The following is a 251029-nucleotide window of genomic DNA, read 5'->3' on the forward strand; positions in this document are numbered from 1 at the left end:
GATGTACTTTTTTTCACAAACAACTGCAATGAAAAAGTTTAACAACAACAAAAAGGGTTGCCAGTTACGTCTAGCAACAATGTTGTATTGCGTAATGCAGTAACTGTGTCATTTGTCTTGCGTGACGATCCGTACTTCCGACGGGCTCCACGCCCTGCCTTTGTGATGAGTACAGTACAGTACAGTAGTTATCAGCAGAGGTGCTGATGAGAGTGGCTGCTGTGCTGCTGCACTGTTGAAATCTTGCATCAAGTGTTGGTTCTACTAAAGCGCGTAAAATACATAAACCAATTGTTTCCTTCCCAAGTTTCTACAAGCAGGAATCCCAATTTTGAACAAGCGGAGCGGGAGAGGCGGAGAGGGTGAACCAACCAATGCATCCGGCATGCAAAGCAAGTTACAACAATGCAATAACATTTAATACATTTACAGTAACCCCTGTATGAGTTTAATAACTACAATTTGTACATTAATTTAGCATTTTTCGGTTTTGAGCTTTGAAAATCTGGTCACACTTGTGATAAAGCACAGTGAAAGCGTTGTAAAGCCAAAAGGTATGGTAAATCCGTAAAAACAAGGTAAACCACCATGTAAGCTAAACCGTGGGGAAAATGCTAATTTAATGGATACATTGTATCTATTAAACTGGTATAAGGGTTACTATAAATGTATTAAATGTTATTGCATTACTGTAACTTACTTTGTTTGCAGGATACATTGGCAAAAGTTTTTTTATGGGTTGTTGGCGCATGCCATCTAAATGAAGATGATGAGCGCCCTCTGCCTTTATATATGTACATTTAGTTCTTCCCTTATAATGAATTTTCATCCATTACTACTTTTTTTTTATAAATTTAAATATACATTTCTCTTTCTCCATTTGTTTTTCTGTCCTTTCTACCTTCAAAATATAATTTGCTGTTGTCACTTCAATTTCTATTTCCCGTATCTTTCTGTTTAATGTTTCTTTGCTGAATATATGTTCCGCTGTTTCTTGTTCACCACAATTACTACATAACCCATTCTCATGACTCCCAATCCTGCTGCATAAATGATAATGTAATGCTGTATGTCCTAACCTTAGTCTATTAATATTAGTTTCTTCCTCCCTGTTTTTCTCTTTCCCCATGTTTGTATTTGCCTACTTTGATTTGTATAATAAAATCTTCCCTTTCCACTGTTTTCCCATTACGTTTGCTTTAGCCACAGCATTCACCTCTGCAGGACTCACAGGTATTATTATGTCTATATGTTTGTTTAGAGTTGCTTTTTTATTGGCAAACGTCAGTCACCTCCAACGAACCCACCTTAAGTGCTTTACAAACCCCGCCTCTTTGGAATACCTCACGACCCAGTCGTGAGACGTCTTTTGTTGCGAGGAATTTAGAACACACCGGACCGCCAATACCGTAAAGAGTTCCATATGAGCGGAGACAGGTGAAAGGACAGGTAGAGATCATCTTGTCGATTTCATTGGCTGCACTTCTAACATAATCTAAAATGAAAATGCATGTGCTACAAACACTGCTTACTTTAGTGTATGAACTGAATTGCGACAACAGTACGGCACAAGGTTTATTTGTACTGTGCTCTTTAATTTCTTAGGAAAGTCACTGCAGTATACTACGATTGAAATATGTACCGTATATCACCGTTTATGGCAAGCACAGAGATGCATGGTAATGCATATGAGTCATACGTACAGTATGGCTTCAAATGTTATTTTCATAATCTTTACATTCATCTCCTTACTATTGTAGCATTTTAGCTAAGAAGGGACACAAAACATTCAACTTTATGAAGAAAAACAGATAATTCTATAGGGTGATGCAAAACATGCAAAAAGAACAAGGGAGATGCCCCAGGGAGAAGCCCCGCTGTCTCCAGCGCCCCAGGGAGAAGCCCCGCTGTCTCCAGCGCCCCAGGGAGATGCCCCGCTGTCTCCAGCACCACTGGGAGGGGCCCCGCTGTCTCCAGGGGCCCAGGGAGAAGCCCCGCTGTCTCCAGCGCCCCAGGGAGAAGCCCCACTGTCTCCAGCGCCCCAGGGAGAAGCCCCGCTGTCTCCAGCGCCACTGGGAGGGGCCCCGCTGTCTCCAGGGGCCCAGGGAGAAGCCCCGCTGTCTCCAGCGCCCCAGGGAGAAGCCCCGCTGTCTCCAGCGCCCCAGGGAGAAGCCCCGCTGTCTCCAGCACCCCAGGGAGAAGCCCCGCTGTCTCCAGCACCCCAGGGAGAAGCCCCGCTGTCTCCAGCGCCCCAGGGAGAAGCCCTGCTGTCTCCAGCGCCCCAGGGAGAAGTCCCGTTGTCTCCAGCGCCCCAGGGAGAAGCCCCGCTGTCTCCAGCGCCACTGGGAGAGGCCCTGCTGTCTCCAGCGCCACTGGGAGGGGCCTCATGGTCTCCAGCGACTGAGGTAGATCCGCACCAGTCTCCAGGGTTAGAGGGAGACGACCTGTGAATCCCTCCTCCACCGCCAGGGGGAGACTACCTGCTGCTCCTGCCTCCAGCACCTGAGGAGCTGGAGCTACCTCCACCACCAGAGGAAGAGGAGCTGTGGCTGCCACTACCTCCACCACCAGAGGAGCTGCCACTACTTCCACCACCAGAGGGAGAGGAGCTGCGGCTGCTTCTACCTCCACCCCCAGAGGAGCTGGAGCTACCTCCACCACCAGAGGGAGAGGAGCTGCGGTTGCTTCTACCTTCACCCCCCAGAGGAGCTGGAGCTACCTCCACCACCAGAGAGAGAGGAGCTGCAGCTGCTTCTACCTCCACCACCAGAGGAGCTGGAGCTACCTCCACCACCAGAGGGAGAGGAGCTGCGGCTGCTTCTACCTCCACCCCCAGAGGAGCTGGAGCTACCTCCACCACCAGAGGGAGAGGAGCTGCGGCTGCTTCTACCTCCACCCCCAGAGGAGCTGGAGCTACCTCAACCACCAGAGGGAGAGGTGCTGCAGCTGCTTCTACCTGCACTGGCCAGGGTGTCAGATTGTAACCTTGTTAAGAAATGATCACTGGGCATAACGAGAGCTGTAAAGTTGGAAGTTAAGAAGACCTCAGTCTGAAGATACTCTGAATCTCTGAAGATAACTCTCTCTTCCACTGATCCTTCTCCTCTTCAGGAACCTGGATCAGACCTTCTAGGAACTGCTGAGTTTTACCAGACTCATCCACAGCCTCTGCCGTGAACAAGTCAGAGTAAAATCCCACACTGTACTCCCGGATCACCTCAGGTTCACTTAGTAGTTGTCCATGATACATCCATAAACAATAAATAAGTTTACTCTGAGCAGTTTTCTTTTCCAAAGCAAAGAAGTATTGGGTGGGAGCATCCATTTGAGACAAGTTAAGAAACCTGGCACGCACTAGCGCCCCTTGTACTTGTGTGTCCAGCAGATCAGCCAGTTTACATTTTTTAAGCTTCAGGTCCTCAAACAGCCTGTCACTATAGCTGGACCCCAGAGCTCTATGGAGCTCACTGATGTCCTCCTCCAGCTCTATCATTGCTAAACTAGTACTTTTTGTAATATTTTTAGTATACTGTTGACAATGTAATTTAATCTGAACCTTAGAGACATCCCACCATAGCCTTAAGGATGAAAAATTACATTGTTGCATTCTCCGTCGTTCCCAAAAAAAGTTAAAACATTTACTAAAATCATTTAAAAGCTTAGTGTTTAAATGCCAGTATGAAGTATATACACATGGAGAAGGGATAAGCATGTTCAAATTAACCAAGCTATGGTCAGAGAAACCAGTAGGACATATATCACAGGTAATAATTAATTTAAATGATGCTTAAAAACATAAAACCTATCAAGTCTAACTAGTGAAATAGGTCCAGCACTCCCTTTCACCCAAGTATACTGGCGAGCATCAGGCTTCATCAATCTCCACACATGCTCTAGATCATGCTCTCTTAAGACAGAGACCAGCTCACTGACTGACCTTGGATGGGGTTCAGAGCCATTCCTATCAACCTTGTTGTCTACTGGACAATTAAAATCCCCACCTAATAAAACCACATCCTCAGGCTGACACTGTGCCAGTACTTATTCATAGTTTGGAAGAATAACACTCTCTCTCTCCCATCATTTGGAGCATAAACATTTATAAAGACAAGAGTCTTACTACAAATACTAACTTGAACTTTTAATAGCCGTCCTTGAACCTCTTCACTCACAATGAAAGAATCCGTTTTAAAATAAAATAGCGACTCCTGCACTGAAATGAGTGCCATGGCTCAGTATAACCTCCCCCTCCGACTGTTTAAATCCATCTGCCTTAATGTTTTCATCTGTATGTGTTTCTTGAAGCATGGGAACACTCATTTTCTTCTGTATTAAATATTCAAAAACTGCTGTTCTCTTTCCTACATTTCTCCCTCCATTGATATTTAAGGTACCCAAATTAAAAGTCTGCATAATTGGAGTAAAAGAGAAAATAAACACAACAAACCAATAGACAGAAAGAAAAAAAGATAATTGTGCATGTCTAAACATTTTTACTAGATTTAAAAGAAGCACGCACTTTGCTCATTAAATTCTACAATCAGACTCAATCTTTTTTTCTCAATTCCTATAACTGACGCTTTGCGCATCAATTGCTGCGCAGAACTTACAAATAATTTGAAGTCGGGAAAGAGATCAACTACACTAATATTTATTTTACCTTTAGTTAGCTTCAGAAAACTATGAATACTTTCGTTACTGTATCCGCCTCTCTCCAACTGACTAGTGGACATTTCACAAGTTACTGAGGAGCCAGCATCGCTCTCACTCACATCATTGTCAGTGTCTCCGCTCTCTTCCAGTTCCATTATACTCTGAGTCGCTGAGAGATTGGCAGCACTGCTAACACTAACAGAGACCGCGTCTCTTCCCACAGCTAAACCATTCCTGGAGTCATCACTATGAGAGACTATAGTTTCTGAGCATACACTGTGTTTCGCTGAATGAATCCTTAGTTTTTGTTTTTCTCTTTTTCCCAGGCATTTTAAAATCAATATTTGCATTAATCACCTGCCCACCCTCCTCCACTTCTTCCTCTGATCGTATATATGCACTGTTACTATCCCTTTTAAGATTTCTTTCTATGTTCTCAATATCTGTATTTTTAACCATTCTGGTACTTGTTTTGGAAACATTCGAATCACCAGCAGCCTCATTTAGAGACCCTGATTCTTCCACAACATTATCAATTTCTTGAGCTCTGATCCGTTGGCTCCCTTTCTTTTTCAGCGACAGACTCTGCCGCTGCAAATATGGCTCCCCCAGTCTCTCCCACACCGGGCACAACTGCAGTATTTTGACAACACATTTTTGCACAGGTACTATGGCATCAACAATGATTTTACTGCCGTGTTTATAAAACCCAACTCTCAATCCGATTTAATAACACTATAACATAAGAAAAAAAGGCTGGAGCCACGGCTGGAGTGCCCCGTACCACTGTCAGCATTGTGACTGCCAGCATTGCCACGGCCAGCTGCACGTCCGGAGTTGCCTGCGCCAGAACCGGAGTAACTGGCGCCAGAACCGTAGTTGCTGTTGCCGGAGCCCGAGCCCGGGAGCCGCCAGCTATAGAGAGAGAGGGGAGGAGGTGAGGAGATCACCGTCACCACCCCTGTGCCACAGTCCGGTGCCTGGGAGTTGGATCCCTCGACCTGGGCACCTAGACACCCGGCCTTCCTGTCTGGACCTGTGGTCGCTGGGCCTGACTCCCAGGTCGCTGCACCACTAGGCACATGTGAGCGTGTGGCTGGGTGGTGTTGATTGAATGATTAATGATCAATCAACCCCTCATCCACATGCTATATAAGGCTCAGCTTCTCGTCGATAGGAGAGAAGCCATGAGAAGTGAGCGTTTGTTTGTGCTAGTTTATTTTGTCTCTGTAAATTTCAGTAAAGGCTCAGCCTGAACAGTTTTTTGTTTATTTGAGCCCTTGTGCTTTTTCATTTGTTTTGTTTATTACAATTGTGCAACAGCCCTTCTGTGTCTGAGTCTCTTTCCCTGCTGGTAACACCAGGGCTGTGACGCTAACCTGTTATTATTATTATTATTATTATTATTATTATTTATTTCTTAGCAGACACCCTTATCCAGGGCGACTTACAATCGTAAGCAAATACATTTCAAGTGTTACAATACAAGTAATACAATAAGAGCAAGAAATACAATAACTTTTGTTCACACCTCTCCATCCCTTGACTCTATCACTCTCTCTCCATCTCCTGCTAAAAACCTAGGTGTTCCCCTCCCTCTCCTTTTCTCAACACATCTCTTCCCTGACATACAATTACTGCTTCTTTCTAAGGAATCTGTCCATTTCTCACTACTTATTCCACCCCAATTCCTAGTCCAAGCTCTTGTATTCTCCAGACTGGACTACTGTAACTCTCTCCTTGCTAGTCTCCCTGTTTTGACTCTCCGCCCCCTTCTCCCAACCTCGCTACTCTCATGCTACCCCTTTGCTTCGCACCCTCCATTGGCAATACTCATATTCAATCTAAGACCCTCTTTCTTGCCTACCGTTCTCTACACCACACTGCCCCATCCTACCTCCAATCCCTTGTGTCTCCCTTCCCTCCACTCTCCATCTTCCCCTACCTGCTCCTTCTCTTCCCTAGCCCCGCTGTGGTAGCTTGCATTGTAACCCTTTACTGCCCTGTAACACCTGTAAGTCGCCTTGAATATAGGCATCTTCCAAGTAAATAACAATAAAAATTATTATTATTATTATTATTATTATTATTATTATTATTATTATTATTATTATTATTATTATTATTATTAAGTAATCCTTTAAACTAATTTACATAAAAACTTAAACTATAATAAATCCACAGAACTCTTACATAACACTGCTACATGACTACTAGTGACAGCACATTCAATAAATATTGGTTAAAATACATTATAGTGCTGGCATTTCTCTTAGAAGAGTTTCCCACAGTAAAAGCAATGCAAAGCATGGAAAAACATAGGTAAAACTCAGAGAGGTATAGTAAATCATATTAAAAAAAAACATAGAAAACCAGGGTAATCTATGGTCCGTGCATGATATAACCAAGAAAAAAGCATGGTAAAACAGCAAAATTGACTGTGGTAAGACCAGCAGAGGAGGAAGAACCGTGAAGTAACAGGTTTGTTAACAAGATAACAGTGTCTGGTGTCACTTTAAATGCAAATACAGTACATTCCCAGAGAAAGTAGACAAAGCTAACAAAACATAACTATTCAATTCAAACACATAAAAAATGTATCACCCAATTAAATCAATACAGTAAACAAGGAATGCTTAGCTAGGTTCTCTCTGAGTCGCTTTTGTTTGCCGGCAGTAAGGCTTTAGATGAGCTGCAGGAATGAGCTGGGAAGGCAGAGCATGGATCTGGTTTCTTGGGAGTTGGGGGTTTTTAATAGCTGCATACAGAGGCGTGGCGGGATTGCTCCACACTTCCTTGACCAGTGTTCCAGGAGCTCCTTGGCTTTGATCCTTCCTCTAAAATGCCAAGGAGGCGTATGTAACACTGTCACAGGGAGGCTGAAAGAAAAAAGGGTTCATTTTACTGTATGACAGGTAGGGGCACAGTTAAAAAGAACATGCCCAATTTCAGAGGCAGTTTCTTTTGGAAAGTCTTCAGATGTCATACAGGAAGTTGGTTGTATGGACAGACAGCCTTCATATACCCCCAGGATTGTGATACACTCAGTAACTTGTGTTAGAGAATTCCCTTAGCAAGACTCTCTAGATTTATGTAAAAGTGTAAGTATACCTTACTTGTCTGTGTTTTTCATTACAAATACAGTTAAATTATTAAAGACTTTTTGAAAATGGATCCAAAGCTATTAGGTCATGTTTTTCCAAATATGTTTTACAGTAATGAAATGTTTGTGTCAGTGGAAACACATCAATCTTCCATAGGGAGTGGTACAATAAAATTAAAACATGTTTATTGTTTACAAATATGAATTGCCAGTAATAAAATAAATACATAGACGTTATATATAATTTAAATTATGTTTATATTTATTTTTATACTAAATTGTCAGATTATTTTCATAATGTATTTTTAGTGTTCCGTGCTTCCGGTTTATTACTAATTTTACCGAAAAATTACAGGATTTTTTTGTTTTTAACTGGACATCGATCGATTTTTACTGATTTAAATATGCTAATGATAATGATGTAAATGCTAATCGTGTTAAACTGGGAATGCGATATGCTAATCGTACTTGCAAAACAACACTATTAATGCTGTGTCACATACGTAACATTTTCGCCTTGCGTTCGACAAGTTTATAGTTAATTTTAAAACATACGGCTTTTTAGCGCCACAGAGAAATATTTACTGCGTTATTTCTCAATAATAATTGTGTTAAACAAAGTCTGAGTGCAACATGTAAAGGTTAGCCTATCCCTTCTGTGCTGATTTAGGGATGGGAGCCTCATCAGTCGAAGGCCCCGTCATTAATTTTATATATATATATATATATATATATATATATATATATATATATATATATATATATATATATATATGCCACAATAACGCAATAATTATTGCAAAATAACGCAATGTTATCTTGTAATAACGCAATATATATTATTTCTCTGTGGCACTAAACGTTTTTGTAGTAGTAGTACACAGTCCATGATTGTCCCACAAGTTTCATATTAAGCATTCAGCATGTTGACAATCTTAATCGTAAATATTTGACAGAAAATGGTGATGCTTAGTTGATAAACATATGGAACGCATTGATGGAAATGTCCAGTGTGATTTTTGATGCATCTTCCGATGGCAACGCCCAGTTTGTTAATGTTCTTTTCTTTTTATGATTTCAAGGTGAATAAACCTGGCTTGTTTTGTGCTGATGTCATGTTCATACCTTCTGTAGATACTGTTTCCGTCAGCACAGCGATTGCCCAAACGTTCACAAAGTACCAGCTAACTTGGAAAACTGGCTTTGATTTGCAGATTCTGCTTCATCATACATGCCAGGGACATAAAACTTAAATCAGAAACCAGAACTGCTACTCATCATATTACACATGTAAAGTGTGTATACTGAGATTTTTTTCTGCAAATTTTTACCAGTGTTTCAATTAAAAACTTTTTTTTTTTACCTATTTTATCCCTATTTTATAAATGTAAAATAATCTCCGAAAAATTACCAGAATTTTTTTTTCAAAGAAAAAAATGAAAATGCAGAACACTATGTATTTTGTATATCATGTTTGTATATTTGCCTAAATTGTACTATGGTCCAGTCCAGTAGTTCAGCTCATTGAATTAAAAATTCATTCATTAAATGTTTTTTTTTTTTACTATACTTTCTTCAGGGTAAATAGTTTAACAAGGTGTATAATTGTAATGAACACTCCTAGGTTTAGTTAGAAAGCTGATCATTTCCCCTCTGGACAAAACAATGAACTCTACTTGTGTTAATTTAACAAAAAAAACAAAAAAAACACATGTTAAGGGGAAATACTGAGTATCTGCACAGCTCTGCCCTGGTAGAAAGTACTTAAAGTATATTACTCTGTCTAGTCCTTGGGAGGCCTTTCCCTTTTGAAACGACACTGTGGTGTACGTCACATCCCCCTCCTGCTCTCCTGAAGGCTGAAAGAGAAAGATCACAGTGAATCACTGGGAGTGAAGCTGGGTCATTTCACCTCAGCAGGGTCTTCTGGGTCAAAATGTGTTACAGACTTACAGCATGTCAGTTAATGACAAGAAAGAAGCCATTGGAGAGTGTGGAAAAGGGCCAAGGAAGTGCTGTAACTGAAGACACAAACAAGTGTAGTACCATATATATATATATATATATATATATATATTTTTTTTTACCCCTGATTTTCTTCCCAATTTCGAATGTCCAATTACTTTTTCTCTTCACCACAGCAATTCCCCACACAGCTCAGAAAAACTGGAGGTTCATTGGGGATCCTCAGGCCCAACCAAGCCAGCTTCCTCTTTTACACCCAGAAACTCGACAACGGATGCCAGCGAGCTACAAGCCAGCAGGGTTTGCTGCAGCGTGATGAGGAGAAACAGTCCCTGACAGTTTTGCCTCCCTAACCCACAGGAGCAGCAGAACCAATGTGATGCTCCGTTCAGAATCCCCAGAGAAGACCGGCGACTTTGCCCAGCAAGGATGTGAACCTGAACTGTAGGACTCACCCTGCACACCATGCAGCTGTGCTTTTACCAGATGAGCCACTCGGGGACTCCCAGAAAAAAATACATTGTTAAATATAATAAAATGCATCTAAATCAAAACCGGACATTCAGGACTTATGTAATGAATGGAAGTGCACAACATGTAACATTTGATATTATTTTGTAAACTATAATCACTTTAGTAGTAAAACTAGAGACTAATATTTTAGCATACCACATAACAAAAAACAGAGATGTCCGAACAAAACATTTTCTGTAAAAAAAAAAACAGCCGTTCAAAGATGTGATTGGGATAGCAACAAAATGGTATAAAAATGGCTGTGCAGTAAAGATGATGATACTGTATACAATGATGTGATACTGTATACAATGATGTGATACTGTATACAATGATGTGATACTGTATACAAATATGGTTACATGGTGGTTCTAAGTGGGTAATGTAAAAATAATCAGTGCGTGAAGGACATAAACACAGAGGGACAAAATTGATTATTTGAGTGCTGCAAGCTGGAAAATATGAAAAATGACACGTAGTGTACAAATATTCAAGTTAAGCAAGACACAGCAGAAGAGACCCAAGTGGTTGGTGACTGTGCTGAGTTGTATATATTGGTGAAAGAGAACGATCACAGTGAGTTACAGTGAGACAAGCTACTTCTGAGGAATAGTGTTTGTGGGGAAGGGCTGCAGCAGCCTCTGACAATACAATCTTACTGCGCAAATAGGCACATTCACTTATATAATGGGAATGTCATTGTGTGTGAGATCAGTGCACTGGCTTGTATGCAGGGCAGCAGTGTGGAGTAGTGGTTAGGGCTCTGGACTCCTGACCGGAGGGTCGTGGGTTCAATCCCAGGTGGGGGACACTGCTGCTGTACCCTTGACCAAGGTACTTTACCTAGATTGCTCCAGTAAAAACCCAACTATATAAATGGGTAATTGTATGTAAAAAATAACGTGATATCTTCTAAGAATTGTAAGTTGCCCTGGATAAGGGCGTCGGCTAAGAAATAAAGGTTCATAAAAGCAGATCTTACAGAAATGTTGGTCTCCGATCCTTTTTTCTTTCCTCCTGCAATACACAAAAGCATTTCAGCCATTTGAAAGCAAGATCAAAAATATGGTACACCTGTTTTGTTGTTGTAGTTGTAGTTGTATTGATTAGAGATGTTGTAATCTTGGCATTTGTCAGCCCATGCTAACAATCTTAATTAGCTAATGTGTAAACTGAATGATTCAATTTGGTGACATGAACTTTACTGCAGTTTATCAGGGTGCTTACTGATGCTACTACATTTTGCCGTGCTTTTACTATTGGAGACTTTTATAAGGGATATATTAAGGGTGCCTTTTAAATAAGGTGGTGCAGAAAGCACAGACGTTAGTGTGGGTGCATCCATGTAACCAGGAAGCCTAAAGAAAGATGTCCATTGTCATGCTCAGGTGACAATAGCAGTGTGGGATATGTTAACTTACCCCCCTCTTTGGACTTGGTCTTTCTTATACAAAGAGTGATTGTTACCATGAGGATAAGAAGAACTCCACAGGTTGCTGTGAGTATTACAATCTTGCTGTAAGAGAATGAGAAACAAGATTCAGCTTTTCAAAAGTGAGTAGAAAACTTCAAAATCCCATCAAATCAAGTGGAGGCTCATGTGAGCTGATACGTCCCCGATACTAGACTGTCCCTAACAGGGAGGGTGCCTAACTAAACCCCCACAGGATATCCTACCCCTCTCCACAGCAAATCTCCATCACTGACCTAAAGAAAGACAACCTTCTAAAAGAAGCAATGTGGGGGGAGTGGGCACGAGCCCCCAAACTGTGCCTGTCCCAGGGTTCCTCGCTCAGTCACGTGCTTGCAAACAGCAACCGCATTCAAAAATACAGAAATGTATTTAACACTTACTGGAGTTAAGTGTTGTTAGTACTAACTAGTGAACTGCAATTATAATACAACACCATTTACAAAGAGCTTCACAGAAAAGGACAATGAATAAAAATACAGTAGCTTAATTACAAAATGTTTTAAGAGTGTTGTGAAATACAAAACTAGTAATAGCTAACCTGACAGAAAAGGCAGATCAATCCAAAATGTTGTAGCTTCCTTGGGAAAACATTCTGTGATCTAAGGGTGTGATTTGGAGCATTCGGTTTAAGTAACTCCTGTAACTGAAGCCGTGTGAGGAGGGTGTGATTCCTGTTTTTGCACTCACACAAGTGTGTTCACTTTTGCACAAGAAGTAAACAGGACACAACACGCTGGGACAGCAGAGATAAGGGCAATGCAATAATCCATCTCCGATGAAGCAAGGCATGCACTCATGTGTCAGCATCAGCACAGAAAGCATTTCTCAGTGGAGAAAAGAAGACCGAGAAACATCCCATTTCTAATTCTAGTTGTGGAGAGAGGCTGCTAAAGTCAAACTCAAGTGAATTTACAAGTTTAACATTTTTAACACCCCCTAGAGGTAACAAATATAGAGAAATTAACAAGGGACCCAAAACAGAACCCCTAGGGACACTACAAACAACTTCAGACAAAGCCGATTTCACAGCTCCCATAGAGATAAAGTGACCACTTTTATTTTGGCCCATTCCAACCCTTGTCCGTTTTTCATAGAACACAAAAATTATACAATATCAAAAACACATATTTGAAAAGGTTGTGTTTTAAAATAAGCAGGCTTCCATGTAGATGTACTGTATTGGCTTTGTTGGTACAATACTATATTTTCAACGGAAGTATTTTAATTCAGAACGATATGATAATGAAAATATCACTTGCCAAAAGAGACGACACGTGGATTGTAATACAGTACATACTTTTAAATCTGATATTAAAAAAACCACGCAGAATTAAAACAGTATCTAAAGTTGCAGAATATAGTGCTCGATAAGGCCCTATGTCACAGTTCACTTGAAAATGAAAATGGACAAAAGCAACTAAAGAACGCAGATTGTAACGTTTAAATGACATATCTGTACAGTTAATATTACCTGCCTGGTTGTTTCTGCGTGTCTGCGGGGCTGTTACTCGACGGAGGATTCGATGAGGGTTTCACTGTAGAGACTGCTGTTGCTGTAAAATTCAAATATTAAAATATGAAGCCAGCATTTAAATATTGGGACAAATCCCCAGTTGGGATATTGGCGAAACCTGACAATATATGAGTTTTGGTGACTTTGCATTCTTCATTTGTGGAAAAAAAAACATTGAGTGAAATGAGCTTTGAGTGGGCTCCCGAGTGGCGCATCCAGTAAAGGCGCTCCGCGTGGAGTGCATGATGCGCCCTGTAGCCTGGAGATCGCAGGTTTGAATGCAGGCTATGTCATTGCCGACCATGACCGGTGGTTCCTAGGAGACGGGGCACAGTTGGCCGAGCGCCGCCCAGGTAGGGAGGGCCTAGGTAGGCAGGGGAATCCACAGTTCACCGCGCACCAGCGACCCCTGTGGCTGATAGGGCGCCTGCGGTTCTACAGTGGAGCCATTAGATCTGTGTTGTCCTCCGGCATTATAGGTCTGGTGGCCTCGCTCTGGATCCGCAGTGCGAAAATTGACGGATTGGCAGGAGCACGTTTCAGAGGATGCGTGTTCCAGCCTCTGTTTCCCGAGTGTTGCAGCGGTGAATCGGGATACAAATAACAATTGGGCATTCCAAATTGGGGAGAAAACCATTGGCGATGCCTAAATTTATTTAATTAAAAAAAAAAAAGCTTCAAGAAATCTAGTTCTAAATGTCAACGTGACCGTCTGTATTTTCTTCTAGATTTACATCTAATCCAGCTGTGGGAGGTGGCCGTGCATGCATACTTTTTTACAGTTTACAAAATGTCCACAAGGAGGTAATTCCTTGATTGCTGCGACATTAGAGTCGATGAGAGCAATATGAGGGGGATTGTGGATTGGAAAGGTGCCAGTTCAATTAGGTTCTGAATGATTGTGGTGCAGTAGCCACCCAGCCCAGATGGTATTGTGATGGACAGAGACTCAGACACAGAAATCTGCAAGTTAAATTGAGCTACAGACCACTTTTAATAAACAAATAAACAAAACACACTAACAAAATAAAACGGCACAAGGGCCAAAACAAAGGTCTACACAAAACACTCTTGAACATAAACAGGACACGGACACGGACATAAACATCGTACAGCACCCAGAGCTGAATTAAAGGATGTGGACGCCCTATGCATATTATGGCAAATGGTGTTATTGGCATATTGGTTAATCCGGTCCTGTGCTGGGGACCTATACCAAGCATTATTTTGGAGGCCACCTATATACTCACTCTTCCATAACAACCAGGGTACTCAAGGTATGAGGCTTGTTAAACTATTTGTCTTTATTGCCTTGTACCATACCACAGAAATCACATGCAAGTGGTAATAATTAAGTCTCACTGTTGTTAATGATAATTTACATTTAAAACATCCGTGGGAACATAGAACACAAAATGATAAAATATGGATCACAGTCCGAGGCAGTAAAGTATAAAAAGCATTAGCACATGCATAATAATATAACATGCAGTGGGGTTAATGGGTCAGTGGTTTTGTTAGTTTACTAAAAAGTCCAGCAGCTATTATATATACAATATCAGCAGAATTATATATATATATATATATATATATATATATATATATATATATATATATATATATATATAAAATGTCCACAAGGACATTCCTTCTATGGACCTGTAGTAGCATTGCATTCAACAGGACAAAACATCTAGTTTAACAAAAAAGGGAATAACTTTTCTGACTGTCCTTGACTTCTTTTTTGTTTTAAACTTTTGCTTAGCTATAAATGGAAAGAAACAAATGCTATGCACTTTAAACCCTTCTTGCCGGCTGCAGACATCCACATTTGAGTTTCCTGCAGCCTCCCGCATTGTACACGTTTACCTTTTCCCGCCTTTATTTCTAAAATTCCAACACCCAAATTAAAAAGGAACTTTTCTAAAATGTAGAGGCATACTGTGCACATTTGAGACAGGTCAGGTTTTTAAATTGGCCCTAAAACTGAAATAAATGAATGCGTAAATTTAGCATGATTTATACATTTTATCCTGCCCAGACTGACGCCTCTGACGTAGGACTAGGGACGGCCCTCTCCCAGGAGGTAGAGGGGGTGGAGCATTTAGTATTGTACATTAGCAGGAAGCTGCTTGCGTGAGCGACTCAGAGCAGGTATGCTGTAATTGAGAAGGAATGCCTAGCCGTCATAGCATTTAAAAATTAATCGAAAGCAAGCTTGCTATTAGGGTTACAGCACCTTGAGATGACTTTAATACACAGATAGACCTTAACATTACAAACTTGTTTTTCTTACCATCAGCAACTTTGAGGTTCAGTAGGGTTCCTTCATCAATCCCTACTCTTTCAATACCACACCAGTACCAGTCTGCATCCTTCTTCTCCAGTCTCCTCACAGTCACTGTGAATACTCTCTGGGTTCGATTGTCACTGATTGACACTTTATCTTCTTCCCTCTGCTTCTCATGGGATCTTTGAATAACCTTACAGGAGTGCCACACTTTCCCTCTGCACCAGTATTTCACATTGGTGATGAAGTACCGATCATAGTGACACTGGACACTAACTGATCCTCCTTTGTCGCCGTTTATCCCGTCAATTGTGTTCAACCACACTTTGGAAGCACCAGCACCTGCAAATACAAAATGTTTTGTTTGATAAAAGGCTTCCATGAGGCTAGCACGGCATGTTGTAATCAATCAGTGTTTCATTTGGTGTTTTTATATTGTGATCACAACCTGCATGAGACCTCATCAGCACAAGCTGGAAATGCCATCCACGACTTGAAAGAAGTTCATACAATCAATCACAAGGTAAAACCCTGATGAAAACTGCTGGTGACTAGCATTAGTAGTGTATATATAACCCCAATACAGACTTCAGAATGTTACAGCTTTCCCTGGTGATGTAACAGAACAAGGTACTGCGCCTTATTTAAGCAAAATCTAAGCAATGACGCTGGCCATACAACAATCTGAGTTTTCTCCCAGTTTTACTACATATTTCTTGTATGTGTTTTTCAAATTGGAGTTGTATCGCTATTGACACCTAAGTATTTAAAAGTATCAGCTCTCTCCAAAGGTGTATTATTACAAGTAACAATAATAAAAGTGGAATTATTGTTCAGTCATTTTCTCTGAACCAAATAACTTTTTTTTTTTCATTTAAAATCAAACCATTTTTATCAAACCAATCTTGAAGTTCAAAAAAAGTAATTCTGTAGTGTGTTAATTAAATCATGGACATTGTCAGAGCTGTAATAAACCACAGTGTCATCCGCATACATATGTACAGAACTTTTTCTGTTAGACATTTCATTAATAAAAATAGAAAATAAGAGGTCCAAGAATTGACCCCTGAGGGACACCTAAGGATACAGGCATAAAATCAGGTTTCTTTCTGTCAAAGACAACAGCTTGGGAACCTTCTGATAAATACGGTTTAAACCACAACAGTGTAGTATCCGTGTAGTATATTTTATCATTAACTAAATCAAAGGCCTTAATGAAATATTTTTCTCTATAGCCCAGTATATATCATTTGTTAATTTCAGCAATGCAGTCATTATCAAATTAGCTTTTCTGAACCCAGATTGATAATTTGTTAATAAATTATTTGTTGTTAATTGAATTTGGACAATTGAACTGGTAAGACAGATATTGGCCTGTAATTGCTATAGCTTGTTTCAACTGATGAGGCATTTCACCAGACATCACTGACATATTAATTAACATAGCAAGTAGACTTTTCAGAGCGTAAACAGCAAACTTAAGGAGTTTTGGTTCCATCCCATCTGCACTTGCTGCTTTAGCATATATATTGAACAGACTTTCACTAGAACACACGTCACCTTAAAATACATTTGCTTGGCAACTTAACTCCAACACCGTTCACCTTCTGCTGTTAAAATGTTATTCAAATGAGTCTTTTACCAAGAGAAGAAGCGTTAAATGATTAAAAAGAAAAGGCTTATCAAATCTTGTTTTATTTTATTATTTTTAAACCAGGTGAACCACATCGCTTTCACAAATTGTCACAGTGAACACTCCCTGGGCTTGATAACTGGTTGACTCTGTCTTCCCCCTGGTAAGCATCACTTTGTTTTTAATCTCACAGAAGGACATTTTAAATGTTTTTATAAGAACTGGTAAACATTTACATCTATTTAGTTTAATTAATCTTTCTGAAAAACACAGGCATTTTAATTGCCCTTTACCTTGTAGAGTAGCCAGGAGGAGAAGGAAACGAAACTTCATTTCTGAGTTCAAGACGGCTTGTCCCCAATTACAAGTGTGGCTCTTGCTTCCTTCCTTGCTGAGTTATATACACACCAACCAGAGTTGTTCAAGAATTCCTGTTGCAGCATCACACACTCTGCACAGCCACAGCAGAGGAAGGGCTGAGTCATTGCCATACATTCTCTGAGTCTATATTTCAAATTACCGTTCATTAATTGCAATCCACTGGGAACCCTTGTACACATTTACCATAGTAACGGTAAGTGTAAGTGTAATCAATCATAGAGTGAAAGCCTTGTAAAGCACCCATAAGCATTGTAAAGCCATGGTATGGTAAAACATTAAAAAAAAAGCATGGCAATCTGTGCTAACGGAATTGTATAAGCAGGTGAAAAGCAGCATAGGAAAACGGTTTACTGTGCAAATTTACTGTGGTAAACTTCTAACCCCCCTGAGACCAGGGTCTTGTTTCCAATGGTGTCCATTCAAAGTTTAACTAGTAAAGCTAGATGCTTCTCATGCAGCATTAAAGTGTGGAGTTATAACCTGGAATTCTTAGGTACTGAGTGTCATAGTCACAAAGTGTCTGGTTATGAGTGGCCCTGGAACACATGATTTACTGAACGTTATTAAAAAAGCACTTCCTGTACGTGTTCATTTCCACAGTGTTAGCAGAAATATACCACAAACTTTTAACACTTCCTTATATTTAACAGGTCTGGCTATTATGTGGTAAATCCCAGAAGGCTTTGCAAGATAAATACTCTTTCTTCATCTTGTCTTTATGTACTGGAGCTGCTTCAATATCGTTAATACACTTCAACCCGGATCGAACACTGGCCTCATGTTCTGAGAGTTTCAAACTCATGTGAACAGTGCCTTGTAGACTCACCTAGGAGAAGCAGGCTTTTTGAAAACATTTGCATTTCAGTTCTCATTTTTCTCTTTAAACTTGAAAACTCCCAAATTGTGAATCAGCCTGCAAATGCTAGCATGAGCCCAAGCACTTTAAGAAGACACACTTTTAAGCTCAGTTGTAAATAAGCTGTGTTACTGATAGAACTGAAAGACAGTTTTAATAAAACACATAAGGGTGAGTATGCAAAGAAGAACTCCAAACATAAAATAATCATATATATATATATATATATATATATATATATATATATATATATATATATATATTGTGAGATAGCGGGTTATGAGAGACAGCAGGGAGGGGGTTAAAACCTCCCTGCGAGAGAAACATGTGCGGAATGTACATTTTGTTTAATTGTTTTATTATGTTGCTAATTGTTTATTGGTTAATTATCACCTGCACCTGGTTACGATTGTAAATTAAAACCAGGTGCAGGGTATTTAAGAGAGGCAGCTAAACTGCTCTGGGCTGCTGAGTAGAAGGCGGCAGAAGGAAGGTGCTCTGCTTCCGAGCAGTCGTAATAGTAAGTGCTGTAGTAAACCAGTTTATGTTTGTGTTAGCAGGTAAACGGCTTAGCCGTCCTGCAAGTTAGTGAGGGAAAAACTTGCGTAGTAAGCGCTCCAAGAGGAGCTAGGTGTTTATTTTGTGTCTATTAAAATATAGCGCGTAAGCGCTTAAAACTCCATTTCCTGTGTCCTGGGTCTGCTTTTAAAGGGGCAACGAACGACCGTGAGTGCCGGCCGGTTACAATATATATATATATATATATATATATATATATATATATATATATATATATATATATATATATATATATATATAAACTGGGCTTAATTCTCCGCGGTTCGTTTGCCCCTTTTAAAGCAGACCCAAGACACAGAACTTGAATTTTCAGGCGCTGACGCGCTATTTTTAATAAACAAAATACACACAACGAAACAAAACTCTGTTTTGGAGCACTGACTAAACACAGGAACAGGAACCTAACTAACACACTGGACAGCTAAGCCGTTTACCGGCTACCAAAACAAACTTCAAACAAAACAAAAACACACAGTTTTTAAACAAATAACAAAGGCTTTATACAGCACACAGCAGCCTCGAACAGACTGCTTGCTGTCTCTAAATACTCTGCACCTGGCTCTAATTTACAATGGTAGCCAGGTGCAGGTGATCATTAAACAATAAATACAAATAAACAAATACACGTTTTTGGCAGGGTTGATATATATCTATATCAACCAGGATAGTTTTAGTGGCCGTTATTCTTGGCTCACTCTGATAAAGCCAAGTCTCAGGCAGTAATTGTGCTGCGCTTATTCTTTAAATAATTTATATATATATATATATATATATATATATATATATATATATATATATATATATATATATATATACTGTATATATATACAGTATATATATATATATATATATATATATATATATATATATATATATATATATAGATAGATAGATAGATAGATAGATAGATAGATAGATAAATAGCGTATCGCTTTGTTTCAATTTAGCAAAGTTGTCAACACTACTGTTTTAAAGATCGCTCATCTCCAGTACAGTTACTCAGAGAAAGTGGATTCGTAACTAAAGTTACTACGGTATTTCCCTTGTCTGGTGAAATTAAAAAATATACAGAGAGAAAATTAAATTCTAAATACTTAAATGAATTATTTTTCTCAATAACAGTTGGTGAAATTCAGTGCTTAGCCAGCATATCAACACCCAGCCTCTGTTCACGAATGATTGGACAGCTGTCAGACCTTTCACTTTCTTACTGGCTACTCACTCGCCTTCAATTTCCATGCAGAATACCGTGAATGGCCTTTGCTTGCTTTATGATTGGATAGCTGTGTAAAACTTGGCAGATATTTGACTCTCCTTTTGGTTAAACTTACTGTCAGTACCTGCAACTGCACACAGTTTATGTCCCACCCAGCTAACTTATGATTGGGCTACCGCAGAGAAAATGCAAATATTTAATCGGTTGATCGTATCGCAGGAAACAAAAAATACGTTGAGTAGGTACAAGAACAGCACAAGCGAGCAGCACTGTCAACAGATTGCTGTGATGCTTTTGTTGGAAAACGTGTTTAAAGCTTTATTTATTTTCCCACACTACGACCCTCCAGAAATGTGTTCACGACACATAATTTAAGAACAGCTGCTGTGGGCACGACGGCCTGGCTTCGCGGGCACAATTTGCCCACTTTGAGGACCAGTGCAATATGTAAATAAAGTAATATATGGGTCAGATTATATTACCACACAATATGTCTCGAGTTGGTTTTGAGCCGTAATGCACGAGTTGCATATAATGCAGAGCCAATGCGACTCTCCTCGTGAAATCCCAAGTGAAGACTGACAGCTGACTGGGTGACTCGCTGTGACAGATCGAATGATTCTTGGTGTTAGACCTCCTTCCGACCTTGAGGGCGCTATGTAAAGGGAACAGAGTACCCTGGACTGGATGGCCCGACAATTCATTCCCAGGGTTCAGCGGAAGTCGGACATCTAGAAAGGGGGTGGAGCGATGGTACACTAAATCATTGACCCGGAAGGTTAAAGGTATGGCATCCGCGGTTTGGAGGAGCGGTTGTACTCGTTAACCAAGGGTTCATGGTTGACGGTATATAAAGGACACGTAGTGATCTGTTCTTGCGATGGTTACGCTATGACTGATAGGAACCGTATTGAGATGACTAACTGTGAGTGTTTTGTTTGTTTGTCTGTCGAAAAACATACTGTTTGTCTTGTTTGTTAGACTAGACGGCTAACACGATCAGCACTAAACCCAGACAACACAGCACTAACTGTTCACAAATAGAAATTGTACTTTCACCACCAGCACTGCAGCACTCACTGGGAGAGGTGACCGTGTTTGTGTTTGGTGTTTGTTTGGACTATTGTTATTGTTTACGGGACTGCAACCCTTCATCATTCCCTGTGCAGTACTGTGACGGAAATATAATGAGTTCTGGTCGTAAATCTCCCTCTCGACCTGTGAGGATACAAAGTAGCGAAAGGGAAAGGCTTTGGACAGGTTGTCCTGACAGTTCATTCCCTGGGTCGGGAAGTCAATCAGCCTGGAAAAAGACGAGACTCCAGTGCGAGAATGTATTGACCTGGAAGGTAAACGAGGTAGCAGCTGCAGGCAATAGAGTCTGCTGTAATTGTTTACCAAGGGGTCATGCTGGAGAATTGTAAATCTTTTCCTTCGCTTGGGTTTTGACGTGGAAACTGGAAGGACCGGGAGATTGCCCAAAATAATTAAAAGAAAATAATTTGTGAGTGTTTTGTTTGTTTGTCTGTTTAGTAATTGTCTGTGTTTGTTATCACCAGACGGCTAAACACAAATCCGGAGCTGTCGCCAAGGGCCAGCACGAAACCGGATCACCACTGCACTACCGTCACGAATAAACATTATTATCAGCACCTGTTTCACTAAAAGCACGTATTATATAGTACTTCACCACAAGCACTGAGAGCACTCACTTTGGAACACTTTGTGTGTGTTTTGTACCGTGTTTTTCATTTGCGGGACTGCAACCCTTTGTTTCATCACTGCGCAATACACATTGTTGTGTATTGCCAGCTCTTTATTATTTACTGGCAGGTCATCAGACCATTGGATTATAAACCATTAAAACATTTTCACCCGTACTTTGTTGTCTGTGTGATTCTTGGAATTACGGTATCTGCACTGCACCTGCTATACACCTGCTACCACTTACCACTTTGCCACAAGTACACATCGCTGTGTACTGCCAGTCTTCATATTTGTTTTCTGTTTGGTCATCAGACCCCTGGATTAAAATAAACAGAAATCATTTCACCCGTACTTTGCTGTCTGTCTTTTCATTGTTGGATTACTGCACTGCACCTGTTCTACACCTACGCACCACTTTGCCACTTTGCCACTTTGCCACTTTGCCACACTCACCCAGCTTACATGTTACTGACACTCACATTTTGTATTGATAGCTGCACCAGGGGATGATTGTCAATGACAAGTTTCGTTTTTTTCAAGCATGAACACTTACATTTTAACACCCTGCATACAATTATTTAATTGCCTGTCCTGGACTGGAGCTGTCTCTGCATGAGAAAGTTAGGAATGTGACCTGTGATTGTATAGGCAATTATAGTTTCAATCTACCTGGCTCGACCAAGGTGGATACAAGCCTGGGGTTTGACAGTCAGCTTGGAGGAGTTGGCTTGGACACGCCCCAGTATGCAGAAGCCCTGAGATGGCCAGCTGTTTATTCTTTTTATTTAGTTTATTTAATAATAGTGCACCGCTGGCCTTGACCGCTCCAGTTACAGATACCTTTCCACAGAGGGATACAAAGCAATAGTAGAAGCTAATTAACAACAATTACAGATTGGAATGAACATTACAATACATTAGAATGCAGCTTGATATTTTGAAAACTGCTCCAGTTGCTCCTCACAGAGAGCTGACAGTCAGAGAGAACCCTGTTGTGTGAGTTTGGCACCTGCAGCTCTCCCTAACACCACAGACTCCTGTTGTGTTCAAAGCTGAATAAATCACACCAAACTGGACGCTGTGCAGGTTTCTTCAGATCTTATTATCTCTTCAGGTGAAGCATCCTGAGCATTGTGGACCCTGAAAACACAGTTTATATTGTTACATTCAGAGAGTAGTTTATATAGTTACTGTGAGGGTGGAAGCCCTGCAGGTGTAAATAGTGTGTGTGTGTGTGTGTGTGTGTGTGTGTGTGTGTGTGTGTGTGTGTTTAATGTAAATAAAGTTTCCATGCTTTGAACTTTAGTTTGGCAGAGATGGAGTTAAAGTCTCATCAAATCTAATGAGAGACATATATTTGTGTGGTAATATATTCTGATCCATGTTATTATTTTACATATTGTACATTTCTTACCTTTTTTTCTTAAGATGTTTTTGTTTGGCAGAGATAGTTTATTTTGTTTGTGTATACTGGGACAGGCTACTGTAGAAAATTTTGCATTTATAGTTATGTCTGCGCAACACTGCTGAATACATATGAACACAGCTAATATCAGGATTCATTTTTTAATGGAAGACTTAGAAGATTACTAAAATCTCTTCTAAAAAGATGTTAAACTTCTTGTTACAATCATTCATTCAGGAAAACCACAACAGTCAGATTCTAAAATGTTTGTGACTCACCTGTGAAAGCCCCATGGCACCAGAGCTGCAGAGCCGAGTAGAGCTGCACACAGGAGCCAGCGGAGAACAGCCCACACAGTCCAGAACTCCCAGGCAGAGGACTCCTCTCCACTGGGGGAGATAAAGAATCAGATACTAGAGAACAGACAGAGCAGAGCTGCACACAGGAGCCAGCGGAGAGCAGCCACACAGTCCAGAACTCCCAGGCAGAGGACTCCTCTCCACTGGGGGAGATAAAGAATCAAATACTAGAGAACACAACAGAGAGTGAATACAATCTACACAAGAAGGTTTATGAATGAGAGGAGGCCATTCGGCCCATCAGTGATCGTCCAGTTCCTTGCAGCTGATTTGTTGTAGGGACTTTCATCAGTCCTCAAACATGCTTAAATTATGGCTGCAAGTTCGGTTCGGTGAAGTAAGTGAACACTCGTGAAATTCTGGTGTTCAAGTGTCGTGGGCTTTTGTGTTCGCAATCATCATTTGTTTGTGCGGTTATAAAGCAATCCTTTATTTTACAGTAACCTGCTATAATAAAGTCTAGTGTTTTTTTTTTTTTTTTTTTTTTTGTAAAACACAGGCCAAAAATCTTCATTAATTGTGAATATAATTAAATGCACATACAATTGTAGTACAGCACCCTACAGCTAGTGCTTATTCAGCAAAGTAAATGCAATTCTTCAAACAGTTCTACAGCTACGGTACATTAAAAAAAGGGGGGTTTAATGAAAAACAATGCAAATTAAAACAGAAGCGATATTACTTGACTTTCTTGGTAAAGGTATTTTAAAGGTTTATCCAAGCCTATTACAGGTTTCTATCAGAAAGGATTACACATCATTTTGAACATTTATATGAATACTTCTACGTTGTTTCCACAAAATGTTAACGCTTCGTTTTCGAAACATTTTCATAACTGTATAATAAAACTGTGTTCCAAACATTTTTTTATATGAAAGCTATTTACAGAATTTCACTTTTGAAAATGGGTTTTTAATTTTTTGTGGAAGTTTTACTGATCAATATAACAAGGGATTGCTTACAGTGTCAAACTTGTATTTGTATAATACTGCGTTTGTTGTGTTTTTATCTTAAAGAAAAAACTATTATAAGGCAAAATGGCAGTTTTGCAGCTCCTTCCAGAAAACGAGGTATTATATTTTGATGCAGTATGGGCTATGTTGTAGTTGATAGGCTTACCAACAACTTTTATATGAATCACTTATGAGAAATACAGGGTTTCTGAACTATTCACAGTACAAAACGTTACATGGAGTTAATAGTAATAGGGTAGAATTACTTTGCATTCATGTGAACTTTCCCTGGTTCAAAGTTTGGAGTTCACAAAATGACCCTAACGTTATCTTTCAGTGTCACCCCCTTGAACAATTAGGTCAAAGGGAATGAAAATGGGCATTTTCCCATCAGACTCTTTCTCACCATGGTGCCCTGGCCCCATTTTCTCCGTCATGTGTGGTTTATGTGTCATCCACCCCTAATGGAGGAGGCATCTCCCCAGAATGTGGTCCACTTGAGCGGGAATGATCTCTAAATACTGATTTTATTGAACTGATTTAAGGGTTAAAGCAGAATCTGTGAGGTGGCGGATTTACGCATTGCATGATGCTAAGATCCCAGTTTGCTCTGTTTTAATATAGTTTCCATAATTCCATAGGGTGGTAATTAAATTAAAATGAATTAAAATGTTTACCCATTAGGTGGCGCCAAAGTAACTCGCCTTGAACTGCAAGTGAATGTTGTAGTTTGAGAATCTCTAATAATGATGCACTCACCGATGGTTTACACAGGGCTCCTGCCAGGCGCGGGCTGGCCATTGGGAAGTGCGGGAGAATCCCCGGTGGGCCGGTCTGTTTGGACCTGCGTGGGCCACTAGTCTACGTTTGATTTTTATATATATATATATATATAGTTTCTTCCCATACATGCTGAGAATTACGCTGTTATTAACTTGGCAGTCTCGCCCTCTCGCGCGCGCACACATCACCACACCAGTCATCTCTTGGGTAGATCCAATATCGCAATATCTAAGGGGGGCGAGGAGTGGCCACTCCCTGATTGGACTTGCCCGGATTTTCTTAGAACGTGATTGGTCAGCCAGATTTCGTCTTTCGTTTGAACCTCTTGTATTGATAGTGGATGATAGTAATGGGCAGTTTGATTATTTTTTGTGACTCAGTTTATTTGATTCAGTTCAGTTTGGTGAATCGACTCATTTCTTTCATTTGATTCAATGACACAAAACCAATCAATGTAGACCGCATTACGATTGTTTACGTAGGTTTATTTGAACCGGAAAGAACGAGTCGTTCACGAACTGCACAAAAGCTAGGGGGAATCTATATTTGGTTGACTGGGTTCATAAACATTAAATTAAATATAGTTTGACTAAAAAAATAATAATATATATTTAGAATCCAGGAGATAACATAACAGTTTGAACCATTAGCATTGTTTAGCGGTCAGTATCGATCTAATTTAATTTAATTTAAAAATAATAATAATAATAATAATAATAATAATAATAATAATAATAATAATAATAATAATAATAATAATAATAGTCAACGGCAACAGTCTCTCGAGGCAGATGCCGCAAAATACACAAAAATAATGGACATGTTCCGAGAGCGAGGGACGTCAGGATGCCCGTGTTAATCAGCCGACTCAGCCTAGGGAGCCCACTGAAGAAGATGACGCTGTGGCAGGGTCGAGCACCGCAGGTACAAGCAGTAGAGTTTATGGCTGTGACTATATACACGATATATCACGGCCTCTCGTACCTATTGCTTTTAGAAAACGGCTACACCAATATTTGCAACGTTAGTGACTTTCTGGAGATCTAGTCAGCTACGTATATCTATGCTAAGCTCCGCTAGCAAATCGACTAACCGTCCTAAGCTAGCTAGCTAGCTGGGTTACTAAAAAACAAAAACATTAGCTCAAACATTTCCCAGGTCGCGTCTCTCTCTCGCTCCACCATTTAGCTGGTTACCCCTGATATAAATTGAAACAGAATCATGGCAAGCCGAGCTGATGGTGGTATTAGCCAATTTTTATTTGTAAAACTATAGCATGACATGCCATTTGGCTATAGTATTGCCCCCTACTGGACACTCGCAGCGTAGATTTCACATTGCATGTATTGTATCACACTAACTAAATCCCAAATTTTAAAGCAATCATTCACATGAATTTGATTGGGTTTGATACTTCGGTCGATGTTGATTAGGTTGTTGCGCAAAGATATAATTTATGGAACGGTGAGAAGGCCTAACAGTGGCCTATGGTTGAATATAGCACGGCTGGATCGCTGTTTTGACCAATCAGAGAGCAGGACCAGAACTATCTGTTTTATAAATTAAACAAGCTATGTTCTTGTGAGTATTCTTTCAAATTATAATAACATTTGCTAAAGGTATTAATTAAATTGATTGCTGTTGTTCTTTTATGCATATTAAAGCAGATGCAGCTGAGCTTGAGGAGCAAGAGAGGGACAGAATGGATGCTGTTGCAGGGTCCAGTGCAGAGAGAACAACAACTGAGGAAAGAGAGGGAGAGAGCGAAAATATGCAGGCATTTGAAGTGAATGCAGGGGGGTCAGCTGGTAGCTTTGATTACTTCACACGCCCTCAGTCCAAAGAGCTGGACACATTTTTTTGTTATCACCCTAACACAGTGGGACAGACTGAAGATGTCAGCTTTGGATGGATACAGGGTCAGAACAACAAGTGAGATGCCTGAAGAGGATGGAAACAGCGGACCATGTGAAGAAGAGCTGGAGCTAGAGAACAAAACTTGCACTTCATGCAAAAACTGTGCAATGTGTTGCTATTTGATTCTATCCTGATACAATTTATTTTGGGCTACAAATTCCTCCTGACTTTGTCAGTAACGCAAGTAGCATGTGAAAGGTGTTTCTCCACTCTGAAGTTTGTCAAGAATAGACTGAGAACCACTATGTCCCAAGACCACTTGGAAGGGTTCATGCCAATGTCTACAGAGAAAGAGATACTGATGGCCCGGGCCTAGACAGTGATGGAGTTATTGACAGGATTGCGCAGAAGAGTGCACTGCTGCGACATCTGCTGGCGACGTAAGGTAGGACAGTATTTTGAGATATAATTAGGGGTTCTGAAACCCTATTGTAATTTTGGTTTGGTATTGGCGCTGAGTGCTGCTAATCGTTTCTAGAATAGCTAAATATGAGCCGATGTGTTTAGAATTTACAGTTTTATTTTAATTAGGCCTATTGAGAGACCGCAATCTGTGTGAGGTCGGTGATGGTTTCTAGAATTGATAAATAAGATATGCGTTTATACTTTACAGTTTATTATTAGGCCTACTGAGGTTGGTATTGGTGTGTGGAGAATGGTTTCTTTCTACTTGATAAATGCACATGTTTATTATTTGCTTACAGTAAATACCAGTATTAAATAATAGCCTACCAACTGTCGGCAATCTTGTGTTTAAAATAATCTGATATGCAGTTAGATCTTAGACCACCGATTACTCTAAACAGAAAATTGTAATTGCATAGAGCAAAGCCATCAATGAAATAATCCATGGTGCATAAACTGGACAAACTGGCGAAAGAATTTAGCTCTGATACAATGTTGCATTCACTGACCGCAAAGCGTTGGCAGACAGAGAGACGTGCGGAGACCAAGAATAATGAATAGAAAAATATTATGTAAACGGAAAGATCTATGATATTTTCAATAGGATAGCCTATTATTTGTGACTTCTAGATCATGAAGCCATGGTATGGCAGCTTCCATAGCCTATACTTTGCCATACCTAAATCGCCCCTAATATGTTTGAAAACCTGGTAGTAGCGATAGCCTACAATTTAGAAATAAGTTTTACCCTAACAATTTAGAACTCTATTTTTTTTTTTTTTTTACCGATACTTCATCATGACGCGCTGACTTCATTATTATTTCGTTATGTTGATTTTGACATAAATGTGGGCCGGTGGACCCGAACTTCCCGGGCCGATTTTTTGTCCCAGTCCGACCCTGGCTCCTGCATTGTACATATTTTCTTTTTCACGATTGCAATATTTTTTTGTTTTTACATTTACTTTTTTGCATGTCCGGCTGCACGTTTCGAATTGAAATGCAGATGCAGAGAGCAAAAAAAAAGTGTTACGAGAAAGGGGACTGTGAAGGCATTAGTGTGTTATCGAAATTCCTTTTATATTTTTATTTTATATTACAGGTCTATTAAACTTCAAGAGACAGGTTTAGTGAGCTTTTTCAAAAGTATCTACAACAGTAACACAAATGCTTAAAAACTAAAAGTAATAACATCTCAAGTATTAAAATAAGGGCTACTGCACATGTTTAAATTTCACACTGAAATCAGCCCAAAACTAGGTTGGTCCACGGTTCTATATTGGTCTGAATCTTGGATTTCCTGGATAGCTGTAAGTGTATCAGCTTCTCCCCTATGCTTTGTGACCTGACAAGTTTGCTAATTATCTCCGATGTAAGTCTTCCCCTCTTACATGTATTCTCAGCTTCCTGTATTTTAACCAGTTTTAGGAATGTTTTTAAATAACTGTTTTTGTGTATGTGTGAGAATAAATCTAACAAAACTGATGGAAAATATTTCAAGAACTGTAAACATGGTTAAATTAATCAAAACATTTCTTAAAATGGTCTTTAGTTCCTCGTATCGGTAATGCAGAACACTCATTTATTCTCATTACCTTGAAAAAGTCATATCGTTACAAACAGGCATCCAAACTATTTTTCATTACAAGAAAAAAAAATGTCAGTGATGCGTTTGGTTTAACTACCCTATTCCTAAAGTACTCACAGAATCCTACTTTACAAATAAAGAAAATAAAAAGTACCTGTTTGCAGTGATGCCTGTTTGATTGGCTAAAGTTAAAGTTGCTTGTTTTGTGCTTGTATGTTTTCTGGTTGTTGTTGTCGTTGTTGATATCGTGGTTGTTGTTTTTTTCCTGGGAGCTGCAACTTTGATTGGTGCTGTAGCAGAGAAAATGTAAATTATAACACATACACAATATAAAACAATAGCAGCATATTCGATTGTAATAGATTACCACCATACAGTTGAGCCATTGCCTTAGAGAGAAGTTTGTTACATCTGTGGAGGCAAAACTTTAAACATATTTTGGGGAATTTCTAGGCTTTTTAAAAAGTAGTTACAAATAGTTTTATAGTTGAGGGTCTCCATGGTGACAACTATGTAAAAGAAATGGCTGAACACTCATTGTAATCATTTTCCAGTATGTATTTCCAATATGTGCAGTTTTACACATGCCAGTGAATAACCAGCTGTTAGGAGTCACTCAGAGAAATCAGTTTAAAAATCAGATATCAAAGGTTTCAATTGAACTGGAATTATTTTCAGTTTCAATGATTTGCAACAATACATTCCCTTTGTTTTTAGAGGACTCCTTGCCAGGTTTGTTTGTTTCTGGGTCTAGAACAGACCTGCATGCATACTCTGAGGTGAGTGAAATTGCCAAATGCTTTCAGTGTTGATAATGGGGTTTTATCTGCCTGCCTGTTTTTAATTTTGTGTGTGTATTAGTGCAACAACACGTGTATTACCGTAACATTTTCAATGTATAAAAGTTTGACATGTTGTGTACTTGAAAAAAAAGTAATACCAGGGACGTCTTTTTGTAGTCATAAAAGATTTGTGGCTTTTTTTAACAAACCAATATTCTCCCATTTTTTAAGACTAAAAATGAACACTGAAATATTCCAATTGATACTATATAAGGCAGTGTTTGGCTTGTACTGGTGCAACAGAAGGTTATGGGGTCCACTCTCTATGGGGTTGTGACAAGCTGGCCTGTGTGATGATGTCAGACCCAGAAGAACAGATAATACTGGTGTGAATTGAATGTGCTGCTTGTGCAGTTTAATGATACACAAAATAAAACAGTCAAAATAAACGGCACAATGGCCAAACGAACAGACAAACCAACAGTGGACGAAACAAACATTGCGCTGGTCCTCCAGCAAGCGTAGCAATTGTTTATATCATTTTACTCCTAACTCTCTCCCGTTCTCCACTCACCGAACACCCAACCCCGAGTGAGTGAAACACTGCATCTTATGCAGCTGTACCGAGACTCGATTGCTAATCGATCATTCAATTGGAATCTCGCTACATCTGCACGTGAACTAATTGTGCTCCCCGTGCTTCCATACTAATACCCATTTTAATCTGCACGTGCAGTGATTATGCAATCCCTGTGCCTAAATACAACTATACATTTTAAATCACTTGTGATAACCCACACTCCATGCACCACTACATGCATACATATAGCAGACAACAGGAACGTGGCACCACGCCACAGGGGTATACAAGATTTGAGGATTGTTTGTTGAATGTTTGTGGTTTTTAATCAGTTATCACTTACCATCTACAACAGTAAGGTTGAGAGAAATTCCTAGATCAGACCAAAGTTTTTCTATAGCACACCAGTACCAGCCTGCATCCTCCTTCTCCAGTCCCCTCATGGTCACAGTGAACACTCCCCGGGTCTGATCGTCACTGATGGTTATTTTGTCTCCAGGTGTCTCGGGTGAGTCTGTCCTCTTTAGAGAGCTGCAGTAGTGCCAGTTGTCCCCCTTGCACCAGTACTTCACATAGCTCCTGTAATACTGATCATAGTGACAGTGGACCGCCAGGGTTTGTTTTTCCTGTTTGGTAACAGACTTACTCACCACCGACAGGCTGCTTGATCCTTTAAATAAAAACAAAAACAAAAAAAAACAATTAGCTACAAGTACATCTTTGATTGTGTGATGATAATTCTTGTAAACACAATAACTTTTAAACACAACATTATACATTTAGAGGGGTTTCCGATTGATGCTGGCAGTTCCTTAACCATATCCTAACCACTGTACAACAGAGATGGAGTTATAGTGCTAGAAGTCTTACAGACTTGTTATATATATATATATGCCTGGAGATTTAAAATCCCTTTATTGAACTGTGGCGGAGTGTCCCGCCCCTATTTATTATTATTTGTATTATTGTTTGCGGCGCGGATAACAGCGCCGCGTCTTCTGTTATTGTTTTTATAATTTAAAACCCTGTGAGGATGTGTGGCTGATCAGGTACTGATTATTTAACTAGCTGACAGTCACGCATCCTTACCAAACGTGTGCAGACTGTGCCTGAGGGGTAATAAGATAATTAACAGCTAGTTAACCCCTCGGCCTGAGTATAACATCCTGCAGCTGTCCGTGCTGCGGTGTTGAGTGTACAGAGGAGAGTACGGGGAGCGGAAAGAGCGAGGGGAAAAAACTAAATTTAAAAACAACTGCTAAACGTGTATTTGTTTATTCGTTTGGCCCTCGTGCCCTTTTGCTTTGTGTTGATTGTTTAAATCTTTTGTTTTGTTTATTTATTTATTAAACACGCTGAGTGCCATAGCATTCAGCTTCACCCGCCCATCCACTGTTTTGGTTCAGTTACTTCCTGGTCCGTGACGTCACCACACCTCACCACTGCAAGCCATCCTGCCACATGAACCAATAACCAAATTACAATTACAAAAAAATTAAAAAATCACAGCAAAGACAATAATAAAAGCAGTTAAAAATCAACAAAAGTTACAATATACATATCTGTTCAGCGTGAGAGGGTTAAAATAACAAAATGAGCTCCCCCATCACACAACCCATCACCCCCACACCACCTCGGTCTAAAATTGTCCAAGTCCTTTACCAGACGGTAATAAAAAAAATCCACCTGAATCCTGCTAACAAGCAATACTCTAAAAACACTCCAGGCATCCGTAAAACCAGTGGCTAAAATTGTGTTTTTTCGGGATCTAAAAATGGCTAACTTCGCTTGACCAAGGATAAAATTAACAAGCACACATTTTTTGACGTTGTTTTGAATTGTAGGGGATACTAAAAACAAGTTTTTAGTAAAAACAACACTAAGTGATGCCAACAGGTCTGTTAAAAGCTGGAAAAAGGCAGCAATCAGGGGCAGTCAGTGAACAGGTGATACACAGTCTGGGAGGCAGGGCAGAAGGGACACTGCTCACTCACTCCAGGTTCTGAAAATCTGTGAATTCAAGAAGGTGGCCCAGTTTTGTAAATCCATCATTTAAAAACACACCACACAGAGTGACAGAATTAAATTGGGAGCAATTAAAAATAGGAATTTAAAAAAACGGGTTCCTCAAAGATCCATGGGCTGCACAGGGAGGAGTCAGTACTAATGGTGTGGAGGAGGTGCCAGGCATTGTACTGTAAAATGTGTCCAGTGCTGAGCTGGGGAGTCTGTCAGGGGAAATGAGAAAAAGATGTCTGTCCAAACCCAGCCGGCCCACCCCACGCAGCAGAGAGAAGGCCAGCCCCGTGCAGTACAGCAGCCGCTGGGCTGGCTGCAATCGGAAAGCAGCCACCCTGCAGCAGAGGTTAATCAGTCCCTGGCCTCCATCACCTGGGGGAAGGTACAACACCGTGGGGCTTTAGTTAAACAAAATGCTAACACATTTTTTCAAACGATACTGTTTTTTCCAATCAAATCTGGCCAAAGTTGCTTTCCTGAGAATAATATTAGCAGAAAGCAAAAGCAATTTCAAGTTAGGGAAAAAGTCAACCCCCCTCTTACCTTTTGTATTGCCTAAAAAGTCATTGATCTGAGCAAGTATGTATAATTTTCTCTGGGAGGTTTGGCTGGCCAGGAGGCCAGAGAGCTGCGAGAAGTCAGAAGCCTCTCAGTCATCATCCTCCTCTTCCTCTCCGCACCCCAATATCCCCCACTCATCGTTCCACTCGCCCTCTTCCGCCACCTATGATTCTGGGGTTGCCTCCTCGGCCTCCTGGTCTGCAACTAACGCTGTCTCAGCATGTCTGGTCAGCTCAGCAGGAGCATCCGGGGTTGAGGCTGCGACATTGTCAGCATGAGAACTGGTGTTCATGTCTTCAGCCCTCCCCGAACAGGAAGGTTCACACAGGCAAGATTATACTCAGCCGTGGCGATCCCTCCTGGCTCCGATTCACCCAGAGCTGCAGTCCGGGGCGCACCCGCACACAGGGACTGAGACCCTCCTCTGCTGGCTTGGGCAACAACAGGGTCCCAGATCGACTCCCCAAAGCCACAGCAGAATTATTTTTTCCATTTTTTGTTTTTTAATTATTCCCTTGAACATGCCGTCCCGTTTAGTCACAGTAGTGCTCTCTGAAGAAGTCTCCGGTGCAGCGGTCTGCACTGCAGGCTCCGGCACTTTAGCTGGTCTCAATCATCAGGGTGTGGGTACAGGTTGCTGTCTTGACAGTTCTTCATCCCCAGCCCCTCTAGCCTCCCCGACCGCCTCCCCATTGCCAGCGGCAGCACCAGCAGGGGGTTTGGCTTCAATTTGGGACAGGTATATTTAAGATGCCCCTGTGCTCTACAATTAAACATTTCATGGTGTATGTAGTGGCAAACACAACATAATCTCTGCCATCAACACTAAATTTTCCATCGGGTTCCTCAAATCTACCAATCTGTGATATAAATAAATATATATAGAAAAAAATAACAAAAGCAAAAGTTTCCAAAACTTGAGCACCAACTGTCAACAACTCACACACACGCTCCCACAACCCACAATCCTGAGAAAGAGAGAGATAGAGAGAGAGATCTGTAGTCATTGCACATATGAGGATGAGACTGAAGAACCCGGACAAGCCCCCAAAGAGGTTGAGTGGGTTGTTTACATGGACTACTGTTTGTATAACAAGTGTAATGTATGGAAAATAATGTATGTTTAAGCCTAAACAACCAAATAAAAATACTTTCTCTAGATCAAGATTTGGAACAGTGGGATTCACCTGTTTATTCTGTCATTGAATTGGAATTAATGCAAATATATATATATATATATATATATATATATATATATATATATATATATATATATATATATATATATATATAGACTGTATAATTACACATGCAATGGATTTCACAAAATATAGGGGCTGATTTTCAAAGATTTTTACGCAAAAGTGTAAACTACTCTTTTATTTTATATATTTATATATATATATATATATATATATATATATATATATATATATATATATATATATATATATATGAATATATTGTTTACAGGTTCATTCCTCCCATCTCTAGGATAATCACAGTACCATACTAACACCTAGGAGTTGTATTGCAATGCCATTATTATTGTATGGTGTTGTCTCTCCCATCAGCCCTTTACATGCCTCACTGAAAAACACTTTAAGAATTAAAACTGCTATTACCATGATTGACAGCAATGAACACAGAGACTTCAGAATAATATCCTGGCACAGCCCCACACCGGTACCACCCTTCATCCTCCACCTCCAGTCTGCTGATGGTCACAGTGAATACTCCCTGGCTTTTATTATCCTCTAGCAGAACCTTATCATCTGCTTTCTGTGTTTCATCGCTTCTTTTCTTCTGCTGGCAGGTCCCCTTACACCAGAACTTTACAGCGTCGGTGTAGGGTGGAGCATAGGGGCACTGGACTGTGACAGATCTTCCTTCAAAGGCAGTCACTCTTGACTGGCTGTTAGTACCTACAAGCAAAAGGTGTGTTTTATTTTTGTGGATTTTTCTATAATAGACCTTTATTCACAAGGAATAACAAGGCATTTGGTTTCAATTTCTTATATTGTTCTGTTTTTCATCACATCCTTGAAACTTATTTGAGCTCAGCAAGGTTTGTAGCAATAAATACTAAAGACCATTACACAACGAGTCTAGTTAGTCCCACCACAAGGGCTTTTTGTGTCACCATTGTTAGAGTCAAGGTATATGAGTGAGACTGATTGGGCTCAGCTTCAGCATCTGTGCAAACTTGCCATAAAGCTATAAAATACAATTTGAACTACACCAGACCAGTTTCTTCTGAGGAGAGATGCATGCAAATCAAATTTAAAATTAACAATTATTCCATGGCAAATCCATGGCATAAAAAGTGGAATTCAAACCCCTATATTGCTGTTTTTTTAACTGTAATATGACCCAAACATTGCTTCCTGACCACGCAAGCCTGGAACACACATGAGCGCTGTGGTATCGCGTGGAAAAAGCAGTATTTTGCCACACATATCGCTCACCATTTATTTTTATGACTGAACTCACATTGATGAAAAAATACCATAGCGGAAAAATATAGCAGCGGCAGAATTTTGGAACCGCAAAATTTCACTAGGAGAGCGATATTTTAACTCTAGCCCTAACCAAGCCGATGGGTGGTTTGTGATTGGATGATACATCATATCTGGATGAGACCTTCAGAATATCCATCATGAAGGGTTGCCGCAACTCTTTCATTGCTGTTTATCTCAAATGTAACTAAAGGTCTTTCCACACTGAGTGCGTCGCATCAACGTGTCAAAGTCCAGCGCAAACTTAATTTTTTAGAATACTATACATCCTATGGAGGTATTCACACTGGCCGCGTCGCGTAAAACCGACTGGGTCAAGAATAGACCTTGTCCTATTTTTCTGTGCGCATCGGGCGTAAATTTGTCTCTTTAACCAATCACACTAGAGCGCTCGTCGGCATGACAACAAACAACAGGTAGCCCCTACTGTATTTCATTAACACAAACAGAGATCAGCCTAATGAAAACAAGCGATTTAAAACAGTAGATGTTGCCGAAATGAAGTTTCCTTGAAGATAATGGAAACAAATAAAGCTACAATAAAGAAAACAAGAACACTCTTTCAAGGATTTTTAACAGCAACACAAAATGAGACCCGACGTTTTAAAAAAAATACCTCCATCTGAATTAAATGAATACATGTATAAATATAATGTATATAATCTTTATGTTTATGTATATTTTACTTTATTTATTTTTTAGGACAGACAGGAAATACATAAACGTCCAGTCATCAAAATGCTTACTACTTATTTGTGGAGAATGGCATGAGTAGAGAGCTATAGAGCCATGTTTCAAACACAAACTCTATCTTTAAACTGAATCGTTGTATAAAGTTTAGTTTTTTTATGATTTAAGAACTTCAGCCGTAGCCTACATATTAAAAATATGCAACACATTAATGTTTCTGTTCTGGTTAAAGTGCTATACTGTTGCTTGTTTTACTTATTTTGCACATCTTGTGACCCAGATGTAGTTAAAAACCGATGGACCAGTTCTTGAAAAAAAAGGAGCAAAAAGGGTGGGCAAGCAGTAAGAAATATAAAACCATGGAAGTACAGGCTGCAAATGTATTTGCTATACTAAATTTAAATAGATAATTTGAACAGTTAGGAAACAGACTTGGTCTACATTGATAGACAACATTCAGAGAGTGTGAACAAGAGCTAACTTTTTTTTTCATCAAGCAGAAAAAATGTAAAATACATGAATACTCTATTGATCAATCAAGTTAAAGGAAATCTCCATTCCATTTTCTAATATGCTTTGGAACGCCCACATGGGTTGTGTAAAGTTTAATAAATAGTAAAAGACAAAAGTGAATGTTATCCCAATCTACAGATAATAAAAAGTATGTCATACAAGAGACCAGAAATTTCACCAAAACATGTTGCACGATTGAAAAAGACCTTTTAATAAAAGACAGCGAAAAAAAAATAAAGCAAGCATACTGTACAACCACAATGAGCAAAACAACTGAAGAATAGCCAGGGTTGTTTTCACATCTCTATGGTGAAGTTTACACTGACAACCTAATAGCAATGTAATTACTGTGAACTTACTATGTAATTACACATGTAATTATCCATGATTCCTGAATTTAATTGGCTGTATAATTACACATGCAATGGATTTCACAAAATATAGGCTGATTTTCAAAGATTTTTACGCAAAAGTGTAAACTACTCTTATTTTTTAAAGATAGAAAAAACACCCTTTCAAGTTACAAAATGAGAAAAAAACTAGCTTATTTAAACTGTCTTAAACATCAGGTCTATTTATTTGCAGTTTAGTGTAACTTTAATAGGTGTTTTTTTTTTCTTTTGAGAAAAATCAATTTGTAAATCAGCCCCAGTATGTTTATTTTCTATTAGGTGTGGCTGTTGTGAAACCGCTTGGAGCTGTCCAAACATTTCCTCGGTATCTGAGCACTAAAGTGAATGACCCTTTCTTACCTGGGAGTGTGGACAGTAGAAGAAGGAGCAGATGCTTCATTCTTGATCCCCAGAAACAAGTTGCTTTCACTTCTTCTCCAGCTGGGATATAAATACTCACTGCTGTGGAGTTCCTGTTCCAGTACATTGTCGTATGCAAACCAGGAACATCCATCTCTCAGGGAGGGCCGAACAGCAGCGACAGCTTTTCACATGAAAATGTATCTAATTTTAAAAGAACATTCTTAGCTATGGGAACAAGCATCACCCGATATGGTGATGCTTGGTGGAGGAACCCAAAGCTGTTCATTGAGGAACTAATTAATGAGGCATATGAACATGTGTGAGGTGTCTCCTCTAGTTTACCACATTATATGTGCATGGGAATATGGTTATTCAGCAAAGGAGGAACCAGCTGTTGGGGAAGGGACCCTATCTAAAGTGAGGTCCTGGGGTCAATTTAATGACTGTAAAGTTATGCAGTGCGTCAGGGAGGAAACTCTAAATTCACCTGCAAATACGATCAGGATTTAAGAGTATGATGCATGTGTGAGCACACACTCTGTAATGGAAATACCATTTAGCTAACACAACGGTATTAAGAACGGTATTAAGAACCTGCTAGGAACCTGTATCTACAGTATGTTGTAGCAGTCCTGTGCATTGAAAGCAGTGTGTTCACTCAATACATTCTATGACTCAAACAAGTAGAAAAGTGCTGTGTGTGGCCATTTCTGTCAGTGAATAAACACAGCTTGCTTGCCTAAACCTAAACCAAGGAAAAGGTTCTACTGTTGTATTAAGTATTTAAAACAAGCTTATTAAATCAATGACCTAATTGAAATGTATTAAAGACTAATCAGATAGCTGTTTTCTATCATGTGGTATGTCAGGCCATTTTCCATCGTTTATTGCAGTTAATAAAACGGGCAGTAAGCCAGTCCTGCAGGAAATAAAACGTATTAGTAAAAGGTTTCATTAGGTCAGACCAATAAGATGCCAACTCTTTGCAATCTGTCTCAGAGCTGGGTAATATTGAAGGAGCTTGCTAACAACCACCCCAAGTTTAATAACCACGTTTTAATCTCGGCAATGTTTCACATCACTGTGGTTAAACTGACACGACATTGTGAGAATATAATCTGTCACTGCTGACACGTGATGTTCAAATTGCAGGAAATATATAATTAGATAGTTCTGAGTTTTTTTTAACAGTTCTCGTGGTGTTGCAACAGTTCCCAGAAAGCTGGATAATTTAATACTCTGTGGTTTAATAATGACGAATAATCAAGTGTGAATCGAAAAGAGAAATAGAATAAAATAATAAACTGTCATTATATGTTAAATATAGTGACAGTTATTATTATTAAGAATATCACAATAACAATTTACTGACACATTACTAATGTAAAACTAAAAGTCTTTTTCAATGTGTTCAAATGACATTAGAAGACATTGAAAAATGTGTGATTGTTCAGTTTCTTTTAGTATTTCTAAACTAACACTATTGAGTGTTAAATAATATGAATGAGATATAAAACTTCACACCAAGTTATAAAGTCAGTAATAAATGTTCTAATAACAATGTATTGTTTAATATTGTTCATAACACCCCATAACACATTTTTAGATGCATCCTGCAAAAGCTGTATGGATGCTGAAAGGCCATTTTATATGGTCGGTTATGATGGTTCTAAATGACCATATCTCTGCAACAGTTACAAAATCTAAGGACATTTAACCTGTGAATTTCAATGAATCAAAACGCATCTTAAATAAAGAAATCCCCGAAAAAATCCAAGTTTTCCTAATAATCACTGCATATAGAATGACCACTACAGGAAATATTTCTTAATTATTATAGAAACATTACTTTCTCATAATGATATCCATTTAAAATGTTTCTTATAGATACATTAGTTACATTCTTTATGTATGTATGTATTTCTTTTTAAATATAATTAAGGGATAATTATGGAGGATATTCCATGCCAAAATTAAGAATAAATAAATAAATGAATAAATACAGGAATTAATAAATAAATGTAGAAATAACTAAATAAATAAATAAATAAATACATGGACCTTGATTTATTTATTCATTTATGTATGTATTTATTTATTTATTTCACTTTTGCCACTTGCTTTTTACATTTCACTCTGTCCATTTACATTTTGGCTATGACATTTCCTTTTCTGCTTTGCTATTTGCATTTCGATGTGGCGCTAGCTATTTCTTTTTACATTTCACTGTGCCAAAACTACTTATGTCAATCATAGCCAGTGGGCGGTATCAACGACTCCATTGGCTGGCAGAGATTGTTCCACCCATAGATATGGTTCCACTCATTCATTTACTTCAGTTTGTGACAGTCCACTGAACGGGTTCACTGGTTCAGAGCAGGGTTCTAGTGTCCCTGTGAAGTGCTTCAACAGTAAACAGGGGGTTTAGAACAGGTGTGGTTACTTCATTCCTCTCCTTCTCCAGGTACTCAATTTTTAAGAGGTCTGGAACACATGGCCAGCAATAAAAAAATAGATCAAATCAGCCAACAGCTAAGTCGACCTAAGCCCCCCCCCAGGCGTTGGTGACTTTTGATGCATGTCCAGCTCTTGACTTCCAATTCAATTCAATGGGCTGAGATGCCAGTTCATTACAATCCCCATCCACCATGGACACACGATCAGTGGCAAACTGTGTTGGGGTCAGATTCTCCTGTTTGAGTGGCTGCGTTTGAAACAAGTGCTCGGGTCTCAGAACTCAAACCTTGGAGCATGAATTTAGATTCACAGATTCTCTTACTTGGCTGTTGTCTGGTGGGTCTGGCTGTACAACGGCTGTATTATTTTTGCTTGCTGTATGAAGAAAATAAATGTATTAAATAATTCAACTCCCACTAAAGACACATGTAGTATACACAGTATTTCAATTCAAAAGGACTAATGAAAACCCAACCACATTACATTATTAAAATTGTGGTCTAAATTCTTTCCTGGATGGCAGAAATGGAGTCACATGCAGATTCTTCATTTCTAATTAACTCTCAATCTGAGATAAGAAACAGCAGACATCCAAGCACGCATCCCTGCGACACCCCACTGAGTACTTGGCTTCAACTTGAAGTTTCTTCTTTTACAAGTACCCTCTGCTTCCCTGTATTCCCAGGATAAGTCTTTCATGCAGCAATTTGTCAAAGTATACAGTTTCCTGGTTCCGCCTTACCCCCTTCTTAAATGTGGCTACACATCTTCAATCTACCAGTCAGCTGGGACATCTTCTTATCTTGACTGATTCGTCAAAAAGTGGCTTTGCGATGACCTCCTTTGTTTCTTTAAGCTTGGATAATGGCTGCTACAGGTCGCTATTTAAAATGGGAAATTGTTTATCAGCTGTCGTGCTGTCGGTTTAATCTATAGGCTTGTGTGGGTGAAGTGTTGTTAATGTTTATAAACTTGTGAACAGGCTGGCTGGTGGTTACGTCAGGCCAGGAAATGCTGGACACAGAGTGATGAGTGAATTGCACTGTTGCACTGGTTTATTATAAATAAAAGATTTAAACACAAAACAAAACACAGAACAAACAAAACGGCACATTGGCCAAACAAACGGGACAAACCAAAACAAGTATCGTGCGAGTAGCAATTGTTATATTTATTTGTTTCCATCCTCTCTCCTGTTCTCCACTCCCTGAACACACCAGCCCCGAGTGAGTACGAGCAAGAAGAAGACTGACCAGCAAGGCTACCAAGAGGCCAATGGCAACTTTGCAAGAGCTACAGGCTTTTATGGCCAAGACTGGTCAAAGTGTGCATGTGACAACAATACCCCAAGCACTCCACAAATCTGGCCTGTATGGTAGGGTGGCAAGAAGGAAGCCATTACTCAAGAAAGCCCACCTTGAATCCTGTTTGAAGTATGCAAAAAAAACACTCAGGAGTTTCTGTAGCCATGTGGCAAAAAGTTTTGCCCAGGCATGGTGTTAGTGCAGTGCTTCTCAAAATGTTTCTAATTCGGACTCCCCCACCCCTCTTTTTGAATCGAGTTGGGTCTCCCGCTATCCCCCTAATATATCCCCTTATTAACTGACAACAGAAATACTGTATCCAATATGCAAATAAGTGCAGTCGACTGTACATTTAAATGTATACATGTTTTCAAATTCTAGGCAGTTGTTCAAATTAAACTACATTTAAGTAATTTGCATTTATACAATACTTGTGGTATAACAAGGATATCTGATTCCAGGCTACTAGGTACAATACTGATCAAATTCTTTACATCATCGCTGGCATACTTTTACCCTGTGCTTCGCATGTATTAGGGTATTTGCATGTATTATATGCTTATAGGACAGCGAACATCTTTGCATGGTAGAATATCGGCAAGAAGTAAACAGACCAAGGCTGAAAGCCGAGGTCCGTGTAAGTGCTACGAGTGCCGACAGAACCCAGACACAGTCCTGTAAATCTACTATGCACTGCTTTACTAATACCCAGCTATGTTTGTTTTCTAATCATTATCAACCTTTATTTAGTCCATTGTGAATTTCATTGAGAAGAGGGAAAAGGTTGATGAGAGAATATCGTTAAGTGGCTGACGTAGGTGGCTAATTGTGATGTCACTGTTTTTAACGGGCTTTGCAGTTCAATGGAATTCTGAGATGTGCTTCAGGAGTGATTTTTTGAGAATACAGCATGGTAAAAACTGGAAGTGGCATGGTTGATGTCATGAATAGGGTTTCTGCATGTGTTGTGGAATACAGAAGGCGAAACGTGCGCAGTCTATAATAAATATCAAATCCTAATAGCCTGTAATCAGCTATCCTATACATATCCCACTGCTGATAGTCTGACAGCCTGACATATTTCCACTTAAGACATCCCACTATTTATAATCCCCTCCTCCCACACTCTCCTAATCTTTTCACTTTTATTGTATTCCTCTCTTCTATCAAACTTTATTTCTCATGTCTTTATTTTATGTTATCTATTTCTACTGGTGCTTTCACTCTTGTCTACGAGACTAACTAGCCACTCTCAATCTCCTATTCAGGGATAATTAGTACACACCCATCTATCTTATTGTGACCATTAAGAGACCATTCAAACTCCTATCAACCGAGGTGGAGTCCATACTCCAAAGTAACACACACACACAGACTGCTTTCTCAAAATGTTATATATATATATATATATAAACCATTCCAAGATTTGAAACAGTGAGAAAGACGAAATGTTTATTTTAGTCTTTCTAAGCTCTGATGGCCTGTGCTGCTTCCTCCCTGATGCAGTAAGAGGGTTGAGTCCTAATGGCAGAAGATGGATCTTGAGGACCCTCATGGGACAGGAGCTATCCTCCTGGGACGAGTGGCCACAGGGAACAGGCTCTGCTAAGACACAGCTCCGCAAACAGGCCACAGACTGGATCCATCACTGGATAGTAAAGTACAAGGTAAGAGTAGTGAGACTGGGTCTCGGAGCTGGGGAGGGTTGATTTGAAAAGGCATGAGGAGTCATTCGGCCCATCAATGCTCATCCAGTTAATTCCTAATAAATGTAGAAATACTAAAATAAAACTCAGATTTTAAAGATTCCTACTTTAAACATTTGTCACAGAATTTAGGTTTTCTTCTTTTAATGTCTCAATGCCAGGTTTCAGACCTTTTTAAAAAACACGCAGATTGAGTCAAAGTTGTCAGATTGCAAGCCAATTGAAGCAGTGAACTATTTCTGCTCAGAGCAGCACTAGAAATGGCTTGTGGCAAGTAGGCAACCGGTATCCGGCCGTCTGGAGAAGAACACTGTGCTTTTACTGCCAGACATCTGCAGCTCAGTCCAGAGGAGGGGCATGTGTTAAGGGAGGGTAAAAGGATGAAGGTGGAAGGGGAGATGTGAGAGTTGAAGGGAGGAGAGGGAAGAGGAAAAGAGATGGGAGGGGAGAAAACAGATGGGAGAAGACACGAGGGGAGAAAGATGACAGAGAGAAAAGAGAAGGGAGAAAGATGGCAGAGGATAAAGTGGGCAGAAAAGAGAAAAGGGAGACAGGGGAAGAAATAGAAGAGGGGAGAGTATTAGTCATGAAGTTGCTGACCTGTTTGCCCCTTGTCTTGTGTCCCTTTCAGATCCCATGCAATCCTAAGACTGGGGGAGACCAACAGCATGGCCAGGACACGACCAGTAGTGTGAGTGCTGTTTAACACATTGCATGCATTAAGTGTTAGGCGGCTCCCTCTGATTGAGTGTATCTCTCTATGTGGTGTCAGGGTGTCCTACAAAGACCACGAGAGAGTAACATCAATCATGTATGTCTGTCTGTGTGTCCTGGATCTGAAGAATGTATTCATTAAGAACATTAAATAATTCTAGACTGAATACAATAGATGACGGGTTTGTGTTTGTATTCTTTATCTTACAGGGATGCTACAGGTATCATTGTTTTTAATTCACAGATTTGAATTGTGAAAATGTATATTGAATTGTCTGTGGCACAGAAGGGATGAAAAAAATATACTTCTTACTTATATAAGTAAAAAGTATATAAGAAAATATAATTTTACTTTGGGTTTCTTTTTTTAAAACATCACCAAACCACACAAAACCACTTGCTAGTAAAAAGAAATGATGAAATCATTACAAATAGAAACTCTGGCTGTTCAAACTGAGATTCCAACACCAATTGTAATATATCAAATTTATTTTTGATGAAAAAAAATAATTAGCTTTATGAAATGTACAAAATACATATACTATATAATATTCTTACAAAATCTAATTGTATGGCACAGTGTACTGGGTAACTTTCTTTCACTTTGTTTCTTTGTTGTAGAACATGTCCAACTAAACAAATACCATTTTTGTTTTTGACACAGCAGTGTCTTGAATTGTCGATCATTACAGGAGAGCCTGGTCATAACTCATGAGAGAATTTCCACTGCACCTTAACACAAGAATTTAAAAAGACATACAGTGCCTTGCGAAAGTATTCGGCCCCCTTGAACTTTGCGACCTTTTGCCACATTTCAGGCTTCAAACATAAAGATATGAAACTGTAATTTTTTGTGAAGAATCAACAACAAGTGGGACACAATCATGAAGTGGAACGAAATTTATTGGATATTTCAAACTTTTTTAACAAATAAAAAACTGAAAAATTGGGCGTGCAAAATTATTCAGCCCCTTTACTTTCAGTGCAGCAAACTCTCTCCAGAAGTTCAGTGAGGATCTCTGAATGATCCATTGTTGACCTAAATGGCTAATGATGATAAATAGAATCCACCTGTGTGTAATCAAGTCTCCGTATAAATGCACCTGCACTGTGATAGTCTCAGAGGTCCGTTTAAAGCGCAGAGAGCATCATGAAGAACAAGGAACACACCAGGCAGGTCCGAGATACTGTTGTGGAGAAGTTTAAAGACGGATTTGGATACAAAAAGATTTCCCAAGCTTTAAACATCCCAAGGAGCACTGTGCAAGCGATAATATTGAAATGGAAGGAGTATCAGACCACTGCAAATCTACCAAGACCTGGCCGTCCCTCTAAACTTTCAGCTCATACAAGGAGAAGACTGATCAGAGATGCAGCCAAGAGGCCCATGATCACTCTGGATGAACTGCAGAGATCTACAGCTGAGGTGGGAGACTCTGTCCATAGGACAACAATCAGTCGTATACTGCACAAATCTGGCCTTTATGGAAGAGTGGCAAGAAGAAAGCCATTTCTTAAAGATATCCATAAAAAGTGTCGTTTACAGTTTGCCACAAGCCACCTGGGAGACACACCAAACATGTGGAAGAAGGTGCTCTGGTCAGATGAAACCAAAATCGAACTTTTTGGCAACAATGCAAAACGTTATGTTTGGCGTAAAAGCAACACAGCTCATCACCCTGAACACACCATCCCCACTGTCAAACATGGTGGTGGCAGCATCATGGTTTGGGCCTGCTTTTCTTCAGCAGGGACAGGGAAGATGGTTAAAATTGATGGGAAGATGGATGGAGCCAAATACAGGACCATTCTGGAAGAAAACCTTATGGAGTCTGCAAAAGACCTGAGACTGGGACGGAGATTTGTCTTCCAACAAGACAATGATCCAAAACATAAAGCAAAATCTACAATGGAATGGTTCACAAATAAACATATCCAGGTGTTAGAATGGCCAAGTCAAAGTCCAGACCTGAATCCAATCGAGAATCTGTGGAAAGAACAGCAGTTTTCAGTTCACAAATGCTCTCCATCCAACCTCACTGAGCTCGAGCTGTTTTGCAAGGAGGAATGGGCAAAAATTTCAGTCTCTCGATGTGCAAAACTGATAGAGACATACCCCAAGTGACTTACAGCTGTAATCACAGCAAAAGGTGGCGCTACAAAGTATTAACTTAAGGGGGCTGAATAATTTTGCACGCCCAATTTTTCAGTTTTTTATTTGTTAAAAAAGTTTGAAATATCCAATAAATTTCGTTCCACTTCATGATTGTGTCCCACTTGTTGTTGATTCTTCACAAAAAATTACAGTTTCATATCTTTATGTTTGAAGCCTGAAATGTGGCAAAAGGTCGCAAAGTTCAAGGGGGCCGAATACTTTCGCAAGGCACTGTATCTTACAGGGCACTGTAGACACTACTGCACCTTAACGCAGGCATTTAAAAAGACATATCTTACAGGACACTATTGTAGCAACTTAAATTGAAGAAGTCATCATGAAGACATGTGATGCTTCATTTATATATCTACTAGACCACTGGTTCTCAAACCACACTTTATTTTACTCCCAGGAGTTTTTTTTTTTGTAGTATAGGTATGTATTTCTGTTTTCCTTCAGCTACTTCAATATGAAAGAATACTGAAACCCCAATGTTCGTCCCGGCATTAATACTGATATGTATATAGTAATGCTTTTTTATTGTAGTTGTATTTTCTGTAAGGAAGACATATTACAGATTCAATAAGAAACAACTTAGGTTCCCCTAAATTACCCTTCTTGGGTGTAAATTTCTATCTTGTTTTGTTTTTGTTATCTTCACACTGGTTAAAAAAACAGCCCAGTAAGGTTTAGACTCACAATGGATGTACAAAATTACGTAAACAAATTCAAACATGCTTTAGTGTAATAAATAAATAAAAAAAAATAAAAAAAATCAGAATACAACTGCTTAACCCTCCTGGACACATTATTCTAAATATGTACTGTGCACAACACTCATTGCTGTATTGAAACACACTTCAGTGGAAAGGACGAGGTCAGTGTGTGTCAGACCCAGTGTTGAAGAGGTCTTGCTGGCTGGTGTGTCTGTGTGTCTCCACTCCTCACTCCTCCCCTTCAGCAGCTCAGCAGTGCTGTGGCTGTACAGATCAGTACAGAGGAAGCGAGTGTGTGTCAGACCCAGTGTTGAAGAGGTCTTGCTGGCTGGTCTGTCTGGCTGTGTATCTCCACTCCTCATTCCTCCAGCAGCTCAGCAGTGCTGTGGCTGTACAGGTCAGTGGAGAGGACCAGGTCAGCTCTGCCTGCCCTCTCCAGCACCTCCCTGAGCTCCTCTGTGGCACGGGCCAGCTTGCCTTGGTCCAGGGGGAACTCCATGAGGTTGTAGTAGGAGGGCGGCTGGGGCAGACCTTCCTCGTAGCAGTCGGTGGGCTGGGGGTAGACCAGCAGCTGGAGCAGGGGCAGACAGATGGCCGTGTGTGCCAGGGACAGGAGCCCACGGGTGGACAGGGGGTTCAGGGAGAGGCCCAGGCTCTGCAGGCCCCGGCAGAGACCCAGGGAAGGAAGCAGCGCCCCCAGCAGGGAGTCTGTGAGGCTGCAGCCTGAGAGCACAAGGTGGGAGAGAGAGCGAGAGAGAGACAGCAGTCTCTGGAGCGACGGCAGCTGCTCCACACTCAGGCTGTTCCCACTGAGGTCTAGCTTGCGCAGGGCAGGAGCATGGGGGCTGGAGGAGAGGTAGGAGAGATCGCTTGGGGTCAAGGAGAAGTAAGGCAGCTCCAGGACTTCTAGGGGTCTCTCTAGAGCACTGGGGGAGGGGGGAGAGACAGAGCGAGAAGCTGCTGAAAAAGTCCATGTCAGCACACATAATATAATCACCTTCATTGTAACGCCACCCTTGCATTCCCCATCTATTCCTTCTGAACCCATGTGCAAGGTACTCAAAAACAAATTTGACAAGGTATTATCTTTAATTACTGTACAAAACACAGATGTGTCATTCCTGTACTGAAAAAAAGCTTGTGTTGCTGACTTTTGTAGTTAATTGGATTGTCGTCTTCGATATTAAGCAAGTTTGGCACCTGTCCTGTTCTAGATAATAATAAAGGGGCAACAAGATTCCTGAACCACTACAGGACCAGCCTATTTATTTTTCATGTTTCAATGGCCAGCTGGTGCAGTCACCAGTAATTCACAACTCCCCACTGCAGCATCAAAGAGCAAAATGTTAATTACAAACTCAAAAACTGTGAGTAAAGACATAAACAGACAACTGTCAGCCCTCAGTGTTTGTGTCTCCCCTCATTCATTTATTTATTTATTTTTGCGTTACTCACAGAACCACTGTGTATCCACTTTGTAAATTTTGCCGTGAAAAAAAAACAAGCATTCACCACAAACAGAGCCATGCAACTTGATAGCTTTAAATGTAAATGCCTAACATGGGCAAAGTGGCATTCAGGATGTTTTAATACCACCGGTATTGCACTGTACCTCAGCAGGAGCCGCAGCTTGCCCGAGAGGCGCAGGGAGGTGAGGTTGATCTCCCGCAGGTTCCGCAGCCCACCCAGCCCCCCGGCCAGCTCCCTCAGTCCTGCCTCCATCCCAGGGGTGGGTCGGTGCACGTCCACGTTGCTGTAGAGCAGACGTAAGCTAAGCAGTGAGGGGCAGGATGCCAGGCGTGGCAGGAGCAGGGCGATGCCAGCCAGGCCCAGGTTGTTGTACCTAGGGGGTGCAGTGATGCAAGCTTTTTAACATCAAGAGAGAAGCTGAATAGAAAATGACAGTATCTTGATTTTATCATGGTAAAAGGTCATTTGGATAGTTTTTTTTTTCTTTTGGAAAAAACAGTATAGAATAGAATTTTAAACTAAATAATGTACTGCATATATTCCACTGAAATGTAAATGTAGTACAAATGCTACATCCAGACTTACTAAACCATGAAATGCACTTTGATACAGTGATGGTAAATAAAACTTTGTTAAAAAGACAGCAGATTAAAATTACACTAACACTAGCATTCTCGCTATAAGGCGGTACGCAAATAGCACAATCTTTTTACTATGTCTCCCGACTACAGCGTTATAAAGGGGGAGCACTGTACTAAACACCAAAAAGAGCTGAAAACTGCTCCATTCCACAGAAATCAGATGAGAGTCACTGGTGCTGATGGGGTTAATTTACCATTCAAAGTAAAACATGTGAAGAAACAGCTGCTTGGGCTTGTGATTGATGCTTTTCTTAGACTCTGTGGAGAACAGCAATCCACACAAATCCAAGCAGCTGTTTCTTCATTTGTTTCACTTGAAATGGTCAATGAGCCAATCAACACCACTAACCCTCACTCTACAGAGCTCAATCCAAATAATCGGATAATCGGTTTGTGCAGCACTACTAGTAAGTCTAAGATAACAGGAGAGAGGGGAAACTACTTTATGTCACAATAATTGATCTGGAATGTTTCAATAGTTATGCACAAAACATAATTAGCTTTACAAATGGCTGGGCTTGTTACAGTAGCGGACCATTCATCCCTCTGGGATACCTGAGATCCACTCTGCGTAGGGCGGAGGGCTCCAGCATGTCCAGCAGCGAGGCAGTGCGCTGAGTGGAAAGCTCTTCGGCACGCAGGTCCCTGCAGACCAGCCTCAGGGGACCCAAACCACGCAGGGCCTGCCGCACCGTCTCGAAGGAGCTGCCATTCACAAACAGGTCCGCCCGCACCTCAACCTCCACTGCGGGTGAAGAGACTCCCCGTCTGCGCTTGGTTGTGGACTCCCCGCCCCTTCTCCTCCCCCGTGCCTCCAGGCAGGCCTTGGACAGAGCCACTGTCCTGAACCAACTGCCCATGGTGTTGGGCTCGCGACGGCTACCCTCGTCCTGGACTCCACACAGGTCCAGAACACGTAGAGCGTTCCTGCACAGAGACAGCAAACCAGGGTTATTAACACAGCTATCTTTAAAGTGCAATAACAAAAACACATGAATAATGTCCTCTCCTTTTTATTAATTTAGAGTAGTGCTTACCAAAGTTTTAATATCAATATTTTCATCTAGATTGCATTTAATCTCCTAAACATTTAAACTTTAGTATTGAACACACTTCAACTTTAGCACACTGGGAATGTGTGTCAGCAATCAGAAAGCTCGCATGAGAAGCACTCCACTGGATTTTTGTCATGCACTGCAACATTCATGTGGATGAGACTACATGCGTACAACATTAATGTGCATGTCTGGTTCCTCATACCTGATTGATCTCAAAACTTTGTGAAAGGATCTCCGTGATTCAGCATGATCAACACGGCTAGGAAACCCATTCCATACCCTCATCACCCTCACACTGTAAAACATTTTTTATTTAAATGACCACCTCACCTGTCCCGTCTGTCCCTCTCCCTCAGCCCCTTGACCACGGCGAGCAGCACAGCCTGCAGGCAGTCTCGACTGGGCCAGTCCCGGCTGAGGTCCAGGCAGCAATGCTGGCAGGCCCGCAGGCTGCGTGTGAGACTCAGCACCCGCTCCGGCCAGCGCAACACCAGCTCCCCGATTACTAAAGGCCGCTGGTCTAGGAACGCGGCCTTGAAGAGGACGGGGTAGAGCTCCTGCGGGAGAGAAGCCAGCGAGCGCAGAGCAGAGCCGTGATCCGACACTACCTTGCGGGCACACAGGAAGACCAGCGAGGCAGGCATTCCTCATCCCTTCACCCCACTAGCAATGACACCATGACAGAAAATGCAAGGGGATTTATTTAATACCAGCTAATACAGTAGATATACACAATAAGTCTTCTTTGTAAGTAGAGGCAGTCATGGAGCAGATTTGTTCCCATCAGTAGAGACTGAAACTCCTGTTTTTTATATTTATTTTTTTTAATGACCAGGTGCCAGAAATATGAACAATCAGGCCCCTGGTAAATCTGCTCTGATGTAACTGACCACACTTCTCGTCACAGCACGACCCAGTGATTTTAAAGACTTCAATCACAACCCCCCAACCAGACTAGTGTTGACAGAAAGTAGTTAACAAGTATGTCCGTATGATGAAAAAGTTGATGACCATGATGTGTACCAACAGTATGTACAGAATAGTATAAGAATTAGCAATGACATGTTTAATGGATGAACGGACAGACAAACACCTCCTTATATACCCAGAATCTGATACTCTTAATAACTAAATAAGGTTAATACAAAGTTTCCTGATAACTGGATAAGCAGCTCTCCAGATATGGACAAATGTGAAGTGTCATATACCTACACACAGTATGACTGCCTCCACTCCATCTCCCTGAAAGGAGATTTCATCCCCAGCAGGGGATAATAAATCACGCTGAGTCTTGGTTTACTATTAAGATTTGTTGATGCAGAGGGAGGAGTGATGTATTTAAGTCAAACTCCTGGCTCATGATCATTTAAATTATAAACCGTGGGTAGTTCTAAAAAACTGGTCTGGGTGCAGGACCAGGGCGAGTTGCAAGCTGTGCATTAGAATTTATAAAAATACACAACACAACCCTTGCTCCTAAGTAGATTGGTCCATTGTTTACACAGATGGACAACTTGGCACTAAGGCAACTGAGTTTTGGTACTGCCAGTAGCTGCACAAAACAACTATACTTAAAACAACCCATTTCTCTTTCTCTAAACTTTAGGCCAATACAAAATAAATATGTATATTATTTTATTATTATTATTTATTTCTTAGCAGACGCCCTTATCCAGGGCGACTTACAATTGTTACAAGATATCACATTATTTTTACATACAATTACCCATTTATACAGTTGGGTTTTTACTGAAGCAATCTAGGTAAAGTACCTTGCTCAAGGGTACAACAGCAGTGTCCCCCACTGGGGATTGAACCCACAACCCTCCGGTCAAGAGTCCAGAGCCCTAACCACTACTCCACACTGCTGCCTATTCGTGAATATATCCTCAGCGCTGATGTTAAACTACTTTAAGTCAGAAGTCTGTATGCAGGGTTTCTTATTGGTAGTAGAAATAGACTGTCCTTTGAAAACTAACATTGTGATCATTTCTTTTTAGGTTTAATTTCCCAAGATTAGACAGAACCCCGTCAGACTGCTGTCTCGTTTACAGGGCGGTCTCTGCTGGATCACTCAATTCAGGCTTCAGCTTTAGCATCTCCGTTTTGTGAAAAGAGAAGTGTTTAGCAATTGTCTGTATATTAGCAGATTCCCGATGTCAATATTTTTTGGCGCCTGGCTGATAGCATGTGCAGGTACTGTGTGTATTTAAAGATTTTTAATTTCTAAATTGACAGCATTTTTAAATATGTCGCGATTTTAGCAACACAAAGGTACGAAGTTATTCACTGGTATATCAGACCGAGCGAGGCTTCTGTTGCTGCTGACGCCATTTAGCAAAGAAAATATATGTAAATAATTAATTGTAATTTACAATGTAAATAACGCGGTTTCTTTGTTGATAACAATATGTTGTGCAGAACTTCACACAAGTGTAGTTCTATAATATAAACAAATTATAAACTGCAATAATGTTATAATAATGTTTCTCATGCCAACATGCACTTTAATCGCAGTAAAAAATGAGTCTCCAACTGTGTAATTCAAGCAGACTTTTCCTTACATTTTCCTTCAAATAACGCATTGGAAAGAAAAGGCGAAGTTACCAGAATGTCTATAGCAGTCACGATCAATGCATAACCAAGTACGGATGTCGTGCAGTCCAGTGCCAGATAAAATACGTCTTCAAAAAATAAAATAAAACCACCTGAAACTATAGAGTGTCCTTAAAACTTCTTGTTTCTGTTTTATTCTCTATCTGTCCGGCGCCGTATGATGACGCCCTCCGGAAGGCTAATCCGGAGTTATTTTACAGAACGGTGTGTATTGATGGAGTTACCTCCCCACAGCGCTATCTACAGCCCGGGGGTCATCATACATTACAGTGGTAATCTGCGTCACATAGAAACAGACTCAGCTCGCATAATTTAGTTTAGTGGCCACTTACCAACTGGCATCATAGTATTTAATTTTATTTTATTTTTAAAAATTCAGAGTGCTGGTCATATATTTGTGAAGCTTGTGGATCTATAAGAATTTTGCCTACAATTGATGCCAAACATAAAATATTTACTATGAAAGTTGTTTGATCTGTAATGGAACTACCATAGGGTGTCCGTTTACAGAAATGAACTTATTGGCATTCTTATTTTTTTCTTCATTATGTGTATTGAATCCTATGCAGGCCCACCTGTACAGTTTTGCTCATGTTACAATACTAATTTGCATCCATTTTTTAATGGGAGCGTCATCTTTAAACAATATAATTTTTTAATATTGATCACATCTCATAATGCTAAACTTCAAAATGACCTCTTTCAGTTTGTGTATTGAACTGCATACAGTAGGAATAGCTGGAGTACACACTCAAGTTGTAACATTTGGCATACAAAAACAAGGTAAGACGTTGTGACTTGGGTGGTGGTGTGTGTAGTGAAGGTTACCTGCCTCAGTCAAACTTCTTCAGACAGTTGAGTCTTAGCCAATGACTTGTAAACTGTATATTGTGTTTTATACATTGCTGTGGATACAAAAGTAATTATTAAAATCCCCACTTAATTTCTAATTGTGTCGTCCAGTCCTGGTTTCTGTGCTGCGATTAAAGTATTGGTTCATGTTAACTTGTCAACGCCTTCTAAGATTGTATCATATCCCCTCTAATAATTCGTTGTTCTAGGCAGAATAATTCAGTTCTTTAATAGCTCATGCCTCGAAGCTCTGGGATTTGTCTGGTTGCCCTTCATTGGACTCTATCCAGGGACCACAATGTCCCTTTGGTAATGCAGTGACCAGAATTGAACACAGTACTCACCAGTGCATTATACAGCCTCACATCATAACCTCCTTGGATTTGTACTCTACACCTTCAGCCCTGTATCCAAGCATTCGGTTTGCCTTTTTGATTGCCACAGGTATTATGAAGAATTATGATGGCCACAAGAATGTGCTGTATACTTTTGCATTATAATGTTGATGACTTGTATACCAATATATAGTAAACTATAGTACCAGTTAAAAAGTGTTAAGAGCACCCTGTAGTGTTTACAAGAAACACATTACTTTACCTTTGCTGTATATTGTGTTGTGTGTATCACAGCAATAGTTTTTTTTCTACATAATCATGATTGTTTTTATATTTGCATCCACGCTTCATAGGTAAATCAATACTGGATGCTGGAACACTCATCAGCCTGAAGTTTAAATTAGAAATGCAGTGTTCCAATTAAACCTACTGTGCCTGCTTCTGCCACAATGTGTAGTTGCTGCATCATAAGAGCAGAAAGTTTGAAAAGATACAAGGTCGTGACGCATCCAAGTAGACAAAGGAAGACAGAAAGTTACATCTGAGTTTATTCATTCATGTACCATCAGATTAAAAAGAGAACAAAACAGAACGGCCTATAAGATTACAACAAACCAAACAAAATCAATGCAGAAACCTCCATTCTAAAAAGAAAGGCAAACACAAAAGTTATGCGGTATTCAAACGTTAAAAATGAGGTTATTATAATATACTGTACTTGCCCAAATGCTGCTTGTTTAAAATTTACTCACACACTGCTGCTTACTCAATGAAGAGCATCTTCTATTTCACCAGTGCCCCATTTTATCAGGAATCATTCCTCACGTATGCATTTGAAAAAATGTATAAAAAAACAAAACAAATGCAGCCCAGGCTGAAACACTGAAAAACATTCCATTCATTTCTATTGCAAGGAGCTGCACTGTCATACAGTGCTTTGTGATACTTTTGTATAAAATGCGCTGTATAAATGCAATAAATAAATAGTAGTTTGAAGTATTTCTAGGTCTGTCTCCGAGATGCGATGGCTGAAACTGCAGGGCAACAGGAGTCTAAGTATCCAAACCATATAATAAATGGAATACAAACAAAACTGTAACCAGCACATTCCCCATTACCACCAAATATTAGGAGGGCAATTTAAAGTGATTTAGTTCAAATAATTCCATAGATCTTACCTGCTGTGCACTTCCTTAGCTACACAGGTCTTAAGTGTGCAGTTAGAAAGTTACGGGACATGTTCTTATTTAAATCATATCTGGTACTACACTTGATTAAAGAAACGTTTGCAAGCCATGGTTTCAGTTAGTGTTGCACTTGCTTGGTAATTTCACCTGAAGTGTAAAATTACCCCCACCCTTTCAATGGCTTCTTTGAGGTCATTACCAGCCAGCTGTTTTCCCCTTTGACTGACATGCTTTTAGCCAGTAACATCACTGCTGAGGTGAAATGACCCAAGAAGTGCAACAGATTTCCTGAAAATAAGGTGCAGAAACAGATAACTTTCTTTAACCTAATGTAGTATTGGTGTTTTTTTAAATGAAAAACACGCATTTCTTTCAAAAATACACATTTGAAATGAATGGAAGTTCACAGCAGGCAAGATGAATGGAATGCTTTTGTTAGCTACACTCACTTTAAGGCTGCAGTGTTTGTTTGAATTTGTCACTCTGGTAGGTGCAAAAACTCTTCTAAAACCTGCCAGGCCTGCAAGGCTGCAGTTCAGTTATTTTTGTGCCATTCACACCGACCTCTCCTAGCTTACAATCACACCTGGACCTAAAACATTAGATAAAGCAAACAATAAAATAAACACAGTAGCTCAGTGCAGTGCCACCAGCGTCACCACTTTGCAGAGACCAGAAAATATAAAGAATAAGAAGTCTCGTTTATTGGTTTAACGGAAAGCAAGAAGAGTCCTTTAAAATCATTGAATGCTGCCGGCTCCTTGTTGTCATAGCTGCCAGTACCACGGAGAACTCGCTGGGCATATTGAAATAGGATCTGGCTTTAAAACACTCCTTCTCTGAAGGGACAGTCTCTTGGATCTGCCGGCAGAGCTCTCCAGTCTTGTATAATAATAATATTGCATCCATCTCATAAACACTCCTGCAGACAGAGGTCTCAAAATAAGTTCCAGATTTGTGGAGAGATTCACAGAACGCACACGTGATTAACTATGGATCCTGCTCAAACATCAGACAATTTCCACCCCAATTAAAAAAATAAAATAAAAACATACCCCTGCTGTGGAAACCGGAGCAGACATCCAGACAGAAGAATGGATACCTCCAACTTTCTGCGGACGAGTACTGCTGGGCCAACGAGTTTCTTCTCGTTCTCATGTTTTCTTGTGAGCCACACTGACCAGATAATCAACTTACTGTACATGTTTACGGATAAATCACTTAATCTGCAATAGACAATTAATGTGAACATTGCTAAGCTCATAAATTGGTGGTGTAGAGCAACAGTACCAAGAGACTGCATGCCCTAAAAGTGTGATGTGATGTCAATCCTTTGCTCCTGTCTTGAGGATGTACTACTGCAGTAATTAACCCTGACAAATCCAAAAGTCTTGTTTAGACCATGAGTCTCCAGGATTTGCTTTGTCTCTGTTTCTACGAGTTAGGAGTCACAGTTCCTAGGATCTGGATAGTCATTAGCTGCTTCAGAAGAGAAAGAGATGCCCATGCAGGAAATCCAAAGTGTTGCGCTGGATTAAAGTCCCATATAGAAACTGGTCTCCCATTTCAGAGTTATTGCTGGGCGGAAGGCTACAAAACAAACCACTGTGTCCTGGCGAGTAAGCGAGAATGCTGTACAATTGCAGTGCCTGAGATGAAGATAGACAGGGAGAGAGACAAAGTTTCTGGTGATGAGCTGCTCTCCTGTAGAGAGGGTCTCACTCCCTCAGAGATGGGGGGGGGGGGGTGACTCCATCTCGCTAGACACACACCGCCTGATGGAAACTGTACAGGAAATAAATGTTATTTTTAGAGTATGCATATTAGAATCATGGTTCACATGTTTAATTGCCAAGTGCCACTGTTTGTTGTGTTAAAATTAAATTCAAAAGAAACCCTACAATAAAGTGCTGGGACAAATATTCAAACAAACATTTCTTCAAATGTATTTGGTTCGTGTATAGAATGTTTATGGTATCAAAAAGATATCATGTAAAGGAAACCAATGCATAAATGAGGTCTGAAAAAAGCAATACTCCTTTTACTCTAAGGTAATTTAATGATTAATGGGTTTTACTGATATATAGGACACATTATTTAACAATTTGAACATGAAAACCCCATGTTTGTTCCAGCACTGCTATTATTTAAATTAAATAAAAATGACCATATAGTTGTATGCGAATTACAAAGGTAAAACTATAAGAAACCAATAGCCCATTCACGCAGACAAAAATTAGACCCACAAAGACCTTCCTGGGATGCTGCGGGAGAGCAAACCATGAACTAGGGGAGAATTCTGTATACAAGTAATTATAAGAGCATGGTCAAGTTAAGTGTTTTGAAGGCACTTGTAGAAGATAATTTGTTTTTTAGCTTTAACATTAAAAGTATACAAAGTGCGTGCAATCTTATTTCACAGGTGCTAGCTACAATTGAGCTCTTATCTATGATGTTTTTCAAGAGATCAGTGGAATTTGAACTCCATGTGCAGCGGTACCCGTGTATTTTGTGTTGATGAAGCTAGAGACGCACCTGTCCTCCTCAAAGTTGTCTGTCTCGTCATCCATCTCGTCCTCCAGCTCCATGTCCAACTCGTTTCCAAGGCTGTCCCGACCACACCCGCTCATGAAACTGAAAAACACAAAACCCACTGAGTGAATAAGCCAGAATGAGCAACTCAGCCTCACACTGAGTTAGTGAACAAGCCACTCTTCATTCTCTTTCCTGACCTTTCCTCAAATTTTCTCTAACAACTGAGCACCTCATACCCACTGCACCGCGGTGCTTTCTCTAACCACTGACCAACTCAAACCCACTGCCTTCCACACTGCAGCCCAGCGCTTTCTCCAACCACTGAGCAACTCAAACCCACTGCCTTCCACACTGCAGCTCAGCACATTCCCTAGCCCTCTAATTCTCTCCTCTCACCTAACTGAGCGACAGGTGAAGAAGACGATTCTTTTCAGCTTCTTGTTGTAGAAGAAATAGTTGAAGGACCAGAGGCTGCCATCCTCTCCAAAGGGGTCGGAGTCCAGATCAGGGTTATAGCTGGAGATAAAATAAATATATAAAATACTGGATAACTGCTCAAATAGGCACATGGGCTTCGTGAAAATAAAAGGCACGCCAACAAAAGGGGTTTCATAGTAATTGAAAGTCTTGCAGTTCCCAATCTGACCTGTAGATGTCACACTCCTGCAGACAGATCTCCTGGTCCAGAGCATTCCATAGCTCAGGCTTCAAGTTGTTAAACTCCTCCCCCACTGCCGAAAACAGACTGCTGTTCACTGCATTCACCACCTGGGGGAGACATATTATAAAATCAGACAAACCAATTCTCCACTCAGCAATCTTAGCCATTTTTCCTTTTTTTTTTTGCCAAAATTGTCTTGTGACAGACACATGATAGTTTTTCATAACAGTATCAGGTTTGTTTCTGTCATGTATAAGAAGCTAATAGGTTGTGTGTAGGGCGTCTATTTTTATAACAGATAGTTTAGCACACATAATTGCATTAGATGACATCTCTTATAACAAGACGACTGTGCAACACATTAACTAATGCACAGTGCCTGTACCAGGTTTTATTTGAATCTCTCGTGTGAAAGCATGGAAAGGCTGTGCGTGTGAAAGCCAGGAGCCCTGTCTGGCAATGCTAGTCTCACCCAGTTGAGGCTGGGTTCTCTGCTGAACTCGTGGCTCTTGGCCGTGCTGAAGTCGTAGTCTGGTCTGAAGGACTCATTGAGTGTGGCGATCAGATAGAACAGAGTCTTTCTGCAGCACTTATCACTCAGCGGGCTCTCTGCATCCTCACCGCTCTTACTCAATCTGAAGAGAGAGAGACAGAGGGAGAGCAGGGTTATAGGGTAGCACTGCACAAACACACACACACACACACACACACACTCTCTCTCGCTGCACTGAACACTCACCACTAAGGCTGCTACCTTTAAACATGTTAGTTTACTAATAAACTTTTATAAAACATTTGTTCATCTCTCTTTGGAAAAGGAGAAAGAGTAAGTGGGGTGCTGCATTCTTCTACTGCATACTTCAGCTGCAACAACATAAACACACAGCCAACCTGCCTGACCCGTCTCTGACTCACCTGCTGGGGCTGACCGCGCTGGTCTGAGGGGGGGACAGGGCCTCCAGGACGTGGGGCTGACCATCCTGACAGAACTGCTTGAACATGTGCTTGTCATCCCCTGCCATCTTACAGGAGTAGCTCTCGATCCTGAGGAGACAACAGCGACAGAGCAGATCAGGACCGGCAGAGAATCACACCAGCACACACAACTAGCCAGGGCAGCATTAACTCAGCAACTCCAGTACCATCAGACACTACATTCACAGTTCATACTCCAACTGGAAATTAATAACAACTTACCACATCATACTTCTATTTGAAGTTTTCATTTTTTAATGACCCAGTTATACTAGTCAAGAATGTTGTAGTTACTTATACCATAATACAGTAAGTCAATATTCCCAAACTATTTTCTTTAAAATAACAGAACCAAACTTGCAGGTCTAGCCAACACACTACACAATTTCTGCCAATCTGTGTTTACTATACTAAATTGTATTTTTTATTTTTTTTTTGCAATGCAAAATTGTACAAAATTATTTTCTTTTATTATTTATTACATTTTATGTATGTATAAAATTCATGTTACTTGGCTTCTGTTTTTCCATCCTTGAAACTTATTTTTAAAATGTTTGAGCTCAGCATGGTTCATAGCAATATGTTCTGCGTTAAAGACCGCAACTAGATGCTTCTAGTTAAAGACTTTTTGCATCATTAATGCGAGACCAAAGGTAAGAGAGAGACCTTTTCTTCATTAGAGACACTCGCACTATAATCAAAAACAGAAACAAAGCAATTATTTGAAACAAATACACGTGGGTGAGAGAATGATTTATTTGAAGGTGCTTTTAAAAGTATTAAAGGTTTATTTTTCTTTGTTGCTATGTTAACACAGAAGTAAACAGTAAGTTTTACATTTGCTGGATTTACTTTTCAAACTTATCACTTCTACACAAGCCTCTGCTTGTTGTTTCAGACAGACCACCCCATACCATCACAACACTCCCCCTGATCACTACTGCACTGCTCCTCCCTCCCCTCTATCTATACCCAGCAACAAGGTCACATGGGGCAGACAGATCAACTGCTCTCCACCAATCACAGTGCAGGAGTGGGCCCTCTCTCCCTCCGCAGTGAGAAGCACCTCCTTGGTACAGAAAGGTCACACTATCTAAATTGTGGATTTGTGACAGAGAACAGTGGATTAGTTAAAAAGATGTGTAACCAATAACTTTTTTTTGTAATTCCAATACAGTATGAGTGGCTTGCATAAAAGTAGAATAACTGAAAAGTAGCACTCTCAGAGTAAACAGCAGAGTAAGGTTAGTCTGCTTTCACCACAGCTGAGTAATCTTGGTAAAGAAGTAAATAAGAGAGTCAGTTAAACCTGGGTAGAGGCTGGTTTAGTAGAGGAGGAGGCTACTTTCTTTCATTTATTATTTGGAATATGGATGAGTATTTATTGGATTTAGAAGAATATTTCTTCCTGCCTCATATCGCTATCTGCTACCTCTTCAATTTAGGCGAAGTTCTGGGGTGTCATTTCTTTAATTGTGAGTGAAAGGGGGTCAGTCTGCCTCCCCAGTTCTTTTTTGCCTTTTGCTTCAGTTCTTTCCATGCAACTTGTAGCTATTTACTGATCTGTTTGTAACCCTTTCCTCCGCATTAAACTGCTTCTCTATTTCCACCCATGCTTTTTTTCTCTCTCCTCAGTTCTCGCGTCATGGTGTCTGTCCTCTGTAGTCTCTTAAAACTGCCTGACCATTTCTACAAGATGATTTCAAAATTGCTGTAATTTTCCCCCTTTGTCTTTGTGTTGCTGTTTCCATATCTAGATACAATAAATAAAGGTAGGTTGCCATGATTAATTTAATTCTATATAATTATCCAAATTATATGTGACAAGTTGATTTTTTTAATTTTATAGGCTTTGCGTGTTGCAAAAAGCTTGAAAATAACATGGATTTATTTTTGTTGTCGTTACATGCATTACAAACAAAGTTGTTTTTAAGATCTGTTTCTTCTTATGTGTATAATTTCACAATCACCAACAGTCAATAAACACTACTTCAGATTACAATATATAAAAAAAAGTGCTCTTTACGATGTGTAAATATAAATGTTACACATTGCATGTAATACAATGTGTTGATATTAAATTATTATTTTAGTCTTGCGCATCTCTGTCCAGGAGGGGTCTGAGAGACAGGTGGGAAAGAAGGGATGTCCCTGGCAAGTAATATAAAATATATGATTTTAATATGTTTTACAATTGTGTTTTAGTTCACATTTACTTATTAACCTTCATATAAATCCCGGCGGTTTGTTAAAAAACACCTTGATACCGTGGTGAAAAAGTAACAAAAAAGTTCAGAACAGGGTGTTCCAAAGGAAAATACTGGGGATTGAAAAGGGGCCTAGCGTGCGAAAGGGGAGAAAAGATAAATGGTGTGGAAAGCAACGGATATGGCCATTGTTATATAGTGCATTTTAATACAAACACACTTTGATTAACTCAGTTTAGAACAGTTTATTTACATTTGACACTTACCTCCTCGCTAAAGTTTACCTCTGCACTAAAAAAAAAATGTCTACCGGATTGGAATTTTGAACATTTTATCCAATTTGCATAATTTACTCTTCTAATTCATTTTTACTCAGAGTAGTAACTTATCTGTTAATCCTCCCTCGTGCAACCCAGTTTCACTCTCAGAATAACTATTTCTGGAGCAGCATTACTCGAGAAGTAACTAATCCACTTTTATGCAAGCCACCCTATATCTTTTTATATTATCATTCAGATGAAACAAAGGTAGAACTAATAATTACAGGTAAAACAAGTGGTTATTAGATACTTGTATGGTTATTATATGCATATATATTATATATTAAATTGACACAGTAAGAAAACAAATGTCTTATTATCATTGATTTGTACTTTAATGTGTAGACTGCAAATGATGGGAAAAGCATCATTTCATGTTTTGAGGTGAACATGTTTACATGTTTATTGCTTGTGATGTGCTGAGCTCACCTGCCGATGATGTTCGAGTCCCCAGTCTCAATGCACAGCTGGTAGTTGATGGCCTCAAAGCTCGAGTTCTCCAGGAGTTTCATGTTTGGATGGGATCACTCAGCACTTCTTCACTGCAAGACAGTGGGAGAGACACTTCAGGGATGGAAAGATGACCTCATTGCAGAGCACTTTGATCCATTCCTGGATTTATGAGGAGTGCACTAAGACACAGCTGAGCTTCCTACCTATACACATTCAAGTTTATTGTAACGTTTGCCTCTTTGGAATAGCACAAAATAAACTATTCGCAAAACTCCCTGAATCAATAATGAAAGGTGCAGAGATATAGAGAAGTTCCAATATTTAAAGCGAAACATCAGCAACTCCATTTATCCAATTGAATATACAGATGTACCTTTGTTTTTCAAAAAGGGAAAAAAGCCTGATTTAGAAGTACAATCGGCAGCCAATTTCCTGGAATATCGGACCGGTAATAAAATCACCAATAATCAGTGCGCTGAGAACCCTTCATTGTATCGATCCTGTTATTCAAAAGAAAGAGAATGTTCTCCATTAGATGACTATGTCAAAATGTTTGCCTACCATACATATAAAAACACAGTCTTAGATACAAAAAACTAGTTTCTTTATTTTGTACTGTTTTTGGTGCGAGTAGTGCTTGTAGCTACAGTACAGTAACATGCTCAGACTAGAAAAAACGATGTGCGATACTTCGTTCATTATCACTTTAAAAGCACACAGAGCTAACAAAGCAATTCCAGTAAACTTTATGCACTGTCATAACTTCATAGATCAAACATGTTCCTATAAGATGTACACATTATGTTAAATGTGCGTTCATTTTATTTACTTTTTTGTCTTCTGTACTCTTTTTTGCTCTTCCTGTCATGAAGGGATGCATCTAGTGTACATTTTTGGTTTGCCATGTTGTTCCCCTGCCCCAGCACCTGATCAGTCCTGTAATGGAGTACTCTTTCTATAAACAAGCTTTTGGCAGCACACACAAGCCCGCTGGATCACAGCCCAGCCAAGAATAACACTGTCAGCTCAAGCTCTGGGCTATAGCAGGGCAGGTAGGCTCGGCAGATCAGAGACACATAAAAAGAGAGCGAGATACACACACACACACACACACACACACACACACACACGCACAGGGAGACAGAGACATTGATGTATATTCAGACCTCATTGATGCACTGGTTTCCTTTGCGTATGATATTCTGTTATATGAACATATATGAACATTTTTGCAGTGTTTGTTATAATATTTGAATATTTAGCACAAATATTTGTTCTAACTACCCCCTAAGTTACTTTGCTGGGTCTTCAGCAGTTATCAATTCCATTCTGTACAATGGGATTGAAGAGGTTATAAACTTGTGTGCAGCACACAGGGGGTAGTGTTTCACTGCACAGGGCACATTCACTACATACCTAGTGCTCTGCAAAGTCTGATTTAAGGGCAGATGCCCCCTATTGCACATGTGAGAGACAATAATATAACAGGCATTACTGTACAACACTACAATGTACGACACGATAAGGAAAGCAGTGAATTCACAGGAACCTTCAGATACAAAACACAGTTGTTACTAAAGTACAGTACGCATACTACAGTCTCAAGACCAGCCACACTGGTTTACACACTCCACAGACATGCATCATTAGGGCTCTAAACTATTTATTTCTGCACAAAATGCAGTGTGTTTTTTGGAGGGGGGTCAAAAGCTGCCTCTGTACACTTTTAATTGTATGAACTATCATGTGTAGCTACTGGCTTGCTGGCATGAAGGTGGCTTTTGTATCCACAGGGTGAGAAAAAAAATGTTTTTTTTGGCAAACAGCTTAGTTTTATGGGCTGTCTATAACACAGTGCCCAAAGTCTTATATATATATATTTTTTACGTCATTAAGTGCCAAGGGTGCCAATGATTAATTAGGGCGGCTAAACGGTAACTTTTTGTCTGTGACGCACTGCACAATTTTATGCTTGTTAGGGAAGTCATAAAATAAAGAACCAGCACTAGCCAGCATGGCACTCTTGGTATATTCACCATCTGACAAGGGCTTGCCATGCTTTGCAATGCAATGAGATCATTTTGTTAATAGAATTATTAAAAACAAGAGCCTGTTTTTTTATTTATTTATTTTTTTTAATTTAGTAGTCGCCAATCAGTTTTTTTTTTTTTTTTTGTTGTAGTTTTCTCCCCAATTTAATAGTGTCCAATTACTTTTGTTTAGCTCAGCTCACCGCTACCATCCCCGCGCTGGGATGCAGCGAAGATGAGCACACGCTGTCCTCCGAAGCGTGTGCCGTCAGCCGACCGCTTTTTTTTCACACTGCAGACTCACCATGTAGCCACCCAGAGCTACAGCGTCGGAGGACAACGCAGCTCTGGGCAGCTTACAGCCAAGCCTGCAGGCGTCCGGCCAGACTATAGGGGTCGCTGGTGCGCGGTGAGCCGAGAACACTCTGGCCGACCTAACCCTCCCAGGCGGCGCTTGGCCAATTGTGCGCCACATCCTGTGAGCTCCCGTCCTCGGTCGGCAAAGGAATAGCCTGGACTCAAACCAACGACATCTAGACTATAGGGCCTTTCACTTTTAATGGATGCGCCACTCGGGAGCCAAGAGTCTGGTTTTGATACTTCTTCACTGCCCTTTCAAGGAATTCTTTCCTTTCACTCTCATTAAGATCTGCAATATTTTTGTGGTTGGTGTCGAAATGGTGTTTTACACTTGAGGTTCGATAATCAACACTTTCATTACAAATAACAAAAAACACAGTGCTTTTCCTTTACGGTCAATCGTTCCAAATGTCTCTGTCCAACCCTCCTACCACTGTCTGTCTGAAGTTTAGTTTTTTTGATTGTGCTCATTTTCTTAAACTTTTCTGTTAACCGACAAGATTTTTTTTTTCAAAAGCACGCTGAAACAAGTTGTCTTACTATCTCCCCTGGACAGGTTTCTATGCAACAGAAGCTATCCCACTATTGGAGATATTGGCTGGGTGTCATACCTAACAAAAAAATGGGCACAATTAATATTGCCCACCACACTTTCACCCCCGCCTATCATAACTGCCAGGTCAAACAAACTCTCTCTGTCTTCAACCCCATCCCACTCCTCTTCCCCTTTATACTTTGCTGGGCACTTAATGCTGGTCTCCCCTCACCGCCCATGATTTCCACTCGTCCCTGAGAACTCGCAATCTATTCTAAGCAATTCCCATACATTCCCCATTCCTTGTCCCTTAGTACACTGCACATTCTAATCTACACTCACATGCTATTCTTGATGGAGTCAGCTGGAGACTGCGGCTGGACAGCATGGCTGTGGTAAAAGGCAGTGGGAGACGACTAAGTTGTGGATCAGTGGGAGGCAAAGCGAGGCAGCAAGACTGATCAAATTCAGACAAAAAAATAAATTAAAAAAATTATAAATATGCAGGTTCTTTCCATCCCTCACTTCATTTTTGCTCACAGATTATATTTGATTGTAAATTTAAAAAGGCAATAGTGATAGTGCGCCTCATAATAATAATATACCAACTTTTCTCAAATTACGCCACCAGTGGGATTGTGCGGCCATAGCAGCCCCCCCAGCAATTCCTTTTCTTAAATCAACCTTTCTCTTAAACTGGCGCTGCTATCCAGCTTTCACTCAGCGCAGTTCATGCTGCTTGCATTCCGATTCCTCATAGTGTTTCTGTTAGCTGCTACTGGCCAGTAATGCTATTACTTTATGAAAATGTGTTTTTTGTCACTTTGTTTATTGCAAAGAAACTACAATGGTGGGAATCATAAAAAAAAAAGCATGTCTACTTTTGTACTGTATCTCCCTTAATTACACAAACATGTATTACTTTAACTACTGTGTGACGTTCTTTGCTTTATAGTTAATTCAGTGGGGTAAAGTAAGACCATCACACCCTATTCAGTTTTACACATAATTTTATGATATAATAGCATTGCAAATCATTATACTTGTATTAGATTTAGCTGGGAATTGTGCAGCATGTGATTGACAGGACATTGAAAGTAGTTTTTGTATTTATTTAAAGCGCCGCTATTGGCGCTTTAACCCTCTCTTACTCTCTGACAAAGAGTTTGTTGCTTTTACTTCCTTCCAAAATCAACCTTTTTCTAGAGACTAATACTACCGAAGAGGTTTCCTCTGCTCTTCTCTGGGAAACTCTTAAAGCTTACCTTCAGGTTCAAATAATTTCATACGCAGCCAAAACAAATAAACAGCGTGCTGACTGTCTTGCTGAGCTGACTAACTGCATTTTACAAGTGGATCAACAATACGCTGAATCGCCCACTCCTGAGCTTTACGAAAAACAGCTTGCTTTACAGACAGAATTTAACCTCCTGGCCACACACCATGCCGAGCAACTCGACTAAATCGCGTCATGCCATATATGAACATGGGGATAAGGCAAGGAAACTTTTGGCCCATCAGCTCTGGCAGTAAAGGTTTGATTACTGAAGTCTGCACAAAATCAGGCCTAATCACTTCTGATCAACAAAGAATTAATGCACAATTCCAAGACTTCTACTCGTCTCTATGAATCTGAATCTCCCAAAGACGCCTCCTTGATTCCTTTGCAACGCTTACCATTCCTACAAATCGACCCGCTGTCCAAAGCATATCTGGAAGAGCCTTTCACCCAAGCTGAAATCAAACAAGCCATTAGCTAAATGCACAGTGGCAAATCCCCATGCCCAGATGGGTTCCCCGCAGAGTTTTTTTTCGCTGCTAAGTTGTCTTCTCAGAGTCTTTCATATCCAAACTTCAGCCTCCAACCCTCTTGACTGTGGGTCATATCGACCTATCTCCCTTCTCAATTCAGATGTCAAAATTCTGGTAAAAGTCCTGGCGCACCGCCTTGAATTCATTCTTCCCTCTTATTTCCACTGACCAAACAGGATTCATTCAGGGTAGGCAGTCATTTTTTAATCTTCGATGTTTATTCAGTATCATATATTCTCCATCTACTTCACTGCACCCAGAGATTCTTATTCACTGGATGCAGAAAAAGCATGTACCTCCTTGTTACACTCCATAAAATTTGGCTTTGGCCCTAATTTTGTTTCATGGTTCAAACTAATATATTCTTCACCCCTGGCCTCTTATTACTAATAATATAGACTCTAAATATTTTTCACTATACCGTGGTACTAGGCAGGGTTGCCCTCTTTACCCTCTTTTGCCATTGCTATTGAGCCCTTTTCTATTTCCCTACGTGCTAATCAGAAAATACAGGGTGTGACACAAGGAGGGTTTGAGCAGAAGGTCTCATTATATGCAGATGACCACCTTCTATACATCTCAGATCCTGTATCTTCTCTTCCGCATGCTCTTAACACCTTACAGCAATTTGGTAAATTCTCCGGTTACAAACTTAATTCACAAAAGTGAACTCTTCCCGATTAACTCAACTGCCCAAAACTATAGCCTTACAAACCTACCCTTTCGAATAGCCGGCAACACCTTCACTTATCTTGGAATCACATTTACTAGAACCTTTAATAACCTTTTAAAATCCAATTTTACTCCTCAATTAGAACGTACAAAACAGGATTGCACTCACTGGTCTGCTCTGCCTCTGTCACTTGCTGGCCGCATTAACTCTGTAAAGATGAACTCACTTTCCAGATTTGTAAACTTATTTCAGTGCATTCCAGTCTTTAGCCCACAAGCCTTTTACAATTTCAGACCAAACAATCTCCTCATTCATCTGGAACAAAAAAATGCCTAGGATCCGTAAGGTCTTCCTGCAAAGACCCAAACCTTCAGGAGACATGGCATTACCAAATTTCCGCTTTTACTACTGGTCATCCAACAGGCATCTCCTTATGGTTATGCTCCAGCCCCAACCAGAACATTCCAGCTTGGTTAAGCATACAAGCAGCCTCCTGTCAGTATACCTCACCTGCTTTGCTGTGTTCTCCTCTTCTCTTAACTAAATCTCATTTTAGTTCGACAAAGTCTTAAAGTCTGGGCACCATTTAGACAACACTTTGGCTTACAATCAGTCTCATTACAGTGTCCTGTGGATAGAAACCATTTATTTCCTCCTTCAGTGGAAGACACTGCTTTTCGTATATGGCATGGGAATGGTGCTAAGTGTCTGAAAGACATATTTATGGACAATAGCTTCGGTTCTTCTGAACAACTCTCCCAGAAATACAATCTGCCCAGGACCCACTTTTTGAGATACCTACAAATTTGAAATTTTATAAGGACTATAGTAGCGCAGTTCCCTGCATGTCCCCAAGTCCGCGTTTGACTGTGTACTTCGATTCGAACCGTACTGCAAAGGCTTGATATCTAAAATATATAATGAAATTATGTATTTACACTGTACTTCACTTTCCAGCCTAAAAACATTATGGGAGCATAATTTAGGATTCAGTCTCCAGGATGATGATTGGGAGTCTGCTCTCAGTCAAGTGCACTCTTCATCGGTCTGAGCCCGACAGTTCTGCCCCGCATTCATCTCTTGAAGGCCAGGCTGGCAAGGATTTATCTGGTTTTGGACCCAACCTGTGACCGATGTGGGCAGGCCCCTGCTACCCTCATCCATATGTTTTGGTCCTGTCCTAATCTAGCTCACTTCTGGAGTACTGTTTGAGACCCTCTCCCAAATCATTCAGCACCCTATTGATCCTAACCCTCTAATTGCATTATTTGGTATAACATCATCTGAGATTTATTTAACGAAATTCCAATCTGACTCTGGCCTTTTCCACACTACTAGCTAGACGCCCGATTGTTTAACTGGAAACAGGCTGTCCCGCCCACATATATATATATATTTTTTTTCATGATATACTTAGTATTTTAAGGCAAAATCAGCAGTGTGGCCACCAGTGTTTGTGGTCGCATTCGAAGGCCACCAAAGAATTGTTTGAAACACTGCCCTGAACTATATATATTTTTTATAACAAGTTAAATAAGAAACAGTAGCTAATTGACCTCATTTGCATCTGATACAAGTCTGATACAAGTCTGATACAAACTATCAGATACAACATTTCAGATGGCTGGGCAGCAGTGTGGAGTAGTGGTTAGGGCTCTGGACTCTTGACCGGAGGGTTGTGGGTTCAATCCCAGGTGGAGACACTGCTGCTGTACCCTTGAGCAAGGTACTTTACCTAGATTGCTCCAGTAAAAACCCAACTGTATAAATGGGTAATTGTATGTAAAAATAATGTGATATCTTGTAAGTCGCCCTGGATAAGGGCGTCTGCTAAGAAATAAATTATTAAATAAATTATTACTATAATTAACCAGTTTTGACTCAAGGGGAATACCTCATTTCTTCGAATTTAAGACGCCAGCGAATTTAAAATGCTGCCCAAATTAAGCAAAAAGTAAAACATCAAATAAAGATGCATTTACAAAGATACAGCCTCAATTACGCATATAATAAACGTCGTATGGAGGCAGTTTGCGGCCGTCTGCTGTCACAGAGAACATTAGTTGCGATTACTCTGTTTTTCTTTTTTTTTTTTGTGAACTGCGGTATTGCTTGGCATGTCGAAAAATACTGGGGTCTGATCAGCATTTCCAATCTGTCCAAGCTGGTACGGTTTGTTAGAACGGAACCCAATAACAAAACGCTGAAATTGTAAAAGCTTCTCTTCAAATTCCTCCGGAAGCTAATGACACTTGTTTGAAAATGGCTGACTGTACGTCATGGCTGATTCGAGATCGGGCAGTAATGTTTTTTTCGTCTTTTCTCGGGCAGTCGGCCACATTCCTGTTTGTGTACTCGGGCAGTCACGTCTTATTAGTGATTTTAATACACACATCACTATACTCAAATTGAAGATGCAGGCCATTTTTAGAAGAAAAAATTGGTTTAAAAAGTGCATCTTGAATTCGAAGGAATACTGTATACTCAATGTCAGTGCCTTGGGGGGTGGATTGAAATGTACAGGAAACTGCAGAAAAGGTATGTTGAAATCTGTAGGGCACCAGCAGGACTGGAGTCACCAAATTTGAACAGAGGCTGCCCCTCCACCCCACCCCACCCCACCCCACTGTGTTCTCCAAGTTCCTGCCCACTGCAGCAGCAAACTGCACAGTCGAGCCTCCAGTGCTAACACAGACCTGCACTATCAACAACATCACCGCCTACAAAAGCCACAGACACTTATACTATCTATTACAACACTTCCTGTCTCTATGCAAGCCAAAACAGAGGGAAGGAAGTGAGAAAACAAATATTACTCTTACAGTAACTACCTTCAGCTGTAACTCTGGACTGGGCCAACTGTGTACATTTATAGTCAGTTATTAGAGTAGCAACCGATTTCTTAATGGAAGATCAGACAGGTAATAATCAATGTATTGAGAACACATGCTCAAAAGCAAGAAGCAAAAAGTCTAGACACTTCACAAAAGCCTTCAAATACAACTGGAAGCATGCAAAATAAATGTGTAGGGCCTATATAATTCATAATCAATATTAATTTAGAGTTTTTACAATTAAGTCACACACAAACAATTGTTGTGCACTTACTATATTTGCAGTATTTTATAAAAAGGGATAAGAGAGCTGGCTTCTCATAATGGCTTTTCTTTTTGGTTACAGTTTTTTTGGTGGCAGCAGTGTGGAGTAGTGGTTAGAGCTCTGGACTCTTGACCGGAGGGTTGTGGGTTCAATCCCCAGTGGGGGACACTGCTGCTGTACCCTTGAGCAAGGTACTTTACCTAGATTGCTCCAGTAAAAACCCAACTGTATAAATGGGTAATTGTATGTAAAAATAATGTGATATCTATATAATGTGAAATAATGTATAATGTGATATCTTGTAACAATTGTAAGTCGCCTTGGATAAGGGCGTCTGCTAAGAAATAAATAATAATAATAATAATAATAATAATAATAATAATAATAATAATAATAATAAATTCCCAATATGTTACAAGTTTAAACCTGTTTAATGCTAACATTTAGGAAATTAAACAAACTCCCATTCCTAATTTGTAAGCACTGATATTCTGTGAACCAGTCTGAAACAGATGGGTTACTGTGCGAGGTATACAAATTGAATCTTGTTTTCAGTATGATTATGTTACCCAGTATTATTATTAATTAATTTATTTATTTTTTTATGAATACAGTATTTCAATCTGTCCTTACATTCTTTACCATTATAAAAGTGTACCATAGTAAAAGCATAGCAAAGTGTAATACAGCACAGTGAAAGCACAGGTAAGTATTGTAAAGAAGAGTGAGGTAAAGCATACAGTATTTAAAACATGACAAACTAATGTACATACTATAACCACAGGAAAAGCATGATAAAACTGTAAAAATACCATACAAAAATATTGTGGTAATATTAAGGGTACTAACCATTTCTAGTTTTGCTAATAGTGTTTCCCTGCAGAAAAAGCCAACCTTGCTAGTACCTAGTTTGCACCATAGTCAATTTCTTTGCTATTTCTAAAGGAGGTTACAGAACTCAAAGAATGTTTTCAAAGGCTCACAGAGGGTCTTGAACCCTCTGAGACCAACCCACTATCTCAAAACAGCTCACTTACAATACCAATGTCAGTACAGGTTAATCCATAGGAAACTAACTTAATTGTATTAACACTGTAAAAGAAAAATCCTGGAAAGAGGTTATGACTAAGGAGCAAAAACAAATGATTTCCCATTCTCTGCAAGCTGTAATGTGGATGGGCACAACAATTTAATGGTAATGTTATTTAAAAACAAATTGCCAACAATTACGTTTTGAAAGGCAAGGGAGTGCTTTCTTAAATGTAAATAATGGTGCTAAAACAAAATCTGGCAAACACTGCAGTTCAGGCAAAAATGATACTATAGAAGGGTGTTTAGATAACATAGTAACATACTGTTGTACAGGTATCAAATAACGTCACAGTAATTGTGTATTCTGTTCAACACACTTCTGTGCTCCGTCCTTTCGACTTGACGACAGAGGTCAGCAGTTTCGATGCATAGTTCACCCCCTACGTCTCTAGAAGTCGCTTTGGATAAAAGCGTCTGATAAGACTAAATAATAATAATGATATCATCAACACAGTTACATGTTCAAGCACAAATTACTACTTGTCAACATTTAACAAAGGAAAAATAACTTGTTTTTCTTGTTAACTTTTGAACTGTACTGCAGAACTCGATTCGAACTTTACTGTATGGTTAATGTGAAATTGAAAACCCGTAATTGTTTCTGGTCTACATTTGTGCGTCCCTACTGTGTCACAGTAATGTTTCGTATTTCCTAGTTCAGTCTCTTGGGGAAGCTAGATTTTGTTTTATCTTTACCTAAAAAGGAAAGCCTTTAAATACCTCTGCAGTCAAACTTCACATCACGTTTGCACTGCCGATTTAAAACGTGTTTTTAAAAAAAGTAATGTTGTTAAATAATAAAAACTCACCAGTAATTAAGCGCTTGTAGAAATGTAAATGGTGGTTCCTCGGTTGAAAATTACGTTGGGACAATGCATGGAATAATATTGTTGTTTTATCTGTTTCGGCAAATGATTCCGGGTGAGATAGTTGTGGTTCGGTTCGGTTCGGTTCTGTTTCAGAACGAAGTGTGTCGGGGCGGACTCGGTCGTTGTATTCGTCCACTTTGCTGGAAGGCTTGTTGTATTAAAAAACTCGTCGCAGTTTCAGAGCACCCACCGAACCGAAACAAAATACCCGAGGGGCGAATAAAAAATAATGTTTCTCTCCGCAGCAGCATCCCCTTCAAATTTTCCTGTCAGGTAAAGATACAGCTGGTCGAGATCAGTCGCTCAATAAGCGCCGATCTGAGGCCTAGGTTTGGTATCGTTATTTTGTTGCTGTTTTAAAACCTAAACTGTATTTTCTCTGTATTACTCGACCGCAGCGAACAAAAACAACAGACCTTGTGATTGACTCCGCCTTCCGACTTTCAGGGGCATTAAACTGCGGCCTCGCGAGGACACGCCTCGAGGGCGGGGGTTATATGGCTGTCAGTCAAAACAGCTTCTATATAACGTACAACCACATTTTTTATTATTGAAATATTCGTTTTTTGTATTAATATCAACGTGCTGTATATTATTTTCTCTGTTCCAAATTGCAGCGTCGTAGAAGAATACTGTTGTATCTGAAATGGTCAACATTTTACAAAATGCAGTTCTTACAATTAAGTGTTGGTTGTAAAATAGAAAGTATATTATATACACAAATTTAAAAGTAAATCATGATATTTAAAAGTAAATCATGATCCTGGATCACTTCTAGTACAGTATATATATATATATTAATGATATGTGATGTTTTCTAAATATTGTAACGACCCTGGCGATGGCATCATCCTGGACACTGTATTGTCTTGTCTTGTTTGTTTGTTTGTTTGTTATGTGTACCGTGAGGGAGCGGGGCACGTTATTAGCGTAACCATCAGACTCGATGCGGCAAGCAGAAATATGCTGCGATACGTCAAAATGAATAGAACCTATACTTTTGATAAGTATCTTTCACACCACATGCGATGCAACGCGACGCGACAGGCGACGAAGGAGCTGCGCGAAATAAATAGGATTGAATCCTATTTTTTGCGGTTTGACGCGCGTCAACTAGGGCATTGAGCAATCGGAGAACAGCTTAAATGCACGTGGTCCAGCAAGGTGAAGCAGTATCCAAAATGAGGAAGGAAACAATACTCGTTTTTGAAAAAATACCCAGAGCTTTTATGAAAAGGTCATCACAATTATAAAGATAGAGATTTGAAAAACAATATATGGGAGCCCACTTCGAAGGCTAAGGATAAGCCCAGCATGTATGAAATACCATTAGAAGATACTCGTAATTAATACATCATGTTGACGAATGTATCAGTCTTCATCATAGTTTTGTCAATAGCAATTTTTAATAGTTGTATAGATCTGGCAGTTTTCAAGCCTGTCACATCGCCTCTGTGTTGCTTCTGGTGTGCATGGTCAAAAATTGCATCGCGTCTGGTGTGTGGAGATCTTGTGTGTGTGTGTGCGTCAGAGTAGGGTGTGTGGGCACGTGCATATTGTGTGTGTGTGTGTATATGGGGGGGGGGCGGGACCCTCGAGGAGGAGAACGTGCACAGACTTCGACTGGAGTTGTTGCTGTGAGACTGTGAGGGACAGAGAGAGGCTGTGAAGCAGTGCGAAGAACTCCGAAGTGTGTCTGTGGAGTGGGAGAGAGAAGAGAACCCCGGCCCCAAACAGGGATTTGCTGTTTGTTAAAAAATAAACTGGTTAATCTGGTCTCCCCGTATCTTACTTAACCGAACGACGTGAAGATCGTTGCAATATGTTTTCCTTTTTTTCAGGAAGGTTTAATTTTTTATATTATTATTATTTATTTCTTAGCAGACGCCCTTATCCAGGGCGACTTACAATTCTTACAAGATATCACATTATTTTTTTAAATACAATTACCCATTTATACAGTTGGGTTTTTACTGGAGCAATCTAGGTAAAGTACCTTGCTCCAGGGTACAGCAGCAGTGTCCCGCACTGGGGATTGAACCCACGACCCTCCGGTCAAGAGTCCAGAGCCCTAACCACTACTCCACACTGCTGCCCAACAATTCTATTTTTAATATAAAATCTCTATTTGATGTCAGAAATAAAACAGAATTGTTGATATCAAAATGTATTTTTTTTTATTTCAAAAATTATATTTTTAATATCAACATTTCAATTTTTGATATCATAACATCTCTATTTGACATAAAAAATAAGATTTAGAATTGCTGATACCAAAATGTCTATTTTTATATAAACAATTATATTTTTTATATGGAAAATCTGTTTTTTATAATTTGCGTCATATGTGCGTGACAAAGTGCAACGAGGCATAGTATGAGTCGGTGTAGCAGTGCAACTGAAATTACTAAAGTAAACAAACTGGAGAGCAAATATGGCCTGGTTTATAATGAGGTAGATGACATTGAAAATAACTTGTATTAGTACCAATTCGGTGTACTTATATTGTTACGTGGACCTTCAAAATCCCAAGAAAAAATACACAAAAACGCTCAAAAATGTGTATATTTAAAATAAATCCATATTTAAACTGATTAGTTGAGCGAGAAAAACAAAAATACGGCCATTCCAGATAAGTAGAAATAAACTAGTACTGGTAAATATAACCGTTTTATGTAGTGGAATCGCTATTTCAATTGTATGTACTTACATGCACCGCATTGTGCAGTTCTACAAGTACTGTCGGTCAGATGGTACAAACAGCAACACAAGCATTACTCAGTAGTTGACTTAAGACCACATTTTCAATACGTCTAATTGCACAGTGAGGACAAATGGTGAACTGCGTATCTGTCATGTCAATGTTACAATCCGGCGCTTCCTGCACTGTAAAAGGAAGTTGTTACCAATACTTTCTCACGAACCCGACAAGATGAAGCATCAGTTTATTTGACTCAAACGGACTGAAGCACTGTTTGTAAAACAAAACAAAAATTATAATAAAAGTCTCATGGCTTTGAGCTCCGAGGGCCGGGCGCAGCCCCCGCCTCTCTCCTTTATGGGGCTCTCACAGGCCGGCTGCAGCACCGTTCTCATGTCGGTGCGGGTCTCCGTCTGCCACTCGGGTATCAGACCGCTGTGTCTACCCGGGGCCGGGGATGAGTCGCTCCGGCTCCAACTCAGTATGGATCCGGGGAAGGCAGGGGAATTCCGCCTAGCGCTGCGTGACACCAGTGGCGCCAGCACAGGCAGAAGCGTGGTAAGACAAAAACAGACACACTTGGACTTTACTTTTACTTTTATTTATTTCAGAGTGTTTAATTTAAAAACTTGTGTGGCGTGGGTTCTTAAAAGTCTCACTGTTAAACCGTTTTAAAGTTGTGTTAACGTTCAGCTTTGCTGAGTTGAGTCAAATCGTTTTAAAAGGGTGCAGTGTAAATTTAGGGACGTTCTCAGATTCTGTCATGAGTATTAAAAATACGGGCATAATAGTTGTGCGCTTACAGTCCCGTTATTCTGACAGCGATACAGTGATACTGGCTTCTTGAACACGAAAGATCCAAATACAGGCTAGTTTTAATTGATCAGTGTGATGCAGTCTGTAGTTGTTTTCGTTTCAAGTGCCCAATGGGTTATAGTCATTATTGAAACAAATGTTACATACTGCAATGTGGAGTATGTGGGGGTCATATTTTATTACTCCAGTCTTTTAATGAAGTCCTATTTTTTGGAAGATGAATATGAAAGATGGTGTTTTTCTCCTTTCAAAGAAATATGTTAATTAAATATAGAAGAATATGTTGACCCTGTAGTGTCTTATTATGTGTCGGGGACTGTTGACCAGGATTTGGTTAAAAAAGGGGACGAGATGAGCATGCTTCAAGGCTGCCTGGTGGGGGGTGTACTGTAAACAAATACATAATAACATAGAATTGCAGTTAGTAGATCCTACCAAAAGTGTCTGACAGATTATTATTGGCAGGAGTTTTTTGTTATTTTAGGAATAAATAGTTGAATACAGTTGTGGCTTCATTTACTGGGAGTGTAATGGTTCATCATTGCAGCAGTGTGGAGTAGTGGTTAGGGCTCCGGACTCTTGACTGCAGGGTTGTGGGTTCAATCCCAGGTGGGGGACACTGCTGCTGTACCCTTGAGCAAGGTACTTTACCTAGATTGCTCTAGTAAAAACCCAACTGTATAAATGGGTAATTGTATGTAAAAATAATGTGTAAAAAAAAATAATATAATTTTATGTAAAAATAATGTGATATCTTGTAACAATTGTAAGTCACCCTGGATAAGGGCGTCTGCTCAGAAATAAATAATAATAATACTAAATAATAAATAATAAATGAATCATGATACTTCCTTTACCTGTTATATCATATCATAATAGAGGTATGTTATTGTTTGTATTGCGATACCAGATCAAAAGCACAACATACTGTAGCTCATTATCGTTCACCAAGTGGTTCTTGAATGTAGTGTGTTTTATAGTTGGTATGAATACATACTCTCCCTAACTCCATTTCACACCCAAACTAACTCAGTTCTCATTTGCTTCCATGTAAAGCCCCTTTCACACTGGCACTCCTACCCGGGTTCCAACCTGGGTTTCGGCTAACCGGGTCACAATCCCTCGTAGTGTGAAACCACGTACCTAGGTTGTACCCAGGTTGAGCGAGACAAAAAGCATGATGGCCGTTCGTAAGCCGACGAAGTAACAAACAGCCACGCCTGTGGGAAAGTTTCACTTCGGCAAGGAACATTTCTGTTTATTCTGTTTAGCCATATTTTTGTTGCTTGAGACACACCATGAGCCAGATTGCAGCAGGGAGGAAGAAACATTTTCTCAAATCAACATTTGGGCAGACGATTCAATCCAGAGAAGCTTGGATGGAAACGTCCGTAATAAGCTGCTTCCGGAGCATTGATATGCACATTGTATACTTCAGGGTTCTCCCCAGGAATTCTGTACAGCCAAGTGGCAGAACATTATAGCCAGGAGCACTTTTAATGGAAAAATAAACGTTAGGTTACTTACCGTAACCCTGGATCCCTGAAAGAGAAGATGACCACTAATGACATTACTTATGGGATAAGCCTGCCCACTGGGTAGATATCGCTGATCTGTCTATACCAGAGCTGCAAATAGGACCCTTCCTGGGGTGATGCACTCGGTCCCGCCCACCAAGGGAATAAAACTGTCATCCCAATGAAGCCATTTCTCTTTTTCCATCGAACCTGTGAGGGCAATCAATGCCGTCTTATCTTTCAGGGAACCAGGGTTACGGTAAGTAACCTAACGTTCCCTTTCAATTTGAAGATGACCACCAATGACATTACGTATGAGATAATGTATACCAGAGCTGTCGCGAGGGAGAAGGAACGGCAGCATATGAGGGACGCACTAGCACTGCCTAATCCAGGGGTTAGCAGTGTGAACTTACACCCTCAAGGACCCTCGTGCCTAATGAAGGCAGGGCAGGGTCTACCAATTTAAGACGGTAGAACCTGGAGAAGGTATGTGGCGTAGCCCAGCTACCCGCAGTACAAATGTCAGACATCGAGGGCCCTCTGAATAGGTCTCAAGATGTAGCCAACCCTCTAGTGGAGTGTGTGGCTACCCTACCAGGTGGGGGCAAGCCAGCACCATTATACGCAGTCAAGACTGTGTCCACAATCCTATGTGACAGACGCTGCTTAGAGAGGGGCTGTCCTAGGGTCTGTGTCCCATGACAGATGAAGAGCTGGTCAGATTGACGCAGAGCTCTTGTCCTATGCACGTAGCTGGTCAGATTGATGCAGAGCTCTTGTCCTATGCACGTAGCATCTCAATGCCTGCACTGGGCAGAGGAAATTCAATCTCTCATCCTCCATTGAAGCAAGTGGAGGTGGATAGAAGGACTCCAGTTCCACAGACTGATTAACGTGGAAGGCCGTGATCATCTTAGGGAGGAAAGCAGGGTTGGTGCGCAGATACACCCTGCTGCCATCCTTCCAAATATGCATGCAGGAGCTGTGCACAGACAGCGCCTGCAGCTCACTGACCCGCTTAGTGGAGGTGATAGGCTCCATTTGGGGAGAACAGTCCTCCTGGGAGGGAGTAATCGCCGAGCACCTTTAAGAAATCGGGCAGCCAAAAAATGCGCACCCAGATGCACCGAATCTACGGGGGCATGGCAAGCAGAGATAGCTGCTAAATACACCTTAAAAGTAGAAGGTGACCTCCCAGCATCAAGCAGTTCTTGCAGAAACTGTAAAATGACTGGCATACCCACAACCGTAACATACCCACAACCGCATCTGATAGCCCTAGGGCTAACCAGCAGTCCCTTTCAGGGGCCAGACCCATAGCCGGAACCTGCCCGGTGCCGGGTGCCAAAGAGAGCCTTTCGTCTGACTGGGATCTCCCATGGCTGGCCGTGTAACACCTGGCACAATGTCGAAAACCAGATTCTCCTGGGCCACTTGGAGAACTGATGCTTCCTCTAACCTGACCTTTTCGAGAAAGGTCGGTAGCAGCGGTATAGGCGGGAAAGCGTACAAAAATGCTTTGTGGATCGCCTAAGCGGTGGAGGGAGTACCACAGGGGCAATGCGTCGTCTCTGCCAAGGTGAAAAGATCGACCTGCGCCTTCCCGAACCGTTCCCAAATGCTCTCCACTATCTGAGGATGGAGTCGCCACTCTGACGGATGCAGAACCTTCCTGGAGAGGAGGTCCGCTGCCCAGTTCAACGCTCCAGGAATGTGCGTCGCCCGTAGGGACAGCAGGTTCCTCTGAGCCCATGTCAATAGCCTGAAGGCCATCAACACATGTGTACCGCTCAGCACCGGGAGGAAGTGGTGGAGAGCAAGGGAGACCGCTTGCTACTCCAGCATGTTTATGTGCAGGGATGTCCAGTGGTCCAGCCAGGATCTGCATACTCCTCAGCCTTCCCAGACCACCCCCCAACCCAAGTTGGAGGCATCTGTTGTAGCTGCAACTTTATCGTCTGACAGGTATGCGCGCATCGTACTGGAGTCCAGCTGGAGCCCCAAGTACGTTGTGCACTGCACAGGTGTAAGCCGCCTCTTTGCATCGTTGATGGTGAGGCCCAGCCTCGCCAGATGCTCGGTCATGACCGCCGTGTGGGCCACTGCTCCCTCTCATGACTGGGAACAGATCAACCAGTCATCAAGATAGTTTATTACTCTGATCCCCTGCAGCCGCAGGGGGGCCAGGATAGCATTCATGCACTTTGAAAACGTACAAGGAGCTAGGGAGAGGCCGAATGGAAGCGAAGATACCTCATGTGCTCTGGACGAATGAGAACGTGAACGCGTCCCGTAAGTCCACGTGGTGAACCAGTCGCCCAGCCGGACGGACTGGAGAATGTGACGGTGTGTCAGCGTCTGGAACCTCCTTTCTTTTAAGAACCCATTGAGGAGCCTCAGGTCTAGGATGGGGCGAAAGCCAGCATCTTTTTTGGGTACCAGAAAATACCTTGAGTAGTATCCCTCTCCATGGGATGTGGGGTCTATGAGACGAATGGCTCGCTTGCACAGCAAGACGGCCACTTCCTTCTGAAGTAACGAGGCCTGGAGAGAGTCTGTCACAAAAGTATTCGTGATACCTCGAAAGGGAGGAGGTCCCAAGTGGAACTGAAGTGCGTAACCTTTTTGCACGGGAGCCAGCACCCAGGAGTCTGAGGTACAAGCGCCAGTACTGCAGCTGTTGTGCCGAAAAGGGGGTCTGAGGCCGCCAGCCTTCAGGGCAACAGGGCATTTTGGGGTGGCTTTTTAGGGCACTGGCCCTGGAAGCGTCTCCTGTGACGCTGGTCCCTCTGCCTGCTGGGTGGGCCTGGTTGTTTGCTGCTGGTGTGCCCTGTAGGCGATGCCTTAGGTCACCCAGCAGAGCCGTGGGGACTGGAACTGTTCTGGTGACAGTCCGTGTATGAGGAGCTTGCCAGGAGTTCGACCTGCCCCACGCAGAAGCAGATCTCTGTAAGATCTTCTCTACGGCTGGCCCAAAGGTACGTCCTGGGGATATAGGCGCATCTAGCAGCGCAGCCTTATCCGCATTAGGAACTGTGGTTTGTGACAGCCACAGCTGTCTACGAGCCACAATCAAGCTAGCCAGGCTCTGGCCAAGAGCTTGCCCTTGGAGACTGGAGATCTGCAGCAGCGTGCTGGACAGGAGACGTAGCTCCGTGGCCACTGGCTCAGCGAGTGGGGCCTCGCGCAGTACACTGTCCATATAAGCCATGAGCACACTCGCCGTGTTTGACAGGCGAGTTGCCTGCGCCTCTGCATTGAGGGTTCGGACACGCCGGGTCTCTAGCCAACCCACCCACCGGCAGGGCCTTAACCAGGGCTGAGATGGTGGAGTCTACCGGGGAGAACCCCGCTAGGCAAAGCTTTTCCGCACCTTCTAGAGAGGCAAGCGGTGCGGCCTGCTTTAGCACGCTAGGACCTGAGGCCGGACGATCCCAGGAGGAGCATACCTCCTCCATGAAATCTGGGAAGGCCGGGAATTTTTGAGGAAGAGGAGCCATCGCCTGTGCCCGGAAAACGGACCGGCGTGGTTCTGCTGCTGGCGACCAGGGGACCTGCAGGAAGGCTGCAGCGCGTCCCATAAGTGCCGAAACCAAGATAGACAACGGGGGAGCTCTGGCTTCCGAGGCTACCTCAAAGCCAGGTTCTTCCACAACAGGGGGTTCGCCTACCTGCATGTCAGAGGAGAAAGAGGCCCCCTCTCCAGAGGCCGCTGGGGGGGGGTATGGCATTTGGGGCTGCAATGGAGCCTGGACTGCGGCCAGGGCCGCAGGTGCCTGTTTGGCCAAGAGCTCCAGGACCGGATCCATCTGGGCTTTGAGGTCCATAATGTCCCTCGCTTGCCTGGAACGCTTCATCCTTCTCACCTGCGGAGATTGGGAGCGACTACTGGAGGCCTGCACATCGGGGATACCTAGCAGGCGGTCCTGGGACAGGTCACAGAGGAGAGGCTCTGGTGCTCCAAGAGCCACCGACGGTCAGGCCATAGAGGACATAGAGCTCGCCTTCATGACCCTCTCCAACCTAGCTTCCTTCCCCCAGGGCTGAAAAGCTTCACAGATGCTGCAAGCCACGTCCCTCTCGAGGGCCAAGGTGGCATGTTGGACGCCCAAACACAGTGCACAGATGTATGTTTATTCTCTTGTGGGATATTTGCATGGCAGGTCATGCAGGGGTGGAACCCCGACTTGCCTGACATGGGCCTGGTGTTGTGCATGGGCTGTGCACTGACCACCGCTTGCACTGTGCTCAAGCACTAATTAAAAGTGCGAACTCCGTATGCTCACCACTAGCGCTGTAGCAGAGGGTACCGAGCACCGTGCGCACCGAGTACCGTATGCCCGTGCACTAGTGTAGCAGTGGCACCGTGCACCGTGTGCACCGTGCGTACTGAGCTCCGTGCACATTGAGTACTGTGCAGCACCGTGCGCTCTTGCGCTAGTTCTGTGGCAGTGGCCAAGCGCCGTGTGCACCGTGCTTACCGAGCGCCATGCACACCGAGTACCGTGCAGCATCGTCCGTTCGTGCACTAGCGCTGTACCGTGTGCACTGTGTACCGTGCAGAGCTGTGACTGTGCACTGACGCTGTAGCGCTGGGCACCGTGTGCCGTATGCACTGAGCACTTGTGCGCCGAGATACCCAAGTACCATGTGTGTGCCGCAGTAACGAAGCACTGGGGGGGGGGGCTACGCAATTGTGCCTACCCTAACCGTGCGGTCACACACACCTGGTCAGCATGTAGCATGCACCAGGGGAACACAAGGGCCGAAGCCGCGGTGGGCGAGTTGAAGCAGACAGCAAAACCACGTTAGAAAGATATTCACATGTTCATTATTTTCATTCGCTGTGATTCCAAAAGAATTCCACACTTCTGATTTACTCTCAAACTATTATGCACTACATGATATAAACCCTGCGCTATCTTTTGTTTCACCTCGTTCACAAACATTTTGAATATCACCAAGCAGACGTGATAAAATTTTTTGTGATGTATCAAACAAGCGGAAATACAACCAAGAACACTGCTTAGTGAGCCGACTCCTGCTTTAGTGAGCCGACTCCTGCTTTAATCCTGCTTTAGTGCTCACGCTTTTGGTGATTCAAATTCAGACCCAATCCTGACCCAAAAATTACATTTTTTGACGCGCACCCGAACTGCAAACTGCAAAACAGTTTACATTCCGACCCGGACCCGACCTGCTTTTGAAAAGCGGGTCACACGGGTACCCGACCCAATGCGGGACTCTATATTAGGGATGTAAACTGTTAAACGATAAATTAATGCATACCATTTTTACATAACAGTTAACGTGTAATACAAATTAATAAAGTGTGTCTGGCATTTTGTGATTTAAAAGTAAATATCCAACAAAACATGTGCTCTTTACGCACTGCCTCTGAACTCTGCAACTCCTCTCCCTGTAACTTTATTTGGCAACACATGACGTTGGATTAGGCATGATTAGTAGACTGAAAACATCTATCAAACTAGCTGTTTATTCCCGGTGTTCGTACGCGGAGCACAGCAGCTGGCGTTAAAATAGAAAAGGGACAAGTGTAAAGATGGAGCGGTCAATACAAAGTTATTTGTCTAATGCCTGCGAAATTAAAATAAAAACATTTTAGTTTAAGAAGCAGGTACGTTATTGTACTATTCTGCAATGAAAATAGGCGCAGTCCGCGACAAGATATCTTGTGTAGTGTGTGTAGCTTGCAATCCCCGATCTACAGTGAGAAATCGTAGAGACTCTGTTGCAGCTTGTGATGCTGCTGGGTGTGGATTCTCAGCACACAGGACCCCCACCCAAACTGGTTATACAAAGCAGAGATTTTACAAATTAATGGTTGTAACAATGTGTTTTCAAACACATACATTCTACACAGTAAATGTTACGTAGAAAAGTAAGCCTCTTCTAATACTTAACAAAAACTAAAAAATAGAAATATAGAAAATGAAGCGTATTCCCAACACCCCTTGTGAAGAACGTATATCGTCTCCCTGTCTTCCACAGTCCATCGTGGAATACAACCTGCGTGACATCCGCTACGAGCTGAAGAGCAGCCGCTGTCACGAGCTGGCACTGCTGGGACAGCCTGACGAGCGCATGACCTTCAACTTCAAGGATGAGAAGGAGGCTCAGGAGTGGTCGACCATCATCACCACCTCTGTGCGCGAGGTGCAGAGAGGTACGGGCACCACTGGGGATACATACGCTGTCTTGCTGTTGTGATATAACCCCCAGCCAAGGCTGGGTTGGTGCCTTTTAATTAGGTGACCCAGACACAGAAACTAAGTTTAAGCACTTTTATTATTTACACAAAAATAAAACAAAAATGAACAAAACAAAAGCCTGACTCCAATTGGGAGCACTGACTAAACTTTTAGTTTCCCTAACTAAAGGGTTGGGATGACTAAGCCGTTTTCCCAACAAAACCACTCCTTTAATTTACCAGGCTGGGCAAATTCTTCACTGGTTTTCCTTAACTAAACCGGACAGCTAAGCTGTTTACCAGTCACAAAACATATACTCTTCAAGTATAACCACACACTACCTTCTTTCTTGTACACACAGTACTTCCGCTTGTTACCAGCTCCCTGGCAGTCTTCTCCGTAATGGAGCTTCAAGCTCCCTTTTCATATCATGTGGCTGTTCCCAATTAGCACCAATTATCCAATTTGGGAACAGCCACATTCTCACATGTATTTGGTAGGAATTAACCTCATCCCTGCCAACCACCACCAAAACACATACCCCCAGCCACTCTGTATAAACCTGATCAGGCAGGTGTAACAGAGAGGAGGCTGGTTGTGAATCGGTGACCCTGCCCACGGAAAGTGAGTGTCTTAAACACAGTGCAAAAGAGCCGGGCACATCTGCATTTGTGGTTTTAGAGCTTTCAGCCTCATCGCATCTCACCGACAGGCAGTGCATCACACAGCACTGTTACACATGCACCACCAATGCTAGCGGTGTATCGATTAACTGTGTATTAATGAATCCTGATACATTCTTTACGTGATATAGTCTATAACAAGAGGTTTGTATGGTGATACAAGACCAAAAGCACAACATAGTTCATTGTAGTTCCCCAAGTGGTTTCTTGAATGAAGAGTACTGTAAGTGTGTTTAATGGTTGGCATGAATACATACTCTCATTATTCCCATTTATTTTTTTGTCTTTTAAAAAAAATGATTGATCACACTGTGATAGGTATTGTATTGTTACACCTGTATTTCACACAGTGTTTGTTTTGCGCTAAGCACTTAAGCACTTTATCCTGTACATTGTCTGCTAATAAATACACAACACAAGTGTCTTCATCTCCATTGAGCCTTGTTTTACACAGTGTGCAGTGAAACCAGCTCAGTAAATTGGATATCTTGCAATTAAGGCCATTTTGCTGTAAAACTAAGCTTGCTCCTTTTTCACTTCTCTCCCGTCTCCTTTTTAATCAAGAAACCTGCTTCTCTTTCAGCCAGCTTTAGAGAATATTTGTATCAAATGTCTTTGTATTTTGTACAGTGGAGAATGAAATGTATTTCGGATTCAGTATCTCTCCCTCTCTGTGCACTTTACACTTCAGAGGTGGCAGGCTACAATATGCAGTGCATACTATTTCTCTCTATTTTGTACAGAGGAGAATGTAATGCATTTCTAATTCAATCTCTTCCTCCCTTCTCTCTGCAGTGGCTGCCACCTCCTCGGGCACCCCCCTGAATATGCCCCCCTCTCGGGCACAGGACCGCACACTGCAGCTTGAACACCTGTTACCCAAAGCCTCTGCTGAATTGCCCAAGACAGGTAAATAAAGAAATAAATGTCCAGCCATTACCTGCTCGATCACTGCCCACAACTTAACCAGCACCTGACAAAAGATGAGGTCTGTCTTCTGGCAGGTGATTTTATGTTTCCTTGTAAAGCAAGTTTCAAGATTTAAAAAGTCCTGTTAGCATCTCAAGAGCGTAATAAGCACTCTAGTGGGAGGGGTTTATTACATATTTGTGGACTGCCTAGTGCAAGCATTTGTTATGGTAGTCCATTATAAGTACTAATTGGGATTGGTGAAATCAGCCTTTCATGTTTTAGGGAGTTTAAGAACATAAGAACATAAGAAAGTTTACAAACAAGAGGAGGCCATTTGGCCCATCTTGCTTGTTTGGTTGTTAGTAGCTTATTGATCCCAGAATCTCATCAAGCAGCTTCTTGAAGGATCCCAGGGTGTCAGCTTCAACAACATTACTGGGGAGTTGGTTCCATACCCTCACAATTCTCTGTGTAAAAAAGTGTCTCCTGTTTTCTGTTCTGAATGCCCCTTTATCTAATCCCCCTTGAATCAGATCACCGCGTAGTCTCCTTTGTTCAAGACTGAATAGATTCAATTCTTTTAGCCTGTCTGCATACGACATGCCTTTTAAACCCAGGATAATTCTGGTCGCTCTTCTTTGCACTCTTTCTAGAGCAGCAATATCCTGCTGCATTAAACTGAGAATCTTTAAAGCTGACTTTTTTGGTGTGTAGGAATTGGTGTGTAAGAAAGAGTGGGAGAAAGGGGAACCCTGCATGTACTGTTATGTTTGTTCTTGTTCACAGAGGAGCTGTCGTCCCAGCTGTCCCAAGCTATCGAGGCCGGAGACATGCAGACAGCTTCCGATTGTGCAACGGCACTTGCTCGCCAGCAGGTGTCACTGCGCATCCAGCAAAAAGAGAGCAACTACATGGAGAGGGAGATTAGGTGGGAGAAACAGCACGAGAACACTATATCTACAGTACCGGTCAAAACGTGCTTTTAACTCCTCGACTGTAAAGAAATCTCTGTTTCGGATTGTAAAACACTACAAACATCCCTAAAATGATTTGATTTCTTCACCATCCAAGCAGACAAATCACTTTTTTAGTGGTGGACCAGTGCTGTACTCTATGTACATATGTACACTTGTCTTTCATGTCTTTTTGTGAGCAATTTGGGTGGGCAAGAAGACTGAGAAACAAAGCTGAAATGAGACGACAGTTTTGTACCGTAAGAGACAAGATCAACTGGACATATGTATTGTAAATTGTGTTTTACTGTAAACAAACAAAAAAAAGAACACTTTACACAGTTAATACCATTATCTCTGTCTTTGGAATTGCCTGAGAGTGGCTTCAAGATTTATGATGAAAATACACATTGGATGTTATGTTAAAGAGATCAATACAAAGTACAGAGAGCTTTTTGAAATGTGAGCCCCCACCCCTACATACACACCAGTCCGGTGGGATGGTGGTGACACTGGAGTTGAATCTATCTAATGTCTGTTTGTTTGTCTTCCAGTATAAAGGTAGGGGTGGAAGATGCTACAACTTCCTGTTGTGTCACTGTAAAAGTCTTCCCCTACATGACCATATCCTCACTAAAGCAGCAGGTGAGTTGAAATGCTAAATTCATCTCTTCACTCTCACTGGTTATTATTACATTACAGTTTGGCCAGGTGCCTGGTGAGCTGAAGTGGGCACCTGCAGGGCTGGCCTTTGCCCTTTAGCTCACCCATATCCTCTGTGGTGCTCCTGGGTGTAAAGAAGCAATTGTCTTTAGGATCGGAGGTCCCCCACTGTTCAGTTCTCCCGAGCTGCAGCGAGGGAGTGTAATTGGACATTCTAAATAGGGGGAAAAAAGCAGGGATATATAACAGCGCTCCACATCAGGTTTTGGGTCATTGAGTAATTTACTCTCCAATTTAGATATTGTGAGTAAAATGTATTTTGGGTCAGTAAAATGCAACATTGCATTTAAGTCATGAGTACTTTCAATAAATAATGTAAATTTTAATGCTGAATTATGGGGTATGCATTAACTACAGCCTTACATTTTAACTGTAATGTTACTTTGAACAACAACTTAATTTCCAATCGTTCAACATGTAGACACTGGGCCTTCCTTATTTTCCGCCTGAAAAAAATTAGAACAGTGTCTTTTTTTGCAGCCATTTAGCCCTGCTTGCTACTCATGATTAAGGCCCTGTGAAAATCGCAATTTCACGTGCTGCGCGGAAATCGTGAAATTAGCCCAATACTGCGATTTTTACAATATTCTTGAGAAATAAAAATCATTTCATAATTTTGTATTTTATACAAAAAAAAAAAAATCACATTAACAAAATTTTACAGCTCTGCTATGTGTCTGCATGTAATATTCGCCATGCACACAGTGCTGTGCAGTGATTATGTCAGGTCACTATATGCAATCTAAGCGGGAAATTACAATACTACACACTGTAAACAAGAAAATGGATGTCTCTAAAAAGGCTAAAAATGTGTCTGCAGCAGATCACGTAAAGCAGTATCCAGCAGGAGTTTACACAGCGATGGAGGAAGCTCTTGTTCTGTATGTCCTGCAACGTTACTGTAGATCACTACCGAAACTCGTCTGTTGACAGCAAGTATTCACCGAAAAGAGAAAGGTGGAAATCCAGAGCAGTACTGCGACTGCTTTACTTGCAAAGAAACAAAAAATGATGACTTCCATATTCCAAAAGTCCAGTTTTTAAACTTTGACCTGACAGGGGCATTTGTTTGCGCAAATATCCCTTTTGAAAAATTGGACAACCAAAAGTTACGGAAATTCTTCAGACAGTGTAGCAAATGGTGAAGTGATTCCTTCATCAGCCCAGCTGAGACGTGAATACTTACCTAAAGTTCCCAAGTATTACAAGCAGGAGATTATGGAATTGGTAAAAACTGTCTGGTTGCTTGTCAGTGGTCACACTGACCAGTCGACAGATGCACAAGATCAGTATGGATTATACATATTATTTGTTTTGCAAGACCTAAATGGTGAACATGCACCTGACATACTAGAACTGAAAGCTGTCCTTGCAGATACACTTTACCTGTTAATTACAGCACTGTTTCACAAACTATTGTAAAGTGCTTGAGTAACTTTGATGTTAATTTTGATGTCAGTGCATGTATGTGTATATTTGCTACTGCGGTCACCATGTCTTCTCACCATGGCAGCTTACAGGCAAGCCCGCAGGTGCCGGCCAGACCACAGGGGTCGCTGGTGCGCGGTGAGCCGAGGACACCCTGGCCGACCTAAGCCCTCCCTCCCCCGGGCGGTGCTCGGCTAATTGAGCGCCGCCCCCTCGGAGCTGCCATCCTCGGTCGGCAAAGGAATGGCCTGGAGTCGAACCGGCAGGCTGTGTTTTAAAATACAAAATATATTGTGATATATTGCACCTCACACGGGTTCGTTGCCCCTTTACAAATTGACCCAGACACCGAAATTGGGGGTTCAGCGCTTCCGCGCACTTTTAATAATACAAACAGAAACAAAATACAAACCAAAAACAAACACCTAGCTCCTTCGGAGCGCTAACTAAAACTCAGGAACACCTTTCCTATAAAGTGGGACGGCTAAGCCGTTTCCTCACAACACAAAACCCACAGTATTGCCACCCTTGACAACTGCTTGGAAGCAGAGCACACCTTCCTGCCTCCTTCTAGACAGCAGCCGTGAGCAGACTGACTGCACCTCTTATGCACCTGGTCCTAATTTACAATCACTACCAGGTGCAGGGGATCATTAACAATAAACCAATTAACAAACAATCAAACAAATGTGCATTCTCACATGTTTTTTCTTCATGCAGGGAGGATTAACCCCCTCCCTGCTGTGTTACAATATATTCTTTCAAATCTTTTTAGACCTGTGTATAAGAAAGGGAAATGTGAGGTTAACGTTTTTTTTTTAGTTTAGTTTAGTTTTGTTTGCTACAGTACAATCACTTTACTAGTTGTCAAAGATATAGATGTATAGACATCAGTTGTAGTGTTTATACAGTAGGATGCATGCAGTGTAAGGTGCAAAGTGTAAAGTCGAATAACACACCTGCTCTCTGCTGCCCCCTGCAGGTGTTCCGTGACTACGGCTTCCACTCACGTGTGCAGCGCTGGGTTATCGGGCAGAGCCTCTGTGCGGACAGTCGAACACTGGCCTCCTACGGGGTGCGGCGTGATGGTGACACTGCCTTTCTGTACCTGGTGTCGGCGCGGCAGGCTCGGCTCTCTCGCCAGCGCTACGAAGAGGAGCAGGAGATCACCATGCTGTCTGCCGGAGAGCCCCTCAGCAACGGCAACCGGCTGCCCCCGCTGGACAGGAGGGGCTATAGCACCCTGCCGACCAGACTGCCGCAGAATAGAGGTGAGTGAACACTGAATTGAAAGGAAAACCTTTGGTGGAACCAGGCATGGTTGCATGGAAGTTTAGGGGTGCCAGTTTTTTTTTTATTTTAATTTTTTTTTAAATAAATTACAGCAACATTTATTTGTTTTTATTTGTGTGTGTGCATCATTTAATTGTGTATGGGTAAAGAGTCGAAAATTATTGAATATTGAATAAATTGGCTTACTGTGTGCACGTACTGCTATGTAAACACCAGTGCCTGCATATGTTTGACAGCAGTTAAATGTTTAGGCAGAATTCTGAAAGTTTTACCACTTTGCTAACGTTTAATTTAAACATTAAACTATTAACATCCCTACCACACATATTACCTCTGGGCATGTGAAAAGCAATGAAACTCTGTACTAGGATGTTACAGTTTTTATAATTCCGAGTGTTGTTTTCCTTGTCCTGTGATTAACAGTTCCAGTGAGAGATGGCGGGGCAGAGCGGATGGGTGTTGGTGACATCAGAGAGTTGATCAACCTAGAGATGCTTCAGCTGAACGAGGCTCTGAGTCTCAACCCAGCCAACAGAGCCCCCAGCTCCACAATGCCATCTGGCCCTCAGGTACAGTACTGAAGCTTCGGAAAGTGGCAGACAGTTTTAGATTTAGATTGCATTTTGAGCTGGGCAGACTCTAGTCACAAAAATGTAGCATTCACATACCAGATCTGTGGTACAGAACCAGAACAGGGTCACCAAGAGAAAGGCCTTGTGTTGTAATAGACATATCATCGCTGTTAGCAACCAGATAGTGGGAGGAAGCAATTAAAAAGACAGACAGAATGATTGGGGTATGTAGTCAATCAAAGTGTAGAGCAGATTAAAGGAGATTATGATGTGGTTGTATAAGGCACTGGTGAGACCACACTTGGAGTACTGTGACAAAGTAACAAGAGCAACCAGTCCACTCCCAGCACTTAAAGGAATGAGCTATGCAGGTAAGTTTCAATGACTGAATCTATTTAGCCTAGAACAAAGAAGAATTAGGAGGGACTTGATTAAAGTCTTTAAAACCTTGAAAGGGGCTGGCATAGTTAACCATAAGTAGTACATTAAGCACAGTACAGAAACCAGGACCAGAGGACACAGTTAAAATGAGTGAGACACTTCTTTACACGGTGAGCGGTGAGAGTGCCGAATGGGTTACCTAGCCTTGTTGTTAATGCTCAGTCATTGGGATCCTTTCAGACCCGACTTGACAAAGTTTTGAGATCAATCAACTACTAGGAGCCAGATGAGAATTGGTAGGTTGAATGACCTCCTCTCGTTCGTACATTTTCTTAAGTACAGGACTGAAGCGTTGACCTGATGATGCTATTCCTATTACGCCGACTCCCAGTCTCAGCTCTAACCACTAGAGCACACTGCATCTCTTCCTCCCAGTCCCTCAGCTCCAACCACTAGACCACACTGCCTCCCAGTCCCTTAGCTCTAACACGAGATCACATTGCTTTCCTCCCTCCCCATCCATCAACTCTAACCACTGGACCACACTGCCTCCCTCCCAGTCCCTCAGCTCTAAGCACTAGACCACACTGCCTCTCCGTCCCCCCTGTGTATCCTGTCCTGCTCTGTGTGACTTTGCTGTGTTTGTGTTGCAGACTGGCTGGTCTTGTCCTTCCTGCACCTACATTAACAAGCCCACACGGCCGGGCTGTGAAATCTGCAGTCATGACCGCCCCGTGGACTACGTGGTACCGGGGGGTTATCAGCCCGACGAGGAGGAGCTCTGGAGGATCCAGCAGGAGAAGGAGGCAGTCTGGCAGTACCAGCAGGTGAGAGGTGCTGGGACTGGGAGGGAGGGCTGCACACAGAGACACAGGCTGCACCAGTACCAGAAGGTAGAGGGGGTTGTACACACACACACACACACACACACAGACTGCTCAACAAGCACACGCACACCGCAGGCTGTATGAACACTTAAGGAAGGAACCATGAGGTAGAGACCCTGCACACAAACACACAGACACGTGGTTCGGCTATCCTTATGTAGACCTACCGTTGACTCACATTAAGTGTTACTTTACCATTCCAAGCTCAGCATAGTCACAGAAGATCACTGCAGTCTCAAAAGTTGTGGCTAAACTAAAAAAAAAACTGGTGGAAAAAAAGTTCTTGAAACACTGTCCCTTCCCTATTTGCTAATAGCCTTTTTTTTAAATGACGTGCTTCTGTGTTTCCTGCTTTACAGTTTGGAAATGTTTTCGCTGTCAGCTGTATACTGGATATTTAATTCATTTTACAGCAAATAACATACACAATATGTAAGTTGCATAGTCCTGCAGGTCTGTTGCAGATGAAGAATGGTATAATTCTATTAGTGTACGTTTCAATACGTTAAACTTTTAAATGTCTGTGTAAACAATTGAGGCTAGGAGATGCTTCTTCACACAGAGTGGTGAGGGTATGGAATGGGTTGCCCAGTTGTTGAAGCAGAATCATTGGGATCCTTTTAGAACTGACTTGACAAACTTACTAGGAACTACAAGGAACCAGACGGGTATTGATGGATCGAATGGCCTCCTCAGGTTCATAAGAAGTTTTATTATGTTCATTGTATCACTTCCAAAGAGAGAGAGAGATGCTGAGATGCTGCTAAACACAACTTCTCTTCTTTCTTTTTTTTTGTCTTTGAATCGACAGGAAAAAGGGAGAAGAGAAGACATGTTAGGAGCATCACAGCAGCAGCATCTCAACCTCAATCTGGAGGCATCGAAAGACTTTTTTTAATCTGACCGAGGAGCGCTACTGATATACCGGAAGGCCAGCGCATTCCCTCTTACAACCACCAGGGTGCGGCTATCACAGACCACAGGGAGAGGGTGAAGGGGGCGCTGTCAACCATTCCAGTTCCACATAACAGTTTTTAAAAATGTTTTAGATTATTGCAATAGATCCGTTGTCACATATACTGCTAGCAACACAAAGTTAGATTGCATTATTAATATTGTTATTGTTGTTTTATTTTTTTTAGTTTTAAAGAGCTCTATGCTTGTACCCGGGGAGTCAAACTCTTGTACCCCAGGACACTGGTAAAGTCAAGGCACTTTACCAGTTAGCTACTGAAATAAAACTGGTGAGTTTTCACGATGCTGAGTCAACTTCAGGACTAGCTTAGTCAGCTGATTCGTTAACAAACATCCCAGTGCTGCAGTTGACTGTGGACTTTATTAGGCACTGTATTGGGAAGAGATGCAGAAACAGAAACCACTAAGACATCTGTTTAAAGCCTGCACACGGGTCCTTTGCTGCATCAGTGCCCTTTGTGAGCAAGCCTCTCTTTTGCTTGTCTGAGATTTGTGTCCTGATATATTCATAACACTGATCGGTATATCCGATTTCAACCAGTGATTTTTTTTTTTTTTTTTTTTTTTTTTTTTAAGTACTCTTCAGTCAAAACCACCTATACACGTTGTATTATAAATACATACATTTCTGGTAAAACAATACAATGCACACACTGTCCAAATGATTTTATTAGTAACCTCCCCATGAAGGGCATTATCCCTTACTCCATATATAGAACATGGGTTTTCATGTTCAAATATTCTTTCAAAATTCAAACAATATATGCAATTTGTATCATATCACAGTAAAGAAAATGACCCGGGTAAAATAACCCCAGTGGCACCCCATCAAATGATTTATTAAAGCAAGGAGAGAAAAGGCTCTTCTCTACAGCAGAGTGGCTGTCATTGGTGCATTGGTTTCCTTTGCATGATATATTTTGAATATAAATTATATATCAGCAATTATATGAACGAGTACCGACATGGTCATGTTTGCCACTGAATACATTGCAAGCAGAGTTTATTCTTATATATTCAGATGTGTGTCCCAGCGCTATTGTATACGATATTTTTGGCATACTGGTGCTGTCTTTGCTCCCTCTCCTCCTATCGTGTGAAATGGTAAAGTGTAAAATCCAACCAGTCGTGATGAAGGACTGGTTTTGTATAAATTGCTCACAAAGCACGTTGCAGGCTTGGACTCTTTTAAAACAAGTATTCAGACTGACCTAACCCCTTCTGATTTAGACATCTGCAATATCACTAACTTATGCAATGGCAATCAAAAAAAAATGAGTTAAAGAGGAACCTGTGTAAACATTCATCTGGGCACTGCTCTTGACCAGTGATTTCAAAAGCCAGGAGTCCTGGAAAAAAACTGAACTTTGTTTCTCTTTGGATACTGCTGCTGCACGCAAACTCAAGTCCTGAACTCGTTGTCTGATGTAAGAATATAAGGCTGTTTGTCCTATCAAGGTTTGTCCCTCATTAGCACACCATTTGCCAATTAGGGGGATATTCTCCCCTGCTAGAAAGATGTAACGGATCCATTGAGGTCATCTGATTGTGTGGACAAGGTTTTTTATGTCAACACAGACCGGTTGACAAGGTCATGACCTTGTGGGGGATGAGGCGTTGAACTCTCTTTATAGACTCTCTTTCCTGGCCGTCCACATCCACATCACAGTTTGTTGCAGCCTCTTTATTTGAGTGGGCAGAAGATGTGTGAGTGCCAGTTTCTTCTTTGTCCAATTCCCTTTGTCAGGCATTTAGACTTGAATTCTGTTCCCCGGATCATTCATGAGTGTGATGCTTTTCAGGAATTTAAATGTAGCCTGAAAAACATTGTTCAGACCAGGATATATTATACTGTGAGAAATGTATTTCTAGGATAAAAACTGATAACAAAATAATTCCATAAATCTTACTGATTGTGTATCTCCAAACATTATCTAGGTCTTTTTTAAAACATATCTGCTACTGTGTTTGGTTAAAGAAATCTCTGTTTACACAAGCCATGCTTTCAGGTAGTGTTGTACTTCCTCGGTTATTTCATCTAGAGGGTGAAATTGTCCCCGCCCCTTCAACAGTTTCTTTCCTGTTATTAACCAACCAGCTGCTTCCCCTAAAGACTGACACGTGTTCAACCTCTAACATGACACAGAAGACACTAAAGTGTTACAGATGACCTGGAAAAAGGCATAGAAACTGAGAACTTTATTTAACCTAAAATAGTACAGTACAGTGCTTTTAAATGAAAATACATATTTGCTACAGCATATGCTTCTTTTAAAACAGAATATTTTAGACCCATGTAGCTAACAGAAAAGCAAAATGGAAGATTTATAATTTTGTGAGCTACAATTATTTTAAGAGGATTGAAAATACCTGTTTATAAAAGGTTGCTTTAAAATTCACAAGGTGGGAAATGTTCAGTTGAACCCATGTAGAGTTAAGCAATGCTTTGGGCCGGCCCTATAACCACTGCATTGATTTATATCTGCACTTCTCAATCTTTTTCTAGCAGGGACCCCTTTGAAATTACTTGGGTCTGCTGCAACTCTCCAGTGCAAAAAAGCAATTCATATCAGTCATAGAAATAATTCTGTATGTGGGTTTTTACAGAATAACAGGCAGTGCATAGACTTTCGTAACACAACTCTACAAAATATGAATTGCACTTGACTAGATGACTGAGCAGGTATTTATAAATGAAAGAAGTATAGTCGTCCTGCTAGCGGGGTGGTTATTTTTCATGACCTCCCCTGAAACTTTTTTATGCTGCCCCAGGGGGTCCCGAATCCCAGTTTGAGAACCCCTTGATTTTATATAGTAATGTCTACACAATCAGCCTTTCTGAATGGACCGTATGACTAAGATTGTCCGAAGCTACCCATAAAGAAAGACTGGAACTCTTATCAAGTCTCTTTAAAATATTTAAAAAAAAAAAAAAAAAATGGAAATAAGGTTGATTTTTTTTTGGAAGCATGTTTGATTCTTTTAGGTGTTCTGTATAACATGTTTCACTTCTGCTCTCCGTCATCTTGCTAATCAACCCCTAGACTCCTAGGTTTCTCTGACCCTGTGTATCACATTAAAAACTATCCACTTGTCTACTATACAGTCTATTATATTCTGTGAAAATAAACTTGCACTCTTGTAAAGATCTACTGAATAGAAATAAAATAAGTTATTTTAAACTGGGATTCTGGATGTTATTTTTTTTACTTACCAATTTGTGCAAAACTAGAATTGTTGTTTTATAAGCTGAAAAGGCCTTTTTGTTATTAAGCCTGTAGTTTTTGGAGTTTCTTTTTTTTTTTTTTTACTGCCAGTGTGATTTTAATATCTAAACATCCCTTTTACATAGTAAATGCTTGAAAGGTGACCTTTTCGAATTATTTTTTTTAATTTTTTTATAAGGCTATATGTGTTGTTAACATGGATTTTACCCATTGGAAAACATTGCGCTCACTCCAAGGTGGGCCAGCTTCAATGTTTGAAGTAGATTAACATTTTGTGAAAGAACACCATCACAGACCATGAACAGATCCTCTGCAGATTCAGTGCGTAACTCTTTCTTTAAACACGCTAACAAAAAACAGGGCTGTGCAGATTATCTATTATTTTGTTAGTTAATTAATTTTCCAAGCATTAATCAAGACAAAGAAACCTGTAAAAATGTGTTAATTGCAAAACACAAAATTATGCTTTTCCCACCATTTGCAATTGACACACTATTAAGTATGAATCAATGATAGTAAGACAACCATCTGGCAGTGGAAATTATAAAATGATCTAATAGCTTGTCAAAACCTAACCCTATCAAAACCATTCAAATTTTATCTGCAATTATTTGTATTACCTTTGTTTAAAGCGGTTGATATCAGATCCATTTTCTTTTGATTTTCTAATAACACTTCTCTGGGGAAGACCTGACTCTTCTAAAGAGTGTCCAATAAGTCTAAACCTATTGATATTCATGCACTTGTAAGAGTGTTTAAGTGACTGGCTGTTGAAGCTGCAGAATTATTAGACAGGTTTCTCTTTTTTTAATTCATACCTCTCTACTTAAAACATGTTAAAGGGAATTGCTTGGAAAATCTGAGCATCTGCACAGCCCATAGTTGTAAACACTGTAGGAGGCCTGCTGCTAATTGTGAAACAAAATGCTTGTCATGTACTGTGGTTTACAGTACTCCCTGCTTGTGAAATGTGCTACTACAGTAATAGAGTAGCACCTAGATAAGCAGACTCGCACGCAAGCACACACTGAGACGTGCACAAACACACTCACACAGACTCACATTAACACACATGCACACATGCTTGTTCCTCAACCCTGCCCTTGAAGTTCACAACTCGGAGGCTGAGAGAAAAGTTCAGTTTTCAGGTCTCTCTAAGTCTCTGGTCCCTCTTCTGCTGCTGGTACTCACTATGTGTAGATCAGGTTTGCTGGTTGGTGCACAGTGTTGTGTGATGATGTTGTTTAATGCACTAGGGAGAGCAGGTTGGTGCAGTGTTGTGTGATGAGGTTGTTTAATGCACTAGGGAGAGCAGGTTGGTGCAGTGTTGTGTGATGAGGTTGTTTAATGCACTAGGGAGAGCAGGTTGGTGCACAGTGTTGTGTGATGAGGTTGTTTAATGCACTAGGGAGAGCAGGTTGATGCACAGTGTTGTGTGATAAGGTTTAATGCACTAGGGAGAGCAGGTTGGTGCAGTGTTGTGTGATGAGGTTGTTTAATGCACTAGGGAGAGCAGGTTGGTGCACAGTGTTGTGTGATGTGGTTGTTTAATGCACTAGGGAGAGCAGGTTGGTGCAGTGTTGTGTGATGTGGTTGTTTAATGCACTAGGGAGAGCAGGTTGGTGCACAGTGTTGTGTGATGAGGTTGTTTAATGCACTAGGGAGAGCAGGTTGGTGCAGTGTTGTGTGATGTGGTTGTTTAATGCACTAGGGAGAGCAGGTTGGTGCAGTGTTGTGTGATGTGGTTGTTTAATGCACTAGGGAGAGCAGGTTGGTGCAGTGTTGTGTGATGTGGTTGTTTAATGCACTAGGGAGAGCAGGTTGGTGCAGTGTTGTGTGATGAGGTTGTTTAATGCACTAGGGAGAGCAGGTTGGTGCACAGTGTTGTGTGATGAGGTTGTTTAATGCACTAGGGAGAGCAGGTTGGTGCACAGTGTTGTGTGATGAGGTTGTTTAATGCACTAGGGAGAGCAGGTTGGTGCAGTGTTGTGTGATGAGGTTGTTTAATGCACGAGGGAGAGCAGGTTGGTGCACAGTGTTGTGTGATGAGGTTGTTTAATGCACTAGGGAGAGCAGGTTGGTGCACAGTGTTGTGTGATGAGGTTGTTTAATGCACTAGGGAGAGCAGGTTGGTGCACAGTGTTGTGTGATGAGGTTGTTTAATGCACTAGGGAGAGCAGGTTGGTGCACAGTGTTGTGTGATGAGGTTGTTTAATGCACGAGGGAGAGCAGGTTGGTGCACAGTGTTGTGTGATGAGGTTGTTTAATGCACTAGGGAGAGCACATTTAGAATATTGTGCTCAATTCTGGTCAAAATTGTATCTTGGATAGTCCTATGAAGAGCAACTAGATGAATCCCAGGGCTTGAAGGGTTGAGCTATGTGCAATTTAGCTCAGAATAAAGAACAATTTAGAGGAATTGATTCTTTAAAATCTTGGGGAATGGGTTACAAAGTCATGTTGTCGATCTTAAATCATTGGGATCATTTAAGGCCCGATCTCTCTCTCTCTCTCTCTCTCTCTCTCTCTCTCTCTCTCTCTCTCCCTCTCCCTCTCCCTCTCCCTCTCCCTCTCCCTCTCCCTCTCCCTCTCCCTCTCTCTCTCTCTCTCTCTCTCTCTCTCTCTCTCTCTCTCTCTCTCTCTCTCTCTCTCTCTCATCTGTATGTACCTGTGACAGAAATACAATGATGCTTGGTTATAAATCTCCCTCTCGACCTGTGAGGGCGCTAAGCAGCGAGAACTGAGTTCTTTTGACGGCTGGTCTGACAGTTCATTCCCAGGGTCAGGAATTCGGCCAGTCTGGATGTAGGCGAGACAATGTTGCAAGAACTCATTGACCCGGAAGGTAAACGATGTGGCAGCCACAGATTGGAGAAATGGTTGCACTCATTTACCAAGGGGTCATGTGTGACAGCATAAAAGGGGACGGAGAAATGTAATCGGTTCCTTCACTTGGGTAAATGTATGTGGAAATCGGAAGGACACGTGTTAAGTGTACTGTGAGTGTTTTTGTCTTCGTTTATCTAACTGTTGCTTGTTTGTTTGTTAGACGGCTAAACACAAAGTTCCAGAGCTGTTGCCAGAGGTCAGCACCCACCCAGAACATCACTGCACTAAAGCACTATAGTTATGATTCACCACTCGCACTACTGCACTCACTAAAGGACTGGTGACCGTGTATGTTTTGTCTGTGTGTGTTTATTTGTTTGTGGATTTGTTTATTCATCGGGACTTCCCTGTGTATTATTTATACAGAGCAGTACCCAGCATTTTGTACTGCCTGTGTCTCATTATTGTTTTTCTGTTGGTCAGTTTTGACCGTTGGAATATAAATAAAAACAACCATCATATTACCAGAAATGTCATTGTTTGGAGCACTGCATCACCTCTACACCTGCACACTGTAACCCACTTTGCCTTTTGTATCTCTGGGATATGTCTCTTGGAAAGAACTCATTAGCAGTAACCAGTTCACTTTCGAACATAACTCATCTGTTTCACCCTTAGTAAAGTTTCCACTGACCACCCCTTGAAATCTGTGGGAGTCAAAGGAAGTTCAAATTTATTGATTTTAAATGCTGAAGAAGGAATCATATTTGTGCATACATTGCCCTCATTTGAAGTACTGGGACAGAAACACAGAATGACTAAGGAGTGACAGAGCTTTTGTTTTCCCTAATATCTCAATTCAAGCCATTGTTTCTAATAGATAAACATAATTGTATGCAAAATATTGTTATGAGAAAGCCTTCTTACAAGTGCATAGCCTGAAATGTTTGACATTTTCTAGGGGTTCAGAACAACTCATTACTATGCTATAACTTGTGCCCATTTTATCCCACTCACTGATGACCAGATACTCAAAGCATGATTAAAACACCAGCTACCATACCATAATAATAATTAATAATAATAATTTATTTCTTAGCAGACACCCTTATCCAGGGCGACTTACAAGATATCACATTATTTTTACATACAATTACCCATTTATACAGTTGGGTTTTTACTGGAGCAATCTAGGTAAAGTACCTTGCTCAAGGGTACAGCAGCAGTGTCTCCACCGGGGATTGAACCCACAACCCTCTGGTCAAGAGTCCAGAGCCCTAACCACTACTCCACACTGTAGTACCATATCATGCCATACCAATTTCATTTTTATAGTGTCCTTCCTGTGCAAGCATCTCAGGGTGCTTTACAAAAATAAACAGCAAGCCAAAAGAGCTCCAAACTGCTCGCTAGTGAAAAGCCAAATCAAAGAAATGTGTTTTAAGCTTAGGTTTAAAAATACTGATTGGCTCAGCATTCCGGATAAAACCTGGAAGTGAGTTCCAAAGTGAAGGAGCTTGAGAACTAAAAGCTCCTGCACCACAGGTTTTGAATCGAGATCTTGGAATTACCAGTAGACCATCACTAGCAGATCTGAGAGTACGAGCCGGTTTGTAGGGAATAGGTACAGTCTCAGACAAAAGTATTGTCACCCTACACTTAATATAAGAAAACGGCAACTATGGCAACAACTACCACTCTAAAGCAAGTAAGAAGCAGCTTAATAAGCTCCTAAATTAAATGCCCACTTCCTTTGGAAGCTGTTTGTTTTTTAAGATAAAGCTAAATAATGATTTGACAACAGTGGCATGTGTACAATGTACCGTATATGTGTCTCCTGTGTATATGAGTGACCCCTGACTCCCTTGTGTCCCCCCAGGTTCGTGAGGCGCAGCGCAGGCTGAACTTCGAGACGCTGCTGCAGACGGACTCGCAGGACCTGGTTCCGAACCAGCAGGGGGTGGAGTGTCGGATCTGCTATCTGGAGCTGGGGCCGGGGGAGGGGGTGCTGCTGAGAGAGTGTCTGCACTGCTTCTGCAGGTGAGAGAGGGGGTAAACCCTGCATATACATTCACAAACACACTGTGGAGGGGTGCTGCTGAGAGAGTGTCTGCACTGCTTCTGTAGGTGAGGGATTTTAATGAGCAAGCCTTCTTACAAGTGCAGAGATACCCCAAAATGTTTTACATTTTCTAGGCATGCAGAACAACCTGTTGCCCATTGGACACCGCCCACACCAATGATTAGATAGGCTGCACAGTGTGTCACACCGAGATCTGCTGGGTCACCAAGGGGCCGTGCTGGGGGGCAGTGATGGGGGCAGTGATGGGGGCTCATTCACTCACTCAGGTTCATTCAGTCATCCTCATCTTCATACAAACACCAACTCTTAGAAAACAATTTAGGAATACTTGCAAAGCTCCAAAATGTAATGTCCAAAGACTTTTGAAGCTACTTTCTCCTTATGATTAGGCTAAATGATGATTTAACTGTACAGTAAAGGGAGAGCCCTTCACATCCAATGACACACACACCTTCCAATAGAGATACCGCGAGCCTCAGTAAAACAGGATGTACATTATATGAGTGTCTTTACCATTTAAAAAAAGCTAACTGGTGTTGTTATTTTTCACTCTGTAAGAGTCAGAGAAGACTTCACTGACCCAGGACAGGGTGCGGCAGGGCTAGTGTGAGTTTCTAACCCTGATGATGAGTGTGTCTGTGTTTGGTGCCCACAGAGATTGCCTGCGATCGGTGATCAATCTGAGTGACGATCCTGAAGTGTCGTGCCCGTATCGTGATGAAGCGTACGCCTGTCACAGCAAGATCCAGGAGCGCGAGATCCGTGCAGTAAGTCTGATTCAAACAGAACTCTACCGTCCCTTAGACCTTCTAATCTAATCCTGTACTCATTCCCCTAAAGACAGGACCGAGTGAAGGAGACACTACTTCACAGAGAGGGTATGGAATGGGTTACCTAGTCATGGTGTTGATATTGTGATCTTTTGAGACCTGGATTGACAAAGACATCAGTCATCTACTAGGTACCGTAGGAGCACTGATGGGCCGAATGGCCTCCTCTCGTACCTAAGTATAAGTATTCCCAAGGATAGCGGATTCCAGCCTTTGATTAAATAACCTTGCAGCCACTCAGGGTTCTCATTGATGAGCAGGAGTTAGGTAGAAAGTTTCATGGAAGGAGCCTCAAAAGAAGGAGGAGCAAGTGGGCATCCCAGTCAACAAATCTTAGTTTACATCCAGTGCTGATTTTTGTTTTTATTGTGAACGCAATATAAAGAGCCTTACGCTAAAAAAATTCTGAGCTAGCCAATGTTCTATGAGCAACACGAATGTTATACATGTTCTTACATTTTCTTATGTCTCATGTTTTTTCTGCCCTTGCCCTGCTCCTTCTCTCTCTCTCTCCCTAACTCTCTGCCCCTTGTCTCTCTGTGCCCTCTGTCTGCCGCTTGTCTCTCTCTGCCCTTGTCCTGCCCCTTGTCTCTCTGTGACCTCGCCCTGTCCCTTGTCTCCCTCTGCCCCCGCCCTGCCCTGCCCCCTGTCTCTCTCTGTGCTCAGCTGGTGTCTCCGGAGCAGTATCGTTGTTACCTGGACCGTGGTCTTGCAGTGGCGGAGTCTCGCTCTGACAGCAGCTATCACTGCGCTACTCCAGACTGCCGGGGCTGGTGCGAGTACGAGGACAGTGTCAACGAGTTCCCCTGCCCCATCTGCAAAAAGCGCAACTGTCTGCTGTGCAAGGTAGCAATCCCCTGGTAAAGGGTGTAACAATACACGATACGTATCTCAATATGCAGTTCACAGTACAAAATGTACGCACAGTACAGAAACCAGGACCAGAGGACACCGTTTGAAATTACGTGGAGATAAACTTATTAATAAACTTTCTTATATTCTTATGTATCCTGATACATGTGATGATCTTGATCGGCTACTTGTATAATGTATATGAATATCAAATGATCAGTTAACGAAGGACTATTTTGTTAAAAGACTAAATTTAAATTAGATGATAGGGACAGTATATGTGCATATCTTCAACTAGAAAATACACTTATTCTTCATTAAAGAAAGGCGAACTACAGTGAGTTGTGCTTTTGGTCTTGTATCGCAATACATACATTACAGTACATACCCCTATAACATGTAGAACAATGGTGCACTTCCCTTCTCTCACACTAGTTGGCAGGATCAAGCATTATGGCTCCATTAATTAGTTACATTTCATACATACATATATTGTCTTGTGCAGTGAATGTGGGTGAGATGTTTATTTCCTGACAATGAAAGTGTCCCCCTCACTTACTCTCCCTCCCAGGCAATTCATGAGGGGATGAACTGTCGGCAGTACCAGGATGACCTGCAGTTCCGTGCCATCAATGACTCGGCCGCACGCAAAACTACTGAGATGCTCAATGTAAGCAGGGCCTCTGTGTGTGTCTCTAGCTGCGTATGTCCCTTCCCCCACCTTCAAAGACTCTGTCTTTCTCGGTGTCTGCCTCTCTCTCTCTGTGCCTCTGTCTCTCCCAGTCTGTCTCAGCCTCTCTCTCTTGCTCTCTCTCTCTCAGACCCTCGTCCAGACAGGTGAGGCCATGCACTGCCCCAAGTGCAGGATCATTGTTCAGAAGAAGGAGGGCTGTGATTGGATACGCTGCACCGTGTGTCACACCGAGATCTGCTGGGTCACCAAGGGGCCGCGCTGGGGGTCGGGGGTGAGTGCTCATTCACTCACTCAGCTTCATTCAGTCATCCTCCTATTCATACACTCATCATCAGCTTTCAGTCATTGAGTTTACTCATTTTAGTTCATTTCACCTTCATCATTTCATTTTCATATGCTCATTCACCATCATTCAGTCATCTCCATCGCTATACACGTATCTTCATCAGTCAGTCATTATCTTCCTAATTCATCTTTAATACACTCATGTTTATTTTTATTCAGTCATCTTTGTTTTAATACGCACATGTTTATTTTCATTGTCATCTTTATCCAGTAATTCATGTATATTCACTTACTCATTTTCATTATTCAGTCATTAGATTAATTCAGTCCTTTTATTTTCAGCCATTCTTCTTTGTTATCATTCATTCATTCACGGAATTCGTTGTCATTTCATTTTTATTCTGTCATTGAATTAATTCAACCAGCCGTCAGCATGAGTTTTTAACCTCCAGACCATACCTCGAAGTTTCAGGTTTGATTTTCTTCACCGCAGGGCCCAGGAGACATCAGTGGCGGGTGCCGGTGTAACGTCAACAGACAGAGGTGCCACCCACAGTGCCAGAACTGCCACTAGAGTCACCTGTGCTGACTTCTGGTACTGCAAAGAGGGAGTGACAATGGTTGGTAAAGACAGCTGGGTTCAGCTCAGGAAACAGCAACTGAAGTCCTGCTCACTTCACTGCTAACCCACGCAGGCAACAACGCTAGGCAATACCTAAGAACACATTGGTGTTGGAGGGGCTTGGAATCTGATGTAATCACATTTTTGTTTTGTTAGGCTTTGGCATTTCTTTAACGCTGTGAAATGTGAATACTAACCTTAAAAAATATTATAATAATGTAACACTTGAGGCATGTAGCAGCTTTCACATTATATTATTTTAGAGCAAGCACAGTAGAAAGCTTTGGGATGAACCGACGTGTAAAACCGATAGCCGCTCTGACCTTGAGTGGATGAAAATCAGCTGATATCTTACACAGCACCCTGTGCTACATATGGTTTTTATAATATCTAGTTTAATAAGAAGAATTAAACAGTATAGCTAATTGTAATGTGTGAGCTTTTCCACATGTTACAACAAGCCATGTGAAACAGCCATCTGAAATCTCTCTGTATCTGGTAGCTCGTATCAATGTCAGGGTCTACTATACGTTACAATACAATACAGTATTCACAGTGCTTTCTTATATATATTTTTTTTTAATGTTTTGATGGATAAAAAGTATTTATCGTAAAACTGTTCTGGGCTGTTTTCGGATGCTTTTAAAAAGGTCTAGAAATGTAGTTAATCTCTTCTGATATGGAGCTTGGTAATTGAGCCCCCCATGACATCTGTCTGGTTTGCCGGTGCTCACTGTAAGCACCCTCATAGAAGTTTCCCATAGTAAAAGCATAAGTGTAATAAAGCGTAGGCAAGCATCGTAAAGCATAGCTAAGCATTGTAAAGCATGGAGAGATATAGGAAAGCATATGACAAACCATCGTAGACTTGTAAATGTATAGTTACAACCATGCAAAAACTGCAACAGTACAGGTAGGCAGAGAGACAGAAAAATCTGATGTCAACCAGGTTTCAAGGTGAAAGGGGATGAGGAGAAACTGCAAACCTTTTTTGATGAAAAGAAAGAGAGGTAGCAGAATATGCCAATAGAGACCATTTGAATTTGAGAGGGAGAGAACAGATGAGAATGAGACCAGTGTTTAAACTCACTTGTGGTTAGAGGGGAGAAAAAAAGGCAGCATCATTTTAAAGGTCTTTTTCAGCTGTGTACAGTTTTACCCATTACCTGTTGGGTTTGCTTTCATTATGATGATCTCTTTTACATTTCTGTCTGTTCAAACTGCATGGAAATTGTTCTGCTAGACACACCCTACACGTAATGTATAAAGTATTGCTCAGACTCATGAACTCCTATTAAACAAGCATGAAAAGGATTTTTTTTGTTTTACTTCAGAATTTTGCTGAAAGTTCTGAGCACTGGATGACATTTACTGTATACACAAATCCGTATCAGTGGTTGGTGGATTTCTTGTGTGTGATTTATAATATGGGTATGTGAACTCTATTTAGGTTGGAACGTTATACTCTCTTAAGATTGAGATGAGCTGAGTGTGTATCAGCGTTTCTGCCGCAGAGCTGATAGGAGTCGGGTAGACATTGATTCCTGATCAATGCAATGGACTAACAGAGTCTGCAGTTAGGAGACGTGTATGAATGTAATAATCTAGACGGGTGCTGGTTAAGAGATGGAGCATGCTAAATGACACCCCCATTCACACTTTCTGTTTGTTGTTTAACATGTTTATAGTTGTGGGTCTCTCATCTCAACCAGTCTGTACACTGTTAGAGACTGGAACTTATTTTCTTAAATTGCCTTAAAAACTGCCAAAATGCACTTCTGTGAATCTCAATGTATGTTTCTGGAACTTGTCGGTCTCCTGCCCAAAGTTCAGGGGAAATACGACTGTTGAACTCTTAAATAAGTAAATAAACAAATAAATAAAGAAAGAACAGAACAATAAATCATGTTCAGTTTTTTACTTGGTGAATATAAGATTATAAAAGACTTCTATATCCTTTATTAATTTTACTTTATTCTCTTTGTGGTGGTATATCTAAGCAACCACTGCATGCAATGTGATGAAATTTACCCATCTGTATTCTTGATTTTTCTTGTGTTGCTCATTCAAAATTAACCCCTTCACTGCCGCATTGCTTTTACCTCAGGCCATATCAATGACACAGACCACATGCTTTTGGGTCTTTATAGTCGGTACACTGCTGTATTCTTATTTTCTCAATAAAGTTCCATTACAGGTTGTGTCCACCGAACATTATCCCTTCCAGTGCCACACCCACCGACTGTATTATTGATACAGACCACTTGGTTTCAGACAGGGTCTTTACAAGCTGTATTCTATGATTCTTTCAACATAGTTCCATTACAGGTGGTGTCCAGATAAAATGAATCACTTTACTGCCACATTATTTTTAACATGTGAATGTATCAATGATACAGCTGTTTTACACATTTCCATTTTATGCCATGTTTACAGACCATTCAATCTGATATGAAGTACCCCTTATATCATTTTTTGGGGGATGCTTTGTTGGGCAGTGGTATACAGACATTTCTTGTGTGCTTGTTTACTGCAGTTTTCCACAGTAGGTTGCTACCTCGATATTCCACGATCTGTCAACACATTAAAAAAATAGTGAAATATTAACTGAATTAGTAAAGGACCCTTACGCAGTAAAGTATAGCACGTGACAGTTTGCTATCAACGTGATGTAATGAATCGGCATCTCAGCCCATTGCATTGAACGGAAAGGCAAGGGCTGGGCGTGAACCACAAACCATCCGATTCAAAGACGAGCGACTTGCCATTCAACTTGAATTGAATGGCTGATGTCAGTATTATTAACTCATCAGCCGCTACAATACAATAGCCAAACCATGAAACAACTGTATTTGTGAAATAAGGAAGGAGCATTGTATAGCCTGCTGTTTTAAAAAGCAGACCATTCCCCAAGGTAGTTTTAGTGTAGACACAGGTTTGCTGCCATCACTGAGTTAAATATAGATTTGAAAAATTACATCTATAAGCCTTTATAACAGTCCAGGAAGCAAGGAAGATTTTTCAGAACACTTTCTTGCTAAACCGATGACAATTTACATGAAGACATCAATCTGAGCTGATACTATAAATTATTCACCAAGAAGGAAACTTTCTATATATATAGCTCCACGACTCTACAGTCAAATCCTTTTAATATCAGATCAATACGACAATAAGCAAGCAGTGTGTATATCACCATTGACATGGCAAAATAAGCATTAAAACAGTGTTGAGGCTACATCGATGAAGGAGGCTGTGTGGTCCAGTGGTTAAAGAAAAGGGCTTGTAACCAGGAGGTCCCCGGTTCAAATCCCACCTCACCCACTGACTCATTGTGTGACCCTGAGCAAGTCACTTAACCTCCTTGTGCTCCGTCTTTGGGGTGAGACGTAATTGTAAGTGACTCTGCATCTGATGCATAGTTCACACACCCTAGTCTCTGTAAGTCGCCTTGGATAAAGGCGTCTGCTAAATAAACAAATAATAATAATAATGACTGTTCTTACAAAAGTGACATAACTGCTTGGACAACCATTGAGAGACAGATTATACATTATTTTCTTATTTTATTAGTGTATGACCAACTACAGCGCTCCCTTGATATTTCCCCATTCCATAATTCACTAATCTTGTTAATTTACCATTAGTCCTTGCTGATAGTAAATTGGACAGGTCCTAGACTTTCCTGTATAAGGGCCCTTAGCTAATTCACGGTTTTCAATACTTCACAGTTTTCTGACATGCGAATCAGACAGCAAAATAGAGGGAGCGCCATATATTAAAACTAAAAACAAGATTATCTAAATAAAACCCAAGTACTGGATTAGCGTTTAATTATTTTATTGATTGTTAAATTATAAAAATTTATGTTAACAAAAAAAAAAAAAATCAGATGGCAATTATAAACCATTTTGCAAAGCCCACTGTTCAGAAATAATACAAATAAAGCTAATAGAGAGCTGCTTCCTCTGGTGTTGAGAGACCATATGGATCCCTGATCAACAGGACAGTTCAGGCTTTCACATCGCAATGCATTTTGGTAAACATAGTCCTGCTTCTCTAAAAGAGACTTGAATGTTTCACGATGGAAAAACCTTCACTGTCCAAAAAGGTTCCAGGAAGCCAAATGTGGATTAAACAGTGGCTGGATTAGCTGGGAGCGTGTGCTCCACTGCAGGCTCCGGGTTCGGGCACACCCCAGTTTGAGCAGCTATGAGGTCTCCTTGGATGCCAACAGGTGAAGACCAGTCAAACCAGATACACTCTGGGCAAGGGGCATGTTTGCAGGTCTAAGTTCTAACCACTAGACCACACTGCCTCCCTGGTCAGTGGAGCTGCCTACTTCCAGAAGACAATGTTCCAGAACTGGAGCCAGCAGGGGTAGATGAAGAGGGCGAGGAGGGGGTAGAGGAGGGAGCCGTACAGGTGGTGGTCAAGGATGCCCTGGGACACTGCGGTGAGGAAGTGCTGCCAGCACTCCAGCAGGGAGACAGGGTACTCTATGAGCTCGTGGTACAGGTATATGGACAGCAGCAGAGTCGTGGCAGGGCTGACCAGGATCAGAGCCACGCCGTGCAGGACCTTACTGCCAGGGGAGAGAGAGAGAACACAGCACAGCGCAAGCTTATTACAGACCTCTGAAGAGCAACATGCAAGTGTGACTACAGTACACTGCACACATTGTACTGTAAACGCTACAATTACTGAGTGTTTATAAGCTATGGATAATAACAGACATCATTGAGAGGAGTTCTGAAACACAGGCCTGGTTGCAGCAGAGCTAGTGTGAGTTTCTAACAATGCTCCAACTCCTGGCTCCTGATAATTTCAATAACAGTCTTCCTTGAGGGGAGTTCTGAAACGCAGGACTGAGTTCAGCAGAGCTAGTGTGAATTTTTAACCCATGCCTGCATCCTCAATGCGCTGCAGTGTCTAGGGGATTACCTGGACCTGTGTGGCTGGATGAAGGCTGCGACAGGAATCATGGTGACGGCCAGGATGAAGCCCAGAGAGAAGTTAATGAGTGTGGTGCAGCCAAGCAGCACAGCCAGGTACAGAAGAGAGAACAACTTGAGAGAGCGCCAGCCTCTCTCTGTACCTGCACCAGACAGGACCCTGCGAGGGGGAGGGAGGGAGGGAAAGGAGGGTATAGAGAGAGATTAAATCTTGTACATTTTCATAGGCCACACTGTTCAAATATAACTAAGACAGGGAGACATACATGACATTGTTCTTTAAGATGCTGTATTAAATGAATGCAGGGAATGCTCACTCAAACTGGTGTGTGTTGCAGAGCACTGTTATTATACAGGGTTATTATCACACAATTCCAAAGGTTTTACACATTTTTAAAAGGATCCCATGAGAGGTAAGGAACTGGTCACTTACCTGTGTGTGTTGTGGGGCAGTGCGAGTCCAGCCACGTAGATAGCGATGGCAGTCAGCACTACAGCCTCAGTCTCGGACACAGGGAAGTGCTGGATAGCCATCTCCTGACTCAGCACTGGCAGGAAGTACAGAGCCAGACCAGTCAAGTGGCAGATTATCACTGGGGTGGCTAGAGACAGTAGGCTGGGGCTGGAGTCCTGCCAGGGGAGAGGGCAGGTGAATAAAAGGTAAAACAAATAAAAAAAAGAAATATGAGAAAACAGACAAAACGCAGAGTTAGAAACTAGCCCTGTTGCACCCAGTAGTACCTGGTACAGGGATGGAAGTTAGACTCCCATTCCATAGCAGTTTGATCCATTACTGGGTTTACTATGAGTTTAATAAGACACACCTGAGCTTGTTATCTACACACTGTGGCTAATCCTGGAATGGATGAAACTGTGATGCAAGAGTCTTATTTCCAGCCCAATGGTACTGTAATACCTGATATCATGTTTTAAAATGATTGCTAGAACATGTTTCTTTCAAAACTGCACATTTGAGACCGATAAATGGTGTGAAAAGTGTACGAGATTATTTTGGCTGCTCCAATCCCTCACCTGCTCTCCTTCGCTGACCCCATCCTCCAGTGCTCTGGCAGGGTCGCTCAGCTGAACCCACAGGTCCAGCGCCTGCAGCACAGTCAAGGAACACAGCCACAGATCACCCGGCAACACAGCACAGCATAAACCACAAAGCCGCCGGAATGAATCTCCTCCTACCAGCTGCTGTTAATACCAACGTAAGCATAAGACCCCTACTTAGTTGAATGCTAGTCGCTGTATGGTTTACGGTTCGTGTCTAACCTTTGCCTTTCCATTTAATTCAATTGGCTGAAGCGCTAATTCATTAAACCACTCAGACAATTAAAACACCAGGTTTCAGAGCATCCCAGGGCATCTTACACGGTAGCTTACCAACTAACAGCACTGTGTATGTATACAGCTTTGCTAAAGGTCAATTCCATTATCATTAAATAAATATTTTGTGTTTTACAGATACTGTGACCTGCCTACCACCACTCTGCACACCAAGCTGCTGATGGAATAGGAAGTTGAAAACTGAAATGTTCAATGAACTTGGCTAAGCTGTGTACCACAGCGTGTCTTACTGTAAAATGTCTAATTGCATCCGTTTGTCATTGTTTTTCACTGTGGGGTCCCCAAGTGTCTTCCCCTGGTAAAAGCACGGCCATGTGGCTCTCGAGCTCCTGGGTGTAAAAGAGAACCTTCAGATCTCCTGAACTGGGCAATTGCAGCAGCGAGGGGACGTAATTAGACATTTTATAAAATCGTCGAGAAAGATAAGGGGGAACAATTAGGAACTCAATTTAAAAAACCCTCTTTTTAATTGGTTATGGTGCCTGTGTCTGTCATTGTTTCAGCGTCACGCTGTGAAAGGATACACGCAGCACCAGTATGAGTGCCAGGAAGCCGAAGGCAGGCATGTAGTATCCGATGGAGACGAAGCGCGTGAGCGAGGGCATCAGGTAGAAGAAGTAGGACTGGTGGAAACGCTCCAGGAGGTTATTGAGCTTCCGAAACATCCCCTCGATCAGCCTGCAGCCAGGAGAGAGGGGATACCGTCAGGATACCCGGAGAGCACAGCAATTCCCTTTCACACATTCAATTAAACCAAAATAAAGTTAAAAAAAAAAAAAGTGTGTTCATTTCACAAGCTGCCTTTCTCTCATTTGCCCTAATTTATACAATTCAAAATCATCACACTGAGTGATTTAAAAGCCTCCAGGAATCAAATTTTCAGTTCACCTGGGGTGCTGACATTTTTACTGATGGAAGGTGACCTTTTTACAAGGTGATACCGGAAACTAACACAAAGCATGCTGCGCAACCAGCAAATGCCACTGATTCGTCACTTTGTTTTGTGTTGTGTAAGCAAGTTAAAAGATTTTATTCCATTTCAATGAATATCTAACAACTTAAATATGTTAAGGGAATTACTCAGGAAGTATCTGCACTGCCCTACTCAATACAATACCAATATGTTTATACTACATACTGCTAATGTTTCACTAATCAAATCAATGCATGACTTGACACTCACACTAGCCCTGCTGTACCCAGACCTGAGTTTCAGAACTACCATCAATTCATTATTTAAATGACCAGAAGCCAGAAGTTTGATGTTAAATACTTTGTTCTTCCCAATATAGCTGCATGAACTCCTCCTATTAGCAAGCCTACAAACTCCCAGGTGTAACTTATTCATGCTGCAATGAAAAGTGCGATCAGTTAATTCAGAGCAGATTTAGAGGCAAAGGGTCTGACTGTTCAAACTCCTGTCACCTACCTGGTCAGTAATATACCTGAATTCTGAATCCAGCAGCAGGGCTAGTGGGAGCTTTCAAGCCTTGTGTTGCTGATATTGACTTGAGATTATAAAAAGTCATCTTCAATTAATTCATGAGCATTTTTACAGTTCTATATTAAATGTTGAATTGGATGAGGACATTTTAATAAAAGGGACAAGCTCTGTACTTCCTTGTAAAAAGGAATAAATTACAGTACAGTACCTTCAAATGAGTTCGGGGAGCTACTGTATGTTCTTACTCATCTCATTTACATAGTACATGTAAACATTCATGACATAAACAAGATGAAAATGAAAATCCATAGCATACAGTATTTTTTGTCATAGATGTGGACGCAATACTGTATGTCATGGTTATTCATGAAATATCCTCTGTGTACATCCCCCTCACCCCCCAATAGTGCAAGAGATGACGGGCCGTATTTTCAAAGCATTCACTCCAGTCTTTAACTACCTCTGATCAACCCGAGAGTCTTTTTCATTCTCTTGTACTCTTTGTATGATAGACCCCACTTACACAAAGAGTGTGTGAGAATGAAATACACTCTTACTTGATTGAAGGTAGACACTTAAAAACATACGTTAGAGACTGGGTGAGATTTGCAATCGAGGCCCAAGGTCACTACAGTGCTTCTTCAGTGTCCTTGCACTAGGACTGGTAAGTATTACAGGGCTGGCTTCCCAGCAGTGTACTGACTTGCCGACAGTCGTCATGTCGAACTTGTACTGTCTGAAGCTGTTGATCCCTCTCATCGTGACAGCCTCGATGTGGTAGCGCAGAAACAAGCCGTGGTCACCCTGAGGATGACCAGAGCCCTGCTTCAGAACCATCAACAGCATGGTGCTCAGGGAGTGGGTGTAGCCAGGTAGAGTGTCCCAGTCATTACGCTGGAGCTGAGGAGACAGAGTAAGAAACATGGTGGGAAAGTGGATAGAGAGGGTTATCTAGCCCTAGGGAGGGGGCGCAGGGAGAGGGTTACCTTGCCCTGGATGGTGCAGAGCACACCTGTCTTCTGGCAGAATGCATAGAACAGGTTGACCAGGTCCAGGTTTGGGAGCTGCCCGTTTAACCCCTCAAGCGCCACGTCCATGCTGGTGATGACATCGCTGCTCAACTCCAGAGACAGTGCAGCCTGGATAGCACCAGCACGACCCTGCATAGGGGACGATCTCAGACCTGAGAGAGGTGAGACGGGGGACTTCTGTTAGAATACAAGCAGGACTATTGCACCACACCACCACACACACACACACACACACAGAGACAGACACATTGTGTCCAGAACAATTTGTGCAAGGCACGTCAAACACCAAATCTAGCATATATTTTTACTTGCTGTATGTTATACACATTTCTTTCTTTTTTTTCTGGTAGTGAATGTGTTTGTCCGTCCATGAGTGTGAGTTTGTGACACAATGTCCTCAGCTCCGCCCACCTGTCATGTTGACATCATGATAGGCCTCTAGCCACGCCTCCGTTCCGATGAGGTCGTGCTCGTTGACCAGGAAGATGATGTCTTTAGCCCAGTAGATCTGACCTTTAAACAGAAACAGAAAACATCAAGACCACAGCACAGGGACTCCTGTGGGCTGTGCAGATCCTCAGAAAATCTTACAAGAAATTCTCTTTAACTCATTCTAATTCGGCAGGTTTGAATTAAAACAGAAAGGAACCTGTGTTAATTGTGAAGCACATAATTTGTGATCTACATATTAATAAAGTACCAATTAATGAAAACAATTCAAAGTCTTGTGGCAGAGCAAATTATTATTAATGGAAATGAAGACACAGAGAAAGACTTTTGTCATTGAACTTATAAATATCTTCCTTAGGAAACCAAAGCTTCAATGAGGTCTGAAAAAGATTTAACCACTTTCTAATTATGTTTAATTATCCTTTCTTTGATGGGTTACTGTTTTTTATTTTTATTTTAGTGTTATATACTACAAATCATACTTTCATTTTCCAGCTAATTCAAAAGGAAAGAATATTCGAATATGAAAAACCTGGTTCTTCCAAGCACTGTTAATAGTTATAGATGAAAACTGAATTAAATGAGTATTTCTAAAATTAGCATTACGAAGTGTTACAGTGGTAAAGGTTGAGTGTATATGTCCCCAGCAGCGATCCCAGCCCCCCAGCCCCAGCTCTTACTCCTGAAGTATGAGGCGATGGCGAGCAGCAGCCCCACGGCCTGGTTGTTGTTGTTGCCCTCGCTGCAGGGGGCGCTCAGCACAATGGACTCAGTGCGGGGACCCCTGGGAGCCCGCAGGATTCCATACACATTCGTGCCTCGCACCATCTACACATTGGGGGGAGAGAGACACACATTCAGATCATGTGGTCTTTATTTGAACAACAAACAATTTGTTGTTACTTGCTCAGAAATATATTAAACACCTCCTTTCAACAAAGAGTTTCATATTGTGTTTATTGAATGGATGACTGTGTTAATATGCAGTCTAACCTTGTGTGTTTGTGCAAACTGGACTTTGGTTAATTAATGAAGAGCATGAAAAGAGGAGCAAGAAATCAGAAAGAATGGGGTTGAGGGACAGAAGCACGTACGTATCTCTCCTTGACTTCGTCAGGGAAGGGCAGGGTCTGGGAGAAGCTCTGAGTGTAGACCTCTAGCCCCCGAGACTTCATAGTCTTCACCAGCCAGTCCACTGGCATACCACTGAGAGAAGAGAAAGGGGGGAGAGAGGGAGCACAGGAAGAGAGGGGGCAGGGACGAGAGAAGGGGAAACAGGGGAAGAGAAAAGAGCACAATACTTTGTTAATGCCATTATTTGTGTCTTTAAAACTCAGCTGGTAGTGTACTGTGCACGAGACAAACTCATCGTAATGGTTGCGAGAGGCTTCGTGATTTCTACGCTCACCCAGTCTTCTTCTTCTGCCCGGCAAACTCCCTGGTGTAGGAGATGGCTCGCTCTCCAAACACAAACTTCTCCTCCACCATGGTGGAGCCCATGGCATTCTCAGACATGTAGGTGCGCAGCATGAAGGGCTCAAATGCCAGCCCCATGAACCAGGAGACACCAACCAGGTAACACAGAACACTGCAGAGAGGACAGAGCAGAGAGGAGAGACTGTGAGAGAGAGGAGAGAAAACACAGCCTTAAGGGTAAGGAAGGGAAGACAGGCTGAGAGAGGGAGTGATGGAGGGGTACGGATGGAGAGTAGGGGTGTGCAGAAACTCATACTCATCCAGGGCACTGATACTTTTATTGCCATACTGGAGCACCAAGGTTCACCAGTATGGCAGTAAAAATGTCAGCAGCCTGGATGAGAGAAATATTCTTTTAAAACACTTAAGTACGATAAGTACTTCTTAAAAGGTAATTTTGTGGATGGGGAGAGTGCGAGAGAGTGAAAGATGGGTATGCTATTATTTCATATTGCGTCACTGTTTTTATACATTTATTTATATATATATATATATATATATATATATATATATATATATATATATATATATATATATATATATATATATATATATATATATATAAGGCTTAATTTAACAATTTGGTTTAATTTAGTTATTGTTTTCTATCAAACTAGGCTTTTAAGCTGGCCAAGTCTTCATTTTTCATTGCAAGCAGAACATACAAACGAGATCGGCACATGTTAATAAGCAACTAATCTTTATTAAAGCTATAATGAAAAATAAAGCATTTTGCTGGACACATTACTACAATCATTGAGACGAGTAACTGTATTTAAATTAATAAAGATGAGTCACTTTGGCATTTAAACAAAAAAGTAAGACTTAAAATTTAAAAGCCCATTTAGTGGTTTCATGAAGAAAAAAAAAAAATTTAAAGCAGTTTTACTATTAACGTGTTTCTAAGTTGTGATTGAGATACACGAATGGATTAACAGGTATCAATTGCATTGAGTAGAAAAGCTGATGTAAAATACCTGTTTATAGACATATATGCAGTAATTTATAGAAAGCTATTTATTTTAAGATGGTCAGATCACTTGCAGCTAACGCACTTCCCCCATGATGGCGACTTCCGGTTTTCTCCTGCTGTCGAGACCGCACATCGAGGGGGCCCATCTACCCCACTTAGACAGCGTGTTTTCAAAATGTTTTTATTTTAACGTTTAAACTATATATTTTTTAAAGTTTTAAATGTTTATTAAACGGAATCTAGCACCCCTAGTATGGAGAGGGCGAGAGGGAGTGAAGGAGGGGTATGGAGAGGGCGAGAGGGAGTGAAGGAGGGGTATGGAGAGGGCGAGAGGGAGTGAAGGAGGGGTATGGTGAGGGCGAGAGGGAGTGAAGGAGGGGTATGGTGAGGGTGAGAGGGAGTGAAGGAGGGGTATGGAGAGGGTGAGGGAGTGAAGGAGGGATATGGAGAGGGCAAGAGGGAGTGAAAGGGTATGGACAGGGTAAAGGATGGTACCGACCAGAGAGGTGTGTTGAGCCGGGTCACCAGGCTGGTCAGAGCTCGTCTGCGGTTCGGGTCAGAGAGCAGCCCCATCGCTGAGACCGGACCTCAATGCAGAGGGAGCACAGGACACGTGGAGACAAGGTGACAAGGAGACGCACAGCAACCCTGCAGACACAAAACAGAAACACATCAAGGGGTTAGAATTCAAAGGAGCTGCTGGTACCTGACACAAACACCAGGGCTTGACATTCACTAGCCCTTCTGCACCCAGTCCTGGGTTTGATATATATCATGATACAGGTGGTGGGCTACTTGTATGATGCATAATATGATCAACTTATGACAGATACATTATACAATAGGGATAGTATGTATTCATACCAACTATAAAACATGCTTATTTATCACAGAACACAGGCTTAGTTTAAATACAAGGGGACAGGCCCCTAAACATACACGGTACAATATTTAAGGCGCATGTGAGTGTAAGAAATGGAATACCTAGTCATGTTGTTGAAACAGAATCCCTTTATAACCCAACTTGACAAAGTTCTGAGATCAAACTACAATACCGTGTACTTTAATTTAAGTACGTGCTCCTCTGGTTTAATATTAAGAAGAAACGGCGATGTGAAATGAAGCTACGTGTATTATTAAATAATACTACTAAGGTAGCATATCAGTGCATGGCAGGCAGTTATTAAAAAGCACGTAAACATCTTTACACTTCTAATAATAGTGCAATTTAGAGAGGTGTATTAATGTTATTTTTTTTAGTATGAATAATTATATAAAACCACTTACCTTCCTCCCTCTGCGTGTGTGTTAATGTATTGATCTGCTGTACCAGCCTGTGTTTCTTTTGTTTGTATCAATAGTAAAAAGAAGGGAGAAGCTAGCAGCAACAGTCTGTCTTCTTGTGATTAAAAAACCGAGATATTTAACTCCAGTCAACCCCAGACTAGTTTTAAATCTTAGCCGCTGAATTTGACAGATTATACAAGCACGGCCTAAACGTTTCTACAACCCTGTTGCCGTGGTCCTTGTTTCCAGACGAGATACACGTCATGGAACACATTTCCGGCACAGGAAGATGGGTGTGTTTCTATGACGACATCAATCCCCACTTCCAAATTCAAAGGGTGCCTTTATTGGCATGATTAACATCTGCAGTATTGCCAAAGCAATTACAGTACATAATATGTGTATAGGGTTGCCACCTTTGAGATACAAAAATACCGGACGCCCCATCCCTTCCTATTGTCTACTTCTTCATTTGTCTCTGCCATTGTGACTAACGTTACAGTATGATACTTAATAGTTTCGCGCTTCTTCATTCAAAGGGCTGTCAAACTTAACAGCAGCGCGAATGCTCGTACCAGATAACACACAGCGGTGATCACACAAGAAAAACATAACGGTACAGCGTTTTGGTGGCTTACGTTGCTACCTCAATTCTTTCTAGTGCATTTGCACAACGCTGTGTTATAATATTTGAATTTCACTCATACAAGCACAACATGTTATATTAAATTGTTTATTGTAACACATTTTTTAAGAACATATCCAATAGATCAGAATGCTTAGAATTACCGGACATCTTCCAAAAAAAAAACGGACAGGGGGTCAATGTACATACAAATACCGGACAGTCCGGTAAAATACTGGCGGGGTGGCAACCCTACATGTGTAACAACATATCATACAAACAAATAAAAAATAAATACATTAAAAAATATATATTATCAGTTTTGCACAATAAGAGAATAAACGTTTGGAAAAATACAGATTATATAAATAAATAAAGCAATAATATGTTCATGGTAATTTAAATGGTAAAGGAAATAATATTTACAGCAAAAGTAAATAATAATATCAGTATTAATAACAGTGCAGTGAGATTTAACAGAATGTGAATCCCACTGGTGCCTCAGTGCAGAGGGCTCACCCAGTGTCCCTCAGGCTGTGACAGGTGGCCACATACTGGGCAGCCAGCGGGGCAGTGTGTCCCTCCCCCAGGAGGACAGATAGTTTTTCTGGGTTGGTCATTTTTGGGAAATGGGGGAGGGATATTGTAAATTTTTTGTAAATTTTTCAAAATAATGTTTCCTTGTTTGGGAGTATTTATTGGAATTTAGGAGAAACTGCATCTCTGTCTCTACCTCTCCTGTCTCACAGTGACCACACAGCCAATCTTCTCTGGGCAGCCAGGTTTTTTTGTGTTTACCTTTTTCTATGGCCAGGCTGTGGTCACTGAGCCTGTACTTGGTCAGGATCTGTCTTTGCCTTGTATCTCTGACAGTGAAGAGATACTCTGCGAGGGTGTAGTTTCTGTTTAGGGCCCAATACAAATCAAGTTTATTTTAGTGATTTAGTTTCATTGTCCCAATGTTCCAGATAAGATGCAGCTGATTGGCTAGCTAGCAGTGCTCATCTGAAGCTGGTTAGTGTTAGTGGAGGTTAGTGCAGTGAGCTTCAGGGCCAGCTGACTGAGGGGACTCTTTTCTGGGCTGAGCTCTTGGGTTTGCAGGGCCTTATTGTAGTGAGTCTGGGGGGCTTGTGCAGAGATGCATCCAGAATTTTAGTGCTCTTTTTTGGATGTGGATGAGCAGTGGGTAACGACCTAATTCAGCCCTGCATACATGATTAGGTGTTTTCCTCTGGAACTGTATACTGTTCCAATATCACCGCTAACTCATTGATGTAAATATTGAAAGGCGTTGGCTGCAGCCCTGTCTCACTCCACACCCGTGAGAAGAACTCTGTTCTTTTGTTGTCAATTTTTATTCTGCACTTGTTTTCCGAATACATTGATTTAATTATTTCATAAACTTTACCCCCTACTCCACTTTATAGGAAGGGAGTTTCTGTCGTACTTGCTTAAAATGTACCATATAATGGTGTCTATATTATGCATACAGTACCTTATACTTGCGTTACAGTTACACGCCGTTTTCTTAGAAAAATAAACTTCTCCTTTGAGGTAGGTATTGCAATGTTTATATTAATCTCAGCATTGAACACAAGCAGGGTCAACTACGATAGTAAGATTTTTTTATATGGATAAAAAAAAAAGATATTCATGAAAGGTGTTCTATAATGTTGTTATAGCAACCAAAAACTACATGGAACATTATATATATATATATATATATATATATATATATATATATATATATATATATATATATATATATATATATATATATAATACAGCCACTTTTAAAAGTCTTGTGAATGTCACTTTTAGCCAATAAGGTTTTGACCTTAAACTCAGATGAACCGGTCATCAAAGTATCTAAACAAGCACGGCTGCTTATTCAAAGTACCCACAAGTGACTTGAGGTTTGCTAGCCGGTAAGAGCAGACAACCACTTTGTACAGGTGGCTGTATTTCAGGGTTTTCTGTTGAATGCAAATGCACACCAACTGCTATAGGAACAATTCAATTATTTCTACAGAAAGTCCACAACTGCAGAACCTCTTCTTCTTCTTTTAGAGGCAGGTGGTTTCCAACAAACAAATAGTAATCTTTGAAGTAAAATCCACAGTCACGGTTTACCTCTTGTACCTCAATCGTTGGTCTTCAGTTTCTCATCTGAGAAACCCAAAGCGATTAGCTTAACAACTGAAGTGAGCAGAGACGTTTCCAATACTGACAGTCTCCTTACAATGTGAGGGTTGCCACCAAATCTTCTGATAAGATTTATTCATTAAAAGTCTCTCTCAAAGATTCCTTATACAAATTACATTTAACATTTAACAAATCTCATTGCCCTAAAACCTGCCTACTACTAGGAATTGGAAGAGCAATAATGGGCCGAATGCTTTTCTTACTTCAATACTGTTTTTGCAAGGTACAAAAATATTAATAATACAGGTATGGAAATACAATTCCTATTGTATAGCAGTTTGATCAGTTCCTAAGTTTGTTACCTATATGATAACTTTCCTCCTTTGTGTCCAGAACCTTTCTTGTACTTTTCCAGTGTTTTCTACTAAAACTTCTTTACATCAATACACAAGCTCACAGACGTCACACCAGACGTCACAGACGTCAAGCCCAGACTATGTAAGATAACGTCTAACCCACACCTTGTTAAGCAAATCCTAGTCAAGGTGATCCATTGTAAAAATCCAACCCAGTTGTATATTCAAGTTTAAATACCCCTTAAGAGGTAGAATGAATATGGTTTACAAAATTAAATTATTCTCTCACCCACTGTCTTGGTTCTGTTTTTCATCACATCCTTGAAAGGCTCTCTCTATCAAGATTTGGTATTCAAAGAGTGAAGCAAGACATAATTGGAGCATTAAAAGATTCAATACACAGTTCAGACATTTTATACTTTATTAAAGTCCAAATGTACAAAAACAACCAGTCCAGTGTCACAGCACCAGTCTCACACTGCCTTCATCATGCTTTTCCATAAGCTATTTCCCTGACTGTGTTGTGCAGTGGATTATTTGGTTATGGTACAGAAAGACAGTCAGCAGATCAGACTCCCTGCTCACCCTCTCCTCTCCTTCTCCCCTCCCGTGGAAACTTGCCAATGCTCCCTCACCACTCTGTCCAGTCCTTCCTCTCTTTTCCTCTCCCTCCTCACTCCCCAAGCTGCGTGGAGACCTCCTGCAGGTGCTCCCTCACCACTCTGTCCAGTCCTTCCTCTCTTTTCCTCTCCCTCCTCACTCCCCGAGCTGCGTGGAGACCTCCTGCAGGTGCTCCCTCACCACTCTGTCCAGCACTGCGTGCAGGTCCTTGCAGGCTCGTGTTGCTGCGTCCATCAAGCCCTCCAGGTGGTCCTGGTGCAGCCGGGCGTCCATCTCCACCAGGGCCAGGTGCTCTGCCTTGGGCAGGAGGGCGAGGGAGAGCTGGGTGCCCCCGGAGGACTCCTCCACGTGGCTCAGATCCACGAGGGGCGTGTCCTCCAGGAAGCCGGCAGAGCAGGCGCACACATAGTCCCGCAGGGGGATGCCAGCATCCACCACGGCCAGCGTGGCAGCGTTAACACACGAGCTGTAGTTCCCACCGTCCGCCTGCAGGATCTGCAGAGACACACAAAGGAGTGACATTCTTTTATTATTATCATTGATATTATTACAGGGATGGAAATAAGACTCCCGGTGCACAGAAATGTCATCCATCCCAGCTTGATAGCATAAAGGTAAGAAACTTAGGTGTGTCTTATTAAACTCATAGTAAAACTAGGAACTGATCAAACTGCTATACAATAGGAATTGTATTTCCATCCCTGTATTTAATATTTTTGTACCTTGCAAAAAAAGTATTGAAGTAAGAAAAACATTATTGGTCTTCCAATTCCTAGTAGTAGGCAGGTTTTAGGGCAATGAGATTTGTTAAATAGGCTACTTTATTTATTACCTTTGCAAAAATAATAATTAAATCAGATAAAAATTCCCACTAATGTTTCATCAGAATTTATGACCGTTTGAAATTATGGTTTAAAAAAAAAAAAAAAAAAAAGTTTCTGGTCTCTCTCTGTGACCTAACCAGGATTTCAGACTTGCAGAACTCCAAGACGTGCCTCCATTGGACAGCTTGTATCACGTAAAGTGGCCATGTGACTTGAAACTATTTTGCTTAACTGCCAAGAACATAAAAAAGAACACAATAATAAAATTTACATTTCAAAATACAGGAGATGCCAGCTCTGGAGTTCAGAGAAAAACTGGGAGGGAGGAAACTGTTGTTAATGTTAATAGGAAAAAAATGGTAACCAAATTTATTTGTGAGTCAGGGCAATCAAATGAAATAATACTAATATATATTTTTCATTGTTTGAAAACAGGAGTTCTGATATACACTAGTGCTGCACAGACCGATTACTAGTGTGTCCTTGGTGCTGACTGGGCTAATTCACCATTCTGAATAAAACAAGTGAAGAAACAGCTTCTTGGGTTTGTGTGGATTGCAGTTTTCCACAGAGTCCAACAAAAGCAGCGATCATCACAAATCCAAGCAGAGATTACTGTAAACTTGTTTATTGTTTTATTGTTGATATAAACCACTCCTGCAGCAAGCACACAATGCAGTGTTTTGATTATTTCAATCATTCCTTTTTTAGGGGTATAACAATTGCATACATACAGCGTTTATGGAAATGAAGCGTAGCATTTATCTGTTTAAATGAACACGATTTTATTTGGACACATTACTCTGCTTGAACGTTCATTTACATTTTTTCTTTCTCATTCATAAAACAGATGTACGTTTGGTAAATTGTATTTAATACTGTGTTGAACTGTTAATACTCGGTTTGCATAGACGAAGCTGCTACTCTGATTACAAACGACACAATGGATTTCGAGGGAAAACAATTGTAGTCAGTGTTTCATGACCAATCCTCATATTAGTGATCTGCTTCTAACGGCAACTGAGAACAAAAAAACAACAACTTGATTTTGATTCTGGTTGATATCGGCAAAAATGGAGCCTAGATGATATCTGCTGCTTCACTAGGTTTAAGCCAGGGTTTTTTTTTATTTATTATTTTTTTTTAAGCTTGTTGCAGAGTTTTTTTATTATGGAGAGGGGGGCCCCTAAATGCAACCCCCCCCACCCCCCGCCTGTTGTGAAGTGACGCCCCTGGGTATGAGCATTCAGTGTTTTAATGTAATTTACACCATGTTAAAAAGTGCATATTAACACACACGTGTACATTATTATACATGACTATTATTTATTTTAACGACACAGTATTTGTCAGATTGAGATGAAATGATACGTTTTCAGGTCCTGGTAATGTACATACTGTGAGCATTAATATACCAAAAACACTTTTCACAGATATGCAAATATATACGTATGTATTTAAAAAAAAAAAAAAAAAGTACCTGCAATAGGAGTCAAATTTCACTAATGAAGAATATTCTGTATAAAACAGGCGATGCTACGTTTGGTATGATTCTCTTGTTAATTCGCATATCAACTGCCTCACATCAGCTGTGACAGAGAGAGACACTTATTGCAATGCTGTAGTATTGTATTGAAAGCTGTGCCTGGCTGGCTCATGCTGTAGTATTGTATTGTATTGAAAGCAGTGTCTCGCTGGCTCATGCTGTAGTATTGTATTGTATTGAAAGCAGTGTCTGGCTGGCTCACCTGCACGTAGATGTCGATCTGTGATCGTGGGTAGAGCTGTGTCAGGATGGCCGCCTCGAAGGTCTGTTTGAGGTGGAGGGTCATCTCGCTGGACTTGCGGTCTCCGTGCGGGCGTCGCTTCCTCTCGGCTGTGCTGAAGGTGGCCATGCTGTACTGGCAGTTCAGCACTGCACGATCATGGAGACACTTACTGCGCGCGCCTCGGACCTGAGGAGAGCGGGAGGGAACAGAAGAACATGAGAAAATATACAAGAGGAGGCCATTCAGCCCATCAGTGCTTGTCCAGTTCCTAGTAGCTAATTGATCTCTTAAAGGATCCTAATTATTCAACATCAACAACATAGCTAGGTAACCCATTCCATACCCTAAGAAGCATGTTCTCCCCTCTTTCCTAAAAGCAATTAAAATCTAATACTCCATTAAAAATAAAAGAAACAATTCTACACTGTTTTGGACAAAGCCAGCACAAACCTTGACTATATCGCCTATAAAGAAGTGTCAGAGGCGACCTAATAGAGGTATTTCAAATTGTCAAGGGGTTTAACAAAGTAACTGCCGAGAATTATTTTTCACAGGTCACAGAGAACTGAACCAGTGGCCACTGGTGGAAGCTGAAGGGCATATTCAGAACCGAGGGGAGAAGGAGCTTTTTCACAGAAAGGGTGGTGAACCACTGGAACAGGCTGTCGGACAGAGTTATTGAAGTAGAGACTATCGGATCCTTCAAGAAAAGACTGGATGCTATCATGAACAATACTGTATAACCCTCTCCACAATAAGACCTTTAGCGAGCCGTCTGAAGGAAGGGTGGTCCATCTAGCCATGGATTCCCTACTAACCTGGTGAGGGTTATTGTGTTTTTCCTTTCCTGATTGCTAACGGACCGCGCTGGCAACAAAGTGAGCGAGAATAGGTGGGCCGAATGCCCTTTCTTCGTTCTAGAATTTCTTATGTTCTTATGACATAATGAAACAAACGTTTGCTAGTTCAATAATTTCTTATTCCAAAAAATAAAATAAAATGACATTAAAAAAACACAGATTTGTTGAACAGTACCGGAGCAGAGATTGGGATCACAGAGTACCAGATTGCAAACACTACTGCTCAGATTACAGATTGTGTTAGCTAGCACAGCAGGCACTACTGCTCTACACTACAATACCCCACTAAAAATATATAAGCACAGTAGCAGAGAGTGGTGATCTGGACCGCACGGTTAACAATGATCCAATATTGAAATTATGATAGCTGTAGCAGCACTGCCAGTAAAAAGTCTCCAGTATAACAAAATATTATCTGGAAGAAAAAATTGTAATCAAGATGTTTTTTTAGGGGTATAGAATATGGTGTTCCCCACCCAGCTAAATGGGAATGTAAACAAACTGGAATGCAAACTAGGTGAAAGTTCTGTGTGCAAGAGGATGCTAAACTGTAAAAATAATACAGTTATTCTACACCAAAGAATCATATTATAGTATTAGTTTGATTGAATGTACATTTACAGGGACTACCATAAAAAACACTACATGTGGGAATACAGTTAACTATTTGGCCACGATTGCTTCTGTTGCTGTGGTATTTGCACAAACCACATATCAACATGAGCTGAATAAAGTTAAAAACAATACTGTACAAGTGTTGCAATAGCAGATCCTTAAACAGGGAGAGCAACACTTGCCCTGATTTCTGCACAAAGCGGATTCCAGCTTGATTGAGCAAACAATCAAAGGAACACTTTCCAATGGACTTCCTAACAGATGGAATGGTACCAGTGAAAGTTTCTACGTGAGTTTAGACTAAGCAAATCCAGTTTCATACATAACACAATGATGTGACATGGAATCACAATGCGGTATAGACCTGTCCTTTAAAAAGAGCGTTCAATTGTTGAATAACACTTCCAGCAGCAAACTGATAAACCAATAATCAACATGTCTATGAAGTATATATTTTTAGCAGGTTTCTTGGTTCAGAAAATCATGTAAACAATTTCACAGCTATAATTTGATTATCGAACACCCCCATGCCCCAGTTAGTCTGAATAATATAGGTTTTATGGTTAAAACATGATAATTCATACAGGCACCACTCGACACAAATTTCTTGTGCCACGGTGCAATAATAACATAATGTCAAGCTAATGTTAAGCTTCCATAAGGAGTGTCAATAATTGTCGTTAACACTTTTTGAAGAGTGAGACCGCTATAAACCGACGCCAAGAAGTTGTCTCAATAATTATTATTATTATTATTATTATTATTATTATTATTATTTATTTCTTAGCAGACGCCCTTATCCAGGGCGACTTACAATTGTTACAAGATACCACAAAAAGGGAGACAAAACCGAAACAGGTAACTACAGACCAATAAGCCTGACTTCTATTATATGTAAACTTATGGAAACTATAATAAGATCCAAAATGGAAAATTACCTATATGGTAACAATATCCTGGGAGACAGCCAGCATGGTTTTAGGAAAGGGAGATCATGTCTAACTAACCTACTTGACTTTTTTGAGGATGCAACATTGAAAATGGATAACTGCAAAGCATACGACATGGTTTATTTAGATTTCCAGAAAGCTTTTGACAAAGTCCCGCACAAAAGATTAATTCTCAAACTGAACGCAGTAGGGATTCAAGGAAATGCATGCACATGGATTAGGGAGTGGTTAACAGGTAGAAAACAGAAAGTACTGATTAGAGGAGCAACCTCAAAATGGAGTGAGGTAACCAGTAGTGTACCACATGGATCAGTATTAGGTCCTCTGATATTCCTAATCTACATTAATGATTTAGATTCTGGTATAGTAAGCAAATGTGTTAAATTTGCAGACGACACAAAAATAGGTGGAGTGGCAAACACTGTTGAAGCAGCAATGGTCATTCAAAATGATCTAGACAGCATTCAGAATTGGGCAGACACATGGCAAATGAAATTTAATAGAGAAAAGTGTAAAGTATTGCATGCGGGCAATAAAAATGTGCATTATAAATATCATATGGGAGATACTGAAATTGAAGAAGGGAACTATGAAAAAGACCTAGGAGTTTATGTTGACTCAGAAATGGCTTCATCTAGACAATGTGGGGAAGCTATAAAAAAGGCTAACAAGATGCTCAGATATATTGTGAGAAGTGTTGAATTTAAATCAAGGGAAGTAATGTTAAAACTCTACAATGCATTAGTAAGACCTCACCTAGAATACTGTGTTCAGTTCTGGTCACCTCGTTACAAAAAGGATATTGCTGCTCTAGAAAGAGTGCAAAGAAGAGCAACCAGAATTATCCTGGGTTTAAAAGACATGTCGTATGCAGACAGGCTAAAAGAATTGAATCTATTCAATCTTGAACAAAGAAGACTACCCGGCGATCTGATTCAAACATTCAAAATCCTAAAAAGTATAGACAATGTCGACCCAGGGGACTTCTTTGACCTGAAAAAAGAAACAAGGACCAGGGGTGACAAATGGAGATTAGATAAAGGGGCATTCAGAACAGAAAATAGGAGGCACTTTTTTACACAGAGAATTGTGAGGGTCTGGAACCAACTCCCCAGTAATGTTGTTGAAGCTGACACCCTGGGATCCTTCAAGAAGCTGCTTGATGAGATTCTGGGATCAATAAGCTTCTAACAACCAAACGAGCAAGATGGTCTGAATGGCCTCCTCTCGTTTGTAAACGTTCTTATGTTCTTATGTAGTTATAACCACCACAGTGAATACTTGGAGTGAACCGTGTCAGATATCCAGTCATCGCGGCTCCAAAAAGGTATGGCACATACAGGTAAGCGTACGGCTGCAGCACATTTATTTCACATTGGTCATTACAAAATAACGCGATAAACCGTAAGCGTACTCTGGAAATTTGATCTGCATGTTTTGGAGGGTCTAAAAAGTCTGTGACTCGAGAGCAGTTCCACACAAGCACCATATCTTTACTGTTTACACCTGTAAGTCGCCCTGGATAAGGGAGTCTGCTAAGAAATTAATAATAATAATAATAATAATAATAATAATAATAATAATAATAATAATAATGACTAGGAGGAGGCGAGTCGGTTTGCAAAAACCGTTTGCTGTGGATTTGTATATTTCACAGTTGTAGCTGTCTGGAGTAAAGTTATGGGACACAATTGTCCGGTTTTGTACACTTGTCCTTAATAAAAGTCTCCCATAGTAAAAGCATAGCAAAGTGTAATAAAGCACAGTGAAAGCAGGATAAAGCAGAGGTGAGCATTTTAAAGCAGGGGCGGCGCCACGCTTGGGCCTGAGGGAATGGGCCCACCCATTTTGCTCATGGGCCCGCCCAGTTATGGAGCGACAATTAAAAACATTTCAAACCATATCAGACTGTAATCCGCTGCGGCGAGTCTAGCTCATCCTTGTGGTTAAAAAAATATATCCGTCCCACCCACCTCAGCAGCGTTGTCATGGTTATGAAAATAAAAGATTGGTGATTGGATGGCTGAGATATGAGATCTTACGTTTTTGATACTATAGTATCGAAATTACAGCGCGTCGGCAGCATTTATTTTAAAGGCAGCAAAATATGGGAATTGCACGTTCCTTTTCATTAGCGTGTCAACATAATTTTAAAACGTTTACAAAACTTGAACATGTTGCTCAATGTGTCACTCGAGGTTGTTTTAAAAACTTTTTTTGTCTGCTTGTTACGTTTTTTCAGCCAGAGCAATATCTTTCTTTAGCTGTACCTGAGAAAATGCAGTGAAAACGAAAGCAGCCAAATTTAGCTGGAAACGAGGTATTCTCAGCACAGCTAAGATTTTAGTTTTGGTTTGAAGGCAGCAGGAGCTTAGCCTGACTTTTAATTTTTGCTTGAGAGACGCCCTTATGCAGGGTGACTTACAGAGGTAACAAGTTATTACAGTATAGCTAAGAGATTACAATACAGTTTTTTAGTTTCTGTTTGCACTTTGTCAAATGAAACGGTTTTTGCAGTTATTGTGCACAGTGTGTTTGTTTCTGTAGGTTGTATGTATGCTTATGTGTTTTGTATTTGTAATGTATATGTCCAACCACTGTTATAAACTGCAAAACATGTTCGCCTTGCTTCACTCTTGGCTTCTTGGCTACTTTGCGCTGCTCAAACCCCACAGAGATATTTGATGTATTCAGAGTTTTAATTGATTTAAATCATGTTTGTAATGTAAACTATTTCCTGTGACGTCAGACCTTTGGTACTTGCCCGTCCACCCGAAGTTCCATTCCTAGCTACGCCCCTGTTTTAAAGCACGATTGGTCAGGCATATAAAAAAAAATGGTAATATGCTACGGTAAATGTATGTGGGAAAACTGCAGAACTACGTGCAGGTGTCTCCAAATAAGACATTTTGTATAAGATTGTTGTTCAAAAACTCTTGTTGGTAATGGGTTTCATTTATTTTTTGCACGCGGATCCATTCTCCAGCTTTAATGAAAATCAGGTTTCTGTTATGTAGATGGGAAGTCCTCAAGTATGATACAAATTTGGTGACGATTGGTGCAATATGAAGAAGGTTATGGTGTTCACCATGTAGAGTGTGACAGACAGACACCGTCAACAGATAAATGTCCCAGTTATTTGACTGAGGACCCCAGGAAAAAGTGATCAATAACAGTATTGTAAAAACTGTCAGTGCAAATTTTGATCAAATGCATGGAAATCTTTCACCAGCTTAACTTAATTAAGACAGATACCTTTGGGTTGTGTTAATTTGTGTTGCAGAGTTTTTGAGCAGGTGGATGATAGATTTAATGTCTGGTTTTAAGGATCTGACAGTAAATGACTTGCTATATACAGACAAACTGTAGCCTAGATACCTTGAATCTACTTTGAATTTATTTTTATCTATTTCTTAAACCAAAGTGGTCAACCACACTGCCTTCCACACTGCAGCACTGCACCCTAACCGCTGAGCTCCTCAAACCCACTGCCTTCCACACTGCAGCACTGCACTCTAACCACTGAGCTCCTCAAACCCACTGCCTTCCACACTGCAGCACTGCACCCTAACCGCTGAGCTCCTCAACCCCACTGCCTTCCACACTGCAGCACTGCACCCTAACCGCTGAGCTCCTCCATTCAGAGAGAGACAAGGATGGCTAGAAGAATAGGGGCAGTGGAGAGACAAATGGAGGGGAGAATGAGAGGGGAGAGCAGAGTGGGAGGGGCAGGAGGAAGGAAAGGGAGGAAGGCAGAGGGACACAGAGGGGTTTATGCTGGACTAAGATGTGATCCAGACTCTCATTGATTCTAAAAACAGAAAAACAGGTAAAATAGGAATTCAAGTTAATTTGAAAGAATAAAAAAAAAAGCGTGAATCCCCCTGTAACAGTGGAACTACTTGTCTGCCTCATCCTGCCTTTCTCTGCCTGCTTTTCTCTCTGCCTCTCTGCCTGTCTCTCTGTCTGTCTTTGTCTGCTTATCTTTCTACCTGTCTCTCTGTCTGCTTGTCTCTCAGCCTGTCTCTCTGCTTGTCACTCTGTCTCTTTCTCTGCCTGCCTGCCCAGGAGTGTGAGCAGTCCATGCCACGCAACCAGCCTCTGGACACCTCTGACTGGCTGGATCCGGATGGGCACCACAGTGGCGACCAATGCTTTACTGGAAAGGAAGGGGGAGAAGATGGCCCTGCTGATCACTCGGGGGTTCAGAGACCTGCTGCACATCAGCAACCAGGCACGGCCTCACCTCTTTGACCCGTGAGTTCAACCATAGCCCTGTACACATCATAGCCATACACAGCTCCATATACAACCATCATACACTGAACACTAAACCAGGCACGGCCTCGTCTCTTTGACTTGGTGAGTTCAACCATAGCCCTGCACACATCATAGCCATACCCAGCCCTGATACATAGCCACCATACACTGCTCCATAGAAAGCCACAATACAGTCTGAATGGAGCAGCCACACCCCCTTACTGTTTATTAAGTGGAGCAGAAGCAGCTTAGTTCAGAGGTAATAATCAGGTGTCCATTATTAAGTTGTGACACCACAGCAACGCCATTACCCCTTAAAGTATACTGCTGATTATATTGCAGACCGACGCAAGGTGTGTTCAAATAATGGACTGTCGTTACCGCAAACCCCCCCCTCCTATACAGTGCTCCTGCGATTTCACCATGTGACTTGCACATCAATACACAGTGAATCAGTGAAGGGCTGTTGTACAGGAAAATATAGGACTGGTCAACATGGCTAATGGTGAAACGGTGAGGGAGCACTGTGCTATACTGACCCCTTGTATCCAACATTGGCACACAACTTACCATTGAAATAGTGAAGCCAACCAGGCCGTTACAATGCAAGGACTAAAACCTGCCAAACATACCAGCAATAAGACTTCTTGTACATAGTGATGAAACGGCACAATGATTGTTTTGACTATGTAAAAGCCACGTTCCCAGGTGGGTGTCACATCAAGGCATGAAGACTAGCACTGACAGCCAGCAATGAACATTTGAATCCACTCTCAGCCAATTGGAACGCCGGATTTCAGCGCGCCTTGGTTTGCCAGAAAAGTCGTCTCGTGCAGGGTACCTTGCTAATATGAATAGAGAACGGCATTAACTATGTAGAGGGTGACCCCGTCTTCCAAAGTGCCAATGAGAAGATATTCTTATACCATCGGAGACAGATTCACTTTCCAGGCATTTCAATAAATGCACAGCAAGTCCAGATTGATTTTTTTTTATTATTATTTTTTTATCAAAAATACCTTCTTTTTTTCATGTAAGAGGCGTACAATTTACTTTTTGCAGCAGCACAGAATTAATTTACAGTTTCACAAAATTGCACATTCCAGCCTATTTTAAAAGACAACAGATACACAGGACTGCTAGGTCTTAAAAAATGTAGGTTTTAAAAATACATATAAAATTGTTTTGCCAAATGAAATTAGGCAAAGCATTCCTCAACATAAACATCAGGCGCGATCCCAGTTTTAATTGGCAGTAACTTTTCATTCCTTAAAGTCCTGACTTGCAAGTGTAAAAAAAAAACAAAAAAAAACTGCTACATCATTGTATTAAAAACAAATCTCAATTTCATATTATTAAAATTGCCACTTAATTCTGATTACTTAAAACTTAGAAACAGTGGACAGGCCTGCAGAAGGTGCATTTGCAAACAGACAGCTTGTTACAGAGCTAGTCATTGGACAGTACCAACACACAAGCATTAGTACTGCCCTGTGGTACTGAAGTGAAGGAGTGGATACATTTACAAAGCATGGCAGACCCCAGATGCAGAAGTAGTATTCACAATAGCATTCCTGGATACACATTTCCAATACGGCATTTACAGGCAGGAGTCCTTCCAAAATACAGTAGACATGCAGGCTGTCACATTCAGAATGGGGTCTGTTTGAACATATTTTAAAAAGATAATTCCCTTTGTATTCGATCTACAAACCCCCACACACCATTTGGGAAAGAGACGACTGTATTCTGAATATTGGGTTAGCGGGACTAGAATATCCAGTATTCCAAATAAACAGAAGCCTATTTGCATTTAAATGTAGCTGGTCATTCCTGTTGCTACGTGTATTTTTCGTATGTTAATGTGATGATTTTTTTTTTTACATTAGGTACAGTTCATGGTTTGAATTGGTTCATTGTATGAAGTAGATTGTAACAAAGGCATAGTAAAGAACGAGAGTAGAGGGACTAAACGACATCTGCAATTGGCTATAGGAGCCAGGCAAGGACATTTCTGAAGGACTATTAATAAAAGCAGGACAAATGAACCAATCAAAACTTAACTCCCTGGCAGCCTCTGTGCAGCAGAGCAAAGCCAAACTTGGTTAATAGATAAAGCAGACTGGAAGACAGAGGGAGGCAGAGAGCAATCTAATCATGGCGTCTTCTTTTACGCTCTTTAAAAGAATGCAAGTAGAAAAAGGTAGGCTACTGTCTGCTTACAGGCAATAGAGTAAGAACAGGTCTATTCCAAGCTTCATCTGGATTATTAAGCAATATCAATAGGTTAGCAAATTGACATTTCAGCTGATTAGTTTTCTTAAAAATAAAAAAACTGAAAAAAGGCAAGACTGAGAATGGTTAGCCGGCCATGCTCACTTCTGTGCCGTTCTTGAAAACTACGCAGCTGAAACATCAATGGAAATAACCTGACCCTCGCTTCGGGACGCGGTGAGGGCAAACAGACAACTAAACTTCTTCTACAAGCCCTTGACTCAATAGATGTCAGGAGCCAGATGCAATAAACACCTGAAGTATTAAGTTTAGCAAGGATATAAAAGGTATTACACTTGAGTAAAACTATTAAAAGGAGAAACTTAACTCGAGGTGTTTTATGGAACTGGCCCCAGGTTCTCACTGTGAATCACAAACAATGGGCTTTTGCATGTAGAACACAATAATGCATCTAAATGGAAGCAAAATGCATTCTCAATCCAGCATCAACAACCCTAAACATACTGGGCACCCATTTGAAAACGGGGACGGGAGGGTAAACCGGTTCTCAGAGTGCAAAAGAATGTGCTGACACTGGCAAACTGTTCCAGCTCTTTAGTGATCTCAGCTCCCGGCTGGGACTCTACCTCCAGCAGGACCTCCTTACAATCATTGTGGAAAGAGGGGCTCTTCAATAATTCATAGCGGAGGAGTCACCCTGAATACATATTTACTCTCCCCTGGACAGTTAGCATAGCTGCTAAAGCTTCACCTCTGCTGTATACAAATACCCCCGCCCCCTGGTTTGGGAACTCTTCAGTAATTCATTGTGAATGAGCAGCCCCTGTGTGGAGAGGTGGGGGAGGGATACGATTGTATTCAAAAAGTACCGTCCTGCTTCCACTGTGTCCAAGTATGGAGCCTCTTTCTACCATCCAGCAAGAACAAGCTTCCCAAAACCTTGTACAATCGATATATACACGTTTAAAACCATTGTCCCACACAGCACTCGCTCAGTAAGGGGGATACCGCCCGATACCCCCAGAGTTCTGGACTGTGTACTGCCCTGGCAGAGGGGCGGGCATCTCGGGCACTAGTGCGTCAAACACACTCTTGTTGGGGGGCACAGATTGGAGGAGGTTGTCTAGATCCATGAGGGCAGGGGGCTGCCGGTGGTGGCAGGCCTGCAGAGGGACACCGGGTCTGGGCAGGAAGGACCAGTAAGCAGGGCCCACATAGGCTGCAGCAGGAGAGGGCCGGTAGTTATAGAAGGGCAGGCCCCCCAGCTGCAGAAAGGGGTTGCTGGGGAAGCGCATGCTGGGAGGAGCCACTGCATTGGGAGGCGCGTATTTGGTGTAGGATGTAGGCAGCTCCCAGGGGGCAGGGGTCCTCTTAGCTGACTTCAGAGGCGTGGGGCAGTCCTCATAGCTATCCGAATCGGACCCCTCTCCTCCCACGGGCAACGGTCTGGGGCGCTTGTGTGCCACCAGCCCGCTCCTCCAGCTAGAGTCTTCCGAGGAAGAGGAGGAGGAAGCAGGGCTGACCGAGCTGCCTGAAGTGCTCCGTGAGGAGTAACGGAGGCTGCGGGACTCTGAGGAGGAGTAGCCCATGCTGGACTGAGGCCGGGGGAAGGGCTCCGATTCGTGGAAGAAGGGTCTCGGCTCCCAGCCCCCCTGCCCCTGGAGTCTCTGTTCCCCCTGCTTGCAGTGTTCACCCAGCTTCTCTCCAGCACCGGGCTTGAAGCTATGGAGCAGGGAGTCGATGGCAAAGGACGAGTCCAGTTTGGGGCGGTACTGGTCTTCGGAGTCGAGGCGGATGGCGGGGGCCGGCTCACTAGGGGGAGTGGAGTCCTCGAGCTGGAGCTGGTCCTGTCCGCTGGGCTGCCCGTGCAGGATATAGGGTGCCAGGTCCTGCGCGAAGACTGTCTCCTCCTGTCGCGACACCGCCGTGTTCTGCCGCTTTAGCAGATCCAAAGGAACGCGCGACACATCAACCGCCCAGAAGTTTCCTTTCCCCTGGGGCTTTCCTGGATCCTTCAGGACCTTGGTGACAAAGACAGGATTTAATACATAATTCACAGTGTGGCCACAGAACCAACTACCTGCTAAAAATCATACATTTCTTATAAATCATGAAGCCACTCAAGGAAATCTAAAACACCAGATATCAGAACAGTGCAGTAGACACATTTTGTTGTAGGGCTTGAAATGATCATTAGCTCTGCACCCATCCCTGGCTTTCAGAACTTCCCTTATTCAGGGCATGAATAAATGTCACCTGTAGGTTTAGTAAAGGAGTTGTTCACGCAGCTGTAAGGGAGGAACTATATAACATCAAACTCCTGGCTCCTGATCATTTCAATAATATTAATTGAGGGGAGTTTTCACACCCATGCCAGGGTGCTGCAGGGCTGGTGTGAGTGTGAAGCCATGCTGCTGGAGAAAGGAGGATCGTGTGCAGCTGCACTTTTGTAAACATGGGGTTTGTACCCTTGAACCCATGGCCTCACCTTGACGAAGCAGTCGTAGGAGGAGAGATTGTGCCGCACAGAGTCCCGCCAGCCCTTGTAATTCCCTGTGAAGAACGGGAAGAGGGTGCTGATCTCCTTCAGGATCTGAAGATGAAACACACCAGAGCTTCATGAAATGAATGCTGGCAATCCAATATGCTGTCCACTCACTTTACTACTGAGCATCCATTTAACTGGATAAAGGGGAGCACAACTTAAAACACAGTCTGCCATCATCATCATCATCATCAACTATTAAACTCAATAGTGCTGCATTTAAAAATACTAAAAGAAACAAGTTCAAAGAGAAATATTGACTTTTTCAGGGTCTTCAATTGAAAACGTAAAAAAATACTTCCTAGTTGAAATGTTTGTTGTTGAACTTAAATTTCAGTATTTCTAAATTCTGCACTATCAAGTGTAACAGTTATGAATGATGATGACAGATATGGGAGAGTACATTTGAAGGTGTCCAGTTTTTTTTAACTGGATAAAAAAAGGGGATTTGTACTTGTGTGATTACAGTACTCTCAGTAGGCCTACAGGGGTCGCTACAAGACTGGAGGTCACTTAACTGCTAGGATTAAAACGCTCCAAACTCCAAATGTATTGCCTGAGGATTTAATAAAATAATACCGGTCAATAACTTAATGTAAATATATTTAATCGATACATTTTATTTTAACAACCACAGTGTTCCCAACAGAGACGGTATTACAGTAATAGAGCAGCGTTACCATTTATTAAAGTGCACCAGTGCAGTAAGATTGCAATTGCCTTGTGGTATGTTAACTGCCCATTGCTTCGTACAGAAAGTGAAAGTGGAAATTCAAGAGATAAATTGCAGAATACATTTGTATTGTACGAAACGGTAGCTACAGAAAGCTAATTACTTCACACGCGCTCTCGATTTAAAAAATGTTTTATAATATATCAAAAATGTTCTAAACGTATATAAATGTAGAATGAGTTTATATATATATATATATATATATATATATATATATATATATATATATATATATAAATAATTACACACATATACATACACACACGCTTTTATACGTAGAATAACGGGTTTTATATATCTACTTTTATACATAAAATCCCCCCAAAAGGTATTTCTTGCCCAGTGTGTGTATGGTGCTACACTGGCGTGTATAGACTACCGTATTAATCTTTAGAGCCATGGTATGCAGTGGCCACTACTAGATTATGAGGTGATTCTTAAACGGGACATGGGTTTCATTCAACCCAACACTGCTGTAATAGATCCAGGTTATGTCTTCCTAAAGCAGGGTGTCACCTTACCTGAGACAAGGTCAGCTTTTTCTCCTGGGAATTCTGGATGACCATGGCTATCATGGCGAGGTAGGAGTACGGAGGTTTGGGGTAGCGCTGGTAGTTTTTCTTTTTTCCGTTTTTTGCGCACTTGTCCTCTACCCATTTCTTGTCCTGGTCCTCGCTATCCTCATTTGCCTCGTACCCGTTGTTACGCACCTCTTTCGCAGGTGCGCCCTTGTTCTGCTGGACTGAGACGGTCATATTGGCGTTGGGTTCCAGCTGCATGATCTGCTCTATGATAGAGCCAGCTGAGGCTGCCTTCGCTGGCCGGAGATCCGCCGGCCAGGGGCTACCGTAAGCGGCCCACGGTGGAGGGGAATTCAACTCAAAACTGTGCCTGGCCGCGACGGCTGCTCGGAAATAATCAACGTGCGCCGAGCTGGAGTAGCGGTGGTGCTGGGGCGGTGGTGGTGGCCACTCAAGTTGAAGTTCAGAGAAGGTTCTGGGGCTGTAGCAGGGCGAGTGCAGGTAGGCGAGGGTAGGTTGCCCATGCAGAAGGTTGCTGCCCCCCCAGTGTTTTGTCATGTTGATTTGTTGCTCTCTCTCACTCTCCCCTCTTCTGGATCCTGCAGGACTGTCCTGAACTTTTCTTGTCAGACTGCTGGCACCAGTGGATGCTATTTGTAGAGCAAACAATTAACAGTTTCATGTTAATCCTGTAGTGCAATCAGAGAGAGAATAGAAGGCTATCTCTCTGGATGAATGAGGTGTCACCACGGGGGTCTTGTGCTCTGAGGGCTGCGGTACAAGCCTGTGTCCACTATCTATCTACACACCCTCCCCCAAACAAAAACATGCATCAAGAAACACTAATTTCACGCAGAGATTGAGAAAGCCCATCCCCACACAGCAGAAAGGGAGAACCCCAATGTGTGTGCTGCTTAGAACACCACGAGCTACTCCCTGCTGGTACCAGTGCCTGTCGCCTTGCATGGGCAACCATGCTAACTCCCCGCATTTAAAAATGACGCCTTTTATAATGAGGAGGCAATAAACGTGTTTTTATCATAGAAGCTGGGTGGGTATTTCTTTAATGGGAAAAGGTGGATGAATAACGCGGTTCGGAATGATACATTTGTCTATTTTGAAAAATACTAAAATCGGAATCCCTGACAGACATTTATGCAACTTCCAATCAAATATGTATTATTAAGTAAACGGTATGTGACCAAGTTAACGTCAAACCAACAATTGTGCATTTGTGAAAGCTTAATATATCCTTTTTAATTTTGTAATTTCTCGGTATTAAACAAATACAAATATTGAATAAACTAATGATCAATAAATACCTACCCGAGGATATGGTTAAGTTCAGGGTCTGCTGCGTGCATGGAATTAGCTGTGCATTGAGGCGGGTGTATAAAGCACTTTTCAGGCGAGACCGTTTTAAACACAGGACGCAAAACATCAATAACGAAAAGCAAAAAACAATATGTACAATTATAAACAGGCTGCCGTTTCCGTTTTTAAAACCAATACACGAACCTGTTCACTCGTTCATAACATGTAGACACATCGAGGAGGTCGCCTCAAGTGCGCAGAATAACTCGTTTACTCTAAAGCACTAACTGTTTCTATAGAAGATGTGGCTTAGTGTTAAAGCCAAGATACATATGTAAGAAAACGCGCACAGTGCGCAATTGAGAACACTGCTGCTGCAGCCCCATGCTAAATACAGGCGACTAATCTGTTGACAACTCCTAAATTGATTTGTTGCTCTCCAAAATAACTAAAAACGCATTGGAATGTTTGAACGTCACTGAATTCTAAAAGGCTGCATACTGTGTTGAACACTCCGCGCCTTCACGATGTGCGTTCTACAAATCTTAGATGCAAGCTATTTGAATATGCAACTTATTAATTAAAATGTCCAAGTTAGGAATTAAAAGAGCGTTTCATTTTTTTTTTTAAACAAAAGAAACAAATTAAAGTTGTCTAATCACACCTGTCATTTTATTAGTTACATTGGAATAAAACAATTTGATTGTTCGCAATATTTAAATAGATTTTATCTTTCAAAGAATATTATTTAATATGTATCATTTTGGGAGAGGGGGTACGTTACGTATTCTCATATCATGAATATGATCTTTAAATGACATAATGATTAAATTGCTCTGTTTAACTGTGAATTAAAAAAGGTGGATTGCAGAAACTAAAAGCCGAAATAGGGCTGATTGAAACCCGAAAGAACAGGTTTAGTTATGCCTACAGTTTCTTTGTACATGGGCCCATAGGCTATTATACACCTGATATGCAACTTTCCGGACAGTGCGTGCCAAGAGGGGTTTAAATCTATTTCTCGGAGTTCCTTTGTCCAAACTAATGCGGTGTTAATGTCTGCGGGCTAATACTTACCCAGTGCGACTCTTGAACGGATTATGGCAATCTCATTCCTAACGATTTGTTGAAATCTGCGCTACTTAGTAGGGTGTAATCTTTCCCAAACAATGCACCCCCGTTTGTGTTTAGTGTAAAGACGCTCACACCAAAAAAGAAACACAATATTTCAAACCTGGTTTTGTGTCACATTAATAATGACGGCGACGAGTTAATTATTCCGCGTTTCCGTTTTAAGATTGCACAATTCCAAAAATAAATAAACAAGCAAATAAATAAAGTTATGTCTACCAATCGATATCAAATGCGATTTGTAGTTCATACATACCTGCTGTGGAAATATATATCACACCCTAATACAATGCAAAAGCCACTGAACCAATCATTTTTTATACTAGTTTTTAAAAAATATACATTAAAATACGACTACCTAGGGGCATTTTTCTCAAGGTGATTACTTGGGTATCATTTTGCAACAGAGCACACCGCGCGCTGGTTAACTAATCACCTCGCTTGAAAGAGCCGCAGGTGCTGTCAATCTGGTCACTAGCGTGGCCTTAATAAAATAAAATAAATAGGCAATACACACAAGGAGGCATAGATTTTTTTTTTCTTTTTCTTTTTGATTTATTTATATATATATATATATATATATATATATATATATATATATATATATATATATAAAGCCACCAGTTGCATATTTATACAGCGTCCTTGATGAACCATTCCTGGATGCTTTGCAGATAAATAAATAAATAATACATGCATATAAATAACCACCCATGAATAGATCTAGATTGCTCTCCAATGAAAGGCCACATTAAAAGTTATGTTTCATGCTTATGTAAAAATGCAGATTGACTCAACATTCCGAATAGAACCCGTGTTTCAAAGTCAAGGTGCTCGAGAATTAAATGCCCTGGCATCAGAAACTTTCAATTGAGTTACTGGAATTACCAAGTGACCGTGTTTTTAGTTTTTAATCTAGTTTTATTTCATTTGAGGTGCATTATATCCGTTCCAAGCATTATGAACATGGGGATAACAAAAAAGTGTTTAAAAATATTAAAGTCTAGTCTATTCTTTTGTTCAGGTGTAGGCCTTTTTCCAGAAGGCCCATAGCCTACACAATGAATGCCGTCAACCGCAATTATAAGGTCATTGAATTAGGAAATACAAGCAAATTAACAAATAGGCTTAATGGAGTATCAAGGACACTTGGTATTTTGTGAATTGTTTTTTCAACAACGATTTTGGTTTTAATCCAGGCCAAAGGTGATATTCATAGTAATATTCTGCTTACATAAAAAAAAAAAAAAAAAAAAAAAAACTTGATTGATGACCTCAGTAAATGTATTGAGGAGATCAGTTGATTAAATTACATTTATTATGTATATTTGTAATATTGTATTCATATAGCAACAGGCTAACTGTATATATTGTGATAAACACTCCTCTATGGTCAATTTGTTTTGCCTGTGTTTTAGTCACTGTTGAACCTTTACAGGACCAAGATTAAGAGTTGATTTAGTGCAGAATTGGTAAAAAAAAAAAAGATGCAAGTGGCAAGTAGATGACATGAAAACAAATGACATATGTTGTAGTGATGTAGTTGCATATTGTATCCAGTTTAAAGTCAGCTGAAGCTGTTGCAAATATAAATGTAACCCTTAACAAGACCACAGTAACCAAGCTGCCCCGCCTCTTTGTAAATCAAATGTTTAGCAAATAATTGCGATTTCTGTGTTTTTGTTTTAGTGTGCAGGCTCTAGTTTCAAACTATTGACAGAACCTGTCCAATGAAAGATAATAAAACTCTTGTTTCCACATCAGATCATAATTCAAATAAACAGTAACCAGTGCTGTGGAAGTTACTTCTAAAAAGAAATCTGTTACAGTTACAAGTTACTTGAACAAAAGTATAACTAGTTAAAGTAACTTATTGCTTAGAAAAAAATGTAACTAGTTACACTTACAAGCGGTTACTTCTCAGGCACAGTTTAAATTTTACATAAATATCTCTGTTCGGTTTGGTCAGGCTGCATCTGGAAATATTCTTTGAAGATCCAGAAATCAAACCCATTCTTTCCCTCCTCTGATGCTATTTTCTAGTAAGAGTATATGAAAATTAAGTTCATGTGACATGTAAGGTTTGACTCCAGCAGTACAACACTTTGTGTTGCCAGGCTGAGCTGTGAATGTGCTACTTAAAGTGGATGTGTCTAACGAAATCATTTCATAACTGTTCCTGCACCACCAAGTTAAGGAAAGTTCTCAGTTTGCTTGACAGGCTTTCCAGGAAATCCATTACTGCTCCACTTCCTAGGTTATTTCACCACAGCAGTGCCTTCTGGGTCAAAGCATTGTATTGGCAGAAAGCATGTCAGTCAATAGGGGAAGCAACTGGTTGGTTAATAACAGGAAAGAGTGTTGACGTGGTTGGGAAAATGTCACCCCCCCAGGTGACCAAGGAAGTGCAAGACTCTCTGAAAGCAGGGCCTGTAAACAAATACTTCTTTAACCAGGTACAGTACCAGAGATAATGTTATAAAAGGAAAATACATGTTTCTGAAACATAGGCTTCTTTCAAAACGGCTCATTTGAGAACTATACAGTGAATGGATGTGCTTGGCATGGAAAATACATGCAATTGTTTTGCTAGCTTCTATCACTTGAAGGAATGACGTGCCATTCAATTATTTCTAACACCGATTCTGAACCGTTTTTCTGTATTGCATCAATTTTTTATCCAATATTTCTTTTAATATTGATCACATTTCATTATTCAGAACAACAAACTGCAGTTGTCTAAAAATGGCATTCATATAAAAAAAAAACTGATGCAAAAGTGCACATGTGAGCCGTCACGGGATAAATACGAAGGCAGCTATAGACAGGTTCCTTTCTGCAAATATACCCCCTGGTAGTTTTATTAAAGGTGAGACATCTTCCAGTGTAAATTGTTCATTTTTGGCCGTTACTTGTAGTCAGAATTCCCTTCTTTATAGACCCTTGTGCTTTCTGATATCCTGGATGTAGAACTTCCCAAACACTGGGATGGCAATGGGAGGCATCACCTGGTTAGCGAGCTAATCGGGAATAGGGTGCCTTGTAAAGAGGGTGTAGTACTGTTTCGGGGGTCACCTGTCTCAGACAGAGCTGAATTCCGGGGTTGATGGGAAGTTGGAAACAGGTCAAGCTGATTAGCCTTTCTGAATCAGGATGTTTCAGATGGGATGACATGCAGGGCTTGTACAATGAGACAGTACAAGCTGCTTACACAAGTAGGGCTTAAACCCACTGCTGTCTCCAGGGGTCAGAGAGCCAGCCCTCAGCTAACGTGCATGCTGATCCCTAATTTATGTTCCAGAATTCAAAATTAAGAACACAGGCAGTGCGTTCAACCCCCGTCCAGTCTAGTCAGTTCTCTAGTCTTTGATAATCCACTGCACTGCTGCACTGGTCCACTCAATGAGATGTTAAACTGAGGCCCTGTGAACATTAAAGATCACATCAGAGCTGCAACAATTAATCAATTAATTTATTACTGATTAGCATAGCTAGCCTTGCATACCCAGTTATCCTGAACCCCTTGTACAAGTTTAGCACAGTAAATTTGCATGATAATTTAATAATGATCAAAGTTTTTCCATGCTTTCCCCATGGTTATACTATGCATTTGCCATAGTTTACCCTGGTTTGCCATGTTTATTAACATGCTTTAACATACCTCTGTGCTTTTGTACAATGCTTACCTCTGCTTTGCCATGCATTCACTGTGCTTTATTACACTTTGCTCTGCTTTTACTAGGACAAACTTTTATAAGCGACTGACCAACACGTCTGTCTACTTAGTTTCTTAAAGTTTTACTCTCTATTAAAAGTCACTTCCCCTTTAGAATGCATCAGTAGTGGCTACTTTACCGAGACTGTAGCTCTGCTCAGAATGTCAATGAAAAAGCACTCAGAGTGTTTAAACCCTAACACAAGGACCGGTTTGCTCCTGGTTCCTGCTATGTGTTGGTCCGCACTTCATTAGCAGTCTCTTCTAATCCCTCTCTGCTCTCTGGTTTATCCCCCAGCTGAAAGGATCCTCAGGACTGAGACAGGGGTGTTTACTAGCAAGGCTCCAGTCTTTGAAAGTGAGATGGACTAATCACTAAACTGCGGACATCTTGTCCATCCAGGGTTTGCTGGGGGTGGTTTTGTTTGAGGGGTCATGACTGTAGGATTCAAACAAGTTCTGTATCAAAGGAACCCCTGCATGCTCCTGGCCTCCGACTCCCTTCTGCTCAAATCCTCTGAAGTAAAGCGTCAGGGTGTTGGGACCAGGAGGTTAGGATGAGGTTATACAAGAGCAGTGACGGGGACACCACACCAAGAATACTGTGTTCCTTTCTGCTCACCATAGTACCAAAAGGGTCCTTAGAGAGAGTCCAACGAAATGCAACCAGGCCCATTCCAGGGCTGAAAGGAATGAGCCATGAATATAGGTTGGAGGAACTGAAGCCTGGAGCAAAGAAGAATTAGGGGCGAATTGATTGGTCTTTAAAATCTTTAAAGGAGTTGACAAAATTAGCCCTAAGCGATACAGAAACCAAGACCAGAGGACACAATTGGAAATGAAGTTGACTTAGGACCAAATGTAGTCTAGTGATTAGAGCTGAGACACTAGGAGGGAGAGAGGCAGTGTAGACTAGTGGTTAGAGCTGAGGGACTGGGAGAGGGGGAGGCAGTGTGTTCTAGTGGTTAGTGGGACTTGGAGAGGGGGAGGCAGTGTGTTCTAGTGGTTAGAGCTGAGGGACTGGAAGGGAGGCAGTGTGGTCTAGTGGTTAGAACTGAGACTAGGAGGGAGGCAGTGTGGTCTAGTGGTTAGAGCTGAGGGACTGGGAGAGGGGGAGGCAGTGTGTTCTAGTGGTTAGAGCTGAGGGACTGGATGGGAGGCAGTCTGGTCTAGTGGTTAGAGCTGAGTGACTAGGAGGGAGGCAGTGTGGTCTAGTGGTTAGAGCTGAGGGACTGGGAGAGGGGGAGGCAGTCTGGTCTAGTGGTTAGAGCTGAGTGACTAGGAGGGAGGCAGTGTGGTCTAGTGGTTAGAGCTGAGGGACTGGGAGAGGGGGAGGCAGTGTGTTCTAGTGGTTAGAGCTGAGGGACTGGATGGGAGGCAGTCTGGTCTAGTGGTTAGAGCTGAGTGACTAGGAGGGAGGCAGTGTGGTCTAGTGGTTAGAGCTGAGGGACTGGGAGAGGGGGAGGCAGTGTATTCTAGTGGTTAGAGGGACTGGGAGTGAGGGAGGCAGTGTGGCCCATTGATATCAGGATTAGAAGGTAACTCCAAGACTAAACATACTCAGTAAATAAGTAAACATTGTAACCATCTTGTTGTGTGTGTGAGGTTGCTCTAGTCCTTGGCAATGTATTTAGATGGTGTGGTCTGAGCTGTGCTGTCTCTGTGCTATTGTGGGGTCTGTTCATGGCTGGCTGGAGCTGCAGTGGAGAGACTACCCCCTGGGGCAGGAGACACAGAGGTGTTGGGCTGGTTTATCATGCAAAAGCCAGAGAGTCTGGAGTCTGCAGGCAGAGGCATGCATATGAAGAGGGGGTGCGTGAGAGAGTGTGTGTGCGTCTCTCTACCCAACTAATGTGTTCTGAGATAAAAGCTTCTCACAGTGAAAGCACAGCAAAGTGTAATAAAGTACAGTGAAAGAATGGTGAAGCATAAGGAAGCACTGTAAAACCCAGAGAAATGTGGTAAAAATATTAAATTATGGTAAATGTATAACCACGGGAAAATTGCAAAACTAGTGAAAATGTACTGTGGTAAACTTTTATAAGGGTCTGCCTTCACTGAAGACTATACCGTTCCTATTGAAATGTGGGGAAGGGTATATTTCATAATCTGATTCTGGGGTATATGGAGGTGTCTGTCTGTCCGTACAGCCATCCATCTGTCTGTATGTCACATGTACATAATCTGAAGAACCGTTTTCTCATACTGATAGCTCTGATTTTGAATTCACAGCCATTGCAATGGGGGATGGGTGTCACTGATATACTTGTAGTAACTACACTCTCTGTAAATGCTCTATAAGTTTAGTTTAGAGGGAATTCAAACAAGATAACTCCAACCTCACTTTGGTCAGAGTCAGAAATAGAAATATATCCCCACATCTCATTTAATTCATCAAAATTGTACGGAAAGCGTGAGTTATAGCTTGCTGAATTGAACCGTCGGTCTGTCTGCAGTCGCTGCGTTCCTCGTCCAGCTTGTCAAAGGTTAATGATGGGTTTGCATGCAGTAAGGCAAAGAGATCAACTCAGATTAGCTGTAACCTGGGCCAGGTGCAATCTGCTGGCAGTGTGTGGTGGAGGCACTTGGAGACACCAAGTGGCAGAGGGGAGCAGTGCACACACTGACAGCTAGAGACAAACCCCAGTCTGATTTTCAGTGTGGTGAGTAATCTCAAATCTACAGAATGGTCCAATTAACCATAGATAGGCTTGAGTGATTTTGTGGTTGTTATTGGACATGTGCTGATAAAAAAAAGCTCACTGCATTCTTTGTATCCACCCATAACTATAAAACACTCGATAGTGCTGAATTTAGAAATGCTAAAAGAACCTTCATGAATTCGACAACAAACCTTTTGACCAGAAGTCAAATGTTTTTAATGATAAATACTTCTGCTCAAAGCATTTGTCAATAAATTGAAAATGAATTAAGCATTCCACTCTAGCCTTTACCTTCTGTGTTCATTGACTGGACAGACTCCAGTACTTCATTCAAAATGCAAATGCACAGGTGGAAAGTGGCTACTGTGTAATGCCACACATTAGTCCACACACACCGTGTAGCCCTGCAGTGCCTATGGCAGGGGCCAGGTGGTTCCATTTAAATAATTAAGGGGTTTAATTGGTTCCATTTAATAATTAAGCCTGTGGTTAGACGTGCCAATGTTGTCTGTCCCTCATCTGTAGTAATAATAGCTTCTTTAATTGAATTAATGAAAGACCATCACTGAGATTAATACAGGGCATGCACTTCCAGGTGTCCCACTTTTCTCAACAGTTATTAAACTTCCTGTAATTCTAATGCAGTGCCAGCCATGAGGTCATAAAACATCTTAAAACACATGCTAGCTATAACATGTGCTTCTTTCAAAACTGCACATTTTAGACCTGTGTAGTTCATATTAGTGCAAAACAGGTACGATTCTGGGAATTATTTTGTGATCTAGAATCTCTGTAATATACTGTTCAGGATTGCAACATGGAGCACTTTTCATCCTAAGTGTATTTCTTCACTGGGTAACCACTAGAGCAGTCTTCTCCCACAGGCTTGTCAGACACTATATTTGACCACAGAGGGAGAATCGTGACATGGGCCGGTTGGGTTTGGGGTTTGCTGGTGATGTGATGTGAGAGGCCAGGGTTGAATAGGTCTGCTTGCTGACAGCTAGGTGCCCCTCCTTGCTGTCAGATAAAAAGAGGGCAGTGAGGCTCTCTGTGCAGATAAGAGCTGAGACTGAGCATTCGCACCCTATCTCTCTGCATTGTATTCAGCCAGGCCAGATAAACACTGTGCTCGTCAGCTCAGCCCTCTCCCCCTCCCTCCCTTCCCACCCTCATTAACACTCAGAGAGGCTCACTGGTGTAAGATGGGGACTGGGAGCCGGGCCATGCTGACCTGGAATCCAGATGAAAAGTTTGTCATTAAAATGTATACGTTTGTTTTAGTATTTCTGGATTCAGCACCATTGATTGTTTAGGTATGGGTGTGTGTGGGATGTGCAGAGGTAGTTGTTTTTGTACACATTGCTAAATGTAAAGTCTTCAAGTGCTACCTTGTACAGTGGAATTGGTTTTGAATAAGAACACGCTAACCCAGGCCAGTAATGATGAGAACAAAAAACAATGATACAGTCACAACATGGGGCAGCAGTGTGGAGTAGTGGTTAGGGCTCTGGACTCTTGACCAGAGGGTTGTGGGTTCAATCCCCAGTGAGGGATACTGCTGTTGTACCCTTGAGCAAGGTACTTTACCTAGATTGCTCCAGTAAAAACCCAACTGTATAAATGGGTAATTGTATGTAAAAAAAAATAATGTGATATCTGTATAATGTGAAATCTTGTAACAATTGTAAGTCGCCCTGGATAAGGGCGTCTGCTAAGAAATAAATAATAATAATAATAATAATAACATGGCGATGATGACATAATAGGTTTTGGAAGCTAATCGGAAGCTTTGGCAGAAAATTGGGAACATGGGAAATTTTGGCAGCAAATCACAATTCTTGAGTGGAACTTCTTACCCAACAAACTGAGCATTCTGTAAGCATTCTGATTGGCTGCAATAAAAAAGTCTGCCACCTACTGGCGAGAGGCTGGTGGTCACAAGGCAGCATTGATTATTATTATTATTTATTTCTTAGCAGAAGCCCTTATCCAGGGCAACTTACAATTGTTACAAGATATCACATTATTTTTACATACAAATACAATGATTACACCGTGTAACAATTTTTTTTTTTTTTTTTTGTTCCTGGGTAGTAAGTGTTATTTTCTAATTGCTTATGCCTCAAAAGTATAGAAAATGGCTATTATTCCCCACAGACTTTGCTTTTGTGACCAGGACAGTGATATTTTGAAATTGACCTATTTTCCAGAACATTCCAGATAGATTCAGTGCTGAGTAAATTTGGAGTAACTTCTAGAACTTTCTAGAACTTTCCAGTAATATAAATAGTAGTATAAATACAGGGGCCTTAAGCCTACCCGTTCAGTTTAGTTCCAGCTGCCTAAGTGGATACATATCTGCATTTTTCTGAGATGGCATCAAGGTCATAGGAGACTTCAAAATGGTGGCATTCCTGATGGGTCTTCAAGGCGGTTTTACCAAGTTTCCCTGCTATCTTTGCCTTTGGGACAGCAGGGACACCAAGGCGCACTACCACAGGCGGGACTGGCCACAGCGATCCGAGTTCTCTGTGGGGAGGAACAACGTCAAGTGGGAGCCACTGGTGGACTCCCGGAAGGTGCTGATGCCACCACTGCACATCAAATTGGGCCTTATGAAACAATTTGTCAGAGCTCTAGATAAGGAGTCGGCAGCCTTCAAGCCTTCCCTTTCTGAGGCAAAGGTCAAAGCCGGTGTCTTCGTCGGACCACAGATAAAGAAGATCCTGGAGTGCAATGAATTCCCCAAGAAGCTCACTAGTAAGGAGAAAGCGGCTTGGAACAGCTTTGTCGCAGTGGTTCGGGGCTTCCTGGGCAATCACAAGGCCGAAAACTACGTGGAGCTGGTTGAGACTCTAGTGAAGAACTACGGCACAATGGGCTGTAGGATGTCCCTCAAAGTCCATATCCTTGATGCTCATCTTGATAAATTCAAGGAAAACATGGGAGCGTACTCGGAGGAGCAAGGCGAGCGCTTCCACCAGGATATACTGGACTTTGAACGCCGCTACCAAGGACAGTATAACGAGAACATGATGGGAGACTACATTTGGGGGCTGATTCGTGAAAGTGATTTACAGTATAATCGTAAATCTCGAAAAACTACTCACTTCTAAATCTTTTGTAGTCATTTTTGTATTACTTTAGTATAAATACATGTTAATTTGGATTCATATGTTGTTTTTTTCTGACTTTATGTGAACAAAAAGACACAAATTCGCCTGTTTTCTCAATGGAAATAGGTAAATTTCAAAAGCAAAGTTTGTGGGGAATAATAGCCATTTTCTATACTTTTGAGGCATAAGCAATTAGGAAATAACACTTACTACCCAGGAACAAAAATTGTGTTACATAGTGAAATTATTATTATTTTTTAACACATTATTTTTACATACAATTACCCATTTATACAGTCGGGTTTTTACTGGAGCAATCTAGTTAAAGTACCTTGCTCAAGGGTACAGCAGCAGTGTCCCCCACCTGGGATTGAACCCACGCCCCTCTGGTCAAGAGTCCAGAGCCCTAACCACTACTCCACACTGCTGATTAAACAAAGTACACCTTCTGTTGGACTGCTGGTATTCCTCGCTGGAGATGAAGCTTTCATTATTCAGCTGAAATTCTCACAGTTACTGAGCATGTCAGATTCTGGAATGGAAAACAGATATGAGAATGGAGAGTACTTCGCAAAAGACTAGTTCAAGATCTGCAGTTAGCAAAGACATGGAACTCCAGGTTTGTGTCTGCGGCTGGAGCAAGGCGACAACGGTCAGGAGTTTGAAGATTCATCAAGAGAGAATGAAATGCTTGAGGGAGAAGGGACAAGGGCCTTGCATTGATCAGTACTTCTTACAAAGTCAGTCAAGTCAGTCGAATGAAATCCAGCGACAGGAAGCAAACCACAGTTTGCAGGATATCAGCACCCCTGTCATAGACGTGAGGAGGACTTGCATGGATACAACTAGTGATGAACCTAATGATCCTTGCGAACCCGGTCAGACGAACCAGCATAAGAGAGAAAAGAACCTCAACGGGCACAAGCCTGGAGTTACTGTAAATGGCCAAGAACTTGTGAGAAAAATGCGTGGGACACAATAAACACAGATCTCTGCTTTGCGTTGGAAAGGTTAAGTGGAACAGTTGAAAAGAAGCTGGATAAATTTGGGGACATCATCTGCACATGAAGCGAGAGGTTTGGAATTGAAAAAAGGAAGGACAAAGTACAAACTATTCCTGGAAAGTCTAGACGGCAGCAGGAGATTGAACGCTTAGTTAGAGAAAGGAGGCAGCTGAGGAAGCAATGGAGAAGAGCAGAACAAAGTCAGAAGGAGGCACTCAATCTATTACAAAGGGTCATAAAAGATAAGCTTGCAACATTGCGCAGAGCTGAGCACCTACGGAAACGCTATAAAAAGAAGGAGCGTGCGAGAACTAACTTTTATAAAGGCCCATTCAAATTTGTAAAGATGTTATTCACCAGTGAGAAGAATGGCACACTAAAAGCATCTAAGTTTGAGCTGGAGAGAAATTTGGAGGAAACACATACAGATTAAAAAAGGCAGGAGCCTATGTCAATTCCTTCAGACATCCCACCTATCAATCCTCCAGAATACCTAATGGAGGACTGTGCACCTAAGTGGAAAGAAGTAGAGCAAGCTGTGAAGAAAGCAAGGGCTTCATCATATCCAGGACCTAATGGAGTTCCATATAGAGTGTACAAGAGTGCTTCTGGAGTTCTACGAATCCTGTGGAAATTGATGAAAGTGGCATGGGAAAAACAGGTTGTACCAAGAGCATGGCACCGAACAGGTGGAGTCTTTATACCTAAAGAAAAAGATTCTACAAGCATCAGTCAGTTTTGCCCTATTTCCCAATTAAATGTAGAAGGCAAGATTTTCTTCAGCATTATGGCTCAGAGATTGTCAACTTACCTATTAAAGAACTGCTTCATTGACACTTCAGTACAAAATGCGGGCATTCCAGGTTTCCCAGGATGCTTAGGACACATCAATGTGTTCTGGCAACAAATTCAATCAGCTAAAAAGGAGAGGAAGGAGCTCCATGTGACATTCCTGGATTTGGCTAATGCATATGGTTCAATGCCACATGGACTTATTTGGGCAGCATTTGATTTTTTCAGTGTAGCGATGACAATAACAAATTTAGTGAAAGCCTACTTTGGAGATTTGCAAATTTGTTTTTCAAACTTCTGAATTCAGCACTACATGACAATGTCTAGAAGTTGGAATAATGGCAAGACCTATGGACAATGGAACAGAGCAGGATCAGATTCCTCATTAGATCAACATATGATGTTATCCCATCACCACAGAACCTAAACCTCTGGGTAGGAGAGGATCCCTCATGTCCTTTGTGTTCATCATCTGCAACATTAAGACACATTTTGACAGGATGTAAGTTGGCTCTTAGCCAAGGACGGTTTACTTGGCGCCATGACCAGGTGCTGCGATGTTTGGCCTTAGGATTGGAAGTCAAGCATAACATGACCAATAAGTTGTCACCAGTTCCATCAAAGCATTACACACAAAATACATTATTCCTCCGTCCAGGAGAACAACCACCAACAAAAGGTGTTAAAACCAAGCCTCGCCCAGGACAACTGGAAGCTGCTAGACTGGAAAATGCTAGCAGATGTTGGTCAACGGCTTATTTTTCCACCTGAGATTGCCACCACTAACCTTCGACCAGACATTGTCTTGTGGTCTGGATCAGCACGCCTTGTTCATCTGGTAGAGTTAACCGTGCATGGGAGGATGCTGTGGATGAGGCATATGAGAGGAAGAAACTTCGGTATGCTCAACTAGCCGCTGAAGCGGAACAGCGAGGATGGAGAGTCCAGGTTTACCCAGTGGAGGTGGGTTGTCAAGGATTTGTGGCACACTCTACAACCCGGTTTCTCAGAGATGTCAGGTTCAATGGTCAAGAGTTGCTTCGCACAGTGAAGAACTTATCTGAAGCAGCAGAAAGGAGCAGCAACTGGCTGTGGTTGAGATGGAAAGATTCTGGCTGGGGATCTCAAGCACAATAAAAAGAAAGCAACGCTGATGTATGGGTAAGTAAGCTGGGCTGGGTTGAGTGGGGGACGGAGGGGGGTGATGCTGGGAAGCCAGAATCACTTTTGATCCCTCTTGAGGTGTCGTGGCTAGTTGACGAAACACAGAGAACGGAAGGAGCTCACTTGAAGACCCCAGAGATGTACCCTATTTAGCTCAATCCAGACGATTGTCATGCTGATGCGCTGGGGAGACTGCACTGTGGTTGATCCCCAGAGCCAGCATCGCAGCCCTTGTGTGTACTGATGTGCTGGGGAGGCAAAATAAGCTGATCCCTGGAGCCAGCATTACACTTCAGCCATCAACACCAGGCAGAAGGATAGCTACATCATCAGATGGAAAGAAACGCAAATGGATGGAGATGCAGATGGATCACATTAGTTTACTGTAAAGCTACGTCTTAGTTGGTGCTTATCTTAGCGAGAGCCGAGTTCAAATCAGCATGAAGTTTTAACATCTACTTTCATGTAATGGAAACCTGGGGAAATGGCAAGCCAAATGATCATTTAGAGATATCTCAAATTGCATTTTAAGATATCTTGAAATATTTAGAGATATCTGTAAAAGATTTCAAGATATCTCAAATTGAATTACAAATATATTTAATTGTGCAATTTTTAAGATATCTAAAATTAATTTTAAGATATATGTAAATCAATTAGAGATATCAGTAAATCAATTAGATATATCTGTAAATCAATTAGAGATATCTAAGAATGAAATAAAGATATCTCAAATTGATTTACAGATATCTTTAAATAATATGGAAATCATGTGGATTTTGCTAGCATGGTACACCAAACTGTCATTTACAGATCTTAAAATGAGGGTTTTAAACATATCTCTAAATCATTTGAAGATATCTCTAAATGACTTCCTGTTCATTTAGATATATCTGAAAATGCATTTTAGATCTCATTCAAAGCACTATTTAAAGATATATGGAAATCATTTTGAGATATCTCTAAATGTATTTTAGATATCTTGAAATGATTTAGAGATATAATAAAATATTTAGAGATATGTATAAATTCATTTGAGATATCTCTAATTGATAATTTGGCTTGTCATAGGGGTGTTTGTTACACTTACAATGTTTGCACCTATCTGGAGAATCACTTATTAAATTGTGATTAAGCATGTCATTGCTAATTTTTATTCTATACTATTCTTTACATACTGTTGATATTATTATTATTTATTATTATTATTTATTTCTTAGCAGACGCCCTTATCCAGGGCGACTTACAATTGTTACAAGATATCACATTATTTTTACATACAATTACCCATTTATACAGTTGGGTTTTTACTGGAGCAATCTAGGTAAAGTACCTTGCTCAAGGGTACAGCAGCAGTGTCCCCCCTCCTGGGATTGAACCCACGACCCTCTGGTCAAGAGTCCAGAGCCCTAACCACTACTCCACACTGCTGCCCATATGCCATGGTCCTCAGTTTAATCATAATACTTTATAATACATAATACTGAGAGCTCTAACATTAATTAAATAATATCACAGTGAAATAAAGCACAGTGAAAGCACAGAATTATGATAACACTGAATACAAAAACAGACAAAGGCATTGGGAAACTGCCATAGGGGAGACTTTTCTAAGGGCACCGGTCTTACACTGGTGTTTGCGTCTGTGTTGCAGGTCTTGCAATGTGTTGCAAATCACTGCATCTTGTGGAGCACGAGATACAGAATTCATGTTGGCACTGTGCACTCTGCAGTCCTTGTTAAATTACCAGCACAGAGTAACAGTCAATCAATCACTGCAGCAATCAATCAACCAGTCAGCCAGCTAGCCGATCAGCCCATCAGCTGATATTTACTCAGCCTGTGTGAACTGTGAAGGGGTTAAAAGTTAAAGTCCCCGCTCTCCTGGGTCCCTCCACAAAGCAGTCCTCACTGAGGGGGGCACAGCTGATCTCTACTTATTGCTTACTGTAAGTAACCTGTATAGTTTTTTAGTGCCACCTACTGGCACAGCTGATCCCTTACTAATTGCTTACTGTAAGTAACCTGTATAGTTCTTTAGTGCCACGTACTGGGTTAGGTTGAATATCACTCACTTGCGATGAGGGCGGAGAGCTGTGTCGATGTGCCTCGGATGTATCCGGAGGAGTGTGGGTTAACTAGAGGGATAAGTAACAAAAGTAGCTGACTCTGTGACACATATATCATAGAACTGTGGATCTCGGATATGTATGGCCTGAAGCATTTGGCTGTTATAATAAATGTGCTCTGTGCTTGTACCAGCAATCCGAGTCTATAGTGCCTTGTGGATTAGCCAGCCTGGCTATCGTTACAACTTGGGTACTGAATTCTGTGGTATAGAGAGGAGATATGTGGCACCTCACTGAGAGGGGGGTCGGGGCTGGTACAGCTCAACCTAGAGTGGCTCTGGCTGACCTAATAAGAAAGCATAATAAGAGCCGAGTAAACACATGGTAAAGCCCAGGCAAGCAAAGGTAAAAAAAGAAAACCCTTCACACTTAACCAATGTAAAGCTCATAAATGTGTATTATAAGCATGGAAAAAGCAAAGTGTAAATTTACTGTGCAAAAACACCTGAGTAAACTGAAATAAGCCCCTGTCTAACACAGTAACTGCCCCACACTCTTCCCTAGACTCCTACAGTACAGTCCAGGTTCTAATGAGCTATTGAGTTCAAAGATGTGACTTTGTTATATCGACTGCATCACAGTGTTTTGTAATAATGTTCACCTCAACCAGGATCTGAGGACAATTGGAGATGATATAGAGAAAGGCTCAAGACAGAGTGTAGTAGGCAATTCTTCGCACAGTGGTCAATGTATGGAATGGGTTACCTATCCATGTCGTTGATGCCGTTTCTTTAGACACCTGTATAGTGTATCTTTATTAAAATGTGTTATGAATATATGACAGCTTAAAGAAAATCTTGTTTTAAAACAGCAAGATAATAATAATAATAATAATAATAATAATAATAATAATAATAATAATAATAATAATAATAACTAGATGGTAACTTTACAAGTAAAGTTGTGGGGCTTGCTTTAGGGAAAGTGGTCAAAATTTCAGTTGTTTATAAAAAGTTAGAGAAAATTTAGTTGATGCGGTTACTAAAACAGGTGTACCTCTTGATTGGTAAAAGTTATTGATTTTGATTTCAGATTTGAATAGCAGAGAAGTAGAGGAAGATTCCATATCCTCTAACTTTTTGTCTTATTTGTTGGGAAAGTGGTCAAAGTAGCTGATTTGTGTCAAAAGTTACATCGTTTACAGTAAATAGAATGTTGGAAGTCTGGGAGTTTTTAAAGTGAATGAAGATTGACAAAAAAAGGACAAACAGCTTAATAGTTTAAAAAGTATAAAAGATATCAAAAAGTTGTATACAAGCACACTATTCCAGACCGGTCTACACGTTTTAAAGTTTGAACGGCGTTTCTAGTTTAAACGGTGTAAGAGGAGTAGCGTGCCAAAGAATAATAAGGAGAAGAAGAAGTATGTCGAAGATTTAAAGTGGAGATCTTGCTTCGCAAGCCCCACTAATAATACAAATCTTTTAAGATGGTCCAATTGATTAAGCCTAGGACTCTCCAGCCTCCGCCCCTTCTAGCTGTGTTACTGATGACATCACAATACTGGGTAAATAGAGTCTGTCAATCCGTCTGGCTGTGTTGACATCACAATACTGGGTAAATAGAGTCTGTCAATCCGTCTGGCTGTGTTACTGATGACATCACAATACTGAGAAAATAGAGTCTGTCAACCCATCTGGCTGTACGTCACACATCCTTGTTTTACATATATCTAGAGCTATGGTCAGAAGTTTTGCAGCACCCCCCTATAGAATTAACTCATTGTGCTTCATAAAGTCGAATAAAACCTGCTGAATGATTTATGTTAATATATTGAATTATTGTTTTCCATATACTTAATGGGTAACTGACAAAAATGTAAAAATATGACATTTTGAAATTTAACATGTAATACTGTACTACTACTATGGCTTCCGGTAGACTTTTGAAATAACATTTTGTAGTTTCTTTATGATTATATGATGGTAAATAAAACATCTAAATTATGATCATATAGTTGTTGTTTTTTTTTTTTTTTTTTTAATTATGCCTCAATCCTAAAATTCTAGGTGATGCAAAACATTTGGCCATAGCTGTTGAGAACTGCTTATCCAGTTTTCATGAATTCATACAACCCCTAGTGGTCACAATACTGAATAACAGCCAAACACCCCCAGGTGTAAAATACAAGACAGAGACAAGGGCCCAAATATTGAAATGCCTTGCGTGTGTCGCAAGGGGAGTTGTAGAGATTTTTTTTTGAGTCCTTTTTGCGAACAAAGTTGCGCTTTTGAGTGAGATTCAAAATAGATGCTGCGTTGGAAAAAAATGGGTTTGCGAGTTGTTCTCTCGCAAGTGCTTTTCCGTCAAATTTGGCAGAGGTGTCATGAATAATCCTGCAAGTTCACCACCACGCGCTAAATTCAAAAGTTAATTTGCTCGCAAATCACTATGTTGCATGGAAATCACTTAAGACTGGTTACAGTGCTCTTAATTAGTTTGCAGGAAGTATTTCAGGACAATCTCTGTTTCTAGTTAAAGAGTGAACATGGCTTTCAGACAGCTATATTTGCAAATGCTAGCAGAGCAACAGAAAAAGAGGAAATATCATGTGGGCAGAATATACAGACAACGTATAACATTCCTTGACTTCTCTACTGAAGAAGTCTTTAGTCAATTTATACTTTGATTAAACGTAATAACATTTTGGTTTATTTCCAACTCTCTTGGGGGCTCTGGTGATGCTGGTCTCTCTCTCGGGGGCTCTGGCGATGCTGGTCTCTCTCTCTCGGGGGCTCTGGCAATGCTGGACTTTCTCTCTTGGGGGCTCTGGCGATGCTGGGCTCTCTTGGTGGCCCTGGCAGTGCGGGGCTCTCTCTTGGGGGCTCTGGCGATGCTGAGCTCTCTCGCGGGGGCTCTGGCGATGCTGGGCTCTCTCTCTTGGGAGCTCTGGCGATGCTGGGCTCTCTTGGGGGCTCTGGCAGTGCGGTGCTCTCTCTCGGGGGCTCTGGTGATGCTGGTCTCTCTCTCTCAGGGGCTCTGGTGATGCTGGGCTCTCTTGGGGGCTCTGGCAGTGCGGGGCTCTCTCTCGGGGGCTCTGGTGATGCTGGGCTCTCTTGGGGGCTCTGGCAGGGCGGGGCACTCTCTCGGGGGCTCTGGTGATGCTGGGCTCTCTCTCAGGGGCTCTGGCGATGCTGGGCTCTCTCAGAGGCTCTGGTGATGCTGGGCTCTCTCTCGGGGGCTCTGGCGATGCTGGGCTCTCTCTCGGGGGCTCTGGTGATGCTGGGCTCTCTCGCGGGGGCTCTGGCGATGCTGGGCTCTCTCTCTCGGGGGCTCTGGCGATGCTGGGCTCTCTTGGGGGCTCTGGCAGTGCGGGGCTCTCTCTCGGGGGCTCTGGCAATGCTGGGCTCTCTCTCGTGGGCTCTGGCAATGCTGGGCTCTCTCTCAGAGGCTCTGGTGATGCTGGGCTCTCTCTCGGGGGCTCTGGTGATACTGGGCTCTATCTCGGGGGCTCTGGCGATGCTGGGCTCTCTCTCTCGGGGGCTGCTCCCGTGGTGTCAGTTGCTCCTGCTCTCTGCTCATGCCCTTTGGAGGAGCCCTGAAAAGAACCGGCACTTGCGGCGGCGGCTCTCCCCAGTTTGCGACTAGTTCGACTCAGATCTCGAGGGCCTTCAGCCGCCATTCCTCCGGCATGCTGGGGCAGTACACTGCATAGTGCCCATACTCTCCGCAGACATGACACACAGCGTCCCAAACCCCCCCCCCCTTTTTTTTTCCCCAGCCTTCCTTCTCCTGTATAGCGGGCAAGGGTTTGGGGGTTTCCAGCGGCGGCAGCACATCTCTCTCCGGCACTAGAACGGGCAGGTCCTCCCTCTCCGGCACTCGTGCAAGCAGTATCTCTCTCTCCGATACTGGAGCTGGCGCTGGTTCCTTTGCCCTCCTCTGCTTTCGTTTTTTTATTATCATTATTATTATTTATTTCTTATTATTATTTATTTGGGCACACAGCTCATCTCCCTCTTGGCTTAGGAGGAGCCAGTGCACCTCTTTGTGTCTGAACACCCCGCAGACGAAGCACCAATCCCGGTCCTCTAGGTCCTCCCATCCGCCATCCCACCGGATTTGGGGTGAGTCGGGGCTCCAGTAGTCCCAGTGGTTCATCATCCCTTGCAGACTTCATATGCCACTTAGTTCTGACACCAGTGTAGCGGAGGCGGATCTGGTCCGCAACGGAATAAACGAAGACAGCACAGGTTGCAGTTCAAAGCAGTTAAAACTGCTATTTGTATTGAAAATGGAACAACAGGCAAAAGGACACTCTTTTCAGCAAAAGGATAAGTAGCTAAGTAGGGTGCGCCAACAACACAAAACACAACTCCGAGCTCCGCGCAGGTAGCTCATAAATAGTGATCCCCCCCAGCACTATTGGCTCACACACAGGGGTACATTTACATACACATGTACCAATTGCTCAGACCCTCAGTTCCGCGCAAGCAGCTGACTGGCGGGACCAAACACAAATCACAGTGCAGCCAACACAGACCCCTCTCTCATACAGCTGCACTGTGCACGAAGACAGGATGGCACACACTATACAGCAATAAACAGAAATGCAACTAATACAGGAAAGGTAATAGCCCCCCGCAAGTTAAGTGTAGCACCCCAAAAGCCCCATTCGGTGATACTGCGAGAGCCGACACTACACTTTATTGTAATGACCCGTGCCCTTGAAGATGAAGCCTTAGACAGAGCTGTTGCCGGGTAGAACTGAAAACCAATTTATTGCTAGAAATGAACACAGTCCCTGTTTGAGCCAAGACCATGCCACAAAAACAGTACAAAAAAAAAATCTTTCCATCACTATCCTACACCCTCGCTTTCTCTGGCTCTCTCTCTCTGTCTCTCACTCAGGCTCCCGCTCTAAGCCACTCCCAGGATTCGGTCGCAAACACTCTCTCGCAGGCCCTCTTTCTGGGTTCAGATAGGCAGAAGCAGGGAAAAAATAAACTTTGTCAAACACAACCACCAGAAATCCAAACATCCAACAAATCTGAGACACTTCAAAATTTAGATGACCAAAACCAACATCAAGAGAACGAAAGGAACAACATCCAGGACCCTATAAACAGTGCTGGCCAGGCAGCAAAAAGAAGAGAGGTCATGATTGTTGGGGACTCCATATTGAGAAACACAGCAAGTTCAGTTTGCAGTTTGGACCCCCTTACTACAACAGTGTGCTGCCTTCCAGGGGCCTCTGTCACTCACATCACTGAGAACGTGGACAGGATCCTAGAAGGAACAGGAGACGACCCGGTAGTAGTCGTCCACATTGGTACAAACAACATTGGAAGAGACAGACCAAGATCCCTGCAAACAAATTCAGAGAGCTAGGAAGGAAATTAAAAGACAAGACCAAAACTGTGGTATTTTCTGGGATACTGCCGGCACCTTGCAAAGGACCATATGGACAGCTGGAAATACAAAATCAAAATGCATGGCTGAAATCGTGGTGCACACAGGAAGGCTTCACCTTTCTTGAACATTGGCGCACATTCTACAACAAGGACTATCTATATAGGCGGGACGGACTGCACTTAAACAAAAAGGGAACCAATCTACTCAGAAAGGATCCTTGAGGAGATCCAGAAGCATTTAAACTAGAAAGGAAGGGGGGAGAAAACAAAAAAACAAAAGGGAGACCACATCAAAACAAAACAACAACTCAGGTAAGACAGCTATTAAATGTATTTATCTTAATGCTAGAAGTCTCAGAAACAAAATGTTAGAACTTGAAGCTACTGCACTAACAAGTAACTGATGTGATAGGTGTTACAGAAACTTGGTTGTCTGACAGTGATGGAGACGAATATAATATTAGTGGGTACACACTGTATAGGAAAGACAGGCAGGACAGAAGAGGCGGAGGGGTAGCGCTATACATAAGAAATAGTCTTGAAGCCCAGGTGTTAAATCTGGACAAAGAAAACAACGCCAAATCAATATGGGTCAGAATAATGGACAAAAATTCAAGGGCATAATAATAAGAGCATGCTATAGACCGCCAAATTCAGACACCGACATACAATGACATTAGAAATGCATGTAGAAAAGGAGAAGCCATACTGATGGGGGATTTCAACTTCCCCCATATAAAATGGGAATACCCAGTAGGGAGCACAACGGACAAAATTGAAATGGTGGAAATGACAAATGACTGCTTCCTAACGCAATTTGTCAAGGCACCGAATAGAGGGGAGGCATGCCTTGATTTAGTCTTTTCAAATAACGAAGACAGAATAACTAAAACAGAGGTCAGAGCCATTGGCAAACTCAGACCACAACATGGTCTCATTTGAAGTGATTTTTAAAACCCCAAAAGTAATGACTAAAGCTAAGGTTTACAATTTTAGAAAAGCAAACTATGAAGGTATGAAACAGAGACTAACAGAAGTAGATTGAAGTAAAATAGAGAAAACATCCACAGAAAAAGGATGGTGCAAAACAATTACACACCAAAAGTAGACTAATCTAAATCTAAAACAAAATGGCCAAAATGGTTTAATAGATCAATTAAAAAAAATATTCACCGAAAAAAGGCACTTTACAGAGCATTTAAAAGGGACCAAAAACAAAGTACACAGAAAGAGTACTTGGAACTGCAAACACAAGTCAAAAAGGAAGTTAGAAAGGCCAAGAGAGAGATAGAAATCAATATTGCTAAGGGGGCTAAAACCTATTCCCAAATGTTTTCCAACAGCAAGAGAACATTCAGAGGAGGTTAAATGTCTAAGAGACACAAATGGCAAAATCATAGATGAAGAAAAAAAAATAGCAAATATATTAAATGATTGCTTTTCACAGGTTTTTACAAAGGAGGACACGGACAACATGCCCCACATGTCGACCTGTTACTATCCAGTTTTAAATAACTTTAGCATAACAGAGGCCGTAGTGTTAAAGGGACTAGGAGCTCTTAAAATAAACAAATCCCCTGGGCTGGATGAGATCCTCCCAATAGTACTCAAAAAAATGAAAGAAGTTATTTACAAACCGCTAAGTAAGATCATGCAACAGTCTCTTGACACAGGGGTTGCACCGACAGACTGGAAAATTGCAAACGTAATACCAATCCACAAAAAGGGAGACCAAACCGAACCAGGTAACTACAGACCAATAAGCCTGAATTCTATTATATGTAAACTTATGGAAACTATAATAAGATCTAAAATGGAAAATTACCTATATGGTAACAATATCCTGGGAGACAGTCAGAATGGTTTTAGGAAAGGGAGATCGTGTCTAACTAACCTGCTTGCTTTTTTAGAGGATGCAACATCGACAATGGATAATTGCAAAGCTTATGACATGGTTTATTTAGATTTCCAGAAAGCTTTTGACAAAGTCCCACACAAAAGATTAATTCTCAAACTGAACGCAGTAGGGATTCAAGGAAATACATGCACATGGATTAGGGAGTGGTTAACATGTAGAAAACAGAAAGTACTGATTAGAGGAGAAACCTCAAAATGGAGCGAGGTAACCAGTGGTGTACCACAGGGATCAGTATTAGGTCCTCTGCTATTCCTAATCTACATTAATGATTTAGATTCTGGTATAGTAAGCAAACTTGTTAAATTTGCAGACGACACAAAAATAGGAGGAATGGCAAACACTGTTGCAGCAGCAAAGGTCATTCAAAATGATCTAGACAGCATTCAGAACTGGACAGACACATGGCAAATGACATTTAATAGAGAAAAGTGTAAAGTACTGCACACAGGCAATAGAAATGTGCACTATAAATATCATAATGGAGATACTGAAATTGAAAAAGGAATCTATGAAAAAGACCTAGGAGTTTATGTTGACTCAGAAATGTCTTCATCTAGACAATGTGGGGAAGCTATAAAAAAGGCCAAAAAGATGCTCGGATATATTGTGAGAAGTGTTGAATTTAAATCAAGGGAAGTAATGTTAAAACTCTACAATGCATTAGTAAGACCTCACCTAGAATATTGTGTTCAGTTCTGGTCACCTCGTTACAAAAAGGATATTGCTGCTCTAGAAAGAGTGCAAAGAAGAGCGACCAGAATTATCCCGGATTTAAAAGGCATGTCGTATGCAGTCAGGCTAAAAGAATTGAATCTATTCAGTCTTGAACAAAGAAGACTATGCGGTGATCTGATTCAAGCATTCAAAATCCTAAAAGGTATAGACAATGTTGATCCAGGGGACTTTTTTGACCTGGAAAAAGAAACAAGGACCAGGGGTCACAAATTGAGATTAGATATAAAGGGGCATTCAGAACAGCAAATAGGAGGCACTTTTTTACACAGAGAATTGTGAGGGTCTGGAACCAACTCCCCAGTAATATTGTTGAAGCTGACACCCTGGGATCCTTCAAGAAGCTGCTTGATGAGATTCTGGGAGCAATAAGCTACTAACAACCAAACGAGCAAGATGAGGTGAATGGCCTCCTCTTGTTTGTAAACTTTCTTATGTTCTTCTTATGTTCTGTAATTAACCCAGCTCAGCGCATTCTTCCATTCACCACTGGAACCTGCGACTCTCTCCCCCACATTCCCGCCCAGTTGGTACTTATACCCCTTCCACTGCTCCCGCCCACTCCACTCAGATTGACCACCCGGGTCAATCCCTGCTCTTATCCCCATTCTATGTGGCGTGGTGGCACCCTTACAATACACGTAACGTAACACATGCACAGGACAAGACAGACCAGACAAACAAACGGGACAACGGAAAAGTCCAGCACTGTGAATGCAACAGAACCTGGATTTTGTGGAGATTGCAATAAATAAATAAATACATATATAACAAACTAAATAAATATATAAATACATTTCTGTTTCGGCTAGATCGTTGTTAGCTTGGTTTGTTTTTATTCTCTATTAATTAAGTTATATTAATTGAAAAAAGGAAAGATAACCAGACCGTTATTATTGTTTTTATATATTTTTTTTTTGAATAGGGGAAGCTAGTTTAAGTTCAACACTAATCCTACATAAAATGTTGTTCCTGTTATTAAGCAGTAGTATAATCAGAAACAGTGATATTTAAAAAAGAAACCAGTTTTCACTTTAATGAAGTAGGCTACAATATTTGTTTTCATTAAAAACGTGTTGTTTATTGAAATTAATGTTCAGCTTTCATAGGCTACCTATTGGAGCTTGTTGTGTACTACTCATTCAATCAAATCAAGTAGTGTAGAAATTTGCTTATATCGTTCAAGAAGTTTTTTAAATCAAGTAAGCTCATTTCATTTGTGTATAAAAAACGACAGCAGAGTCGCAGTCCTTCTTTCGCAGCCAGTGTCATCTTTATGGCACGTAAATGGTAAAGTAATTAAATATCCCTGGCAGTGGACTGTCTCTGTTTAAAACTGTGTTGAGAATTGTAAAACGCATTTGAGAGCAAAACATGTTATGACATTTTTAACTTTAATAGAGGTGCTGTGGCTATGCTTCGTCAAGCCCAAATAACGCGTCTTCATTTTGCAAAACGCTGCGATGGTTATCCTCGAGAGAGTTGCGGCTGATTTCCTGAGTTAATTCATGTTAATGGATTCATTTCCGCAGCGCTGTGATGATTGCAGTTTCTCCACAACTCTTAGATTTTACTCACTTGCGATTTTACGCAAAACATTCGCAACGCAAGCAGAGTTGCAAGAAAGATGAGAAAAATTCGCTAGACCTTTGAATATTTGCCTCAAGGTTTCTATATCCGAGAGGAAGACGGTGGTTTCAATTCGCCCTCTAGTCAGAGATGTTATGTAACAAGTGCTTTAGGGTTTCTTTTTTAATCGTTTGGATGTCTTATTTCTTCTGCTGTCAGTTATTTTTGTATTGTATTGTAATGCGTTTTGATGGGTTCCAGCAAGACTTTTTATTGTGATGTGTCTCTGGGTCATTCCTGATGAAAGGCACTATGTTTCATTATTATTGTTATTATTATTATTATTATTATTATTATTATTATTATTTATTTTTGAAACTGTACTGTGGCCTATTATAGCAGAATTAATAAATTAATGAATGTGTAGACTTTTGTATTTTGAGATATTATTATTAAAAAAAAAAAAAAAAAAAAAACCTAAAGGGCGGGATACTTCAAACACTCTACAATACAAAGGTTGCGCTCTATTGCAGTGCAATCACATTTGAAATGGCTTAGTGCTAAGGTTACCATCTTTTGTCCTAATCTGAAACCTTGAAATGGTAAAGCACAGTTCAATGTCGAAGATGTAGCCCTATGCTCACAATAGTTTAGTAATGTATAAGGTTGTGTCAGCGTCATTAATGAATAAAATCAACAATTTTATTGATTATTATTATTTTTGTAATACTTCTCATATGCCCTGCCTTCTGCCGTTTTGACAGTTTGTTTGTTGTTACATAGATTTATTTTACTGCAACATGTCTAGGTTTATTTTATATTTTGCATTAACTTAATAGCCTATAGTTAGCCCCCACATGTGTCTTGATAACACTGTAGTCTTTCAACTGATTTATGTTTATTTTATGAGCTATACATACAACAGATTTATAAATTGACTGTGTTATTATATACAGCAACGTCCCGGTTTTTCACTGTGGAAATTTGTGCTGGAGATTTGCCACACCCAATATGGCGGTCGGGCATTGCCACTCAAATGTCCGTCTGGTAGGCTGTTGCGTTCGCAGTTTGAATTTGCCTGGAATGATCCGGAAGTGAGTGCGGTTGTTATGGAGAAGCATTTCCCCTGGGAGAAAAGAGTGAGGGGAGGGTGAACGAGCGAGAGTGGGAGTGAAGAGAAGACAAGACGGGGAAACCGGGAAAGAAAGACTGGAAGAGAAGGAACACGTACTGTAAGCTGCATTTCCAGGTAAATAAACTTTTTTAAATGTATTTTTATTGCAGTATAATAGTACTGATTGATGTTTTTTTTTTTTTTTTTTTTTTTTTTCCTAGGCGTTAGGTTTCAGGAATAATTAATATCAACTTGTGTAGGCGCAGGTATTTTGGATAAAACGCGAATGAATAAGACTTTACATTCACGTTTTAACGACTGCATCTGCAGTTGTAGCAGAAGCAGCAAAGTAAACAAAATCGACCCATAATGCAGAATTATCAACAGGTGGATTACTAAGGAACGGTGTAGCAAGTTGTTTGTCACGACACAGAAGCAGGAAACCAATGACCATTTCAGCTAAACTACCGCCACACCGTTAATTTAAAGAGGACGGTTCTAGTAGTAACTGGACCCGGTTCAATTTGACGATCATCTGTGGCAGAAGTTCAGTTTCTTTACTTTTAGTCTGTTCTGTGTGAACCAATCCAAAGTCGCTTCTGTTTCTGATCCGTACAGGACGACTTTCAGACACCGTGGATCGTGTAAGATCAGAAGTCCAGCCGCTTTATGTGCAGAATTACAATAGACAGCTTAATGCATACATACTCACAGTCCTTATGTGGTCGGGACAGTTCCGATTTCCTAGTAAATGCCCCGTCCCGATGCATAAGAAGTACCGATATTTTACCCATAGAAATATTCTGCACAGTAGAGTGAAAACCACACGCCGTGCTCTAGGTGCGGCTGACACATCTTCTGATCACTAATTTAAAGAATTATGTCTATTTTTACTGTCATGATGGTCGTGTGGTGTTGAGTTGGGGGATACGTCTATTATATGATAGAGTGTTTTTTTGTGTATGATCCCTCCCATGGCATGTGTATGATGCGTATGACTTTGCCTGTAAAGCGGGCTATGTGTGTCCAAACCACCATGACTGATTTTTCTTCATTTTTACTGGACATGGTTGAATTGCTAAAAATAATAATAATAAAAAAAAATCTGTTTGTGCTAAACTTGAGCAGCCTCATCTGACTTCGAGGGCTGTGTTACAGCAGATGGTTTATACCCTTAGACTATGTTCTGATCATTTATTTGTGTTGCTTTGTTTTTTTTTGTGTTAATAGTTTAAATGATTAAACATTAGCCAACCATTTTCGCCTTAATGTCTAACCATTGTCAGAAATATGTAGACAAAATATTGTGTTAGCCTTCAATATAATTAAATGTTGTACACAGTCTTATACACTAGTACATATTGTGATGGAGGGCTTCTCATGATGGCTTTCCTCATTGTTACAAACATTCCTGATAAAGTTGAAACATATTTAATGCTTTAACAATTTGGGAACTAAAGGGAAATGAACAACCCTATTGTGTACTGTATTTTCTAATGCAGTAAGGAAGGCTAGATTCATTTATCTAGTGGAAAGTTTGTATTTGGGGAAAATGAAATGTTAGCAGTTACAAAAACTTTAAATAATGTCACTGTGCTCTTTTTAGATGCTCCTGATCGTGTGCGGTGCTATTCAGAGATACAGTCAGGAAACAGAATCACTCTGAGTCCTCTTTTTTGAGACATTTAAACTGTGCTTGGACTCATGGTGTTCGTTATTGATTCCTCTGCTCTGGCCAAAGTCTCAGAAATTTCTTAGTGAGTCATCTTGTGTGGTAACACCCTGCATTCCAAGCTGCACTAAGGGTCTCAAGTCCTGTTAAATATGCAACAGTGAAGCAAAAATCAGCTTCTACTTGGCATGTAGGCCAACTGAACTTACTACTGTAACTTGCAAACATTTTGCCCCACTTTGTTTTCCTTGTCAGCGGGCTACATTTTGAGGAAGGGACCTGACTGGGATTTGCTGAAAGTTTCCTAGAGGCTGGGGTTATTCAGAAAGCATGCAGTGCGAAACGTGTCATCTCCGTACCCAGCAGGTCCTGAGATATACCCAAGTATCGGGGGTGATACATACAGTATACCTGTTTTAATTATGGTTTATTTAGGAGGTTAATAGTTTAGAGTTTAAATGTTAGCCACGTGATAAACATGCTGGCCGATAAAGGTGTTTCCTTCCCTGTAAGTTTAAGCATTTCAGTGTTTAGTCCTGAAATTTTGAATGTATAGGAAACTAACCAGCCTAGTTTGAGGGGTTTATTTCTAAAATACTGCACAGATTTAACTGTGTGATTATTGTGGCAATCATTGTAACAGAAATAAAATTGTTGCTCAGTACACTGTCAAGCTAGCCTCATACTGTAGCAGTCACAGTTATATTTTAGATTGGATTGCTGTATGTTGTCAGTTTTTATCTGGTGTCAGCAATGTATGAAGTTAAGTATCTTGTGTTGTGTATTTCTAAGTGTTTGGTTGCTACCTGTAATTATATTGGGAGTGTTATTTCTCAGTTGTGGTTTAAATGTGTTGGCATATTTTGTCATTGCCAGTCTAAGTGTGAGATCTACCCTCTTGGTGAAGTGTACAGTGGTTGCTACAAACACGTTCCAGTTGGGGCCTGACTTATAATGTGTGCTTTATTATCTGTGAGCCCTGTCTTTGATGTCTGTGTTTGTGTATGCACTTGTGTTTGCTTTCTTGGCGTGCTAGTCAGGCTGTGTTTCTTGCTGGCTTGTTCTTCTTGGTTAAGAATACCGCAACTGCTTTGAGAGCAAGTACGCTGTTCAATAGCAGTAGAAGAGAAGGGGTTGTGATCTGGTTTATGTGTCTCCAGCACTAGGCAGTCTAGAATTGACTGCCTCTGATTTGACTTGTTTGATTGGTCTATAATCTTCAGTGACTGTTGCTGCTTGTCATATTATACTGCAAGGGTCTAACGATTCAGTAGTCACTGCGATACTTCTACTGTAGGTGTTACGATACATTTGATGGTCCTTGTGGGCTGATTGTATGATTAACAATTAGATCAAATAACCATTTAATGAAAGACTATTTTAGTTAAAAGAAAAAAATTGTAAAAGTATGTGTTCAGAACTATAAAACACACTTATTCTTCATTCAAGAACCACTTGATTTGTGCTTTTCGTCTCACTTGTCACGATTTATTGATACACCCCAAGTAGACTGTACTCGCCTGTATTTCTTTATCAGAAATCCAGAGTTTTTCTTTACAAGTATACAGCAAATGTCTTTTGTAGTGCTGGGACAAATAATGAATTTTCAAACAAACCCTTTTTGAAATGTATTAGAAAATGACCATGTTTGTATTTGTTCATATAACAGAATTCATAAATGACCGCACAGATTCAGTTTAGTTCTTTTAAAGAGCTTCTTTATTTCCTATGGCACTTTGGCTGTTTGCAACACGCTTCTCCTTTATGATTCTCCAACTCTACTAACATCTACAGACTTGCTGAGCAATATGTTTCTACGAGAACGTTATTGCAGAATACTGCAGTCCTGCAATTTCTTAGGTAGCATTACAGCATGTCCAGGGGAAAGCTGTAAAATATGTTGTATCTGTTGATAATCATCACTGTAGGCCTTAATGTATTATTTTATTCATGTAATATAGCTAGAATGAAGATGGTTTTTTTAGGTTTGAAAATTCTTTCCTACTAAGACGAAGTGTTAATTTTGAATAACACAAGGGCAATGCCATGCAAATATCTCTTGTGAATAAAATACCCTAACCCTAACCCTAACCCTAACCTGGTACCCCTTCCAATTCCCTATTAAAGAAAGGAGAGAAACACTCTGTACCATACAATCTGTATTGTATTTCAGGTTTCATTTATGCATTGGTTTCCTTTGTGTGATATCTTTGAGATCTACAGTATTTAAGTTCTGTTATGAACAAATATGTCCTGTTTGTTCGAATATTCAAATACTAGTCCCAGCACTGCAGATGGTTTGTACTAGTTATTAGATTTGTGTCTGTACATTTAAAGTTACATTACACTTTAAAACAGCAGTCTGGTATTTTAGCGCTGCCAGGCTGTAAAGAATTCACCAACTCTGGAACATCTCCTCACTTTCCAGCTCTGGAGTTCTCAGACTGAATGTGTTCCAGCAATTACTCTTGGAGACTGACTCGTACAGTTGCCAGACATTCTTCTGTTAATAAACTTGTTTTGGAATACACAGTGGCCTACATTTCGATTTTGCTTCCAGCCACTTGACCACAAGTTCAGTGATGTTGATGTTCAGGGACTGTATTTTAATGGGTTTCCTCCTAGTGGCTGATGAGTTAATAATACTGATGTCAGCATAAGACCTGTACTTGCCTCTCAACTACAGAGCTTGCTCTTGAGTTGAATGGTAAGGAGTTCTGTGAGGGTAGCCTATCGCGTTCAGCCCTTGCCTTTCCATTCAGTTCAGTGGGTTGAGATGCCAAACCATTACAGTGGTGACCTATGGGAAATAATCCTGACCCCTGTGGTTGAGACAGACAATTTCAAATCCTTGTTCTTTGCATTATAGTATTTATGCTGGTTTGAGACATGTGATTCTCTCTGAAGTTGCTCCGAATCCTTTTACATATTTTTATTTTAAAACCTGATATCTAGTACTACACTTGGTTAAAGAAATTGTTTGCTTTCAGGCAGTGTTGCACTACCTTGGTCACCTGGAGAGTGACGTTGTCCCCACCCCTGCTTTCCTGTTATTAACCAATCAGCTGCTTCCCCTGTTGGCTGTTATGCCTTCAGCCAGTAACCCAGAAGACACTGCTGGGGTGACCTAGGAAGTGAAGCAGTAACCGACTTTCTGAGAGTAAGGCACGGGAACTTTCTTTAACCTGGTGTAGCACCTCATGATATAGAATGAAAGTACATAATTGCTACAGCATGTGCTTCTTTCAAAACTGCACATTTGAGAACTATGCAGCAGAAGAAAGTGCACAACTTGAAATTATTTTATTAGTTACTGTAAAATTACTTTTAATATGACTTCCTACAAAGATGCGAAGCAATAATTTTAAATGCAAAATTTGATGTTGTAATGCTACGTTGCCAACAAACAAACGTGCATTCGAAAGAGAAGTGCTTGTTCAGAGATTTCCCATTACTTCCATTATTTGGGGAGGGGGGGAGAGCTGGCCCTGTTGATTCAGCTCTGTGTTTGGTCTGCTGCCTGATAGCCTTCCATTGCATTGTTATAGAATTTGAGTTTATTAGTGCAGTTTATCTCCCCAGTCTTTGCGGTGTGGTGTTTACATTGCATTCAAATCCAGATTGAAAAGCAGTGCGGTACAAGGGCATTGTGATAGGGCTCCTGAGGGACTATCAGGCGGTGCCAGCAGCATGCTTACAGAGATTGTAGATAACAAAATAATTCCATAAATCTTACCCGTTTTGCACTACCATTAGCTACACAGCTCTCAAGTGTGCAGTTGTGAAAAATAGCAAACCTGTCTTTTTTATTTTAAAACATGACATCAGGTACTACTTTAACACTAGATCTACCGGAGCTGTCTTTTTAAGCGCTATATTAAAATGTGTATCGAGATATTTTTTGTTATGCTTATTATAAAGAACAGGCTATTGCTGCACTGCTATAATCAGACGTTCCCCCATCTTGCCTGTGATATTTGGAATGCAAATGAACATGAAGAACACAGTGTTGCAGAAAACTTTGTTTGACATTATTGTTTGTTTTCCTCCAGAATTATGTTTGTGACTCTCTTTGCAGCCTGCTTGGTACAGGTGATGGATACCAGTCTTGGGGGTGGTGTTGGAAGGGGAGTTATGATTGGTTGCATTGTATAAAATGTTGCACATGTATGCAAATGCCGGGCTGTAAAATGGAGTGGTTTTAGCAGCTTAGAGATGACTTTTGAGATGCAGCGTGAGCTTCTGACACTCTGTGGAGCAGTAGAGAATTACAGTGCCCACATTTGTTTGAGTGTTTTATTTTATACAAGTCTACCCAACCCAGTATTGTAAGTACAGCAGAAACCAGGTCCAGAAACTAAGTGGACTTGCTGCAGGACAGAGGGTAGGAGACTCTTTTTAGAGAGCAGTGAGGGGATGGAATGGGTTACCTAGCCATGTTGCTGATGCTGAATCATTGGGATCCTTTCAAAACCAACTTGATAATGATTTGAGTGTCAACCATCAACTATTGATCTCAAAATATTCAGGGTTTGAATAGTCAAGGTTTAACTGCATGTGTTTCTTTACCATAGTGCTCAAGCCAGGTCCTGAGGTTACACTTTTAACACTCATTGCTGATTTCTTTACTGTGGCTGTTTTAGAACCACGTCATGGTAACAGCCACACCCAGACCGTTGATTAAATAAACACACAAGCTGTCATAAAGGAACCATGGATGAGTTAGGATCAGTCACGCCCAAGACACTTCAAAAAATACAATCCACCCTACAGTAGGTGCTGGATGAGAACACTGGAACTTCCTTGAATCCATTACATTGAGAAGGCAAACCTTTCAAACTAGTACATTTCATTTTTGGCCATCATAGGTGATGTGGTCAGACAGGTGGCACTAAAAGTAGCATACATTAAAATATACTGTACCCTTTCCTTTTATTAACAGAATTATACTGAAATGTATAACACCAAATAGTCATCTATAAAAACAACATGTATTTAATCTAATTACTGAACACCTGAGTCCTGAAACGGTGTCCCTCCTGTGGACTGTAATAAAGAAGAGCAATGTTATTAATTTCAAGAATGACTATGACTAGGACAAGGCTGTATAAGATGGAAGTTTTGCCAACGTTGGCAAAATGCAATATTTAATGTGAACGCTGTTTCACCTTCAGTGGAACTACAGTACCATAGGGTATATTGGCAGAAAGTAACTTGCTATGTTTGTTGCTGCATTATTATTTTCTCTGTGTATTAAATCCTATGTATGCCCACTTGTTCAATCATGTTTAGACCTAGGGCTTCTGATTTTTGGCTTTAACCGATAAAACCCGATAAAACACCCCCGATACAAAAAACACCGGACAACAATAAACACTGGACAAAGTCATTGTCATCAGCTTTATCAAACTGATAGGCTTTCTTATGTTATGTTACATTTTATCAGTAAAACAAAAACAGCATTTGAGGAGAAAAAGTCAAGAGTTTGGTGACTAAATGGTCCAGCCATATGAAGCTGTGATATCTATAAGTTATATACAAAAAATGGCCAGCCCTGTAAAGATGTAATTTAAGTGGCTAATTTAAACAAGACACAATTGGGGGAGTCTTAGGCCTGCGTGTTTTATTGCAGTAGAAATGTGTACTGTAGCTGCATATAAAGTTTGTCCCAATTGCGTCTTAGATCTTTACTGGCCAGTAACTTTTAACACTAGAAGGACCAGAGATATACTCATGCATAGATGTCCCGCAGCAGTCTTTCTGACGGCTGTATTCAAGCATATTATATAAATAGTAACCCGGCCGCAGTCACGGCCGTTCGTTTGCCCCTATAATACAGAGACCCAGGACACAGAAATGGAGTTTAAAACGTGGACGCGCTATATTTAATTCACAAAGATAAACACCTAGCTCCGTGTTGGAGCACTGACTACACAGGCAGGTCCCTGACTAGCTCGCAGGACAGCTAAGCCGTTTAACAAAATAGTTAACAATTAAACAAAATGTGCATACGCACATGTTTTATGCAGGGTTACTATATATATTTATATATATATATATATATATATATATATATATATATATATATATATATATATATATATACACACACACATATGAACATTTATTTTACAAATCAAAACAAGAAAATGTAAGTTAATAAACATCTGAACAGACATTGATTTACAACATACATATTTATAAAACTGAAACGATAGCAACACATTTTTTACTTTTCAACAGCAATCGGTTTATTATCAGATGCGCAAAGCAACTGAACAACGTAGATAAGCTTAGAAGAAAACGTTTTACAGAAGCGCACAGCACAAGAAGTTATAAAAAAATGTCTAATTTCTTTTTTTTTTCTTGTTTTTGGACAAAATGGTATTCCTTTACCTTGAGTAAGATAATGCGCTTCTCCACGCTGCCTTTCTGCACAGGGCACAGCTGTTTGAAGTTTTATTTTTATTGCACTTGCCAACCTGCATTGGCGGCTCTCAGCGGGGTTGCCAGCTTCAGCTGTGGGTACATGCTTGGCAGTTTCTCTCTGTTCCAAATGCTTCTTGCGAAGTTCCTGTGCTAACTGTAAAATATATTCACTCCTTGGTAAATTCTGCTCTGTGCATTCTTTGTAAAGTACCCAATACATTGTGAAACACCTGAACAGGCCACCGGCTGGAACCAGCTTTCATGGAATACTTCCATGCCATCTGATCCAAACATCAATTTCATATTTTGTTGCATTGTAAAACTCCCCGGTCTCTGCAGGCGCCAGCCTTTCAAAAGGCTGATTGAAAAACAATAGACTGTCAGTCATTCACTCAGGCAGAGAGTAGACGAATCGAATTACAGCTAAACATATTGCGGACTGGTAAATAAAAATAATAAAATAGAGTACCGTTCTGTATAATGAAAATACAGTTGCTTTATGTGTGGCCGTCAATGTGACTGCTCCCAGGGCTTTTAGGTATAATGTAATATATCTCCTTTATTTGTGCACTCCTGTGTTTCATGCTTTGTGAGAATATTTAATACATATGGACAGAAAGGTACACAAAGGCACAGCCCCATATGTGTTACACGACTAGAGAAAATTACATTTTAAAACTAAAAACCGCCAAAATGACCGCCGCATGGCTTCTAGAGTTAACTTGTTCCTTTTTTTGTGTAACTTAGTTACTTTTGAACTTGCTAAATGTTTGTGAACAGATTTAAAAACCAAAAAAAACCCACTGGGATTTAAACCCTTGCATCCAGACATGTTAGAGACTTGACCAATAATCGTATTCGTGCTCGATGTTGTGTTTTTTTTTTTTTTTTTAATATTCGCTCAGCACACCTCTATTTTCTAGTTAACAGGAAAGCTGGTATTGCGTAACAGGGGAGATGCTGGGCACGAACCACCGATCCCATATACAGCGAGTATCTTAACCACTGTGCAAAAGAGCCAGACTCCTTTTGCATTCATGTTTTAGAACTTTTACCCTCATCTCATCTCGCCGACAGGGGACAGAATCCATAACAGCAGTGTATCACACAACACTGCCTGTTACAATTGGTAGTCCCATTAGTTTTCCTCCATCCATTATTCTAATTATGCCAGAGTGACTACAGTGGCTTCCAATACATGTGGTTCTTGAAGAGGCTTTCCTGCAGGTTACCCACTAAAGCATACTGTAAGAGTCAACTGATGTTTAGATAGTTGTATAGAACTCCTTGCTAAGTTCCTGCCGGCTGTGTGCTGCAGTGCACTGTATCTCTGCCCTGTGTGTGGCTCGCATGATGAGTGGTGTGCTGCAGTGCACTGTATCTCTGCCCTGTGTGTGGCTCGCACGATGAGCGGTGTGCTGCAGTGCACTGTATCTCTGCCCTGTGTGTGGCTCGCACGATGAGCGGTGTGCTGCAGTGCACTGTATCTCTGCCCTGTGTGTGGCTCGCATGATGAGCGGTGTGCTGCAGTGCACTGTATCTCTGCCCTGTGTGTGGCACTTGCGATGAGCGGTGTGCTGCAGTGCACTGTATCTCTGCCCTGTGTGTGGCTCGCATGATGAGCAGTGTGCTGCAGTGCACTGTATCTCTGCCCTGTGTGTGGCTCGCATGATGAGCGGTGTGCTGCAGTGCACTGTATCTCTGCCCTGTGTGTGGCACTCGCGATGAGCGGTGTGCTGCAGTGCACTGTATCTCTGCCCTGTGTGTGGCTCGCATGATGAGCGGTGTGCTGCAGTGCACTGTATCTCTGCCCTGTGTGTGGCACTCGCGATGAGCGGTGTGCTGCAGTGCACTGTATCTCTGCCCTGTGTGTGGCTCGCATGATGAGCAGTGCGCTGCAGTGCACTGTATCTCTGCCCTGTGTGTGGCTCGCATGATGAGCGGTGTGCTGCAGTGCACTGTATCTCTGCCCTGTGTGTGGCACTGACGATGAGTGGTGTGCTGCAGTGCACTGTATCTCTGCCCTGTGTGTGGCTCGCATGATGAGCGGTGTGCTGCAGTGCACTGTATCTCTGCCCTGTGTGTGGCTCGCATGATGAGCGGTGTGCTGCAGTGCACTGTATCTCTGCCCTGTGTGTGGCTCGCATGGTGAGCGGTGTGCTGCAGTGCACTGTATCTCTGCCCTGTGTGTGGCTCGCACGATGAGCGGTGTGCTGCAGTGCACTGTATCTCTGCCCTGTGTGTGGCTCGCACGATGAGCGGTGTGCTGCAGTGCACTGTATCTCTGCCCTGTGTGTGGCTCGCACGATGAGCGGTGTGCTGCAGTGCACTGTATCTCTGCCCTGTGTGTGGCTCGCATGATGAGCGGTGTGCTGCAGTGCACTGTATCTCTGCCCTGTGTGTGGCACTCGCGATGAGCGGTGTGCTGCAGTGCACTGTATCTCTGCCCTGTGTGTGGCTCGCATGATGAGCAGTGCGCTGCAGTGCACTGTATCTCTGCCCTGTGTGTGGCTCGCATGATGAGCGGTGTGCTGCAGTGCACTGTATCTCTGCCCTGTGTGTGGCACTGACGATGAGTGGTGTGCTGCAGTGCACTGTATCTCTGCCCTGTGTGTGGCTCGCATGATGAGCGGTGTGCTGCAGTGCACTGTATCTCTGCCCTGTGTGTGGCACTGACGATGAGCGGTGTGCTGCAGTGCACTGTATCTCTGCCCTGTGTGTGGCTCGCACGATGAGCGGTGTGCTGCAGTGCACTGTATCTCTGCCCTGTGTGTGGCACTCGCGATGAGCGGTGTGCTGCAGTGCACTGTATCTCTGCCCTGTGTGTGGCTCGCATGATGAGCGGTGTGCTGCAGTGCACTGTATCTCTGCCCTGTGTGTGGCACTGACGATGAGTGGTGTGCTGCAGTGCACTGTATCTCTGCCCTGTGTGTGGCTCGCATGATGAGCGGTGTGCTGCAGTGCACTGTATCTCTGCCCTGTGTGTGGCTCGCATGATGAGCGGTGTGCTGCAGTGCACTGTATCTCTGCCCTGTGTGTGGCTCGCATGATGAGCGGTGTGCTGCAGTGCACTGTATCTCTGCCCTGTGTGTGGCTCGCACGATGAGCGGTGTGCTGCAGTGCACTGTATCTCTGCCCTGTGTGTGGCACTCGCGATGAGCGGTGTGCTGCAGTGCACTGTATCTCTGCCCTGTGTGTGGCTCGCATGATGAGCGGTGTGCTGCAGTGCACTGTATCTCTGCCCTGTGTGTGGCACTCGCGATGAGCGGTGTGCTGCAGTGCACTGTATCTCTGCCCTGTGTGTGGCTCGCATGATGAGCGGTGTGCTGCAGTGCACTGTATCTCTGCCCTGTGTGTGGCTCGCATGATGAGCGGTGTGCTGCAGTGCACTGTATCTCTGCCCTGTGTGTGGCTCGCATGATGAGCGGTGTGCTGCAGTGCACTGTATCTCTGCCCTGTGTGTGGCTCGCACGATGAGCGGTGTGCTGCAGTGCACTGTATCTCTGCCCTGTGTGTGGCTCGCACGATGAGCGGTGTGCTGCAGTGCACTGTATCTCTGCCCTGTGTGTGGCTCGCACGATGAGCGGTGTGCTGCAGTGCACTGTATCTCTGCCCTGTGTGTGGCTCGCACGATGAGCGGTGTGCTGCAGTGCACTGTATCTCTGCCCTGTGTGTGGCTCGCATGATGAGCGGTGTGCTGCAGTGCACTGTATCTCTGCCCTGTGTGTGGCTCGCATGATGAGCGGTGTGCTGCAGTGCACTGTATCTCTGCCCTGTGTGTGGCTTGCATGATGAGCAGTGTGTTGCAGTTTGCTAGGCTGTAGTGGATTAACATGGTCGGTGTGGAGGAGCGGCTCTTTTTATTAGGGGATTACTGCACACAGGCGCCTCTTGTTTCTCTTTTCAAAGGAGGATTACAGAACGGGAATTAAAAGCACAAAAGATATTCCTGGCAAGTGGTTTACTGGAAATGGTTTCTAGGATTCCTTTGCATCAGAGTGATATCAGTACCCAGAGGAATTGCAAGTCAAGGACCTTCTTCAAACTGTTAATTCCTGGTTTCAGAAAAAAGTGGGATTAGTTAAGTACCTGCACTGACGGGTTCTTTTTTTTTCTTTCTGGTACACTTACTGTACATGTTACATGTTACAGTATTTTAGAACTGAACCAGGGATGGTCATGAGGTCTTACTAATGCATTGTAAAGTTCTAACATTACTTCCTTTGATTTAAATTCAACCCTTTTAACTATATATCCAATCTAATTTGCGAAAGCTGGATGGTAATATTTCCCAGTTTATTTTTGTTTGGGGAGTGATAAAACTTGTGTTGCAATATCTTCTGTTAGTTTAATCTTCTGTTAGTTTAACTCTCCTCTCTCTCTGTTTTACAGGGTGGATACCTGTGGAATTTGACCTGGAGAGAGGACAAGTCTTCACGAGCAGAACATTTGAAGAAGTGTGTGGGATTGAACTGACTTTCATGCAGGTCAGGAGAGGAGAGCAGAGCACAGCAGTACACGTTCCTCCTCTTTGACTGGGCGTTGAAGCTCAAGAGATCCATCCATAAACGTCCTTGTCTAAACTTACCAGCTGGTTTCTGTCATACAGTTTTTTGAAGCTTCTGTCACTAGAAATAATAGCAGCCCAGTTTGGCCAAGCTTCAAACTCCCTCCCTTCAATGTGGGGGAGGTTCTTTCCTCTGTCTGTAGCCAAGCTAAGCAGTGATAAAGTACAGTTCAGCATTCTTGCTGTGCTCTGTGTGTAGCAGGATCCTTCAGTCACACACTCCAGACAATCCGTGCTTGGAGATGATGCTAAGGATACCTTATGGCTGAGCTCGGAGCTGAATGTAAACCCAGGATTTAAGGAGGATTTTAGTAGAGGAATAACAACTAACTCTACTGGGAAAGGTGTTGTGAAGGTGTTCTCTAGTTTTTTTTGTTTTGTTTTATTTAATGTATTTATTTAATTTTTGATCCGCATTCTGACATTTTAATATTCATTCTGACAACTGGGTGCTCAGCACAGCGAATGCATGTTTTGATTTCTTTAGAGAAACAAACAATGAGGTGAATTGAGCTGGAGTGGACCTCAACAGTTATCCCAAGAACTGTGTGTCCGAGACTGAATTCTGTGCAAATATATACTCTATAAAGTGACAAAATTGGAACTTGGCAATTACACAAGCTCACCAGGAGGAGGCAGTCATCAGAGTTTCATTTTTTCAGGAGAACCTGCCCCCATGAGGGAAACCAGCTCAGGTCTGATTTAAGGTGCAGAGGTCAGCTGTCGGTATATCTCCCTGTGTTGGAATTTATATTTGGTTCCCGGATCTCCGCAGCACTCTGAATAGCGTGAATGATTATTTAAACCCTTTATTCCCCTACTCTCGTTATTGTGTGCCTACACACTGAACACATAGAGAAGTTGCACCAGAGTACTGTTGGTGCTGTTCCTGCTGGTTAAATCATGACTCCTGCCTGTAGATGTGGGCCAGTTTCGGACAGGTTTGCCGTGTGAGGGATGTGTGTTGCAGAGTGAGACGGAGAGAGAGTGAGACGCCATGACGGAACACGCAGAGCTGTTGGCCGAGATGCCGGCGGTGGGTCGCATGACGACGGCGGAGCGGCTCAAACACGCGCATAAAAGGCGCACACAGCAGCTGAAGACCTGGGCACAGATGGAGAAGGAGGCCCCGCACAGGAGCAGAGGGGGGCAAGGCGGCAAACAGGGGCGTCGCATCACCTTCCCAAACTATGTGACCCTGCTGGAAGCTGCAGCCAGGAATGACCTTGAGGAGGGTGAGCGTGATACCGGAGCCTTTTACTAGGGCCTGGACTAACATGGGGTTATCCCATGTCAAAATATTCAGTCAATTTTAAATTCATGTTCCAGGGATGAAAATATGATTCCCATTTCATAGATCCATTACTTGTTTTACTAGAAGTTTAATAAGACATAGTTGAGCTTTACACACTGTGGCTAATCAAGCTTGTATTAAAACCTGGAATAGGTAAAACTACTAAATAAATGTGAACATATTTGAATATTTGAATATTTGTCCCAGCTCTGCCATTAACTCTTTAACCCAACACTGTCCAAAACAGTTGTCACATTAACCCTGCTGCACTGAGTCCTGGGGTTCAGAATTTCCCTCAATTAAGTCTATTATTGAAATGATCAGGAGCCAGGAGTTTGAGCAGGGTTAGAAACTCACACTAGCCCTGCTGCACCCAGTCCTGGGGTTCAGAACTCCCCTCAATGAAGTCTATTATTGAAATGATCAGGAGCCAGGAGTTTGAGTAGGTTTAGAAACTCACATTAGCCCTGCTGCAGTCCTAGTTTCAGAACTCCTCTCAATGAGCAAACAAACCTCTTGTTAGAAAGGTGCTCCTCCCCTATAGCTGCATGAACAACTCCCCCAGTAGTGCTCTATGTGACTGTATAGTACAAGGTCACATGGCTTTTCTTGGCTGTAGAAGCACAGAAACCTAGGCAAACAGTAAGGCCTACTAAATTAATACATCAGAATATTGAAGCAACAAAACCATTATAGAAAAGTCAGGCGGGTGTTTTGCTGTCCATGCACAAAGTTTTGTATAATTTGATACAGGGTGTACTGTGCTCTACTTGGAACATTTCAATGAACACAACAGCGTACTCAATTGAAGATGTATGTTTTGTTCAAATTCAAGGTGGTTTCTGATTTAAATGTATTATTTTCCTCTGAATGCGCCTATTCAAATCCCTCCCACCTTCCTTCCTTATCAGCCCCCTGCCAACGTCCGGTCTTTTCATTATGTTGAAACACAGAGTTATTTTGAGGGCTAAAGGCTAAAGACCAGTCAAAGAACAGACCGGTTAGGAGATTCAAATACTTCTACTCTGTACTTTGCATGGAGCTGCAGTTTGTGTGCGTGGAGAGGGGGATGTTTTACATACTGTACAGGGTGTCCTCGGCTCACCGCACACCAGCGACCCCTGTAGCTTGGCCGGGCATCTGCGGGCTTGCCTGTAAGCTGCCCGAGAGCTGCATTGTCCTCCGACGCTGTAGCTCTTGGGTGGCTGCATGGTGTGTCCGCAGTGTGAAAAAAGCGGTTGGCTGACGGCACACGCTTCGGAGGACAGTGTGTGTTCATCGTCACCCTCCCGAGTCAGCGCAGGGGTGGTAGCGGTGAGCTGAGCTTAAAAAAAAAAAAAAAAAAAAAAAAAAAAAATGGCCATTCTAAATTGGGAGAAAATAATTAAAATAATTGGCAACGACTAAATTTATAAAAAAATTGAAATGTAACACCGTGACTTCCCAAGCCATGATGTGCCACTTGCTTTGCTATACTACATAACCTGTCATTGTTTCATGCTGAGAGTTTAAAAATAATAACTGGCTCTATTCCCTAGTGATTATGTCCAACCACAGTCATGTAAGGGGTGTGTTTATTTTGGGTCTACAAAGCAAGCTGGTATGCACAGAGAATACTGTACATGTGAGGCCCACTCTATCCCATTTGTGTTTGTGAAGAAGCAGAAATCTGTGTTTTCAGTGGGAGGGGGTGGGGGGCAATACTGTACTGTACATTTAAAATTGGCTGTCAAGATGGCCTATCAATAGATTAATCAAATTTGTGAATTATCAAATCCTAACGCAACAAGGAAGCAAAGTGTTTAAAACTTCCTGGTGCACTATTTGGAACCCAGCTTGCTAATCTGTATCACGTGCTTTCCTTGCGCATTGCCAGACTAAATCTCTTCTGTGTGGATTTCATTTGTGATGACAATCCTTAAGCCCTCTACACTAACGTGCTTTCCTTGCGCATTGCCAGACTAGATCTCTTCTGTGTGGATTTCATTTGTGATGACAACATTAAGCCCTCTACACTAGTATAAAGAAGTACAAGAAGACCATAACTTTTACATTGTACAGAGCTGCACAAACCGATTATTCGGATTGAGCTCCCACAGGTGAGGCTCATCAGTGTTGATTGGTCTAATTTACTATTCCATGTGAAGAAACAGATGCTTGGATTTGGTATGATCGCTGCTTTTGTTAGACTGTGGAGAACAGCAAGCCACACAAATCCAAGCAGCTGTTTCTTCTTGTTTCACTTTGAATGGTATATTAGCACAATCAACAACAATGACCTTCACCTGATTTCTGTGTAGCGCTTGATCCAAATAATTGAATAATCAGTTTGTGCAGCACTGCCATGTTATCGATGACTTAATGGTTTTAATGATTCTGCCTGTCTAGTCCTGGAATGCTAATACTGATTTAATGAGAGTGACTGCAAGTTCAGTATCTCAGTACAGTAAAATGTTGCATGAGACGAACGTGTGCTTGTGGTGGGGGATTACATTTAGGATACTTTGGTACATAGTTGGATGTTCATGGCTTGATACATCAAAAATAAACAAGTATATAAACAAGTTTTTTAAAGTATCATTAATTCATTCTAGGAAGTAGTGCTTTTAGCATATCAGAGGACGCTCATTGTATGAGTGGTACGCTATATACAAGTGGCGCGTGTTACACAAGGGGTATTAAATGAAACTGCTCTGTCTAGCACACAATACACTGGGTGCTCATTATATTACTGAAATTAGGGTATTTGAATTGATGGTTATGTGTGGGTGGGGTGGGGCGAGCCCAGCCAGAGAGTCGGAGTGTCCTCCCTCTCTAATAGAAACGGGCTGGTCTCGTAGGCACACCCACTCACCACAGCCCTAAGACAGAAAGAGAGAGAGAGATGCTCCAGATTGAATTGAACTGAACACTTAGTATAGAATAGTTAGTTTTATTTATTTATTTTGTTGAGGTTAGGTTATTGGCTTTTATAGAGTGTGTGGGGTTGCAGTATACAAAAACAACATTTTTGGCATGAATATCAAATTCCACTAACAATCCATACTTTGTATATTGCAACAGGTCGCCAACATTTCTGGAGCAAAATAGATTTTATGGGTGTGATTCGTCAAATATTTTGGTCGCAAATATTTATGGCTTTACAGTACTGACAATAATCGATGCATTGAAAATGTAGCCTATTGACTCTTCACAAACTACAACTGAAAACATGCATGTGCATTGAATTATACTGTATGTTTATAAGTGTTCAGTGGTTATCTCTAATCAAGTTCAGAGTGCATTTATTGCGCACTCTGTGTCAAGCCCGCAAGCTAAGCATTAGATTCTGACATTTCTCATCACAAGATAAATATGAGCTTTAGTCTAATAACAAGCAAAGAAAGCATGTTTTCAGGATAGCTAGTTACGTGAGGCTCCAAGTAGAGCATCAGGGCAATTTCATCTCTTATCTGCTTAATTAAGGCTTGCAAAACTAAATCTATTACTAATCAATTAATCGATGCATCTCTGCTAGTTTAGTCATCTTTCCTAGGGAGGGTGTATAGAAAGGAAAGCAATCCCACCCCTGTCTAACCCTGGGAACCGTAACCACGAGACAGACTATAGTGTCTAATCAAGGCATCAACAGAACCGCAAGGCGTTCCCACCAAACATGCCAGGGTGGGGCTTGATTGCACTTCACAAGTTGCTGAAACCAGCCAGCAGGCTATGCCACTGAATATAGACCAGCACTGTCCTAGTATGGATGGCTCTTGAGGTCAATATGACTCTTGATCTTTAAGTGATGTTTCCCATTACATAACAACATTTATGATTGCGGGGAAGCCATTTGCCCCATTAGTGCTCATCCAATTGCTAGCGACTAACTGATATCAAAACTTTGGCAAGTTGGGTTTTAAGGGATCCCCGTGATTCGGTGTCACCATGGGTAGGTAACTCATTCTATACCCTCTGGTCCTGGTTCTGTGCTGTGCTTAAAGTATTGATTTTAACTTTATCAACTCCTTTTAAGATTTTAAAGAAGTCTTTGATCTAGGCTAAATAAATTCAACCTATCTTCACTGCTGATTTCTTTAAGTCCTGGGATTGGACTGGTTGCTCATCGTTGGACTCTCCAGGGCCCCAGTGTCCGTTTGGTACTGTGACAATCTGAATTGAACACAGTATTCAAAGTGTGGTCTCACCAGTGCGTTATACAACCTCATCATAACCTGATCTAATGGGTTTGAAACAGTGTACAAGGGCAATTGACAGTCTTTGGGTAGAGTACAGTAGAAAACTAAACTTGTGTTTAAACATGACATGTGTTTAAGGAACACAGCCATACTAAAGCTGGGTCTTCATGCAGTCTGGTTAAATCTTATCTTTTTTTTTACATTTAAATACTTTTGCTTCTGTTCAGTCTGCTATTTATAAGAAATACCTGCTCCTTGGTACAGTATGACTCTTTTAACCAAGAAAAGGAGTTTAGATCGGACTTCACTGAAGCCACCCATTTAATATCGTGCTCAATTTCCACCCCCCCCCCTCCCCCACAGTACACAAAAGGAAATCAGTAAGTTTGTACAGTTGTCAATTTGAGTGTGGATTTGTCTTGACTTTTGGATCATGGTTTGTGCTTTGTCATCTGAACCCTTATCAGATTATCCTACAATAGCATTTTATAACAGTCACGCGGGACATTTATAGGTCTGTACATTCACTTTGATTGCTAAAAAAACATAGCATACAAACACAGCTGTACAAGTATATAGCCTACTATATATATATATATCTAACCTGCTTGATCTGTACCTTTCTACACAATGCCTTCCTGTTAAAGCAGGGAACACAGGAGGCAATAAATGGAAAAGTGCTTGGACTGATTTTAATGCTTAAGAGAGGGCACAGGATTTAGAGCACTCTGTTATACATACTTTAATAAAAAAAACACCACAAGAGCATGAGAATGTACAAACAAGAGGAGGCCATTCTGTCTGTCAGTGCTTATTTGGTTTCTAGTAGCTGATTGATCTTAAAGCAGCCATTGTAGGCAAGTGTGCAGGTGCCGGTCTTCACTGGGGATTTCAAAGGGAGCATTTGCTCTTGTGTTCCAATAGATTTGGGAGACAAAAACATCAGGGACTGTATCTCCTCTGTGCGTTACAGCGCACCCTACTGACCAGGCACCTGGTGAGCTGCTGGGCTGCCTGGGCACATGCTGGGCTGGCCTTTGTCCTCCAGAGGTCGGTAGCTCGCTGACATCCTGTCTCGAGTTCCTGGGTATAAAGAGGTATTTGGCTTGGGGCTCAGTGGACACCCACTGACCTTCAGTTCTCCTGAGCTGTTGAGGGAAATTGCTGTGTTGAGGAAGTGTAATTGGAAATTCTGAATTGGGGAGACCATCAGTGGTAAAATAAATGAACCTCCGACAGACTCCCCCTGTCCAGGATGAGAGAGACTCTGACAATCTGGCTCCTCAGGGTTTGATATTGGTCTCCTAGCTCGGAGAGGTTCAGAGTATATGAAAACATGCTGCCTGACAGGTTAGTCAAGATGCTGTGGGTAATAGCAGGTGGCTTTGTGGTTTGTGAGGAAACAATTCCCATGTTTGTCGAGGTGGCTTTTGAAAAGCAGACTGTATACTGTGACATCTTTTTGACTTGAATAGCAGTTTTAATTAATGTGTACACCTGCTATCTACACCCTTACTCTGGTGAGTACTACAAGGATACAGCACAGTAATGCAATACTCATGTTGTTCTAGTGTGAAAGGCTGTACTATATATGGGGGGGATCTGAGTTTTGCAGCTTCCTCAGTCATTCAGACTCCTTAAACTGGATTCTGGTTGCAATGTGTAGGCATGGTTGAGTGATTGCATACTTCCAGCTAAAAGTGGGGTGTTTGCTTTACTGGTTAGTTTGTAACTTTGGTGTTCATAATTTTGAGGTTCTACTGTATTGTTTTAATAAATCTGTGTGTCATGGTGCTTTTCATCTGAGTTCAGGAGCTGCTCTTCAGTTCTCATTGTCTGCCGTAGAGATATGTGACAGGCTAGACGAGTTCAGGAGCTGCTCTTCAGTTCTCATTGTCTGCCGTAGAGATATGTGACAGGCTAGACGAGTTCAGGAGCTGCTCTTCAGTTCTCATTGTCTGCTGTAGAGATATGTGACAGGCTAGATGAGTTCAGGAGCTGCTCTTCAGTTCTCACTGTCTGCCGTAGAGATATGTGACAGGCTAGACGAGTTCAGGAGCTGCTCTTCAGTTCTCATTGTCTGCTGTGGAGATATGTGACAGAGGCTAGATGAGTTCAGGAGCTGCTCTTCAGTTCTCACTGTCTGCCGTAGAGATATGTGACAGGCTAGACGAGTTCAGGAGCTGCTCTTCAGTTCTCACTGTCTGCCGTAGAGATATGTGACAGGCTAGATCAGCCAAAGTGTCTTATAGAATAATGAGCCAGCGCCATCTAGTGATCTGCCACTTTGGATCAAGTCTCCTTGTGTGTTTTTTCTGGCAACACACAAGCTATGCACTAAATGGTACAGTACATCTACATCTCGGGTATTTCGGATGATCTAGCCTACATAACATATGTCTATGGCTGAAGAGCAGCTCCTGAACTAACTAGTTAAAGCACCTTAACACAGACTTATGAAAAACTAAATTAAAGACAAGGTTTGAGTAACTGTAGTAAGAAGCAATCAGAATGACAAAAAACATAATGAAAATGTCATTTGTAATTTGAAGCTGCTTGCTCTTAAGTTAAAGCTTTGTGGATCGACTGTGCTGTGCGTGTGTTTTGAATATGTATTCAGTAACAACGATTTGTGTTTTTCTTCCAGAGTAAGCGTGCTTGCTCGGTGGCTTAGCCCAGTTTTTATTACAACTGATTTGCTTGTCAAATGATGGATTCTTTTTTAAAGATGGTTGGCTGTCTTACATGAAGTAGCTTGGGGATAAACCAGCTCACTGTAAAAGCTGAAGGTGTAGAATTAGTCAGACACCCTGCCTCTCGCACTCTCAGGAAATAATATCCTGATTTACATTGTATTATTATTATTATTATTATTATTATTATTATTTATTATTATTATTATTATTATTATTATTATTAATCACATTTACATAGGATTTTGTAAGCCATTAGATGCTATCCTAGGCAGCATATAATATGAATATGCTATTTTTCTGAAAGGGAGTTCCATAAAAATTATGTTTTGTAGATCTCCTCTTAAAACAAAGACTTCTAGTTGCAACGCCTGTCATTTAACTTTATTACGTTTTTCTAAATTTAGCACTATTGAGGGTTTACGATGTGGTTGTGGATGAAGGTCTGTTGAAGTAAGCGTTGAATTAACGTGCATGTTGTTCCGGCTCTCTTAAGTTGAGTACCTGTCATTTCATTGTTTACAGCAGTGTGGAGTAGTGGTTAGGGCTCTGGACTCTTGACCGGAGGGTCGTGGGTTCAATCCCCAGTGGGGGACACTGCTGCTGTACCCTTGAGCAAGATACTTTACCTAGATTGCTCCAGTAAAAACCCAACTGTATAAACGGGTACTTGTATGTAAAAATAATGTGATATCTTGTAACAATTGTAAGTCGCCCTGGATAAGGGCGTCTGCTAAGAAATAAAAAATAATAAAATAATAATAATACACGCCAGCAACCTTTTTACTCCTTCACGTTTCAGCTGCACCTACTTCTTCATCAAAGGTCTTTGAAACCTGGCATTGTTCTGTGCTGTCAGGTACAAATGTACATCTTCCAGTGACTTCTACACAAGCAGCATACAGAATTACACTCCAACACTCTAAAATGCACATTTTAAACAGTGATCCCACAGCAACTATCTTGTTACTCAAGAACCGAGACGAGAAGGAAGAAGAATCACATGCAGTTCTGTGTACAAGCTGACATTTTGGGAGATTTTTTAAAGAAAACAATGAAACTTCAACATGTAGGCAACATGGACATTTTTTTTTAACAAATTGGATAATTAATAAAGGAATTATGGCCATATATACAAAAGGAACCAAAAGTAACCAAAAAAAAAACAATTGATAAATGTACAAAAGAAACAACTAATTCCAATGATTAATTCCAGGGACCCTGATCATGTGGTGCAATATGGAGCTATTCACTGTGGCTTGAATGGCCAGCAAGGTGGCGACCATGGCAACCTAACTCTTTAACAGCTGTTGTCTTGTGCATCTGATCCACAAACACGAAAAACAAATATATATTTATCGGAAAATAGGTCCTTGTGCCTTTGATGTCGCCATTTCCCTTATTTTATGTGAAAATGTTTGTCTTACATCGCAGTAGTAACATTGGAAAACACTCGCATTCATGGCTGGTGTAGGACTAGGCTCTCACAGTGCCTGAGTAAAAAGATTTGAAGGGCCAGGTCACCGGCAGTATATTTAACATTAGGAGGACAACACTTTTAGAGTTTCTTCAAACAGTTAAAACTACTATTATGCTACTTGGTACATGACATTGATATATACATCATCAACCTAAATTTCTAGTCGTGGCAGTGGGGGATGGATGTTAATGAGGGCCCCAGGAAGGCAATGACTTTACTGTGTATGTCTCCAAGTCTGCACTGTTGCCATGTTCTCCAGGAATGTGCACAGTGTAGTGGCAGCCCTTTGAAATCATGTGAGGTTGTTTCAGGGGTGCGGTGCAGCAGAATGGTCCGCTTAGCAAATGCTGTTTTGACAGAACACATTTTCAGAGGTGACGTACTGTGCAAAGTCAGTTTCGGCCTTAAAGTTTGTGTACAGAGCAGCTTGATGATGCTGCAATGCAAAACCACAAATTCTCTTGTATGATGTTGAAAGACAAATATGTTTCATAACCATAGCAGGGAAATTACTTCTGGTTAGTCATTTTGCTGTAAGTTTGTATTGTCCCTCACTCACTCCCCCACTGAGAGGCCCAGTCTGTGTATCCCCCCCCTCACTGAGAGGCCCATTCTGTGTGTCCCTCACTGAGAGGCCCAGTCTGTGTATCCCTCCCTCACGGAGAGGCCCAGTCTGTGTGTCCCTCAGTGAGAGGCCCAGTCTGTGTGTCCCTCAGTGAGAGGCCCAGTCTGTGTGTCCCTCAGTGAGAGGCCCAGTCTGTGTGTCCCTCAGTGAGAGGCCCAGTCTGTGTGTCCCTCAGTGAGAGGCCCAGTCTGTGTGTCCCTCCCTCACGGAGAAGCCCAGTCTGTGTGTCCCTCACGGAGAGGCCCAGTCTGTGTGTCCCTCACGGAGAGGCCCAGTCTGTGTGTCCCTAAGTGAGAGGCCCAGTCTGTGTGTCCCTCACTGAGAGGTCCAGTCTGTGTGTCCCTCACTGAGAGGTCCAGTCTGTGTATGCCTCCCTCACTGAGAATCCCAGTCTGTGGGTCCCTCTCTACCTCACTCACTAAAATCAGTTTTCATCCTAGATTTATTTCTTAAATATAAACTATAATAAATAAATAAAGAATGCAATGCAATGCCCCTGACTGGTGGCCCTGTTGTGTGATTGCAGTGCGTGAATTCCTGAAGAATGGGGTCAGTCCAGACCTGTACAATGAGGATGGTCTTACTGCACTGCATCAGGTAGGACCCTGTGTGTGCTCTGCTCTAGTGTCTGTATATTGTGTGCCAGTCTCTTTGTCTCCCTTGTTGTGAATGTGCTGTTCTCTCCGTGCAGTTCTGTGTATTGTGTGCGAGTCTCTGTGTCTCCCTCGTTGTGACTGTGCTGTTCACTCGATGCAGTGCTGTATGTTGTGTGTGTGTGTGTGTCTCTCTGTCTCTCTGTCTCTCTCGTTGTGACTGTGCTGTCTGGCCCCGCAGTGCTGTATCGATGATTTCGAGGAGGTTGTGCAAGCGCTGGTGGATGCGGGGGCCAACGTGAACGCGTGTGACAGTGAGCTGTGGACCCCGCTGCACGCCGCCGCCACCTGTGGACATATGGGCCTGGTCGAGATGCTCATCAAACAGTATGTGGACCCAAGCTCTGCACTGCCACTGTGTGGACAGTACAGACAGGTGCATCCTGTCTGTGTCAGCCCTCAGGGGCATGGCTAAGAAGTGCATACCTGTCAACCTTTGAAAATACAAAATGTGGGGGGTGGTGCAATCCATGATACCTTTATAACCTCTTTCCCTATGGGTGGCGTGGGGGGCACAGGAGCCACAGGGCTCCCCTGGGTCCTAAACCCTGCTAGGTACAGACTGGGATTGCTGTAACCACACACTGGCCATGATTTTTGCTGACATAAGGGGGCTTAACAGTAGAGTCTTGAGCAAAATGCGGGAGAAAATCTGTCCTGGGAGATGTCCGGGAGAAGGGTTCAAAATACGGTAGACTCCCGGTGAATACGGGAGAGTTGACAGGTCTGGACCTGGGGTATAAAGTGATTGAAGCTAACAAAATAATTTTCTTAAATCTTACCTGTTTTTCACCTCCATTGGCTATGTAGGTCTCAAATTTGCATTTTTTTTCCTAGCAAAACATGTTATACTGTATGTGTGTGTGTGTGTGTGTGTGTGTGTGTGTGTGTGTGTGTGTATATATATATATATATATATATATATATATATATATATATATATATATATATATAGTGAATGAAAGTGCATGACAGGTAAGATTTTGTGAAATTATTTAGTCAGCTACAATCACTTTAAAGCTTTGTGTGCCCCCTGCTTATTATCATGCCCCTAATGGAATATAATGAAAGTAAATGGGGACTAGCTTCTGATAAGAATATCACTTTGGTTCTCCTGCTTAATATTACTCACATTTATCATGATAAACTGGTTTCCAACACCTTTTAATACATTTTAAAAGCTTATTAATTACTACGTTATTGGTGGACTGCTGATGAAGTCAAACGCTTTTTCTGACAATTTCTGCTCAGTCCCTTTTGAAGTGCCATTAAACATGGATGTCTGTACAGTACTAATCTTGGTATATTAATGACTTTGAGGCCCTTGTTTTTAAGCACCATTAGCAGGCAATCATTCAGTACTGTTGTATGGCTGACCTGCCACAGTCTAGGCTGTTTCCCTCCACCTTTGTCTAAATAATAGAACTGTTGCTGTTTGTCTTTTTCTAGAATAGAGAGGGATGTTTGAATAGCCTTCTTTTAATGAGACAAGAGTGCAGAAATGTGACGGCCACATTGTCCCTCAATACGAGTGGAATCAAATAATTTCAGGAGCAATTCCCTAGTTGATTAATGAATAAAATAAAAACAAACACGACTGTATTTAGAAATGGCAAGCCATACACAGCTAGTAATGAGCTTGTAAACATGACATTGTGTTCATGAAAGCTGTTTTGGATTGAATCCCTCATTATCTATGAAAGTGCATTCATATTTCCATAGATGGCAGTGCTTAGAAAGAGTCGCTTTGCTATGCATCCTTGCTGCATGGATTCCTTAGTTAATATTTCGTACCCCTAAGCTGCAAAGAGGGTACATAGCGTACTCTGCAGTGATCCAGCAGCCGTCAATGATAGTGTGTCTCAATAACTCAATAATAAGGCATCAGTGCAAGCACGTTTTTTTAAAAACCATGACAGATGTGTTTGTAAATACTATTCTGGGAGGTATATTTCCTTATCTTAATTTTACTTGTAGGAGAAGTCAAGGTTGCATATACTGTACTACCACAGAGACTTTAATTCATATATAAGGCAGCATAAGGTAACTGGAATGGTGCTACAGCTTCCATTATTTTTCAATATAAGGAACAAGTATAATAAAATGTAAAATACCTTCTTTATGTGGCGAGTCCCTTATGAACATCTACTGTGGTCCTTTACCAGTTTCTCCATGGTTATACCATACATTCTAATATGCTTTACCATATCTCCATGCTTTACAGTGTTTACCTGTGCTTTACCATGATTATCATAGTTTGCCATGGTTTGTCGTGTTTCTTTTTTGTATGTGCTTTACCACATCTCTTTGTGCTTTACAGTGCACAACTGTGCTTTACCATGATTTCACTGTGCTTTAATACACTTGTTTTTACAATAGGAAACTTTTATATAAGGGTTAAGCCTGGCACTGCCTGTGCTATATGAAAGTCCTGCAGGATGAATGCATTGTGTGTGTGTGTGTGTGTCTCACTTTTCTTTCCTCCGCAGTGGTGCGAACATGCTGGCAGTGAACGCAGACGGGAACATGCCTTACGACCTGTGTGAAGATGAGGTCACCCTAGACTACATTGAAACAGCCATGGCTAACCAGGGTCAGTGTGCTCTCTTACACTCCTTCCACTCTAACCACACTGCCCTCCTCCCCTTCTCATCTCTCCGCTCTAACCACACTGCCCCCCTGCTTGTCCTAACCACACTGCCCCCCTCCCCTCCCCGTCCCTCAGCTATAACGAGTAGACCACACTGCCCCCCCCCCCCCCCCCTCCCAGACCCTCGCTCTAGACCACACTGCCTTCTAGCATACTCTGCAATGATCCAGCAGCCGTCGACAGAGTGACTAGTAGCTGCTGGCAGCCCTGTAATTTTTTAGCTGTTATATTGACTCTCCCTCCCTCCCTCCCTCCCTCTCTCTGCTCTGCTCAGGTATCACACAGGAGAGGATAGACGAGTGCCGGTCCTCCAGGGAAAGGCAGATGGTAGCTGACATCAGGGCTCTGATCCAGGCTGGGTCTGATCTCAACGCGCAGGATGATAACGGAACGTCACTGGTGAGATCGCTGCTCCACTCCTCTCAAACTCTCTTTCTGTTGATTTTTATTCTGCAGGAATTCCTGCTAATCTGTGTGTCCTCAGAGAGGTGATTCCCTTCCCTGTGATTTGAACATTTCATCCAGCGGATCTTAGTGATTTGAATCTTTAATATCCTGCTGTGGAATCTTAAATCATGTTTGCTAGGATCTTCGAAAGCTACACGTGCTAAATCATTCTATCTGGTTGCATACAAAGTGCTCTTAAAGGCAGAATACATACAACATTTAAAATCATTATCTCGCCCACGTGTCTTTCAGGGTATTTGGTATCCAAATTCTTGTTTTGTTTCTGTCCTTTAAATTTTGAATTATGTCCTTAAAACTATTCAAATACTTGATTGTTCAGCAAGGTTCGTAGCCACATGTTCTCTTCTAAAGACCATAAAACAAATGCTTCTAGTTAATTGCTGCTGCTAACAAGGTGCAATTATTATTATTACATTTTTTAACAGGGAAGCTGACATGAAAGTTGAAGGTGGACTAATGGACTAATAATCAAACTAGGCTCACTCTCTTACTTTTAATCTCATCTCGATGATGCCTTTGTGATGAACTAACGAGAAGCATCTTGTAATGACCTTTAGTAGAGAACATATTCCTATGACCATGTTGAGCTCTGTTTTAAAAATAAGTTAGTCAAGGATGTCATGAAAACTAACAAAACAAGAATTGGAAAACAAATACCACAAATGACAGGTGGATGGGAGTATTTCATTTTCGAAACCCTTTTTATTCTACCTTTAATACATCACTCCCTTACTTGTAAATTCCTGCTGCTGGAGCAGTCTTGGTGTTACATACGCTAATGCTCTTGCTTCGCTCTTTGTGGTTTCACCGCAACTGATCCAGTTAATCCTCTGAGTGCAGTATGTCTGTATAATTGCTGTTTAATTGGTCGGTTTGCTCTGAATTGTCAAGACGTGGTGCTTGACAAGATGTTATAAACATGTGATTTACTATTGAGCAGGGTATTCTGAGAACATGGTGCAACGTTCTCCCTGTGAAGCAGGTGCTGGGACTGCTCTACACAAGCTAGTTGTACTGTTTAATCTTGTTCTGAACTGTGGATTTCCAACAAATCCTTGTGCAATACACAACCAGCCAGAAAACTGGCTGAATATGACTAAAACTTCAGTGGCTGTGATTTCTGAGAAAAGTGATCAAGCATCAGAAAAGCTGTCCTGTTTTTTCACTGCAGTTGAAATCCATGACCCATTATGTCATGTACAGGGTCCCTTGGGCTTATGGCAGCAAGGCTTTTGGACATGAAGCTCCCAAAGATTAGAACAATGGGATGGCCAGTGTTAAGAATGTATCAGCCGGTCTGCCTTTAGAAAAAAGCACAGAGATGGAAATAATACTACCATTGCATAACAGTCCATCCAGCGCTCCAGATAAGATTTTCTGTCAATGAATTATTTACTCTCCAATTTAGACACTTCATGAGTAAAATGCAACATTACCTTGAAGTCATGAGTACTTTTAATATATACTATACATATGACTTTTCGTTATATTCCACCTAAAGAAATATCTAACAATGTATTTTTTGCAGCCCTTTAGTCCTGCCTTAATAATATTAATAATGTTACAGTCCAAGAAGTTGCTACTATCGATTTAGTTAGCTACTGCTAACATGTCTGTAGATATTAATGGTGAATGGTGTTTGTTGCACTGAAGGATATGATGGTGTGGTGTGGTGTTGTGTAGGGTATGAGGGGGTAGTGTAGGGTATGAAGGGGTAGGGTAAGGGAGTGTAGCAGACCTGGGAATAAATAGTATATTTGTAAATATTTAAATATTTCCACTATCGTCCGCAGTGTGGAGTAGTGGTTAGGGCTCTGGACTCTTGACCGGAGGGTCGTGGGTTCATTCCCAGGTGGGGGACACTGCTGCTGTACCCTTGAGCAAGGTACTTTACCAGATTGCTCCAGTAAAAACCCATTTTTATAAATGGGTAATTGTATGTAAAAATAATGTGTAAAAAATAATGTAATTGTATGTAAAAAATAATGTGATATCTTGAAACAATTGTACAGTGCCTTGCATAAGTATTCTGGTTGTAACAGGTTGTAACACTACAAAATGTGGAAAAGTCCAAGGGGGGTGAATACTTATGCAAGGCACTGTAAGTCGCCCTGAATAAGGGCGTCTGCTAAGAAATAAATAATAATAATATTATTACTGGCATTGTCAGTGATAACATTGGTGATTTTCCCTTTTAATCCCAAATTGGTTTATAGTCTATTCAAATGCAACACTGATGTTGTCCCCTGTGTGATGCCCCTTAAACCTCTTGGAGGCCAGTAGGACATCCTAGAGCTTCCAGTCAAGGATAAAATGGCCTGTGATGCCCAGGAAAGATTTCATCTGGCGTGATGACCACATATCCACAGTGAGGCATGCTGGGTGCAGAGCGTAGCAGGCTGACTGTGGATACTGCTGTGCTTGGCAGGAAGACACACTGTTGACAGGGTTTTGCAAGCAGTGAACATTGAAGCTTGGATCCAGTGCCTCAACGAATATGCAGAAGCTGGGATGATCAACATGGGACAGTGGAGTAATGGTGTCAGCTGTATAGTCTGCCAAGGCATTGGTGGCACTCAGCTGATGAGGATGAGTAGAAGTGTACTTCTTTGAAGTAGCAGTGGGAATGCTGGAGAGCAGAGCATGTAAGGAGGAAGACAGGGGCTGATCACCATCAGGCTTGACAGTGTAGATGTCAGGATGATTCCTCTGGAGTATTTGAAGACAACATTGAAGATTACTGTTTCCAGTGTTATATAACATAGTGATATCTAAATTTGCAAATCAACCTCCGAATAGGGACAATATATGTTTATATTGGGGCTCACAGAGAAGATTAGTTCAGAGATTGTAGATCCTACCAAGTTTTTAATACATCTCTGTTGTATATACTCTGTGCACTACCATTGCTGGTAATGTCACGTGAGCCGTTCAATGTGTTATGTAAATAAATCCTGTTTCGCCTGCGGGGCATATGAACTTCAACCTTTGTCTTGTCACTCAGCAGCAAATGCACGCACCCACACAGCAGACGACTACAGCTGTGTATAATGGTATTTAAAAAAGGATTTGTTTATCTGACTTTTTACATATCCTCCCTTACTCTGGTCCCACCTCAGTTGGATACATGACGGATTACTGTATTTTCAAATGCTATTTGATTTCTGCAAAAAGTTAAATGTTTTCATATTTAATTATTTCCAATTATTCTTTGCATTGCGTGGTGATATTTAATTATTTCAACTATTTGAATGAGTTGGTATTTTCAAATTGAATATGGAATATAACTGTCTTTGTCCCAGGTCTGGAGTGTAGTGTATTGTAGGGTATGAAGGGATAGAGTGAGTGGTGTAGGGTGTAGTGTAGTGAAGTGAAGTGCAGGGTATGATTATGTGGTGTATTGTAGGGTATGACGCTGCAGTGTAGTGTAGGGTTTGTGTGTGTGTGTGTGTGTGTGTGTGTGTGTGTGTAAAGGAGCTGATTTTAACCCCTGGGTCTGGGTGCTGAATGAAAGTGTTTGTGTTGGTTTTCTCTTCCTCGTCCTGAAGTAGAGAGTCTGAGAGGCCGTGTCATTAATAATAGAGGGAGCAGATTGTTTAGTGGGCCCTTGTCATGTTTCAGCTGAACTTCCCCTGAACCTTACAGCACACTCTCCCTGCACAGCTGGTGATGATCCAGCCCCAAGCAGAGCCAACGAGAACACAGGATTGTGCCTGACACTTTCTGTAGTCCTTAGTTTTCTGCATTCTGTCTCTATAAACTTTTATTTCTTTTGTTGCTCATTTATTTATACTTCTAATCCCAGGGTTTATTGGAATTAAGATTTGAAGGAATTTAATTTATTTCGAGCAGAGTAGAATTCGGGAAGGCTTGACTAAACCAATAGTTTAAGTGCTCCACAGTAACCAGGACCAGAGGACACAGTCTTAGAACAGAGGGTAGGAGACACTTCTTCACACAGACAGTGGTAAGGGTTTGGGATGGGTTATCTAGCCATGTTGTTGATACTGAATCATTGGGATCCTTTTAGACTTGACTAAGTTGACTGAGGTCAATCAACTACTAGAAACCGGACGAGAATTAATGGGTTGAATGGCCTCCACATCACTCAGTGTTATAATGTGAATGAAAAGAAATTGAAGAAATTGAGAAAGACTTGTAATTGAATGTATTACATTTCTTGTAGTATTTAGTAATGTAGCACTATTGAGTGTTCAGTGGTTCCTGCTTTGTAAGGGCAGTGTTTGAGCTGACGTCTGTGTTGTCCTTGCCTCCTCAGCTGCACATTGCCGCGGCTAACGGTTACCAGAGAACAGCTGAGCTGCTGCTGGAGCACAAGGCAAGAGTGGAGGTGCGAGACAATGATGGCTGGAGCCCACTCCACGCTGCCTCCTGCTGGGGACAGGTCAGTACTGCACACCACAGAATTCGGGAGCTCTTTTAATTTGGACACACAAATGTAGCATCCAAATACCGAATGGGTGGTATAGACATAGAATTGGCCAACCAAGAGAAAGGCCTTGGTGTTGTAATAGACTCATCGTTGCTGTCAGCAGCCAGTGTGGGGAAGCAATCGAAAAGGCAAAGTGAATGCTTGGGTATATAGCCAGAAATGTAGCGCATAAACTAAAGGAGGTTATGATGTGAGGTTGTATAACGCACTGGTGAGACTGCACTTGTAGTTCTGGTCACCACATTACCAAAATGGATGCTATGTTGTTGATGCCGAATTACTGGGATCCTTTAAAAATCAACGTACTGAGATCAAACGGCTACTAGGAACCGGATTATTATTATTATTATTATTTATTTCTTAGCAGACGCCCTTATCCAGGGCGACTTACAATCGCAAGCAAATACAAATACATTCAAGTGTTACAATATAAGTCATACAATAAGAACAAGAAATACAATAATTCTCAAGTGTGACAAACCACAATTCAATAATACAGCAGATAATAGTGAAAGTTACATCAGGATATGATTAAGTACAAAATACTACAGATTAAACACTTGGCAGATTACAATATTCTGAGGTACAGGATTAAATGCAGTAAAATAGGGGGCAGATAAGAGCAAAATAAAGCATATTTAAATGAAGGGTGATAGTGTCCCAGGATACAACAGAGGAGTTCTACAGGTGCTGTTTGAAGAGGTGAGTCTTAAGGAGGCGCCGGAATGTGGTCAGGGACTGGGCAGTCCTGACATCTGTAGGAAGGTCGTTCCACCACTGCGGAGCAAGGGTGGAGAAGGAGCGGGCTCGGGAGGCAGGGGAGCGTAGCGGAGGTAGAGCCAGTCTTCTAGTGCAGGCGGAGCGGAGAGGTCGAGTGGGGGTGTAGGGAGAGATGAGGGTCTGGAGGTAGCTGGGTGCAGTCTGATCAAGGCATCTGTAGGCTAGTACAAGAGTCTTGAACTGGATGCGAGCGGTGATCGGGAGCCAGTGGAGCGAGCGGAGTAGTGGAGTAGCGTGGGCGAAGCGAGGTAGAGAGAACACCAGGCGAGCAGCAGAGTTCTGGATGAGCTGGAGCGGACGGGTGGCGGACGCAGGGAGGCCAGCCAGGAGGGAGTTGCAGTAGTCTAGGCGGGAGAGTACCAGGGCCTGGACCAGGAGCTGGGTAGCATAGTTGGTGAGGAAGGGTCGGATTCTTCGGATGTTGCTCAGGAAGAATCTGCAAGTGCGTGCCAGAGTGGAGATGTGCTGGGAATAAGAGAGGCAGGGGTCCAGGGTGACTCCAAGGTTCTTAGCTGAGGAAGAGGGAGAGAGTGTGGTAGATTCCAGAGGAACAGAGATAGAGAGATCAGAGGAGGGGGAGGAGGAGGGAAAGAAAAGGAGGTCAGATTTAGAGAGGTTGAGTTTGAGGTGATGCGAGTGCATCCAGGAGGAAATAGCAGACAGACAGGTAGAGATACGGGAGGAGATGGTGGAGTCAGAGGTGGGGAAGGAGAGGAAAATCTGAGCATCATCAGCATAGAAATGGTATGAGAAACCATAGGATGCGATGAGGGGGCCCAGGGAGCGGGTGTAGAGAGAGAACAGGAGAGGACCCAAGACTGACCCTTGGGGGACTCCAGTCAAGAGAGGGTGAGGTGTGGAGGTTGCTCCACGCCAGGTTACCTGTTAAGTGCGGTTGGAGAGGTAGGAGGAGAACCAGGCCAGAGCAGTGCCAGAGATCCCCAGGTCAGCAAGAGATGATAGTAGAATAGAGTGATCAACAGTGTCAAAGGCAGCAGAGAGGTCGAGGAGAATTAGGACAGAGCACTGATGGTCTGAATAGCCTCCTCTCGTTTGTAAACTTTCCTATGTTCTGATGAAGAGATGTTAGTCTTGCTAGAAGGATATCTTCCATAATGAAAGGGGTAGCCAGAGAGGGTGGTCTCAATGGTGAGAGCTGTCTCTGTGCTAGAAGGTTAAACATGTCTGCTTTTAGCGTGGATCGAACTTCCTATGAGGACCTGTAATCCTTAATTCCACTCTAAAGTATTTGGTGTCTCTCTTGTTTTATAAGAGTTATCATTTTAAAAGATACCAATGATTCAGTATGAAGAACATGGCTAGGTAACCAATTCCATACCTTCACCACTCTCTGTGTAAAGAAGTGGTCTCCTGTTTTACTGTTTTGTACAATAGATGACTCAATAATTGTCTTACATTTCAGATCCAGATTGTGGAGCTGCTGGTTGCTAATGGAGCCAACTTGAATGCAAAATCTGTCTTGGAAGAGACACCACTAGGTAAACTACATCCTCTGCTTTCCCTTCCATAGCCTGGCCAGTCTCTGTCCCATTTGCTAATCTAGCTAAATGAAATAACCAACAGCCCTAAAGAATCCTGTTACAGTGGCAATAATGTAGCAGATGCTTATTTGCAAGACTTGAAAGTAGTGCTGTGTGAACTGATCATTGGGACTGAGTTCTCCAAAGAAATCAGGAGCTGACAATCAGGTGAGGGGCATTTGTGTTCATTGGTCTAATTTACCATTCCAAGTGAAACAAGTGAAGAAACAGCTGCTTGGATTTGTGATGATCGCCACCTAGAATGAAGAAATACATGAACACTTGTTCATAGTGTTAAATATTTATAATTTCATAAGCCTTTAACCATCGTCAGATATGTATGTCAGTTGTAGTATTTCTATAGTAGGATGATGTGTGCAGCCCATCATAAAACAAGTAACAGCACTGCAGTGGAGTAATGGAACTCCCCTGTTCAAATAGGAGTTCCATTATCACCTGGTAACACGGCAGTGTGTGGCTGTTTTCAGATGTGTGCTCGGATGAGGAGGTGCGAGCCAGGCTGCTGGATCTGAAGCACAAACACGACGCCATCATGAAGTCCCAAGACAGACACAAGAGTGCCCTGCAGAGGAGGGCCTCCAGTACGGGGAGCAGAGGGTGAGTGAGAGGGCTGAGCTGGAAAGAGTGTGAGTGCAGGCTGAGAGATTTGTGACTGAGCCTGTTTCATTGCACCCACCATTATGGAGCTGTGTAAAATTGTTCAGATCAATCCAACAAGGGTGAGTTCAAAAGTTAGCCTCACAAGCTGTGATAGAAGCAAATATCAAAACTAAAACTGAGAGCCAGGGTGAGAGTGCTCATCCGCCATCTTGTTAATTCACTATCAGCAAGTCATTTAAATAAAAAGTTTCCTCTATTTAAAAGCATTGCAAAGTGTAATAAAGCATAGTCAAAGCTGGTAAAGCATAGGTAATCATTATAAAACAGAGGTACAGTAAAGAATATTAAAAAAAAATGTATAGTATAACCATGGGAAAAGCATACGAAAATGACCACGCACAATTACTATGCAAATTTATGTCACAAACTAAGGAGTGGAGGATAGTGTACTTGATTCAAATGCGAGTGCTTGAATGCAGTTATGGTGTGTTTTGGTGTTCCGTTCAGGAAGGTGGTCCGTCGCGTCAGTGTGAACGAACGTTCAAATCTGTACCGCCGTGAGCATGAGAAGGAAGCCATCGTGTGGCAGGAGCGTGGCCGACAGCCGGAACCGCAGGACGATGATGAGGACAGACAGACGGACGCAGAGCTCCGGCAGCACTCCTCAGTAAGACTAATCGTAAACCATGCAGGGAGACAGGGAGGCAATCATGCAGGGAAGTAGGGAGGCAGGCAAGCAAGCAGCACTCTTCAGTAAGACTACCTCTTAACCATTCAGACAGACTGACAGGCAGGCAGCTGGGGAGGCAGTCAGATGGATGCAGAGCTGAGGCAGCATGATTGCCACTCTCAGCCATGCACTGAGACAGACGGGGAGATGGGGAGGCAAACGGATGCAATAAGATTGCAACTCTCAACCAGGGAGGCCAGCAGGCAGGCTGGGAGGGAGGGAGGGAGGAATGAAAGCAGGCAGGCAGACACGGAGCGCAAGCTGCACTCCTCTAAGACTGTGACTCAAGACTGCAACTATAGACAGGCAAGAAGGCAATGATACAGTAATACACTTCATACAGTATCATTATAAACTCTCTTTTTAGAAATTCCGTCATCTCAAATTGTTAGGGAAATAAGAATGTGCATTCTAATTCCTGGGTTAAGAAAGTGCACACTCAATATCTGTCAAAAAGTATGACTGGTGGATTTGTTTCATTAAAATTAAGGATGGGCACGTTTACAGAATATCCGTGTCCTTCCCTTATTAAAATATGGCAATAGAAAGCAGTATTATACTGTGTATTTTTGGATATTTTGTGTGGTGTATTGATTTTGCACATTTTACAGCTGCAGTCACCTGTCCATGAAGACAAGAATCCTGAAGACGTTTTAGCATTATAATAAATCTGTGTCTTGTTTTGCCTGCTTGTTGGTTTAAGGTTTCAGCCTGGGTCTGCAATGCTGAGACACTGTCTCTTTGTTTTTCCTGCAGAGCTCTGGTCCAGACCCTCAAGATGAGCCAGCACAGAGGGAGAGCAATGGAGGGAAGAGAGAGCCGAGCGTGGGGAACGGATCTACATCCTCTGCCTTGCCCATGGAGCCGCGAGGGAGCCGGCTGGACCGCAGCGCCTCCTACCAGCTGGCCACGGAAGAGCCGGCGGAGGGGGACCTGAGCCGGGAGAAATCCCACCACACCCTGGCAGACCTGAAACGGCAACGTGCCGCTGCCAAGCTATACAAACAGCCCTCTACCACCGGGGACAACAGTCAGGACCTGCCTCCCCTGGAGCCCCCCCAGGCAAGCACGGAACCCAGCACAGTCCACTACACCCCCTCCAGCACAGACCCCCCCCTGCTCAAACTGAGAGCCCCTGAAGAGGAGCACCCGCCAGAAAAGCAGCGCTGCTGCTACCTGATGTAACTCCACAGCTCTTCAAGACACTGCTTCACACCAGATCCTCTCTGTACTGTGCTTTCAAGAGAAAGGTATCGCTGTCCTCGCATAGGTTCTTAACCTGCTGGGATGAACACAGGAGAGCTTGCTCCAGACACTGTTCTCTGTGCTGTAATGAAAAAGATTGTTAACTTACTGGGAAGATTGAGAAAAATATCACAGACCACAAAGGTCTTTACTGGTGGGGGTGGGGAACGATACACTAATGTGACAATACATATCCCGAAACTTGTGTTGGTCCAGATGGGCTTCTTGTACGACGCATAAGATCAAATGATCATTTAATGATGGACTATGTTAAACAATAAACATTTAAATGAGATATTCATATACCAACTATGAAACACACTTAATTCAAGAATGATTTGATGAACTACAATGTCATGGATTGTCTATGCTCAGGTGAGCTCTGGTTAGCTCCGGTGAGGTCAGGTGTGTCTGTCGGGGTTCATAGTAAACCGTGGGGTAGCAGCATTTGTTGGTGGGTTCTTGGTGGGTTATTGATGCTGCAATTTGACCAATTATCTATCTGAAAGAGTTTATAAAGTTGTATAATGTTATATTGATGCGTAATCAAGTTTTCTAAATGCAATAGCTTCTGCCTTCTATTTAGCAGGAAGAAGTGGTTTGCTACCCTGTTGTTTTTATATATGTTGATCAGGATTAACACATTTCTAATGCACAGACGAATTGCATATAAGCGACACTTTACAGATGTAGTTGATCTGAACTGTGCGCTGCGGAAATGCTGCTTGAATCTGGTTGAACTTTCAGTCAGATTTGTTTTGGGGGAGGTGGGGGGCAGTTGGTGGCAGATTGGTTTTCTTATGTATTATTGAGGCTTTCGTAATAAAGCACTGGGGAGACAAGGTTAGGGGTTTCAGTACTTCAGATCTGAGGACTGGGGAATCAGATATGTTGGGATCTTTAAAACCAGCAACTTACATCTGATTTATAATCCAGCAAACCTAAAGCTCTACACCTAAAACCAGCTACTTTAATTCAGTGAACTCAGTAATAGGATTCAAGAGCCAGGGAACTCGGTGCAGGTATGAGTACAGAATTCAAAGCGCTAGTGGTAAAGACGGGATGTGAAGGCTACCAATTCAGTACATGAGAGTCTGTGTGGTATAGGGGATCAGAGAGCCAGCACATTCCATTCACTCAGGAGAACAAGAATACATATGAATGAGGGGTGGCCATCTTGTCTGGTTCCGAGTAGCTGATTGATCTTAAAGGAGCCCAATGATTCGGCATTAACAGTATGGCTAGATTGCCCCTTTCCATCCACTCAACCCTCTCTGTCTTAAGAAGTGTGAACTCTAGCCATCAAATGACTGCTCAACAATATCCCTAAACTGTATCTAAAACCAGTTTTTCTCAGCCTGTGCCACGAATCCTGTCTCTTTGAGTACCACCAGCATTGGCCTTTTCAGGTTCCCTGCAGTGCGGAGTAGAGCTTTGCCAGCTTAGAATGGAGCCTCTCTAATTCCAGGAGCGTTACTCTGTGTTCAAGAATTGATCTGTTAAGGATGATGCTTTCTGGGTTAGTGGGTACTCATGGATTCCACTTGGACTTATTTATTTGACTGAGTGTGAAAAAATTAAGATATTCATAGTTCTAGAAAAATTATAGAATTGTTTTTTTATCATAAATTATTAGTTGTATTTGAATATTTTAATACAGGAGATATTCTGGTTTCCATGGATGTGATTTTTGTTTTTTAAATAGAATAAAATTTAATTAACTAGATAGGGTATAATATACAGTAGAACTGTTTAACTTCTTATGAGAAAGATCTGATGATTTGAAAAAAAAGAATGTGTTTTTAAATCCGTGAAGCCTTGCAAAATTAAAAATCAAATTCAAAAAGCATGGACTCATTCATGTTTTTAATTTAATTTGAACTTACTGTAATAGTCATTGATTAGATATGATATATGTAGCAAAGTTATTACAATAGTCATTGTACGTGCAGTGTGTGTGTGTGTGTGATTATAATATATATATATATGGAGAGGAGGCATATAGTGGGAAACTGGTCCCCGAGGAAAGAACTATAGTTACCAACAGGGGACTGTACTGCCCGAAGCCACAGGCTTTATTTTCCCACTATGAGCGCATAGTTAAAGTTTTTTTGGCACAGAACTGTCCATCAGAAAAAACTGAAAGCAAAGTTTTTGTGACATGTTAGTGTTTGCAACATGTTTGTTTTGTAGTATATGTTGTAATTCATTTTCTGTTGTCTGCCATTTTGCTTTGTTGTATGAAGAGAGGAAAGACGCTCAGCGTGATGACGTAATTTGAGGGAGTTTATAAAAAAAAAAACTTGACTGTAAACAGCATCATGGGGGCAATAGTGGATCTATTTTTGATCATGTGGTAAGGTTTTAACCAATCACATGCCAGAATGTCTAAGGACTGATTCATATATACATACATACATACATACATACATACATACATACATATGAGAGGGCTCAGAAAATAACTTTCATATTTGTACTGTGAAAAAAAACAGTTCTACAGTATTAACCTATTATGAGACCGATCAGTGTTTGTGTGTGTGTCTATATATATATATATATATATATATATATATATATATATATATATATATATATATATATATATGTGTGTGTGTGTATATATATACACACACACACACACACACACACACACACATATATATATATATATATATATATATATATATATATATATATATATATATATATATATATATATATATATATATATATATATATGTATGGATGGATGAAGGCTATATTTGCATCTTGAGTCATTCGACAAAAAGGCATAATACCACAGTAGTGACGTCAAAATGGCATATTCGTATAGATTATACTTAACCTTTGACCCATATGTGACAGTTTATAAAGCACTCGACCTAACGGTCTCGTAGTTTATGACGTCACAGAAATCCTAGATGGAATTATTTTCCAGTAACTCACTGAAGCATATATATATATATATATATATATATATATATATATATATATATATATATATATAGCTCTGGAAAAAATTAAGAGACCACTGCAAAATTATCAGTTTCTCTGGTTTTACTATTTATAGGTATGTGTTTGGGTAAAATGAACATTTTTGTTTTATTCTATAAACTACTGACAACATTTCTCCCAAATTCCAAATAAAAATATTGTCATTTAGAGCATTTATTTGCAGAAAATGACAACTGGTCAAAATAACAAAAAAGATGCAGTGTTGTCAGACCTCGAATAATGCAAAGAAAATAAGTTCATAATCATTTTTAAACAACACAATACCAATGTTTTAACTTAGGAAGAGTTCAGAAATCAATATTTGGTGGAATAACCCTGATTTTCAAGCACAGCTTTCATGCGTCTTGGCATGCTCTCCACCAGTCTTTCACATTGATGTTGGGTGACTTTATGCCACTCCTGGCGCAAAAATTCAAGCAGCTCGGCTTTGTTTGATGGCTTGTGACCATCCATCTTCCTCTTGATCACATTCCAGAGGTTTTCAATGGGGTTCAGGTCTGGAGATTGGGCTGGCCATGACAGGGTCTTGATCTGGTGGTCCTCCATCCACACCTTGATGAGTCCAATTTTCAGCTTTGCCCAACACCTGGTCGTCTAATGGTTAGACGGAGACCTGGAGAGGCCTACAAGCCACAGTGTCTCGCACCCACTGTGAAATGTGGTGGAGGATCGGTGATGATCTGGGGGTGCTTCAGCAAGGCTGGAATCGGGCAGCTTTGGCATGAATCAAATCAATTGGAATTTGGGAGAAATTTTGTCAGTAGTTTATAGAATAAAACAAAAATGTTCATTTTACCCAAACACATACCTATAAATAGTAAAACCAGAGAAACTGATAATTTTGCAGTGGTCTCTTGTATGTATGTATGTGTGTGTATATGTATATATATATATATATATAGGGAAAGGATGTGCAGATTAGGGCTGTACAGCTACTTAGAGGTATTCCCTTTAAAATGTTTTAAGTTGTTAGGTATTAATTGAATGGAATAAACATGCTAATTACTCAACTCAAAACAAAGCATTTGCCCCCGTCTACCTAATTATTGAGTAGCAATCTGACAGTGTGCTTTTAATGTAGAACCTGTCATGATTAAACTAATATCAATCATATCTGTGATTTATTTGTCTTGCCGTTCTTTGATCCTTTTAAAATCATTTTGATTTCACTTTGCTTGTTTCCTTCAAAATTCGTCCTGTCTGCAATTAGTTGTGGGATTGTAATCCTGGACAAGATGTAGCCTCTTTTTAAACTCAATAAAGAAATGCATACATAACCCAGTATGCACTGTGTTAGCTCTTAATCTAGATCTAAGGAAAGGTTACGTGATTAATTGGTTGCATTTGCTAGTTTTGGTTCAGCTTTTGGCCACTGTGCGGCAGTAAAAATGCTGCCTTTCCCTCAGCTTTGCAATTAACTCATTAATGAGTAGGCTTGTTTTGGTTTCATGTAATACCTGTTGACAAAAAACATCGTAAAGGGAATTACTCAGAACAAACAGAGTATCTGCACAGCTCTGAGTGCCGTTTGCTGCTATGTTTGCTTATTACTCACCAGTTCTGGTTCATTTATTAAATGTTTTTTTCTTCAATAACAATGCTCCATTTGTCCTAGTTTATGGTACAGTACCAAGCTGTGTTGTGATTTTGTTGACAAACTTGGAAGAATACATTTCTGCTGAACAGTGTTTTTATCATGGCCAGTGTTAAAGACTTAAGTATCCGGGCCTAGCCTGGTTTGTGTGCCTCAAACTGTTTCAGGGTCGTCTTTTAGAATTTTTCGTTTCAGAAGGTGTGGAACTCCCTGGTAAGTAATAACCAGGTTGCGCAAACGGAGGCCCGTCCAAACATATAAGCCCACTCTACAGGGATGAATAATGAGGCAATGCAAGGAAGCAAAGGATGAGTAATTTATCTTTTAGATTGAATGAAAAAGTGGGCCAATCAGGTCAGAACAACTGCGTTTAGATAGGCTCTTGACTCTTGATTCTCGGTGTTGTGTTCATCACTTGAGTTTTTCAACAAGGGGTTAAAGGTCAAGGAATGCTCAGCTCCAAGACAGACCTAGATTTATACTATGCGTGTTCCAGAGCGTATTCATGTTTCAAGCCAGCTTGTAGCAGCTTAACAAAGAATTCACAACTCCCACAGCAACGTCCATCTGTAAAAGAAAAATACTTAATTGAATCCATCATAATGAGTAAAGACATAAACAGCTACGGACAACGATAGTCCCTCTGTGTTTGTCCCCTCGCCCCCCCCCTCCCCGAACCCACCAGCAAAGAGTCAGGTGCCGGGGACAGTGGGGGTTATATAAAGAACAAGTAGCCTCAAATGTCCTTTTATATTGATTCCACCTTTCCTTTGTCTTTCATTCAGAGTGGTTCTGGGTTTCTGGGTTTTTATTTTTCTCTTTACCTGTCTATACATGTCTTGACCTGTCTATACCTGTCTTTTAAACTTGCTTTAAGCTTGACTTCCTTCTTCCATTCAAACCATGTGACAGTATTTCAGCTCTGCTGGCCCCACCTACTCCACATGGATATAAGGATGAGTCGTGGAACCAGCCAAGCGGAAAGGCCATTTTGTCACATGATTTGACTGTTCAGTGATTATAAAAGTGGTTTGCGAAAGGTACAAAATAAACACTTAAACCATTTTCAAATCTAGCTGTTTTTTTGTACTCCTAGTATATGTTTTTGATTAACACAAATGACATTCCAGTGACTTGGTAAATTGCCAGGGCCATCTATCTGTTCCATAACCGCACATCTCTCTGTCCTCGTGTCCCAAGTATTGCTGCAGCTTTACTGTTTGATTTTTGGATCATATTCCATTCTATGGGTTCTGTGTTCCATTGCTGTGCAGTAGTTCTTTTGGGTCTTTACACAAGTACAGTGCACAGCAGGGCTTGGCAAGCTACACTATAGCACATGAATGAGTGAAGTTGATGTTTTTTAAAAACAAATTATATATATATATATATAAATAATTATAAATCATGTTTATGACAGAAAAGTTTATTTATCTTCTATATCAGTTCTGAGATATTCAACAAGCTTTTAAAGAATGGATGAATTTTTAAAATGATATATATATATATATATATATATATATATATATATATATATATTAATATTAAAATGAGATATACAGTATATGTGTGTGTGTGTGTGTGTGTGTGTGTGTTTTTTGTGTGTGTCTTATGATCAAAAATTAAAATGTGTTTTCTTCATGATTGCTGACTACTACTGATTTGCATTTTATACAATTTGTGTAAATGTTTTATTTCTACATGGTTTTTAAAAAGCCCTTGTCTGGAACTGACTTGTATGAACTTGTAATGGTCTTTAGTAAATAGTGATATGAACCCTTGCTGAGTTTCAATGTATGGATGAAAAATGGAAACAAAATAGCAATACCAAAGTGTTGGATGAGAAGTCAGCATTGCTTCTGTTGCACGCGGGGCGCAGTGTGCTGCTGCTAGGGGAAACCCATGGCACGCCCCTACAAATCCCATTATTGACCTGTAGCTGACAGAAGACGCTGGGGGGATGGATTTAGAATAAATCTATTCTGTTCTAACTCTAATCTGTGCTGAGGCGATGTCTTGTCTTTTTTTGAATAGTTTGCAGTTTAAACATTAAAATGTTACCCGAGTGTTAAATGGTTAGAATTGTTCCTAACTGTTTAACCGTTGTCAAAGACATACATGTCAAACAGAGGATAGCTTATACAGCAGGATGTGTGCTGTGTAAAGTGATTTTATTCCACATGTATTTCCCCATATACATATTAATGTTGTAGTGCTTCATAAAACAGTAACAGCACTCTAATAGAGGCCTTCCCATAATGGCTTTTTTAAACACTTAAAATGTTGAAGTTGCAATGGTAAGGAAATGAAAGGATCCCTTCTATTCTTTGCTCAGATGAACAGAAGTATATTTTGTGGCAGTTGACAGTTGGGTTAACCAACTGGCAGGATATACTCCCTTTTTAAGTTTTATATATTTTCTCATTGAACTGAAAACTGCGGATTCGTGACGCAACACAGAACTGTTGATTAGTTAGAAAACTGGTTGGGATTCAGGACATGATTTTTGTAACTCTTCTAACAACAAACCAGAAGTACTGGAACTGAAAATGCAGCGCTCGTTCTGCATGTGTGACTGCTAGCTTTCAACACTTTGAATTGTAATTCTTCAGATCTGTTAAATATATTTTTATATTAGCATTGGTATTCAGCAATGGCATTTCGAATGAATAGAAGTTGGATTATAAATGTGTTAAGTGGATAAACAACAATAGACTCTCCTAGTAGACTAGGGTAAATAAACAAGCTAGATGAAGCCTACCTTAGTGACACCTTCAGGAAAAACCTGGCTTGTTGTCTCTGACTGGTTCAACAAAATGCAAATAAAATATAAAAAGCTTGTTCTATGCAAAATACCATTGTCCCTCTTCTATTGACAGATACAATTGCTAAACAAATGTTATCATTTGCCCTTGGGTCATTGCTTTACTGCTGGTGACTTGTTACTGCGAAGTTCAGCTCTAATATACTGTAACTACAGACTTGAAGCTTGATAGCCAGTAATAAGTACTGTATTTACAATTGTTGTGTGGACATAGACACACCCTTATAAAAGTCACAGTAATTTTGTAGTTCTCATGGTTTTACTATGCTTTTACCATAGTTTACCATGTTTGTTTTTTTCATTTTTTTGTTAAATGTGATTTAGCACATCTGTATGGGCTTTGCAGTGTTTTCAAGCTGTTTTTTTACACATTCTTTAACTCTGTTCTTTAACTCCGAGGACGCTTTTTATAATGGCATAGCATTATAAAGCATATTTATGAGCAAGCCAGTTGCAGTATGCATGACAACATTCAAACACACACACCTGAAATAGCCTATTCAAGTCTGCTCCTACCTGTGGCATGTTTGTTGAGGTTCTTGGAGCAGTTGGAGGAATTGTGGTGCAATTACAGCTTGACTGGCGTGAGATTCTGAATCACCTGCGCTCAGGAAAGCAGACCTCAGATAAGTTCTGATTAAACAGCGGTTATCCAAGAGCTGGCTCACAAATTGCAGAGCTAGATGCAGTACCGACCCAGGACAGTAGACAGCAGCAGAGTACCACACTTCAGCACTACAGTCTGTGCGCTCCAGTGTGCTTGTGACCAGGACATTACTGAAGAGAACGCATATGTAAATGCATTGGTAAGCATTTTAAAGAATAGCGTGGTATGGTAAAGCATATCAATAAACATGGTAAACTATAGTAAATAAATAGCATAGCAATGGGAGAACTGCAAAAAAACAGTGGTACACTTTTATAAGGGACATTTCAAAAGCTCAATCACAATTATAAGGTGCAATAGTTCCAGTTAGTCGCCTTCTTCAGTGTACCGAACGCCTTTTTGGAGCACTAGCTGAAACCTTTGTCGTTCACTTGCTGTTTCTTAGTTTTATATAACTGTTCAAATGTTCGTGTGGGATCAACTCTCTTGTCCCCTTTCAGGTTCCAGGTATCACCCCCGTTAGTAAAATAAAGGTAAACAGTACTTTCCTGCACAGGCGATTTAAAAGTCCCATTTCAATCCAGCAGGGCCAGGAGTTTTCAAGCATCTCTGTAATACTCGCGCAGGATCCACGCACTGTGCGCTGGTGCCGAGCCATGCTTTACAATGTCCAGGAATAAGATAGAAACACAAGACTTGAATGGACGAAATGCGGCAGCTTTTCCAGTAGGGGGCATGTCCAATACTGCATTAGTATTAATATTGCTGTCCAGCATGTGTGGTGTCCTTATGCATGTTTCTTTTTTTTTTACTTCATGGGGCACATTTGGTGCGGGAATCTTGACTGCAAAATTTCTGGTAGTGGACGGCCTGCGTCTTTGCTCTCCCCTGGTATTCTGATTAAAGATAGAAACACAAATCATTTAATCCACGCAAAAAAATAAATAAATAAATAAATACTTCTTCCACAGGCTCCCAGCAAGTGGCTTTGTCAAACTGAGAATGCTATTATGGTTAAGTAGGTACATGTTTATTGTTTGAGACTCTAATATTCTGGAAAGTAGCTATGTGTTTCTGGAATGAGAGCAGTTGTAACAAAAACATATAAGAATAAAAACTGTCAGGCAAACATTTGAACTAGGCAACATAAAACCACATACAAACAGAAAAAATCTCTTTATTAGACTAGTTTAAGATTTACCAATATAGGTTAGTAGTGCATTACTCGAAGTCCCTGATGATGCTAATAACAGACTATGGGGTTTATTACAGTCTCAGAACTGACTTTAACAAGGGAGAGCTGTCGTGTGTTTCCAGTGAGCCTCTGAGGAAGAGAGATTAAAGGCAGGTGAAATTTGAATTGGAAATACCATATCATGCAATTGTTACGGAAATTGAGTTTTAGAAGTGCACTCCAGTTGTGTTTGACTGCATAGTTTGCTCATTTGTAAATGCAGTGACATGAAGTCAGACACTAGGTGTTTGTTTTCTAGATCCATGGCGGCTTGTGCCTGGCGTCTGATAAGAAATAAATAATAATATTAATATGAAAGCAGCATTCATGGTGTTACACTTTTTTGTACAAAATAATTAAATAAATATATACTTTTTTTCCTTGATGGACAAAAAATGCAATACTTACACTGGAAGTTGTTTCACCTTTAATGGGACTACCAGATGGGGTATATTTGCAGGAATTATCTTGTCTATTAACCTGTTCTTATTTTCCCAGATGTATCAAATCCTGTGTAGGCTCACTTGTACAATTTTCCTCATTTTGAGGTAATTTTTCCTATATTCATTTGTTTTTATGTAAGGGGTAAATATTAAAAGATGATGTTGTCTAAAGATGGCACTCACAATAAAAAATAGATAAAGGAAAAATTGTTTAAAATGAGCAAAATTCCACAAGTGGGCCTACATTGAGGTCCTGGACTTCTTGTCATACCGTTTGCCAAGTTTCTTTTAGTACTGTTACATACAGCAGGGTTCACACACTTGCACAGACACCCTGGATCAATCTCTTCAGTGTGATGAAAGGGCCGTGCTCTTAGAACATTCTGATACAGCCTAGCAAATGTCATGATGTCACAGGGGACAGATTTCTGCGTGACGCGTGCAGCACCTGTTTTGGACCCTGGGAGACTAGGGCTCTGGTTACATCTCGAGGAGCCTCAGCTGTTCTCCTCACGAGGCCCCAAGGAAGTGTTTGGATTTTAGGTCTTAACCTTTTCCACACATGCATGCAAAAGGAAGTTGCTGGCAGTTACTTACAACATCAGCAGCAAGGTATGTACTGATTATTTATCATTGAATCTGCCTGTTATCTAATGTACAAACCACTGAGAATGGAGGTGTGTTTGAGAAGCCAGGGATAGAATGTGTTATTAGTCTGAGGGAACTGTTTCAGAGGCCTGGGAGTGTGTGTGTGTGTGTGTGAGCGCTTGCTTATATATATATATATATATATATATATATATATATATATATATATATATATATATATATATATATATATATATGCTTGCTTATATATTATATATATATATATATATATATATATATATATATATATATATATATATATATATATATAAGCAAGCGCTCACGCGCTCACGCGCACACACACTCACACACACACATATATATATATATATATATATATATATATATATATATATATATATATATATATATATATATATATATATATATATTACACATTATAAAAACAACATTGTAGCCTTAGAGAGAGTACAACGGTTTAAAAGTTCCCACGAGATAGGAAAATCTACTTTAATAATTTTAAAAGAAAACTTTCATTTTGCTTTTGTTTCCTTTAGCCCCTGAAACTTTCATTATTGTGTTAACCCCCCCCCCCCCCATTTATATTGTAAACCGATTCATTTTTTATTATTATTATATATTATTATTAATAATAATAATAATAATACATAATAATACATAATAATACATAATAATACATAATAATACATAATAATCATCATCATCATCACCGTATTGATTTTTTTATATTATTTTTTTTCCCAATGGTTTTCACACAGATAACAACGACAAAAAAATACATAAATAAAACACGACCGTGAACCAAACAACTTTTTGAACACAAATTATACATTTGTTGCTACCGCGGTTTAAAGACTACAACCCCCGGCGACCTTCGTGGAAATTCCTACAAAATGACGTTGAGTCGTTTGCATTCTGAGTCCTGTATACGGAACAGGCAGTGTTCCAGAAGGGTGCAACATGTGTGCCGTTGCTGTGAAAACGGAACACAAATTATTTTTTCATAAGTGGACAAATGTTTATGGCGAAACAAGCCAATCGGAAACAATAGAAACTGAAGTTTGTGAAGTATTTTTAGAAAGAAAAAAAAACCGACTGCAGACTAAGAATATCGGATAGACCACAGACTAGGATTTCTGCAAACAATTCTTCAACCAGACCAGATAGATAGAACATGAAGGTACTGTAAACAGTGCGACTTTTCTATTAACAAATCGCGGCATTAACCGTTTCTGGATAAGCAGATCCGTGAGCATCTAAAGCAATACAGGAAAAAAAGACGAACAAAACGGCTTTATATCTTTATGAAAATATAAATAAATACCGTACATGATACCTGTATAGTAAGAGATGGCGAACACAGAAATAATAAAAACGAATGTGGTCGAATGTGGTATTTTGTGATCCGACCAATTGTTCAGTATTAGTAGTCCTACCTTCTCATACTGAACATGCTTCAGACCAGCTCCGTGCAGCTGCTGTGTCTGATAGACAGCAGCGGCATCCCGCTGTTCTGCTGTGGGCGCGGCTCTTCAAAGCAGCTCCTGTTCTCCCTTTTTGCCTGTGAACGGGGTTCACATGTTTGGTAGCAGCCAGGACACGCAGATCTGCAGCACAGCGACAGAGGCGAGCTGGAGGGTGGTGTGACGGACAGCGTCGCGGTGAGCTCTACCTGCACCGCCTGCTGGACGACGTCTTCAACTGCATTGTGCTGGTGCTGGGGCTGGACGAGCTGAGCTGGGTAAAGAATGTGGATCGCCTGAAGAGAGACCTTCGCTCCTGCTACAGGCTATTAACTGCCTCCTGGAGTCAGGCGGTGTCCATAGGGGACCTGACCCACTGTGCAGACTGCCTGGTGTCGCCGGTCTTGGGTGTGCTGCAGGATTGCCTGGTTGGCGGTGGCTGGCTGCCCAGGAGGTCATTCTGCTCTCCATCCTGGTGTGCTCACTGGCCAGCACCAGCTCCCGAGACTGCCCCAGGGGAGCCTCAACATGCCTCATCGGCTGCTGTGTTTCCAGCTGGTCCCCGGGGTGGATGTGTGCGTGCTGTGCGGCCCCACACCCTCGCTGCAGAGTGCTGAGAGTGAGCTGGTGGATAGGTTCTGGTCCCCTCTCGTGGAGCCCCGGCGTCCTGGGCCCTGCTCCCCGCGGCATCCTCGGCTGCTCTTGATCGACCTGGACTCCAGCCGCGTGCTCTATTCAGTCCAGCTCTCACAGGACGCTGCTGCTCAAGACACGCTGCCTCCGGACAGGAGGAGGGAGCTGCTGCGCCTCTTCTACACACTGGCACACCACCAGGTACTTCGAGGGAGAGCCCCAGGAGGAGAAACGTGAGACCCAAATGGAAGACTTTCCCGCTGGCTTCTCCCACAAGCCTCTGCAGTGTTACCTGGCCGCGGCCGAGTGCAAGTGCTTCGTACTGCAGACCCCCCCAGCATCAGCTCTTCTTAATAAAAGGTTGATTTGTGTACCGTGTTGTCATTCGTGTGTAATCATGTAAAAAAAGCATGAGCTGCTACTTGGGTACTGAGGGTGCAGCTGCTCATTTGGGTTAATCAGCTAAGGGTCTGAGATGTTTATAAAGATGCATTACTGTACAGCACCATTATAAGCTGTGACAGTAATATTGATACAGACCACATTTAAGCCATGCAATTGGAGTTCTAATAACTTTCTGATTTTCATACGTGCCGTTTGAAAGATATGACTGACTCGCTGTTCATTTCAAGAGGATTGATGCTCGATTATAGCATTGTAGTGCATTATGAGACCGTTGGAGCTGTATAAAAAGACTATTAAAAAGTCTGAAATAAATAATAATAATAATAATAATAATAATAATAATAATAATAATAATATTACTTAATAAAACAGCTGAAGATGACCATTAGCTTTGTAGCTAAAAAAAAAAGTGCTGCCGACAATAGTATGATCCCCAGAACTAAATTCTGATTTATAGTTTTTTGACGATGTATTCATGTTAGAGGAGCTATTAACATTTAAACTAGTATTCTGCTGATGCTCAGTGCCAGTACTGAATAAGTAACACGCTGTTCAGCAACTGTCTCAAGTTAAAAGCTAGGCCTTTTTCCAACTGTGCAACATGAGAAGCTTATATACATATATATAAATAAACACACAACCAAGGAAGGGATTTCAGGCATTAGCCAAACTGTACATTGTAAAAATGACCTTCACAATACTCTCCATATAAAACAACATGCCTACCAGTTCAATCAATATTCTGAAACTATTAGGACATCAGCATGCTAAATATATAACCCAGCACTGACTTCTTTCTCATCACTGTTTTATAAAAATAAGAAAGATGTAAGAATGCATCTGGTAACCTCTTCCTCTACATTTCTGCAAGCCTTTCTGTTTACGGGCTTTATATGACTAACTTCTGTATTCTTGAAAATGAGATTCGTGATAAGTGTGTGGTTTTTCATAGCTCGAGAGTGCATCTGTGATCTCGGGCCAGATGACAACACCCTTGTTTTCACTTAAGTTGTTTTTGCTTAAAAAGCTGTTTTGAGCATATGCGCAAACCACAATCAATCCAGCTAAAACTGGTTCCAAACTACAAACGTCTGCTAAAAGGGACGCGCTGTACTTTTGGCACAGCAGCACGGAACGCCTACTAACACATCTCCTATGAAGGGGGAGCCAACTGTTCATTGGTGGAGGTAGGAGAGTTTCACTCCCAGTGGGCAGGCGTTTGCTCGTTATATTTATGTGTTATGGTATTTTGTTGCTTGAAGATGTCTTGACCAGGTGAGGGCGCTGGTAGATGGAGCTGACCCAGGTGGTTGTTTTCATCTCTATAGCAGGTGATCCCTCCTGAACATCCAGAAGCATTTAGAGCACATATAGACCGGAATAGGGAAAAGGAAATTGAATGTCAATAAATGTAAAGTGTTACACACCAGTCCCAAGAATGTAGAATTCAGATACCACATGGGTGGTATGGAACTGGAACAGGGTCACCAAGAGAAATGCCTTGGTGTTGTAATAGACTCGTCATTGCTGTGCGCAACCACACAGTGTGGAAAACCGATCAAAAAGGCAAACTGAATGCTTGAGTATATAGCCAAAAGTTTAGAATAGAAATCTAAGGATGAGATTGTATAACACACTGGTGAGACTGCTTAGAATACCTTTGGCCCTGGAGAGAGTCCAACGAAGAGTAGTTGAATTGGTCTCGCTAGTCTGTAACATGAATTCATCTGGGAGTGGGAATGTTGCCCAGCATGTGATAGCTAGTGGCAGGTGACCTTTTGAGGACTGATAAAGAGACCGAAGAAACAGTACCGACAGGCAGACAGGCAGAGGGTCAGACAGACATAGTCAATCGGCTATCGAGAACCTGTGACTGCGTTCCTTCCAGCTGGTAAACAGGTAGGAGGTGTATTTCACTGTGTTTATCACTGTGTCTGATCTGTCTGCTAGTGTGTATGTCACTGTGTCTGTCTGTCTGCTAGAGTGTATATCACTGTGTCTGTCTGTCTGCTAGAGTGTATATCACTGTGTCTGTCTGTCTGATCTGCCTTCTAGTATGTCACTCTGTCTCTGTGTGTCTGTGATCTGTCTTCTAGTGTGTATGTCACTTTGTTTTCTTACTTTGTGTCAATGTGCTTTCACCTGAGTTCAGAAGCTGATCTTCAATCCTAGTTGCCTGCCATAGATACATGTAATCTAGGCTAGATCAGCCAGTGTCTTCATACAAGTAAGAGCCAGCACCATCTAGTGATTTTGCTTGCAATACACTGCTGTGCACTAGATGGTGCTGGCGTTTACTAATATAAAGGCTCTTTAGCTAGCCTACATTACATATGTCTATGACAGGCATCTAGAACTGAAAAGCAGCTCCTGAACTACCTGTCAAAGCATAGCATAAAATAAGAAAATGTAATTTGAATCTACATATAGGATCTGTCTGTGCTCATGCCGTAGGGGATTTGTATCATACCTAATACCCTGGAATCAGCTATCCTATTTATTTGACATATGTACATTAATTTACATCTGTTTATTTTCATGGGTGGGTGGGAGTTTCAGGGATGGAGACACAAAGGACGAAGGAGCAAAAGGCACACAAATCAGTTTACATGCAGAGTGGAAAATCAATAGCGTTAAACCAATTCTCATGGTGTGCTGGTCAGTGTTTATGACGTGGTTCTCGTTCTCTTTTGTTTGATACTGTGGTATAGTAGTATAATTGCTCTTTACAAAAAGCAGGGACAACTCAGATGTAATTATTAAAGTGTTTAGAGATGTGTGCCGCAGGGAGTCCCCTCTCTGGTCTCTCTTGACTTCACTGTTTTTGTCTGGTCTGCCAGGATTCACGTCACTTCTTACAGAGTCTGGTAGATCAACCAGGCCTGGCGCTATCAGAACAGTGCGCTTTGATCTGAGGGTGTTGTATTTGTGTGAGTCTGTGTTTATATTTTGCTGTCCGAGCTTTTTCCATGTGAGGTTGTGTGCGACTAATATTGACTGAGAAGTGTTTCTTATTTCCCAGTGAAGGCACTAGCTCAGCGGTTCTGAAACATTCTCAGAGCGGGATCCCTTCTGAAATGACCCCCATCCCCCCCGATATACCCCCTTCTCAATATGTTATAGAAATACAGCCACATGTAGGTTTTTAATATGAAGAGAACTGTATTATTCAATTAGGTTAGACTTTCACAACATAATTCTCTACAAAATTTGCACTGCAGTGACCCGAGCAGGCATAGATAGAGATCAATAGAAATAAAGAACTCAAGTTGGTCTGCTTGTTATGTGGGTGTTTCCTTACTGCAACCCCCCCTGGGGTGTCCCGACCCCCAGTTTCGGAACCCCTGCACTAGCCCAATGCTTCTTTTAAATGTACTTTACATCTGATATATTGATTACTTGCATGGGATATACAATCACTGCCTAATTTGTAAAAGACACATAGCATTTGTAACTTTTTTAAATGTAGTATTTGCGCTCTATAATAGCGAACCAGCCATTCAAAGAACAGGAAAAGGTCTGGCTAACTTTAGGGGTGTTAATGGGTTTAATCATTTAAAGGTTAGCCAAGCGTTTGCCTAAATGTTTAATCGCTCTCAAAAATATGCAGGTCAAATAGATGTATCAGCTGTATAGTAAAGGCTAGTTTGCTGGTTCTTGGAGTTTCACATGTTATTTGTTTCTTTTGCATTGATAGATGAATACAGAAATCCAAGATTTTGTAGTTCATTATTTTTTGCATTGTTTATTTTATTTATTTATTGCCTCAGGTGTTTTTTTTTTTTTTTTCGGTTTGAGCTGGCTTCATCTGTGAAAGGTGCCTTATTAGTCTAATATTATTGTTGTTCTTATTGAAAACCCACAAGTGTCGTTAATTGTTGCAAAGTATTCAGTGTTTAGTTTTGTATGTGTTTAGTTTAGCTGGTTAGAGTCAGGGATATACATCAAAAGTATTCAGTGTTTAGTTTTGTATGTGTGTAGTTTTGTATGTGTTTAGTTTAGCTGGTTAATCTGTTTTAAAGGAGCAATGCCATCTGTTGCCAGTAGAGGGCAGTGCAGCACACAGTTCCCTTGTCTCTGCTGGGTTCAGACTCAACAGCACAGCAGTGAGACTGGGATGACAACAGGGGGTTCATACAAACGAGGGAAGATGGGTGGGGCCCTGAAAAAGGTTTACCAGGTAAATCTGCAGTTTTTTCTATGCATTTACCATAGTTTGCTATGTTGTTGTTGTTTTTGCTTACCATACCGCTCTGTTCTTTACAATGCTGACCTATGGTTGACCATGCTTTCACTGTGCTTTATTACACTTTGCTATGCTTTTTTTGTTGGAATCTTTTATAAGTTAAGGACCACAGAAACTCACTGCCTGCCTCATAACTCACACTGCCACAGCAAAAGGTCACATTTTCACATCAGCTAGAACCACAAGCCTTGACACTGGGCCAGCACAGCACAAAGGACATTATCAGGGATTGCAGACCTTTTAATGCCAGTAATGATTAATAAATCTATAATCTCTAATAATTCCCAATGCTGAGTGCAGTGTTGTTATTATGGACCCTATTTACAGGACTGTTTTAAGGAACATATTTTTAAGAACTGTTTTATGAAGAGAGTTTATAACCATCCTCATAGGTGAAACCGCGCTTTGAAAAATTCGAATAAATTAATAAACCTTCTCTCTAAAACAGTTGAGACAATGTTTTATGACTTGCAAGATTTAATTAATCTAATTGTTTTTAAACAAAACAGTCCTCAGCAAAACTATCCTTAAAGTGTTGTGAATAGTGTCTGAAATGTCAATGAAGATGTAGACTGTGTGTTTAATTTCAGGTTTATTACTATTTCTGATGCATCTTGGGTTGAGCTGGGGAAAATGGTTTCTTAAAAAGAAGCGGTTTCTTTTTTGTCCTTGCCAGAGTGTTGTTGTGTCTCAGAGGCAAGTGAGTCTAATCTCGTGTTCAGGAATAGAAGAAGTACTCCAACAGCGCTGTGCTTCCTTTGCTGACAGCAGTGTCTTGCTCAATATCGCTGGTCATTGTGGTGAGCAAGGTAATGATCCTTACAGAGGCATTACATTTTTTAGCTCATGTTTTCAGCAGACACTTGTTCCCTAACAGATGGTTGTTTTTGCTGTCTGAAGTAAAGAGCCTTTAGGTGCACGGGTCAGAGCTCCAGAAACTGAAATCTCAGTGTAAACACAGAGCATGACCAGAGAAGCTGTTACCACTGGAGAAAGGCAGCCGGAAATGTTGTAATGTCAAGGTAAAGTCATTGTAGCTGATAAAATAGTCCTGTAAACGTTCCACACCTTGCACATCCATTAGTTCTCAAATGTGCAGTTTTGAAAGAAGCACATGCTGTAGCAATCATGTACTTTCATTCTATATCATGAAGTGCTACACCAGATTAAAGAATGTTCCCGTGCCTTACTCTCGGGAAGTCGGTTACTGCTTCACTTCCTAGGTCACTCCAGCAGTGTGTTCTGGGTCACGTTGCTGGCTGAAAGCTGACATGCTTTGCAGCCAGTAAAATGCTTTTGACCCCGAAGGCACTGCTGGGGTGACATGTCTTGTACTCGCCTACCGATGTCCGCACCAAACTGCACCCAGCTACCTCCAGACCCTCATCTCTCCCTACATCCCCACCGACCTCTCCGCTCCGCCTGCACTAGAAGACTGGCTGTACCTCCTCTACATTCCCCTGCCTCCAGAGCCTGCTCCTTCTCCACCCTCGACCCGCAGTGGTGGAATGACCTTCCTACGGATGTCAGGACTGCTCAGTCCCTGACCACCTTCCGGCACCTCCTCAAGACACACCTCTTCAGACAACACCTGTAAAACTCAACTCTTCCCTTCTGGGCAATATAGCACTCTGCCTTTAATACACTTTAACTTGCACTTATCTGCTCCCTATGTTACTGTATTTAATCCTACACTTAACCCAATCTGTAGTATTTTGTATTTCACTTGCACTCGTATCTAACCCTGATGTAACTATCAACACTGTTATCTGCTCTTGAACTGCCCCGATATCAAATCGTACTGTGTTTTGTATTTGCTCTTCTTAGGACTGAAGTCATTGTATTTTGTATCTTGCTCTTAATTGTACTGTAATTCTTGATATGTATTTTTTGTATATAAGTATTTGTCGCCCTGGGTAAGGGCATCTGCTAAGAAATAAATAATAATAATGACCTAAGAAAGAAAGCAGTAACAGATTTCCTGGAAGACAAGACAAACAAAATGAAAATGAAAACAAATGTTTCTGTAGTATGAGTTTCTTTCAAAACTACTCATTTGAGGTTTAGATTTATAGATTTTATTTTTTGTGTTGGCTGCAGTCACGTCAATGAATTATCATGGCGTAAAAGTTTATTATTTTTCAGAATTCATTCATGATAAATGCGAAGATGGTAGCCATGTTAATTTCAGTCCTGGAGTTTGTACAACAGGGTTTCTGGTTCAAACATCCTGCCTCTGCATGTATTTTGGAAATTCTCATGTTTATCATTGTGAAATGAGAAGCTAGTGGAGGGGAAATTTCCAAATCATTTTAGTAGCGAAATCTTCATACTTCAAGAAATTGCTTCAGTAACTCTTTTTCCTATCTGTAAACAATATCATATTTTAATATTTATCACATCTCACATGCTAACCCTTATAAAAGTTTACTGCTGTAGTTTTGCCTGGTATTTTTGCAGTTTAGCCATGCTTTTCCCATGGTTATACTTCTCATTTATCATAGTTTACCCGGGCTTATGCTTTACTGTGCCTTGGTATTCTTTACATTGCCTACCCATGCTTTACCACACTTTCACTGGCCTTTATTCCTTTGCTGTGCTTTTACTATGAGAAACTTTTATAGAGGAAACAAAATACAGAAAACTGAAGTTGTCTTGAAGATGACGCTCACATTACAAACCAGATGGCTCCACTACAGGCCAGTGATCAGGTCCATTTCCACAGGTAGGGTTCCCCAGATCAAGGGCACAGTGTACAGTATATAAGGGGCAGCCTGTGAAATGTAAGGATCTGTTGAGACAGTGAAAACCTGCCTTTGTGTCTGCCAAGGCAACACACTTGTCTGTCTTGAAAAGTGTCCAGAGAAAGATATTTACAGTGAGCTGTTTGTGCAAATAAGACCAGGACACCTTGGATAAAACATACACTGCACTTTACAGAGTCAGTGTGTTTAATTAGGCCATGGGGAAAAGCATTGGGGGCAGTTGCTCATAGTAAAAGTAAAGTGTAATAAAGCATAGTAACGCATAGGTAAGCATGCTAAAACACATATAAAAAAAAAAAAAAAAAAAAAAAAAAAAAAAAAAACCTGGACCAACTACAGAAAATGCAATTCTAGGGTATGCAGCAGCTTGTCCATTTGTTACAGCACCATTCGACTTATCTTTCGTGACAGCTCACGAAATGTAGGCTTTATTGCTTGCTTGTTTCCTTTATAGTTTCGATTTTGGAAAGCGTGCTTGACTTCAGCTAATGTCCACTACGGCATTAAGCCCATGAAACCTAGCAACTTTCAAGCAGTTTTCATAAAGTAGCTAGTCAAGGTAGTTTAGGATTGTTTTTTTTTTTTTTTATCATGGTGGACACTGCTTAATAAAATGTTACCTAAAACATTTTGCACCACGAGTCGCCAGAAACAAAGCTGACTTGGCACCAATTTAAGTACCAGTCGCTCTTGAGACACAGCTGGGGGCACGGCTCTGAACGCCTGTCAGCCAATCAACGCTCAGTGTTTGTGCAGAGCAGGGTTGTGTAATTGTGTTTGCTGTTTAATGCAAGACAAGACGCTGGGCAGTCAGGTACGACCTCTTGAATTCTTAAATACAATACTCTCTTATGCTATTTCCACCCGCTTTTCTGCAGACATGTAAACTGCTCATAAAGCCCTAGCTGAAACTTGAAGTGTGTTTTTTTATATATATACTTTAAGCTGTATTGGAATTCCAAATTTAGATTTGGGCACACAGCCACTTTATTAAGTCTTGGTTTGTATTGTGATATGTTTAAAAACTCTAAACATTGAAATATTATAAAACCATATACTGTTTGTCAGTTAAACGCTAGATCTATTCCCTTATAAAGGTTCACCATTGAAAAAGCACAGCAAAGTGCAATAAAGCACAGTGAAAGCACGGCAACGCATAGGTAAGCATTGTAAAGCATCGTAGTAAACTTTTATAAGAGTTATTATTATTGCTATCGATTGTTAAATGCTGCAGTTATTTCCTCTTAAATTATTATTTTTTAACATTAGAAATACACCATAATGAAATTCAATTAACACTGCAAAGTAATCTGCAAAGTGTTTAATCTGTAGTATTTTGTATTTAATCATATCCTGATGTAACTATCACTGACACTGTTATCTGCTGTATTATTGAATTGTATTTTGTCACACTTGTACTTGCTTGAACCAAAGTCATTGTATTTATCAAGCTCTTAATTGTATTACTTGTACTGTGATACTTGAAATGCATTTGCTTACAATTGTAAGTCGCCCTGGATAAGGGCGTCTGCTAAGATAGAAATAAATAATAATAATAATAATAATAATAATAATAATAATAATAATAATAACAGTTATATTTATAAATAATATAGACTGATTGTATTTTTCATGCAGTATTCTGCTAATTACAATTTGTATAACTATCATTTTAAATAATTGTGTCATCCCTTAGAAAAGTACCGTACCATTTAGTAGAAAGCTATATAATTCTGTAGAGAAACCTGACCCTCTCCAAAAAATATATCAGAAGATCCCTCTGGTTTCTAGAAATATCTATATTTTCTACGTTTTTATACAGATCTGTAAACCTGGGGATAAAACAGCCTTCATTTAACTGTGGATGCTGCCATCTCTAGCGGGAAACACTTTTTCCAAACAATCTGAAACCATTCATGTGGAGCAATAATCGTCAGACCACTATTTATTTATAATTATCTTTTGCTATCCGCGTGTACATTTGGCGTCCCAGATTTTTAACTTAGTTTAGCAGCGGATTAGAACTATGGGCCCGATTTTCCACTGCAAGCACTTTGCCCCTACACAAAACAAACAGAAACAAACAAAACTATAGTAGGATGTTTGCCTTTTTTTCCCCCTATGTGGATCAGTGGCGATGAATGTTTTTATTTTTCTGTGGATTTCTGTAACATATCTAAAGTATTTTCAAAAGGAATTTGCCTGCGACTTATCGGTATGGGTGCAGTTTCTTTGGGAGGGCTTGCACTTTAGACGTAAAACGAACAGAGAGACATGACATTCAAGTCAGATTCAGCACTAGTCAGAAATACTTCTATTGGTCTTTCTCGCTCTCTCTCTCTTTCAAGTGAGCTTCAAACGAGCGAGCTCAGACAAGTCCAAAGGTCGCCTTCCTCAATGAACAGCAGTGCTTTTACAATTCCTGCTGCGTGCAGAGCTATTATCCCGTTGTCCTGCCGCTATACATAAACACATTATATTACGCTGTAAGCGCTCCTGTTTGCAATGAGTTTACTGCTTCTTAGAGTTGCTGACGGGGTAGCTTGTTTTAAAGTTACCATTGGAATTCTTCAGCGCCCGACATCTCGGATACGAGCTTATTCTCTGTCTCCCTGCTGCAGGCATTTCTCTGGGTTTTCTGTGGGTCATCGGAGCAGTTTCATTCAACGGAAGATGTCTGGGAACGGGGTGTTATTCCAGTCTCGGGGAAAAGTGCTGACGGTGGACACCATGAACCCCGCTGTGAAGAAAGTGGAGTACGCGGTCCGGGGTCCCATCGTCATCCGCGCCGTGGAGCTCGAGAAGGAACTCAAACAGGTATGCGCCTGTCTCTGTCTGTCTCACTCAGCATAGCTTGTGTCTTGTGCCAGTTGCTGCAGCAGCATTTATTTTAGACGCTCATGTGCTCTCTAGATACGACTCAGCTATAAATCTAGTTGCACCCAATAGGGTATTGCTGCAGACAAGGCATGGCATAGCAGACACTGAATGATATAAAAAAAAAAGGCAAAGCCAGTTCTGTGGATTTAAATATTTAGTCAGGTGTCTGTGTCCTCTGTGTCTTTGCTCAGCAGTTCCCAATGTCAATATAGTCACACAGCACAATAGCACTAGGCATCGGAATACAAGTAGTGACGAATGATTATGACTGGATATTATTCCAAAATAGAAAGGACTATTCGAATACTCTTTCATTTACATTTACTTTACATTAGATGGAACCAGGCACAAAAGTGTAATAACATATAATGGTAAAACCAAAAATGTCTTGGGAGTAAAATATACCTGGTATGCAATTCCCTATTAAAGAGAGAAGCACTCTTCTGTACAGTAAAATGGGTATCATCAATATCTTTTTGACACAGTCATTTATAAGTTATGTTTATGTGAACAAAGCTGCTTTCTACTTTAAAAAATAAAATGAACTCTCAGAACCTGGAGATCACTCCGAGTCCCAGGGCAAACAACCCTCCACTGGAGAAAGACTGAGCACTGTTTAATGGAGATACAAAGTGCGACACTGTGAGCCTTAGTTACACATTTAGCATTTAAAAGGTGACCTATCCAGTATAAGTACAGCCACCAGATAACAGGGATACAATCAATCCTGACTCTGCTGCTGACTCTGATGTGTTTGCTTTTTAAAGGCTGGCCAAGTCTTGCAGGTGTGCTACAGTGGTGAAGTACTAAAAGAAACCTAATACATTAGTATTTCCATATTGAGCACTGCTGAATGTTTTCTAGCTATAGTAATTGTGATAGTGTGCTACTCAAACAGCCCGCAGTTCAAAGTGCATTGAAACACCTTAGAACATAATGACATTTCTGAACGAGAGGAATCCATTCAGCCCTTCAGTGCTCGCCTGGTTCCTAGTACTGTACTAGATCTCGCTTTGTCAAGTTGAGTCTTTAAAGGATCCCAATGATTCGTCATCACTAACAAAAGGTCAGCTTGTGACGTCACAACAGCGGCTTCGCCACGAATTCAGAGCTCCCCGTGGCGAATGGCAGGCTGTAAAACAAAAGTAAACAAAAATTAAATGTCTCAAAGAGGAAACGGTTCATCGTGTTTGGTATAAACAGAAAAGATGATGGTTCTTCACGGGTAAATATTCAGTTCTGCTGTCGAGACATGAACGGTAAAGACTATCCTTGTCTGCCTTCTCTCATTGATTACATTGCCCAATCAGAACCATTGTCTGTCCTCTCTTTGTGGAAGCATCATGGTGTGATGGATTGTGATAAATCAGTTGTTGGGGGCTGTTACCTGGGCGTTGGCATTGATAAGCTTGGTAAGGAAGGGTTACAGTGATTTCTGATAAGAGTGCGGAATGCTGGAGACAGACATGGTAATAGCAGGGTTCATTAGATTAGTGATGAGCGGGGGGGGGGGGCTATTTAAAATTAGAGTTCATGATGGTGCTGTTGGGAAACACTACTTTAAAGGATTCCACTCTGCTTAAACATGTTTACACAGTGTGAACACGACCGGGGCACAGGGAGGTGCTGTCAGTTTACACAGTATGAACATGACCGGGGCATGGGGAGGTGCTGTCAGTTTACACAGTCAGGAGCTATTGTAAACTGCTCCGGAGCAGCTGGGTGCATAGAGCAAAGTGCAGACTGAAATCTTATTGATTTCATTATAAAAGATTGCCATTGTTAATGCATAGCGAAGTGTAATAAAGCACAGTGAAAGCAGAGGTAAGCAATGGAAAGCACAGACAGGTATGGCAAAGCATCTAAAAAACAAAAAAAAACAAAAACAAAAAAAAAAACATGGTTAACTAACCCTTATAAAGTGTTCCCACAGTAAAAGCACAGCAAAGTGTAATAAAGCATGGTAAATTACAAGTATGCATTGTGAAGCATATTAAAAAAGCTTGGCAAACCACGGTAAGCTATGGCAAACGCATACTAGAACCACAGGAAAAGCATTTGCAAATTTATTTTGCAAATTTTAGCTTTATAAGGTCATAGGATATCCACGTGATGTTTATTAGGTTGTGTTTGTGTGCTGAATGTCAGTGTTTTTGCAAAAGGAAAGTCAAACTCACTGACAACAACCTGTCGACTGTGCTGCTGTCAATAACACACGGGCTGCTTAAAGACAGAATAGAGTCTTTTCTTACCCTGTCATGTTATTTGGTTTCCAATCCTTGCTTTTTTCTGTTTTTAAAAAGTTTAGGCTCAGCAAGTTTCATAACCACAAGCCCAATAATTTCAAAATGGCCTTCAAAAAACCTCTCGCTCTTTTCCTCTCGCCCTTGCTCCCTGTCACCCTCCCCTTCTTTTCTCTCTCCCTCTATCTCTCTCCCTCACTCCCTCTCTCTTCCTCTTTCCCTGTCCCTCTCCCCCTCCCTCTCCCTGGCTGTACAGTGGAGTGTTCCTCTTGGCTGGGCTGGTGTACAGTGGATGTTGTGTTGCAGAGCTCTTTTGTTGGCCTGCAGTGTTTAGGAGTTCATGTGGTTTCCTGTGTGCAGCTGTTTCCACTCTTCGCAAATCCTGTTCTAAAGACACCGAGCACAGCCTGTATCGAGACAGTCAGGATTGACAGCTCTGCAGGACAGTGAACCACAGGCCCCTGCAGGGTCTGTTGAGATTCAGATCACAGTCCCAGAGTCTTATTCGTTTGGTACAGTATCGCTAGTGTGCTGGGTCTCAGGTGGGAGTATGTGTGTGGCTCTCCTGAACACAACTGTCCTCTGGTATAGCTGGGTCATTTCTCCCTAGTTTTATTTAAGTCGGTTTCATGTTTCAAAAAGAGGCTTTTAATATTTATATAAGCTTCACACTCTATTACTGTCTCTTATACAGTATAAATTAATATGTTCAGTGGACCCTGTCTCTCATATTAGTTGATATGTACAGTGACCCTGTCTCTTATGTCTATTAATATGTTCAGAGATCATAGAGACGGGATCAGTTGGACATATTAACTGATATAAGAGACAGGGTCAGCTGGACATATTAACTGATATAAGAGACAGGGTCAACTGGACATATTAACTGATATGAGACAGGGTCAACTGGACGTATTGGTAGTCTGCCATGGATAAGACAAGGGGCTGGAATATTCTGAAATCTGGTGTTTTGATTGGAGCAGCTTCATGACTAGTAGTAGCCAGAGCTGAGCAGCTGCGAGGCAGTGTGGTTAGGTACAAGACTTAGAGGGGTAGATCTGAGGGGTGAAAGCCTAGCTAGAGTTCATGTGGTTCTAAATCAGTTTCAGAGTTTCTCTTGCACTGGTTGACTAGGCCCAGCTCTGAAGGGTTAAGATCGCCCAGAGACTGTGAACTTTCCCCTACTTCTGTGTCATCAAAGAGCCCCGGGGAACAGGGAGTGGAGCTAAAGATTCTCCAATAGATAATGACTTGCTGGAGGGAATGTGACTAACACTACTCTGTGGGGTCTAGTGGTTAGAATTGAGGGATTGGGAGGGAGGGAGGCAGTGTGGTCCAATGGGTAGAGCTAAAAGATTGGGAGGGAGGGAGGCAATGTGGTTAGTGCTGAGTTATTGGGAGGAAGGGAGGGAGGCAGTATGGTTTAGTAGTTAGAGCTGAGAGTGGGGGGGAGGGAGGCAGTGTGATCTAATGGTTAAAGCTGAGGGATTGGGTGGGAGGAAGGCAGTGTGATCTAGTGGTTAGAGCTGAGGGATTGGGTGAGAAGGAGACAGTGGGGTCTAGTGGTTAGAGCTGTGGGACTGGGAGGCAGGGAGACAGTGTGGTCTAGTGGTTAGAGCTGATGGATTGTTAGGGTATCTCTGCAAACCTGCACCTACAAACTAATTGATAAAGTTGAGAATGAGATTTACTAATTTACATTGTTACAATTTGTGAAACCTAAAATGCATGAACACAGTTTAAGAATCAAGCCCACAGTACTTAGAAAAACACAAGTTAAGTAGTTTATTTGCTTTCCTCTCCATGTAGGGTAGAAAGTTAACAGATAAGTTGACTTTGGAGCTGTTAGGCAGTTGTATATTGATTTAGGAGCACTAAAATGAATAAAAGTTAATTATGAAAGTGTGGCTTATCTACATGGGGTCGGCAGTTCCTTAACCAGTATGGTAAATATTACCGGTGGTAAAACTTTCTTAGGGCAAAAGGATAAAGTTCAGTAGAGTGTGCAATCCTGATAACAACATGAGTAAAACAACATTATGTCAACATAGAAGCAACACAATGAAGCCAGGAGTTAATGTGTCAAGTAATAATCCATCCATAACTTCAACTGGAGAGAGTCCAGAGAAGAGCAACCAGTCTGATCCCAGGGGTTGAAGGAATGAGCTGTGAAGACAGGAGCCACATCTATTTACCTAGAACAAAGAAGCATGGGGGGGCTTGATTTGAAATCTTTAAAAGCTTAAATGAAGTTGACAAAGTTAACCCTCACCAGTACTTTAAGTGCAGTACAGAAACAAGGACCAGAGGACACAGCTGGGAATGAAGTGGAGACACTTCTTTACACACAGAGTTCTTCAGTTCTTATGAATGGGGCTCACTGGGATCCTTTAAGACCCAACTTGAAGTATTGAGCTCAATCAGCTGCTAGGAACCATATGTTCATATGAGTGTGTGTAGCTATTGTGTGATCTTCACTTTCTCTCTCTCTCTCAGGGTGTGAAGAAGCCGTTCACTGAGGTCATCAAAGCCAACATCGGAGATGCCCACGCCTTGGGCCAGCGGCCAATCACCTTCCTGCGACAGGTAAGGCAGATGTCAGGGGTCAGGATGAGCACAGTGATCATAGCTGACAACCATCATTTCAACAATCTGACCTGTTTTATTCTTCCTTTAGTTACATAAGTCTAAACGTGTTACAGCATGCATTTTCGTTTTAAAACGTGTTATTAGACTAGGCTAAAGAAAGTTATCAGATGCCTTACGCTGAGGAAAAATGTTGCACTTGCACATTGAAGGGATGAGGACAATTTCACCTTCCAGGTGAAATTACCAGGCAAGTGCAACACTAACTGAAAGCATGACAACTAGATATCATGTTTTAAAAGATTTCTTTCAAAACTGCATGTTTGAGACTTGCATAGTGAATGGATGTGCTTAGTGTGGAGAATGTGTGGGATTGTTAGCTACAGTCACTTTAAAAGGATAAATGTGAGTTCCTGGAATAAATCTTGCTTCGTCCACTTGTACAAAACAACTTAAACATCGAGTTTTGTTAGTTTTAGTGAAACAAAATGCAGCTTTGTACTAAAGCCCTGGTGTGACAAGGAAACTATTGTACCATCTTAACCCTCTCTCTCTCTCTCTCTCTCTCTCTCTCTCTCTCCTCTCTCTCTCTCTCTCCCCCATTTCCCTTCCTTCCTTCTGTCTCCCTCCTCCCTCTATCTCCCTCCCTCTCTTCTCCTTCCTTCTCTCCCTCTCTCTTTCCTCCCTCCCTCCCTCTCTCCTCCTTCCATCTCTCTCGCTCTCTGTAACTGATTTTTTTTTTAATCCAGTGTTTCCCTGCTCTGCTGGTTTGGAAACACTGACAAACAGCATTCCGCAGCCCAAACACTCCCTGTACAAACAGAATCAATTGTTTTTTCTGACTAGTTCTGTCCTGATTTACACCCATCTGCTCTGCTGAGTTAGTCAGCCCTCTAATGGTTGTTATTGTTTGTAGTGTTGTTTTTACATTAGTGATTGGTTTTACAGACCCTGATTAGCACTAATCTTGGACTACCTGATGTTACATTGGCCGAAGTTAGCCCAAGATTAGTGTTAATCAAGGCCTGTTCAACCAGCCGTTATTACAAGTAATGCAGATTATAGTTTATAGGTTAACCCTTTGCGGTCCATTTATTGTATAGAGAATTGTATATAGAGAATTGTGAGGGTCTAGAACCAACTCCCCAGTAATGTTGTTGAAGCTGACACCCTGGGATCCTTCAAGAAGCTGCTTGATGAGATTCTGGGATCAATAAGCTACTAACAACCAAACAAGCAAGATGGGCTGAATGGCCTCCTCTTGTTTGTAAACTTTCTTATCTTCTTATCTTATTTGGCACATCTCAGGCGTGTCTTTTCACATGCGCAGTTTATTTTAGATGCGCTTTTTAAAAGTATTTTTTTTCACAGTAAAACAGGTTTAAAAGGCACTGCATATCAACAGGACACTCAGTACTGCGTCTCCAGCCCCGCCCCACCCCTCGTTCGCTGTTTTTTCCACATACTTCTTCATAGTCGTGCATACTGATAAATCATCTCCTGATCACTCGTTTTATCACCAAACTCCTCAATAATGTGATCCAAGTCATTATTTTATTACTATAACATCTAAAAAAGCTCTGCAAATGTCTGTGATATTCTTTGAGCGCTGGATGCAGAAGCAGCTATCTTGTTTGTTTATGTCCGTATTATCTATGTGATGCCGGGGCTAGCTGTATTCATGAGATACGCCCCCCTTTTTTCCGGCTTCTCTCAGCTCCTATCGATCTCACTCGGCCATTGAATGGGTTTCTCGGCTTTTTCCGGAGAAAAAACGACTAGAGACTTGTTATTTGCGTCTTTTTGATGATGTTGGACAGGGTCCGACATTGGACCGGAAAGGGAAAATTGCAATGTATTAAGGCCTCTCCCTCTCTCTGATTGCTCTGTATAGTGTAGTGTATCAGTGTGTTAGGATGTCTGTGTGTTGTATTGACACCTCTTTCGCTCTCTCTTGTCTCAGGTGCTTGCTCTGTGCACCTATCCGGACCTTCTGAATGATAACAAGTTCCCAGAAGATGCGAAGGAGCGAGCGCGCAGGATCCTGCAGGCCTGTGGAGGAGGCAGCATCGGTGAGCACAGCTTCCTTGCATCCCTTTCCCTTCTCTGGGCAGCACTCTGTAATCGAGCCCCCTGCTCTACCCCACCCGACTCCACTGTTCTCTAAATGGCACAGTATGCACCATGCGGTATCTAAAAGGAGTTGACAGATAACCTTAACCAATGCTTTAAGTGTAGCACAGAAACCAGGACCAGAGGGCATAGCTGGAAATAAGATAAATATAGGACAGGATATAAAATAAGAAGGACAGGAAGACACACCTGCTAATTTAAGTAGAACCGAGGGAAGGAGACACAAAGAGAGTGGGGAGGGTATGGAATGGGTTACTTAGTCATTTTGTTGATGCTGAATCACTGGGTTCCTGTAAGACCCGAGTTGACAAAGTTTGAAGATCAGTTAATTCCCAGGAACTGACTCTCATTAATACACTTTCTTATGTTTTCAATAAACCCCCTGCCCTATCCCACCCTATACTATCTAAATGGCACATTATTTCACACTATCTAAATGGTTCCTTATTTCACACCCTGTGTTTCTCTGTGTAGGAGCATACAGTGCCAGTCAGGGTATCGAGTGTGTTCGTCAGGACGTGGCGCAGTACATCGAGAGGAGAGACGGAGGAATCCCTTCCGACCCAAACAACATCTACCTGTCCACCGGAGCCAGCGACGCCATCGTGGTGAAATATACCTCCCTCCCTCTCTCCCTGTCTGTCTGTTTTGCTGTCTTACTTGTCTTATTGTGTCTGTCTTTATGTCACTGTCTGTCTTTGTGACACTGTGTCAGTCTCTCTATTACCTGTCTTCTGTCTGTCTCTCTCTCTTTCTCCTTATCAAGTCCATATCTATCGATCCCATGTCAATTTTTATTATGCTGCTCTGTCAGTATTTTTTTTTTTACTGCAGTAAATTGGTACAAACATTGCAAATGTCAGTTAAGCTGTACTTGTCTCAGACAACCACACTAACAAGAGATTTGTGGTTAAATGTAGTTAGACTGAGGTTACAGAGTAGAGAAACCACAGTGTTGCACACATGTGACTCAGAACTAAGTGTGAACATCAGACGACAGTATCTCACAGACCTGCGGTCCCCCTGCAGCCTGAGTGGTTGGGACTCCTGCATGACTTTATTGTGTTTGTTGTTTAAGTTGATTTTGAGTTACACAGCACTCGGTTGTTTCAGCCAATCCGAGCACAACGCATCTTTCTTCTGCCTCCTTTCTGCTGTGCTGGACTAGCTACCGTTGAGCTCACATCACCCGTCCTTTCTAAAATAGCACAGCTACAAGGAACCATCAACTCTAATATACAAAGCAGTGGGATGGAAATAGGGCTCCCCCATTGTACAGCAGTTTGATCCAATCCTTGTTTTACCATGAGACATGCCTGAGCTTGTTACCTCTACACTGTGACTAGTAAAACCTGGGATGAGTGAAAATGCTATGCAATAGGAGTCTTCTTTCCATCCCTGAAGCAGTGCATGAACAAAATAGACAAGCAGCATCGCCCATTTACACGGGCCACTTCTAAATGTTAGCCTCAGTAACCAGACTCAGCAACTTGATTATTTCACATAAAGAAGTCTTCTATTGTAGAGCAGTTTGAACTTCGCTTTGCTTGGGTAAATGTTTTAGTAGAATTAGCTGTGCAAGCCTGTGGGGACCAGCTGGCATTGTGCCTGTGGCTTCCAGTCCTCCAGTTCAGGGGTTACCTGAGCAGAGATCTCTAGTGAATGTCGAGTGGTCTGGTGTTACCCTGACACTAGGAATGCTGCTCTGAGCTTTTAGAAATACTAAAAGAAACTCAAAAAATGAAATGAACAGCATTTCCACTAGAAATGTTTCTCAATGTCTTCAAGTAATGAGTTCCTCTGAAGAAACTTGTTAAATTCAATGACAAACGTTTTGACTAGACTGTGAGTGTGCTAATTTGTACTAGACATTGGGCCAGATCTTGATGACCGGGCAAACCTCTAACGCTAAGGCAAACAGGTGCAAACAGGCACAAACTGTCTTTACCCTGTATTGAAATTTGGTTAACATGCTTTGTCCCATCCTTTACCGTCTGCGCCCGGCATAACTTTCAGAGTTTAGCCTGTTGTCTTTGCTGAGGTTTGAATGGTGCAGGTTACATCGGCTCACATAGGCAAGAAAACTCCAAATTAACATCAGAACATGTTTTAAAGACGATAAAGACGAGAGGATATGAACTGTGGATTTTCTGATTTCTTAAGTGGGGAGTATTTTCTGGCACAGTGGTGTTTATTTTGTTAATTCTGAATGGACTGTCTGTTGTTAGTTGTGCTACTGCTTGTTGCTCCCTGGTATTTCTTTCCTGCAGTGAGACACACAGGGGCTCTTTGTTACTCAGCACGCTGTGTCAGGCTAGTTGCCAGGTTGATGGAGCGTTTTAGTTGTTGTCGAGGGAACACAAAGATTCTCAGAGACAGGGAAAGCAGATCTAGAGCACCGAAACCCTGGTCTGATTTGGGGAGCTGTGCTGTGCATCGCAGGCAGACCTTGACAGAACATACAGTATTACAGTCCAAGTTCTAGCCATTGCTTGGTTGAATTTTTGCATGGATTTTTCTGTAGCAATGTAATTGCACCAAGAGTAATTTGTTTACTGTGGTTTGTTTCTAAAAGCTGCAGGAAAGCGTTTTGAAGTAGGCACATATTAAAGGAATCAATTTTCACAAGTACGCCACACTCAGAAACATGGAGAATACAAGGATATACAACAGTACACAGAATCTAATACAGCTCGTACCTTAATTATACTGCAGTGTGTGTCAGATGAGAGTGCAAAGGGACCATACCACTCTGAACTCCGTAACTCTTCAGGGTATCATTGAGGGTTCGCTGTACTTCTCTGTTTCACGGATGCATCTGTTCTGAATTGAGGCTAGGAGGCTGTATAACACAAAATACATACAATAACAGTGCCTGCATTTAGGCTGCTGTCATTTTGCTATTCAACCCCTTAAACTCCTCTGGAATATTTTTTTAATTTATCTGAGATTGTCTGTTGGTTTTGAATGCACTGAAAGACAATGTCATTACCCTGCAGCAGGGATGCATCACCCCGGTGATGGGGATACACAGAGTGGAAACAGTGTCTACACATGCTTTCAATTTAATTTGCAATTCTCTAGCAAACTGCTTATGCAATTGCGATGAAACTTGCTCAGGACTTTTTTTTTAATCCAAGCTGTCTGTCTTATTGTCAAATGTACATTTTGTATTCTGTGTGATGGAAAACTTGGCAGATTACATTTGTGTCAAAGATCTGTAGTGGTTAAGATTATTTTTCACATTTCTCTCCCCTGTCTCTCCCATCCTCTCTCCCCCCTCCTGTCTCTCAGACGCTTCTGAAGCTGCTGGTGTCGGGTGAGGGGAGGTCTCGCACAGGGGTGCTGATCCCCATCCCTCAGTACCCCCTGTACTCGGCAGCCCTGTCGGAGCTGGGTGCTGTGCAGGTCAATTACTACCTGGACGAGGAGAACTGCTGGGCCCTGGACGTGCAGGAGCTGCGGAGAGCGGTGACTGTAGCCAGGCAGCACTGCCAGCCCAAAGTACTGTGCATCATCAACCCGGGCAACCCCACTGGTACGATATTCACTAGCCTAACTGAACACACGCAGCAGGGCTGTGTTCACAAGCCTGTACCACCCTGCTAACTGAACACACACAGCAGGGCAGTGCTCACCAGTCTGTACCACCCTGCAAACTGAACACACACAGCAGGGCCGTGCTCACCAGTCTGTACCACCCTGCAAACTGAACACACACAGCAGGGCCGTGCTCACCAGTCTGTACCACCCTGCAAACTGAACACATGCAGCAAGGCCGTGCTCACCAGTCTGTACCACCCTGCTAACTGAAAAAAGAAAACATCATTGATGCTGAAAAGTCTCTAATACAGTATTTAACTCAGGGGGGTTCGAGGAGCATGCCACAGCAATGACATTATCACAATTATAATAGAACTTTAAGTTATTTATTTACAGTATTTACCAGTTTGTCAGAAATTACCCTTGCAGTCCACTGAAGGAGGTTTTGAGAGCAGGGCTCGCGCGTCCCTGAGAGGTGTTTCATCAGTGAGTGTGGTTCAAATCAGGTGTCATTAATAAGTGATCGTGTTGTCTTCTCAACCAAGCTTTTTTTGTTGTTTCTTTACTGAGTAACAACAGAACAGCTGACCTCCATAGAAAACAATGGGAGAGCAGGGTCCTGCTGTTGTGTAAATAAAAAAGAAAACACAAAACATAGTGCTGTTATCCATGTCCAGTCCTAACTGCATTTCATCCCTGCTGTGTTCTCTTGTGTGATAGGTCAGGTCCAGAGCAGGAAGTGCATTGAAGATGTGATCCGATTCGCTGCAGAGGAGAAGCTCTTCCTGATGGCAGACGAGGTGAGTCGACGCCCACATACCAGGATTCCCCCCCCACACACACACACACACCGGCAGGGGCCAGTGTGCCATCATAGGAATGAGCTATGAAGACAGATTGAAGAGATTATATTTTGCTTGGAACAAAGATGAATTAGTTGGGACGATTTGAAGTCTTTAAAAATCTTAATAGGAGTTGACAAAGTTAACCTTAATCAATACTTGGTAAGTGCAGCGCAGAAACCAGGACCAGAGGACACAGTTGGAAATTAAGTGGAAATTTGGGACAGAAAGGAGGAGGCACAGAGAGAGACACTTTACATAGAGAAGGGTGAGGCTGTGGAGTGAACCACATTGTTAATGCTAAAAGTATTGAGATCCCATCAGCTACTAGGAACCGGACGAACATTGATGAGCCGAAAGGCCTCCTCTTGTTAGTTAATTCTCTTACGTTTCTTATGTTCTTTGCAGTGAGTTCTCCACCTCCCTCCTGCAGCTCCCCTAGTAACACTCCTGTCTAAAGTGTTGATGTGTGTCTGTTGTTTTTTCAGGATCATTGAACCTGTTCTGTGTTGAAACTCAAGAGTAAACAGCAGTAGATGATGAGTTGGCTTTTCATGATCATTAATCCTGCAGCCTGTAGCCTCTGTGTCACTAACCTGTATTAATGATCATTGGAGAAGAGGCAGGCTGTCTTCTGTGTCTGTACAATACAAGATCAGTGTATGATCATGAGAGAGAGAGAGGGAGAGAGAGGTGGATGAGGAGAGACAGGGGCGAGAAGGAAGATAGTAGGTGGAGAAAGGAGATGGGAGAGGGGGTATGGGAGGGAGGAGATTGTATACACTTGAAAGAATAGTGCAGGTGTTGAATTAGTTATAATAAATTAAGTAATTGGACTCAGCAGTGCTTCACCTCTTCAGGCTAGGTTTGCTTCATGTACTCTTTGTGCTGTGCGTGTTTGTGTGTGTTTTTGTAAGCGGTCTCATCTCTCTCGCAGGTCTACCAGGATAACATCTATGCGCAGGGCTGCCAGTTCCACTCCTTCAAGAAGGTTCTGTACGAGATGGGGCCTGAGTACTGCGACACTGTGGAGCTCGCCTCCTTCCACTCCACATCCAAGTGCTACATGGGCGAGTGAGTGTCTGTCAGCCCTGCACAGCCCGGGGTTCTGTTCAAACACAGTGCAGCCCACAGCGGACAGCTCACGTTACATTGAGCTGGTGCCCAGCAGTCACTTCTTTTAGGCCGTGCTGTTGTCATCCCTCGCTGGAGATGACTGGGTAAAATGGAGGTGGACGTATGTCACATTTTTAATTTGTCCACAAATCTGGGAACGAGCTTATCCAATTTTGATAAAACTTGGTATTATTGTTCTTTAGCATACATTTCTGAGAGTATTTGGGATACATGAGTGTGTTTGTCTGTCCGTACATTTGTTCATGTGTGTGTCGCATTTACAGCTTTACACATTTTACAGTGTGGTATGACTGGGGGAGGGGGAAGGGGGAAGCGCAGGGAAATTGCAAAATGATCAAGTAAATTAACTGTGGTATGCTTTTCTAAAGACTGGATCAGTGCACAGCAGTTTGGCAAAGGTTGAGTGCTGAGTGCAGGGTTGTTGGTTCCCGTTTCAAGATCACTTCAGGATTAAACACATTTAAATGTTTAAACTGTAACGTATTTATGAGCGTTTTTAACCAATCACAAAAGCCATCAAATGAAGCCCTCCATCACTTTTTTAGTGAACTACTGCAACATGTATTTGTGTGACTGTGTGCAGCATTTAATTGCAGACTGTGAAGAAATATTGAATATGAAATACTGGTTTACACTGTACACTTACTATAAATGCCAGGACTAACGCATTATTGTTTTTGGATAATTTTATAAACTGGAAAATATTTAGACAAAATTCACTTGGCTTGTCTAACTTTTAAATTCTAATCTAATGACACCCTTACTTGAGTGTGTCCTCTGAGCCAGAGTGAATGCAGTCGATGTCTTTGAGTGTCTGTGTCTGACCCCCAGTCTCCCATGTCTCTGAGTGTGTCTGACCCCAGTCTCCCATGTCTGAGTGTGTCTGACCCCAGTCTCCCATGTCTCTGAGTGTGTCTGACCCCAGTCTCCCATGTCTCGGAGTGTGTCTGACCCCAGTCTCCCATGTCTCGGAGTGTGTCTGACCCCAGTCTCCCATGTCTCTGAGTGTGTCTGACCCCCAGTCTCCCATGTCTCTGAGTGTGTCTGACCCCCAGTCTCCCATGTCTCTGAGTGTGTCTGACCCCCAGTCTCTCCTACCTCTGAGAGTTCCTGACCCCTGGTCTTTCCCTCCACAGGTGTGGGTTCCGGGGCGGGTACATGGAGGTGATCAATCTTGACCCCCAGGTCAAGCTGCAGCTCACCAAGCTGGTGTCGGTGCGGCTGTGTCCCCCTGTCCCGGGACAGGTCCTGTTGGACGTCATCGCCAACCCCCCCAGAGAGGGGGAGCCCTCGTACGAGCAGTTTATCAAGGTGAGACCCCGAAACAGTGGAAGACCAGCTTAATCACAGTACTAAGAACAGCACAAAAACCAGGACCATAGGACACAGGAAAAAGGGAGATAGAGACTTAGAACAGAGGCCAGGAGACCAAGTTAACCCTGACTAATACTGTAAGCGCAGCTCAGAAAGCAGGACCAGAGGACACAGCTGGAAATGAAGCTGAGATTTAGGATAGAGGGAAGCAGACACGTCTTGACAGAGATGGCAGTGAATCATTGGGATCATTTAAGCAACACAACCAAAATAATATACCTGCATATGATGTATCTAAAACGGTAGTGTGTGTTGTAACATCACTGTTCCCTTTAGTTTCCAATGGTACATTGGTAAATGCACAGTATAACTGCAAAATAACTAAATAGTGCAGATTTACTGTGATAAACTAAGGGTTAGCGTTGAAGTCAGTGACTGTTTATGGGTTGTGAATATTTGTGATATTGCACTAACCAGTCTCCCCTCCCCCTTTCCCCAGGAGAAGACTGCAGTTCTGAATAACCTGGCAGAGAAGGCCCGACTCACGGAGGAGATATTCAATACCGTTCCAGGGATCAAGTGCAACCCAGTGCAGGGAGCCATGTACTCCTTCCCCAGGATTGAGATCCCTGACAAGGCCGTGAAGGAGGCCCAGGTAGAGCAGTAGCCTGTCCTTCTCCAAACACCACGACACTCTGGACAGCAGTCGGGGACAGGGAGCATTGACTAACAATGTCAAGGATGGAAATAAGACCCCCATTTCATAGCAGATTGATCCATTCCTGGTTTTACTAGGAATTTAAAAAGACATAAACACATCAAGCTTGTATTAAGACCTGGAGTGGGTGAAACTGCTATGCAATAGGAGTCTTATTTCTATCCCTGAATGTTAAAGGATTTAGACAAAGGTTTTTGTGAAAAATGAGTTAAACATCAACTGTATGTGCTTAACACATCACCAATATCAACATTTAAATATTTGTTTAAAGATGGTAGGCAAAGGAATTTGAAAATGTCCTGTAATTTTCAAAGTTGTTACTTTACATAATGATATTTGCGGGTATGGTTTCCTTTCTTTTAAAAAAAATATATATATATATATACAGTACTGTGCAAAAGTTTTAGGCAGGTGTGAAAGAATGCTGTAAAGTAAGAATGCTTTCAGAAATAGACATGTTAATAGATTATATTTATCAATTAACTAAATGCAAAGTGAGTGAACAGAAGAAAAATCTAAATCAAATCCATATTTGGTGTGACCACCCTTTGCCTTCAAAACAGCATCAATTCTTCTAGGTACACTTGCACACAGTTTTTGAAGGAACTCGGCAGGTAGGTTGGCCCAAACATCTTGGAGAACTAACCACAGTTCTTCTGTGAATTTAGGCAGCCTCAGTTGCTTCTCTCTCTTCATGTAATCCCAGACAGACTCGATGATGTTGAGATCAGGGCTCTGTGGGGGCCATACCATCACTTCCAGGACTCCTTGTTCTTCTTTACGCTGAAGATAGTTCTTAATGACTTTCGCTGTATGTTTGGGGTCGTTGTCATGCTGCAGAATAAATTTGGGGCCAATCAGATGCCTCCCTGATGGTATTGCATGATGGATAAGTATCTGCCTGTACTTCTCAGCATTGAGGAGACCATTAATTCTGACCAAATCCCCAACTCCATTTGCAGAAATGCAGCCCCAAACTTGCAAGGAACCTCCACCATGCTTCACTGTTGCCTGCAGACACTCATTCGTGTACCGCTCTCCAGCCCTTCGGCGAACAAACTGCCTTCTGCTACAGCCAAATATTTCAAATTTTGACTCGTCAGTCCAGAGCACCTGCTGCCATTTTTCTGCACCCCAGTTCCTGTGTTTTCGTGCATAGTTGAGTCGCTTACTGCTGCAGTAAGTTTCCTTGGCCGACCACTGCGTCTACGGTCCTCAACGTTGCCCGTTTCTTTGTGCTTCTTCAAAAGAGCTTGGACAGCACATCTGGAAACCCCTGTCTGCCTTGAAATTTCTGCCTGGGAGAGACCTTGCTGATGCAGTATAAATACCTTGTGTCTTGTTGCTGTGCTCAGTCTTGCCATGGTGTATGACTTTTGACAGTAAACTGTCTTCAGCAACCTCACCTTGTTAGCTGAGTTTGGCTGTTCCTCACCCAGTTTTATTCCTCCTACACAGCTGTTTCTGTTTCAGTTAATGATTGTGTTTCAACCTACATATTGAATTGATGATCATTAGCACCTGTTGGGTATAATTGTTTAATCATACACCTGACTATATGCCTTCAAAATCCCTGACTTTGTGCAAGTGTACCTAGAAGAATTGATGCTGTTTTGAAGGCAAAGGGTGGTCACACCAAATATGGATTTGATTTAGATTTTTCTTCTGTTCACTCACTTTGCATTTAGTTAATTGATAAATATAATCTATTAACATGTCTATTTCTGAAAGCATTCTTACTTTACAGCATTCTTTCACACCTGCCTAAAACTTTTGCACAATACTGTATGTACTGCCTTTAATCTGTTTTTTTTTTTGCTGTGAATCGAAATCACCCGAAGTTCAGAAGACTAACTGCAATTTGCCGCTTGGACGCGAGGGCAAGGTCTGTGACGTCACCTTTGCGGCTGCGATTTAGAAAGCACAATGTCGTCCGAAGAAGTAGTTGACAGTCTTTCTGTGCATTTATTGCCATAGCAAAATGTATGTCCCTTATGAAACTGACCCTAGAATAAACAACGGACCTACTGACATGATGGAGAGGGAGTCTGTGTCTGAGGACGATGGAGTAGCTTGTTCTGATATCAGCACAGACCGGTGGTAATCGTATTTGTAAAGTATTGCTTTGACGAGAGAAGGTTTTCTAAAGTTTTCCCCAAAAAACAATGAGAAAACAGTGCCCTGGAAAGGTCATAATATAATCCAGGTGCATTGGTAGATAGCTAGGTGGACATGTAAAATAACTGAAAGGCTGAAAGTCTCTGAAAAGTTTCTCAATCACGGTGTAGTCATGGTAAATTTATTAAAATTCATCTAAGCAGTGTGTTAAATATTAAATTTCGACTACACTTCTTTAACATCCTATAAATTACATCACAGCGAAGAGTTTGTCAAGAAAGCTGGAAAAGCATCTAATTACACCCACACCACAGCGGTCTGCAATCCATCAAAGTATAATACATATTTGTACATTCTTCGTGAGCCTTCTGAGAAAGTGACTACAGTGCTCCCTTGCTATAACGCGGATCTCAGGGGACACCCAATAGGAGCGTTATAACCGAAGAGTGTTATAAACGGGGGTGGGGGTGGGGGGTGTCGCGGGACACATAACAACACACATCTGACTAAAATACAAAATAACATACCTCCCTCTCTATACTGCATGTACAGTGAAGCAAAAATATAACTTTCTGTGAATTAACCACACATAAAGCACCATGTAATCAACGCTATATTAAAAAAAAAAGGTAACTTCCCACTCGTGAATCATTTTAATTTGCAGTTTTTAAACTATAAATAGCCTGGCTAAATGGCAGTCTGGAGTTCAGTTCGAAGCAACAGACAAGCTAACCAAGTGTGAGAAGGAGAGCGGGTCAGGCGAGGGGAAGAGGGAATGGGCTCGGCCCAGGTTCGGCTGCCGGAGCGGGGCTGAAGCGAAACTGAAGCGTCTCGTCTCCTGGAGAAAGCTGCAGCTCCTCTCGCAGCAGAAAAGTAAATACATTAGGAAAGAACCACGTAATAGGCTTAATATTTATTTGGTTATAAAACAAATACTGAATAAGATGTCTGTGTTGTTATAAAGTGCCAGTGCAGCGTTTCTTCAGTTCAGATACTGTATCAAAAGGGAGAGACAGAAACGGAAGTTAGACTGAGAAGTTGTTTGCAGTTTGAAAAACACCGGTACTGTATTTACTGTAGAAGTATTGCATGAATCACTAGTGTAGGGAATTGGGGGACATGCACGTTATAATCGAGAGGGAGCACTGTATTTTGTTTTTAAACATAAGATCTGAGGATTGTGTAAAACAGCATGTTATTTATTTATTTTTTGGTGAATGACCGAATATTATATTATATTATATTATATTATATTATATTTTATATATATATATATATATATATATATATATATATATATATATATATATTATATGGCTTACATGATCGAGTCGGGGAAATAATCATATCATGCTAATATATAAAATCATTTCATGTTCATAAAATTATATGATTATTTCTGAGACACGGTCATGTAAGCCATATACATATATATTTTTTACATTCCAGGGCGGACTCAACGCAGTCCGGTCTTTGAGGTTTTGCTAAGTGACACAAGGCTATGTGGTAAAATAAATTTGTGTCTATCATCTAAAATTCACACATACATTTCTTATAACACAAACATATGCGAGATAGCACTTGGCAAACTGCACTTGTATTAACGATAATATATGAGCTTGTGAACTCACCTCCCAAGTTTTACAACTGCCAAACACTTCCGTTTTCTTTGAGGCCAGATCTGCCCCCCCTCTTTTCCTCAGTCAGATGTCAGATGAAAATCAATGCCAGGTCACCTTTTCTCCTTTACTAGATTCTGATGTACAATCTACTACTTTGCAATAAACCATTTTCCTTTGTGAAATCTCTGTTCAACAACGATGTTTCAAATATTTACATTAGCTAAAGTTACCCTGAACAGCAAAGCTACCACAAATATCTCTATTATTTGTTTATTTAATTACTTAATTTTCTTAAAGACCTTATTTGTAACATCTGCTCAAATGTCAGTAAAATTCTGAATCCTTTGCCAATGACCTTTATTAAAAATGAAATTAATTTTGGACGTCTGAGTAGTGTGGATCCTTGAGAAAAATGTGCGACCAAGTTTTGGATCTACAGTCCTGAACCATTACGAAAAGTTTGTTTGACTATTCCTGACTGGCTGGCGTGAATCGATAGAGACAGTTGATTATATTATAGGGCAGCTGGCTCTTTGAGCTTTCTTTATATATATATATATATATATATATATATATATATATATATAATATATGGTTTGCAGTACAGTACAACATGGTTTTACTATGAGTTTAATAGACATGTTTGAGATTGTTACCTATACACTATGACTCAGGAGTTGGTTTGATCCCTGTCTGTACTAACCCTCCCCTGCCGTGTCTCTGCTCCCCAGGCGAAGGGTCAGTCTCCAGACATGTTCTACTGCATGAAGCTCCTGGAGGAGATGGGGATCTGCATCGTACCGGGCAGTGGCTTCGGACAGCGAGAGGGGACGCACCACTTCAGGTACCCGCTTGGGGGTGGAGGCAGGGGACTTTACGAACGGTCCATTAGTGTTCCTAGTCGCTGATTGGTCTCAGAACTTTGTCAAGTCGGGTCTTAAAGGATCCCAGTAACAGTGCAAATATTAAGAACTTAAGAACAGAAGCAGGAGAAAATGCACTTCAGAGAGGAGGCTGTTTGGTCCGTCAGTGCTCGTCTGGTTCCTGCCTTGTAAAAGTTTCCATGGTAAAAGCAGCGCAAAGTGTAATAAAGTACAGTAAAAACATGGTAAAGAATAGGTAAGCATTGTACAGCACAGAGAGGTATGGCAAAACATCCTGCACTCCACGCGGAGTGCCTTTACCGGATGCGCCACTCGGGAGCCCCTTGGTAAACATTTGTAAGGGTGTGCCTAACTAACCGTGCTCTCCTCCTCTCCCGATCCCAGGATGACCATTCTCCCTCCGACAGAGAAGCTCAGGATCCTTCTGAACAAACTGAAGGAGTTCCACGAGAGGTTCACCCGGGAGTATTCCTAAACAGACCCCGATAACCACGCACAGCAATCCCACCCGGAGTATCTGAGTCCCAGAGAGACCCTTTCCTAAGGGAACCCCGAGAAAGATTCCAGACATCTTCTGTCACAGGAATAAAAAATCCAATGCACAAAAGCCAGCAGAATCCAGGCTACAGCCTCCCGGGGCAGTGTGGTCTGTGGACTGGAGAGGGGGATTCTGGGTGCAGATCCCACACCAGCCATCATCAGAGTCAGATGTATTCCAGGGTGTTAATGCTTTTAGTGGTCGTTTTAAATTTTACATTTATGTTGTGTATTTTGCAATAGTAAACAGAACTATATCTGTAGAAAACAAAAATATATCAAGAAATCCGGGAAAGTAAAGATTATTTAGACTGAAAAAGGAAACACAGATTGTCTTGAAACCTGTGTACTTTTCTAACTGTTATAAACACTGCTGCTAGGGTGTTTACTTTTTAAAAGTGTAAAACAATTATTGTAGTAAAGAGAATATCTTCATCAGTTTATCATTTTGAAGGCAATACAAACACAAACTTCAAATTCAAAGAGATTAAAAGTAAATACAACATGGGGTTTACTGTGTTTTTACTGAATATTCTTTCAAAAATCAAACAAATACTCTCTGATTTTGAATTAGCTGGAATTTAATTTGGGCATATTACAGTTAAAATAAAAATAATAACCTGTGTATCTTAGTACCTCAGTCCCTGTGTTGTAGTTCCTTCGTTTACTATTAATATACAGGTAGTGGACAAAAAAATGGAAACACCCATGTAAAGTCACTTAATAGTGCGTTGGGCCACTATGGTATCCCGCTCTGTGGAGTTCTCGGCGTACCGTTTTTGATGAAATTGGCTGCTCGCACCCCGAGGTTGAAATTTGCAGTCAATTGATCTGCAGTTGCTCGCCTGTTTTGCCTTGCACTTCGAATTAATGCACGGATATCAACAACCTTGAGTATGCGCTTCCACCCACTGTTGCCCTTTGCTGATGATGTCTTTCCCTTGGAGTTCCATGCCGACATCACCTTAGACACCTTTCCTTGTGAAACATCAGCAAGTTGAGCTGTCTTGGTCACTGAAGCTCCTGCCAAACACGTCCCAACAATCGCCCCTCTTTCAAAGTCACTGAGGTCTCCTCTTGCAGCCATGCTAGCCATAATTATAGGCAACCAGGCCTGTCCAGCATTTTTATACATGACCCTATGCATGCTGGGATGTTATTTGCTTAATTAACGCATTAACCACACCTGTGTGGAAGCCCTTGCTTTCAATATACTTGGTGTCCCTCATTTACCCAGGTGTTTCCATTTTTTTGTCCACTACCTGTAGTTCCTCACTACAAAACCAATCTGTTTAGGTGCCTTGTCATGAAGTGACTGTGTTGTAATACCTCAGGATGTGGTTCCCACAAGCTGTGATCGGATTGCAGAGCATTACCTCTGCTCTCTGCTTGCGGTGCTCAAACACTAAAGTGCCTTATTGTATAACCAGGCTCGGAGCTGCTATAGTAACGTGAGCTCTGTATTCACCGTGTTTGCTCTCAGTGTCAGCGGTGCACATACTGGCGTCCCTGAGAAATTCTGGAAGCTTCTCTTTTGTACAACGTCTTGTCTTTTTTAAAGTACAGTAAAATGTTCTTTCAGTGTTGTGGGGAGAGACGGGCCTTGTTGTACCGGCAGATAATGCCCACATTACCCATTTAACCATCAACCAGTTCTTCATTCTTGTTTGAGCTTTGCCTTGTGTTCGGCTTTCAGTTGGGGGGTGGGGACTGAGAGAGACGCTCTGCCAGTCTCAGACAAGCTGAACCCCCTGTCTTTCATCACATCTCATAGGATGCCAATGCCAGGTAGCTGGCTACAACTGGTACAATACATCCTGCAGCTGTAGCATTCAGGTCTTCTTAAATTGCACAAATTGAATTTCTTGGGAGAAATAAAATATAAAATATTATTAAATCATGCATAGTTTACTGTAAATGTAGGTGCTATCTGAAATGTTTAACCACATTTTAAATAAACAATGAGACTTTTAGAATCACTGTTCTGCTTCTTTTTTTAAAGGGGGAGAGAAGATGTGTTCTGTTAGTTAGACCTAATTGCTGTGTGCTCCCTCGACACGCATCTTGTGTGGGATTTCTATAGATACTTGTAAGAGCTTGACAAGTCAGCCCATTCAATTGAATGACAGTGGAATGGCATTATGGGGCAAATGAGAGCCATGACCATACCACATTGTAACTGGTCCCACAGTATAAAGTGCTGCATTATTTTAAAAGAGGACAAAATACATCGTTAATACCATTATGAACCTGTGCAGTGTGTTTGAAGTTGTGCAGTGTGTTTGATCCTGTGCAGTGCAATTGTTCCTGTGGAGTGTGTTGGAATATGTGCAGTACTTTTGATCCCGTGCAATGCATTTGATCCTGTGCAATGCATTTGATCCTGTGCAATGCATTTGATCCTGTGCAGTGCGTTTGATCCTGTGCAGTGTGTTTGAATATGTGCAGTACGTTTGATCCTGTGCAGTGCATTTTGATCCTGTGCAGTGTGTTTCAATATGTGCAGTGTGTTTCAATATGTGCAGTGGGTTTGATCCTGTGCAGTGTGTTTGAATATTTGCAGTGTGTTTGAATATGTGCAGTGTGTTTGAATATGTGTAGTGTGTTTGAATATGTGCAGTGTGTTTGATCCTGTGCAGTACGTTTGATCCTGTGCAGTACGTTTGAATATGTGCAGTACGTTTGAATATGTGCAGTGTGTTTGATCCTGTGCAGTGTGTTTGAATATGTGCAGTACATTTGCTCCTGTGCAGTACATTTGCTCCTGTGCAGTACGTTTGCTCCTGTGTAGTGTGTTTGAATATGTGCAGTGCGTTTGATCCTGTGCAGTGCGTTTGATCCTGTGCAGTACGTTTGATCCTGTGCAGTGTGTTTGAATATGTACAGTACATTTGCTCCTGTGCAGTACGTTTGCTCCTGTGCAGTGTGTTTGAATATGTGCAGTGGGTTTGATCCTGTGCAGTGTGTTTGAATATATGTAGTGTGTTTGAATATGTGCAGTGCGTTTGATCCTGTGCAGTACGTTTGATCCTGTGCAGTGTGTTTGATCCTGTGCAGTACGTTTGATCCTGTGCAGTGTGTTTGATCCTGTGCAGTACGTTTGAATATGTGCAGTGTGTTTGTATATGTACAGTGCGTTTGATCCTGTGCAGTGCGTTTGATCCTGTGCAGTACGTTTGATCCTGTGCAGTGTTTGATCCTGTGCAGTGCGTTTGATCCTGTGCAGTACGTTTGATCCTGTGCAGTGTGTTTGAATATGTGCAGTACATTTGCTCCTGTGCAGTACATTTGCTCCTGTGCAGTACGTTTGCTCCTGTGCAGTACGTTTGCTCCTGTGTAGTGCGTTTGATCCTGTGCAGTGCGTTTGATCCTGTGCAGTACGTTTGATCCTGTGCAGTACGTTTGATCCTGTGCAGTGTGTTTGAATATGTGCAGTACATTTGCTCCTGTGCAGTACGTTTGCTCCTGTGCAGTACGTTTGCTCCTGTGCAGTACGTTTGCTCCTGTGCAGTACGTTTGATCCTGTGCAGTACGTTTGGTCCTGTGCAGTGTGTTTGAATATGTGCAGTGTGTTTGATCCTGTGCAGTGTGTTTGATCCTGTGCAGTGTGTTTGAATATGTGTAGTGTGTTTGAATATGTGCAGTGCGTTTGATCCTGTGCAGTGCGTTTGATCCTGTGCAGTACGTTTGAATATGTGCAGTGTGTTTGTATATGTACAGTGCATTTGATCCTGTGCAGTGCGTTTGATCCTGTGCAGTACGTTTGATCCTGTGCAGTGTGTTTGATCCTGTGCAGTGCATTTGATCCTGTGCAGTACGTTTGATCCTGTGCAGTGTGTTTGAATATGTGCAGTACGTTTGCTCCTGTGCAGTACGTTTGCTCCTGTGCAGTACGTTTGCTCCTGTGCAGTACGTTTGAATATGTGCAGTGCGTTTGATCCTGTGCAGTACGTTTGAATATGTGCAGTGTGTTTGATCCTGTGCAGTGTGTTTGAATATGTGCAGTGCGTTTGATCCTGTGCAGTGTGTTTGATCCTGTGCAGTGCGTTTGATCCTGTGCAGTACGTTTGAATATATGCAGTGCGTTTGATCCTGTGCAGTGCGTTTGATCCTGTTGTCACGTGTGACCCTAAAAACCCTTCTTCCGTTGTACAAGGTGCAAGCACCTTTTTGAGTGAAAGGTGTATGCGGCAGAGATGCATGGTTCTTTGATAGAACCAGTTTAATTTCTTTGAAGTTTCCACACTGATGATGGGAATGAGAATGTAAAGATGGAAGCCCAGCTACAAGGTTTAAGTTTTTTGCAGGTATCAGACTTTTAAAGACACCTGTGATGTGCAGAAATGGATAAAGGCTTCTGTGATGGCTTTGACAGTCACTGAGAGTAGAGCCAGCAGAAATACTATTGCAGCAAATCATGAGCAGGATAATAGGATTCAAACTAAGAAACAGAGCAGGCAATTACCTAATGTTAGAAATAAGTTTTTCTGTGTTAACCTTGAGAGGAAGAGGCAAAATCTTCTTGGAAACTGGCCAGACTTAAGACAGAGGCTTTTCTTATCTGAGAGCTACCAGTGCCAAGGCCTGTAACCTTGAGAAGAAATGCAGAAATGAGGACCTTATTTAATTAACATGGAAATGTATTTGCAGTTGAAATTCCTTATCAGAGAAACTTTAATTGGGAAACGTCTTTTTAAACTAAACACAGAAGCTTTTATAAGCATTCTGATTTAATAGAAACAGAGTAAAACTGACTGAAGAAAAACATGTTTTAAACAGAGTAATTGAACTAAAATAATTATTTGTACTTGTTTGAGGTTTTAAAATAGAATTCTTGTTACAGGAAGAGTGTGAAGGCAAAGAAAGAGGTAAACTTGATTTGGAAGCAGTCTAATTTAAACACAGGTATTCCAATCTAATTGAAACAGAATATAAATGTAAATGTTTTACTTTAACAAACACGTTAAGACTAAAAATGAGACAATTCAGTGCAGAACTGTGACCTAATAAAAGACCATTGGTAAATCAATGAAGCTTTTTCTTATCAGTAGACTTAATGAAAAAGGCCCCTCGGCTTTGCCTGCATGAGAGAGGCAGTACTAGACCTTCATAGACAAGAGAATTTTGGCATCCAAAGCGGGATTTTGCTGGTAGACGCTGTCTTCGGCTCAAGATTTTTGCTCTGTATAAACTGTTATATTTCACTAACAAGAAGTACTGTATTGTACAAGAAAACAAGAAAATTATCTTACTCTTATTACCTATCTATAAAATGAATGAGAGCTTGGTAGTTGCTTGAAATTAAGATGTGGACCTCTTATCTGTAGAGATACCGATCCAAGCAATTTCTTAAATACGGTCAAGGCATGACTTCAGCAATGGATTTAAGAAAGTGCTTACAGTTGAAAATGTCTTATTAATTAAAGTAACTCTGGTTAGAAAGTGGGCCTCTTCTAATTCTTATCTATTGGTTGTCAAGGTCTGTTGAAGCAGGGGGTTTTTAGCTAAAGAGAAGCCAAGTTTGTTAAACACACTTGTAAATGGAAAGAAACAAGTTTATTAAAAACATACTGAGAAGTGGGTTTTTACTGTTAAGAAGGAAATATATTTTAGACCAAGGCTAAGGTAAGGTAAAAGCTGCCAAAACAGACCAAATGTTTAGATTTAATTAAGTCTTTTGACGCACAAAGCGGATAAGAATTCCATGAAAGTCAAGAAAAGACTACAGTAAATCATCATTCAGCTTGGTAACACAAGCTGTTTGGTCCGTTCTCTGAAGATCTCTGAAAAAGCTGGTTGCTGTTTGGTCGTAATTCAGAAGCCTCTGCCTTCGAAGACAGCGCTTGTCTTTACTTATATTCTGCACAACATTTACGTATATTGGGAGGTAAGCATAATCTTGAATTTATGTCTCGCTTATATTGAAGCGTTGCTGCGTGTATATTTATTAAATAATAAAACAAAGTTTATACAAAACACAAAAATAAAGGGCACACTGGCCAAAGTAAAAATAAACACAAATAATTATTATTATAAAAACGAGTACCGTGTTCGCTGGCTGGTAGCATTCGCTCTTACTTCCTTAACTCTCTCTTATACTCTCCTCCTTAATGAGTTTGGAGTGGGTCTTTTATTCTGTGGCTGGAGCCTTACTGTATATATATATATATATATATATATATATATATATATATATATATATATATATATATATATATACACACACACACACAAATACAAATAATATACATACATAAATAACTAAAATAGACACAAGGGGAGGGCTCCCGTCCCAGTCCTCCTTGAACGTCTCCCCTGACTTTGTGTGTGCTCAGAGCATAAATAGATAAAAGAAGTACGTGGGACCTGACACTGTGCAGTGCTTTTGAACTTGAACTCTGTGCACCAAGTGTCCTGGGAACCCGCAGAGAGGGCAGAGCTGTCTCAGTGAAAGGGAAACACTTGTTTTGTGTTGTGGGATAACAAGATCCTTTCAAACTCATTTCAGTGCTTCCCAGAGTCGAGGGGAGGCTGCCAGGAGCTCAAAGACTTCCCTGTTGAAACTTGCAGGTTTCACATTCCCTTTCTGAGCGAACACAATGACATGACTGACAGGTTAACAATCGCGGCACTCAGTGCGAAGGTAGCAGGATCCGCTGCCATTGTCCCTGTTCAAGACTGAATAAGATGTGTTTTCTTCTATTAAAGATTACCTAAGAACTCTTTGTACTCTTGTTTTTTTCTGGGTAATGGGTGAGAGAATTGAGGAACTGGCCGTAAATGTTTAATAGTCGGCCAAAAATTAAGGAAGATATGATTTGCGTGTATTTATTTTATTTCAGATCTCATTTATACATTAGTTTCCTTTGCATGGGTATCTTTTTGATATCCTATAATTTCTGTTATATGTACGAATAGAAGCATGGTCATTTTTGCCACTGAATACATATCAAGCCATATTTGTTTGAATATTTGAATATTGTCCCAGCTCTACAATTCGAATAAGAACTACTGGCAAACCCCAATACTCAAGTACCCCAGACAGACAGACAGACAGACAGACATACAGCCCACCAGTGCTTGTCCAGTTCCAAGCAGCTGATTAATCTCAGAACTTGTGTTTTGTATTTGTGTTTTAAAGGATCCAAATGATTCAGCATCAGCAACCCCATGTGGTCTCACCAGTGAGTTTGTCCCCACATTTGTATTCTTGAAATCCATAAAACCTGATATTAAATCCTCCTACTCTGGTACATTTTTGTTTAGCTCATAGTCTTGTATGCGATTACACTCGAAGCACTTTATATTTTTTTGGAAGTAACAAACACACCTACCTAGAAGGACTGAGGGGTCAATTTGACCCGTCCTAGTATTCTTGTTTCTGAACGGTATTTGAAAATGACATGTGCCTTTGAATGCACTTGACTAAATGTAAAAACATTCTGAATGTAAAAGACTAAAATAGACAATGATTTGGTAAAAATGTACTTTTTTTCTACCACTGGCAACTATAACATAGAAAAACACAGTAAGGGTCAAACTGACCCCTCATCCTTCTAGGTAGGCAGATTCTCTGGTTGTTCTAGTGTTAATGACAACGGCCACAGACGTCAAAGACAAAAGCAACAGAAGACAAGGTCAGTCATCTCTCCAGGCAATACTCACTGCAGAGGATATCAAAGCTTTTATAAACCAAAACAAATGATTTTGATATTTAAAAAATGCCATATTTTGTACTGAAACTTTCAGCTGCTTAAAATGTTACTATAAAGTCTAAATGTCTGTAGATGTTACATTCATACCTGTAAAATAATTAACAATAATAAAAGAAAATGTAATAACAAATGCTATTTTCGAGTAGAAGACTTTTTCATTTATAATTGAACATGAAGTTTCTTTCAGTATTTCTGTCTTTAAAGGGGCTCTACTCTGAACCAGATTGGTTAATGGAAAGTAAAGTTAATGGAATGCATTCTCACAGCGTAGCAAATCTGAGCTTGCAGAGACTGATTGGAATCACATAGGATATCTAACATTGTAACTGTTGGAGAAACTATAGTTTACAAAATTAACTGGGTTTAAGAATCAGTTAGTATTTGGGTTTCAGTTAGTTAGTTAGTTAGTTAGACAATTTGGGGTTTAATATTAATTACTGGAGCAGGACGACAGATGGCAAGGAGAAAGCTTTGAAGGGACCCTGTGTTTTCTCAGAGATAACATTCTGGGGCTAAAATCTTCAAAATAATTTCAACCTCCTTCCTTCCTTACATTATGGTTTCCTGAGTAGAACATGTCACATTCACTTAAGGTAATAGAAGGAAGATAGACCCATGTGATCAATGATATTACTGGTTGACAGGAGGATTGTAAAGCTTGCATCAGTATGTAATTGTTTCTTCTGATAGGTTAAGGAATAAGGAGTGATGTCATAAGAGAAGCTATATTAATCTGTACATGTGTATTTATCGTTGATTCTAGTATAACTTGTGGTTAACAAAAACAGAATACCCAGTTACTCTACTGTATCTAATTAAATATATTTGTTGAAATCTACAACGGAGTTCGGAATCACAATAATTTTATACTCACGGATGCATGAAGGAAAAAAAGAACATTAACAAATGTTTTTAATTTCTACAGTAACCTCAGATCTAAAATGTATCCTATACCTATCATATATATATATATATATATATATATATATTATAAAGGCAGTTCCGCTGCACCCAAAATTGTATATCAATCAATTACTCAACCTTCAAC

The 251029-nt window shown here is 41.4% G+C and overlaps 9 protein-coding genes, 1 long non-coding RNA gene and 1 pseudogene across 24 annotated transcripts; 4 read left to right on the plus strand and 7 right to left on the minus strand.

Annotated features, from left to right (window-relative positions):
• Positions 1-6986: 6986 nt before the first annotated feature.
• On the minus strand, positions 6987-32108 carry LOC117394554 (polymeric immunoglobulin receptor-like). The gene is made up of 11 exons (XM_059021002.1): positions 32096-32108; positions 30999-31325; positions 29448-29583; positions 23567-23677; positions 17438-17535; positions 15518-15853; positions 13180-13261; positions 11656-11750; positions 11217-11251; positions 9535-9615; positions 6987-7532 (listed from the first exon to the last, which is right to left on the minus strand). Exons 1-11 carry the CDS (start codon positions 32106-32108, stop codon positions 7491-7493), a joined length of 1356 nt encoding a protein of 451 aa, XP_058876985.1. The 3' UTR covers positions 6987-7490.
• On the minus strand, positions 22569-25581 carry LOC131696733 (uncharacterized). Its single transcript, XR_009320409.1, has 3 exons — positions 25360-25581; positions 23567-23677; positions 22569-23023 (listed from the first exon to the last, which is right to left on the minus strand). It is a non-coding gene; the product is annotated as an uncharacterized LOC131696733 (long non-coding RNA).
• Positions 32109-46243: 14135 nt separating the features above from the next.
• Positions 46244-52752, minus strand: LOC117435526 (leucine-rich repeat-containing protein 14-like). 3 transcript variants are annotated; one of them, XM_034058786.3, is made up of 5 exons: positions 52498-52752; positions 50264-50596; positions 49431-49802; positions 48377-48607; positions 46244-47690 (listed from the first exon to the last, which is right to left on the minus strand). In XM_034058786.3, the coding sequence occupies exons 2-5, from the start codon at positions 50575-50577 to the stop codon at positions 47123-47125; spliced, it is 1485 nt and encodes a 494-aa protein (XP_033914677.2). In that variant the 5' UTR covers positions 50578-50596; positions 52498-52752; the 3' UTR covers positions 46244-47122. The 3 variants fall into 3 exon arrangements, with proteins under 3 accessions (XP_033914677.2, XP_033914676.2, XP_033914678.2); XM_034058785.3 differs by having other exon boundaries at positions 46245-47690; positions 52541-52751; XM_034058787.3 differs by having other exon boundaries at positions 46245-47690; positions 50264-52526.
• Positions 52753-54266: 1514 nt separating this feature from the next.
• On the minus strand, positions 54267-72998 carry LOC117394904 (repressor of RNA polymerase III transcription MAF1 homolog). Of its 2 annotated transcripts, none has more exons than XM_033993609.3 (8): positions 72485-72998; positions 62051-62163; positions 59035-59163; positions 58592-58754; positions 58105-58226; positions 57855-57974; positions 57459-57557; positions 54267-56708 (listed from the first exon to the last, which is right to left on the minus strand). In XM_033993609.3, the coding sequence occupies exons 2-8, from the start codon at positions 62131-62133 to the stop codon at positions 56684-56686; spliced, it is 741 nt and encodes a 246-aa protein (XP_033849500.1). In that variant the 5' UTR covers positions 62134-62163; positions 72485-72998; the 3' UTR covers positions 54267-56683. The 2 variants fall into 2 exon arrangements, with proteins under 2 accessions (XP_033849500.1, XP_058874446.1); XM_059018463.1 differs by having other exon boundaries at positions 72961-72985.
• Positions 72999-75302: 2304 nt separating this feature from the next.
• On the plus strand, positions 75303-105443 carry LOC117394674 (ranBP-type and C3HC4-type zinc finger-containing protein 1-like). 2 transcript variants are annotated; one of them, XM_033993100.3, is made up of 14 exons: positions 75303-75803; positions 83594-83768; positions 85272-85385; positions 86175-86316; positions 86896-86986; positions 89475-89763; positions 90215-90354; positions 91392-91565; positions 100536-100696; positions 101395-101506; positions 102236-102415; positions 102993-103091; positions 103243-103386; positions 103894-105443. In XM_033993100.3, exons 1-14 carry the CDS (start codon positions 75555-75557, stop codon positions 103972-103974), a joined length of 2151 nt encoding a protein of 716 aa, XP_033848991.3. In that variant the 5' UTR covers positions 75303-75554; the 3' UTR covers positions 103975-105443. The 2 variants fall into 2 exon arrangements, with proteins under 2 accessions (XP_033848991.3, XP_033848990.3); XM_033993099.3 differs by having other exon boundaries at positions 75305-75803; positions 90209-90354.
• Positions 105444-107845: 2402 nt separating this feature from the next.
• On the minus strand, positions 107846-117297 carry LOC117435621 (glycosylphosphatidylinositol anchor attachment 1 protein-like). The gene is made up of 13 exons (XM_034058945.3): positions 116992-117297; positions 116204-116352; positions 114664-114843; positions 114350-114461; positions 113936-114083; positions 113217-113318; positions 112761-112957; positions 112478-112674; positions 110855-111008; positions 110010-110081; positions 109411-109607; positions 108967-109137; positions 107846-108607 (listed from the first exon to the last, which is right to left on the minus strand). The coding sequence occupies exons 2-13, from the start codon at positions 116275-116277 to the stop codon at positions 108361-108363; spliced, it is 1851 nt and encodes a 616-aa protein (XP_033914836.1). The 5' UTR covers positions 116278-116352; positions 116992-117297; the 3' UTR covers positions 107846-108360.
• A 3348-nt stretch (positions 117298-120645) lies between these two features.
• On the minus strand, positions 120646-129980 carry LOC117394555 (exosome complex component RRP41-like). The gene is made up of 3 exons (XM_059021004.1): positions 129873-129980; positions 123311-123517; positions 120646-121233 (listed from the first exon to the last, which is right to left on the minus strand). Exons 1-3 carry the CDS (start codon positions 129978-129980, stop codon positions 120874-120876), a joined length of 675 nt encoding a protein of 224 aa, XP_058876987.1. The 3' UTR covers positions 120646-120873.
• Positions 129981-131384: 1404 nt separating this feature from the next.
• LOC117394556 (forkhead box protein H1-like) lies at positions 131385-138939 on the minus strand. 6 transcript variants are annotated; one of them, XM_033992880.3, is made up of 4 exons: positions 138752-138939; positions 136051-136700; positions 134740-134844; positions 131385-134272 (listed from the first exon to the last, which is right to left on the minus strand). In XM_033992880.3, exons 2-4 carry the CDS (start codon positions 136606-136608, stop codon positions 133244-133246), a joined length of 1692 nt encoding a protein of 563 aa, XP_033848771.2. In that variant the 5' UTR covers positions 136609-136700; positions 138752-138939; the 3' UTR covers positions 131385-133243. The 6 variants fall into 6 exon arrangements, with proteins under 6 accessions (XP_033848771.2, XP_058874473.1, XP_058874495.1 ...); XM_059018490.1 differs by having other exon boundaries at positions 138854-138934; XM_059018512.1 differs by lacking the exon at positions 138752-138939 and adding an exon at positions 138599-138730.
• A 24688-nt stretch (positions 138940-163627) lies between these two features.
• LOC117435595 (protein phosphatase 1 regulatory subunit 16A-like) lies at positions 163628-202358 on the plus strand. The gene is made up of 11 exons (XM_059018534.1): positions 163628-163903; positions 176262-177671; positions 187233-187303; positions 187541-187686; positions 189849-189952; positions 190284-190408; positions 194757-194882; positions 197134-197209; positions 197740-197869; positions 198380-198539; positions 199359-202358. The coding sequence occupies exons 2-11, from the start codon at positions 177434-177436 to the stop codon at positions 199785-199787; spliced, it is 1605 nt and encodes a 534-aa protein (XP_058874517.1). The 5' UTR covers positions 163628-163903; positions 176262-177433; the 3' UTR covers positions 199788-202358.
• Positions 202359-210084: 7726 nt separating this feature from the next.
• LOC117395028 (alanine aminotransferase 2-like) lies at positions 210085-244242 on the plus strand. 6 transcript variants are annotated; one of them, XM_059018569.1, is made up of 13 exons: positions 220481-220523; positions 220807-220869; positions 222331-222526; positions 227329-227418; positions 229382-229490; positions 230026-230159; positions 232846-233089; positions 233815-233894; positions 234874-235010; positions 236210-236384; positions 236887-237042; positions 241577-241689; positions 242114-244242. In XM_059018569.1, exons 3-13 carry the CDS (start codon positions 222383-222385, stop codon positions 242202-242204), a joined length of 1473 nt encoding a protein of 490 aa, XP_058874552.1. In that variant the 5' UTR covers positions 220481-220523; positions 220807-220869; positions 222331-222382; the 3' UTR covers positions 242205-244242. The 6 variants fall into 6 exon arrangements, with proteins under 6 accessions (XP_033849757.3, XP_033849758.3, XP_033849760.3 ...); XM_033993866.3 differs by lacking the exons at positions 220481-220523; positions 220807-220869 and adding an exon at positions 210085-210179; XM_033993867.3 differs by lacking the exons at positions 220481-220523; positions 220807-220869 and adding an exon at positions 214471-214597.
• On the plus strand, positions 210974-212666 carry LOC117395029 (protein fuzzy homolog; annotated as a pseudogene).
• Positions 244243-251029: the final 6787 nt, after the last annotated feature.

This window comes from Acipenser ruthenus, chromosome 3, assembly GCF_902713425.1.
Source record: "Acipenser ruthenus chromosome 3, fAciRut3.2 maternal haplotype, whole genome shotgun sequence".
NCBI classification, from domain to species: Eukaryota; Metazoa; Chordata; class Actinopteri; order Acipenseriformes; family Acipenseridae; genus Acipenser; species Acipenser ruthenus.

What these genes read in the sequence shown, in the direction of transcription:
- LOC117394555 (XM_059021004.1), bottom strand. Translation starts at nt 129,980, where the DNA reads ATGTGCAGCAGGTCTCTGAACCCCCGAGTGATCAGCAGGGCCATCTTC. An exon ending in TGCCCATCCGGATCCAGCCA is followed by an intron (nt 123,518 to 129,872) that starts GTCAGAGGTGTC and finishes CGCTCTCCTCAG; the next exon opens with GTCCGAGGCGCGCGCAGTAA. An exon ending in AGATCGACATCTACGTGCAG is followed by an intron (nt 121,234 to 123,310) that starts GTGAGCCAGCCA and finishes GTGTCTCTGCAG; the next exon opens with ATCCTGCAGGCGGACGGTGG.
- LOC117394904 (XM_033993609.3), bottom strand. Translation starts at nt 62,133, where the DNA reads ATGAAACTCCTGGAGAACTCGAGCTTTGAGGCCATCAACTACCAGCTG. An exon ending in GACTCGAACATCATCGGCAG is followed by an intron (nt 59,164 to 62,050) that starts GTGAGCTCAGCA and finishes TTGTCTCCTCAG; the next exon opens with GATCGAGAGCTACTCCTGTA. An exon ending in GACAACTTTGAGGAGGACAG is followed by an intron (nt 56,709 to 57,458) that starts GTGCGTCTCTAG and finishes TTTCCTGTACAG; the next exon opens with TTTCCATCAGGCGGTGTGTG.
- LOC117435595 (XM_059018534.1), top strand. Translation starts at nt 177,434, where the DNA reads ATGACGGAACACGCAGAGCTGTTGGCCGAGATGCCGGCGGTGGGTCGC. An exon ending in AACAGCCATGGCTAACCAGG is followed by an intron (nt 189,953 to 190,283) that starts GTCAGTGTGCTC and finishes TGCTCTGCTCAG; the next exon opens with GTATCACACAGGAGAGGATA. An exon ending in CTGCCTCCTGCTGGGGACAG is followed by an intron (nt 194,883 to 197,133) that starts GTCAGTACTGCA and finishes CTTACATTTCAG; the next exon opens with ATCCAGATTGTGGAGCTGCT.
- LOC117435526 (XM_034058786.3), bottom strand. Translation starts at nt 50,577, where the DNA reads ATGCCTGCCTCGCTGGTCTTCCTGTGTGCCCGCAAGGTAGTGTCGGAT. An exon ending in GAGAGGGACAGACGGGACAG is followed by an intron (nt 49,803 to 50,263) that starts GTGAGGTGGTCA and finishes GTCTCTGTGCAG; the next exon opens with GAACGCTCTACGTGTTCTGG. An exon ending in CTACGCAGAGTGGATCTCAG is followed by an intron (nt 48,608 to 49,430) that starts GTATCCCAGAGG and finishes TGCACCCCCTAG; the next exon opens with GTACAACAACCTGGGCCTGG.
- LOC117394554 (XM_059021002.1), bottom strand. An exon ending in GTGCCATGGGGCTTTCACAG is followed by an intron (nt 17,536 to 23,566) that starts GTGAGTCACAAA and finishes TATATAACTCAG; the next exon opens with CAAGGAAGGAAGCAAGAGCC. An exon ending in GACCAAGTCCAAAGAGGGGG is followed by an intron (nt 11,252 to 11,655) that starts GTAAGTTAACAT and finishes TGTGTATTGCAG; the next exon opens with GAGGAAAGAAAAAAGGATCG.
- LOC117395028 (XM_059018542.1), top strand. Translation starts at nt 222,215, where the DNA reads ATGAGTTTACTGCTTCTTAGAGTTGCTGACGGGGTAGCTTGTTTTAAA. An exon ending in CTGTGGAGGAGGCAGCATCG is followed by an intron (nt 229,491 to 230,025) that starts GTGAGCACAGCT and finishes TTCTCTGTGTAG; the next exon opens with GAGCATACAGTGCCAGTCAG. An exon ending in TCCAAGTGCTACATGGGCGA is followed by an intron (nt 235,011 to 236,209) that starts GTGAGTGTCTGT and finishes TTCCCTCCACAG; the next exon opens with GTGTGGGTTCCGGGGCGGGT.
- LOC117394674 (XM_033993099.3), top strand. Translation starts at nt 75,555, where the DNA reads ATGGCTTTGAGCTCCGAGGGCCGGGCGCAGCCCCCGCCTCTCTCCTTT. An exon ending in TGTGCGCGAGGTGCAGAGAG is followed by an intron (nt 83,769 to 85,271) that starts GTACGGGCACCA and finishes TTCTCTCTGCAG; the next exon opens with TGGCTGCCACCTCCTCGGGC. An exon ending in TGCTGAATTGCCCAAGACAG is followed by an intron (nt 85,386 to 86,174) that starts GTAAATAAAGAA and finishes TCTTGTTCACAG; the next exon opens with AGGAGCTGTCGTCCCAGCTG.
- LOC117394556 (XM_059018479.1), bottom strand. Translation starts at nt 137,491, where the DNA reads ATGTTTTGCGTCCTGTGTTTAAAACGGTCTCGCCTGAAAAGTGCTTTA. An exon ending in AAAAGCTGACCTTGTCTCAG is followed by an intron (nt 134,845 to 136,050) that starts GTAAGGTGACAC and finishes TTTCATCTTCAG; the next exon opens with ATCCTGAAGGAGATCAGCAC. An exon ending in CCTACGACTGCTTCGTCAAG is followed by an intron (nt 134,273 to 134,739) that starts GTGAGGCCATGG and finishes TTTGTCACCAAG; the next exon opens with GTCCTGAAGGATCCAGGAAA.
- LOC117435621 (XM_034058945.3), bottom strand. Translation starts at nt 116,277, where the DNA reads ATGGGGCTGCTCTCTGACCCGAACCGCAGACGAGCTCTGACCAGCCTG. An exon ending in GGGCAGAAGAAGAAGACTGG is followed by an intron (nt 114,462 to 114,663) that starts GTGAGCGTAGAA and finishes CTCTTCTCTCAG; the next exon opens with TGGTATGCCAGTGGACTGGC. An exon ending in ACGAAGTCAAGGAGAGATAC is followed by an intron (nt 114,084 to 114,349) that starts GTACGTGCTTCT and finishes CCCAATGTGTAG; the next exon opens with ATGGTGCGAGGCACGAATGT.